This window comes from Lagopus leucura, unplaced genomic scaffold, assembly GCF_019238085.1.
Source record: "Lagopus leucura isolate 7727_CA_CO unplaced genomic scaffold, USGS_WTPT01 Super-Scaffold_100030, whole genome shotgun sequence".
Classification (NCBI taxonomy): Eukaryota; Metazoa; Chordata; class Aves; order Galliformes; family Phasianidae; genus Lagopus; species Lagopus leucura.
In genome coordinates, this window is record NW_024962281.1 from 1519735 (window position 1) to 1801580 (window position 281846).

Here is a 281846-nt window from a genome sequence, read left to right on the forward strand (position 1 = left end):
CAATGGTATTTTGCCATCAGCTCAGCAGTCACTGGAGGAACTCATTTGCTGTCTCTGCTTTTCCTGTTGGTTATTTTTATGCTGTCAAACTTGACTGATTGTTGATCGTTGCATTGTGCTACGGCAGTAGCTGGATGCAGAAAGTACAGCGAGGTCTTGTGCTTATGGATACTGCCATGTTGTGAGCATGAGATGGCTGTGTTGGCACTGTGGGAATGTGAGACAGTGCCCATAGTGCTGGGGAACAACATGAACCCATCATCAGGATGGGCCCATAGGCACAACTCGAAGCTCCAGAGCCAGATCTGGCAGAGAAGGTCAATTTTTGTACAAAAAGAAGAAAGAAAGGAGATTTTACATAATAAATGCAGAACAGTCCAAATTGATGATGAGAGTCTGATGACCATTAGGACAGTGTCAAAATTCTTAACAATCAATCCTTTTTTTTCTCTTTCTGAGGAAGCCTCCTGCTTTGCTCAGGGTTGGCCATTCTTGGACTGCATGGGTTCTCTTGTTTCAGCATTTCCCAACTTTCAGGCAGTTGTTTTGCATCCTTAACAGTCCTTTCGGGCAGCTTCTTCCTATCTAAGTTTGAGGTTTTATCAAATAAAACAAAAATCCTGAGCAGAACACCTTGAGCTGTGCTACATAAGGCCATGGAGAGTTCAAAAAGAAAAGAAAAAAAAAAAAGGCATTTTTGTGTTTTCAGTCTTACTAAGCGACTTCTTTCCTGAGTTCTATTCTTAGAAGTCACTACCTTGTCTGACAGCATGAAGGTAACCACTCGATCAGTGTGGAAAATACATGCTGGTAAGTCTTTTAGCAACAGCAAATAACAGGCAGCATGTGAGGCTTGCAGAAGAAAATGGGGGAAAGGTGCAACTTTCAGAAGTGCATTACAGGAGATCATCGCATTTGATAAAGCCAGTGGGATTCAGCACCTGAGGCTGTGTGGGGGCTGCTGACGCATCCCAGGCCGCCCAGCACTGCTCCGGTGCATCCCCATGCAGGGAACCGAGTTCAGCCCCAGCTGCAGGAAAGGCCACGGTCTGGGAGTTCGGTCCTTAAAGGAAATGCTGTCTCTAACAGGTGTTATTTGCTTTTGTTCTTTTATTGTTATTTTCTTAAATAGTTCGGAGCTAAGATATGGAAGAGATATCACCTCTCAAACTGAATCACAGATGATGTTTGCTCTTCATCCGTTTTTTCATGGAACTACATAGCAAAATCAAAATAAATTTCTCATAGGCAGCCGACTTACCTATGGGAAACCTTCAGAGAAGGACAACGTTCTTCTGATGTGTATTTCCCTGGGTTTATTCAAATTATGGACTCTTAGCTATAATTTCCAGCCTTGTGAACTGGTCAATATACAGTGAACATTCATTTTGCTTTAATATTTTCTCTTCTCTTTCTGCTAGGAAATAGGAATTGCATTGTTTTAATTCAAGTGGCTAATTGAAAAGCATCATGAGTTACACTGGGGAAATCATAGAACCATTCAGGCTGGAGAAGACCTCTCAGATCCCCAAGCCCAACCAAGCCCACCATGCCTACTGACCACATTCCCCAGTGACATATCCCCACGGCTCTGGAGCTCCTCCAGCAAAGTGACATCCCCATTCCCTGGGCAGCTGTGCCAGTGCTGACCACTCTTTGAAGAATGAATTATTCTCAGTTTCCAACCAGACCCTCCCCATGTGCAGCTTGGGGCCATTCCCTCTCACCTTATCATGGTTATCTGGGAGCAGAGGCTGACCCCCCCACCTCCTTTCAGGAATTGCAGGGAGCAATGAGGTCTCCTCTGAGCCCTCTCTTCTCCAGACAGAACCACCCCAGTTCCCTCAGCTGCTCCCCATAGGATGTGTGCTCCAGAGCCATCGCAGCTGCATCGCCCATTCTTTAGGCAAACTCCAGCACCTCAATGTCTTCCTCTTAGCCTGGGGTCCAAATCTCCACGGTCATGCCACTCTTTTGTTTTGTAGCTGGTCAAAACCAGGGGCGAAAGTGAAAACAGAAGACCTCGTGGGATAGCAAAGCCCATCCTCACCTGGGGACACATTTTGCCTTCTTAGCAAGAGTAGGGCTGCTCTGCCTGCAGGCAGGATGTTTCCAGCAGGATGTTCTGCGTGGACTGCAGTGCCCTGCTGACACAAACAGTGAGAGCTGGTAGATGGAGAACCTTGACCATGTGCAGCAAAGTGTCCCCGTCACACCGTGATTTCCCAGTAGCTGCAAGACCCTTTCCAGGAGTTTAATCACATCCTTTGGAACCCTGACCTATCTGAATCAGCTGAGAAGAACCTCACTGCTAAATAATTGCTGTACAATTGTTAAACAGAAGTGGGCCCATTAATCTGCCATACATTTCAAACAACCAGCAATTTTTTTCTCTCTGACTCAGAGTGTTTGTCCCACAGAGCCATGGAGGCGGTCCTATGCAGCCCACATCCATCACTGAGCACCATCCGAGCAGCACGAGGAGCCGTCCCCAACCTGAAGGTGAGCTGATGGGAATGGCACAGGGCTAAAAATCAATCCGCCAGACTCAGGTCACTCAAGGATAAAGGGGAGAGATTTCAGTCTCCGCTGTGTGGCTGTCAGGCTGTTATTCCCTAGCTATGGCACTGAGAAATAGGTTTCTCAGGCATGTTCCTGCTTGTGAGCATAAAAGCAGATCAGCATCGACGGCCACCTCACTGTGTTGTCACATATTTGTGTAGGCAATTGAAAATAGAAACCCTCAGTGCCACCTGGGGGAAGGCCTGTGCCCAGGGTTTGCCTGCTCGTTGTTTCTGTTTTTCTTTCATTGAGAGCACATGAGAAGAGTCGATGTTTTTTTCCTTTTTCCTGTTCATGTTATTCATTTTTCATTTCACTAACCAACTTCCCCGTTTTGGTTCTACATCCACGACTTTCCAACTCGGCTCTGTCAGCCTGATACTGCGTGGTAATTCCCTTCCTAAGAAAATCACCAGCAATGGGTGTGAATACGCAACATCCCATGGAATAATTTAGGTAATAGCTGAAGCCCAAGAAACAGGAGCAGATGAGAGCACGACGTTGAGCTTCCTCGGAACTGCACAGTCACTTCAGATGAGGATCCACTTCTCTTGTGTTTATTTTATTAGGCCGTATGATGTATTTAATTCCACAGTGAGATACGATTTTGATTCCAAGTGGTAATGAAAGATTTATTATTTGTCAGCCTTTTTTTTTTTTTGCTCTTACATCAGTGACACAGATCTGTTCTTTCTATATAGCTCAAGTGCACTCTGCACTGATGCTGTCGTAGCCCCTGCCAAATTTGGGCTCAGCCCTAAATGCTCCTACCTCACATGTCCTCAGTTAAGAACAGTTTCTGAATCCTTGACCTTGCTCTTACAAAGCTTACATGACCCTGTCCATCTTTTCATTAAACCAGTGTAAATAAGCAGCTGGCACACGCTCACGGCATGTGGAGGAACAGCACAAAAGTCCCAGCAAACAGCTTGTTGTCTGCAACAAAAATGTGTCGTGTTCTTGTTTCAAAGGCGTTCCATTTCAGTGCAACCTAAGTACATTAATCATTAATAAATGTGTGAGGTAGCAACGATGTCACACAAAGGCATTTCCGCTCTGCTCTCAGCAGCCTTTCCTGCAGCTCCTTGACTTCTGCTTTCCCCAGCGTTGGCTCAGTCCCAGCACTGTGTGTCTGCTGAGCTCTGACGGCAGATGGCATCTCTCTCAGAAACAGAGGGGCAGAAAGGATTATTACAGGAGAAAGCAGAGCAGGAAGCTCACTGCCATGCTCTGCCAGGCTGCTGCTGTTGACAAGGTCACATCATTCACTGATTGATGGCAAAAAGCAGACATGGGGCCTTCCCCATTCTTGCCTAGGCAGAGGAAGTGAAGCGCTTTGTTTCTCTGTGTTGTATTGGAAGCACCAAAGGAACCTGGTCCTTTTTTAAATAACGAGATCCACACATCATTGAGTCACCAGTATGTATGATCTGTGGCTTCACAGTCACAGCACAGCATCATTGCCTGCACATGCAGTACTGCTGCTAAGTGAGCTGCTTCCGGCTCTCTGTTCCCCCTCTTGTGATTTGCTCATGGGCTGATGGAGAAGGGAAAGAGAAGCTGGGTAGTTTAACAGATGGGATGAAACTGCCGTACTCCTGTGACTCCTCCACCTCAAATCTGTTTCAAAAAATTAATTTCAGCTATCCTTTGAACTAATGTATTGTAAGGTGGCATTTTCACATATGCTAAGAGATTGGCTTTCTCATTTCTTTATCCAAGAGGTGTGGCCCATTAGCCACAACCCAAATCATGATATCTCTATTCTCCATTATTCAAACCCAAGGTGAACAAATGTAACGAAAGCACAAAGGTCATTACAACATATGCTTATATTTATTTATATTTATACAAGGAAGTGGATGCTTTACTCCCAGTCCGAGAGATATAACATAACTTGCTTCGACTGAATTGGTTACTGACCTTAGCATTAAGAGAAATCAGCTCTTGCTTCCATTCACTGACAGGATTCTTTTGGGCCTAAGCTGTAAATGTGTCCCCTACACCAGAAGTTGTTACAACAAACACCTCATCTGTTTTGTGTAACTACAGCAGAGCGTAGGGTTATGAGGTACAACAGCCATGCTGTCCAACTTTGATATCTTAATTGGTTCTGAGAAAAACAAAATAGAACTACTTGTTCTGTCACTTGTTACAGTAACGTAGGAAGAGCTGAACTAAGATTTGTTTGTTCTCAAACAGCTCTTGTATGCTTTTGCTTTTATTTTGGAGCTGAAGCCTTCTGACTGGGGCAGCAGCAGAGCAGAGGTGGCACCCACTCTCCTCTTTGCATCACCCTGCCAGAAATAGTTCAGAGAGTTCATGGTGGTGATAAATGGACATGAACAGAAACCAAATCCATAAAGTAGGGCATTACGTCACTTGTAGTCTAATACCTGCTGTGGGTTTTGAATTCTCAAAATGAAATATTCTATTTTTCCTACTTTGCATCAGCAGTTCACTGATTTTTCCTGCAAATAATTGAATAGAGCTTTCTAATCCAGCCTTTTTTCTTGCAACCAGGAGGAATTTTGTCACTATAGTCATTCACACCAGCAATCAGTCATACATAGGTTAAATACAATGGAATTAATGAGAGGTATTAAAAATTCACGCCTGGTAAATTGCTTCAGAGCCCAAGAATTACAATTTGTATGTGTATTCGGCTAACAAAATGTCCTTATTATGAAAGTTTGACTGATAAAAGCCAATTAATCAACTACAACATGATGCCCTCACTCTACCAAATAGTCAAATGTTGAAAGGCAGCCTTTGCTGATGAAAGTTTGTACCAGCTGGAGCCCCATGGACAACAACGGGCTTTGTTGGCTCTGACCAGCTTCAGCTGGGCCTCTGCTCACACCCTGCCCACAGACCAGGAGCCCATTTAAGCTTGGCCCTTGATCATTCAACTTCTGCTTGTACTGCTGAAGTGTTGGTCATCAGCTGAGCTGCAACTGTGCCTTCCTCTGGCCATGAACCCTGCTTATTTTGGATCCTAACCTGTGGATTGATCCTGACTCAACCTCAGACTTCTTTCATCACCAAACAGTTGCTGATGGACTGGGTGTTTGGCTGCCATCCTCAGGCCTGTCCTGCTTGCTATGCTTGGTTGCTGTGAGGCTGCACTCTGACAGCGAGGCGCCTGCCTTGCCAGCTGCATTGTGCTTGGCTCCCGGCTCCCTGTCTTTCAGATAGCAGATGATTCTTGCTGTATTTCTACAATAACTATGCACTTGCCAATAAGATTGATGTAGAATGTTACAAGTTTATTTTAAAGAAGAGCTGTCAACAAATAATAATAAAAAAAAATTGCAATCAAAATCGATAATACAAAACATCAGGATGCTTTAGGTGACTATGTTTCATGTAGAGGAGGTAATTGCTTCTGTTGACTTGAGGGAAGGCTTACATTTGACTTCTCTCTTCATCGGGCCAAGATATCCTTAAGTCAAATTCATGCATGGAGGGTAAGTTGGCACCATACAGCATGATTACGTAGCTTTTAGAGGCACTAGGTACTGTTCTCTTGGCTATTGGATGCAGAACAGTTTTACTCAGATTTACTGTAAGGTCAGTCTCATTGCTTCTTACTGATTTGGGCTGCCAAATGGTGCTGGTCCATACGCTGTGCCTCCCGTAAATGTATTATCTCCTCACTCCAGGCACTCATTTCTCTCCAAGTCAGAAAAGTCTACATTCCTCCGTATGGACGACCATTATTAGATACAGCATGGACTGAAGTGTATTCTCTTCAACAGGTAGAAAAAAGAAATGGCTGAGGAATCTGGAGCAGAAGCAGAAGACATGGATGGAACAAGCACTCCTAGGGTGGCGTGTAACACTGAATACAGCCGGGAGCCTATCGCAAACCTATGTGAGGTGATGGGGGCAGAGCGGGTTCTCTAATTAACAGCTGCGGTAATTACGGGCTGACCTGGTGCGGGGCGGCCGCTGTCCGTGGTGCTGGAGGCGTCGGCGCTCTGCTGCCGAGGGCAGACGAGGCGCTGGGGGTCGCGGTGAGCGGGCACAGTGGGGTTGGGTCGGGGGAGGGCCAGGTGAGCCCAGCCTTTCCCAACCTTAGTGATTCTACGATCTGAGCCCGCTTCCCAATTTCCGCTTTATAGAATTGTGGCTGGCAGTCTTACAAAAAAAAAAAGTTGTAGCAACTATTTGTGATAAAGGTGATTTTCCACCACGCTTAATGATGGTGAAGATAGCTTTTGTTATGCTTGCAATGGCAAACTGCACCTCGGAAGGAGGAGTTTGTTTTGTGACGTCCTGAGCCAGCCAATTTAAACTCACCTGTGTCGTTAGATGCAAAAGAAGGTAAAAGAAATGCTTTGGCTTCAAGAAAAGCCTTGATGAGATAGCTCATGCCTCTCTAGCTCTGGGATAAGGCAACCATAAGACAAGCCACAGGCTTTCTGGGCTCCACGGTTACTGAAATTGTTTTCAAAATGATTATTCATCAAAACCATTTTATATTTTTGGACATGCCAAATTGAATGACCATTGTGGATTCATCATCTGCCCAGTTAGCTCAAAGGTACAGATTAAAATATATTATCTGTGTGTGAATACATCTATCTCTACATATATACATCTTCTCTATTCCACTAAGCAGTAGTTCTGCTTGTAATAATGAGAACTGGGTGATCAGTTCACCAGTGAAAACCAGACAAAGGACCAGACAAGGTGAAAACTCAAGGCATCAATGCAACTTCAGATCTAGGTAAACGAAGGAGGAGGAAGAAAGTTCCTGCCCAGGCACAGGAAGCAAGGACATGTGAACTGCAATGAAAGGAGGGGAGTTTCTGCTTACTCAATGTAGCTGGGATGTTTTGGAGCTGGGTATATTGTGGTTTGATGTCAGACTAGCTCACTTGGAATGGATAACGTAGCTCCAGAGAAACGCTGAGAGATGATGGAAGAAGTTCAAACATCTTTCTGGTCAGCACACAATGGAAGCTAAAATAGTATTCTGAATAGTTATATTAACTTAGCAGATTCTTGCACTGATTTCCTCAACAAATGCTGAATTAGACAAGGGGAGAATGATCTCATAATTCTGCAATGAAACAGAAAAGAGGGCATGATTACCAACATAAGAAACTAGGAAGGCAGACAGCTGATACTGAAATGTGGGGGAGTGCTGAGTCACTGCACTGAGTGCTGCCATAGTAACGATTTACCAGCTGGTTGGGGATGAAAACAGATTGAAAAACCTGACATAAAAATTGGGCAAGTTCCAGCTTGAAATATAGTACACACTTCTTAAAAGAATTAATAAAATGGAGCACTTTCAAAGGGTGTTTTTTTGTATTTAGTGTTACTTTGAGCAACAAGATTACAGCAGAATGTTGAATGAGCACAGAAGAGAACCCGAAAAAAAATAATGGATATTTCTTCTTTTAGACAAATGTTGTAATGGTGAGAATGAGTAGGAGCAGCTTTAAATCTTTTTGGTATTATTCAGAGGTGTGGTATAGCATGTGTTCCCTATGGCCCAGACCAGAGTGTGAAGGAGCAGGGCAGCAGGATCTTCTGGTAGTAACAGAGTTAAACTGGAAAACTTAACATAGCTTGGAGAGGGGTGTAAGCTCAGATTCCTTGGATGGCCTTTTCTGACTATATTTTTTGGTCTGGATATTAGGAATACTGTTGTTGTATCTCCTGGCATCTCCTGCTGGCCAAAGGTATGACCTCTGTAAGAGCCGACTGTGAAACTGCAGCCGTTTGGAACGTTCATTTGACTCATGAATTCTGAGTAGGATTCTGGGTGGTTTCTTACTGTGGAAAATGTCAACATCGTGACAGGTGTCTCACACATCTTGAAACAGTCTCCATTGCTCTCATCCTAGGTGACAGACAACAGGGAGTGGCAGTGCTTTAAATAAGAGGTGTGAGCAGCTTCAGAAAATGGCCTCCTCAGCTGGACCTGGTGATGGTCATTTGGGCAACATTTGCCTCGGTTTGTAATGAAAAGCTACCGAAGGATTGAAACAGAAGTCAAGAATTAGAAGAAGGCTCATGAGAACTTCACAGAAAGGCAGGAAATCTGTGGTGAAACACAGGAAGTCAGCAGTCTTTTTTTAGTTGACACCGAGGTTGGAGGAGATGCTGCTGGAGCTGATGAGGTCAGGGAAGCTCTTCCTCGCAGAGCACGGCTGGGCACCTCACAGGTCCCCAGAACCAGGAGGCACAGGTGGTTTTCATTGTGTCAGTGGCCTTCACTCCTTGGTGAGGAGGAGGAAAGGCCTTTTCAGGACTCGATGTACAAATCTTTGCTGTAAACTTCAGTGGAATTCTGGAAGATGATGGACTTTAAGCAGTCCCTACTGCTCCCTCAGCTTCCCTACAGAGGTATTAATTTCTAAGTCCATCCCCCAAAAGACCAGGAGATGCTGTGTGATTAGGACAGCTTAATTCCTTCTATCTTTCAGCTTCAGTACTGTCATATCTAGATTTGCAGGAGCCCAGAGGCTGGGCTCAGCAAATACCAGTGGTGCTTCAGGGGGAGTCCTAGTGGCTGTGGGCTGCAGATTGCTTGCAGGAAACGAGATGTGCTAACAGCCTTCAAAAGCATGGAAGCTGCTGCATAGAAGAAAGTACAAAGTGAGGAAAGAAATGTTCTTCCTTATCAAGAATGAATGTTTCAGGAATAGACTAGACAAAAGCTTTTAAGTAAAACAGCCATAAAATAGGACCTGGCAAAATCATTTCTCTGCTCCTAGGCAATCTAATTTACTTTTATTTGATTTTTCTGGGACCAGGTGTAGCTGAAGTCACAATTGCTGTTGTCTGTGAGGGCCTTTATCAAGAGAACTGAAGTCTGAAGGTACAGATACGGTTGTCTTAAGTCTTCACTGCAGCACCCTTGAGTTTTTTTGTTGTATGTTTGTTGTAGTTTGTATTTTTTGCTTTGAGATGAAGGACTTTGGAAACCCAATTTACCTGAGCGGTTGGATGTAGCAATTTCTTTACAGCTTTCAGCAGTGGGCAGTAGTGACACTAACAGGTGATACCAGTTTTAGTCAGACGTTGATCTTCTGTATGCAGGAAATTTTAAGTCTTCTTTTTAAAGTGAATCAGGAGGAAACCACATTTAAAGTGCCTTTGCCCATCAAATGGAAATTCTTCATCTACATCAGCTCTGTTCTCACTTTAGAAAGTCAAAAGCCTTTATCTTCAAAGAAAATCACATCTAGACAGGACAGCTTTAATCATTGATAAATGAGGGCTAATTCCTCACGTGCAGGGGATGTTTGGTTGCACCTTGCTCCATGCTCACAAGGAGTTAAGCAGCTGCTTGCTGAGGTTCTGCCTGCCCTGCAGATCTGTCATTCTTGCTGCTCAAGAAAAAGGACACGACGGTGCGTTTTCCACTCCTTGCCACTCCTGACCCATTTTCCCACTGGCTGTGCTTGCTGGGGATGTGACATCCGAGCTCACTGCTGGCGCAGCCGTTGTAAAGCTTTGTTCTGCAAAGCCCTTCTCGTACCGTGGAGCTCAGATTAATTTCCTACAACCAGCTTTGTTCGGGGAGAGATGGAATCGCTAAGAATACAAATCTGTTGGCTCCTCCCATCCGTTTGCCAGCATAAGCGTTCCATCTCCTTTTGCATGTAGCCGTTTGCTGCGTTTCTGAGGTTTTGATGTATCTCGCAGCAATGCCGATCTGCCTCCAAGCAATTCTGATGGAGCTGTCGGTATTTCTGCTGGTCGGGGCTTTCGGGACCGCTACCACGCGGGTCGCCATTCAGAGGCAATTTCACAGACCAAAGGCGAAAATACCGATCGCTGCGGAATAAAGTTTCTCCCTTTTCCTCTTTCCCCCGGTGCTCAGAGGGGGGAAGGGACCTGCGCACACCGCCGAGCAGCCTCGCCCGATGTAAGAAGGAGCCGGAGGGCTGGCCAGGATGGGGAGAGGAGGAGGAGGGATGCTAAAAATACCGCCCTATACCGGGCAGCGCGCGGTGCCGGTGCGGGCCGGGTGCGCAGCGTGCGCGCCGCAGTGCGCGGCGGGAGCGGCCGCGCCGCAGGGATGCTCGCCCCGCTGCTGGGCTCCGCGGGCTCCGGCTGCCTGCTGCTGGGTGAGTGCCCGACCCGCTGCAACCCAAGGCCCTCCCTGACCGCCGTGGGTCCCGCCGTGCGGGAGAGGGGCTGCGGGCGGGGGGGCGGGCGGTGGCGGCGCGGCCCGGTCGAAGCGAGCGGGGAACGGAGCCCCCCGGCCCTGTGAGCGGTTCCCCGGCCTCCCGGCACGGGTATTCCTATTTCATTACTTTCCGATTAAAAGGGGGGAAACGCGGTCGGATGGAAGCCGATGCTGAACGGCAGGGGTGGTTTCGGAGGTGAAAATTTGCTATTCTGCTGCATGCATGCAGTTTGATGGCACACAATGAGACGATGCGGCAGAGCCGGAGAGGGCTGGAGGAACGGCTGGGTGTGTTACGTAATTTCAAAGCATCCTGAGGGGTTGTTTGGTCCATCTCTGGCAGTGAGTAAGGGCACTTTCTGCTTATTTGCAGCGGGTGCATGAAATAGGGCAGTGCGTGGGGCTGCATGTGTGGGTGGGCAGGGCTGAACTGGTGTCCCATTGTTTCGTGGACGGGTAGTGATGGTTCAGAGTGTGCCTGGACTAATAATCCGTGCGAGTCTGAAATAGGTGCTTCTCTGTAAGGTGTGCAAGGGTTTGGCCTTAAACTGGGACCTTCGAATCTGAAGCCTCTTCACTGCAGAAAGGCATGGCTCGGTGCCTGTGCTATTTCTCCCAGCAGACTTCCAAGGAGAAGTACAAAGGGGAAACAATTTTTAAAGATGACAGCTTTGCATCATTAGGTAAATCTTCTGCTGGGAAGTGCCAAGAATGGAAAACATGTTGTAATTATTTATGTGCACGTCTACTTGATGTTTCCGAATCTGGAAAAGATGAAAAAAAATAGGGAACTGAATATCACCTTTGTCTTTGGATACATCCTGGTGGCTCACACTGAAGTCAGCGTGCTTTGGCTGCTTCAAGCAGCTGCTTCTGAACTGCAACAAAACTCACACAGGGCTAATTTTGCCCAGTGGGAATTCCACGGGTGAATCAGAGAGCAGGAGCTGGCTCAGGGGCTGCAGGCGAATGTTTGTTGCAGTGTTTTGGGCCCAGAGCCCCAGAGATTGCTCTGAGCTCCGTTATTGGAACTGAAATTTGCTTATGACAACAGCAGAGCGGAGCCAGTGGGGAATGATTCCCTGGGGCCTCCATGTGCACACTGCAGGACCAACCCCCTGATAGAACCACTGAGGTTGGAAAAGACCTCTCAGATCCCTAAGCCCAATCCCAACCCATCCCACCATGCCTGCTGACCATGACCCTCCAGTGTCCCATCTCCATATTCTGGAGCAACTCCAGGCACGGTGATTCCCTGCTTTCAGGGCAGCCTGTTAGTACCACCCTGCCACCTCCACACATCTCTCTCTGCATGCCCTGCCATCCCCAAGTGTCCATCCATCCAGGTGTGGCTCTGGCTCATGGCCTCCCTTAATTCCTCACCCGTTTTACTTTGGTGGAAATGGTGATTTCAGCCTGAGCTTTTGTGCCCTGAGTGCCCCGTGCTGCCACTGCCCCTCACAAGTGCCAGGCTGCCCAAGGGAGATGGCTCTGTGCTCAGATCCTGTCCAGCCCAGTAGCTGTGTGCCTCTGGTTGCTGCTGTTGCATGTCGTCTTGGTCTTCTGGTGGCTTTGTCCCATTGAACACAGCCCCGTGCTGCTGAGGGAACATGGTAGCCGTGCTGATGTACTTAACGAGATGCATGATGTCCACCACATGCCAGTGCAGTGCTCTTGCTGGGTTTCTATGAATTTCTTGCACACCTATAATGGGTTTTAATCACTGAGGATGGGTCTGCAGTGCTGACCTTGGTGGAATAATGCTGGAGACAAAGACAATTAATTCCCAATGCGCAGACAAGCTCTCTGTTACCCTGGGTGCTCTGTTGGATGCAGAGCAGGCACCAGAGGGCAGAGATTTGCACCTTGGGATGGTGTGTTTGTGGCTTTACAACATCGCAGCTGAATCCCTCACATGAAAACTCTGGAGAGGCTGCAAGGGACTCTTACAGCCCCATTTCCAAACCCTCCTCTCACACTGTGACACAGAGCCCTCTGACAGCCTGAAGTTCAGGTCTCAGGACAGGGGACGTTCCCCGCTGCGCTCTGCGTGTGGCACAAAGCAGATGCCCAGGGCTGGGCATGGAGCACTGACTGCTGTGCAGAGGCAGTGCCTGGGCTGTGCAGTGAGATATATTTAGTTGCTTTTATTCTCCAGCTCTATTACTTTTCCATTTAGACAATTGTTAGATACCATCAAAAGGAAGGAGTAAATGTACCCGCATTTCTCTGCTTGCTTGTGGGGAAAGGCAGCGCACAGCAGTTTTCTCTGCTGCTCTGGACTAATTTAGACATTTATTTGATTTTTGTCTCCACTCTACTATGGATGTTACCAATTTTTCTAAGTAATGAAAAGAGGAGAAAAGCTTTGAAGGCAACTGGCAAACCGAACTAACTGAATACCCATGGATGTAGGAAAGCTGACTTGGGAGCAAGCCAGGGAGAAAGAAAAATGATGTTACAGAACTGAGAGTTGGCTCTGTATCACCGAGCACCACTGAGCATCGCAGGGCTTAAACCTTTCCTCGTTATTATGTTTCTGTGAGGAATCTGTGTGAAAATTTGCAGAATCATTCAGGTAGGAGAAGACCTCTCAGGTCCCCAAGCCCAGCTCACCATGCCCACTGACTGCGTCCCCAGTGCCACATCTCCACATTCTGAAGCATCCCCAGGTCGGTGGCTCCCCGTTCCCTGGGCAGCTGTGCCAGCACCTGACTGCTCTCTGGAGAAGAGATTGTTCCCAACAGCCAACCTGATATCACCATACAGTGGCTGCAGCACTCAGCTGACTCACAGGGAGCTGAGGCAGGCGCTGGAGGACACCAAGGGATGCTCCGTCCCCATGGCCTTCTTCTGGGCTTTGCTCCTTCTTACCAGCAAGGAAGAAGAAAGGAGAGCATCTATTAATATTACTTTTATTTATAAGTGTTTCTTCCTTTGGCAATGGATCGATACAGTGAGGGTTTTTTAATCACTGCTATTTATGTGCCTTGTGCTGCTGTGCGAAGCCAAACCCTGCAGGTCCCTGGGTTGGGGTTTGGGCCATTTCTGCAGCCTGATGCAATGGATTGAGGTGTGCCAGAGAGGACGTGGCTTTAAAATATGGATAAAGATGCTCAAATTGTATCCCTCAAATCCACAGAGCCCCATACTAACAGTGGATTCCTCAGGTTCCTTCCTGAGCTTTCCTGCAGCTTGCTGTGAGCCCAGCCTGGCTCCCATGGCTGTTATTTCCCAATATGCTGATTCAGGGTCCTGGCAAATCTTTTTCTGCAGACTCTGAGGCACTGAGCACTGCTTCCATGCAGTGTCACCCACGTAAATGTTTTGCTGGGCTCATATGGACTGCCATGGCGTGCCATCAGTGCGTGTTGATGACAAGTCACTTGCTGTGTCAAAGCCTCCCTTCGCCGTAAACACTGTCACAGAGCCTTCAAGGTGACCCTTGGCTGCTGAGGAGGCAGATAGAGGGGAGAGAAGGAAAGGCTGCGGCTGATTTTGCTTCTCCTTGCTCTCTGAATATGGATAAAATTATTTGACCTTTGGATTGGAGGCTGTGTGATGAAAAATTCTGCGGTTGGTGCTGGGAAGGGATAAGGCTCAGAGCTCATGCTGTGCTGCACCTTGCCAGGCAAACACCTCCCCTGTAAGCCACCAAGCTTTCATCTTGGGTAGCACACAACTTTCAACAATGTGGAAAGAAGAGAAATCCAACCATCTTGCCCAAGCCCTTTTCCTTTGCGCCACAGGAAGCGAGGAAAAAAAGGCATCATTGAGTGGAAATCACCTTCTTCTTGGGAAAGCCCTGACAGAGGGGAGAGAGGTTTTTACATCTAGTTCTGTGTGCAATGGTGTTGCAAGAATGCAGCTCACATTTCCATTTCCTCAAGCATGTGGCTGCTGTGGTGTAGATACAATCTCAGGCAGGCCACACCACTAGGAAACAGTTTCCACTTCGTTACTGCAAAATAGCACTGCAGAATCAGTATCGGATGGGATGGTCTCTGTGAGGTCAAGGGGATGCAGGGGTACCTGGTTTCATCACCCCGCTCTTCTCCCTTGGGGCAAGTTGTGCCATTTGGAAAACCACATGGGCATGGTTCCTGTCCTGCAGGGGTGCTGCAGGATACTGGGTGGTTTGGAGTAAACGATGGGCTGGGAAGGGTCCTTGGTCTGCTGCAGTCTGCAGAGTGCTGCTCGTGCAAACCCATCTTCTGGAGCCGAATCTTCAGGTCTGGACATGGCAGGCTGTGATGCAGGGTGCCACCAGTAGGACCTCCCTGCTCCGACAGGAATTTCCCTGCACACACTTCCATTTTGGAATGCTTTTTTTTTTTTTTTTTTTTTTTTCCTATAAGCTTCTGCTCTGAAATTTGAGCTTCTGTCCCATTTGGTTATGACTAATCCATCGGCCGCCTGTCTGGTGCCAGCATGACAGCTCAGCAGCTGCTTGTTTTTCCTGGTGCTTCCTTCCCAATCTCTCCGAGGCTGATGCCCGTGGGGCAGCTCTGTCCTCATTCTGCTGGCTCCTGAGCCCAGGTCTCCTCCTCCAGACAGCTTTCTGGAAAGGATGGCTGATGTGCAGTGTAGATACAGTTGGGTGCAGAGTGTACCGTGTCTCTCAGGGATCTGTTGGTTGATGGAATGCTGTGTGGCCGCCCTTCCTCTGGGCTGGCCATTGGTTCACAGCCGAGAGAAGGAGCTCAAGTGGCCTTTACTCCCTCCACAGCCACTGAGCAGCAGGGGCTGGGATGTCCCCATGCATGAGCTGCAGCAGTCCAGGCTGTGCCAACCCTTGTGGGCTGGAGATGGTGCCAGAGGGGACAGAGAGTGGCATCAGCACCAGGGGAGGATGCACTGGGATCTCACATGGCAAGGTCTGCAAGTCCCCATGGGCTGCAGAGCAGCAACCAGCTCCATCCCTCGGCTGCAAATCCTTAATATGAACTCCATAAAAAACACAGATGCTGCTTCCTTTAAGTGAGGGGCGAGACAGGGCGCACGCAGCACTAACACGGCTGAGCAAATGAGAACGAACAGCAAAGGTGGTGTGATTTGGGGTCGGAGCCGCGGCGGTGTCGCGTGTGGCTGCTAGGTGGCACTACCGCGAGCAGTGCCAGCTGATGTCACCAACCTCTTCAATGCCCTCTCCTCTTCCCCTCCCCTCCCCGCTCCCTTCCAGGCATAAAAGGTGGAAAGAACATTACGGACCGTTTTTAACTGTGGACAAATATATCCGGTTGCTTTCTGAATGTGTTTCAGCCAGTACGTCCCGTGCCGTTCAGTTTTAGGTAAATCCGTGAGTTGTAATTCTAGAGGGGCAAACACGGAGTTATTTTTGTGCTGCAGCTCAGATCTCCTGCCGGCTGCTTGCAAAAGGTTGCCCACGTCAAACCAGCAACCTGAGGGAGCTCAGAGCTTTGCAAGGCGATTCCCATCGCTCTACAACGCGTTGGCGAGAGGCTCCCCGCGGGTTTATGAAATAATTCTATTTTTGGCTCGGCCGTGCAGGCAGGGTCAGAGGCCGGCCGGGGACACCCGGGGCACCCCGCTGAGCGCTGCGTCCCCGCCTCGAATGGGTCGCTGTGCCCGCCAGGCTCCTCCTGGGCCCCGATCCCGGCTGAGCAAATCCCTTCAGCTGAGAGGCTGCCGAGGGTGGTGTGATGCTGTGAGCCGCCAGCAACAATTCAGCCCTGTGTTTCCTTTGGGAAAAGGCATTTGCATATCCTCTGTTCGCTGTATTTGGTTAAACACATTTGAAAAGGCAGAAACTATTGAGAGGGAGGAATGGACTGGGGGCCTCCCACACTTTAACTCTTCGGAGGTCAGCTCTGGGCTTGCAGGAGGGAGGAGGGTAAGGAACAGCAAAGTCTTGGAGAGATGTTTCAAAATACCCGAAGCAGAGGCTCTGAGAGCTGCTTTTGCAACAGGAAAGAGGAAGGTGCTGGGGATGGGGAAAAGCCACGAGGACGGAGGCAGCAAAAATGCACCGTGTGCTCTGAATTGGGGGTCTGTTGATGTGCACTGAACTCAGCACGGACAAGAATGCCTTCATGTGGCTTAGAAACACACATGAAATATGTGAGCTTGGATAAAAGAAAGCTGCACTCATGTTGGGAATGCAAGCAGGACATGCAGCGGGGTGCAGAAGTCAGACAGAACTGACTGGAAGTGAAACCATGGATAACTCAACTGCTGCTTAATTTAAAGTAAAAAAACCAACCAACCAATCAACCAAACCTCAAAACTAAAAAAAAAATAACTAAATGAACAACAAAGACTCTGGCATGTAAACCAAGTGGTTTACATTCAAACAGCACCACTGCGTGCTGCTACTACAGAAGAAAAGAAACCATTTCAATGAAGCAAGGACATCCCAAATGGCAGCCTGGCCACAGAGCTCTCAAAACCCTCTGCTGCAGGGATGCCCACACGGCCATGTCCCCAGTGCCTGGCAGGATCTGTGCTGTGCCTGGCTGCAGTGTGGGGACTGAGCTTTGGGACTCCCAGGGCTGTGGGGAGACGGCAGCTGGGAGATGCATCCATTGGTGTTCCTGCAGTGTGAGGGAACTGAGGGTTGGAGGGGGAGGAGAGAGAAGCTCTGTGCTGGTGGCCTCATGTCAGCATCCCTAATGACTGAATTAATCCTCTGTTCATACAGCGCATTTCCTTCCTGCTGCTCTCTGTTACTGGTCAGAAATACGGAGTGTGTAATTAATGACCAAAAGCTGTAGGAAGGAATGAGGGAGTGCTCAACAGCGAAACACAGGGGGAGAATTTTCCCCATCCCTTACATCACTTACATTCTTTTAATCAGTGCCTGTTTTTTGCACTTCTAAGGGGAAACACGGAGGCCCTTCTGGTAGTTTTCTTCTCTCTTCCCAAAGCTGTGGCCCTGGACAAAGCACAGCTCTTGTGGGGACATCCTCACTGCATCACAGTGCTGTGTGAGATGGAGGAGGGAGGCTGCACCTCAGCTGTGGTTTCCTGGTGTGCAGCCTGGGTTGGCTGCTCCCCCACCTCTGCGTCCCCCTGGCTGTGAGCACGGCTTTGTTCAAGATTCAGCCTTCATCTGTGTTACTCATTCGTCCTGATAACGTATAAAAGCACAGAGATACAAATGGTTTCTGTCTCCTGCATCACGTTGTGCTCAGCTGGGAGTTCTGCAGGCACTTTGACTCTTTCCCCAGAGCTCTGCAACACAAGCACAGCTACGGTGCTTTCCTGGGGCTGTGCACACACCTGAACTACACTGCTCTGCCTGCTGCAGCTCCTGAGCACACAGGATAAAGGATGGGCAGTGCTGTGCCTCCACTGAGAGACACTGATTTACACCAGGAGATCACTCAGCCTGATACTCCCTGGTGGTTTTATAAACTGGGACTAATTGCAGAATAGCCACAGATGGGCCAAATGAGGAATGTTTGATGAGTGTGCCTGGAAAGTCATTAAATATCTGTGCCCAGGGATGATAACTTTCTTTTTCTTTTTGAGGGGTTCTTTAAGGACTCTATTGAGAAGGGTGATAGTGAATAGTAAAAGTTTGGTTTTGTTGCTCTATAACAAGATTCAATTTACAAGTTCTATTGCTGGATTTATTTGGCTTTGTTTTTACTGTATTTAACAACACAAGGGTGATATTGGCTGTAGTTACATCCTCTTACTCTTTTATTGATTCAGATGGTTTACATCTATTCTACTCAGGCTCTGAAGCTGTTAATTTAGCAGCCTAGGGCTGCCAGTGTAAGCTCTTTGTTTATCAGGAGCCTCATTTTTTGGTAATATTTTTTTTTAGGGGTTGAAAAAAAAAACCACTAAAAAAAACACCAACAAAAGCCCCACGATGCTGCTTTTTGCTTTAAATTAAGCATTGGCAGGAAGGCTTTGAAGCTTTGCCCCCGGACGCCTCGCCTGGCTCCTGCTGGGAGCTGCTGGCACGCCTGAGGAGCGGCTGTGACCGCGCAGCCCCGCGGAGCCCCAAGGGTTACAGCGGGCAGCCCCGCGCTAATACAGCCTAAGCTGATATTAGCCAAGCTTAACTTCTTTCGGCAGTTTGCAGATGGGAAGGGGGTGGGACGTCCTGCAGTCAGCAGTTCTCCACGAGCCCGTGAACGCGGGCGCCGGCGACGGAGCCGATCATGAGCTGAGCTCGTGGGACGGACAGACGGACGGACAGACTGCTGCGGTGAGTGCAGCGTGCTGTGCTGGCGAGTGTCCGTGTGTGTGCAGCGCGGTTCCCACGGCACGGCTGGCGGTGGGGCTGCGGGGCGCTGAGCAAAGCAAAGCGGCTTCGGGGCTGCAGCGCGGCGGGCGCTGCTGCTGGAGGACTCGGCCGCGCTCAGCGCAGAGCCCGGCGGCACAGCCGGCAGGATGGGGATGGAGGCCAAGCAGCAGAAAGCAGCAAATGTGGGATTTACAATTTTATGTTTGGTTTGGTTAGTTGCTTTTTTTTTTTTTTTTTTTTTTCCCCCTCCAGATGTCTCTAAGCTTTAAAGGGGGAAAAAGCCGCAGCTCTGGCTGAAGCCCCGTGCGGGCTGAAAGCTGCAGAGCTATGCGGGTCCTCCAGCCCTCGGGCGCTGCATTGCCCGCCTGCCGTGGACAATGACACGGGGTGCAAAAGGAGCGCTGCTCCCTGGGCTGTCTGTAGGGCTCAGCAGAGTCATCTCTCTGGGCTTTGCTCCCCAAGGTCCCGTGTGTGCGGCACGGCTCGCTCCCGGCAGCAGGAACTCTGCAGAGGGCAGCGAAATCGTGTTGCTGTGGCTGAGACCCTGCGGGTTGGCAGGCTTTGTGTACGTGGTGTTTCTCCACCCTGTGGTGAGGTGGGCTCTTTGCGATGGGTTGTAAAATGGGCTGGGTTGAAAAGGACCGCGATGCTCATCTTGTTCCAATCCCCTGCTATGTGCAGGGTCACCAACCAGCAGAACTAGGCTGCCCAGAGCCACATCCAGCCTGGTCTTGGGTGCCTGCAGGGATGGGGCATCCACAGCCTCTTTGGGCAACCTGTTGGATGTTGTTGTCTTTCCTGCTGCAGGGAGAGGGGTTGGGAGCTCCCAGGACAGGTGACGATGTGTGCTCTGCCAGAGCTCTGTAGGCACCTGGGTGGAAAGTGTGAACAGTGTATGTGATCCACAACCAAACACTGTGGTTTCACACTGCCTTCCAGCACACAAACACACGTGTGCCCTTTGTGCATGTTAAAGCCTGCCAATGTGTGAACTGCAACTGTTGGTTGGGCTGCACGCTGGAGGTTAAGCACAGAATGTGGGAACCCCATCTGTGGGCATGGAGCATTGCATTTCATGGACACATGGTGTGGTTTCTTGCTTGCCCTCTTGCTTTGCTGTGTGCCTGTTCCACCCTCCTATTGATGGAGACAGGGTGGAGGTGCAAGAGGATGCTGTCAGGAGCCCTCACTTGTTTCTGGAGGATTACAGCATGGTGGGTTGGTGCTGCTGCTGGGCACCCTCAGGTGCGCAGTGCAAACGTGGCTATCTGCAGTTTTACAGCACAGACCCCAATGCAGTGACCATTTCACTGCCCTCACATGCAGGAGAGCAACCTAAAGTGATGTTCCTTTAATGGCACAGTGAGATCCCCGTGCACGGTGCAGAAATAATTCCAAGCTCTGGCAGGTTGCAGGCAGTGTTGTGTAGGTGGTGACTGCGGGGTCTGGCAGGATGCAGCAGCTCTGTGCAGCAGACATGCTGTGCCATGTTGCACCATGCCATGTTGTGCTGTGCTCAGCTTTCCTCCCTGCTGCACCCATGTGGGAGAAAGGAGCCACTTTCCTCCAGGTCTTTTGGCACGTGCTTTGCATCTTCCTTAACTCTTGCTTTCTGGCCCCTTCCTCCATTGTTTCAGAGCCAAATGAGCTCTGAAATGTCCAAAGCTGCCTGCAGCTGCTGGTTTGTTTTGGGATAAACCTGGGCTGGGTTCTGTACTCACATTGCATGTGCACAGGGCAGGATGAAACCTGCTTGCTCCAGAGCTGCCCTGGGGGCCCCTCGCTACTCCCCATCTGTGTGGATGGGGTCCTTCAGAAAGCTCTGTAACTTGCAGGGCACTTGATTGGTAATTAACCTGATCTAATTATAGCTGGCTTACTGGGAGGGTTGCAACTGTATTTATTATAGCTGGATCATGACACGACTGTTACTTTTTTAAGCTGCCATTTTCAGTGCCATTTCCCAGTAGCAGCCACGACACCATCTTCATGGCCGTGCGCTTGGCACAGTCCTGATCCAGCCTCCACGGAGCAATTAAAGATGTGTTCTTCATTATAAATATACCAGAGTGACGAGGCAGGAATTGGTGAGGGCAGCCAGCCCACAGGTGGGGAGGGGGTGCTGTGAGGGCCTTTCCAACCTGAGCCACAGCACCATATAGTGCAGGGGACAACCAACCATCAGTGCCATTGGTGACAGGGTTGGGGATGCTTCAGCAGGGAGGTGAGCGTTAGCATCACCAGGCCTTGGGAAGCTGATGGACTTGAGATGAGAGCTGTGAGCCATCGAGTTTTCCTCTTTTGGTAGGAGCCTTAAAACACTTTCAGGGCATCCCAACACTTCCTTACCTGGAGGAGTGGCAGATGGGGACCAGCACTCAGCCTCAGCTCTCCTGCACGCTGCATCCCAGTGCTGTAGAGCATCACCACTCTGCATGTGGTTCCTAGGAGACTTTTAGGCCACTTCCATCTGTGAGCTGTAACTGAGTGAGGAAGGGAGTGGGGGGCGAAGCCACAAGGAAAGGGGCTTTGGCATGGGAAGCCAAAGGTGATACGGATGTTGGGGGTCGAGGCTGTGAGCAATGGCACTGCTGGCACGGCTGCTGGGTAATTCAGTGAATCATTTCTCTTGGCACACGATGTGCTGCGGATATTTTGGATGCTTTAAATACCTCTATTTGCACCGCGATGATTGCGTTCTCTCTGTAAAATCAGTCTGTCAGCACACTGAGCTCCCTGTTTGCATTTCTTCCCATTTTAGCGGATGCTTGCAAAGAGCTCGCGTCTTGCAAATGCGTTTCCTTGCAAATGCATTTCTCGGCAGCGGGAGGCCGGGGCCGCTCCTCGGCGTTGCCTGGAGATCCGCATCCTTTGTCTGTGCCTTCCCTCTGGCAGCACCGCCGTCCCCAGCAGCTGAGGGGCTGTGCGGGGGGAGCGGAGCTGCTCTGCACCGCGTGTTGCTGAGGGGCTCCATTGGGAACGCAGGGCGAGAGCAGGGTGTGGATGTATGTATTTCAGGTTGGATGTTAGGAATAATTTCCCCTTTGAAAGAGCGGTCAGCAGTGGCACAGCCGCCACGGGATGTGAGGAGCCACGACCTGGGGGTGTTCCAGAGCCGCGGGGATGTGGCACTGTGGGATGAGGTCGGTGGGCATGGCTGGGGTTGGGGATCTGAGAGATGTTTTCCAACCTGAATGATTTGGTGGTTCTACGTGTTAATCTGTTCGTATATACGTGTGTGTGTGTGTGTATGGGCACGAGTGCCCGGCTGCAGCGCCTCCCTCCGTGACAGGCTGCTGCGGGCTGGCCAGGAGGGACAACGTGGGGGTGGCACAGGGATGGTGCCACACTCCCACCCAGGCGCAGAACCCCCTCCAGCACCCGGCCCGTTGGGGCTAAAGAGGCTTAATACCAGAGAAACCCCGCTCCTTAATAGTCCTTCTGGCGGGCGGCCAGCAGAGCAGATTGGCCGTGTCTGATTCCCAAAGGGAGGGGAGAAGGACGTTTTTCATCAGTAGAATGACAACCTGCTTCCCTTCCGTTGCTTGCTCTCTGGGTGCTGCTGCAGTGCCCTGCGGAGGTGCCGCAGCCTGGCCAGCACTCAGCCCCTCTCCTGCTCCATCCACCAGCAGTGCAAACAGCTGCCCCAGAGCAAACCTGATCCCAGCAGTGGTCCCCTCTCTGTCTTTATGCTGACTGAGTCTCAGCATAATAATCCAAAAATTTTGATTATTTGTTCTCTTCTGAATTATGACTCTCTGAGCTGCAATGCAACCACAGTCAGTGAGGACTCATGCTTTTGCTTTGATTCTTCAATGAAATCATTGTGACTTGGCCCTGCAAAGGGTTAAGTGTAAACAACTGTCTTTTATGTACTGTGGCACATGGGAGTCAGTTATCTCGCAGGTGGTAAAATGAAGCACATGCAAGGGTCTGGGATGAGGCTTGGTGAGCAGGGAGTGTTTTTTGATGAGAACACACCATCCCCAGAATCTAAGCAGTGATGCAGCACGTGGATGCAAAGCGACCGATCTGTCTGAGGGATGATGTTGCATGAGAAAGGCTTACAGCAAAGCACACACCTGCAGGAGCGAGAGCAGGAAAAGTTTAGGGGAGTTTTAAATAGCTTTAGCCTTGCACTGGCTGATAATCCTGATAATTAGTTACAGCTGACGGAGCACTGAGAGCCCTGTGTGCTCATCACTGGTGCTGCTCTGCTGAGTGAAGTGCTCTGCCTCCTGGGCTGGGATGTGCTGGGAGCTCTGAGCAGGATGCTGGCTGCTGGGTGGGAGACCCAATCCAAGGGCCAGGCCGATTTTTTTTTTTTAAATTGTAACTATGATTTTTAATTTCTTGATCGAGAGGAGAAAAACAGGCAGAATAATAGAGGAAGTGAACCCACCCTGCAGCATGGGGTGCCTGGGCAGCACTGCTCCTCCCAAACACTCTGTGGTCCTCTCCCAGCTCTGCTCTGTGCAGTTGACCCTATGGGCTCATAAGGGTGCATGATCAAGGTGAACTGGTGCAAAACTGGGGCAGGGGCCGAGCATCACCCTTTTGCCTGTATTATCTCTGCACCAGCACTGTGCTGCTTTTCCATTCTCTCCAGTGAGCAGATCTCCAGAGCAAAAAGCTCAGGAAAAAATTGCAGTGGGGGTGGGCAGTGCTCCCATAGACCATCCCAGCAGCTCCTGGAGGGGATCAGGAGTGGCTGTGGGGTGCTGAGCTGCTGGTCTGGGCAAAGAAGAGGGCTGGTGCTGCTGTCAGCCCTATGGTGAGTGAGGTCAGCTGTTCGTTGTGTCTTTTTGCTCACAAAAAATTAAAAATCTCCCCCAGAGCCAGGTGCAGAGGGGGGCCATTTGCAGGCTGGCTTGTGCCCTTAGTGTGAATATGGGAAAGGGCTGTGAGGGGGGGGTAGTCCTGACCCACAGTGTGCCCCAGACGCTGTTCCCATGAGGAAGAAAGCCAGTTTGTGCTCAGGTCAGTGGTGCCATTGTGTGGGGAGCCATGGCTGGGGGAAGCCCCTGCATTCATCTCTCCTGGCTCTGCATGCTGGAGCTCTACCAGAGAGCAAAGGGAAGGGGCTGCCCAGCTCCTGCTGCAGAAAAATGTTGTTGTTAAGATCTTGCCTGCTTGTAAGATCACAAATAGCACCGTGGGGCTTAATAGGAAACCCTAACTGTTTGGAACACTCACTCTGCAGCATCTGCTTGGCTCGTCTTCTGCAGGGCTGGCAGTTGCTGCAGGCTCCCTGGCAGAGCACTGATACAGGGACCTATCTGTAAACACATGTCTTTTAAGATGCCTCTTGTGTGCCCAGCACCCAAATGCAGTCCCCTGAGCACAGCTTCACCCAGCGACCCAGGAGCAGGGAGTTGGTACGCCAGCTGCAAAGCCACGGGGTACAAAGGTGGGGGGCTGGGACTGCCTTGCTGTGCTGTAAGATGTGTCCCCGAGGCGCGGTCCCATCCCAGCCTGGGTGGTGCTGGGTGGGCCCTGCAGTGCCTGTGCCTGATACCCTCTGTGCCTTATCCCCAGCCGGCACTCCCAGGTGGTTGTTCCAGGAAGCTCTACAGTGATGCCCTGTAACTCCCTTTGCCTTGAACTGCCCATAATTTAGCCTGACGTAAACCATAACCATCTCTAAGTTGGCACAAAGAAGGAGAGCGGTGTTGTGGATATATCTGTGCAGCGTGCTGCTCCGTGGGCTGATGGCTGGTGCTGCATGGCCTGATCCTGCCATCCCATGGGATGCTGCAACCTATTCTGATCGTAGCTGGGGCCCACGGCTCGTCTCAGCCTGGAGCAGATAAATCTCACCATGGGTTTGGCAGCCGCATCGCCAAGCAAATGCTCGGATGTCCCTCAGGAGCGAGCTGCCTGCTCCCACTCACTGCCGTGGGGATGCTGCCTCCTCTCTCATCCCTTTCCCACATATGCTGCTCTCAAATGAAGGATCTCTTGGCCACAAGGCTGGGGAGCATCGCATTCCCAATGGCTGAGGAGGCCCTCCTTCGGCTCTTACAGAAATCACCGTGTCGCTCGTGGAGAAGATGCAAGCTCAGGAAATCCTGCGGAGCCTGCGGCTCCCTGAGTTCGATGACCTCAGCCAGTTCTTCCGCAACCTTCCTGCCACCGCGCTGGTGGGCATCGGTGCCTTCGCCGCCGTCGTCGCCTACTGGTTTGCCAGTCGGCCCAAGGCTGTGAAGCCGCCCTGTGATCTGCGCCTGCAGTCGGAGGAGGTCGAGGTGAGGCTGGGTTGGCACTGGGGGTCACCACGTACCCAGGGAGGGGCTGAATTCTCCTCGTGGAGATCACAGAATGGTTGGGTTGGAAGGGACCTTAAAGATGATGGAATCATAGAGTGGTGGGGTTGGTTAATTTGCCCTTTCTGTAAAGTGAAAAAACTAGAACCCAGCCCATTCATTTATTCTCTTATTTTTTTTAATGCCATCTTGATTTTAGCTTTGCCTAGCTACCAAGGGCTGAAAATTGCAGCAGCAGGTATTACATGAATATTTTTACACTGCAAGGAAACCACCCACCCCCACAAGAGCTCTAAGACCTCTGTTCTTGTTCATGTCGGTTACCAAGTGGTGGCTGCTGCAGACTTTTCAGTGAAGTGCAGAAGTATACCCAAATCCACTTGTGAGGCTGAGCAGTAATTAATGTTCGTGCTCTTAAGAGGTCTTAAAGTTTAATGAAACTGCTCTATTTCAAGGAGGAGAAATAGTTCTGAAAATCGTTTCAATTTAAACTCGTATCTTCAAATCCTCAGTGTTTCAGTCTTTTCCACATAAAACATTCTTGCCTTCGATGCCAACAACTTTTTAAAAGGTTGGGAGGAATGTAAAGCCCCATACGGATGGGGATTTACAGAGCCTTCCTGCTGACTGTCCCCATTACTCCCTCCCACCCAACACCACTGCTACAGTTCAGCTGTGTCCGCAGGAGATCACAGTGATGGTGGCACCTGTTTGTCCTTCCTATCCCATCTCTGGGAGCCATTAGGAGCCCCTCACTGTTTTTTCCCTCCTTATCTGTCCGGCTGTGGTGTCAGCCCATTTTATCTTCCTGCTGTTATCTCCTGATGGGCTGAGCCTGGAGCCTGTGCTGTGGTCTGGGTGTCCTTGAGGAGATGTCCTGGAGCTGTCACTCCCCTGGATGTCCCCACTTCGTTATCCCCACCAACCCAACATCTGACCCTCACCCAGCATCGTTTGAACCATCGATTTTTTCCTCCCGTGCTATCTGCAGATTTAGAACTTGAATCTCTTTGGGAACTGCCAGCCACCCTCCTCCAGCAATGATCAGGGCCGAGTGCTCATCTCTGGGCTGTGGTTTCCCATTGCCATACTGTGTTGTGTCACACAGGGCCTGGATGGGGCACGCCGCTCGGTGATTGGGGACAGCCCACAGCTGTTGACCCATTACTACGACGATGCCAGGACCATGTATGAGGTCTTCCGGAGGGGGTTCAGCATCTCTGGTGAGAGCATGGGTGATGGGATGAGTGGAGAGACCCAGTGAGGTGCCAACATTTCGGTCACCAAAAGATTTTTAGAAGTCAAAAATGTGGGAGGACAAGAAGTCTTTTAAAACCCAAGTAGTGTAGGAGGGTGACTGATTGTAGGAGGCCAATGAGGTGTGGGAGGCCAAGTGAGAGTGGTGTGGGTCAATGTTGAATGCCAAGGAGTTGGAGCCTGCAAGGCTGGGTTGGCCAAAAGGGTGCCCTGGGGTCTGGATGCTGTTTTGCTCCTTCCTGCTCAGAATTAACCAGGGCAGCTTCAGCATCTCTTTTACTGATAACGGAATGCCTGATTTACAAGTAATCACTGGGGAGTTGTAATTAAGGTTACAATTAGCACTGTGCATTATTTTGCATTTAATACCATTGAATTTCACTGTGAAGTCTCTTGGTACCATGAGGTCCTTTTGCTGCCATGGGCAGACAACTTAATGCCCTGAATTCTGCAGCATCAGTGACGCTCATCATGCATTATTCACTTCCAGAACACTTCTGAATATATTAAATGAGGCTGATCTAGGTGTAGATCTGAGATCCCAATAGAGTTCTCTGCCTGTTGCTGCTTCTCTATCAGTTATCCATCCAGTTCACACCTTATTGCAGGGCAGGGGGCTGTGCCAAAAGCTCTCTGGGTGCATCCCCACAGCGTCAGGCATCAGTTCCCAGCACTGTCCCTAATCCTGCCTTCTCTGCTTCTGTCTTCCAGAGAACAGCCCCTGCCTGGGCTTCAGGAAGCCCAAGCAGCCCTACCAGTGGCTGTCATACAAAGAGGTGAGCTGGAGCTGAACCCCTTGTGGAGCCCTTCTCCCAGTGCTCTCACTCTTCCTCGAGTTAAAAGCACCCTAAGCTAGAGATAATGCAAAAAGTAGTGTTTTTACATAGCTGGTGCAATAATCTGAGAGTCCCCCTGCGTAGCTAAGTCTTCCCTTTAACTGCTGCTGCTCCTGTTCCTCTCTCTGATGTGCTTTTTTCTCCCCAACTTCCAGGTGGCTGAAAGAGCAGAAGCTCTGGGCTCAGGGCTGCTGCAGCAGGGCTGCAAGCCATCCACAGAGCAGTTCATTGGGGTCTTTGCCCAAAACCGCCCAGAGGTGAGGTCTATTTTAACTTGGTGATGTCTCACTAATGTACCCGACTCGTGAGACTGCTTTCTTTCCAAGTGTGTTAAAACCACCCCCACCATTTCTTTTCACCTCTGGCAGTGGATCATTTCTGAGCTGGCCTGCTACACCTACTCCATGGTGGTGGTGCCTCTCTATGACACCCTGGGTCCTGGAGCCATCCGGTACATCGTCAACACAGGTACCACCAAATTACCATCATCTCAGAAAGCAGCCGTGTCACTTGGAAGGTTCATCCCCTTCTGCTTCCCAAAGGACAGCTGCTGAAGTCTCTTAAGAGGTTTTGATGGAGCTGCTGTGCTCCGGTGGGAGTTCTCATGAATTTCCTCGTGTTCCCTCTTGGATTTATAGCTGTGCACAGTGTGCAAGTTGAGTACTTTGAAGTAGGTCCTAAAATAATTGTTGATGTCAACCAGTCTTTCGGCAGTTAGCTAAAATTGCAGTGATTTTCAAAGAGAACGTGTTACATTCTGGGATCTCTGCTGTTAGCCCAAAGTACCAGCACTGACGCTGTGTGAGCACCCAGCCTTCAATCAAAGCGGATTTGCAGTTACAAAAACAACTTGTTTGTCTGCTTCCTTCCAGCGGACATTTCCACAGTCATTTGTGACAAGCCTGACAAAGCCAGGACGCTGTTGGGCCACGTGGAGAAGAAGGAAACACCGGGGCTGAGCTCCATCATCCTGATGGACCCCTTTGAGAAGGAGCTGATGGAGAGGGGAAGGCGCTGCGGGGTCCGCATCCAGAGCATGCAGGAGGTGGAGGTGGGGCTGTGCTCTCTCTTATTCTCATACACTTTGTGTGTGGAAGCTGTAAGAACCACCAGGACATGTAGATTACATGGCAGGGTCAGTGTGGGGGGCTCGTGGCTGTTGATGCAGGGCTCAGTTTGGTTCCTCGTAGCGTTATCCCCTTGCTGATAGGAAAGCTGGTATTTCACACTTCCCTGTTGCAGGAAGGCATCAGCTGCTATTTAAGCCTCTTTCTATGAAACAGCCCCAGCCCAGGCACTGCTTGAATCCAGGAATGACACTGAATGACATCCAAGAAACTTTGGGTACCAGGGATGACTTCAGAGCTAGCCACAAATGCCTCAGCTCCAGCTCACACTTTCCCTCAGTGGTTTGCAATCATTAGCCAGCAGGCAGTGCCACATGAATTATGGTGGAAATCACCTTTGTTGCTTTAATCTCTTTCAGGACTGTGGCCGGGAGAACCGACACGCGCCTGTGGTGAGTGCTGTCATGCTGCTGTTCCATTGAGAGCTGCAGCTGGTTGTTCCCCTGGCAGAGGAGCAGCAGGGCTGGGGCAGCATCCTGCAACCCTCCCTGTGCAGGCAGCAGTGGGTGCTGTCGGTGCCAAGAGCTGGAGATGTGCTTCCTTTTCTTCCTACACTCTGCCTGGGATGCTTAAATGAAATTCATTCACGCTGAACGTGTTAATGAGACAGTAATTAAATGCCAGTGCTAAGCCATGCTAATTCCACTGCCTTCCCAGGCACCACCACTGCTTTTGCAGTGGGGTTTCTTTAACTCAGAAATAATACTCGGCACTATTCCCATTCTTGAGATTGCACTGATGCTTTCACCAAGGGTTCCCATGCCTTTGCAGAGCTTTCAAAAGTGCCTTATAATTTCCGGGGTGTTAATTTATCCATTGGGGATCCAAAAGGATGCAAATGATGGTGCTGAGAACGTGGAGATACTGCTGGAAATGGGACCTGCAGCTGCCTGGGGACGTTGGCCCTGTTGTGGCTAACAATGTCTTTCAGCACTTATCTGGAAGTCAGTGAACTGTCCCACATTTTCCCAGAGCTACAGACAGCACCTGCACGATTACTGAGTGCAGTGGGGAGAACGTGGCTGGATGATCACCAATAAATGTATATTTATGGAATAAAACCAAACGAGTGCATTTGGAAATTTTCAAGGTGTTGCAATATCATCTGAAAAGCAAACACTTTGTTCCTGCCACCTGTGTGATTAATTTCCCAGACCCAAAGGAATGCTTTTGCTTCCATCAGCGCAGTATCTCAGCTTCATGAGGGCGTGGGTTATTTTGCTGCAGGGAGTATTGGCATGCATTGTGAGACACGAATCTTCCATCAAAGCCTTGTTGCAGCACAGCACCACCTTAATGCAGATGGAACAGGCAAAGACTCCTTGACAATTGAAGAAATGTGATGAAAGGAGAATTGCCAATGGCAATGAAAGCTTTTTATGGCAGAGTTGGAATATAATTGGTTTGATCTTTATGTTTATACGATGACAACGTTCTGCCATTGACTCTTCCACGTTTGCTGATATGATTTTTCATATTTTCCCCCTGTTTCCAGCCTCCCCGGCCAGAAGATCTCTCAATTGTCTGTTTCACCAGTGGCACTACAGGTAAAGGAACTGGCATCTCATTTGTGAATTATTAGGACAGTTTATTGTTACTGATAACATCTCAATATGTGCAAATAGAATGTTACACTGTCGTGACAATGGTGTTTGTATGTATTTGTATTATTTATGTATATAGGTTTCCATAGAGCTGGGCTTCCCTGGCTCACGCTTTGGCAGTACAACTGAGCAGTTTTCTGCAGAGCTGCCCGTGTTCCTGGCTCCTGTCCTGCAGTGCAGACACGGAGCACTTGGCTGGTTGCTTCCTACCTCCTGCAGGCGTTAAAGGGACAAATGCCTGTCTGCAGTGCTGTGCTCTGCCTCCTAAGCACAGCAACATGCCCAGTGCCTCTGTCCTGCAGAGGATACCCCAAGCAGGCACTTAGTCCTCTCGTAGAGCCTGGTTTGCTTGCAGCCTGTTCCCTCAAACACTCAACCTCCCCAACCTCCACCAAAAAGTCCCCCAGGCAGACAAAGCAATGGGCAGAGCGCAGCCCTGGGAGTGCTTGGGCAATGTGCAAAGAAGCACCAGGCAGCCCTGGAGACCTCATCCTACCACCTGGTGCTGCCCAGAACACCCCTGACCACCCTCAGCTCCCCAGTGGGCAGGAACTGATGCTGCGTGATGGGAGAGTGACCAGCTCAGCCCAGGAGCATCATCCAGCACGAGAAGATGACATACACTGCAGACAGGTAAGCAGCTTTCAGTGCTAACAACCCTTTGCTGCTCGGGTGGTATCCAAAGGCTGTGTTCAGTTGTGCTTTCTTGCGTCATTTCTAACTCTAAAAGGAGTTTGCAGGTGTGTGAGTTTGGGAGCACTCAGCTCAGTGCGGAGCTGAAAGGAGCAGTGTTGGAACTGCAGCATGAGGGGCTGAGCCTGGGGGGGGCTGTGCCAGGCAGTGGCACCTCTTGTACTGGGGTTTTCATTGCAAAGTTAGGCTTTATTTCCATTAGAAAATGAGTTTGTTTATTTATCTGCAAACATGGTCACAGACTGGTTGGCTTTCTCCCACCCAGTGCAGACATTTCTGGTTCTGATGGCAGAAGGGCTGGCTCTGGGTAGCCCACGTTTGGGTATTTCTAATGACCACATTGAGAGTTTCCTCCCGAGAAACAACTTCCCATGGGCTTTTCCAGTTCTGAGGGTTTTCAGTTATAGTTCTGTGACATAAAAGCAATCATTGCTCTCAAGTTTGTAACATGGAAATTGTAAAGTTGGAAGTGATTTTAGCAGTTTATCAAAAAAACAGACCTAACAACCAGAAATGGATTTGAAATGGATTTGAACACTTGTTTTTCTCTGCCAGGGCCAGCTGTCTGTGTGCCTCCGTGGGGACAAGGGAGAGGCTGAGATCTCCGAGCTCGAGACAAACGTTCCATGCATTGCTGAGAAATCAGCAGCGCTCACAGATGGACCAAAGCACACAGATGAAACATCACATTACAGTTGTGCATGCTGGCTGCTCCCACACCACAGCCTGCTGCCCCCGTGAGGACTCCCCTGCTCCTGGTTGGATCAGAATCCCTTCCTGGAGCTGCTCAGCAGCCCAGCGATGCCTCCACTCCCATTCATGGGTCACACAGCTGTGACACTGCTGGAGGTGCTGGTGGGAAGAGCCACGTAGCAAGGCTGCTTTGTTGTGGATTGCTCCATCAGCCTGGCGCTGAGATAAGGAGAAGCTCCCACACCTGCTGTTATCAAAACAGGATTGCTGCACTGCGTTTCCACCATGGGATGGATGAAGTGCCTCTGTATGAGGAAATTCAAAGCAGAGCAGAGTCACAGCATGGCACAGGGTTTTAAGAAGAATTAGCTTTGCCATTCCTAGAGCTTCTAGAGCTATTCCTCTAGAAGTGGTAACTCTGGGAAAGGACTCCCAGCAGGGAACGCTCCTCCTGCTGGGCTGATGCCTGTAGCAACAGGAGGAACTAAGCACAAATGGAGACAGGTACTCCCAGCCCAAACAGCTTCACTCTGAACTGGATTTCTCCTGATGAAGTCTGAGGTCTCAGCATCTGAGGAATCTCCCAGAGAGCCCCCTGAGCACCCGTGGATATGGAGATGCTTATGCAATGCTGGGGAGCACAGCTGTTTGTGCAGTCGCCAAGGCTGAGCAAACCTGCTTGGGCAGACACAGCTACAGAGGAGCAATGCCTGGGCTGCTGGCATGTGTTTGCAGCTGGCGTTGGTTTGTGGAGTTTTCCTGAGGGCAGGACTCAGGTGTGCAGCTGGCTGTGAAAACACGAGCCTCAGAGCAGCATCAGCAGAGGCCAGCACCAAGGAGGGATATGTGTGAGATCCCAACAGCCCCCGCGGCCATCTGTAAGGATTTGGGACCAAATAACCCAAAGGCACTTGGAACACTGAGAGCAAATTTTGTGGTAAAAATAAGCTGTATTCAAAATGTCCTGTTCCAGTGCAATAAATGTGTGCAATAATTATTATTTTGGTTTGGGCCTTTATTTGCCTATAGGAGAGCTGGGTGAGGGCACATGGCTCAGCACAGCAGAGATGCCTGCATCCTTCCCAGCAGCTCTTTTCTGCAATGGACCCCTTGGGGGAGATGCAAAGTGGCTGGGACAGGAGGTGGCAAGGCACTTTGCATGGAGCTCTGTGCTCTGTGCAGCCCAAGCTGTTGGCACACACTCTGGTGGCTCTGTTTGAGGGCCATCCACAATTCCAGCTGCTCTGTTCCTGGTGGAAACCACTGCTCAGGGTCACTGATGGAAAGATGCGTGTGGTGCTGAGCCTACGGGATCATTTTATTACATTTTGAGTATTGCAATAAATGCCTTTGGTGGATGCTACTGCATGATGTGAGAATTAGATGTTTTAAATATAATTTAACAATATTATTTGGACAATTTCCTGTTGGTTTGCTCAGTTTTAAGCTTTTGGAATTGTAGAACCATAGAATGGCCTGGATTGAAAAGGACCACAATGCTCATCTGGTTGCAACCCCCCTGCTGTGTGCAGGGTCACCAACCAGCAGCCCAGGCTGCCCAGAGCCACATCCAGCCTGGCCTTGAATGCCTGCAGGGATGGGGCATCCACAGCCTCCTTGGGCAACCTGTTCCAGCACGAAATGAAGTGGAAATTAACCACTGTCTCATCTTTTAAGCTCTCCCTCTGTTCTTCCTTGCAGGAAACCCCAAAGGTGCTATGCTGACACATGGGAACGTGGTGGCTGACTTTTCAGGCTTTTTGAAAGTGACAGAGGTGAATACCGCGGTTGGGAAACTCACGTGCGTGGGGTTGGGCTTCTGCAGGGGCTGGAGATGGGGGGCTGTTGATAAGAGCCACGTTTCTCTTACCTGAAGGCCAATTCCCAGTCTGGGCTCTGTGAGGCATGGGGTGCTGCCATGGAGCAGCGCTGTCCCCATGGACTGGTGTGGGGTGAGGAGAGCAAGCAGAGCCTGCAGGGCTGAGCAGTGTCTGCTGCTGGGGATGCCTGTGCAGTGTCTTTAAACAAGGCTTTCTACACATATAATATCTATATACATACCTATGGAAGCATATGATTTTTTTAAGATCAGAATGGTTAATTTCATTTATGTTACCGTATATCTTGGTTTTGTACTGCAGCACTGGCCAAGTGCATGTATATTATATTATATTTCATGCAACTTTTGTTTTGAAGCAGTACAGGAAGCAGACTTGCTCTAGCATAATATTAAGAATTGCATGCAGCTTGTACTTACTGAATATAAGAATCTCTGTTGGTAGCAAACAGATGGTTCTGTGAAGCCATAGCATGCATGTGGGATGCCCCATTTATTGCAGCACAGCCCTTGTTTGCCCTGGGGTTGGTGTGTGCAGTACTGTGCTCTCAGTTCCCCAACCCTGCAGTTTTGTCCACCTGCAGGTTGCTGCCAGGCTCATGCCATAGGGCTGAGCTGCCCCAGGGGTGCAGGGTGCATGAGTGGCTGCCGATGCCTCGAAGCTGCATTCAAAGGGCAGCAGAGCTTATTTTGGAAGGGAACACCTCAGGGGAATGCGGTGCAACCCAGGGCTGTGGGCTCAGTGCTTGCTGACAGCAGATGCTTGTGTTAATCCCAAAGGTGTCAGGTTGAGGTGTCAGGCTGCTGAGTGTGCTCTGTCCTGGGGCACTGCAGGGCGAGCTGTGAGTGCAGCACAGATCCAGCAAAGTGCCAAGCACTTGGCATCTGCCAGCAACGTGTGAGCACCTGGAGTGAGGGGCACACAGATCACTGCTTGCACACTTTTGTGCCACTTTGGCTTAGTTCAGTCACTTTCCCAAGCGGATTATTATCTTTTTAAAGTTAACATAGACCTTTATTATAAGGTTGTTCTCAACTGCCAAGGCACTGCTTTCATTTAATTTGTTTAGCCGCAGTGGCTGCGATGCCATTAAATGGCAGCACCTTGGTTCCATTTAAAAACAAATCATTTTGTGCGTGGGCATTTAAAGCAGCACAACAAAGCAGCATGACTGGTGGTGCCGATGGCTTCATATTAGCAGAGCCCATTACAACTAATGTATAAATAGAGCTGCAGGCCCAACTGGCTTAGTTCAGGTGGACAAAATCTAAAGTGGGATGCTGGAAAGGCCCACGTTTGGGCTCCCTGTGCACACGCAGCTGAACCTCAGTGAGGTGTGCCCAAGGAGCACATTTTCTCCACCATGGAGCAGCGGTTCTGGTATAGCCATAGAGGTGGACTGGGGGTGTATCTGCCAATGTCAGGGGCCACCACTGCTGCATTCACTTTGCATTGGTTTCTGGCCTTGGTGCAAGCTGGTGGGTCATCAAGCTGTCCGTTTTCCTAATCCACAGCGTTATGGTGAGCTGTGCCCCTGACCATGCAGGCAGAAAGGCATGAACCAAGTAAGGCTCTTGGTGCAAAGCAGTGACATTGGTCACTTTCAATTTTTGCATCATTTGTTGCCTTTCTTTCCTCAGTGCGCCTGTCTGTGGGGCAGTGCTAATGCACTGAAAATCCCATTTTAATCCAGAAAACGATGAGGAAACACTAACAGCAATCATTAATTTCTGTAAGCTAAGTGATGCCACGTCCCCCGACCCAAATCAAAGCTTAACCAAAGGGAAAGCAATAACCGTGAGCTGTGATTGTGCCCACACTGCGCTCTGTGTCCATCTCCGTGCTCTGTTCTCCTCCCACTAACGCAGCTCCATCACTGCTGTGGCCCTAACGCTTCACCTCGTGCGCTGCTCCCTTCCTCTCTCGATGATCTTTCCCCTTTTGTTCCTCTTGGTGCCGTTTTTCTTTTTACCGTTTTATGACTCTCTTGTTGTCTTCCTGTCAGTGTTTCTTTCCTTTCTGTCTCCCATGCCCTCCACCTGCAGAAAGTGATCTTTCCGAGACAGGACGATGTGCTCATCTCCTTCCTGCCTCTGGCTCACATGTTTGAGAGAGTGATCCAGGTAAGCTCCTGCCCCAACTGACGTGGCCTCGTGGGGCCCCTTCTGCTTTCTTCCAGAGTCAGTGGTCTCCTACTTGTGAGGATGTTCACATTTCCTATTTGCCTTTAGCACACATGTTTGAGCGAATGGTACAGGTAAGGTCCTGGCGGCAGTGGAAATAGCCTTTTCTTTTTTTTCCACACCGAAAGAAATAAAATGAGTAAAATACTAAATACCCACCGACACCGCGTAGCACTAAAACACCTGCACTCCTCAAGGGCGCCGGGTCACGCTCGGGGGATAGCAATAATGGGAGCAAAGGCAGTTCTGCACCGTTATTTTCATCAGCTCAAATCCTTCTGATGCAGAAATATGCAGAACTCAGCAGGGAGCTGAGCCAGCACAGCACTGGGCATCATGCTCTGGGCATGGGCTGCATCCCCTGCACACAGCAGCTCACGGCAGCATGCAGAGAGAGCTCATACATCCCTTCTGGGAAACCAGGTGATGATTTGTGATAAAGTGCTCTCCCAGCCTGGAAATGTGGGAGCTAAGAAGTGACTCAGTGCACGAGGAGTAGGTCTGGGATCAGCTGCAGCCCAGCACCTTCCCAGTGCTGATGCCAATGAAACTGGATGGACAGCCAGGCACAGGCCTCCCCTTCTTAGGAGTGTGCCAGAAGTAATGCACTCAGCCCTGTTAAAGCACTTGCAAATTGGAACTGAAAGCCCATGAAAGATTTGGAGAATTACAACCCAGCATATCCTTGCTTGTCAGTTGAACCCTAGCAGGCACATGGGTCAGTGTGCCAGTGCTGCTCAGGCAAAGCACTTTGCTGCTAATGAGGACATAATAATTACAAAATCATCTGCCTGGGCAGGAATAGAGAATCTTTTGAATAATCTCATTGCTGCTGCGCTGATAGGAGCAGCTCCAAAGCACGCGGTATGAGGAATGCTCAGGTTAAACTCCTGCTGAAAACACTCCTTCACGCAAAGAATTTTCTAAAGAGCTTAAAATCATCCCCAAAATTATTCCAAGCGACAAACACTGTGCTCCCCAGTTTTAGCCCACATCAGTAACTCCTGGGACTTGCAGTTGATGTTGTATAGATATGTTCTTTAGAGCTAGAAGTGCTTCAGAATAGAATTTTAGACTTCAGAGTAGAACTGCCCCATTGGAAGGTACCCACAGAGGTCACCATTTGCAGTTCTCAGTGAGCCTGCAGTGATGGCACAGTGGTGCAATTCCAGCTCCAGCGAGGTGGCTGCTGGCTGCCCTGCTGCTGGCACATCACAGCTCTGCTGCACGTCAGCTCTTCCCTCACCTGATGCAAAGCAGCCCGTTTGTTTTCCAAAAACATCCTTCCAAAACAAATGCAAACTTATTTCTGAAGCTTCTGGAGCTGTACTTTCCAGGCAATAAAAGCATCTCTGAAGAGGAGTTTCTGGGATACAGGATCAGGCGCTGTATTGCTAACGTAGTCTGTACCGTTATGCTTAAACAAAACTAAAGTATTAACATCTAAAAACCATCAGCACGTTTTGCAGCGTGCAGAGCCCAACTCCAGGCTTTTCCCCTGGCAGCAGCTCCTCGTTCTTCCAGAAAGTGGCAAATTTGGTGGATGCTGAGTTCCCAGTTCTGAAAATGCCAACAACCATCTGTGCAAAACTAACCTTTGTGTGGATAGATCTTTTCAAATCACCACTGTTGCCATACTGGAGAGCGAAATTTCGGGGGAGGCATTTCTGTGCGTGGGAGGGATGCTCTGCGCCAGGGGTTAAAAGCAAAGAGGTCTGACTTGGTCGTTTTCCTCTCCATCAGTCTGTAGTGTATTGCCACGGAGGGCGAATTGGCTTCTTCCAAGGCGACATCCGCCTGCTGTCTGATGACATGAAGGCGCTGCGTCCCACCATCTTCCCTGTTGTGCCGCGCCTGCTGAACAGGATGTACGACAAGGTGAGCCTCGTGGCTTTGCTTTTTGCTATGATGAGGATTCTGTTCCCCCCTCCAGATTATATCCAAGAAAATTCCTTCTTTCTCCCTCCTGCCTTGCACCCTTTCTGCACTGAGGCATAATCACTCAGCTGCGTTGCTGCCCTCCCTGTGCCCCAGCTGAGCCGCACAGCTATAGGTGCTCAGTGCTGTTGGTGGCACTGAGGGCTGTGATTTGGCAGCAGGCTGTACATTGGGTTGATGGCCGGAGTTGTGAGCCCCAGACCCTCCCCAGGCTCACCCGACCCGCTCTGCTCTCCCTGCTGCAGATCTTCAGCCAGGCAGACACCTCCCTGAAGCGCTGGGTGCTGGAGTTCGCCGCCAGGCGGAAAAAGGCTGAGGTTCGAAACGGCATCATCAGAAATGACAGCCTGTGGGACAGGCTCTTCTTCAACAAAATACAGGTATGGGGCTTAAAAAGCGACTCTAAGGTCAGAGAACTGTTATTTCTTCTAGTAGCAACCTGTGCTCCCTGAAGTCGGCACAGTCCGCCTGTCTGACCACCATACTGCAGCCAATTGCTGCTCACCAGTGAATGGGAGACTGAAAAACCGAATAGGAAAAGGAAATGGAGCACAGTTTGTCATTGCATTCACTTCTGCTGCTTTTCTATTTGTATCTATGCTCGGCACACCAATCTGGCCCAATGGGCTCGGCAGCACAGAGGGCGTGGGGTTCTGGGTGGGAGTCATTAGGAGAGAAGAGGAATAAGGGATAAAAGAGACTTCAGTGCTCTGCAGATCCTCCACAGATAATGATTGTTCTCAGGGTTGGGTTTCACTCAGGCAAACTCAAAGCTGATGTTTTCTGAAGGAAAGCAAGGGCGAGCAAAAGCCAGTAGAGCAAAATGCAAATGTGAATCTTGATTTAATAAGAGGTGCACTGCCATGTGCCATGCATCCCCTGGGTAATAAAGCAGATTAAAGTGGCTTTACACCAGGCTTTCCAGGCACCGTGCTGCTGTAGGAGGCTCTGATTACTTCATTTTTTAATTGGATAACTTATTTGGAGACACGCTGCCTCATTTATAACCAGAGGAACTGGCAGTGCCTTCCATGGGGCTGGGCAGGGGCAGCTCTGTGCTTGTTCCTTTTTGCTTTCACGGAGAGAAAAATGAAATGAAGGGAGGTGGGCAGGAAGCAGCACAGGAATGCTGTAGTGCCCCCTAAAGTATGCGCAGGGTCATCTGTCCTTAAAAAAGGGTGGCATTGCTTTGGGTTGCTTGGGAGCCTGTTCACAAAAAGGTGCCAGCAAGCACAGAAAAAAGCAGTGGGGAAGAGACTGATTCTTCCCCAGGGTTACCTCACCTCAGAAGTGCTGCAAGAGGACGTGGAATGGATGCGATGGAGCAGAGCTGTGCCTTGGGCATCATTTCTGCCCAGGAGGGGCACAGTCTGCTTTCAAGATTTAGCTGGGTCTTGTTCCTAAGGCAAGACTCAGGGTCAGTTCACATTTCCGTAGTACAGCTGACTGTTCTAGAGGGAACAGAAGTGAGGCCATTCAGTGCAAGCTCTGTGTAAGAAACACGCACAATTCGTGCCATCTGTACTGATCCATGCTGTTTCCTTCTGTTTTCTGGTGCTGTCCTGCAGGCGAGCCTCGGTGGGTGCGTCCGCATGATCGTGACGGGTGCTGCCCCAGCCTCTCCAACTGTCCTGGGCTTCCTGCGGGCGGCCCTGGGTTGCCAGGTGAGCCAAGGGCAGGGTGCTGGGACTGCATATGGGGCATCCATGGCAGCAGCAGGGCTTGTGGGCACCCAGCGTCCCCATGGTGGGGACAAGAGTTGACCTCGGGCACCAGGAGCTGCTGAGACATCCTACGTGTCTCAGCTCTTAAAACCATAGAGTCATTAAGGTTAGAAAAGGCCTAAAAGATCATCAAGTCCAACTATAGGATTGTAGAATCATTAAGGTTGGAAAAGACCTCTCAGATCCCCAGGCCCAGTGCCAGCCCACCCCACTGTGCCCACTGGCCTTCAGTGCCACATCCCCATGGTTCTGGAACACCTCCAGGGATGGTGACTTCCGTGCTCCCTGGGCAGCTGCGCCAATGCCTGACTGCTCTTTCAAGAATAAATTGTTCCTAATAGCCAACCTGAACTTGCCCTGCAGCAACTTGAAGCCATTAAGCGTGTGTCATTTATTACACAACTTTTATTCTATGTATAGATGTGTGAGAAGCCTGACCTGTAGGCATGGCACTTCAGATCCCCACCCTCACTGGAGAGTTTCTTCTCCCTGACCAGGAAGTCCAGGACAATTACAAAGCCTCATTCCAGAGCTTAAAATTACATGTTAAAAAAAAAAAACTTGCAAATTTTCAGAATGTCCCCCCAAAATACCACTTTTTTTCCCACTGACCACTTCCTCCTGCCAAGTAACATCCTGCTAGACGCAAAAGCAAACTGCTGGGCTTGTCTGCTCGCTGTTTTCAGCTCTCCATAACATTGTGACTCATAGGAAAGGTAGCTCTGCAGGGCCAGGGAAAGTCCCCATGCCCCGTCCTGTTGCTCACACAGGATCAGCTGGCAGGGCTGTCCCTGCAGCAGTGAGGTGCTGTGTGTGCTAACTCAGGGTGCCCATTCCTTTGGCAGGTGTACGAGGGGTATGGGCAGACGGAGTGCACGGCGGGCTGCACCTTCACCACCCCGGGGGACTGGACCTCAGGTAATGGGTTTTCTTCCTTTTCCACATTATTTCAGCAGACAGAATTCCTACAGGAAGGCCAAGCGTATCTGCAGCCACGCAACTAATAACAAAATGCCAATTATTGTTTGTAAGAGAGTGGACAAACGAGCTGCCAACTTTAATTGCCAGGTCATGTGGGAGCCCCTTTGCCCTGCAATTTAATCAGGCTGAAGGACGTGGAGGAGCTGAATTATTTTGCTTCTAAAGGAGAAGGAGAGGTAGGAACTCACATTTTAATATAAAACTCTTATTAGTGGACATTGGACTAAGTTGCAGCTATAGAAGCATTGTTTGTCTTTGAGGTGCACAAGTTTATTTAATACAGCCATCAGGGAAAGAAAGCATCAGTTCACTAACAGAGCAGTGAAGCATTTGTTAACAAGGGGCTGTGGCAGCACTGCCAGCCAATGCCACGCCTGATTACTTCAAAAGCTAAGGCTGAGTTAATTAGTTTGGCTATGGAGCTGAATTACTGTGATTTCTCCATTGCTGTCATTTCTGTATTGGGTAGAAATCAAACTTATTGAAATCACCTTTTTTTTTTTTGCTTTTAAACTGCAAGCCAAATGAAAGTCAACATTAAGCCAGTGGGGTTTGCATTTCTTCCTTCATAAATCCTTTGTTTGAAAAATTCCAAAAATAAATTAAAAAAAATTGTAGCTCAGTATATTTTACTTGCATGGGTCACAGTCACAAAATCAACCTTCAGCATACGTCAGTGAATCACTGTTTAGCTTGCTGGTAACCTCAGCAGAATAACGATGTAACTGAATAGCATCCCGACCTGCTTTGCAGATATGCGTGAAAGGACCAAATGTTTTTAAGGGTTATTTGAAAGATGAGGAGAGGACGAGTGAAGCACTGGACCAGGAGGGCTGGCTGCACACCGGAGACATTGGGAAGTGGCTACCTGTACGTACCCAGATGAGTGGTGCCTGTGTCAGTTGTGCTGTCCCATGCACACACTTGAGTTCTGCATGTGACCTTCCAAGCAGATCTATCCTTAGTAAAGATTAAGCTGAATTTTGGCAGAAGAAACTCAGATGTTCAGTGAGGTGCTTTCTGGCCATGTAAGCTGTTGTATTCAGAGTGGACTGGCTGAGCTGCTGTGGTTAAATAACCTCTCTGGGACCTCTCACTTCTTTCTCCTAACAGAATGGGACACTCAAAATCATCGATCGGAAAAAGCATATATTTAAACTTGCTCAGGGAGAATACATTGCACCAGAGAAGATAGAGAACATCTACATCCGCAGTGACCCCGTGGCCCAGATCTACGTCCATGGAGACAGCCTGCAGGTACAGCAGGGCCACCAGAACACGCTGCAGCACGTTGGTGAATTCCTGACCTAATTGGGCAAGAAGTGATAAAATCCCATCAGCCTGACAGTGAATTTGGTGCAGAGCATTAAGCCTTTGTCTGACCCTTCTGCTCTCCCTGCAGGCCTTCCTGGTGGGAATCGTGGTGCCGGATGCCGAAGTGATGCCAGGCTGGGCAAAGAAGAGAGGGTTTGATGGAACGTATGAGGAGCTGTGTAGAAATAAGGTTGGTTGTTGCACCTGCTCTGCAGTCACTGTGCTGAGGTGGGGTGATGTCCTTTCTCTGGGCAAGGACCATCTGCTCACTGAGGTCAGAGTGATGGTTGGACCAGCAGCACTCAGTGTTGTGCCTGTCCTAAAGCGTTAGCATAACCTCCTGTACTGTTAGCATTTGTGCCTTTCTTCGTTAGAATAATTGCTAATTATGAACTGTCCACAGGGAGCTTGAACTTATCTCTGAAATGTGTGTGTTCGTGATGAACAGTGATGTTAATTGTATGTAAGGTTTGTGGTATTTCACAGTGGATGTGTGTATTTTAACCCAGGAACTGCAGAAAGCAATAATGGAAGACATGGTACGGTTAGGGAAGGAGAGCGGGCTTCATTCCTTTGAGCAGGTAAATGAAACAATTAATTGTGGCCATTTTGGCCTTGGTCTGCCTACACTGAGTGGGGATTTATTAGCATTCAGTATATTGCATGTCCTCGTGGGGTGTGGGTGACGTCTGCAGTCTGATATCAGGGTTCAAGATGGATGCTTTGAAAAGTGGCTCCTTCCTTTAAGGCACTGCAAGGAACTGGGGCTCAAACTGCCCCTCTTATAACCAACATAGGGCAAGCTGCTGTCTTATTTCCAGCCCATGCACTGGTCCTTTTCTGTTGCTTGTGCATATAAGCACCTCAGGGGGAGAGATCTGAAAGCAGTAATGAAGAACAGAGCTCTAAAAGCACATTAAAAACAGTTTTTATAATATAAAATACTTATTTCTCTTAAAATAATGAACTTCCCAATCATTATGTATAGCTAGCAAGGGGCTTTTACTCTCATATTTCCTCTCATGCAGTCTGTTTCTGGGTGGTAGCTCCAGTGAATAATTCCCCATATCTGAGTGAAGCAGAAGCAGCATTAAGCAGAGGCTTGCTATTCTTCATTTCCCCATTATGCATGAAAATGAAACCTATATTAAAAAGAATCGAGTTCAGAAATGAAAAGCAACAGTTTGCAGTGCACATTTACCCGTGGTCGTGTCTGGTTTGCTCCTGCTGTGGTCTTCACCACCTTTGGTTTCATGCAGAAATAGAGGTCCACGTGCACACCTAGAGTCATGCATAGCGACTGAGGTCTCTGCTACAGATGTGTCCCTTTCCTCATTCCAGGTCAAAGCCATTTACATCCACTCCGACATGTTCTCAGTACAGAACGGTTTGTTGACGCCGACGTTAAAGGCTAAGAGACCAGAACTGAGAGATTACTTCAAAAAACAGATACAAGAGCTATATTCCAGCATCTCCATCTGAAACCACGGGAAGAACCTTCTGAGTAACGGACTTTGTAGCAATATTAGGATAATGCTCGACAGTACAGAGCCAGAATGACACAGCTGAAGCGGATGAGCATCTGAATCTTGCGTCTGAGCCTTTTCTTGTTTTAGGATTTCACCACTAACCACCATTTCCCTTTTCCTTCTGTTTTTCATCGGGTTTGATATCAGTTTTGTTCTATGGACACAGCAGGGCACCATCAAGAATTATGCTAAATTGCCACAAAATATACAGCAATTTCAATCCATGACTGAGGAAATTACGGAAACTTATTAATAACTATGAGCATTTCAAGACTAAACTGGGGAAAGTTTCAGATATGTCTGTTGATATTTGATTGTAAATAACCTACACGTCAGAGACTGAAATTGTGGATAAATCAGTACTGTGGTCTACCTCAACCTATCGGCGACTGATGGTGAAAGCCTGTGTTCTGTGATCTGTAACTCTAAGCTGGATATCGGTTTGTATATTAAGTGATAGTTTTTATATTTTCCAGGATGTAAATTCCATCAGTTTGACTGAATCACTAACAACCTAACAGCCAGAATGGAAACAAGAACAAATCTCCTGGTACTTGTGCTCAGCAGGCCTCTCAGTGTGTGACACCTAATGGACAACCGCTGCTTGGGATCCCAACAACGTGTTGGCAGTGCTGCAGGGCAGGAGCCCCCAGCCCCCTCCAGCTGAGCCCAGCACCTCCTGCATGGCCATTTCAGGCAGCCCAGAGCCCCAGGGATGCTGCAGCACAGCAAAGCAAGGCCTGCATGAGAGTCACCTGTGTCTGGTCCTTGGTTTATTACTTTGCAGCCTGGTTGGGCTGGTTCCGTTTTGGAGCACGTGGTGTGAGCAGAGCTGGGCAACGTGGGTCTTGTCTGGAGAACAGCTGGCCTGGGATGCAGCCATGATGGAGAAGAGGAGGAAATGTTGCTCCGTGTGGCCATGAGGGCAATTCTGGCCCCAAAATGCTGTGGGGAAATGCATTGGATGTGGGTGCTAGGAAAGCACTTCCACGTGCAGAGGCTTGGATCCACTTATCACCTGCCTTGACCTCTCTGCAATAAGCAGCAAGTTTTGGAAGGAAATACGGGATCCATGAGGAGGTATTGGAAGGGGCCAGGAATGGAGGCTGGAGAGCAAACTGCCAACAAAAGCACAGTGCAAAGCAGTGAGAAGCCATGAGAGCAGGGAAGTGTGAGCACTGGGACCGCTGAACCTGGCCCTACATCCATCTCTGTGCATTACCAGCTGCTGTGTGCTGCACCAGCACCATGGGGCTCTGTCTGCTAGACCTCTCTTGCTAGGGCAGCAAAGGCACACGTTTTTCACACACAGGGTGGTGAGGCACTGGCACAGGTTGCCCAAGGAGGCTGTGGATGCCCCATCCCTGCAGGCATTCAAGGCCAGGCTGGATGTGGCTCTGGGCAGCCTGGGCTGCTGGCTGGTGACCTGCACACAGCAGGAGGTTGGAGCTGGATGAGCACTGTGGGCCTTTTCAACCCAGGCCATTCTATGATTCTCTCTTAGACTGGAAGCCACTGTAGACTCTTGAAACTAAAAGATAAATTATTAATCCAACGTCTCTCTCATTTCCCCTCTGAAATCCCATTGCACGCTTTAAAAATTAAATAAATTGAATTAATGGGTTAGTTTTACACATAGGCTGATTTATGGCAGTAATTTCAGAACAAAGAGAAAGGAAATTGTTAGCATAATCAGTCACGCACAGAACGAGGCGATTTGATGTATCAAACGTGGGAGGGTTGGTCTGAATCCCATCTGTGCCTGATTCTTCATCAGATTCCGACCTAATGATTCATATCTGTTGAAAGCAAGTAAGAAAAATCGCTGCTGTGACCTGACAGCATTGGACCTTCATTTCTCATCACTGTACACAGCAAGAGAACCCCTGGGGAGTCTGAGCGTGGGGTGTGCAGTACCAGAGGCAGTCTGGCTCTTTAGGGCAGGTCATGCAGGAGTCTCATCCTGGAGGAGAGCAGCTCATCCCATCTGTGGAGCCCAAAAGCAGTCATCACATACAGATGCTTCAGCACAATGAAGGACCTGGCACCATTTCCTCTCCTCTTTTTTGAATAACAGCAAATATCTGTCATCTAAGTAAGTACAGGAAAGCTATTTTCTCCTGACCTGTTTCTACCGCATGAACTGTAGGATGATGCAAAATTTGGGGAGAAATCTGGGGGAAATTCAATTCTGATGTGTGAATATTTTCAGAACTTGTGACAAGCTGTGTGAATAAACCAACAGCGGCCTCTGTTACTTTCTCATGCAATCAGATATTGCTCCGCAGATGACTCTCCATAAGCATACCAAATATTATGAGATTAAAAGTTGCTGTGAGTACATGAGGAAGGCATGAGCCAGGCAGAAAGGCTTCTCCCCACCTCACAGCGGTGTTTGTTTTGCTTTGAGCTCTCTCCAATCGCTGCACTTCTTGTGAGCAGCAGGGAAAAACCCCGGGGTTGTCCACTAAATCAGTTTGTTCTTCTCTCACGATAACCAACGTCAACACTCATTTCTAATGCTTTCTTATTGAAAGAGTTGGGACTCATTGCTATTGCATAGATGGCAATGCATGCTATGCTTCTCTGTAAACAGCGCTGTTCTTGATGGCTTAAAGATGACTGTATGTAACTACTCAGTGTCGTTGGGGCATTAACTCTGCAACCGAGTAAATGTGACAAGAGAAGCCCACTGAAATTGGCACAGCTCTGCTGCTGCTGCAGGTGGGATCTGTGCAAAAACATGCTTGCTTTGAGGAACCACGTGTGACCGGGTAGTTTTACAGCCCCTTCCCCAAAGGCTATGTGTGCTGCAGCCTGATCTATTGTGTTCTTTTATGTATCCAAAACGGGAGGTTCTTCCTGGGCCTGGTGCTATGCCTGTCGGATCGCTGGAACGCTGCCTCCGGTGATCATAGATGAAAGTCAGAATAAAATACTTCTTCCAGGAAGAGCAAATTGCTTAGTTATATATTTCGTATGTCCTTTGCTCAATATATTGCACAGAAAAGACACACTAAGGTGTGAGCAGGAACCGTGAGACAGTCTCAATGCCAGGCTGGCAGGAGATGTGCAGAACAGGCACGCCTGCAGGCTGACATGGCTCACACAGCCAGGTGAGAGCTGTCGGGTATGGATGAAGTCCTGTCCTGCAATCTGTCATCACTGTTACTACGGATATATCAGCATCAGCAAAATCCAGTGTCATTTCTGCCACGGTTACGAATCCTTGCACAGAACAGAACGATCTGACTTTTCCAATCTCCCGGGACAAAACAAGCTAAAGGATTTGTTATTTTCCACGCGTCAGAAGCACAAACTGGTGACCTATCTGTAAATACATTGCTACAAGATGAATGTATACTGGGAAAGAATATACTATTTTTGCATGGTGGCTGATAACTTAAAGACCTCTCGATGCCTTACGCACACGTCGGCAAAGCGTTTTATTTACAGGCAATTCTCTCTGCGTAGTTCTTGTTCCTTTATCTCACTTTGGTCCCATCTGTGGAAAAAACACACACCAGAATTGGATCTTTGGTTGTTCTTGGAATTCACTTTCTTCAGTACCTGGCACGTTCCATGGTTTCCACGCCACATTTTCTCCCATTAAATGGTGAGACTGAGCCTATTCATTATGGGGGAGGAATTCATATTCCTGGATAACCGGAGAGAAACAGCTTCAGATGTATGGAATTGTTGCAAAATAAAACATTTTGAGGCACCCCGAGTCCTTTTAAGCCCTTCATTTCAGTTTTGTTATGTATTTTAGCAAAGTACAAGCAGCAAACGAGCGACGCGTTCTGTGAGTGCTGCCTATTCTGGAAGTGAAGGGATGAAGATGTAACATAAGCATCTGTGTAAGAAAACACACTGATTTTTTCCACGTTGGTACTTGGGTGTGTACGTCAAAAAGTCATCCGTGGAAGCTTTTGTAAAGAATTAAATGGTCCCGTTTCTCAAATCTCATGGGCTGGCATACAATAAAGGCTCTTTGTAAGACCTGATGTCTCTCCAGCACTCTGTTCTCACCATCGATCTGAACTTGTTCAGAACGTGTGCCTATAGGAAACGTGTCATAAAAACCCAGTAAATAACAACCAAAGCAATGCTGGAACCTGAGATTGACTTTAGCCATCATCTGTAAAAACAAACAAACAAACACAAAAACACAACATGTATGTTGCAAAGTTCTCTGAAGACGCAGCATCCTTGTGTCATGGTTTTGTTTCTTATTTTAAACCAATAGCGATACAACAAAGCGTGTGTGCTTGTTTCATGTGAACTGACTGCTGGGAATGCACGGTGTGTTTTGGGACCGCGTGGCTCGAACAATAAAGTCTCAAAGCTGTCCATCTCTGCTCTGTTCTTCTGTGCCGCGCTCACCGGCCATCCCGCAATGCCCAGGGATGCTCTGTATTTTCTTGCTGGTGGAACAATGAGATTCTTCTGCGTATGAACACAACTCGGGGTCCCACGAGCCGCAGAGTTGGGGCGCACAGCTCCGCCATGCCCACCGCCCCGCTGCACAGCAGCTCCGGCCCCCAGCCCGGAACACGGATAGAGGCGGGGCCAGGCAGGATTTTGCTCGGCAAGCGGCACGCTTTCAGCGCACTTCTTTTTCACCAGAAACCAGTGCTGGGGTTCGGCTTCGAGAATCTCAGCACCACCTTTGCGCCTTCTGTCTGCGAGAGCGCATCCTGGCACCCTCCGTTTCTCCCTAGCGAGCTCAAAACACCGAACAAATCGAGATCCCCGTGCCGGGGATGTTTATTGCCACCACCCCAAAAACCAACTCCGCCCCCCCTCCCCGTTTCACCTCTTCCCGGCGCCCGAGATGCGCAGCTGTTTTCTCCGCACGCAGCACAGCGCCGCCTGGCGGCTGCCGAGAGCGGCTGCTGCGCATGCGGGCTGCGGGACGGCGGTTGGGGCCGCTCGGGGCTTCTTGAAAGGGCGGCGGGGTCGGTGCGCGGCCCGGTTGGGTTGGGGGGAGGAAAAGCGGCTCGCCATGGAGCGGCCCTACTGGAGGAGCTCGGCTTGGGGGGGGAAGGCCCCGCGGAAGAAGCGGCGTTCGTCCCCGCTGCCCGGCGAGCTGCCCGCCTCGGGGCGCTCGGGGGCGGCGCAGTGCCGGCGGCGGCTGTTCGGCAGCGTGCGGCGCGGGGAGCCGCAGCCCGGCTGTAAGTGCGGTGTGCGGCCCTGGGGGCGGTGCTGGGGTCGGTTGTGGTGTTGTCCTGGCTGAGTGGGATAGAACCCATTTAGAATAAATATTCTTTTAGCTTTGGCGTAGCAAAAGTTGTTCCCAAAGTGCTTTTATTATTATTATTATTATTGTTCAACGGGCTTGTGGAATATCTGAGGGATTTCCAGGGTATTTCCTAAAGTTGGCTGGATTTTTTTTCTTTGGTTGGCATACTGATGAGGCAATAAACGCATGGGTGGGAATAAACTAAATCCAGGCTTTGTGGTGTGTGTGAAAACAGGGCTAGAATTGCTATCAGCATCAACAAGTGGGAGCGTTTAAAGGTGCTGCAATAGAAACACTCATCTCATTCCTGTTGCTGAACTGAATACTTGTTCTTCCTCAGGTGCAAAGGGAAAATGCACTGTGAAAACATTACCAAAAATCAAGGAGAATCTTGAAGTCACCCAAGGGAGCCCCTCCTCCAACCAAAGGTCTGCTGGAATGCTTTCATATACAGAATTATCACTGGTTTATCGTTGTTTTGCCTGCCGTCTGTTGTAAATGCAGTCTGGGTGCTGGATGGGCTGATGCTGGGCAGGCTGTCTGCTGGGCAGGGGTTGGGCTGTCAGCTCCCTCTGCATAGTGCAGCTCTCTGGATTGAGCTCTGCTCTGTTTTTCAGTTATAGCACTCAAGTGAATGTGAAAGAAATGCTGTTCTTGGGAAAGAATGAAGAGGATGTGGAAGGCAGCACGGTACTGCTGAAGGTGAGAATGCTGTTTTGTTCTAACACTGCTGATGTGTGAAGGGTAAATTAAAAGATGGGACAGAATCATTGAACAGCCAGGGTTGTAAAGTGCCACAATGCTCATCCAGCTCCAACACCCTGCTGTGTGCAGGTTGCCAGCCACCAGACCAGGCTGCCCAGAGCCACATCCAGCCTAGCCTTGAATGCCTGCAGGGATGGGGCATCCACAGCCTCCTTGGGCAACCTGTGAGTGAAAAACTATCCAAATTAATGGATATTCATTGTGAGATTTATGTCTTATTTTATGGTTTTTAAGTCAGCTTTCAGGTCAGTTATTGGTGCATGAAAAGCAGTGGTGCAAACTGTGCTCTGAATAGCAAGTTTAAGTGATAAAGTATCACGTCATCAGTTCCTGAGTATCTATTATTGCAGGTGTTCTGACATTGATTGCACTTAATGCAATCTAGACTTAATGTCTAGATCTGGTTTTCTTATGTTCTTTGTATTGATTGTTTAATTTTAGGAATCTCCAGTAATCAGCTTTGAAAGTAAAGAGAGCCTGAAAAGCACTGATGTTACTTCAGGTGAGTGTAGTGATTGTGCATCGTGTTATGGAGTGTGCTTTTGTGTCTGTATGGAGCAACAGGTAAAAATGAACATTGGATTTCAGTGATTCAGCATGTGCTTGGTTCACATGAACTGAGTGTAAGCAGCCAACAGCACAGGAGGTGTTCCAGGCAGGTGTGTGCACCGAGTGCTTCAACTCTTATTCATGACAAGAGTTCTTTTAGAAGTTGAAAAAGTGCTGATCTCAAACTGCATGGGCAGGTGTTTATTTTAAAGTCTTTTGAGAACTGCCTGGCTTCCTTATGAAGGAAAAAAAGAAGAGAGAAGGACCAGTAACAGTGTGTGCTGAGCGGATTGCTGCCACAATTGAGGCAGCCTTGAGCCCAGCCTGTTTTAAACCACATCATAGTGATTTTGTTGTTGAAGAGCCACTTTTCAACACGAGTTCTTCAATTTACTTAAAGGTACACTTTTAAAAGCTTGAGAAAAATGACGTGTGTGTGTAAAGTGATGCAGTTCATTTGAAGCTGCCTTTTTTGCCTCTCCCTCCAGGCACGGGGATGACTCTTCCTACAGGTGTTTCAGACTTTCTCCTCGAATGTTTAGATGCAGATTCTTCTGCAGATCGTGACACAGTTGCTACTGACACCACAGAAAGTTTCCCATCCCCTGAAACGTTAAGAGATGAGGAATGTTCAGGTGAGGCTTCTTTGTTTGCTGGATGCTGGAAAGATTGAGGAGGTTGTCTGGAGTAGGAGGGCCAGTAGCCTTTGTTGGTTGTGACTCGCTGGGTCAGAGCTTTGCTGTGAGCCACCCTGTGCTCACTGTGCAACCTGGGTACCTGGTCCTCCAATGCAGAGTGAATGCAGGCCTGACATCATTCGAATCATACTTTCAACTTTAAGTATCTGCTGTTGGCACAAGTCGTTTGCTGGGGGGGGACTGATTAATTTGCTTTGAGCTGAATTTCCCCCAGCCATTTCTGTATGTTTGGACTAAGACGATGCTTTTGCTATGCTGTGAAGTCTTGCAAATGAGATTTCTGTCACTTGGTAAAAGTTGAAATAGCTCAGTGAGTTTTAGTGTGAGAAGCTTGTGCTTCTATCTTCTGTGTGCAGGGGCAAGTAATCCTGACTTCGAGGACTTTGTGAAATGCAAGAACTCCACTCTTCTGGACTGCAGCAGAGCAGTGGCCATAGATAAGATACTGCAGATCTCAAATCTTTCACCAATATTAGGTAATGATTTCGTACAATACAAAAGAGTATATAAATAAGCAAATATCACTGCAGTGCTAGGAACTTTGTGTAATGTGTAAGGATTATTTTATTTAATGGGGAACAGCTCCTTGTTCAAGTTCTGTGTTTGCTTCTAATGTTTTGCTTTATAGTGTGCATAAAACGAGGTCTGGCTCGCTTGGCTTTTTCTTTTAATGTTTAGATTTTTGTGTTTTTCAGAACCTGTATTGGAAGATTGTAAAGACCAGTGCATAAAAAGGTAATCTGCAAAGCAGGCCGATGCGTCAGAATGCTCAGATTTCTCTATTATAAATGATATTTTGGGCAATATGAGTAAGCCTGTGATCCCTCAAATGTGTCTGGTGAGTTTCAACTGCCCGTGTTCCCACCAGCTTTAAAACTGGTGCATGAAGACAAGCAGGTATGGGTTTTCTTAATAGGCTCCTGCTTCACTATTGGAGCTGCAGGAACATCAGTGCGACAAAGCTCAGTGCAGGATTTGATGGAGCTGACACTTATCTAGCCCATAAAATTGGCTTTTGCCACTGACACTGATTCTATCAGGTTGCCTTCAGTTGCAAAGATAGGCTGGCAGTGCAGGGATTGCCTGTGCAGTACAGAGCATGAGGAACTCCTGCTGTCAGCTCCTGGTTGTGCTGTGGGCTCGCAGAGGACAAAGCCAGGTTCTGCACCTTTTCTGTAGGAGTCATTAACCAACATGAGACACTTCCAAAGATTACTGAATGCAGCCTTTATGAATCTCAGGCCAGGTTCCTACCTACTGTCTGGTTGTTCTTTTCCTTTTAGTTTTATTTGCAGCATGTTTTTTCCTTAATGAGAAGAACAGTGCATGTGATATGCTGAAACCCCTTTGTTGCTCTCCTTATTGTTAGGATGCCAGCTCTTCTATTGACAGATCATCTATATGAAGTGCTTTTTGTGTCAGTGATTGTCCTCTGTAGCTTTTAAATTGCACATATCTTTGGAGTAAGTGCTGTTCCTGGCTGGTAGACGATGAACTGTCTGATGAACAAGCTGTAACTATGTTTAGCAATTTTTTTAGCCACTTTTCACTCAGGCTCTATTTGTTCTTTGATTTCCTTGTATGTTTTTTGATGAATGTTAACATCCATTGAGAGCAGCTCACTTTTTTTCTCTTCCCCCCAGAAAGAGACCCAAATGCAATTACAGTTCTTCAGAACTGAGTGTTTCAACTACTCTGGCAGGTAAAGCACCACAAGCTGAGGGCAGTTTGGACTAGAAGGGGAAGTGTGAGTTGAAGATCCTTCCTGCAAATAGCACTTGTCTCATAACAAGTTAGTTAGCAACAGCAAAACAGAGCTGCGTTTTTACTTTTAATGCTCACCTGTGATGCTTAGTGAAAACGGAGTTTCTCACTTAGCTTTTTCAGAAACAGCTTTTGGTCATGCTGCTCACTTTACTTAATGTCAGCCTTCACGAATACAGGAGTCTCTTCTGTAACTACAGTTCTGAACTGTGACTGATGCAATTCTGGCTGTAGCCCAGGTACCACACTATTTTTCTCTGTTTAATTTGGACTGCAGTAGCAGCAGAAGCTGCCACTGGCAAGGACTGTTGTGATTATGCAATTCCTCTGCTCACACAGTATGCGTGTCTGGTGGTGAATAACCAGGTGAGCATATGATTAATAAGCAACCTTGTTTCCTTAAGGAAAGGGAAGAGGAAAAATGCTGCCCTGTTGACAGCAGGAGGGATGGCAGATGAGGGTTGTATTGAAAGGAGGAGGTATTTATATGGGTGGCTTTGGAACAATCCCTCTTTAAAAAACATCCTGTAAGACGTAGGTTGGAGGGTGGCTGTGGGCTATGAGATGAAGTTAATTTGTTTGTTGGAAATCTATCACAGGGAAAAAAATCTGTAAAATTACCACTGCAAGAGAGAGAACTCCAGCCCTAAAAAGTGGCACGTGCTGTTCTTCACCAGTAGGAGCGGAAAGAAAGGTGAACAGCCTTCCATAAGTCAGCTCGGTTGTAACACAGATGATTTGCCCCTTCCTTGTGCAGGTGGAAGTCCCCACCTAGAAGAGTAGATGTGCATTCAAATCTTGTCAGCTCCTTTAAAGAGGTGCCTGCAGGCAATGGCAGAGACTGCCAGTGTAGCTTGTTTATACCTCTGGATAGCTGTCACAGTCGTGGGTGCCCCCTAGGCTCACTTTTTCAGACCGATTTCTGTCGCTGCTACCAACCCAGCTGTATAGAGCTTGAGTTTGTCACTGGGATTCTCTTTGTTAAATGCTTACCAGACAGTAGAGATTCAGTTTTTTAACATGAAATGTCATTGTTTTGTCCTTCAGCCTGACAATCAGACTGCTGAACCCCAAAGGCTGAAGAGCATCAGAAAAGAAGAGCTGTCTGATCTGTTAGAAGGTAATGCATCGCCTTGTGGTCGGCTCGAATCTGCCCCAGCAGAAGCTTCAGCCAAATCAGTGAAGGTGACAACAGAAGTTCTGCCCTCTGGACAGACAGATGATGCAGTGGTAAGTAATTACATCGTGCTTTGCTAATTAACAAAGGTGTAAAACTGAAGTGAGAATTTGGAATTGTGACAAACGTAGCAGTTAAATATGAAAAGTGTTTTATCCCCTGGTTTTGAAAGGGACTTCAGAAGTACTTCTCCTGTGCTGCAATCAGCTGATTCTTTGCCTTAATTTCACAGAGCATGAGACAAAAAAGTGAACACTTGAAATTCAGTACTTCAGCTCTAAAACCTGTTAATTACTTTCAGTGGAGTTGTCATGAAGCAGGGTGGTGTACCAAGAGAATACCGTAGGAACAATACAGCAAGCATCTGATCTGGAATGCCTCTGTCTTATCAAATGAGTTTTGCAACACTGATCATGGAGAAGAATAAATGTCCTAGATGTGTCCTGATGTGCATTTCTGGTGATGAAAACCGAACCAATCAGTCTTCATTGTGCAATCTGATTCTGGCTGTTCTTATGGTACAGTTTAAGTTGCGCAGCAAACTGAAATTCGACCAGCTGAACAGTGTCAGATGTTTTATAACATCTTCCAATAGAAAATCAGCACTTGGTAGCCTTAGTTGTGTTTCCTCTTTGTTCCAAACAAACTTGCTGTTTAATGCCAAGTTGGGTTTTCTCTCAGTAAAGGCAGTACTGCCACTTCTCTCAGCACTGGAATGGAAGTGATGTCTCTTGCTTTTATGCCATAGCTCTCAACAAGTCTGCAGATTTGTGGGTTTTTTTTTCTATGGTTTTTTTGAGAACTGTTTCAATAGAAAGACTTGCACCAGGTAATTTCGAAGGATTTGAGTTGTAGAATTCAATATGTTGTTGTGAACAAGCTTTGATTTATGGGCACTAGATTAACAGAGAACACCAGGGTCTTGTTAGAGGCAGAAAACAAGAATCATTTAAGATTAGGAGTCCTAAATCATATTTTTGAAGCAATTAAAACAGTCTTTTGCATGAGCCAACAGATGTTGGCCAGTTTGGCCATTTGTCTGTCATGTAATTGGGCAGTTATTGCTGCATATGTTGTGTTTTGGAGAAACTATAGCTTAGCTTGTCACCAGTGTGCAGAGTTTCATCAGGGGAAGATTTATCCCTGAATACCACAGGTCCCAGTGTCAACTCAGAAGAAACTGTTCCTGGGTCTTTGAACTCAGCAAGAGAAATTCTTCCTCCAAGTCCAGAAAAAAAGGTTATTTTCTTTCAGGTTCTGATGTAATTGCACTCTATAAGTCCAGTCCTGGCACGTGTGTATACAGTGCTGTTGTTAAAACCTTACAGCATGGTGAGCAGTTGAAGACTGTTCAAGCTTAGAAACTTTCTGTCTCCCATTCCTATCGCATGTTAATGGTATGCAAGTCAGTCTTAAATGTTTTCTGGTGACATCCCTTCAATGTCCCCCTGCTTTCTTTGTTGCATGCTTTTTGAATGTCCCTGGTGGAAAGCTAGAAGAACATCTCTTCAGCTGTGTGAATGAAATGTCATCCACCTTTTCAGACTTGGTGTTACAGGAAAGAAATCTGCTCCATTGTCAGGACTTCGCCAGCTCGTAGACCTTGCAGGCATCGCCGACTTCCAGTTAACACAAAAGCCTTCTGCCTTCCTGAAGGAGTGCCTGAAGGTAATGGAACATAGAATCATTCACAGTGTAGGTGATAACTAGCTATCCTTATTGTCTGTTTGTCCTTTAAATATCTAAAGCTTCTTCTGCCACTGTCCAGTCAGTAGGATTGTGTGTAACCTGTTTTGCTGAATACATAGTTAGCATCTCAGCTTCTTTCTAAAGCTTTCATGTTTCTCTTTTGCTCTCCTTGGAGTTGCTTTTAGTTGACACAGTTAAGATGCTCAGCAAAAGGGAGAGTATAAACATGAGGGGGAACAGCTGCTTACGAGGGTGGATGGTGACAGGACAAGGGGGAATGGTTTCAAACTGAGACAGGGGAGGTTTAGGTTGGATATGAGGAGGAAGTTTTTCACCCAGAGGGTGGTGAGGCACTGGAACAGGTTGCCCAAGGAGGCTGTGGATGCCCCATCCCTGCAGGCATTCAAGGCCAGGCTGGATGTGGCTCTGGGCAGCCTGGGCTGCTGGTTGGTGACCTGCACACAGCAGGGGGTTGGAACTGGATCAGCACTGTGGGCCTTTTCAACCCAGGCCATTCTGTGATTCTAAGCAGCCTTTTTCCCCTGAAAGTTCATCATGTAATCGGATTTTTCTTTAAAGGTTTCTTTTTTTGTTTATTTCTGAGACCCTCAGCATACGGAAAGCTCCTTTTTTCACTTCTAGCTTTTATAAAGCAGAGATGAGAACTGTGTACAAAGCTGTCTCATCGCTATCATAGAGCTCGGATTCCCTCCTTTGAGATGCCATCCCTTGAAGTTTCTCAGTGTGCCACTGGATGGCAGATGTCTTCCTTGGTTTAAAACAGTCCTTTACAGTGTCTGCAAGTAATCTGCAAATTATATTCATCTGTCTGTGCTGCGTTAATGTAGTGTACAGACACTGTATAAGCATAACAGATTTCAAAAATGCCATATATCACAAACTCTCAATGGAATTGCAGGTTGCTGGCTCCACAGCTTGAGTACATACAGCACCCAGGAGGTGTTTGTGAGTGTGTGCATCGTGGGAGTGCAGAACGTAGGTCATACTTGGTAGGCAGCTGGATGGCTATCAGAAGAAAAATGTTTGCTTTTACTACTTCTCCAGAGCAGCCTGGGAATTAAGAATTAACTTAGTGCAAGTGTCTGTGGGCTCTTTGTGAGCTGGATGTCTCTGTCTCTGCTCAGGGAGTCTTTGGAGTTATACTTCTTCCATTAGCAACATATGTACTCTTAAAACTGCTGTTCTGTGCTCACTAGCCGTGGGCCTGTAAGATTCGAGTTACTCCCAGTGATGGATTCTCTTGATCGTGTGAACAACTTATCAGAGTAATGAGGTTTCTTTAAACTTGAGAATATATCATTTTATTGATAGTACTTAACATTTTTTTTTCCCCAGATGTTATTACAAGTTCTAAAACTTGGATCTGCTGTAAGCACAGATGAGGATTCTGATTTTTCAGCAGGAGTCAACGGAAGTGAAGTTTGCTGTAGCAGGGAGATGAAACAGAAGTATTAATGAGTGATTAATGGCCATATTTTTTTTTGGCTTCTACATTGTTTGAACTTAATATAATGTTTGACAGAAAGCCTGTAAATCCTTTACTTGGATATTTTGCTATTAAATTACTTGTACAAGCAACTAGACCTCATTCTGGGCATTGTTCTTTAGGAGCTCCATAAAGATGGTGCTCAGTTCATTTAGATTTTTTAAAAGCATGACTTGAAGACGGCGCGTTGCATCGCTTTAGTTTTGCTTCTTGCTATGCCAAAACTTCTGTTTGGTTGTTTGTTTGTTTTTTTTTTTTTAGTGGTATTGGCCTTTACAGCTGTGGCCTCTACTTGAGTAGAGAACACCCAGCATTGGGGTGTTTGTGTTAGTGGCTTCTTACAACCCCTTGCCTCCTAGGCTGTCCATCCTCAGGAGAATGTGCATCTCTTGTGATGCAGCTTTTCATGCAAAGTGAAGCCAAAAAGCACAGTGTTTACAACCCAGACCTGTGCTTTATATAAAGTATCAGTTGACCTAATGCTTTATTTTCCAGTACAAGTTTTAGATACTGATGTGTTTCCACAGTGGCGTTGTATCTATGGAGTTTTATTTGTGTGATAGGTGAAGTGATCCTTCCATCTCTGTGCTGTTATACACTATAATGTTTGGGCAGAGAAGCAGACCTCATGGCCTGTGGGTAAAGGCTTGCAAGGTCTGACGGTGGGAGATGAGAGGTCCTTTGTGACTTTTAATGGCTTCAGATTTGTGGAGAGAAGTAAGTGCCTTGCATGAATAGAGAGGTGGAAAAAAGCTTGTCTAGATGTTTGGAGTGCTGGATGTTGATGTTGGTATGGATTTTGCAGTTGGCTGCTCGTTCTGCGTGGTACATAGGTTGGATTCCCAGTGGTGCTGTGGAATCCAGTCCAGTTTGTGGATCGTTGATCCATAGATGTCATTCTTCAGTGTGCTGAATGCTTCAGAGAACACTGACCAGAGCGTGGCTTTTCTCTGCTCGTAGTTACTGCATGCTGAATTAGTTTGGGTCTCCACAAAGTCCTCACTAACACCAATCCTTACCCAGGCTCTGTGGTAGAATTAAGGAAGTTTCTCCATGTTTCAAAATAACAGTCTGGCTTTCCAAACATCTTGAAAGGTGAGGTTGTTTCTCAGTACTATCAGCCAAATTTGCCATGCCCTGGAAGCTATTTGTGTTTCCAAAAAGCACGTCAAGAAGACATAAAATTCACGACTTTAATTAGTTTGATTACATCTGAGCAGACCTGGGGAAGTTCAGACCCTGGGCCTTTTCCCATTGCTCTGGGTTAGAAGGAAGTGCAGGTAGGCACACTTGGATTCAGTCTCTAAACAAATGTCGTCTAAGCATATCATATGGCTCAAGGTTAACAGTCATGGCATTAAATTATTTTTCCTTTAAGCATTAGTAGAGAGTGTTCTCCCAGTATCTTGTTGGAGTGCTTCCAGGAATGCTTCTAATTACCAGGATCCTTGTTCTTACAAAGCTGCTGGTAACGAAGTGTGCAAGAATCTGGAGCCCCTAGGAGAGAATGGTTAGCACCTCGATGTAGCTTTAAGCAAAACTGGGGTATGCAGTAAGTTAGTATTAAGATGATTGATTATCCTCTGCTTGAACCAGAGTAAAAGATGTTGTTATAAGAGTATACTAGCAAGGTCCTAAAAAAAAAAAAACACAAACACAACACTTTGCACCCAAAGCATTTTTATTTTCTAATCATAAATAGACCAATACTGACAAAGTAATTGGAGAGTACAAGATCGAAGCAGTTATACTTGCTTATAACGGTGGGGTTGGCTGGAGCAGCCTGAAAACTGCAATGTTTTACTCTGTTTTTTCCTTTTTCTTTTCTCTCAGTGTGATGAGGCTGTCCAGGACAGAAATATCACAAACTTTCTTGTCCTTCCCCTCAGTTACAAAAGTGCTGCTCCTTTTTTTCATCTTTTGAGATGAGAGAAAGTGTAATTGATTACCAGGCTAGCCCTCAGCCCTAGGGAAGGAAATCTTACTCGTTTTGAGGCCGCAACAATATCCACTCTTGTTCTGCTTTTCTGAAAGGACAGGCACTTTCCCATGCTTTGGTTTCGAACTGAAGAATGGCTGTATAAAATTTCTCTCAAAGTGGAAACTGGTTCTTCCATGTTAGTGGATAAAGGTTATAGGTCACAGGCAGTTAATGGGATAGTACAGAAGAGCTTATTTGTGCAGTGATTGAGAAGTCCTCACAGTATCGATGGGGCTGCTTTGTCACAAGCCTAGACGTGGTGAAGTCCCAATGGCTTGAAAGGAATGACAGTGAGTCAATCTGCACGAGAACTTTCTATCCATGAAATGTGCTCTGAGGATGCATGTTTAGTAAAGCATTCAGGGACAAATGTATGAGGGTTTTCATTAATAGTTTGCAGTTTTTGAAAATGAATGGTTCTTCTAGGAGGCTGAAAGTGCTTGGAGATGATGAAAGATGTTTTTTCCCCCACTGGAATGCTACAGGGGTATGTGAACCAGCTGCTGGAGTGTAAAGCCCTTGTATGCAAATGGTTCTGTTTGTAAGTTCTCTAAATCCTAATCTCTAAACACAGAAAGGACAGGATGAGAGTCCAAGGCAATGCATACTAAATGGGCAGGTAAGTTGGAAGTCATGTTTTTCATGCAGGTGTGAGGATTTGCCTGTGGGGAGGTTTTTCAGGAAAATGGATGATGAAACGTATTTCGTTCTTGTTCTCTTCCTATCTATCCTCCTCTCTGCTCTCTTGATTAAGGTGTGTTAACAAAGCTTGCCAGAATCCCTTGCTGTTAACTTTGAAGCTTTGGAACAGACTCACTTTGAAAGGGGCTCTGGCAGCTTGGATTTGAATACACTTGATGTTGGTTCAGTCTTCAGTTCTGTAAATTGTGAAACTGTTGAAAGCTCAGCTGTATTTCCTGGTCAAATTCTATTGTTTTGTAGTATTCTGCACTCGAAGATCTTATTTGAAACTGCATTTGTGTGCCCAGTTTGAAGGCTTTCACATAGTGAAGGGATATAGAGATCTCTTGCCTGTGAGCCTGCAGCATGCAGGTGTGTCCTCCATCCAGAACAAGGGAAAGATGTGTCTGAATGTTGGTTCCTGCTTTCTGTTACCAGCATCAACTTCTAGTGGATGAAAACCAGAGGTCCTGTAGACAGTTGTGTATGTTACGCACAAAATGATCCTTGTTTAAAAGTATTTCTAATGTAGCGTTGTGTCACATGCTGACTTAGTTTAATTCCGTTTTCCAGAGAAAGCAGATGAGTCACTTCTATTTAATCAGTTAATTATTTTCACTTTCTGCTAGTCTTATATCCTCACAGCGAGACAGGGAAGGAGGCTGGTAACCGTAACCATTGGTTTAAATCTGAACTAATAAATACTGCAAAAACCGCTCAGTCCCTCTGGCTTGTGTTTGGTCTGGATTCACGTGTGGGTTACTGTGTCCTAAATGCGTTTGGCAGATGGCTGTTTTATGGGTACGATGGCTTCCCCTGCACACAGCACATGCGGCTGCCTTCCTTCCTCCAGCCTTGTCCCAATGCTATTTCTGTCTGTGCTGGGGAGCCCCTCCATCCCGAGCAGGCCTGGGGGAGAAGAAGGGTGGGAGGAGATGGTGGTGGTGGTGGTTTCTTTCTTTTTTTGTTTTCCAGCTCCAAAGCTTGACCTATCCAAGGAAATCAAGCAGAAACCTGCCTCCACGTTCAAAGAAAAGTTTCTGAAGTGCTGAAGGTTGGATTGAAGGTACGATAACTTCTCTGAAAAAGCAGCTGAGCACCGCACAGGCTGCCCTGGGGCGGGGGGGGGGGGGGGGGGAACCCCCCCCCCCCCGGCGTTCCGGAACGGGGCGATGTGGCACGGGGGGACGCGGGCGGCGGTACGGCGGGTGAGGGTCCCTGAGGCGCTCTCCAGCTCTCGAGGCCTTTCCCGTGCAGTAGGAGCAGCCCGCTCCCGCCCCGGCCCCTCCGGCCGTTCCCCACCCGGGGGCCGCGCGCTCCGCTCCGCTCCCCCCGCGCCCGGCCCACGTGGGGCCGCAGCCACTCAGCGGCCCACGCAGCGCCCCGCCGGGCCCGCCCCGCCGGCCCTCCCCTTCTGGCAGCGCCGAGTGACTAATTTCTGTCATATGACTGTGACACCGAATGGAGTCGGGCGGGCGGAACTAGCCGCGGCGCGGGGACGGCGCTGCGCGGAGCCCGGCGCTCGGCGGCGGGGGGCAGCGGCGGCTCCCCAAGATGCCGCCCACCCTGTTTCAGAAGCTTTTCAACAAAAAGCACGGCCTCACATCCCCGGCCAGGGACGCGAGAGACGACTGCGTCTTCAGGTAAAGCGGCGCCGGGGCCGCCCGCCTCCCCCCGCCCCGAGCTCGGGCTCCCGCTCCGCCGGAGGTGCCGTGAGGTGCCGGGCAGCGCCCCTTCCCCGCGGCGCCGCCGCCATCCGCCGCCCGGCTCTCTTCAGGCGGCGCCGCGCTGCCCCTCGCGGCGGCCCCGCCGCCCTCCTCCTGCCCCCGGGGCGGCCCTGCGGGGCTCCCGGCGTTCCCTCGGGGGATGCTCGAGGCTGGGGGGAAGGAGGAGGAGGAGGGGGGGAGGCGAGGCCGGCGCCATGCCGCTCGTCACGGGGCTGCGAGCCGCGAGGGAGCGACCTTAAAAACGTGCAGAAAAAGGAGGGGAAAAGGCCAAGTCGGTGCCAAGAGAGGTGTAGGGTTACTGGTGAAATTTGTCACGATCTAACCGCTGCGGCTCTAGGTCTGCCGCTGCAACAGCGGGGCCGAGGAGGGGCGGTGTGCGGGGAGACCCGGGCCGGGGGAACCAGCCGGGGTTCCGTTCGGAGCTGCCGTGTGGAAACGGCTCCGTTTGTGGCTGTAAAACGGAGCGCCCCGCACTGGGAAACCACGCAGCCCCCTCTTGGTTGGAGGGACAGAAAGCGACCCTGCGAAATAGTTTTAAAGTTTTCAGCTTAAGCGTGGACCGATTGCGCTGCGATGGGAAAGTTGTGCGCTCCTCCCATCCGCTGCCCTGACAGTGCCGACGGGAAGGGGACACCTGGGTGCACGTGGGGACACGAGTCCTGCGCACCTCCTGCTTGGGGTGTTTCGGAGTGCTTCTGCTGATGTCGGAGCATCCCGGTGGTCACAGAGCTGTGGTGGGTCCGTGGAGCTCTTGCGTGGCCAGCAGGCAGCTTGGGCTACACCTGAAGGCCAGCGCTGCAGCTCATAGAGCTGCCTTCTGGAGATGCTGCTCCCTCAGCTCCTCTCTACTGGCTGTGGTAGTAGCTCCTTTAAAATGGTACGTATTTTAGGAGACAAAGCTTTTTAACGATGTCCACATCATCTAATTCTGTAACTCAGCTTATGTCTGAGGTCAGGCTCTTTGTTGGGGAAGGGACAGCACGGCTGGGCCGGGCCATTGCCACACCTTTCCCAGCCTGATGAGAGCTCCAGTAATGATGAGGTTGTACAGAGCCTGCAGGTTAGCTGAGCAGCTGCCACACAGACCCCAGGCAGGATCACAAAGCAAAAGCACTCTGCAGGGAGATGCCTCTTCTTCCTTCTCAACACGCAGCGTGCCAAACTGGACGTGGATTTTGAAGATACGTCACACTGTCTGCTCTGCCCTCCTCCACTCATACAGTGCTGCTTCACTGTGTCATGGGAACCGTCAGGCAGCTGCTGGTGGATGTGCAGTTGTTCATTTGGTGCTGATGGCTGAGGTGTAGGATGGGGCTGTGCTGCTGAGAGCCAAGTGCTGTATTTCAATGCCCTCCAGGCACGTTGCCTAATGGCTTCTTTCTTTTTCCAACTGGGGATAAGTCTGGAGTTAATCCTCGCCACTGTGGTCTTATTGGTTATGGGTGAAACTTATGGAGAATGCACCAAATAAAGAGTGTTATTTATGATAGTTGGATTTTGGAGCCTCGAAACCAGAATTCTTTTTTGTCTTTTTCTCTGCTTCTGTGCTTCCAGTAGATATGAGGGCATCAGTCTCGTCGCCTTCAGTGATACAAGTATATCTTTATGTGTTGGTATATTACTACTTGTTTATATTCTCAGTAATGAAATGTTTTCCAAGTATCCTGCATGTTGTTGCTGTTTATTGCCTTCACATTGGTCCTCAACTGAGAAACTGTGTAAAAAAAAAAAAAGCATAATAGTTATAGAAATTCACTTAATATATTTAGGGGTTGATAAGGAGAGAGAAAAGCCCAGTTTCTATGGCGATGACATCCATATAGCAGATCATTTTAGGATGATTTTGATGCTTCTTTTTCTTCTTTCTCTATGACCATACTCTGCCTTTCATTCAGGCTTGTTGTGAACATTTACGAAGGCGTAAATTCTACTGATCTGAACTTACATTGTTTCAACAATAACAGAAATTACCTTTTCCTGTGGAAGCTTTTCCTTATTACTTTTCTCTTTCCTGCTCAGAATCCTTTTGTCTCAGGTGGGGCTGTGACACTTGGAGGCTGAGTGCAGCAGCACTTCAGAAGCAGATTTGGAGAGGCTGCCCCTTCCAGGGAGGTGCCCAGTAAGTCAGCAGCTGCAAAGCATTGTCCCATGTTGTTTGGTTTTTCTTTCCCCTATATATGAGAAGCAGCTTTAAGATCCACTACATATTGGTGTTTTAACCCTTCAGCTTAACTGGTGACAATCAGCAGAGCTGGTCTTCAGTCTGCACTCTTCCCCATGCAGCCAGGTGTTCATAGCAAGAGCAAAAACATTCCATGCTTTTATAGTAAGATATGTCTACAAGAAACACCTGCAAGTATTCCAGAGCAGAGACAACCCTTAAGCTCCAAGGTGTCGAGTACCAGCTGTCTGCTGCAAATAATACTCACGTGAGTGGATTTTCCCCAAGGGTAAATTCTGCTATTAATAGAGTCCTTGGCCATGCTGTGCATCTGGCAGTGGCCTGCTGGTGGCAGGAGGCAGGGCAGGCTGAGCCAGGCCTTTGCCAGCCCTGTGCTCCTGCCATCACCAGGGATGTGACATTGTAGGTGTGTGTGTCTCTCTAGAATTACAGAATCAAAGCATTCCAGTTGTAAAAATACGTGAAGCTGCTGCTATGTGAATTGCATGCAAGTGTATAAAACATATATATGCATTTTAAATAGCCATCAAATGAACCCTGTTACAAAATCTTCTCATCACCTTCTCAGTAAAATGGGAACAATCATCTCACAAAAACTTCCTATGGCCAGGGAGAAGCAGCCGCAGGTTCTGCCCTGTATTGTGTGCAAACACAAAGTATTCCTCTGCGTTTGTGCTGGGCTGCTGCAGTTAGAAGTAGGATTTCCTTTCTGGCTTTTCAGAGGCACACTTCAGTGCTTTGGAGAGGAGAGAGCTCCTGAAGCACCGCTGCTTCGACCATCTGAACCATGCTCTGGAGGATGAGCGCAAAGCTCAGTGAATTGCTGGCAGCTCTCAGGCTTTATGACTTTATTGTGATGTTGCTTCTTAACTTGTTAAATATGTGCGTGTATTTCCAGTGGAGGGACTGCAGCAGAATTTTTGTGGCATGAGATTATGTCCATGGAGACAGCAGCTGGGGCAGCAGCACTGTTACCTGCTGTGGGAGGGGGGCTTCGCAAAGAGCTGCAGGGCAGTGACTTGGGGGGGTTGGATGTGGGGAGAAACTGTTTCATTCCATCTCAGGTGTGAGGTTAAAACACTTGTCCTGTTTTATCTCTAGACATCCCTCCCATCTAGCTGGAGGGATTATTAGTTAGGAGTGCTTTTTTACACTGAAGCTCAATACAAGCTTCTCTTTTTTAAGCCTCAAAGAACCATCCCACCCCAAGGGGCATTCTGCTGATGTTTCCAAACTCTGTTCTGCCCTTGTTTAAGCACCTGTTGTAGAGGTACAGCTGTGTGGTAGCTGTTAAGCCTAAAAGAACCCCTTTCAGTTTCGGGTCTTACTGACAGCATGAAGGTTGGGTGCGTTCTTCCTTTTGGGGCTTGCTTTGGTTTTCTGAGTGTTTCTGAGGACAAGCACAGCTTTCCGAGTGGGATGACACAGGCATAAATAAATGCTCTTATCCTTATGCACAGAGGACAATTTCCAGCCATTCTGGAACTGTGCTTTTTTGGGGGTCTCTCTGTTATAGGTGCTGCTCCTTTGCTGGGAGTGGTTTGCCAGGTTCCCAAGGCCTATGGCTGGCTGTGACCTAGTGTTTCCTGAAATGCAGCCAGGCAGGGATCCCCCATCAGCCCAAAGACTTTCTGTTTCTCTGTGCTAGTGTCTTTAAGTGGAATCCTGAGCTTTGTTTCTTTTCATGTGGTTTTTGCCAGCTGGATTCATTGGGGGGAATAGCAATAAATCTTGAGTTGGAGATGGGTACAGTGACATGAGGATGCTTCACCAACCAGTGCATCTGCAGTGCTATTGCTCTTGCACGGTGCAAATGCTGTCCACCTTCTGACAGCAACATAAGTCATTGCATCTTGAGCCAGGAGCTAATTTATTCTGGCTTGATCTTGAACTGAAAAGGGATCTGGAGGCATCTACCACCATATTATGGGGGATTTCATGAGGGACTCTGGAGTGAGGTTAAGGAGGAATGTGACATTTGCCTTCACATTCGTTTTCCAGGTGAATTTTAACTGCAGAACTTCTTGGTAAGTTTTCTCCTTGTTCCTGAAGGTGGATGTTGCCAACAACATGAACGCAGCACAGTCTGCTCCTGCTGTGCTGAGAGCAGGGGTAACCAGCAGAGACTGCTGCACTGCTTTCCCTTTTTAAGAGTGGTTTTATTGGTTGCCTGAGGAGTTCAAACCTGGCAGTATCTCGACACTGTGGTATCTTCAGACCCAAATTCAAAGAGAGGTCTTGGACAGTTGGATTGGTAACGCCTCTGCCAGGCTCAGATGGCATTTACCTGCTGCAGCACACAGGATGCCCCACTCCATCGTGTCAGACGTATCTGTGTATCCATCCACAGCCTGCCTGGGCCCACAGTACCCTGCACGGTTAGCAGATTCCTTGCCCTAACAGCACCTCATGAGGCTTCTTTGGGCTGTTCCACAACAGCCAGCCTGGCCAGTGCCCGTGATTTAATGACACACTGCTTTCTGATATTTGTTTGCTTCTGTAAGTGTTTTGCCAGTGGTTGTTAGATTGCTGGAATTTTGCTGCTTCGAAGTCTGAACACCTTCAAAACCAGCCCTAGCTGGATGGATGCTGCAGAAGCTCCTGCTTGTCATCGTTTCCAGGTATCTGGTGAATTTGAAAAGTCTTTGTCCCATCATATTTAGGGCTATTCAGATCCTTAAACATCAGAAGTTTTCTTGTGTTTGTATTAGGCCCATTTCTGCCCTTTAATGCCCCTTAAGATTTTCTTTCTTAAATCCATGATTTCTTAATCTCTCTGGAAGAGTCTTTGAGTTTTTGGTTGTATTAATTTGCTTGAGTGCGGCAAGCTCTGAATAAATATTGGTTTCTGCTCAGATTTCTGTCTTGCCATGACGACTCTGGCCTGTATTTTGAAATATAACGCTGTTTTCCAAAGCGCTGCTTCTTGCCAAATTCTGTTTTGCATTTCCTGTCATCTGAGCTTTTGCATACCTTCCAGTGCTGGAAGTGAAGTTCTGTTGTGGAAGCAGAAGCTCGCAGAGAAGAAGATCTGTGAGCTGCTCTGGGCACAGGCAAAGCTTTGGTGGTGCTGGAAGCGGTGCCTCACAGAAGTGGGACCCCAGGTCAGGACATGGCAGTGTGCCTGCAGCCTGCCCGGCCCTGTCGCTTCCATGCCCGGCTGTGGGGAGGGGGTCTGTGCTGCTCTGCTTCTGGACCTACTCTGTTCCCCTTCCAGCTTCAGCTCCTTCCTCTAAAGCAGAATGGTTCTGGGAGAGGCTGCAGGGTGTGAGTCCAGGGGTGCTGCTGGCTCTCCGTCATCTGAAGGGGGAAGAAAGACCAACTCACAGCTGACTCACAACTGAGAATGTGGCCTCGTGTGGTGCTCAGGAAGCTCTGCAGGACTGGTGGGGGTCTCACCAGTTGCTGATTCCTTTGGTTCTGCTTTGAGCTTTCCTTGGCTCGCCGGTCCTGCTGTCCTCCTGGATGGGCCTGATCCAACAGGGAGTGAAGTGTTCCCTGCTGCCTGTCCCAGCTGGAGCTGGGGGAGCTGATCCCCATCTGCACGGTGCGAGGCTTCTCATCACTGTTACGTGTGTGCAGGTAGGGTAAAAAATGCTCCTTTATGTTTGCGGGAGCTTAGCCTTGGCGAATGTTGTCCATAGGTGTTTCTGCAGACTTACAGGCGCTGCGTTTTCCATTCTTCAGATGATGCTGCAGGGCTGTGAGGAAGTGTGTGCGCCATTTCAGCCACTGCAAGGCCTTCCTCCTTTCTGCAGCAAATCTAGGAACTGACAGTGCTTTTAGCTGACACAGGTTGCAGACCTTGCTTTCTGGGAACCATCAGCTCCTTTGGTTGACCTTTGGATGAGTCTCCCTTCTGTTGCTTTCGGAGGGGTTTATCCTTTCTGTGTGCACACTTTGGAGGTAGCGTCTGCTGGTAGTGACAGCTTGGATGAGTTCAGGCTTCTGTTCTGGGATGATCTGCTGCAGTATGACTTGGAACCTGCTGTCATCTTGGCTAAATGCAAGAGTTGACCACTCTAGAGGCGAGCTGTACGCATGCACAGGAGTGCACATGGTGGTTTCATGCGCAGGGCTGCATTCTGTCCTATTGCTACATCTGGAGCAGGACGTCTGCAAGATCACATGTTGGTGAGTAACATTAGGAAAAATGCAGAGCTCAGTTGCACTGCAAATGCACAGGATGACTGCATTTTATGTCTAAAAATACATGCCCCAGTGTGTTCTACTCTGGGGAAGTGTGAATGGTTACTATTCTTTATACTAGTCTTTGTATCAAAAAGAATTTTTTTGTTTTTACAGCATTGTGCTGTTGCTCGGTGCCCAACCGAAGCTTTTCATTGAGATAATTCTGCATATTTGCGTAAGAAGTTCAACCTTTTTCTTTTCTGAAACTGATAGCTTCTGTAGATATCATTATTCAGAGTACAATGCTCTACAGAGAAACTTGTTTGAGCAAGCAAACTGCAGCACAAAACACTACATGGACTGCACGTGGAATATTAACAGTGCGTGCGTGTAGCATGTCCATGAGTACAGTGTGTTTTTTGCTTCAGAATTGCTTTTGGACTGAAGTAGCTGGAGTGCATGTGAAATGGAGTGCATGTCTTTATTTTACAGTCTTACCTTTGTGGAGGCAGCCTGGGTAACCTCAGCAGTGGTTTTGACCTGAAATGAGTAAAATCCATTACAGAAACAGTTGTATTTCTTTCAGTGTAGGCACTGTCTGTGCCCTGCTTGCTTGTGGGGCTGATGCATGCCCAGCTCTGTGTGTTTTGCTAGCAGTGTGGTTCCTTTGGTCCGGCCAAAGTGTCAACAAAACACAAAACGTAAACTTTCAGTTTGTGTGATATATAACTGGAAAGAAAGAGGAGCCAAGCTGCAGTTGTCTGCCATCTGTTTTAGTTGATAAATGAAGAAACTTTGGGCTCGGTTCAGCCCTGACCGAAGGTCCTGGCGTTGTGCCTGTTTGAGCCGGAGCGGTTCTTTGCCCAAATTCCTGCTTCCTTTTCCTCTTTCGCAGCAAAGTGCCATGTTTGGGCATGGCACAGAGGAGCAGCTGCCTTGCCATTGGCTTTTGTTGGTTTTGTCCCAGCCTCGTGACCCACGGGAGAGCTGGCTTTATGCAGGGGTGTAAAGGAATAGCAAAGTCTCTGCTACAAACTCCTATTTCTCAGGTCTGCTGGGCATTCCTCCCTGGGAGAAAACAGGCCTCCAAAGACTGTGGGCCTTGCATTTGGCTTGCTGTGATTTGGGTAATGGTGGTGCAGAGAGGAGGGTAAGTGAGAAGGAAGCACGTCTGAGCAGTTAGCTAACACATGAATGATCAGACCAGACTGAGATCTTACTTTGGTGTATCACATTGGCCATGATGCCCCCCATGATGACCTACCTAGAAAATATTCTTTCAGTTTGGAGACTTCCGCAGAATGGTTTATTTAATCCTTTCTGTGAAATCTGATAGTGGAAATGGGTAGAAAAATGGTATTAGTTCAGGTGTGAGTGGAAAGCAGATAGAGACGATAATCTGTGTGTGGTTGTGCATGCAGGGAACATCAGCTGCAAATCATGGGGCAAGCGTTCTTTCCTTCCCAGAAGCTCGTTCTCATTGAATGACATTATCTGAACATCAGGATCTGGGAGGGAATATTTCTGCCAGAATTTTCTTGTTCCTACAGGAGAAATAATGGCGTTACTCCTTAAAGACAGAGGTAAAGAAATGCACCCCGTGTTTTGTAGTGCTGACTGCCTTCCTATGCTGAGGCAGCCCGTGCTCCGACATAAAGCTGAAATAGACAGAAAAAGGTGGCTGGGGTTTTTGGTGGTGGTTTTTTTTTTTCTTTTTTTTTTTTTCTTTTTTTTTCCAGTGCTTAAAGATATTTCTGTTGCTACGAGTTACTGGAAATTACTTTCTTGGTATAAAAGGAAATAGTTGTACTGAGAGCACAGAGGGTTAAGAAGCTGTGACAGCAGGCGTGCTGGGTAACTGTGTGCGCCTTCTGTCACACAAGGGATGCTCATCGTGAACCAATGTCCTCTTTTTCTCCAAAGCAGATGTAATTGAAAATGGTAATGATAAAGTAAATTCATGAAAGGCAGTTGTTCTCATCTCATCAGGGTCAGAGAAGTCAGAGGCGAAAATGTGCAGGAATAGGGAGTTTGTTTGTCGAGAGGTTGTGTCTGTTTACAGTTCTTTAAAGGAGAAACAAATTGAAATGAAAGCAAACATAAAATGACCCGTTCCTATAATGCACTGAGTGTCCTCAGCTTTGGCATATCTCTGTGAGGTGTGAAGGCTTTTGGTGGCACAGCTTGGGCTTGGCAAAAGGCAGATCTAAGCTGGAAGAATTGCTCCTGGACGGCAAGGAGATGCCTGTGTGTGTGTGCAGCTGCTGTGCTTCGGTGCATGCATTTTACAGGCTGATGTTTTCACTGATGGTATCCCTTGTCCTGTTGTTTGGTCCTGTGCTTCGGAGATGAGTCTTCACACATGCAGAGGGGTAAAAGGGTTAAAGTTCAGTCCTCTTTCTCTTCCATTTTTCATTTTTCTTTTGCCCTGTGCTGCCTGAGGCCCTCAGTACTGCCTCTGCTCCCTGACATTTCCCCCTGGGTACTGCCCCATCCCCTATCACTGCCACCAGCAGTAGGGTGCATCCTGTTTGGGTCACTGCTGTCATTCCAAATGACACGCACTAGCATGAGAAGGGAGAAGAGAAAGGAAGAGCCAAGAGAGCAATTGCTATGCCAACAGCTCCTTTGCAAAAAAAAAATAAGCAATGACCCAGTCTGAAACATCCTGGTGGCACTGACAGCTATTGCTGTCCAGCACGTGACCTTCCTTTCCTGTTGATGCAGCAGAATAAATAGCTTCACATGGTGCTGTTACTGGCTCGCAGCAGGGTGCCTGCAGTGCTACGTTTCTTCTGGTTCCCACATCTTACACACGCTCACGTGGACAGCCTGAATACGGAGAAAAAGGATGAGGCAAGGAAATGCTTTTGAGTGGGAGAGCAAAGTGATTGTGCCACACCAGAGGAACAAGAGAGAATAATAGCTAAGCTTTGATCGTGGTAGGCTGTGGCGTGTGAGCTGCAGAAGACACAGGTGCTCGTGCTGAGTTGGAGCTCATCAAGCTGCAGCCCTGAGCAGTCTCTGAGGAGAGCCGGGGTGCTGCAGCCACATCTGGCCAGCTGTGCTGCCTGCAAGTGCCTGGTGTGCTGCTCTAAGGCACTGCCGGAAAAGGGCTTCCTGTATGTACACTCAGCATACATCTTGATAAAGTACAACCTCTCCCTGTGGAACAATGCAGGTTTTATCAGGTGTTTCTGTTGACCCTGAGCTGGCTTGGAGTGTGTGTCCCAGCAGGATCCCGTGATAAGGAAGGTGTGCGTTTGGGCTGGGTTTCAGTGCTGATAGCCAGGAGAGCACGTGGATCTGAACCTGCAGTTTCTTTATCACAAGCCAAGGTTTAAGAGCAAGGAAATCTAGGTGCAGTGGCTGCTTCCTAAAGATGCTCGGAGTTTGCATTGGTCTTTCAAGTGGAATTTTCAATAAGGCCTGGCCAGTCTAGCAGTAGAAAAGCCCCTCACATGCACAGTTATGGTTGAAGGGCTTTAAATACCTCAAAGTTCTTTCCCACTGGAGTCTATTAAAAACATCACTTCAGACACCCTTTCTCATGAAGAAATACAGAATGGGTAAAACTAATAATGAAAGTACTTCTGGCATGTGCATCATTGCTAAATAGGACACACACACACCACCCAGCTTTAAAATCATGCTGTGAGGTCGATTCCAGACATGGTTCGTTTTGTTTGGAGGTTGGCAGCTCAGCTGACTGATGTTGGATATCAGTCTTGCCTCAGGTGTGTCAGGTTTACTCGGTTTTTGAAGTGCTTGTCACGGGGTAACTTTCCAAGTCCGTTTATTTCTGTTCTTTTTGATGTTGTAAACTGTGGATGTGTTCTGTGAGTAGTCTTTCACTGCAGTGTTGTGCCTGGTGCAATTAGAAGCGGAAGGCAGTGAGCACCAACCCAGCGCTGTTCCCAGGTGACACGATGGTCACAGCAGTCTCCTGTGCCCCCTGTGGGACTCTTCATTCACCTCAAACAACTGCAAGGATCACGTGCGAGGGACAAAAGATCTGTTGAATGCCTTTCAAAAGTGGATTGGAACAACAGCGCAATTCCTTCAGACATGTTGTGCAAAGCCCATCCTGGCCGTGCTCCGCTCTTGCTCGGCATGTTTGACATTCACATCTATTTTTGTGTAGTACTGACCTGAAGAGGCTGGATCTGGATTAGATTCGGATTAGGGTTTGGGATAAATAGCACTGGGATCTCGTGTGAATTCTTCTGCGATTTTTGTTCTAAAAGAACCTCCTGAGTTAAAAACTTCTTGTCGTCTGCTTGGTTGTGAACATCAAACCTTACAACTGTTTCGAATGAACGTTGTCTGAAGTAGGTTGAAAGTGGTTTTATGTACGTGATCTGTCTTCCCTAAATACTTCCGTCCCTTAATTTGAAGGATTTATCTTTGTAACTTTTATTTCCAGCTGAACAGAGCATCCCATACGGGTTGGTGTTTCTGTAGCTGCTGCATTCCTCCTGAATGGCCGGTAACTGACAGCAAGGCAGGTGCACTGCACAGCCCTGAGCTGGTCCCTCCTCCTGGTGTGCTACAGGCTGCAATTCCCCTTTCTTTCTTTGTTTTTTTTTTTCTTTAAAAATCACAAGGCAGTGACCATTCCTGTGCTGTTTTTTTTTCCATTCCTGGCATTCTTAAAAACCAATAGCTTTGAGCAAGTAATGAGATCTAGAAAAGAGAGAGAACACCAGAAAAGTAGAGTGTGCAACTGTGCGCCTGGTGACAGACCTGCAGAGAACTTGGAGCTCAGTTCAGTGACTGAGCAGCAGCTTCAGAACCAGAGGGAGTGCAGCTGGCCGGCTGTGGAACACATGTGGGAGTGCCCTCCTGTCCTCATGCACGTAGGGCAGGAGCTGGGCTGCTCTTCTCCTGGCAGGGTGCATTATTTTGCTAACACTAACAAAGTTGTGTGAGTGCATGGCTTGCTCAAGCATCTGCTTTTTATTTGTCCTCGTGTCCTTACGAGTTACATAAAAGTGAAGCCAGGCAGTGCCTTTAGTGCCTGCTCTATATAGACCTACCTGAAATAGTTTCAGGTCACCTCTGCGCACTTAATTTGGAAAACAATTGAGCAGCATGACTCCTGCCTCGGAGAATTGAGTAGTCAGGCTCCTCAGCTCCTCACAGCTGTCTAGGGGCTCCTGCAGCATTTACAGGAGTGCACCATTCAGGAGCTGGAAGGGAGGGAAGCTGAGGCTGTGAGCCAGAGCTGGGGGTGCATGCAGGCTGCAGGGCATCCCACTGTGAGAGCCGGAGCAGAGGGCCGTGCCTGGAGCAGGGCTGCCGGGGCCTGGGTTGTAGTAGGCTGGGATTCCATCTCTCACCTGTTTGTTTGTTAGGCTATTTCTATCCAGTTGTCCTCTGCTTGTGGTTTGCTGTTGTTCCCGTGGAACCGAGATGGGGTTTGGGTGAAATCTGAGGGGCGAGTCGGGCTGAGTCAGTGCTCTCCTTCAGCTGTGTGCTCTCCTCCACACATGGAAGTACTTTCATTGCTCCAATGAAACCGCTCACGTGCTCAGCATTAGGCACGGGTTCTGAATAAGTTGCTGATCCAGGGTCTGAGTTTTTTTATTTTTCAGCGAGATCTACACAGCTGAAGGTAGGGCTACCAGCACAGTGTTTGAAATGTTACAAACTAAAGGTTTAATGCAGGATTCTCCAGGAGGAAAGCTTCTGGCATGAATGCACTGTAGTGGCAATGGGTTTAAGGGCAGCCTTTGTTGGAAAAATGGTGTTTTCTGATAACGTGCCAGGCTGTCATTATAAACGAGCTGGGAACACAGCGAGCTGAAATGCTGTGCACACACCGGGCTTTGGGCTGAAAGCAGTGTTCAGGGGTTATCCTTACATTAAACTTCAGCTGGACCGAGTACATATAAATAATTGTCCCCCAGCTTTCCCTATTACAAATATACACAGTTTGTGAAATGGGTTTACCGTGCGCTGAACATTTCTTTGATAGTCTTTAAAGCCTGTTGCTACGGCAACCGGACCCCATCACAGAAAAGCTCTTTGGGCAGAAGCAATCCTGTTACACCCAGGAGGAAAGCCATAGCAAAACCGCCAGTGTTCCTACTGAAGAAACAAGCAGAAGGCAGATCAGCAGCCTGGCCTGGGCTCACGGCGGGATGCCCAGCCTGCTCCCCAGAACAGATTTGGATGGGACACCTCCAGAGCTGTATTTTCTTTTTCGTATGGAAAGGTTGAAGTGATCTGATGGTTTGGCTCATGGGTGAGGAAACATGAGTTTTGCTTTTCAGAACTGGATGTCCCCTTTGTACTTTGCTAATACAGAAACTGGCAGAACAGGCATTACTTTTCCTTTGACGTGAGGGCTTGCAGCCCTGCTTCCTTGTGTCTCATGACTGAGTGAATCAACACCTAATTAAACAGTCACATGAGGGACAGAGTAAAATGCTGCTCATGCACTGATCCTTGTGAATCTGTGGAGAATAACTGCTTACATCTGGCTTCCTCCTTCTCAGAGGAACCCTGAGCAGCTGCAGCTTTTTCTCTTTCTTTTTTGCTTTCTTTTGGGAAACGCAGATCACATAGACCTCAGACAAAGCAGTGCTGTCTGTGCAGATCAATGAGACCTGGCATAAGGAGAGGGAGGACTTGGAAGTACTGGATGCAATTTCTGAGAAGTGTGACTGCTTGGAGTTTGTGCTAGGGTTGATTTAGCTGAAAACTTGAAGCTGTGGTCCTTGAATGTTTAACACTCCTGATAACCAAAAATGCAAATCATTAAATGGCTCAGCCTCTGAGCATCCTCATAGCCTCCCCTGTGCCCCCTCCAACAGCTCCACATCCTTCTGGTGCTGGGGTCACGCTGTGGCCAAGGCAGTAAGCTGTCCTGTTTGATCCGTGAAGCTTCTGAAGCTTTTAATATTAGCTGTAATTCTTTTGTTTGCAGCATGTTGTGAAGGGTCCGTAAGATTTTTTTTTTCCATATCTGGATGGCAAACATTTTATTGGGCTCTCAATTATTGCTCAGTCACAAACACAACCACCTTAATCAATTACATGGCCGTGGAGCACAGCCAAGGAGCTCCGTCCCAGCTGTGTTGCTGTCACCACCAGGGGAGCATTTTTCCCTTACGAAGCTCACAACATGAGTATTACGGGATGGTTTAATCACAGCAAGCAGATGGCAGCCCTCACCCTGACAGCAGCGGGCTCCCGTTGGGGCCAGAGGGACCTTATGGCCGTGGTGGCACTGAGCTGTGGGTCGGGTGTCCGCAGCGTGATGTTATCAGGATGTTCCATCCACCAGGGGTCATCCTGACCTGCAGGCTCTGGGGACACAGCATCCTGCAAGGAGGCACTGGGTGCGTGCCACGGACAAGCAGTGGGTTACACTCTAACTTGTTAGCCTCTCAACCGTTCTTTATTTCTTCATACATCATCTGTTTGATTTTTAAGAAAAAAATGGTCCCTGAGATGCGTTTGTGCTGTTGGTGCAGAAATGATGTGGCACGTCAGGCGTGGCTGGAGTACATCGTAATTTGTTTATGCGCTGGATGGCTTTTTTGGGGGTATCTCATTCCGAAGCAATGCGTTGAGAATCTCAAGTTTTCATTTATGCAAAGAGAAGAAATAAAAACTGCCGTAGAGTTGTCAGCTGCTGCCCCCAGCACAAGAAGGATGTGGAGCTCTTGGAGCGGGTCCAGAGTAGGATCACTAAGATGATCAGAGGGCTGGAGCATGTCTCCTATGAGGAAAGGTTGAGGGAACTGGGCTTGTTTAGCTTGGAAAAGAGAAGGCTCTGAGGAGACCTCACTGTGGCCTTCCAGTACTTCAAAGGAGAGTATGAACAGGAGGGGGATCAGCTGTTTGTGAGGGTGGACAGTGATAGGACAGGGGGGAATGGTCTTAAACTGCGACAAGGGAGGTTTAGGTTGGATAGTAGGAGGAAGTTTTTCACCCAGAGGGTGGTGAGGCACTGGCACAGGTTGCCCAAGGAGGCTGTGGATGCCCCATCCCTGCAGGCATTTGAGGCCAGGCTGGATGTGGCTCTGGGCAGCCTGGGCTGCTGGTTGGCGACCTGCACACAGCAGGGGTTGGAGCTGGATGAGCATCATGCTCGTTTGCAACCCAGGCCATTCTGTCTTTCTACTGAAAGAGTATGAAAATAGAAGCCCTGAAGGCTTCCAGCTGAAGGTAAATACAGAGAATTCAGTGTCTGAATTCTGGGGATCTCAGAGGTCTTTCCCAACCTGAGCGATACCATGCTTCCCCTCCTCGGCTGGGCTGGGTAATTCCATGTCATTTCAGGAAATTTATTTCCACCAGCTATCCGTGTGGAGCAGAAGCAATTTGTATTGCATCCATTTTCTCCCCAACTTTTCACTGGGCACACGCACAACGCTGGACTGGTCCCACTTTAACAGGCGCAGTGAAAGATGTGCCGCCCCGCACAGCCGCGGCTGCACAATCACAGAGCTGTTCGGCACGGGGAAAATGCCCCGTTGTTCTGCAGTACCAGTTGGTGTGATGGAGGTTTGTTTTGGTGTCTTATTTATAGCAGATTGCGACTGGAAATGCGATACAAAACAAACACCAATCCTTCGGTAGCTTAACCGTGCAGCAGGTTTTTACTTGGATAGCTGTTTTCATTGGGAGCATCTTTTATCGTGATTCAAAAATGACAGTGGTAGAAGGGCAGTCGAGCTGCTGTGGTCTCAATATCTGTGTTTTAAATGAAAGATATGTTCTGTGTTGCAGCCCCCCGGCATGCTCAGAGACAGATCTGCATTTGTGCTGATGCTCCCTTACACCTCCATAAAGCCACTTTATCCCAGTCATGAGACCTCCTGGTGCTGCGAGATCCTGCAGATGGAGGCTTTATCAGCTTTGCTTCTGTGCTAAACGTCCGCTTGCTTTTCAGTCGCAGGTTTTCTTTCCTCTCCATTCTCTAAAATCTGGTTTCTTTTAAAGAAAATGGTGCCTTGATTTTGAGAACCGTGTGGGCTGCTTGCAGCCAGCTTCCTGCTGCTGGCTCGTGCTGCGGCTGGGCTGTGTGCGTGCCTGTGCTGTGCTCAGGTACGTGGATCCAGCTGCACGCGCAGCACTGTGCCTCCGTGCTGTCCGCTCCTTCTCTCCAGCACTGAGGAATTCAGTGGAATTTTTTCTTCCTTGCAGGGATACAAAAATGCACAGAAAGCACATTTTTGTCAAGTCTAGCTCAGTGGTAATTCCACTAAGGCAAATATTTTGTAGAAAAAAAACAGTATCCAAGAATTTCTAGTTGGATTTCAAATGAAATCCCAATTGGTTTTCTCTCTTCTTGTCTGGTGTGGCTTCCAGCTCCCATCTTCATGCATTAGTAAGCAATAAACATTGCTGGGCTTAGCTGCTGGCTCTTTGTTGTGTGCTTCTACAAGTGTGAGGGAAGCCTTCCTTAGGAGATGGGCTGAGAGAACTTGTTAAGGCTGCAGAGAACAAAAAGGAGTCATTTCATTTTAGCCTGTACAAGGAGTCATTACTTTTTAGCCTGTGATCGGAGCAAACGGTTGCCTGCTCAGTGTAAAATTAGATCATTTATCCCCAGAAGTTGCATATGAGGTTTTGCTGTAGTTTGAAGTTTTGGGGAATGCCTGTACAGAGAGTGAAGACGTGAACTCTTTTTTTGGTGCTGTTTTGAGGATGAGAGCTTATGGCTCAATGGGGAAACAGCCCCGTGTAGCACAGAGCTCTGCAGGGAGCCCTGGGCTCAGTTGTGCTGAATCCATCACTGCAGTGGTGCAGGTGGGATGCCGGGATGCCTCCCAGGCTCTCCAGAAGATGATGGGCTAAGAAAGGAGATTCTGATCTTTTTTTAATAAACTTGTTAATATTTGCTCTTTTCAAGAGGAAGAAAGAAAAAAAAGCATCAATCAGCTTTGTTATCCAAGTTCTAGTTTGAGAAAAACAAACCAACAAAAAAAAGCTTCCTTTTCAAAGAGTGGGGGAGTATCATAACCCCTGCTAACGCAAGTGCTGCCCAGGTGGAGCCCTCACCCTATCCTGTGTGTGCTGCCTGCCCCCAGCTCAGGCTGCCCAGCACCCATCCATGGCCTCAGGCCCCTCCAGGAGCCTCAATGCAGCACTGCCAGCACCTCACTGCCCTTGGAGTAAAACATTTCCTCCTCGCATCTGACCTCAGTTTCCCCTCTTTTAGCTAAAAGCCGCCCCCCTTGTCCCACCTCTCTGTGCAGTGTAAGAAGTCCCCATCCCACACTGGTGTGCTCTCTCGCAGTGGCACTGGGCAGCTGCTCCCTTCGTGCCCCGCGTGCTGCTGTGCTGTGAGTGCCCATCCGAGCAGGAATTCCTTCCAGTAATTTTTCTTGGGCAGTTGTTCAGTGGGGGCTGGGTCTGCTTTCAAGGCATTTGTCTTCTGCACGCATCAGGTTACCCCGAGGTAAAATGGAAACTTTAGCAGCCAGCCCTGTAAATAAATGTTTACATAATGCATCATGCTGAGCTTCTCCCCGCTGCATCTCTAAGAAAAAGGTCACTTTTGACAGCGGTAGCCTTTTGGAAGGGATGCTTTTGCCACACAGGTGAGGAGGTTGGGGCATAGATCACGTTGTCAGGAAGGGAGCGGGGTCGGGTGCTGCTCCTCAGTCCCAGGGCTCTGTGTGCAGCTTCAGAGGTGAGGTCTGATGTAGGGCATGCTTCAGTGTTACCGTGAGTAGCTGCATTGAATTCCCTTGTGCTGCTTGTATATGGAAAGCCAAGCCTGTGACATAGGGCCTTGTGGGCTCTCATGTCAATGAGACATTTCCTATAAAACATCCGTGGTCACGAAAGCTCTTACTGCTGGATTTGGAACCAAGTGAGCATCTGCATCGGAGTTTTACTGCTTTTGTGTCCTGAAATGCTTGCTGTGAGCATACAACTACCACCTCCATATACAAGACAGTGGCAGAAGCTGTGTCAGTGTGTTCTGGATTTCTCCCCACCTTGATGCAGGAGGTGTTTGGCAGAGGAGGGAGTTTGGTGTTCCCTGGGGCCGGCACCACCTGGGGGTCCCAGGGCCGCTGGGGTTGGGGCCAGGTTGTGTGCCGTGACGTATTCACCTGCTGTGGGACAGAGGGGTTGTGCAGCCCTAAGCTGTGTGTTGTGAGGTGCAGAGCAGTGGGAGATGACAAACGGGGCTCCTGTGGCTTCAGGATTGGCGGTGTCGGTGAAACCTGCAGATACTGGAAAAAGGGGAAATGGGAGCTGTGGTGCTAGTCTCCTGCTTTTGTTTTTCTACTGATCTTTGTCCGTACAAAACACGTGGTGCGAGCGGTTAGCCCCACATATGCCTGTAACGAGAGTCGATGACTTTAAAGCGCGTTGCCCTTGTGGATTCCCCGTTCCTTTATCGCATCTCTGCCTTGTGAGCGGGGAGGACGTCCCAGAGCAGCAGGCGGGTTGGTGCAAAACGCTCAGAGCAGCAGCAGGCAGCTGGCACCGCCGTGCCTCGTGCAGCCTTCCTTCCCCACGGGGCAGCGCTGCTCCCTGCGCCTCGCCTGCAGCCAGCGAGCCGCTCGGCCTCCCTTCCCGGGCAGCGCTTCCCTTCTCCTGCCCCTACAGCACGCGTGCCGCCCCAGCTCCGTGCGTGCTCCTGCAGCGAGGCTGCGGGCTTTGAGCTGCCGGGGCTGCGAGCGCGATCGGGGCGGTGCGGGGCGGTCAGGAGGAGCGGGGGGTTGCCGGGGGGGGGGGGGGGGGGGGCGAGGTTCGGCTCAGCGCTGCCCCCCGCAGCGCCCCCAGCTCCGCGCGATGCCCGCCCCGGGCTCTGCCGGGCGCTGCGAGGCGGCCGCGGGGATTAAGCGTGTGCGGCACGGCATGGAGAGCCCTTTGTTTGAGTTAAATTCGGCCCTCTCGGTGTGTCACCTGACAGTCTTGTGGCTTCGGATGAATATGGCTCACTGCTATTATTAACCTGAGTTGGCAGCCGGGCGCGACGGGAGTTGATAGGGATTTGGGAAAGTGGAGCCGCTCGGGGGACAAAGATGCTTCCCAGGTACGATCGTTACACGGTTCTCGAGGTTATTTTAATTGTTTGAGAGTTTAATATCTTCCCTGTGATTGATGGCAGCCTTTTCTGGAAAGGCGAGGCTCTTAGAGGTCCTTTTTTTTCACGGTTCTTCCCGCAGTTTCACGCTGAATGGCACCGAGGCGTGCCTTTCTCCCCCCGACTGCTTCTATCTGTTTGATTTTGCCGAGGGGAGCGCGGTTGACTTGAATAACGTGACAAGTAATGGTTAATGCTGGTGGGTTTGGCTGGAAGGAGCTGCTGCTGGGCTGCGTGCTTTTTGTGAAAAGAGGCATTTCGGAGCAGCTGTGCTGTATGTACAGATGTTTGCATGCAGACATGGGAGCCAAACAGGTGCTCTGTGAAATGACATGCGTCAAGTGATCCCGAATGCATTACATGAAGTTCCCACTATTAATTGTCAGTTCTGAAGCCGTGTAAATTGCAGAGTTACTCATCCTGTCACACGGCTCTAACAAAACCTCCAGCCTCCTTGTGCGCAAGCTGGTGGTCTGTGTGTTGGCTGTGTGTGACACCCAGCCTGCGTACAGGCTGCTTTTAGCTGCTGGGGTGGCATCTGGCTGGTGTGTTAGGCTTCAGAGTATAAGCTGGGCGTCCTAAGGAGAGCCGGGTGATTTAGGAGAGGGGGAGAAAAAAAATGAAAACAAACTGAAGTCAGCTTTGTGTACAGTTAAAGAATTGGGCAGAGCCAAGGAGGGCGGAAGCCAATTGCAGTTTGGGTCCAAGTTTATTATACCGAGTGTGAAATAACTGCTGGGCTGGCCGTGTCTGTGCACAGCATGTGCTGAGCACAAGTGGCAGGAGTTTCCTGGATCTCAAGCAGTGCTGCTATTCACGTTGAGGATTGCAAAGCTGGTAAATAAATGAGACAGATTTATAGATGGGGCACAGAGCTGACCTCTGCAGTGCCTGTAGACCTGAGGAGCATCACCCTCCTTCAAGAAATGACAAGGTGGAGGCTTGGGATTAATTTTTTCCTCCATAGAAGCATTATTTCCTTGTGCTAACCCCTAGAGAAGCCCTTGTTGTGAGCTGCTGCCCACCAGCTCCTCCAGGACGCAGAGCCCTGTGGTGACTCCAGCTCCTATAACCACCATCTCTTGCAAATTTGTTTCTAAGTATAGGCCCCCTGGTTTCTCTAGCTTAGGTGTCTCTTTCTTGCTCCCACCCTTACAGCCATGCTATGTCACAAGGGTTTACGTGGGATCTCACACAGAAAATACCAACTGTGGATCATCCTTATTCCTTGAAACCTGATAATGTGCTTTGCGTTTCAGGTGTCATTATTAAAAAATATTATTAATATTATTAAAAAATAAACAACCTGCCTGTGCAAGGCTCTGCTAATGGATGGTTTTCCAAAGCTGTAGGCATCATTAACAGGTTGCCCAAGGAGGCTGTGGATGCCCCATCCCTGCAGGCATTCAAGGCCAGGCTGGATGTGGCTCTGGGCAGCCTGGGCTGCTGGTTGGTGACCTTGCACATAGCAGGGGGTTGAACCAGATGGTCATCGTGGTCCTTTTCAACCCAGGCCATTCTGTCTTTCTATGGTTCTGTAATTAAGTTGCCATGTATTGTTGTTTGTCAGTTCCGATTTAAGTTGTGCTCTTTCAGAAAGATCTGCACAATTGTCTGTGTTCAGTGATGGCCAAATGGAAGGTGAATTATTGAACTGCAGCAAGAAGGTATTACATTCTGTAGAATGCCCTCTCTGTGTGTCCTATAGGCTCAACTCTTGTTGTATCTTCTAAAAGCCAGAAGAAAAATTCCAGTAACAGGTATTAGAAATATGCAGAGGAATTTGGGCAGGTGAAGGGAACCCTTTGGAACAGATAATTCAGGGGAGAGCTGTGTGATACAGCATCCAGGCTGGACAAGGGCCATTTGCCCTCCGCTTCCATTCACCTTTCCCTGTAACAAAGCAGGATCCTGTGTGCTGTCAGGTTGTACAAGCGAGCAAGCTTCTGTTTGAATGTAACTCTGTGTGGAGCTCGCAGATAACCTGCATCTGAAATATCCCACTGCACATGTTGGAACAGACCCATATCGACAGCGTAAGCTCTTCAAGACAAGGATGCTTATGGCTGGGTCTGAGCACCACCTCCACAGCAAACATGAGGAATGTCGAGTGCAGGAGTTCAGCTGAGCCCTGGGGATCCCCGTCCCTTTCCTTGGATGCTCACCTGGGAGCAGTGAAAGTATTTTCTTTGGATCTGCTGTCCGCCCTGCCACGGCTGTGCTGTCTGCATTGTAAAAAGGTGCTAACATGAGAAACATGCAGAACAGATAAGCTAGCATAAACTATAAATATCGTTTGCGTAGATGCATTTAAAAATAGTTGGAAGTGATTCATCACCAGGCAGTTTTTATAACTGTGGGTAACATGATGTAGGAAAACAATAGTTTGATGGATAGTTTCAGCCTGGTCTTGTTTCGAGCAATTAAACTTTTTAGCAAACTCTCATTCAGTTCCAGTCTGTTTAATTTTTTGTTTGGTTTGCTTCAGTTGCTCTCCTCCTAGCCTTCTAGAGAACCTGTGTTAATTAGTGAGATGCTACTTAAGTTGTGTTAATATGAAATTGTCTTAAAAGTGAAGACTTGGGTAGGAGGAAATACAGTATTAAACTACTTAAGACTTAATGGAAGGAAGCTGTAGTGGAAACAAGGAGGAAGGAATGTTTTTGTTTTCCATTACAGGGGAAAATCTTGTATTTAATTGCCAGAGTGGTGACAAGGGATTTCTGTTCCTGTTGTTTCATCTATTAGAACTTGCCTGGAGTGCTGTAATACCAGTTTAAAGCCGTTCAGTTGCCTCTTGCTGAGAAAAGTAATGAATTCCAAAAACTGGATGCATAAGAAGGCCCATCCTTGGAGAGAATGGGGAGTTCTGGATTGCCATGCAACTCATAGAGATGCTATGGAGCGTTTAATGGATCTGTAAATGAGAGTGTAAATATTCCTGGTAAAGAGGCAGGAGAGCAAAGTGAGGTGAGAGAGAGATGAGAGTTGAGCAGCAGTAGGGTGTAAGTGTCAACGTACATTGAAATATCCAGACCACGCTCTGCCAATTGCTTGTATCCAAGCTGCCCCTGTGCTGGATCTGCGGCCAGAGGGACTGATGCTCGGATTGATGTTCCTTTCCAAATTGTTACGATCCATTTTAGCTACGTATATGACTTGATTACAGCAGTTTGCAGCCCAGCTCCCTCTGTTGGCTTGCAGCCTAGTGGGAGAGCCGAGGCGCTCCCCTGCGAGGCCCCAGGGTGCAGGCAGCCCCTGCTGGTTCACAGCACTGAGTTCCCTGCCCACCTTTTGGGACTGAAAGAGGTCCTGTCTGTGTGTGCAGAAAATGGAGGGAGGGTATACAGAAAATAGAGCTGGGCCCGTTGCCTGTGCCCAGTGCCTTTTGTCCTAGAGTCCCTCATTCTGTATGAATTAGTATTTGTTTGGTAGAGGGGCCACAATAGGTTGCTTCTCCCTCCTGCCTTCTCTCCGTGCACAAACTCGCAGTGCTGACTTCGTGGCAGAGGCGTGATCGCTTCCATTGGTGAAGTGTGATTTATTCATTTTAACTTGTAATCAATTCCAAGGAAGGATCAGCCCACGGCAGATTGGTGATGAAGGAAAGCCTCCTTGTTAGAACAACTCTCATCTCCAGAACGGCATGGGAGATGGAGACTCGCCTGTCACTCACTTTACTAGAAGGCTGAATTCTATGTCTCCTAGTTTTCCGTATGAATCTCAAGAAAGCATCAGCTAAATGTCAAAGTTAGTTTCCATTTATAAACATGACATTATGTTTGGAAGATCTAGGTCAGTTTTCATCCAGCTGAAGAGCAGTGCTGGAGTTTTGCCCCATTACGTTTGTTTTGAGGTGTCCTGCACAGCATGCAGGAATTTGTTCGTTTCTGGGGATAATTGATCCAGACACCCAACCTGGCGGTCCTTCCAAGCTGCTAACAGCAAAAGTGAAGGCACGCTGTGCTCCATCTCCTCCAAAGGAAGGTGCCTGACTGTAAGTTGGCGGGGGAGCCGAGGTGCCAGCCCGCCTCTGTTTACTGTCTGTCCAAATGAACTTTCCCCCAGCTCCCTCCATGCTCCTGCTGCTTTGGGAAGTGGCCCATTATTGCCAGGGAATGTTTCTGCAAGGCTGAACTGTGCTTAAGGACTGTATTATATAAACAGAGATAGCGCTTATTTGGAATTATCACAAATTATGATTTAAAATATCTACTAAATACTTGTCTAGAGAAAGTTAAAATGTCATGTGAAGAAGCTGAGAAGTAAACAAGCTCTTGTTACCTTGATCAAATATGTTTCCGAATACAGCGAGGGTTTTATATTTAGCTTTCTCTCCTCTTAGTGTGTAATCTGCTCTTGGAGCTTTTTATAAGTAGACTTTCCTAAGATCTGGAACAGCTCCTGCCCTTCTTTGCCAGTAATTTCAAAGTCAAATATCAGAAGCACTAGGTAATGGAAGAGGTGCTTTTGTCTGAGCGTGGAGGAGATTCAGATGCGCGGCAGTGGCGGAGCGAATGATAGTAGATAGAGGTTTTGGCAGGCACTTCCTTGTTACCGTCCCAAGCTACCTGTGTGTAGAACCCCAGCAGTCCATCTCAAAAAGAGGCTCCAGACTTGTTCACTTCACTTCAATACAGGGAGGTGCCTTCTCTGGAAGGAAGGTCCATCTCCAGCCAGATGCGGGCTTGCGAGGAACCCGGCTCTGCTACACTGAGCCTCTCATGTGTACGCTGGGTTTGGTTTCTTAGCATTTTCTGAAAAGCAAGATGCTGAGAAGATGCTAAATGTGAACTCTGCTCTGAGCGTGTCGTTGTGCTTGGGGTTTGGTGTACAATTTGCTTGGACTGTGGTCAGCTGTTTCTGTGCTCTGGGTGCCCCAGCACAGAGGCTGTGAGGCTCTTTGCCTCCAAAGCTGGACACCAGGCTATTTCAGTTTCGAGTTGCTCAAGCTATTTTCTTGTAATAAGTTGCTTTTGACACTGGTTGCACACTATCTTCTCCGCAGGTTCTGTTTTTTTTTTTCTCTTCTGTTGCTATGTGGTTGGGCTGAGGAGGTTAGGAAATGGGTTTCCTCTCTCCAGGAGCCACGTAGCTGTGTGTGTCATATCACTCATCACATGGGGATGAGAGGTAACAGCCTTGGGTTGCACCAGGCCAGGTTTGGGTTGGATATTAGGAAAAGTTTCTTCTCCAAAAGAGCAGTCAGGAGCTTCACAGGCTGCCTAGCAAGTGGGGGGTGACTGTCCCTGTGGGTGCTCCAGATCCATGAGGATGCAGCACTTGGGGACACGATCAGTGGGCATATTGGGGTGGGCTGGGGTTGGGTTTGGGGATCTCAGAGGTTTTCTCCAACCTGAATGATTCTGTGATTCTGTAATTCTCCTAGCTGTAAGGGCTGTGGGTTTGTATTGGACAGACTGAAAAACTTCTGAGACAACTGTGGCTTTGGCAATCCCATTGATTCTCAGCTGTGACCTGGTACGGAAGTTGTTTGCCTGGAAATCATCAGTGTAGTGATGGTGTAAGGCTTTGGTTGATGAATTGGAAGGACAGAGGAGACTAAAATTTACTGTAGTCATGGAGTACAGTATTCCAGCATAGCAGTCCATGTTCTCATTAGTGCAGATCTTTCTGCTGCAGTCTCTTTCTCCTTCTCCCAACCTGGGAGCCAGGATCCTTCACTAGCAGCTGGAAAATTCCAGCTCCTCACTCTTGTGTTGTGATGTTCCACACTGGTGCAGCCTGCTGCAAACCAAGGATAAGGATGATAGAATTACACTTGAGCTAGGAAATGGCTGGGAACCAGCCGAGAGGAGATTCCTGCTGCCTTTGTGGACGGGGCTCCTCTGCAGCACGTGGCACTGAGGGAGCAGGCACAGGGAGCTGTGGGCTCCTGCTGACACAGGCAGCAGCGTGGCTGCAGTCACAGGCTTAATGGAGATCATTCCTGAGTCTGAAGGTGGCGGAGACCTGTGTGTAGCCAGGTCCAAGCTGCCTGTGTTTGCCTGTTCCCCGCATCAAGACGTATGTATTAGTGCCCATGTGATTTTTCTTTACTTAAAGGAGAAGCCAATGTGAATACATCCATATGGAATGTATTCCTTTGAGTTGTAAACTGCAGTGCTGAGGGACTCTCTTTTGTTTTTAAACACAAAAGCTGAGTTCTTCTGTGACTGAAGAACTTGAAGGAAACATGAAACATCACAAGGCAGAGCACGAAAGCCAGTAATGCTGCAGACGTCATTGTATAATGGCTGTAGTGCACTGCTGTCCTTTATGCCATTGCAATTTGGCAATTTGCAAGTGTAGGGGAGAGAACAAAATTCAGAAAGGCACAATTCCGGCTAGAGGATCAAAGGGCTTGATGAAATGACATTGCATTTGTTGGATTTTCAGTTTTAATAAGGTTGGCTATGGAGATAATGCAGAAAGAACAGTGCATTAAAGAGCTGTGGTAATTGATCCTTCTGGTGTTCTGTGTTTTAATTAAAGCTGGCCTTTGCCGGAGTTCGACCCAAGTCAGATCCGACTGATTGTGTATCAGGACTGCGAGAGAAGAGGACGGAATGTCTTGTTTGACTCCAGTGCTAAAAGGAAAATAGAGGATGTTTCTGTGTCGGTGAGTATTGCGCTCATGGCTGCATTCTACATTTTTCAACATAAGATTGATAAAGTACAAAAGTTCTGCTTTAGCCATATTAACATTTAAACTTTGGTTACATGCAGAGCTATATTTATAAGCTGCAAATTATTCAGGCTTCAGCGATTTCACTCTTAGCACTTTTAAGTGCCGTGCGATCTCTTTAGTCCTGCGCTCTTCTACTTTCTGCCCTTTCAGAGTGCACGATTCCTCCCCAGGGCTGCAGCTGGCAGTGCTGGGAGGCTGAGGCAGGGCACACTGATGTTTATTGACAAGCTTTTATGACACAGATGCTTTCTGCGGCGGGATCTGCGTTCTGAGTCAGAAAGTGCTGCTAGTCCCCTGTCCCTCCATGTCCCGGTTGCTTAGCCTTTGCCAGCTGTTGTTTCCATGCTTTGCTGACAGCTCTTTCATACAGTTACTTGAATTTTTTTTTTCTTCTGGCATGGTCTGCATGGTAATCTATTAATTGAAACTGTAATGGATGCAGTCAGATGAGGATACTTCCTTCTAAGGACTCTGGCCAGAAGATTAATTTCTAGCCACAGTGCTGTTGTAAGTGGTTGTGTGAGGTTGGACGACTTATTTCACTGCTTTGAACTTCCTTTTCACCATCTCTGCAAACATTTGCAAAGCATTTTAAGTTATGCAAGCAAAAAGCACTGTGTCAACTGAAATTCCTGATCGCAGCTGCTTTTACCTCTAGCACCTACTCAGTTCCACAAGCAGGAGTACACAAAAGAAAGTGTTCCCTGCAAGCCCTGGCTTTCATGTTGGGAGTTGGAGCACAGCCAGAAGGTTCACCCAGCTTTGTAAACACCCCCAGCCCTTTGCTGAGTGCTACGGCCTGATGCTTCCCATCCTCATTCTGAGTGCTTCCTCCTTCCACACCTCCTAACCTCTGGGAGTCCATTTGTGGCATCAAGCCACTTCCAGGCTGCTCATTGTAGTGCCCTTTCTGCTATGAATCAAGATCCCATTTCCTAGTTTGAGAATGTATCAGATGAAGCAAATTTAACAAATATGAATGAAACACATCTTTCTTTTTAAATTTTACCTGTTAGAAGAGCTTTATTCAAGTATAAGCTCCTATTCTTCCAGGTGTTCTTGGCAGGAAAACAAAGGTTTTTAACAACAAGATCTTTAAAGATATTTATTGTGATGAGTTGCTGGTTTTGCTTATTACCATTTCTTCATTCCTGTAAATGGCACTTGTATAGTGTGAACCCTCTTGCCGTATTTCAGTTGATTTCTTGAAAGCCTTTTTAAGAGAGATCCCTACTTTAGCAGTGAGATTGTACACCTCATTGTTTTGGTTTATTTCACAAAGACAGTTGACTTTGGCAGCTCAGTAGCAACAGAATAAACAACTGATAATTAAGCTAACGCTGCTCCATATTATCTCCTTTATTTTCCTCATTGAGTGAAAGTGGGGTGTGGGTGGGAATAAGCTATACTCACCATCCCTATGGAATGAATATGCGAGAGTTGTGAACTGTACTTCACCTGTCTCTTGTAAGCTGATATTTGTGTGTGTGTTATTAAGAGACTTTTAAAGACAGTATGTTGAAAGCTCTTCCTTGCTGTGGTATCTGCCTTCTGCAGCGCTCACGTGGTGTTGTGTTAGGAAAAGCTTTGCTCCTAAAATGTTGCAGAAACATCACTCAGGTGAGAATGTGCACCAAAGTCCTGGGCTCAGCTCCTTGCAAGTTGAGTATAGGCTTGTACAGTTAGCAGCCTGGCCATTTTCAAGGGATTGCATTGTTTATTTTTCTCGCTCTTTATCGTGATTTTCATTTGGAAATACACACCCTGCCTATACAAAGCCAGATCTTGGCACTAAGCACATTCCAAGGCACTCTTGCCCTTTTGCAGCAAGACATGTGTGTGGGCTGGGCGCTTTCCCTCGTGAAAGGCTATCTGTTAATGGCCTCACAAAGGCCAGTGCTTTCTGCATCTTTTCCTTACATGATTTACACCCCTGCATTTACAAGTGCACCGAGAGGTTTGCGAGGGTGCCCAGCAGTAGCCAGGCTGTGCTGGTTGGAGTCCAAGCAGCCAAATGCAGAGCCAGGGAGGTGCCATTTTGCTTGATGGTGCTGGCCGCGCTCTTCAATTCCTGTTTTCTTTTGTTGCCAAGATGTGTGACAATTGTCTGATTGAAAGCGATTTTGATTTGAGTTGTATGCCTGCAGCAACATCAGGTATACTTTATTACATTCTATGTTTTGTGTATCTAAACTCAGTGCACATCAGGAGCTGTGTGGTGGACCAAGGTTGAACATGTCTCCCTCATTTGAATTCAGTAAGGGAAGGTATGGATATAAAATTCAAGGAGCACTAGAGCAAACTTATCTGGAGACAAATGTTTAAAGGCATGAAATAGGAGGCTTCAGCTTTTTGCTGAGTGAAACTGCAGAGCTTATGTTCACACCAGGTGAGACTTTGGTCAGTAAAGCATTACTGGGTTCATGTTATCTGTGAGGGGCGTGTAGTAATAACACAGATAAGGACTTTATGTCTACAGTGAATAGGAAATCAGCCTCTTCTTGTCTTCAGTAGAGCTAAATGTTAGGGAAACAGAAATTTTGGGAGAACTTGTCATGTAGAGGTGGACAGAAGGCTGCTGAGACGTTTCTGGCATTGCAGTAATGATATCTAATTGTGGTAAAAGATTGTCATTTTGCTGCGTTTTAATTCTGAAGTCTACATAGCACTGATAAAATACCTCGCTTTTCAGGACTTCAGGACTGGAGGGAGAATGAATGGTGAATAGCCCCACTTCTCAGCAGGCTCGTTCCCTGCCTTTGTCCCGTTTTGAGGATGCTGACCCATGGGTGCCTGTGCTCTGCTGTGCGCTGCAGGGAGTGATGTGTGCCCCAGGTCCTGACAGAGTTAAGCTCCGTGAGGCAGCCTGGTGGCTCGGCACCAGGAATGTTGGCTGAAGGCTGTGCCAGGCATTTCCACCCAGACTGCCACTGCTGGCAGCTGTGGGCTCTTGGCTTGTGGATGGAGGCCGAGATTCCCCGTTGTGAGCCCTATGCCTTTTTTGGTGCTAAGCAGAAGAGGTTCTCCCTTTGCTTTTCAGGGAATGGCCTGTCAATGGGTCGGTCCCTGCAAACAGGTACATGGTGCGGTGCCTTGGCAGCTGCCTCATCTTCTCAGGGGTCAGGGTGCCCGTCAGAGAGTGGTGTTCTTTGACACTAGATCATGAGCAGGCGTATCACAGCAGGCATTTGTGTGTTAGGTGTGTATGTGACAGAGGTGGGCATTGCTGACACCTCTGCTAAACAGCCTGAGCCCAACCCAGTCATGCACGTCCCGTGGACTTGCTCAGCCCAGCGGGTAGCGGAGCATTGGGCCAGTGCCACTGCCTCCCCTCAAGAATTACTTCTGAGCTCATTCCTCCTCGTGGTCTCATTTCCAGTGAGACTGCATGTCTTGCTCCGCATTGCAGCCTGTGGCTGCGCTCTGCCAGCATGCTCATTGCTCTGTTCCTTCCCGTGGCCGTGCTGCAGTGCAGGCAGTGTTCCAGCCCCGGTGTGTGAGCGCAGGTACTCCTGAGCTCTGCCCTTCAACCCAAGCGTGACACGCAGCTCCTGTTTGCTTTGAGGGTGCAGGTCCCAGGTGGCCCAGCCAGCACTGAGCTCTCAGCCTTCGTTCTGCGTTTCCTGACTTTGCCTCAGTGCTTGGTTTCCCAACCCTGACACCGGTTCACGCTAACCTTTGTGAAGACTGCTGCCATGCTGCACCGTGCTGCTGCTCTCTGTGCAGTCATGTCGCACTCACCGTGCAAAGGCCAGCTGGGGTGCGCAGGGCTGGCGACTGAATGGGACAGGGCCACAGAAATGGTGCTGCAAGGGAGAAGTGGGAGGAAATGGGAGAAGCTGGGAGGGGAACCTTGCTTCCAACCGAATGGGTTCAGTTTCTAGCGGTTCGGTTTAACTGCTTGTCTTCCTTTTGTGTTGTCCATGACAGGGAAGCATTTATTGCTGGGGACCGCAGAAAGATGTTGGTTGACTGTACAAAGCGGAAAGATTTCCTAAGTCAAAAGAAGAGCCTGGAGGAAGGTGTGGAGGGAGCAGGAGGATGAGGAAGGAGAGAAGAAAGCGAGAGCTGAACTGTGCACTGTCCAGATCCAGAGCTGGTTTGGCTGGGAAGGGTGCAAGGAGAAGAATGGGAAGAGGGCAGTGTCTTGCTTCCAGCACCCAGAATGCTCTATGGGTTTTTTTGGAAGAAATGTAAGAGAGAGAGAGGACCAGGGATACAGAGTTTGAGATCTAGAGTTGCAACTTTAAAAAAGAGCGTGGGCTTAGATTTGGGGAGCAGAAGAGTCACCTTTGCTGTGTAACCTTGTCATCTTTATTTTGGGGACAATTTAACTGAAAGGTCATACGGTACTTGATACTCCTAGTGTGGCAGTTTCTTTCACTCCAAATGTCATATTTATCCCGAAGTTAAAAAAAAAAAAAAGGCATGCTGTTTTAAACAAGCCAGGATTAACTGCGTGCTCCAATATACTACAGCACTGGATAAATGTTGAGCAGCAAATTGCTTTGAGGGATTAGTAATCGGATAGCGAGCCTTTTGCTTTTAGGTGAGTTGTGTGAAATCGAGACTCCAGTCTCTATCTGGCACGCAGTGGACAGGTTTCCACAGTGGCAGGGCCAGCAGATAAAGGCACCAGCAGAAAGGAGCTCAGACCCAGCCCTCCTTCTCTAAACTAGCTCTTGACATCTGCCTTTTAAGAGAGAGACCCGGATTTTTACAGCAGCGCTGCAAGGGAAGGAAGGAGCGCCCACTCCTAGACAGGTGCATGTATTAATTACACATTCAGCCCAGCACCTATTAATAAAGCAGAAGAGTTATCAATTTTGGAGTAATTTTTCAGCTTTGCGTGCTACCCTTTGCTTAATAGCCTGTTCTGGAAATGGGGTACGGTGCTTCCAAATAATGGCAACCTTATTTGAATACAGATTTCTCCATAACCACCACCACAGTGATATTTGAGCACCGGCTGTTGCAGAGTGGTAGGAGAGTGTAAAACATACGATGACATTTCTCTTCCTTCTGTCACTTGCAGCCCCTAACACACACGCTCACAGCCTGGCATTAGTTCAATGCACTGGGCTCTTGACTGTCTTGTTATTCCCAAACCCAGACTTGCTCAGTGGAAATTCCTCCTCCTGTGCATAGCACCGTGTGTGTTCTTTCCACTTACTGAAAAATTTACAGACCTTGTGGCAAAGAGTTAAAAGTTTTTGCTGGTAGAAGTGGAGAAAAGAGATTCCGGGAGCAGAAACCTACTTTGTGCTTTGTTTTACCATAAAGGCCATCCGCTGGATGTTTTCTTCAGAACTACCTAGGAGGTCTCCACGTCTTCCAGCAAATTATGACCTCTAATGTAAGAACTGTGCCTGTCGGAAAGTCTTTGGAGCTGGGCCGTATCTGCAGAAAGCTGGCAAAGGAAGAACAAGGAGCACGGCCACTGTAGGGAAAGCAGCATGGCACCGGCAGTGCCTGCAGCATCCAGATGCTCCGTGCCTAGAGAGTGCATTATTGCAACTGTGTGTACTTGGAAGGAAAGCCCGTGGCTTAGAAAATTTTCCTCATGCAATTCAAAACTAATTTGGAATTTCACCTTGCTTATGCTTCGGATGTTATATTGGAATGCAAACAATCCCACTCCTTTGTTGCATGCTATCTGGGTGCATCTAAAATTGCACTGACCTTTTGTAGTTAGTAACTGTGGAGGAGAGGGACATTGCAGGTGCTTGATCTCATTGACCAACAGGTTATTCTTAAGCACGTGAGAGGTTTTTAACGGTGCAACAACCCCAGTTTGCTGGTATTCTGTATTTTAGGTGAGATTTTATGTGCAACGTTCTGTAAAGCTGGGTTTCTGAAAGATCCTGGCCTCCTTTACTGGCTTCTTACAGGAGTCTTGGTTCATTAAATACTGCTGTAAATACCAAATGACCATTTTTCTGGTTCCCTGTTTAAATTCGGCAGCTGCTGCCTCAAGATGCCAGACTCCCTGGTGGATCTCTGCAGAAAAATGCAGGAGGAGGAAAAATGAATTTAAAGTCAGTAATTTGCAAACTCAGCCTATTCTTTTAATGCACAGAAAATGCTGCACTTGTAAAAATGCATTTATTGGCTTTACAGTCTGAAGGAAGCTCAATTGTAATAGTAGATTTTAGAGGGAACTTTCAACATCAGATGAAAAATGCAAGCTGAAATGCGGTTTGCCTGCAAAAGCTGCTGTAACCCTGTGGATTTTATGTGGTTTTATCACATGATGCTTGCCTAGCCTAGGACATTGTTGTTTGTGTCAGAGATAAAATGCAATTCTAGTTCACGAGTTCCTACTGAAGTCATATGATTATCATTCACATGTTCCAGCCATTGTGTACTGTGCTCGAGCTGCAGATACGAGGCATTAGCAAATCTACATATTGCATGAATTCAACGTGCTCACCAGTGTGTTGCAATGAGAGGATACTACTATGGGAGGGCATGCATGTCCGAAAAGCACAGGACTCGGCGGCTGCTGAATGCTTCCTTCCCCTCTGCCACAGAATTACTGATTTGTCTGCACATTTTTCCTTAAGGCTGTCTGTGGCAGCAGCTCTATAATTGGAGCAGCCGTGCAGACTGCCATGTGGAGCTCAGTAAACCCCGACATTTTCCACTGTTTTGCCTAAATCTGCCCACGGTTTGGCCCAAATAAAAACCACGTGATGGGAAAAAAACCAAAACACAACATCAACCTGCACAGCCTGGGGTACAGGCATGGGATTCCCATTGCCAAAATCTGCCGTCCTTCCAGCAGTGCGTGCAGCCTGCTTGTGTACAGCTGTGGCTGATGACTGAGCAGAGGTGCAGAGTTAGCACTGTCCAGAACTGGAGATTTCACGCTCCCCCTATTCTACTTTTTCCTTTTCTTTGTAGCTATCAAAGATTGAAACATGCTTATGTTCTTGCCTCAAGTGGGACCTCGTGATGTAAGCCTGTGAGTCTGGAGATGAAGCTGTGCCATGTAATAGCACTTTGCATTTCCATCTGTCCTTTGAACCTTGTTTCCAGTTTTCTTTGCTTCCAGCCTGCTCTTGCTGGTTTGGTGATTGAGTAGGAAACGTTAATAGAGAGAGTCTTAGGGCAGTTGGTGCGTAATGTGAAGTGGTGCAGACTATTTCTGTCTCTCAGTGCTGCACACCAGCAAATGTAAATAATCCCAACCTTGCGTGGGTGTTTTGAAGTTTAATGAGCACGCGGAAAGTCCTTTGAGATCTTTCGGTGCAGAGGGTTGCCTCATACCTAGATGGCATTAATTAACGTGTGTGCTGATTCTGCTGAGGCTGCTGGGATTCGAAGGTGAAATGACAAATGATTTTGAACCGAACAGTGGTGGAGCACTTCCAGTCCAGTATTGGTAATGCTGCGTGCATAGGGTCCCTGCAGAGATCAGCCTTCTGGCTGCAGCCCTTCCTGAGCCCTCATAACTCTCTTTTTGCTACACTTTCTGAACAACATTTCAGAAACCACCGCTTGGACCATTTCTCCATCCTTGTGTGAAATTTCTCTGGCCTTTCTGTAACACCAGCTGTGGTTTTCAGTTCTGTCCATGCTCAGCCCCGCAGCACGCTCATAGCAAAAGCAAAAGGAACGTGTCGCCTCTGTGCTGCTGTTCTAAAAGACCAGGGACAGGGACATAGGGAGCCCCTTGTTGTGGCCATCCTTCCTCCTGAGCCTGGTAGAGCTTCAGAGATGGGTGGCTGCTTGGGAAGATGGAGTTGGAGCGAGCTGTTGGCTCCTGGCTCGTTAGGATTAAAACAGCTCAGCTTGCTTTCCTCCAGCCACGCTGCAAGAGATGTAATAAATGTTCTGTTAAATGTTTTCCTGGGGCATAAGCTGTTCTACTGTTCAATGTCTTACCTGAACGGGTAGGTGCAGTGTTGCTAATTGGTGATTTCGTGGCTGTGGGTCTTATTGTGGTACATGTCTGTATTTCAGAAACTCTGCAGCGATGCTCAGGTGCGAGTGTTTGGGAAATGTTGCCAGCTGAAGCCTGGAGGAGATAGCTCTTCTTCTTTGGATAGTTCAATCAATTCATCCTCCTCATTCTCCGATGCAAAGGAACAGTGCCCAAAATATCAGGTGAGACTTCCCTTCCTTTTTTTGGTGTAGCTGTCAAATATACACAACAGGTGAGGTACTGAATGTTTTAAAACACTCAAAATTATATGCTGGTGGTGGAGAGAAGTTTCCAATCAAAACCAGACTTTGGTTCTGACTGAACCATGTTTAATTCTGTAGCTTTGAGTTTGTCGTTTAAAACCAACCAGCTGGGGCTCTCAGGATGGGTGTTAAGTAGCAGAAGCTTCTCCAAGGCATTTGTTCTGTCTTGTGACCTGGTGATAACACTCGTTCAGTATGATCACACTTGGCATACGTATCCTATCTTGGTAAAAACGAGGTCGTTTGTTTTACTTCGTAGCTAAATGCCAGGGAAGCACCACAGAAATATGCTCTCTATGGGGACAGCCTGTGTAACAGCTTTATAACGAGGGATCCAGTGCACTTGCGTTGCATTTTACATAAGAGATTTTGGCCATGAGAGTAGCTGGAGTCATCTGACACGGATATATTACTGTCATCTCCCCTTCCATGGATCACAAGTGTTTTATATTAAGCCACCCTAAAATAGAACTAAGCCCTTCCACTCTTTGTAATGAAGTAATTGTGTGTTTGAGGGAAGCTGCTATCTCTGCGCCGTATTCTGAAGTACAGTACTACTGATGTCTTAATCTACCACAGATACAAATGAAGAACCTTTCGCTGCTGACTTTCATACTGTCACGTTGGCTCTTGCTATATTTGGCGAGCTGCATATTCCTGTTTTCTCTTTCTCATCACGCTCTTTTCCACAGCTTCAGTAAGGTGAAGGCTGAAGGTCTGCTTTCCATTCCTGCCTTCCTGGAAGGGCGTTTGGCTGTGGTTAGCAGCTTCCTTGCAGCACAGAATAACCTCCTTTGGGTATTGTCTGACCAAGACAAATGATGTTCCCCCACTATCCTGAAATTCTCTCTCCTGCTGGGCAGCCTCTGTGCAAACAATGGTCAAGAATTAAAGAAAATTAGTTTTCATGGTTAGCATGGCGGAATATTTTAAAGTTGTGGGGAGTTTTCCTTTTGAAGTCCTCATTTCCTCATGTCTATCACCTAGTCACTGTCTTAGTGAATGGATGCGTGGCCGTGTCTGGCTCAGAAAGTGTGCAAGAAGCTTCCAGCTTAAGTTGGTTTTCCAAAGAGCATTGCTGTGAATCATTTACTGCATTCCCTGTACTCTTTTCAAGCTGTGCATGAAAGGGTCCTAGCAAGTTTGTCCAAGCATCGGCCAGCCCGCTATTTTCTATCATCTAACTGCTCTATTCTGTACCCTTGGAAGCTACTTAATGTGTTCTTCTGTTGCCTTTTCAATGGTGTAAAATGGAAGCCCAAACAATACAATGTGAACAGGACTTTTTGTATAGTTCTCGGTTTCCTCGTTTCAGTATGCGTTGAACTTAAGGTTCATTTTTGATTGTTCTTTGGAAATGCAGTGCCAGTTTTTGCACACTATTGCTCTAAGGTTACCTCTTCTGTGCCTGTCAGTCTGTGTTTTCAGGGCTGAAAGTCTCCCCGATCTGTTGGTGATGACATTTGAGATACACCTATAGCATTGTTCATTTATATACGTACTCAGCTGTTGATAGGACATTATGTACAGTAAACAGTAAATGCTGGAGGTAATAAATGCAAAAATCTAATTTCCAAATAATGATAATTTTACAACCTCTCGTATGCTAATGTGCAATAAGAAACACTTGTTGGTATTTTACAATCTTTTTTTAAATGCATGCTTGTAAATATGACCTGGGGCATTGGTTTGTGTCCAAGCAGTCGGTGCTGGAGGATGGGCCCTTTTTGCCAGATGCTCCTTGGCTATTTTTCATTTGAGTTTTTAATATTTAACCCCTTTCCTCAGTTGATTGCGCTCTACTTTGGTCTCAAGAGATCTTTATTTTGCAGAATTAAAGGCAAAGAGTTGAGCTGTAGCAGCGTTTCCTTGTTCACTGCACTAAATATGTGCGCCTTCTGTTATGCAAAGTGAAGTTATCATCATGAGGTGCAGGTGAAATGCCAGACTGAGGGAGACCAAGGGTGCACCGTACCACGCTCTGTGCCTTCAGCATTGCTTGTCTCTGTCTTTCAGGGAAAAGGGAAATCTCTGTAATTAAATTTGAAAGCAGCTGATTTTCATTTTCTGTTTTTAATTTGGTTTCTTGACAAGTAAAATCAATAAGTTACTTGGAAGCGTTTCTTTCCTCTTGTTTAGAATTAGCTTTGCACTGTAGCAAGAAGTTGAAACCAAAAGTGACCATAAGGGCTTGACATTTGCTCAGAAGAACTTCTTCAACTGGAGATCTGCAACAGATTTAAAAGTAACAGCCATAATATATTTGAAAGTAGTAATTGCAGTGTTCTTACATTGGGATTTGGTGATGCTGACAGACCCATCATTTCCCAGAGGCGTTACCATTCATGCTTCTCCTTCCTTGGAGCTCCTGAGCTGTACCAACCACTTCTAACGTTCGGTTTTCCCATCCTACCTCCAGTTCACCCAGACCAGAAGGCAGTGTGAAATCCTGGGGAGTAAAGCTGGATATTTCTGTGCCCCAGCAAGCCATCAGATTCTGCCCTGTCATATGAACGCCCACAAACTTCGTAATTCCATCCTCATTTTTATAGCTGTGCTTGCTATTTTAGTTGTCCCCTATCTTTCTTGCACTGATAGCAGATTTCAGAGGTTAATAGTACGGCTGTTAATGTTCTGCCATCTTAATTGAGAGTGCTTGAGAAGAACTAAAAGCTGAGAAGTGCTACAAGTGTGCTGCTTTTTGGCTGATTAGCGTTTCCTTGTTCTTGTCCTTGTTCTGAGGGCTAGCATGAGTAGCAACATGGAGTGGCCATCTCCATATCACACCTGATTGCTGGTAGGGACCCGAGGTGTGGACACCCCGTCCTTGATTGCGCTCTGAGCTCACTGCCTGACGCTGGGCAAAATAGTGAGATAAATCCCAAGCCTATTTAGGAGCCAGGGTGAGGAGCCTGCTTGTTCAGGGCTTGGATAAGGGATACAGAGATACAGGCGCTTAGTAATTTCCAAACACGAGGCTATTTCCGTGCCTGGTTTCAGGGTCTTTTTTTGGAAGGATTACTCTGAGGAAGTGTTCTGAGTTATCACACACCTCCGATACCTGTGAGCTGCTTGAGCACTGCGGGTGAGCGACCACAATGCTTTGAATTACTCAGGGCAAGATAGAAATGGAGAACCAGTCCTCATATGCTGCCAGCCTAGAGAAGAAACAGCCCTGTATAAAGGGTTGGTCATCTCAGTCGCTGAAAGCACACAGCTATGATGGCTGTCATCTGAGCACTTGTCTGCAGCTGATTGCCCTGAGCAGTGTTTAAATTTCAGGTTAGTGTCTGCAGCACTGTGTCCAGGCAGTGACCCTGCAGTGCTGGCCCCTTGCAGTGTGCCCTGCAGTGAGCCCTCAGCAGCTGCCCGCAGGGAATGATGCTCTGTGCAGGGCAGTGCTGCAGCTCCTTCCTGCTACCATCACACGTACCAGGAAACACCGCAGAACGATGTGTCAAGAACAAACTGCCATCTGTGGCCAAGATACAGCTCAGTCTTGGTCAGAAAACTCTGATCCAACTGGGCTCCAGTTCTCAACTGATACAAGGTGACCATGGAACTTGCAACTTCTCGTCCAACAGATATGAGGTTTAGCCTTAATGGTCTTCTTTCATCAAAGCGTGTAATTACACTCTAAACTTCTTAGTGCCTTGACTTCCTGCAGTGTGAATCGCCCCCCCCCAGGTTTGTTGGATGATTTTAGTGGTTTGCTGCACCGCCAATTTGAAGATCACTTTCTTGGCCAGCACTGTCTGTACTGAGCTGTTCAGCATGGTGTATTTGACAGAAAGATGTTGCATGTGTATCTTTTAAATAAGGCCAATTTTCCTTAGGTGCACACTGCCTTAGATAGAAATGTGTTTCTGAACAAGTGGATTATTTTTTTCCCAGGGCTCTCGGTGCTCCTCAGATGCCAACATGCTTGGAGAGATGATGTTTGGCTCTGTGGCCATGAGCTATAAGGGCTCCACGTTGAAAATTCACCAGATCCGGTAAGATCTGTTTTTGTTTTTAGCACTAGTCTTGACACAAGATGCAGTCCTTAGTGCTGATTTTAAATGAACTCAGTGTCACAGATGTTGGGTAAAAGGAATTTCTGAGTTTGCTTTAAAGTTATTCTGACATCACTTTGGACACAAAAGGCTGTTAGGTTGTCTTTAGAGCTGTAAATTATAATCTGGAAGGGTGTGAAATGGAAATGAAAATGAATCTTGGCACTGCTTCTAGCTAACATCTTTATCTTCCAGCTCACCTCCTCAGCTCATGCTCAGCAAGGTCTTCACAGCTCGCACTGGAAGCAGCATCTATGGAAGTCTGAATACGTGAGTCCTCCAGAAATGATTCCCATTGCATACAGGCAAATCTGGCTTTGAACTGTTCAGTGTTTAATTTTGTATGTGTTAATTGACCCAGCTCAGAATGTGGCAATGTAAGCCTGCATTCTTCTCTTGTGCATTCTATCTGAGTCTTAATATAGTGACATTGTGTTTTACCAAAATACAAATCACTGTTTTTGTTGTATGTTTTATTTTCTTGGTCTTTTAGGTTGCAGGACAGTCTTGAGTTCATTAATCAAGACAGCAATACATTAAAGCCCGACCACAGTACAATTATGAACGGACTTCTTGGGAATATAGGTAATTACAAACAGATTTTATTTCCTGGTGTCTTTAGCTGAGTAACCACAGGCTGTAGAGTATGAAACTCTAAGTAGAATCAAGTGCAAAAACAAAAAGGAAAGCTAAGATCTTAACAGAAAATTAATGTTAATTTGGAAAACAGGTGAAAAAATTAGGCAGTTCAAAAATTATCAATATGCAGCTGCATGTGTGTGTATAAAACTCCACAGAGAAATATTAAGTATATCTGAATTCAAATACAGAAAATGTTAGAAAATAATCTGTGGAACTTTCTGTGCACCACATTTCAGATCAGGCAGGCTTGATTCTGCCTGGCTTAGTTCCCCAATTTTATTTTTGTTAATAATTTCCATTCTGTTCTGTACTCTGGCCACCTGAACACATGTGGCTGTATATTCCATGCTAAGTTAACCTTGCGCAGTTACACTTTAGTTTTTGATCAGATTAGACAGATTGTTTATTTGGTCTGATCTTGGAAGCTAAGCAGTCTTGAAAAACCATCTGGAGTCTCTGACTGTCAGCATTTGTGGGAGTGCTGTGGGTCGAGGCTCTGTGAGCATTAGGTAACGAAGTGGAGGATGTTGACTTGTCCTGATGTAAAATCTAATAGTGAAGATACTGCACTTCACTGCTCCCATGGGAGCACATCTTGCCTTCCTCTTGGTTTAGATCGTTTGCTTTCCAAACAAGATGTCTTTTATGGTAGGTGGAATAAGGGATTTCTTTTTTCACTTGCTTTCCAGAATATTGTTGCAAAATGTACTTTTCTGGGGTTGGAAGTATGGAGTGAATTCGGTATCTTTGTTAGTGGGTTTCTGTCTTTCACATGATTCTAATTCTCATTGGGCACAAGTATCTGCTTCCCTCCTCCCTATTGCCTTCTCCTCTGTGAGACAGGGAAACCCTACTCATATGCTTTTAAGGTTTTGTTGTGGTTTATGCTGGCAAAAGCGTTACATCACGTAATCTGCGAGCTCACGTGGAGCTGTTGGAGCTCTTAGGCTGAATCTGATGCAGGAGCAGCCTGTGGCACCTGGGCACCCAGCAGGGAGGGAGGAGGTGCCTGCAGGAGGAGGATGCTGGAAGTGCTTTGCAGCTGAGCTGCACACCTTGTCATTCTGTTCAGCGATGTTTGTTTACGGTTCTTATTTCAGCACATGGGGAACCATGGGTAAAGCAGGCGAAGAAGTTAATCTGTAACTGCAGCATTTCTAACAGCGGTGTTAAATACCAAAGACTGCTTCTGACTCACTGGCTCTTGCAGCAGGAGGAGGCTCTGTGTGTTTTGGTTGGGAACTATTTACAAGCTACTTCCCTAGATGTGCTGGATAAAGAAGAAAGGAAAAAGAAAAGCACGAGGCATGTCCCTTCCTTTACCAAGGAAGGAAGACCCATGAGAATGGAAGGGAGCCTTGCTGAAGTGCAGCCTTAGTGTTTCCTGTAATCAGTAAACCTTGACTGATAGTAGCTTCCAGTCCAGGAGAGGGGCTGGCAATTAACTTGTTAGAATACCCAGCTCTGTTTGCAGAAAATGCACTCCTTCTTTTGGATACCTGCAGCCCATAGTACTCTCAGCATGAGCCTCTAAGAAGACTGCTAACTTTGTGCTTTCTGTATGCTCACTCCTCTGATGCAGCACACTGACTGCTCTCAGAGCAGCTCCTTCAGCCTGGCGTCTTCTCTTGGTTCCACCAAGAGCAATGTCTGCCTGCTCCTCTCCTCAGTGACAGCGCTGCTCAGACACCCCCCAGTGTGATGTTAAAACAAACATTGTCCTCCACCATGAATCTCCTGTTTGTGATCAGCTTGGGCTGGGAGCCTGCATAAATTAATCGTTTTCAACTCAGAAAAATAGAAATAAATAAAGGCCATGGACAGAAGCCCCGTCCTTGTATGGGAAACGGTGTAAAGCTTTGTCTATTATTTTAGTGTCACAGCAGTGTGTAGTTGCACTGTGAGCCACGCTCCTTGAATCAACGTTCTTGTTAAGCGTTAAGAGCTGTTCTCCTGCGAACGTTACCCTGCATTTATGTTGGCTTGTATCTTCTCCCTGCCCTGGCCCCCTCCCTACAGACTGTTCTGCTTTACTAACCTCATTCTTTCATGTGTATTTTACGTTTTGCCATGTAGGTCTTTCACAGCTTTGCAGCCCCAGGCGGGCATTCTCTGAACAAGGTCCGCTCCGCCTGATCCGGAGCGCCTCTTTCTTTGCAGGTTTGCAGTGTGCTGTGTGCTGTGCTGTGTGCCTAGTCTAGCTGCTGGGACAGCCACGTGTGTGTTGGTAGCACTGCCTTGGAAATAAGACTGGTATTTTTTAAATACAAAGCAGACAGCGATCTCTGCCCTCTTATCTTTTTGGATACAGAGGACAGCAGGTATTTCAATAGCCCTCTTTGGGGCTGCTTGGTTGGTTTTTCTGTTTTGTAAACTTACTTATACAAGATTTCATCTTTTTAGAAACAATTTGTCACAATAGCATCGAGCTATTTTCATTTGGATTCGCTTCAACAAGCTGTAACAATTAAAGCTCACCTGCGCTGATATAAAGTGGATGTCTCTTGCTTTCAGTAGATGGGTCTTATTTCCATGGCTGAGTAGCTTCTATTTCACAGGCGTATTTGTAAAATACATCACGTGTAGAGGCTGTTAAGCCTGATACACTTTTGATCTTCTGTAAATGCAGACTGTGATTCTGGACGGCTTACGGCTTTGTTGAACAGCCAATGCACTGCTTGCAATTTAGAACTATTTATTTTTTTCAAGACAGCATTGTAAAATGCTTTTAAAATTATATAATAGCTGGGAATGCTGTTAGAGGAGTGGAGTGTTGATTTTTTCTTGTCTGTACTCTGAGCTATGTGGTGAACATCCTTTGAGTGGAATAAAACTTTATTGAAAGCCATTGACGTAAAGAAACCGTGAATGTGAGCCTGATGCAATTTGGACTAAAAGAGATATATGGACTTCAGGAAATTACACACAAGCTTTTCAGATCAGTGCTTTGGCTTGCTCAGCTAAGCAGCCTTTCTTGGTGATGGCCTTGTGCAGTGCTGTTGATCTGAATTAATGAGCATGTTTTTGTTTCATTAATTACATGGAGATCGGCAAACAAGAAAGGAACTGTATATTCCCCTGCTAATTGGTATTCCTTGTTTTACAGTTCACAGCAACCCTATGGATATGCCTGGGAGGGAGCAGAATGAGGACAGAGACAGCGGTATAGCAAGATCTGGTAATGTCAGTTCCATTAACCCTATAGGTTCAGGAAACATTCAGTAATAGTCCCTAGATGCTCAACCGTCACGTTACTGAAACACACAGACACCATAAAGGAACTTTCTGTGCTGAAACGTGATTTTTGCTCTTCCATATACGTATTTGTGGGACTACTGCCTCATGCACTGAGGGTGTTTGTTTGATAGAGCCCCACAGAGCCTATCTGAACAGCAGTGTGATTTATTAAAGCACATTGCAAATAGGCAAGCCTAATTAAATATTGAAATGAGTGGACGGCATTTCCAAGCAGTGCTTGTTGCCATCTCCTTACCAAACTGAGGGTGATGTTAATGTTAAAACATGAGCTAGCATCCCCAGAGCCCCCCAGCCACTGCCATCTCCACTCAGGGGGTTGGGCACTTAGGGGTAGGGCTGGGAAGGCTCTTAAAGATGCACTTAGCATTACTCCTTTCCACAGAGAATTTATTTCCCAATACTCAGGGTTGATGAGCAAGGTGCAGCCTGTGTGCTGCTTGTTATATGAAGCTACAAGACTGTTCCACCCTTGCAGCGCTTGTATAGCTTGCTAATGTTGTTATAGACATATTATTTTCAGATGAGAAGCATAGATAAGCAAAAGAGAAGGCACTTTGTGAGCAGCACCAGGGTATATTCAGGGGCACAGTTTGGTTGCTGGTATAATTCTCCAAACATTCTTTTCTTCCGGAGAGATTGATATATTTCTCTATTTCATTATTGCAGCATCTCTCAGCAGTCTGCTCATCACTCCGTTTCCATCTCCGGGCTCCTCGTTCAACAAAAGCTGTGCCAGCAGTTACCAGAGGCGTTGGAGGCGCAGCCAGACGACCAGCTTGGAGAACGGGGTCTTCCCTCGATGGTGAGCAGGAATTGATAATGCTGGATGCCTCCCTCAGTTTTCCACTGTTTTCAGCTTGATTCTGCCCTTGCGTGTGCACGTCTGTCCTTGCTGTTGCTTTCAGTACTTACAAAGGTGTATGTCAGGCAGTTGTTCGACACCTGATCTTTGTAGTCTCCATTTTCTGGAGGCCATCTGCACTGACTGGGAGACCCTTAGCAAAATATGAACCTGTAGGCTGTACTTGTGAGAAGCCCTAAAATCCTAGTCAAAATGCCAATTCGTGGCAGAAGTAAGAGAGAGTGAGGATGCCATGTTCTAATCCCACAGATGCTTAGAATCTGGCTGCAGATTTTCTGTCTGCAAGGCCTGCTAAGGGCTGCTTCTGAAGAACTGCAAAGTGGTTATCAGTGGTGTTGATTTGACAACACATGCAAACAAAAGGCGTTTGCTGAAGTTAAATGTTCTGGCATTTAATTACACAGGAAAACCAAAGTACAGCTTTAAACAGTGGGTTGCATTAATTTTCTATTTTTTCCATGCTTCAAGGTCCATGGATGAAAGCTTTAACTTGTCAGATGACAGCTCTGGTCCTAGCCCAGGAATTGTTAGGAAGAAGAAGATAGCGATCGGAGTTATTTTTTCACTCTCAAGAGACGAAGATGAAAACAACAAGTTTAATGAATTCTTCTTCTCACACTTCCCACTTTTTGAAAGTCACATGAACAAACTGAAGAGTGCAATCGAACAGGTAAACACAGCCTCTTCTGATGTTTTGCTTCTGTTGCTGTAAGTTCCCTTTCAGCCCATTTCATTTCCTACTCCTGTTACTCGTTCACAAAAGTGGGACCTACTTGCTGCCTGATATTGAAACTGCACCAGCAAGGATCTGTGCTCCACAACGTCTCTGATGTTTTCTGTTGCTAAGGTGCAGCACAGAGCACAGACAGAACTGCTGTGTTGTACTACAGAGACTGCTGAAATGACAACAGGCCTTAGGCTGCATTGGCTCCCAGCAAGCTCTGCATCAGCAAAGGGAGAAAGGTGCTTTCAGGGCTGTGTTTACTTCCCTGCTTCAGCTGTATCTGAGCACTGGAGACTGCAGGATAAGAGCCTATCTTTAGGATATTCCAGACTGGAAATAAATATCAAGCTTTTCACTTTCCATTTTTATTTATTTCATCTTAAGCCCTGATTCTGATACGTAGGAAACTTTCAAATATGTGGTTAGATTTGCTTCTCTTCTAGGAAATACTTAGTGGTTACATTGCTGCTGCAGTAAAAGCTGTGAGCCTTTTTATGCCTTTAAGGATGAAAAGCACAGGAGAATGAGGCTGCAAAGGCATGAGCCTCACCTGTCTTTTCTCAGAGAGGAATGCTGGCCCTTGTACCATCATTTTATCACTTAAAAAAAAATTATTTGCATGACTAGTTGCATGACAGATAAAGTCAAACACATGACTTTGTTTTCCATTTTTTCTGCTTCTGCAGCTATGTCTGATGTTGCTTATCTGTTTAATGATTGTTTTCAAGGCTATGAAAATGAGTCGTAGATCAGCTGATGCCAGTCAGCGCAGTTTGGCATATAACAGAATTGTTGACGCCCTCAATGAATTCAGGTGAGCAGTTTCTATTGTATCCTTCGTGGCTGTTTCTTCAAAAGCGCTTAGTCAGTCTAGAAGGTCTTCCTCCTTAGTGCAAGATTTGCAGGACTTTGGAGGTCTTATCTCAAAAGGAAAATGTTTTCTCTTCTAGAAATGTAGTGTATAACGTCTAACATCTTCTTTAAAAGTAAGTACCATAGAGGACCTGGAGATAGCAGGCCACCCTGTTCTGTTTGTGGTTGTTGGTTTTGCCAGGTGTGCGTGTCCACAAGGGCTTGGTCTGAGCAGAGCAGAAGTGACCAACGATTTCTGTGCTTTAAGTGATAATGCAACCTCTTGTCTTAAGATCCATGGAGGGGTAGAGAATTGCAAGCCCACTCTGGGCTCCTTTGGTTGGTGTTTTCTTGATGTGAGCAAAGCAAGACCTTCACCCCACTCTAAATTCTTCTCCCTGAACGAGTTTCAGATAACCAGTACTGGGAAGGAGATCTATCTTCTTCACTCAGAAAAATACACTGCTGCAATCTCTTGCTATCAGTACCTGCAGAGAGCCTCTCTCAGCAGTTAACGTATGTAGTAACACAGATAAGCACATCCCTGACGTTTAACTGTATGTTCTTTCCGTAGTTTAAGTAATGGGGAGGGAAATAAAATGAAATCCATCTGTTTCAAGTGATTCATCCCCTCTCAGCTGGGAGTGGCAGGGTGCTTCCTTTCACAGCCAGCATGGAGCTCCTTTCTAAAGACATGACAGCAGGCAACGTGCTGATGTTTAAACCAGAGAATTCTGATTCTGGGAGGTGTGTTACCCTCAGGATCCCTCATGAGGGCTCACTCATTTGTCTGTAGTTCAGCACCATGGGCTGGGTGGTGTTTCAGGGGAAAGGCACTGTATATTTTGATTTGTTTGTATCTGTAGACCCTCCCCCCAGGGAAGCGCAGGGGATGTGTTGGGTAAGGACAGGAGGCACGGCAGAGCACGTGGATGGGGTGAGCTGTGCCAAGAGCTGAGCAGAGGATGCGCAAAACTTCTGGGAGCCGCAGATTCTGCCCAGGGGGCTGAGACGAGTTCAGCAACTCCAAGCAGCCACGGGTTTCCCTCTGCTCTGCTCTCCCTGCCCTCCCCCTCCTCTCCCTGTAAGTTCTTTGTGTTCCTATTCCCTGATAACAGCATCCCCCGTGTGCTTTCCCTGAAACTTCCCCCAAAACATTCCCCCCCACTTGGTGGACTTTGCACATTCTCCATTTCCTTCCAAGTTAAACAGTCTCAGAGCAACAGGAGGGGTGGGTACGTGGAGCTGAGCACAGGAGAGCTGAGCCTGCAGGCCCAGCCGTCTGCTCCACGGCTCATAGCTCTGGCTGGGCAGCACAGCAGGGCCATGGGGCCAGCAGCTCACCTGGCAGCTGCAGCTGGGCAGGGAAGGGCAGGGCAGTCACGTCCCCTGGGCTGGCACTCCTCGCCCCAGCCATTGTAGGACATGGTGCACATGACCTGCTGGTTGCGTAACCCTGTGTGGAACGACCAGTTTTATGCAGAGGTTTCCATGGTGATATAAATATTACTCTTTAATAGCGTAACGAGGTGAATTAAATCCAGTTTAATGTCGGATAACTGAATTTCCTGGGGCAGCAGACCTGGGCCGCGCGCTGGTTTCGTCACAGTGTGCTGGGAGCCATCCCAGCTGCAAGGACCTCGCAGTGCTGTGCAGGGGCTGCACTGTGCAGCAAAGCAATGTCTGTGCAGTAAGGGGGGAAAAAGGGATCTTTAAGCACTGAAGACAGGATGCAAAGACATTTTGGCACGGCTTCAGCGAACCCATTTAGGCTGCTGTTATCTCCTTGGGCGCCTGCTTCCCCACTGGAGTCACGGGGAAGTCAGGAGCCCGAGTCCTTTGTTGAACCTGAAACTCACGCTGATTTCTACCCTCTTAAGCAAATTCTGCTGGAGGGAAGAAGGGTGCTGACTTCAGTGGGTTGCCTTTTCTAAAGCGTAATCCTGTGCAGTTTTAACTCATTGTGGGCACTTTGTTTTTTTTTTTGAAAATGTTTTGGTGAGGACAGACTTCTGAAGCAATAGCACAGCTGCTTTCCTTGACTGCTGCTGCAGATCGATGCCATTGACACAGTCACCATCCATGTGGTGCCCAGCTCCAGGGCTGCCCTTGTGCCATTACTCATTTTGCACCAATTTTAGTGTTCTAAAGTGGTGATGGATTTGGCTATGAACACTTGACTTAAAGCCTTAAAACTCTCTTTGGGTGTCAGATGTGCAGACACATGACTTGTGAAATAAGCCACTGCACTTGCATAAACCCTTCAGCTCCCTCAGTCCCCAAGGCCGATGCGGTGCTGGTTCTGCAGCTGATGGGTAGCTGTGTAGCAGGCAGCAGTGCTGAGGAGGCAGTGTGTACAGGCCCAGGGAAACACCCTCTGCTTCTTTCTGGCAGCCAGATTCCATCCTGCTTTATGCCAGCAGTTTTTAAGCAGCTTACGGTGCTGTGAGCAGCAGTGGGTTTTAGCCCCTGCACAGGGAAACCCCACTCCTGCACTATGGGAGGAGGGAGTGAGACCAGGGAGCAAACTGATGTGCAGTATCTTTTACAAACCACTGATGTTTTTTCTTTTTGGAAGTGCTGCACAAGAAGATGCTAAGCTTTGTCATTACACTGCAGCACCCAGCACCGTGCCGGGGTCAGCAGTGCCTTGCTGATGGGAAAGGGGAGCTGCAGGGATCCTGCCTCATGGAGTTGTTGATGTTGGAAAAGACCTCTGGGATCACCAAGTGCACCCCCAGCCCACCCCACCATGCCCACTGACTGTGTCCCCCAGTGCCACATCCCCCATTCTGAACACCTCCAGGTCGGTGACTCTTCACTCTCTGGGCAGTTGTGCCAGTGGCCAGCCACTAAGTTTCTCCAGATATCCAACCCTATTCCCTCCTGGCACATCTTGAGGCCATCACCTCTCATCAAGAGGCTGCTTCCTCCCCCAGCTGCCAGTCCCATTGGTGAGCAGCCCCACAGCCTCAGAGTGCCCAGCCCCTCACTCCCACCCGTACTGATTTCAGCCTCCCTGGAGCATGAGGGGAGTTCAAAAAGATGAGGGAGAGCGACTTCTTGTGTGTCTGATAGTGATAGGACAATGGGGAATAGCTTTAAACTAAAAGAGGGGAGATTAAGGTCAGATGTAAGGAAGAAATCCTTCAGTCCAAGGGCAGTGAGGTGCCTGCACTGCTGCCCAGAGTGGGTGCCCCATCCCTGGAGGAGCCCAAGGCTGTGGATGGGTGCCGGACAGCTGAGCTTTGGGGGCAGCTGGTGGTGGAGCTGGATGATCTTTAAGGTCCCTTCCAACCCAACCATTCTATGATTTCCAGATTTCAAACACTTTAAGCATACTGCAGCCCCATGAGAGCAGGAGCTGCTGCCAGCTGTGCCCCGTTGGTGTGCTGCCATGGAATGCTGCAGGGCACCGGGATGCTGGGGGGAGGGAAGTGAGGGAGGGGGTTCTCAAAAGGGTTAACTTCAATTATTAATTGCTAGCTTTTTTTTTTTTTTTTAATCTGGCTAACTAAAGAAGCAGTGCTTTTCTTAAAAAAAAAAATATATATTTTTTTTGGTGCTTTTTTTGATATTATTAGTTTGATGGCTTTGTTTTGTTTCCTCACCAGAGGAAGGAGAGCGTTGCTGCTTGCTCGCAGGGCTGGCAAGCAGTTAATCCTTGCCCTTGCTCCATGCGGGCTCGGCATGGAGGTTCCCCGTGCTGCAGTCACATGCCTGCTGGCTGCCAGCCAGAGCAATCTGATCTGTCTCTGAGGAAACACTATCGGCTGCAGATGCAGCCAGGGTTACCAGAATAGTAAATAACGAATCACAAGACTCGGTCTATCTTTTCAACGAAAACAAATATTTTAATATGTCGGGTTTAGTTTAGAAGTAGTTTCTCTTTTTCAAAGCGGTGGAGCTGCTAGCTGCAGGAGCCCTGGCTCGGGTAGTTTGCATAAGAAGGAGAAATAAGCTTTATTTTAGGCTGTCGTCACATTTATCTCCAGTCAGCTGTGTCTAAGGGGTCTGATGCTTGGTTTGGGCTTTGAAACTCATCCAGCTTTTAAATTCACAGACTTGGGATCTCCCCCTTTATTTGGGCCTCTTTCACCTCCTGTCTATGGGCAGTGAACACAAAGCTGCCTCCCCATGACCCCACTGCCAGCCCCGGCTCACTGCTGCACTGCTGCCCTTGCACACGCGTTTGTGCCCAGCAGAGCAGCCTGCAGTGGCAATGGGGAGCAGCACCCAGCTGGGCCAGGTGTACTGTGAGCATCTGTGAGCTGTCTGCCCTCGTGCAGAGTCACTCCTCTCCTGTTGTAAGCTCCCCTCAAGAACGGGAAGGCTGCAGGGAGGTCTCACCTTTCCTTCTCCAGGCCCAGCACCCCCAGCTCTCAGCCTGTCCCTACAGGAAAGCTGCTCCAACCTCTTGGGCACCCTTGTGACCTTCCTCTGGACACGGCTCCGTGTCCTTCTGCTGGGGGCCCCGGGCCTGGATGCAGGCAAAAACAAGGCAGAAGAAGGCAGAGAACTCCACCAGCCTCCCACCCTCACCCCTGCTGCTCCCTTCCTGCCGCCATGCACTGGGGTCGGTGCCAGCTCTGCTGCACAGTTTCACTTTAAATGTGAAACCACTGAAAATTTGGCAGCTGCAGCCCGAGTTGTGTGCCTGCCTGATGTGCTCGGCAGCCCTGGGACTGCTGTGAGTCTCAGACCGACGCAGGTCTGTGTTAATCTGAGGCATTTCTGGGCATTGCTGGGGTAACGTAAATCTTTGTCTTGCGAAACAAAGGCACCGCTTCTGGAAAAAGCAGCTCATGAGGTGGGGAGAAACCTGAGCTGATCACTCATTTCCTTGTGAGCCTTTTTTTCGGGCTTAATTCTTCAGTGTGATGGAAGTGTCGGTTCGCGGAGTGCCATCATATAGGCATCGCCTTTAAAACAAAACTGTGGGTTGGTTTAGATGAGTTCAGCAATCAGAGGGGTTGTGATCTGGTGTTTTATTGCAAAGCCAAAGTTCCAAGAATACATCTGCTGTCTGTGGAGTCAGAAGGGTGGGGGTAGGTGTGTAAACCTTGAAGCCATGGCACAGCTGATGCTCAAACGCTGTACTTGAGTTAAAGCATAACCTGGTCCCTCTGTGAGCACATGGGGATGCGCCACTTGGTACAGCAAAGAGCAGCTCAGGGCACTTCTGTAAATCAGGTACACATGTATCTGCTCTAGTCACAGATTAACCCTGGAGCAGTTACGAGTTGTGAATGAGATGCAGCGAAAGCAGGGAAATAACCCCAACAAAATCATTCACTGCTCTCCGTTCAGAGCAGGGCAGTGAGCGCTGCTGGGCTCAAGGGAGCTCAGCCACACACAGCTGTGCCTGCAGGACTGCTCTGCAGGGGGGGGGTTCCTGCTGGGAGAAGGAGCAGCACGGCCTCAGTGCTGCAATAAGTGATTGGAGTGGGGATCTCTGCCCTTCTTTGCTTTGTTTAATCACACAATGGACAGGGTTGGAAGGGACCTCAAGGATCATGAATCTCCAACCCCCTGCCACAGACAGGGCCACCAACCTCCACGTTTGATTCTAGACCAGGCCCAGGGCCCCATCCAACCTGGCCTTGAACACCTCCAGGGATGGGGCATCCACAGCCTCTCTGGGCAGCTGTTCCAGCACCTCACCACTCTCACAGTAAAGAACTTCTTCTGACATCCAGCCTAAACCTTCCCTCCTTCAACTTGAAACCATTTCCCCTCATCCTGCTATTATCTACCTCTCAAAGAGCTGACTCCCCATTAATGTTCTGATATTTGTTTTGCAGAACGACTATTTGCAACCTGTACACCATGCCACGGATTGGGGAGCCTGTCTGGCTTACCATGATGTCGGGGACTCCGGAGAAGAACCAACTGTGCCACCGCTTCATGAAGGAATTCACCTTCTTGATGGAAAATGCTGCAAAAAATCAGTATGGTGGATTTGAGTTTTTAAATACGTGCATGTTTTATGCCAATGTTTGAATAGATTTTTTTAAATCTTCATTGTAATAGTAAACGAGAAAGGCAGTCAGCCTGCAAAGATTGGAGAGGCATTGCCTGAGTCAGTGGGATCAGTTCTGCTGTAGGGGGCCTGCACTACAGGGGGATGGACTCGATGATCTCTAGAGGTCCCTTCCAGCCCCTACAGTTCTGTGATTCTGTGAAAACACGATTCATGAGTGCCTTGTTTGAAACCAGAAGTGCAATGGGATGGCGATGGCACCTCATTAAGTGCTGCTTCCCCATGATCCTGTAAATCCTGGTACAAGTGAAACGTCTGAAACATGTCCATAGGGAGCGTGTGGTGGCTGAGGGCACACACACCTCGTGTAACATCCACCTTCCAGATCAGCTGCCACACAGTGAGCAAGGTTTGGCACCCAGCATATGAAGATCTGTCTGACCACAGACTGCTGCTAAACCTGACTGTGCTGAAAGGAGCACAAAGACACAGCAGGGCTGGAGCTGGAAGCTCATCAGTGAGGTTGTGTGCTGGTGAATGGGGGGTGGCACCGCTGCTCCTCGCCACCCAGCTGTCATTCTGTCACATCTCCCCTCCCTCAGCTCACAGCCAGGGGTCAGTTTTGTGCTCTTTCTCTCGTCAAGGTGGTTTGTGAGGGGTTCAGATGTGCTTCCCAAAAATTGGTTCCTTCTGCAGTGAAAGATTTTTGCTGGGAAAAGCCTCTTCCAATCCCTGTCATTCTGACTCCTGTACTTCTTATTTGCATTTAAATTGTAATTTGTTTGAGCTTGTTTGCTTTATTTTCAGTGTAGTAAGATTTACACTGATGGAAAGCAGAGGAAAGCAAGCCCTATATCTTTGCAATCTGTTTTTAAATCTGCTTTCCTCTTTTGGCTCTCTCTGCTCAAGAAACAGGGCTAAATGTAACCCGTAGTGATCCTGACAGTTGAAGCTATCCAAACAGCATTAATTGGGACTCAGGGAGGTTTGTCTGGTTCCCTTCCCTGGCTGCAGAGCCACCAGCTCCATCTGTCGGTGTGGGAGAGCCTGGGCTGAGCTCCTGCACTGCTCCTGGGAGGGACAGGGAGAGCTCTGGCAGGAACTGCACTGCATCACTGCAGGAAATCCCTGAGCACTTCTCAGGAAGCTTTTCTGCCGTATGTGCTTACTGAGCTAGTGAAAACTGCTTCAGAAGAACGCAGCCTTTGTGGCTGGGCTGCCTTTCTCCTCGTTGCTGTTGAAGAACTTTGTGTCAGAGGCATTTTTGAAAAGGAGCAGCCATGTGTGCTTAAACTCTGTAATGGTTACGTGAAGGAGCACAGCACCCAGCTACTGAACGGGTGTGACAGGGAGTAACATCCTCTTCCTCCTCATCCATAGCCTCCTTGGAGCAGTGGTGTCCCAGGGCACACAGGGCTACCTTCTTCTCATAGAGAACTAAATCAAGCCGTTTTGAGATGTTTTACAACACAAAGCTTGCAAAATAGGAAGTCTGATAATTGCCAAACAGAGGAGCTGGGATGCCACCAGTTTAAAATATTTCATTTGACTTTACATGTGTGTTCTAAAGAAAAAAGCTCTGCACCTGTGGGAGGAGAGGACCTAAGGAATGACCTCCGTGGCTTTGTTAGCCACCCACATCCATGCAAAGCGTGGAAGTGCTGTCTGTTTGACATGCTGTTGTACGTTTTGCCTTCAGGTTTTTACCAGCTCTCCTGACTGCAGTGCTGACCAACCACCTGGCCTGGGTCCCTACGGTCATGCCCAATGGACAGCCTCCTATACGAATCTTCTTGGAAAAGCATTCTTCCCAGAGCGTGGACATGCTGGCCAAAACTCACCCTTACAACCCCCTGTGGGCACAGCTTGGTACGTGGCAAACACTGCTAACCTGTGTGAAGGAGTACAGCTGGTGGTGTTTATGGATGTGTGTTACTTTTCCCCACCAAGATAAAACTATGTGTGTTTTTTTTCCTACTCAAAACAAAAGTGTGCATTTCAGCCTCAGAGATACTCACTGTATTTTTTTTTTTTCCGTGTGCTGTAATTTCTTAAGGCAGTATCAGTTGTAAAATGGCAGCCAAAAAGTCATCTGTGACAGATGTCCTGCCCTGGTGATGATGGAGGATTCTGTTCCTTCTTTTGTCCCGTCTCTGTAAAGAAACTCCATTTTGATTTATTTGGGATGCTGCTATCAATAAGTTTGATTCTAGAAAAAAGCAAATCTAAAAAAATCCATCTTTTGGTGAGAAATGGACATATGATGAGCACAACGGGCAAAGGAGTGACACAGTACAGGAAATCATGACCTGGGTAAGGTCTCAAAGCCTAGTGGGTTGAGTTGAGTTGTCTTTAATTGCTGAGTAGAGATGATCTTCTTGCTCTCTAGTCAGATTGTCCTGCTCTGCACCCAAACTAGCACTTGGATGGGGAAGGGAAGCTTTTGTGAGGTTCCTATTCCAGAACAGGCAGGGATGGCCAGGTTCTTGGCAAGGAGCCTGATGGCAGAGCTGATGGGACTCAAGGGATCCCCTGTTGTTACACTGGCCTTCAGTGCCTCTCAGGTCCTGTGTCCCCTGTCCCTGCACTCATGCAGTGCCCTCGTACCTCCAGAATAACACAGGTGAATCTGGAGCCTGGTCTTCCAAGCTGCCCATCTGATCCATAGGGGAGCTCAAGGGGAGGGAAGAGATGGTTGGCTTCAGCTGTGCACCTGCCACTGGCACTTTTTGCCTACATTCTTGGCATAGGTTTCTCTCCCCTTACGGCTTTCTTTTGGTAGGTAAAAGTTCAGCCCAGTTTCCAGACTATCCAGGGTAATTCAGAGCAGATGCCTCCTCTCTCCCATGGCTATATAAGGAACGTGGACCAGCGTCTGGAGCTTGGGAATGAAGTGAGGTGGTGCAAATACTCCCTAATATGTGAGATCAGATGTCCCCCTGGCCAGCGTGTCATCTTACTTATGATGCCAACAGCTTCATCTGTATTGAAAACAGAATAACAGCTTAGCTGACCTCACTCTTCTACTTCAGTAATTTTCTGCTGTGGCTTTGCCTTTGAAAGATGGCCACAACAGCTGTCTTTTAGAAGATGAGTTTATTTTAAAGATGCAAAGTAATAGTCTTTTACTTCCTGTTCCAGGTGACTTGTATGGGGCTATTGGATCACCTGTGAGATTAGCCAAAACAGTCGTGGTTGGCAAAAGGCACGATCTGGTGCAGAGGCTGCTTTATTTCCTCACTTACTTCATCAGATGCTCAGAACTTCAGGAGACACATCTGCTAGAAAATGGGGAAGATGAAGCCATAGTGATGCCTGGAACTGTTATAACTACCACGCTGGAGAAAGGAGAAGTAGAAGAATCCGAGTATGTGCTTGTCACAATGCACAAGAACAGGGGTAACTTGCTACCAAAGGAGTCTGAGGAAATGAGAACTCCTAACTGTAGCTGTAAAAACTGCAAATGCCCGATTTCTCTTGCACAAAACGTAGAAGATGTTTCACAGCAAGAGAGAGAAGACGCACAAAATACTCCTAAGGTGGAGCTGGAAACTTCCTCAGATGAGAGCAGAACTATTGTTCCTGATGATGGTCAGGAAGATGCCGCTGATGGTCATCAACTGAGAACCTGCCAGGACACTAAACTAGAGAGCGTGGTGTGCACAGGGCCATCTCCACCAGAACAACGTGCATTGGCAGAATCTGGTTTGGAAGCATCAGCAAGCATGTGGAGGAATGAAGACGTGCTGGAAGCGGGCAGCCAGGCCATCGGTGCCACGAGGTCACCTGGGATAGCCGTGGAGAAGAAGCCCCCAGATAAGCTCTTCTGCGATGCATTTCCTTGCAGTGCTGCTGAAGCTCAGACAAAGGTGACTTTCCTCATCGGAGACTCCATGTCACCCGACTCAGACATCGAGCTCAGAAGCCAGGCGGTCGTGGAACAAATTGCCAGGCACCACAGCCCGCCGGCAGCGGAGGAAGGAGTGTCTGCTGATCAGAACTGTGAAGCTAAACAAACTGTTGAGGACCAAAATAGAGACTGTGGGACAGCTGAACCCTTTCCTCAAGTTGCTAGTGAGCATCAGAGCTGGAATCCAAACGCATACAACGCTGAGAGCATGAGTCTGTTTGATGACAATTTTACTGACGATGGCTCGGTTGAAACCCGGACTATGGATGGTCTTCCAGGGCAAGCAGCTGCAGAGCTTCTCACTCACAGTGGCAGTTTCGAGTTTTCTAAAAAGCTGTGTACAAAGACTAGCAAACCACCGAGCGAATTCTGTAAATTTATGGACTCCGTTCGACAGGAGACCTACAAAAACTGCTTTGCTGAGCAGGACCAAAGAGAGAAAATCTCTATTCGTGTCCCCCATGGGGACAGAGAAAACGCAGAGAAAAAGGTGGCCCCGGGAATTGATTGGGACATTCCAAGAAATGAGAGCTCAGACAGCGCCCTGGGTGACAGTGAAAGCGAGGATACGGGTCACGAGCTAACCAGACCAAGCAGTAACTACTATGGAGGAGAGCAAGAAGACTGGGCAGAGGAATATGAGATTCCTTTTCCTGGGTAAGTAATGTTCAGCTGTAGGAGAGCCCAGAAAAGATGCAGCCTCTTCTCATGTCACATGTTTGGAGGAATGTAGGCTAACTTGGCATCGGTGATTGGAAAAGTGTCTCTGGAGCTCACTGGTTGTAAAAGAATATGGAGAGATCAGTGGTCTGGAAAAAAATATTAATTGTGCATTGTGATCTTGGCTCGTATCCTTTTTTTTTTCCACAATGGGCTGACTGCAAAAGCTGACTTTAAACTGTTTATTTTTTTATAGAAAGCACTTGAATGGAAATGAGAATAGACATGAGAAATGTGAGGCTGCAGCCTCTTTGTAAGCTGAATTTGGTGTTTTCTGTTGCACATCTCTCCAATACGCCTTTCTTGCAGGTCAAAACTAGTTGAAGTGAACTCTGTCCAGCCCAGTATTGCCAATTTTGGACGATCCTTACTAGGAGGCTACTGCTCATCTTACGTCCCTGACTTTGTTCTGCAAGGAATAGGAAGCGATGAAAAGCTGAGACACTGTTTGGTGTCGGATCTGTCTCATGCTGTGCAGGTAATTAAGCTGTATTTGGTAAATGTATTTGTCACAGTGGGGAGAGGTAAATGTTTTCAAACCTGCAGATCTTCAGGAAGCGGAAGCATTTGCTGTCACAGCTCTCTTCAGCTTTCACTGGTCTCAGGTTATCATTTCTTTCTCCTCTCTTAATTAAGCGCAGTTAATTCTCCGCAGATCTGGAGCACAAAAACTGAGGCTTCTGAGAGCTGTGTGCCCTTGGGACGATGGAGCTCTGAGAAATCAGCCTCGTAGACACTGCAGCCTGCTGCTGGTTGTGTGCCCACAGGGTGCAGTGATGCTGAACGAGACAGAGCTCAGGTTGCTGTGCATCTCTTCTGCACAGAACCGCTTCCCTGCACGGATGGGAACGTGGCTGGGCAGTGTTATTTCCTGCACCCCTTTCTAGCAGCCATCAGATGAGTGGCAAACCAGCCATGACCACAACGTGTGGTGACAGCACAGTGCTTTAGTGAGCATTTCCTGAGAGCCTCCCTGGGCTGCTCTGAAAGGTCCAGTTCTCCCGCAGCTCCCAACCTGAAATATGTTCGGGGGCTGCAGAGCGGAGCCCAGCGCCTTGCTGCTCGCTCCCTCTGCTGGCCCTGCCCTGGAAGCACACGGACAACAACGTCCGTTCAAAAGCCGGTGGGGTTGTTGATGCTTCCAGCTTTAAGGGTTTAAAACACACTTTAAGTGTTTGTTTTATTCGCTGTTCAGAGATCTTTATATCAGATATCAAAGTTGTCAGCCGGTGCCACGGTTCAAACCTGGAAGAAAATATTTAATGATGACTGTGCTAGGACTGCAGCTCTGCTTTTAGCAGAAGGAAAGCAATTCTGAGCACGTGTTCCCGTGTTTTGGAGGAGGTGGGGGCTGCAATGCTCCCCAGCTCGCCCTGCTTTGTTGGAAGGCCATCGTTGTGTTGGGCTCAGAGTTCTGCTATTCGTTTTCTGCTTGCAGCATCCCGTTCTGGATGAGCCGATCGCAGAAGCTGTCTGCATTATTGCAGACACAGACAAATGGACAGTGCAGGTGGCCAGCAGCCAGAGGCGGATGATTGATAACAAGCTGGGCAAAGAAGTGTTGGTCTCCAGTCTCGTCTCTAACCTGCTTCATTCCACTCTTCAGCTTTACAAGCATAATTTATCTCCAAACTTTGTAAGTATGAATGAACATCAAGGGGACACGATTTTAAAACATCCTTACACTTCATAGGTTAATGATGCCGTGAACTCCTGCCTAGCTTACTTCTCTGTAGTCACAGTTTTGCTCAGCAGTGTATCTCCTGATGCAGCTGTTCAACACGTCCGTTTAAACACTGCTCTGCAACCAGTACAGCTGTCACATTAATTCTGATTTAAAATGCATCAAAAACATCTACTCAAAAGCAGAAGCCTTGCTGGTAAATTAAAATTTGCCAGTATCTTACTAATTATTCGTATAGGCATGACATGGGAACTGTTCTGCTTTAAGACTGGTTTAGCATGGTTTGGCTGCAGTGCTGTCCTGTCCCTCACATGATGTTTCATTGCTTTCTAGTGTGTCATGCACCTGGAGGATCGGCTGCAGGAGCTGTATTTCAAAAGCAAGATGCTGTCTGAATATCTCAAGGGCCAGATGAGAGTTCACGTCAAGGAGCTGGGCGTTGTGCTGGGGTATGGTCGCAGATTGCCTTGGAGCAGTGGTACAAATCAACCATGGCTGCAGGCTTCTCCTTGGCTGCTGCCTGGCCCCCACGATGGGCTCAGCACTGCACAGCTTGTCCTGCCTTAGTTGGTTTGACATCACCATGCAGTGAGGGCACCTGAGCCCTCAAGGCTGATTTTCCCTACGGGCAGCAAACGGCCTCAGTGTCACGCAGGGCACGTTGTGCCTCTCTGTGCATGGGGCACAGCTGAGCAGCTATGTATGGGGTGTTTATAGGAGGGCTCTGAATGTCTGTGCAGGGAACGGGGTGAGCAGGAAGGCACACACAGCACGTGTGGAGCTGGGGCAGCTGTGCCACAGCCCCCTGGTGGCTGCAGACATGGCTGAGTTCGGTGCTCTGCTCCTGTGCCTGGCTGCCCAGCTGCTCTCGGAGGGTAGGAGGGGATCTGCTGTTTTCCTCCCCCCATCTGCAGTGCCCCATTTTGCTGCCCCCGTGCAAGGTGTTGGTGGTGCAGAGCTGTCACAGTCAGAGCAGACATGGTTGGAAGGGGTGTTAAAAGCAGGCTGGTGGCTGGAGTTTGTAACCCAGCACTGCATTGGGAGAGAAGCATCCCTGCCTTTGCTGTTACTTGAGCAATGTTCTGCTGCTCTGAGCTGTACACACTCGCAGCCCAAGTAACAAACGCTGTGCCTCAAGCCGGCGCTGCAGTTAGAATACATGTGTTCAGCCCAGTTCTGGATTAAATGTGACTCTTCTGCTTCCTTTCAGGATTGAATCCAGCGACCTCCCTTTGCTGGCAGCTGTAGCAAGCACTCACTCTCCATACGTCGCCCAGATACTGCTCTAAAATGCCAGAGAGAGCAAAGACGTTTCCTTTTTTTTTTTTCCCCTTGAAAACAAAGTGGAAGACAAGTTGTTCTGGCTGCTTTCCCTTTGCAGCCACTGAAACAAACTGCTCCCGGAGCCGCAGCATCTCCATTTTGGGCGGATGGTTGGACTGGATGGTCCCAGAGGCCTTTTCCAACCTCAGCCATTCTATGATTCTATAATATATGACTGCACATTATGCAAGCCATTGGAGGATTTTCCTCTCCCACTTGATCTCTTTTATTAAAAAAAAAAAGAAAGGATAAAGAAAGGAAAACAGAAAAATGAGTAAGCCCAAGTTTTCAGCTGTAGAAAAGTGAAGGTTTTGGTGAAAGCTGAAGATGTGCATTTTTAACCAGTTTCTGCCGCAGTGACTCACTGTAATTTATCCTGGGGAACCCAAGGAAGAACTGCTTTGAGTAACATTTGATGCTATTGCCAATGACAAACTTACAAAGCGAAGGCAGCAGCTCCCCTCAGACCCAGATCCGTCATTCTCAAGCTGCGACGATTTGTAAACAACTTCTACTTTCTCATGGAATGGTCGAATTCTGGATCCTTCCCTGAGGAAGAACAAAGGCTGGAGGGTTGGTTTGTTTTGTAAAAACCTCATTAATGGCACTCAGCTCCAACATTTATTTGTGATCATTCTCCTGGGGAGAGGAAACGGTGGGGATGTATGGGGACAGGGAGGGGGAGGTAGGAAAGGTCCGCCAGGCACCTGCGGGGGGATTCTCTCTTGACTGGATGTTGTAACCAGTATTACATGTTTATAATGTTTAAACGTTGCTTTGTATTCAGTAATGCTTTTTTTTTTTTTTTTTGACAACATAATCAAAATCTGAAAAAGAAAAAAGAAAAAAGAGAGGCTGAAGTTTCCCCACAGGCCCCAGAGCAGCACGACTATTACCTCTGACTTTTGTATGGTCTGTAATGGCCTATGATGTTCTTGCAGCTCCGACTCTTTTTACAGCAGTCAGTCAGCTATTGAAATAATGAGCTGGAAGTCACTGTACCAAAGCATTGGGGAGAAAGTGAACAGACTGTTACCCTTCGTTGCTCAGGTAACTAATTGATATATTTTTTAAAGCCGTTCTATAAGAAATGAACATTGATTACACCATAGTATAGAGAAACCCAAATCGTTTTTGGACGGAGGATCCCCTCGATGCAGATGGCTCTAATCCCTTTTCTACTCACTTGTGTAATTACCAGCAGGAAATGTTGTTTATTTTATTCTCAGCATTTCTCCTTGACTCAGCCATCACTGTTTTGTCATTGTATATACAATAGTTGTAAGAATAGCTGATGGAACCAGTCTGGTGTAAGTAATGTAAATATACAGTGGTAGGTGGATTATGTTTTCAAAGGCTCTACTACCTCAGTTTAACTGGACACTTCATCATAGCCTTTTCTTTGCTTGTTTGTCCTAGCAGCCAATTAACGTCGCTGATTTTAGGTTCTGTTTTCACTGATTACATTCAGTATATTGGGATTCATGGATTACTCACAGAAGTAGGAGGTATGTGTTCGCTCGGTCACTAAGCTGCATAAACAGTTCTATAAATATATCATTCTGTAATCATATTTTCAATAGTATAGCACGCCTTCTATTGTTGTTTGCAGAGTTATTTTAAATACAATCTATTATAAACTTGAAAACAATAGGAGAGATCCTTGCCCCACTGCTGTCAATGTCAAAACTCTCCTTCCTTCCTCTGCCGGGGCCAGGCTTCACCCGGGGTGTTGCTCAGCAGCATTTAAAGCCTGCAGCTGAGGGCTCTGTTCCAGGGATGAGCCCTGGAATTCAGGGCATCCCCTGAGTTTCCACGTAGGACTGAGCCTACATGAGTCCACGACCTCGCCTCGGATCCAGGCATCATCGGAAGCTCCTTTGTACATAAAATCCAGTGCTGCCTGCTGCAGGGAAGAAACTCGTGTTTGTTGTGTGATCCGAGGATGCGTTTCTCCCGTCCTGTCAGTGTCCTCCCTTCACCACACAACTGCATCACATCTGGCTTCTGGATGGAGCACACGGCGTCGGGGCCCGGCTGCGTCAACGCGTTTGCGATGAGATACAGGCTGGAGCTCAGCAGCTGAGCTTTGGCTCTGCGCTCCGACCCGGCACAGCGAGGGGGGCACCGAGATCCCGGCAGCCTTGGGGCTGTGCTCTCCGTGCAGTGTGTGCTCTCCTTTTCCCCATCCCTCAGTGAACTGTCGGGGTTGGAGGCTCCCAGGTACGAGCAGAGCGCGGTACGTCCACCTGCCACAGTGCAAAAAGGGAACTGTACAGGACTGGAGCACTGGAACTTGGAATTACCCCACAGTTGTTTCATGGGAATAGAAAACTAATGTGTTTGGGTTCTTTTTTTCTCCACTACTACCGATCTCCATTAACATGTCTTAATTTTCGGGCTGAAAACTAAGTGTTGTAGGCACGCGGATTAGCACATTTATTTGTGTTGCAGTTGGCAAACACGGGGCTGCTAAGAACAAAAATATTTAAAAGAAAGGATTTTACCCCTTGCCTATATTTTCTTTGTTAGCTATTATAGATGTTTTATGACAATTTTTTTGCTTTCTCTAAATTATTTAGATGGTGGTACTTGTAAAATGCTGGGTAAAATGTACATACTTGTTATCTCCTCTGTTTTTGTACATATTTCTCAAGATGTGCACTTGTATTATAATAACCATTCCCAATTTTAGGGGAAATTTGTGCAATAAAAACAGTATGTCAATTTACCGCTGGGATGCAGCGTGTTTCTTCTTTATGCCTGCAGTGAGGGAGCTCTGGTCGCAGAGCATCCCACATTTGGCATCCACCCCCCCTGCAGCTGTGCTCCCCCTGGCCTGGGCGCTCCACTGGGGCTCTGCAGGAGCAGAGATGTGCGGCCGCATTGGGGCGGTTGAGCTCTGTGTGTGCAGGCTTTGGCACAGGGCTGTGCTAGCAGCAAGCTCAGCACAGATCCCATACTTGCCAGCCAGTGTTTCCTATGGATTGTTTCTCCTTTTCTGTGTCTCCCTGCACACGTGGCCGGAGCAGCGCCCATGTTTGCATCCCGCGGTGAGCACATTCCGTTCCAGCCATCCCTGATTCTTTTCATATGCTGCAGTAACAGCTACGGCCTTTGTGCACCAACTGGATGTTCTCCCTGTCTTGGCTGCGTACAACAAAACCATCTTTGCTGTTTCTGCAGGCGATGCTAAATATATCAGCGCTCGGATTTTTGGAAAGTTTTGGAGCTCGCTGGAGATGCTGCATTGCTGCCATCGGTGCTTTTTGGCTTTGAAGAAGAACCCCAAATCCTGGTGAGATCTCTGCTGTTTTTATATCAGAACCCGATTCCTCAGCTCTGAGCTCACACTGAAGCTGAGCCCCATCCACGGGTTGCGGTGCTGCCACTGCTCAGCACCAGGAAGAGCTGCAGCGCTCAGCCTGCCCAGCTGTGCCACTGCACGGAGCCTGAGGAAGTTTTAAGGGGAAAACCTTATCTTAATGTGTGCATTTCCTGCAGGTTTGCCTGCACTGTGCAGCACTCGTGGGTCTCCGTTGCTCCTCTGCTCCCTCGCAGTCCCCGCTGGGAGGGATGGTAGAACAGAAGCACGTCCTTCCCCTCTCTTTGTTTATTTTTATTACCAGAAATATTTGCACAGCGGCAGGAATGAATTTCTCAGGCTCCATGTGTCCCAGCTGCTGGTTCCCAGCGGGGCTGCAGACATCTGTGTCCCCACTGGGGCACGGGCAGCTCTGAGTGTAGCACAGGAGATGAGCAGATGCATTTCCTTGCCATGCTTTGTCTCTGCCCCATCTCCAGCTCGCTGGCTCTCTTCGCTGCTCCTTTCCCTAAGCACCCACAACCCAGCTCCTCTGGGTTGTGTGTCCTCCACAACAAGGCTACAGCCCACCAGAAATCCCCCTCTTTCGGTACATTGGTGGTGAGAGGGACATCTGGCCCACCTCATCTGGTTCCCGTGACCAAAGGAACAACTTCTGTGCACTGTGATGTGCCATGGAGATGCAGTGAGGAGTGGCTGCAGGAGGGGTCACTGGGGGCTGCTTTATTTCCTGCCAGGGACCTTTCACTTTAGGGAATTTAGGTTGATTTGGAAAGAATACATGCAGCAATACTTTCAGCATAATTACTGCGAAATTACAGCCACGGGCAATTAGGTTCTTCAGTAGCTTTGTGAGCATGCTGAATCCGAAGGAATTAAGCACCGAATTTTCAAGGAATGGATTTATTAATAACAGCTGTAAGTACAAATCAGGCCTAATTGTGATCACCACTCAGAGAGCAGGAGGAAGGAGGGCTGCTGTTCGCATGCGTTACAAAGCGACTGACACAACTGGGGGGAGAAGCCTCAGCAAATGGGGTAATTACAGCTGTGCTGCTGTAATTAATGCTCGCACTCTGTTCCTCAGCCCTGTTTTTCTTGCGTAGCTCAAACAGTTTAAGAGAAGGTCTCTGTGTCGTTCTGATGCTGGTTTAGGCTGCAAAAGCCATCAGCCCGCGAGGAAATTTATTCTTGAAACTGCAGCTGAAATCTATGGACCATTTCTGAAATTACAGGTTAGCAAAGCCCAGGCCTTTCCATGGAGCAGACACAGATTGTTAAGAACTTTGGAATCACCGCTTGGAGCGATGCAGCACGAAAATGGAGGACCCCAGCAACAGCAGCCCACCTTCACTGTGTGCACATCTGCAGCCATGAGAGCTGACTGTGGGAACAGCCCTTAACCTCAGCACCACCTCTGGGCCCTTCCCCACGAGCTGCTCCCCGAGGGGAAGCACTGCGCTGCAATGGCCCTTGTGCCTGGGATAAGGAGAGCAGCAAAAAACCCCACTGCTTAAATGCAGCGTGGGTATCTGTGGGAAGGATCTGCCCACGGGCAACATAAGGGACACATCAGTCACCAAGCAGCCAGGGGATGCTGTGAGCAGGGCTGTGCTGGTGACAACGAATCCCTCCTGCCTCGCTGCCAGTGCTCCTTTCCCACCTGATGGAGCCTTGCCCATTTGCAAATTCACAGCATTGCAGTGGGAAGCAGAGCGCTGCATCAGCCATGGGATGGAAGTGCAGCAGGGAGGATGGGAGAACTCCCCATGAGAGGAGGAGCCCTTTGCAGCTCTGCTGGGAGTTAAACCAGCAGGGCTCTGCCTGCAGAAGGCACTCTGTTCTGCTCACTGCTGGCACCACGTGAGCGCGCTGCTCACTTCTGCTTTGGGAGGTGAAAGACAACTCACAGGGAATGGAACTTTGTGGACTGTGCAGCCTGGGATGGCCCTGAGCTGCCCGGATGGCTGCAGGGGAACCACACAGCTGTGAGCTCTGCAGGGCCAACGAGTGCCGGGGAACAGATTGCAGGGAGTAAGGATGGCCGTCGGCATGCGGAGCAATGATAAAAGCAGCTGCTGAAGACAAGTGGGGACACAAATCATCGGCGTGGAGGAGCTGTGAGCTCCCGGTGTTCCACTTATGTCAGTGGGAGCTGCTTTTAGTGCTCTGCTCATCCCGAAAACAAGGCCAACAGCATCGAAATGTGACCACAACCAGAGGACGAGCGAGGGAATCTTGGCCTGCGTAGCTTTGCAATGAGTTCACGGCACATTCCTGACTCCCCGGCCCGCTCCGAGCCTCGGGAGCTGCTCACCATTTCTGTGCAATCAAATGACAGCCTGTGCACAGCCACAAACACGGCCACACACCTCCCACGGGACGTGGCACGGCGTTCCCTGCCCCGCACGCAGCAGCGGCACTGAGCCCAGCGGCAGGGACACAGCGAGCTGCCCAGCACAGCTCCGTGCCACCGACCCTGCAGCACCTCATCCATCTCCAGCACGGAGTTATGCAAGGCTCTGGCTCCGCGCCTCTGCAAACAACGGCACGGCAGAACATCGCCAATTCACTGCATGTTCTTTCTGGGTCACAACGGGTCGCAGTCACAAACTGACAGCGTTTGCGAAACCACCTTGGGAGTTAGGAATGCACAACTTGAAGCGGAACCCAAAACGAATTGAGATGACTTCTTAATGAATTAATGAGCACTTTTGGAATCAGTTGACCCGGCTGGGCAGTTCTGCAGGGAAGGAGGGCTCCTGCTTTCCAACTCCTTGCACACCTGCCCTTTTCTCATGGCTTCCCACAAACAAGGAATACCCTTCAGCTGAGGCTTTAACACGATGGTAACAACAAAGGAAAGGCAAATGCAGAACCCCTCCACACTGCTTCCTGCAGGGACAAGTTCCCCCCTCCCAGCCTTTCATTCTTGCAGCTCAGAGCCCGGACGTTTGCAGACTGTTGCTGGATGCCTCCAGTATCCAGACGGGCCCATATGTGCTTTTAGTGTTTGCCAGCAAAGCGCTGGGGCTGGAATCAAACATTTCCAGGTTTTGTGTGGAAAGAATAAAACGGCAGAAGATAGATTAAAAAAAAGAACCTGTTTCAGACAGAAAAGAGCAGAGCTGCTGCACGATGGCTGTGTGAATACTTCTGGCTCCAAGGACATCCGCTGCCTTCATTTCAGAGGGTATTTATAATGATTTGGGGTGTTTTTGTCGGTTCTTATTCTGTTTTATCAGACCCCTCTGCCAACACAGCGCACTGCAGGGTGGGCTGGAGGATGGGAGCAGGAGGGACGTGCAGTGGGAATGGGAAAGTGAGCAGTAATTGGTAAAGCACTGTGTGCCCCTTTAAAAGTCCTTGGGTTTCCCACTTGTTTCTGGTTGATTAAGGCTGGAAAACCAGAGCTTGTGGTGGTGAACTCTGGGTGTGTAAATGGCCCTCTGGTCTCACCCTGCAGGGAAAATGTGTTTGTGAAAAGGAGATGGAGTTTCAGCTTGAAAATTTGTCTTATAATAAAACAAACAAAGAAGTTAAAGATCTCATGTTCCTAATGCTCCATTTGTAAGTTTTGCCATCACCCCAGCACTGAAACTCCAGGCAGATGCACAGTGGGACAAAAAGGGGCCTCCCTATAAAGGTGTGATGCTCAGAACTACAAACTACAGCTGTGCATCCACCACCTGACACGCTGGTGCTGCTCCGTCACTGCACCCAGGGGGTTACCATCACAGCAGGCACTTACACAGCAGTCTGAAGAGCTCCTTCCCACCCTGGGGAGCCCAGGGCGTTTGGTTTTGCTCTCCTCAGGCACACAATCAGTCTGTGTGCCTTCCTTGCTGTGAGCCAAGCTTAACCAGAAGTCATCGCCAATGCCGTGAGTGAATCTCTGAAGGGAAATTTTGGTCAGTGCTAAGAAATGAAAAACAAGAGGCCAAGAGTCATAGTGGAGAGAGAGGAAGGAAATAGCCGGGCCATAATAAAACTCGCGGGAACAAGAAAATTATGGAAGACGTAGAAATAGCCAGAAATATATGTAGGTGTACAACGTTGTGTATTTTTCCCATTGGGAGAGGTGAGGAAACTGAATTTTGCCCTGAAGAATGTGGGGTGTGTGCAGGATGGTGAAAGCCGTGAGATGAAATCCTGGCAGCATCAGGGCAGCAAACAGCAGGGTGGGCTGCACACCCCATAGCTCTGCTGATCTCTTCCAATTCAGGTGTTTGAAGCGGAAACATTTCAGCTCCCCAGGCTGCAGTCTGTCTGTACAAATAGCAGCACACTTCTGATTCGTGAACACAAGGCTGTGGATATTCTTATTTCTCAATAAATTTAAGAGAACACGATAAGTGGCAATGCTTCATTAGGGTAGAGTGATACAACCCAGAGCAAAGGGAAGCAGATTTTCTCTTCCACAAAGACAATAGGCATCCTGCTTGACCACGTCCTTTAATCCCAGCCCTGGAATTACCCGCTTGTGAAAGCTCCTTAATTGTATTTAAATACACAGGCTTTGCCATGTGGAGACATAAGCTGTAATGCTGGTCAGCAGTTGGGATCATGACACTCATTTCCATTGTTCTCCAGGTATTTGGGAAAATAAACCCAACAACTCAAACAGCCTCTGGAATAATTGCAGCTGTTACAGCCATTACCTGCCTAAATTTGGGTATTTTTGGAGTGGGGAAAGCCTCATTTTGTGGGCCAGTTGAGCCAAGCAATTAAATGGGAATAGAAGCTTTTGTTCCTGTTTGGTACCTCTCGATGTTTTACTGCTGGCTGAGGTGCAAAAATGAAACAAATGTGTGCAAAGAGAATGGAATTGTTAGGCCATTCATTTGGTTCCCATTGCAGTGCCCATTTGTGCATCGTTTTGACTACCAGGCAGCATGGAGCGGCACCATGAGGTGCTTCTGGAAGGTGGGATCAAGATCTAAAGCATCACAGATCCACAAGAACCTGCACAGCACGGATTGCAGTTACACCTGAGGTTCTTCCCAGTCACCTGCATGTGGGGAATACTGACGGATCCTTGACTCCCAACTAAGAGAGCTGACAAGGGAACATTACTCGGTTTGCTCTTCCATCTCTGGTTTGAAAAAGAGAAAGCAGGAAGTAAAAAACAAGAAAAATAACCTCTTCATAAAGAATGCTTCATGTTCCACTTCTTTTCCGCTCATTTCTCCCCCACGTGGGTTTATGGCAGGGATCTAGGAAGATTCCCACGCTGCTGGAAGCAATATTTATGTCCTGAAATTGACAAAGGATAACGTGCTCTGCCAGATGGCTCGTACAACCTCCTGACCTTCGGGACAAAAATAGTCATGATGGTTGAAATGGTCAAAATTAAGTAAAAAAACCATCATTTTGATAGATATTATGGGCAGAGCCCTGTCCAGACCTTTGTGTCATTACAGAGCATCTTACATTGTCCCTGTTGGGGACATCAGAGATGTTATCAGTGCTGGCTCTGAAGTTCACAGCCGTCCGTGCAGCTGTCTCTGTGCCTGCACTGCTCGGCACAGCGCCCAAAAGTTAAGGAAGGAAGGAAATGCCCAACTTCCCCAAGTTTTTATCGGAAGGAAACACCAGAAATATCCTCGATCAGCTTGGAACGGCCACGTGAAGCCCTTCAATACAACGACTGTGCCATAGAGGGCAAATGAGAGAACGGGAAGAAATAGCAGGGAAAGGCACGAAACGAGACGAAACCTTTCTTTATTGGGAAGATATTTTATATAGGAAAAAGCCCAAGGCAGCACAGCACGACCAGCAGCACACGGGACGAGAACCGCCCCCCCGCCCCCCGGCCGTCCCGCGCATGCGCCCCGCCCCGCCCAACCCTCGCGAGCCTTCGGCCCGCGCCGCTCCCGAACCGAAGCCCCAGAGGGGCGTGGCTTCGCTCGGCCCCTCCCCTCCCGCCCGCCCGCCCCTCGGTCTCCGCTGATTTTCTGGTTAAAGAGCCCGCTCTCGCGTTTTTCGCTCCGGGCGGGATGCGCGGTAGGCGAGCGGCGCGGGGGAACGGGACGGCGGCGGCGGTCTGAGGGGAGCCGAGCTCGGTGCTTGGAGTGCCGTGCGGGCTTCGCTCCGCCCTCGGGGCTCGTCGGAAAAACCGCCGACGCGGTGACGCCGAACTCTCCGCCCGCCCGCGTGGCTTTGCGCGCTGCCAGCCGGCGGGCGGAACCGCTTGGGGCGGAGGGGCGGGCGCAGGGAGTCCCGCTCCGGCCGGTAACTTCCCGCAGCTCGGCACGGCGGGGCCGCGCTGCCGCCTGGGCCCGCGCGATGGGGAGCGGCGGCCGGCGGGAGGCAGCGGCGGCGGAGGGAGCGGGCGGCACCTGCCCGGAGCCGCGCCGCTGAGGAGCCGGGATCCGCCCGGAGCGCAGCGCAGCCCGGCGCCGCGCCCGCCTCGGCCTCGGGCCGCTCCAGGAGGCCTCCGGGGGGCGCCGCCCCGCCGCGCCGTGCCGGGGTTGAGGGGCCACCGGCGGGGCCGGGCCGCGCGCTCCGTGCCGGGCCCGGGGACGTGCGGGGCACGGCGGGAGGATGAGCGCGGCCGTGGAGCCCAGGGTGAAACAGGCGCTGCGGAAGAAGCCGGCGGAGCGGACGCAGGAGGTGAGCGAGACCGCGCTGTCGGCACCGAGTTTGCTGATATTTTAAAACGTGACAAAATCAGTTCTTTTTTTTTTTTTCCTCTTGAATCCGTGCCCGCTGCGCGGTGCCGCACGGCCCGGTCCCGGCGCGGTGCCATTGCCCGGCGCTGCCCCGCGTGGCTCCGGGCTCGGCGCTGTGGCTGGGCGCTCCTGGCGGTGCGAGCTGCCCATGCCGCTCCGTGCCGGCCGGGGCCGCGGTTCCCTTCCTTCTAAAACAAACTTCTCGCCGCTATTGCGTGCCTGCTCGGCGCTGGGTGGCACGGAGCGGGGCTGCGCCCTCCGCTCGTGGGACGTCGGATATCGGATTTGTGCCCGCTGTGCTCTGCCGTAACGATGAGCTGCCGCTGCTCCCTTTGCTGTTTCCTTTCCCCCCCCTTCCTCCCCCCTTTACTGCAGAACTTTTCCCGTCTGCAGAGTTCCCTCCGTTCTGCCACCCGCTGAGCCCCATTGAGGCGGTGGGTGCCCCGGTCCTGGAGGTGCCCGATGGGTCCTGAGAGGCCTGAGCTTTGGGGCAAGCTGCCCGTGGCAGCAATGGCTCTAAGGGGGCTGTGACGTCCCAACCAACCCAACCGTGCTGTGTTTCACGTTATGGTTCTATGAAAGCATAAGTTTTGTACAGCTGTGTGACTTTAACCTGACAGCATTGTGATGCCTGGATGCTCGGGCCATGCATGGGGTTCACGTGGATTTGTGTCCCTGGGGAGATTCGAGTTGGATGATGTGAGAAACTTCTCCAAAGAGCAATGAGGCATGGGCAGAGCTGCCCAGGGAGATGGGGAGCTCCTGTTCTGGGGGTGTTCCATGGCTGTGGGGATGTGGCACTGGGGGATGTGGTCAGTGTGCATGGTGGGGTGGGCTGCGTTTGGGGATCTTGGAGGGCTTCCCCAACCTGAATGATTCTGTTTCATGGCTTTGTGTAGATTTCTGGAGGTTCCTATGGACTCTGCTATCAGGGCTGCATGCAGGTTTGCTTTTTGCAAAGTTGTCTCAATTCTGGAGGAATTAAAAAGAATTTGCTAGCCTAACTAACAGCACCTCTTAAAAATGATTAAAAAAAGGAAATCTTAATTCCCTTGCTGATGTGGCCCCTTCTTTGGCAGGCACTTAGAGACACCGAGCAGCCCAACTACTTGTGATTAAAGTTAAACACGTCCCTGCAGCTTGGCAGCACTGGGGCCTCTGTTCTCACGGGGCGGGTGCTCGCAGCCAAGGAGCTCTGCTTCTTGGATCCTTTCTGTCTGTATACATTCAGCAACCGGCCTGATCTGAGAGAGGCATTTCCCTGCTTGGAGAGCCCCGTGCACCTGGGAGCTGGGACAGCAGATGGGGATGGGGTGATAAGGGAACAGCAGGAAGTGATTGCAACAGGGATTTGATTTCTGTTTGGTCACGGTGCGGAGCATCCTGGCACACCCCGTGCTGGGCAGGAAGCACAGAGCTGTGCCCGGTGTCCCTCCCTGGCTGTGTGCCGGTGACTCGGCCGGGAAGCATCCAGCTGTGCACGGGCAGAGCTGTGGGCTCCCTCCTACTCTCCTAGGCCCGTGTGCATCCATAGAATCACAGAATCACCTGGGTTGGAAGGGACCTCAAGGATCATGTAGCTCCAACCCCCCTGCCTGGCAGGGCCACCAAACATACACATTTAGAACAGGTTGCCCAGGACCCCGTCCAACCTGGCCTTGAACACGTCCAAGGACGGGGCATCCACAACCTCCCTGGGCATCCATCCAGCTGCACGCAGGAGAAAACCACCCTGGTTCTTCCTCAGCTGTGGCTGAGATGTGGTGATGAGCTGAAACTTCTCACCTTGGTGGGTTTTGGTCCCCGTTGGTCCCTTCCTGCTCCTCTCCTCCCTGATCCTGCAGCTCACCTGGCTGTCCCAAATTACAGGCTGGGGCTGTGCTGATTAGTGGCACGGGCAGTGCCTGCATCAGCTCGTGGAAAAGTACAGGTAAATGACACCACGTCAGTTTTCACTTCAGGGTGCTGTGATTCTTTGTATGACTTTTAGGACTTTATCTTGACAAAATGTGTTCGTTTGTGAGACCTAGGGTACGAAGCAGGGAGATACTAAAACCTTTATACAACTTATTTTGGAGAATATCTTGATGGTTTGCCAGAGTGAAAACTTTAATTATCGGCGCAACAACTATTTTTGTTTGGAAAAATGTCTGTTAGGGCAAGTTTTCAGCATTGTGGTAGCATTCCAGTGCTTGCTAATTGGGAAAGTGCATAACTTATGCATATTAGGCATGTACACACTTGATTTTTTTTTTTTCTTTGGGTGTTGTTGCTCAGATGCTTGGTGCGTTAACATGGCTGATCTCTGGTTGTTCTGCTGAGCTCCTGGTGTTATGGCTAATGCTCACTGATACAATTTGATGGCTGTTTTGTTGCTCTGTGTAGCAATTTCAGTTTCCCCTCAGAACTGCTCAGATTTGGGAAATCCTGGTGTTTCTGTGCTTCCATGCATGGCTGTGTGTTGTTTTGCACATCCCCGCTCTGTGCCTCGTGTCGCAGGTGGGGATATTGAACGAGCAATTTGGGAGCATTTCCATAGGAGGAAATGGCTTGTTCAAAGCGCTGGGAGGGAAGGGCGAACGTTGATGGCACTGTGTGCTCTCTCATTAAAGGCTTCACTTTTTTGAGGCCTGGAATTCCTTATCTGATCCGTATGAAGGCTGTGATGTTGGTCTGTTGGGAGTGGTTTAATGCCTCCAGCAGGTAGGGTCTGAGTGGCTGATAGAGTAAAACAGCGCGTGGTTATGCCTCTCTTTCTTCCTTCTTTTTCCCCTTGAGCTCCTATGAGCGTGCTGTCCTCCAGCTCCAATAGATCCCTTTCCCAATGCAGGCATCTCTCAGTTCTTCGTGACTTTGCTCTGGATGACATTGCCTTTGCATGGCCAGAAAGCTTTTTGCTTTTATTGGGCTTCAAAGAGTCAGAGTTTATTTTTATACTGTAAGCTCTTGTATTTTCCTAACTTTATGCTATGTCTTGTCTGGGTATTCGTGATTAATGTTAATTCAACTTGATTTGGCAATACCGACTCCTCCTCCTCTTCCTGTTCCCTTTTTATTAATACAGTGGAAAGGGGAAAAAAAAAAAACCCTAATTTACACAATTGTGTCATAACAGTCTGCTATTTGGAGCGTGCATGTGATGCTTCTCGACAGCTCATACACAGAGATTTAGATCTGCGTGGATCTAAATCATGCACAAATAGTGCATTGATGGGCATTATAAAATGGCTGTAATAAATAAAATACATTATTGCTGACAGCATAACAAAGGCACTCTTGTACTGTAGCACAGCTGAGCCAAACAGAGGAGAACATCTGCTTCTTGTTTCCAGAAATAACTCGTATTTTGATGGGTGTTTTTCATCCTTTTTAATTCATTTTCTGTAAACTCTGTAGGTGAAGCAGTGGGTTTGGCTTTGCTCACATTGGTGCTTTGTGCAGCTCTCACTGTAGCAGTGTTTGATGATGACAGTGTCGTTCTTGAGCAGTTTTTTTAATGTAATCAGAACTGCACACTCACTACAAACCTGAGCTTCTTGCAATGATCCTAACCCCAAAAAGGGATGCACACTGAATGAAGCTGCATGTGCTGCTTCGTGTTTAATAAAAATCCCTTGTTGTGTGTTGGCTCTTCCGAAACTGGCAAAGGGTGACAATGGAAACCTGACCCTTGCCATGGTTTCCTACTGCTTAACCTCTGTCTTAGGTTTTACCTCTTGGTTTTATTTAGTGATAAGTTCTTTTACAGCCAAGCTTTCTAAACCTTTGTCAAGAGGCAGCAGTTCTGGAGCCCCAGCTGAACGGCAGTGGTTGTGCTGTGTGAAATAGCAGATTTTTCTGTGGCTCTGTGCTTTGATGCCTTTGTAAGGAGCTCCCAGGCAGTGCACTGAAGGGCTGCCCAGCTCTGTGCATCCTCAGCTCTTCACCTTGCAGGGCCCCTGGGCTGGTCTGTGTGCAGCTGCAACGGGATGGAGAGAGGCATCTCAAATTCATAGAATGGCCTGGGTTGCAAAGGAGCACAAGTGCTCATCCACTTCCGACCCCTGCTGTGTGCAGGTCACCAACCAGCAGCCCAGGCTGCCCAGAACCACATCCAGCCTGGCCTTGAATGCCTGCAGGGATGGGGCATCCACAGCCTCTTCAGGCAACCTGTTCCAGTGCCTCACCACCCTCTAAATGAAAAACTTTCTCCTAATATCCAACCTAAACCTCCCCTGTCTCAGCTTAAGACCGTTCCCCTTGTCCTATCACTGTCCACCCTTGTAAACAGCCGTTCCCCCGTTGCATTGGTTATCTCTGGGTTGAGAAGGAGATTGCAAATGTATCTGTATGTGTTTGCAATTTACTGCTAATAAATTCCTGGTTGGATAGTTCCATGCTGTATGCGGATTGCCCTTCTGTACTCATGACAACAGTTACTGTTTGCAGTTACAAGAATATAAGCGTTGTAATACAATTACGAATACTTTACATGCAGCCTTGTGAAAAAATGAGCCATGTTAGTGGCTGACAGCTCTCGGTGAATTTGGATGGGGGAGAGTGGTGCTCTCTGATGGATCCTACTCCATCCTTCATTCCAACAATCCCAGTAGAGCCCAGTCAATGCAGGTATTGCTGGCTGGTGCAGGCGGTGCGTAGTGCCCCCTTCCTGAGGCTGGCAGCAACAGTTCTCTTCTGGGTAATGAAATTATCTGGCATTGCTAATCTGTCGTGGCTGAGCGCAGGATTCACGCCTTTCTGGAGTGCAAAGTCTCGCTTAAAATTAGTGGCATTTTTCTGTGGTTTTGCTCAGTTGTTTTCCTCACTTGAGGAGTACGGTTGGTTTGCCTGCTTTTTGGCCCGACCAGAAGTGCTTGTTGATGTGGTGTGGTTTCAGTATGCTTCTGGAGACCAAGCAGTGGCTGTCAGCACAGCGAGGCAGTGGATGGTGCATAGGAACAGTGGTGACAGCAGCGGTGGGGGTTTGCTGGGGCAGGTTTGTATGAGCACAGCATGCAGCTCTTATTCACTGCTGGCAGAAACGCACAGCCACTGGTGTTGAAAAGAGTGTTGTGTAGCGGAGAACTTGCTGTATGGAGTTGTGCTCTTTGTATCTGTCGTACTTTCCATGGAAATAATTATGAGGCATTACTTTGGAGCAACCTACTTACTGCACTGGAGCATCTACCAATTTATTATTATTTTTTTTAACCAAATGTTAACGTGTAAATACTGCTCTGTAAGAGGCTGAATGCCTCTTAGGGATTTTTGTTTGTTTCTGACCAAGTTTTGAGCTTGTTTTTGTTGTTCTTCCAGTGTTGCTCATATTCGCCTTGTGATTATTTATGTCTCAGATGCAAATACCGTTACTCTGAGTCTTGGACGGAGTGCCATGTTTGCAGAACAGGGCGTCTGGCGTGGATGCTCTGCAGCTGTTGTCTGTCTGCAGTACCTGCAAGGGAGCTTTGCCGGTGGTTTGAGCAAATAAGTATTTTTTTTCCAGCTTTCTTAACAGTTAAGGCCTGTTGAGTGCAGTCAAATTTAGATTCCAGGCAAATAAATCAGATTTCAGGACTCTGTACGTACCCTGGCTCTGCTGAAGTGTCATTATGGTATTAATGAATAGCTGCTCCTTAAGTTTCAACTCTGTCTTAACAAAATGCCCTTGTACAAAGTATTTAATATGAAACAAGTGGAGCAAATAACGACTGTTTGTTGGGTGGTGGTTTTCTTTTTTTTCCTTTTCTTTGTTTTTAGCATGAGTTTCCATATCAACCCATCTTGTGGGTGAGGTGGTAGGAAGCAGCCCTGGGTAGGACTGCTGGGGCAGGAGTGAAACAGACTCAGGTGGAAACGTGAGTGGAGGTGCCTGAGCTCTTGAGGTTAGTTGTTTTTATAACAACTGTGCTGTTTTATGGTTACAGTGTGGCATTTCTGCTGCATTCCTGGCGTGCAGAGCCTGAGTCTCAGCAGGCTGTAACCTCTGCTCCTGTTGGCACTGCAGTATGGAGTGTCTTCACCTCCGGCCTTGTGCAAGTGGAAGGGTACAGGTGGTGCTTCTACAGGTGATGCCTTTGGGTTGCATGCACGGCACTTGAAGGGTCGTTCAGTGTAAGCTGGCTCCTTGGCCCTTTTCTCCTGCCTGTTCCAGCCTGCTTGGTGGTCAGCCTGAACCAGCTGAGTTTGCTGCTCGGTGCACAGTTCCCAACTGCTCCGTGCCGTGACTCACACGAATTCCTGCATGTAATGGGAAGTCTGCTATATGGAGCATGTATGTATTAAAGAGGAGATCAAATTACAGCATGCTAATAACTCCGTGGACAATGGCTCGTGTGTTGGCATTGTTTGCAGAAAGTTCAGGGTTTGGGCTTGGTGTCTCACAGCATGCAAGGCCAAAAGCTTCTTTGCCATCCTTGAAGACCTCCATGGATGTTGACTCCACTAGAGGAGTGTGAATGTGGCACTGAGGGGCATGGCTCAGTGGGCATGGTGGGCTGGGTTGGGGCTGATCGTAGAGGTTTTTTTTTCTAACCTTAATGATTCTACATAGCTGCCTGTTTGATTGGTGGAAACGAGGTGGGGAGGAAGAACACGGCTCTGCTTTGGGGCAGCAGTGAGTGGGTCTCTTCAGGCCTCTCCTTTGTCTTCAGGAAGCAGTGCTGCTCCTCGGCTGATGGGCTGAGATGAAGCTGAGCCTGAACAGCGAGGCCAGCAGCACCGTTGGGCTTGTGGCTTCATGCATGCCTTGAGATGAGGCTGTGGGATCTGAAAGTCTTAAGCAAGTGCTAGGAGAGCACAGTATTTCTCTTGTGTGTCGTTAAGCAAAGAGACAAGCTGCTTTTCCCTCCCATCCCACTGCTGCTGCTCGTTGTGGTGCATCTGAAGGAAGCAGGGCCACACAGCTGGAGGTTTGGTGTGGCCGCACTGTGCCTCCGTGTGTGCGGACAGGGATCTGTTACCTGCCAAATGTGTGGTGTTTAGCTGCCTTTTCAGGTATATGAATATACAACAAGCATTTTAAAGCTATTTTCTGAGCCTCTTACAGGTGTGATGCGTGGGGCCAGCCTTATGGGCCCCAGCCTGGGGCAGCCTCCCGTGCCTGGTGTTCTGTGTGCCCTGGGTGCATGCAGGGACAGCTCGGCCAGAAGCAGGCTCCGATTTGTTTTTCCTTGCTTTGTTTTTTCAAGCTTTGCGTTCTGTTACCATCCCAGCACAGGGAAATATTCTGGTTCCATTTCATTAGCGTTGTGCCTGTTGATTCAGTGCTGGTGGGTTAAAGGAATTTGAGAAACTGGTGTGGGTGTTGGTAAGAATCCCTAATTAAATCTCTCCAGAATACATCCAGCTCTCACTCTTCCTGTGAGATGACTCTGGGAGCACACAGCCTTCCCTGAGTCTCTCCCCTTTCACCTGCTGGTCTTCTGACGCCCATCCATCTGATTTTGTGCATTTATTTTTTTGTTCCCTGTGTATTTGTGTTCTGTTCTGGCTTTAGAAGCCCTGCTCAGTGGTTCTGGGGTTTTCTGGCCTCGCAGTACAGTTGTCAGCAAGGCTTTTGTAGCTGGGCTGTTACCATCAAACAGAACCTCGCTGTTTTCACTGTGGGGCTGTTAGTGAATGCTGGAAGCTCACGCAGAGAGTATTTGTGGATCTTTCTCAAGCTGTTGGCCAAAGTGGCGATTTGCATCCCAAAACTCCCAGCTGTGAGGAGCAGAGATGACAGCAGCTTGCATCTTGATCATCTTCACAGCAAACGGAGGACTGGGGGCTCAGCAGAGAGGATTTTGCAGATTAGGTCAGGGAGTTAATCGATGAAATATTGCAAGGCCCGTTTTTCTAAGCTGTGATGATAAGATGGCTGTAAATCTGGCTTGTAGGAGGTTGGAACAGCTCCTATTTTCTGAATATTGCTGACAGTGGAGACTCGTAGTGCTGCAGTGACAGCATGCTCTCTTGCTGATGGGTGGGCAGTCATGGCTTTGGGTGCCCGGCTGGTGAGCAGATAACTGCTCCCTGCAGCTTTCCCCTAGGAAGCTGTTTAGTTCTATTTTCACAAGATAATACAGCTTCTGCATCATCCAAGTCTTAAACATCCTTAAAGCAGCAAACAAAGCCGTAGTGCATCGAGGTGGCACAGCTTCTCAGTGATTTCCAGGGAGTGTTGGAAGTGGTGTTGCTCTAAGATGACTTTTCCTATCCTTGCTTCCAGTTACTGTTCCTGAAAAACTGGTTTCTCATTTTAATGGCAGCTGTGACAGCTGTAGGAGTGAAACCAGAAATTATCAGGCAGTCCTGGAATTCTTTCTTGAACTTAATTCCTTTAATGCCTGTCTTTCCTCATGCTGTGGAGTCATGCACTTAGTTACATCTGCGGAGTAATTATTTAAGAAAAAGTTGTTGTTGATGAATTAACATTGAAATATGTAATGTAACCTTGGAAGAAAAAAAAACCCCACAAAATAACCCCCCCTTCCATGGCGTTATCTGAATTTAAACAATGAGTTTAAGGGCCTTTATGTAGTAAGAGTGTTTTACAAAACCTAATCTGAGCTAAAAGACCAGCCCAGTGCCTTGTTACTAACCCTGCAATAGAAACTCCATGGAGATGCTGGAACAGAAAGGAAGGGTGAGAAGAGGGTGTGGAGGGAGGTGGGAGAGAACTGCAAGTACTGCTGGCATTTGGAAATGTTGCCAAATGGAAGAAAAATACATTTTTGTTCTGCTTTTGTTCTCCAAAACTGCAAAAAGGTGGAGGGCAGGCAGTCAAAACGTGTAGGTGGTTCAATTCCTCAGAGACAGTATTAAACCCTGAAATACCACGCTAACTAAAAGTCCTCATAAAAAATGTAATTCTTTTTAAAAGAACATCCTTGGAGTAGTATGGCAAAACTCGCTTCTTGTAAGCTCTACAAGGAGTCCTTCTGTAATACTGAACTTTGACACAACTGATTCTTGTATCGCTTTATGTAAGGCCAGCTGGGTGTCTGCAGCACAAATGAAAAATAACGCTCGGTCTTGAAGGAATAGTAAGTGTGGTGCAGAAGGAAACTGGAAGGGAAAGTGCTCACTTGTGCCCAGGCCCTGTTTCCCAGGAGGGAAGCCAGCAATACCTTGGAGCAGTCAGTGAGCATCCATGGCATACTGCTGCCTTGGGCATCCATGGCAGGCTTTGTGCTGGCTGATAATCCTGTGCACGCAGTGTGCCTGTAATCCCATCCTAAGAGTGCGAAGAGCTGGTAATATGTAGGTGGAAATGAGTCTCTTAGCATTAAAAAGTGGCTTGTGCTGGTCTTGTTGGTGGCAGAGAAGCTGAATGCTATTGAGGACTGAACTTTCTGGGTCAGCTTCCAGCTTGCAGGGTTTCTCCTCTCACACTCCACACGTGCAAACTTGTTTTCATTGGGAAGTACATTACAGAATAGATCTATAAAGAATAGCAGGAACTCTGATGGCTCTTCTCATAAGAGGTTTGCTGTTGCCGTAATGCTGCTTTGCTAATGCCTGCATTCTCACTCAAGTTATTCCTAGAACTGGGTGGTTGTCTTGTTCCAGTGACCTCAGGCTTAAAGTACAGAGGGCTTTCCTCTATCTGCTGAAACCATGATTCACCTTGCTTCTCCTCTTGGTGATTTCAATACAGTATTTTGAAAATACCCTTAATCCAGGGAAGCATGCACAAGCTATGTGGCATCCTGCGTCTGACTTTTCTAGGTTCCTTAGCTCTGCCAGTTGTTGGTTGTCTTTTAGCGTGTTAAGAGAGCATCAAGTTGTAGCAGAACAAGTTAAAAAAATAAATAACTGCCTTACAAAATTATCTCTTAATTGGAAAAACAAGGCTGTAAAGTGTTGACACTTAGGCAGTCCCGTCCTCCATGGTTAATAAATGTTGGTCCTCTCGGTCTGCAGGGAAAGGATATTTGCATTGTGCTGTGGCATGTACAGTTTGACTTTTTGTCCACATAGGAATTCCTTCAGACAGAGTTCCAGGGCTGTGATAATACTTTTCACCTGGACAATTTGCATTTACAAGAGCTGGAGAGCGAGTTCTGCCTTTACTGTGTGTTGTGTATTCAGAGTTGTGAGGTCTTGAATCACTTCTGCTGCTGGATGTTGACTGGGAGGGTTTTTATGCTCTTGTCACAGCCTGGTGATAGGCTGCCTTGGTTTGGCCAAGTAGAAGTGATCTTCCCAACTTGTTGCGGAGGGAGTTTCTGTTCCTGTTTCCCACTTGAAGTAGGAAGGAAGCTGGCAGTCCTGTGTTAGGCCACTGACCTCCTGTCAATAAACTTTCTGCTTCCATTTGTGCTGATAATGCTTCCTTCAGCAAAGTCTCGTGTAGCTGATGTTACATGTGACCCACAGGGCGGCTGCAGGAGGGTTTATGGGGTTGCTGAGCTGGTGGGACTGTCTGGTACTTGTGCAGGAGGTGGTCCTCTCCCCTCGTGCTCTGTAGCTGCTTTGTCAGCCCAGCTTTGCTGGGAGCAGAGCTTAAAGCTCCTCCTGTCCTGGTGGGTGCCCATTTACTGAACTAAACCATCATTGACAGTGCTGCTGTAAAGGAGGAAATGAGAAAATGTGACAGTGAGCTGAGGGTGGGATGCAGCATGCCTGTCACTTGTGACCTGTGCTCAGTTGTTCAGCTGTACCCTGGAACCTGGGCAATGTTTCTTTGGCAGTTTCCAGGATCTATCTTGTGGGCAGCACCTCTGTAGGTGAGACTTGGGTGTGAGCTCAGTGTGTGAGCTGTGAGCTGCTGTAAGGTGCAGGGGGCTTATTAGCGTAGAGTAAGAGCTGTGTGGAAGCATTTTCCAGGGTAGGAATATTTGGATAGCTAAATTATCACACTTTGGTATTTTCTTCTTACTATAAGTCTGTGATATCAAATTATTGGCTAATAATTACTTTGTCTGTGAGTCACAGGTCAGTAGTTATTATTTGAAAACCTTCATCTCATCCAACCATATCAGCATTTTGGAAGAACGCTGTCTTGTCACTGCCTGCTACCAGAACCTTCTTCCATTTGAGATTTTCCTGTGCTGTGACGTCCTGTGAATTTATGGCATCCTGCCCTGTCCTCCCTAAAGAAACATTTTGGCAGCATTTTTAATTGTATTTTTTCTGGCCTTAATAACAAAAGTTATCGAAAATAGCCCTGTAGATGCAAGAAAGCCCACGTGAGCATGCAAGTTAAAGCTTTAAGCTTAGGAAAAGCTGTGTTTTCATGTCGCTGCTCTGTCTATAAAATTACGACTTCCAAGACAGAAGCAACAGTGTATGTAACCCCATCTGCCCTGCAAACCTCACTGGTGGAACCTGGCTGTCCCTCTGCTGCTTTTTTTCCTTCAGACAAGACATGCCATTATGCTGTAAGTATTGCCCAAGAAAGAGGAGACTGTGCTCACATTTCTGACTTGCTGCACTCTGAATTTTTAGAAGCTACATTTAGTCTTTGATTCGGGGTTCTGTGAAAGACACAGTGGTCCTTCTCACAGCTGGGCAGCCCTCATACGGAAGCAAAGGACCCACTCATGGGTGGTGTTCACAAGTGCTGCTGGTTTTCTCTGTGCACATTGCCTGAAAGGGGATGATGGAGCACAGCAGACCTGCAGCAAGCAGTCTGGGCAGGGCAGCATGACTACCATCTTAAAAAAGCTGGAAACTTCCCTTACTTTACATCTCTCAAATCCTGCCAGCGTGGCTGCAGAGAATTTGGAGGTGACAGCATTTAGCACTCAGTATGGTGCACATTAATGATGCTTTTCTTTTTTTCTCCCCTTCAAGCATTTGTCATGGGTGCTTGTGCCCTGAAGAAGGGCTGTGGGTGCCCCAGGAGGTGCTGAGGTGCTGAGGGCTGGCTGTCCCACTGAGCACTGCTGTGCTGTGAGTGAGTGCTGCTCAAGAATATGGGTGCCCAAATTTCAGTCGTATTGAGTAAAATGCCTGAGCTGCAATACAGGATCCTTCTGTTCCTCTTGGAGGGGTGTATGGGGCTGTGTGTGTTCTCCATGTCTCCTGTCACGTGCACAACTGTCCAGAGATCTGTGTTGTAATGGTGCATTGCAGCATTCTGTTGGTGGCCCCAGCATTGCATTTCCTCACCCTGTGCCTGCCTTCAACATGAGCTGATGAAACAAAAGTCTGAGTCTTAATGCATGGTGCTGCTTCTGGAAACCTGTTTGGGGCTCAGAATAAGTTAACACTGGGTGTTTTTTCATGTGCAGTGAATAATGGCAGTTTAGCAAGCAGAAGTCATCTATTCAACACTGAGATACTGATGTTTAAAAGTGGGTTTATTATATCCGTAGAGTACTGTTAACTCTTATGGAGAGTGAGGTGATGGAGGAATCCCTGGGGGTGTTGCATTGCAAATGGGTGGTGACTGTGGTTTCACTGGAATGGTGCAGCTGTGATTTGGCTGGTTTGAGGTCCGTGTAGGTAAGAATAAATAGCCTCTGATTTTTGGTCGCTCTGAGCTGGCTGAAGGAGAACTTCCATGTATCTCAAGCCCAACATGGCCTCTTCATTTTATGTTCTGATGGTTAAATGATCACTTGTAATTAGCAGGGAAGATACCTGTACCTCTCATACTACCACTGATTGGGCTTCAAACCTTTCTTCATATATTTACATCATTAAATTTCCTCCTCAGCTCCGTTGTGGTTTCTGATGCAGGTATTGCTGAGAACCACAGCAGCAGATCTTAAAGCAGCAGCCAATGGCCAGCATTCTGAGTTCTGCTGCAGTAGTTTGTGTTCAGGTGTGGCAGCAGGGTAAACCTGCCTTGCTTTGTGGCCCTGCAGGCAAGGGCACTAAGAGCTACTGATTTCCCTTTTTTCTGCTGAGGATGTGTGTGTATACACATACAGAACTGCTGACATACCTGTGTGTTGTTGTAGCTGTATTGGAGTTTAGCTATCAGGATCAGCATTCAGATAATCACAGCTTCTCTCTGGGACAGAATGATGGTTGCTCCCCATGTGTTGGGCCCTCCAGCAGGAGCTGCTGCTCGGCTCCTTGCTGCTTTCCTTCTCATCTCTAATGGCGTTGTGGGTATGAAGGAGCTGGAGATTGACTTTTTCTTTTACTCCTTCATTGGTTTAATTGAAAGTGGTTGTGAGAGAGCTTTACTTTTCATGCCGTGCTTTGTTTGCAATTGCTATCTTCTCTTTTTTTTTCCCCCCAACCTGCTGATGCCTTGTCATTAATGATGAATGAAAACACAGTATTTTAACTGGAAGCAGTGTGATGACTTTAATACTCTGCTGCTGTACCAAGCTGTTTCGAGACAGTTTGCAGAGCTGGGTTCCTTTCCACTGCCTGCATCTGAGCAGGTGACTCAAGTTACAATATTGGTGAGAGATCTCATGTTGACTTCAGTATTATTTATTAAGCAAAACTTAATTTCCTGACAAACTTTATCTTTGCTTCCTTGATTTCGCAAGAAATACTTCATGATATATGAAAAAAATCATAAATACACTGTTACAAAACCACATGTTATGATGACCCATTTATGTAAAACTCCTGGCGTTAATTTATTGGGAACTAATTGCAATGAAGTGTTTCTGTTCAACCTGTTAGTCTTTCTCTGAGCTTGTGACGTCAAACAGAGCTTAGTGACGGATGTTTGGTGCAAGATGGAGCAGTGGTAGAATGTCATTGCTGCTGAGTTCAGCTCCAGCAGGGCTGAGGGGGAAGCAGCACCAGCTAATCCTGTGCTGGATGAGCATGGCCACACCATGTACTCAGGTGCTTGGTGGAGCAAGCTGTGTGCAGGCACTCAGAGCTGTCAGTAATGGACCTTCAGATTTCATCAAAGGCTTCCTTTCTCCTTCTCCCTGGGTTCCTGTGCCAAACTTCCTATAAAATAAGAACCTCTTCCTTAGGGTTTCAGAATTCAGGCCCTCCCTGCCCGATTCTCTTTTTTTTTTTTTTTTTTTTTCCCCTTGTGCTTTCAAACCTGTTCCTCTTAGTTTCTCTGTGAAGCAGGCAAGCAGGTGCCTTTGGGGCTGGGACGAAGCCTGTTTAACCCAAGTACAGCTATTTGGGAGCAGCGGGTAGTGATCAGCAGTGAGCTGCTCGGCTAGGAAGCAGGGGTTGATCTGCAAGCCTGAAAGCTCCCTTTTCACCTGTTGGCACTTGTTGCTCCTGTGTTCTTTAGTCTCTTACTGAACAACACTTGATAGGAACCCCTGCTCCTTGGTAGGTGTGAGTGCTGTGACTAATTCTGGGCATTCTGAGCTCCCCATGTGGTTGAGCTGTGAGCTCAGCTTGCTTTTGGTTTTCTGAGCTCAACATAAAAATCTGAAAGATGTACTAAAACTGAAGTAATGAGTGTATGGTAGCTTTATAGCAGTGTTTTCCTTAAAGGTGACTTTCCATAGCTGTACGTGTGTTCTGAGCCTTGATAAGAGCCATGCATCAGATACCCACTGATGCCTGGGAGCTGTGCTGTTTGATGCTCCTGGCCCTGCAATTGGAGCCTCAGGATCTGCTCTGCAAAACCCAAAGGAAGATTTTGCTCTTTCTTCCCTCTTGTGCAAAGCGGGGGCTCCAGAAGTGCTGACTCAGTGTGATGAAACAGCAGTAAAAACAATAATAAAAAAAAAAATAAATTCCCTCCCTCATTCTTCAAGTGTTTTTCTTTCTACCACAGTCTTCTATCGTCGCGGTCCAGGGTTCATGGGTGGAGGCTGTTTATCTGTTCTGGGTGGGGGAGTTGCTGGGGAGCAGAGACGCTTTTTGTTTTATTTTCATATAGAAGAACTTTGCTTTATTTTTTGCTTTTTCTCCTGGAAATGAGTAGTCGCGTGGCGATGCTTTCTGCCTATAAATAAGCTGTAGTGGTGGCTCTGGAGCCTCCGTTCTTAAAGCAGATCTGCCTTTTTCAACTTGTGTTAAGGATGCTTCTATTCCTAGGGGTGAAATGTAATTCTGAAGTCTGTGCCTGTGGCCACGCATGCATGTTGTAGGGAAGTGCATTTAAGACATAGGAAACGGCATGAGCCCCTTTGAGAGACGTGCTGCGTTTGCAGGAAGAAAAACCAATCCAGGCCTGCAAACGTTACTTCTGACAGTCCAGAAAAACTGAATCCAGATTTTCAGTTTCCTCTTGGTGGCTGTGCTGTTAACTCATGCTGTCAGTTGTACTTCCTGCATTCACAGCAGAAATGCTGTTCCTTGCATCTGTTCCTGCTGGATGAGGGCAGCACAGTGGGCAGGAGCAGCGTGTGCCAGCTGGGCCACGTGGGGTGGAACAGCCCGGGATGTTGCCCAGTATCATGTCCTAACACGGCCAATACCTGGAGCTGTCTGATAATGGGTACATGAGGAGGCTGTCCCTTGGCCATCTGAAGCTGTTCTGTTGTCTGCCTGCAGTGATCCTGTGCTATAAAGTCATCGTAAACAATTCAGGGTTTTTTAGCGAGATCCTAGGAAAGCTCAGCTTTTCTTAAATAAACGCCCGGAGTGAGCAGACTGCTAATTGAGACCAGGGAGGTTTCACTTGTTGCTCTTCTTCAGAGAGAAGATTTCTTCATGAAATACATTCTGATTTCTTCCTGAGTAATGCTGTGTAGCCCTGAAGCAGCTGAACCAGTTCACTTCACACAGACGTCACTGGGAGCAGCCTGAGCAATTCAAGGCTGCTGCTGTGTTGGACAAGAGGCACTTCAGGCTAGCTTTTGGATTTTCTGGTATTTCTTGCATCAAGAGGTGTGACATGCTTTGCTCCTCAGTAATGCTCCTTCAGCTCTGTTGTCCTGTGCAAGTGCTGTGTGATGGAGCGATCCATCTTTTCTCCCTAACAACGCCTCAGCTTTGTGTATCCATTTCTTTTAAAGGCCGCTAGCTAGGCAGGAGGGTGCTTTAAAGGGAATTACTGCTCTTGGTGTGCTGCCTGGCTCAAAGTGGAGAGCCCAAAGGCAGCGTTATTTTGCATGTAAACGTTAATAAAGTCAAATAGCCTCGCCACCAAGCAGGGCACGTACTGGTGGGGGCCTGGAGCAGCTGTGTCCTGTCCTGCTGTGGTCACCCAGCCAAGGGATGGATTTGTTCCCACGTGAGGGACAGAGCTGGGTGCGTCCTGGGGTCAGTGCTTCTGCCACAGTGATCTCTGGATATACGGAACGTGGGTCAGGCAGCTCGAGAATGTTTCTGTGTTTTTATTTCTTGTGTTACACCATCAGGAAAGAATTTGGGAGGACTATTTTTACAATTGGCCTTAAACAGGGAGTAAAGGAAACGGTGCGGATTCCAGCCTTTGGTGAAGTAACAGGAAGGGAAGCAATGAAAACCATAAACCATGCTGAGCAACATTTCCTCTCTTCTGCTGCACCCCCTACAGGTGACAAAGTCTGTATTGAGGCTGGCGGGATTCCTAATGAAAGATGCATTCAATCTATATAAGGAGCCTGCTGAATCACTGCGGGGTGAGGCAAGGCAGGCTGGAGGAGAGCTGCTGGCAGCTTGCTGTCTGTTTCCTAAGAACTGCTTTTGTTTGCTTTACTGAAATCTAGACATTTTAAATAACTACTTTAATTCAGACGTTCAGCTGTTGTCCCAGAGTATGTCAAAACCCTTATCTTCAGGCCAGTTTGTTCATTGAAGGCATCTGAAGCCCAGAGTTCTGGGTTGGTGCTGCATGGTGTACCAGGTGTAGCTGGGGGCTCCTTCCTCAGCCCTTGCATGTAATGTGCTGGGCAGTGCTAGAAGGGTTGTGGAGGGATTTATGGCTTCCTCAGTTTCCTTGGTACCTCTTTGACTGCTGAGGGTGGCTCTTGGGGTGATTTATCAGAATGCACAACAATGAGGTCATGTTGGAACTGTTTACTCTGCTTTCCTTCGAAACAGAACAGATTTCCTGCTCGGTGTTTTAAAATAACCACGTGTTACTGGGACACCTGGCTGGGGTCACATCATACAGAACATCAGCTTTTTGTTTGATGTTTACTTCTGATGCAGTAATTTCATCCTTGTTCCAGAGTGCCCTTAGCATCCCAGGAGGGTTTAGAAACCTTTTTACTACTCTATGGCATGTGAGTGTGCTTCTAACAGAGAGCAGTTGTGCTGGCTGAGCTGTGGTTGGTTTGTTTAGAAGAAGCTGTGAGCAGAACTCTCAAAACAAATCCTCTTCCTCTGTCCCTGGATCCTCCATCCCAACCCCTACAGCTTCTCCTTGCCTTCGCCATTTAATCCATGGAGGTGATACAGCCTCAGGGGGTGGCAGGGGCACTCCTTACTGAGAGTGGATGTTAAGCTGTTAAAAGTTAACTCAAATAAAACTCAAAGAAGGCTGTGAAATCCCATTGTCCTTAGGACAGGGGTGAGCTGTGCTTCAGCAGCTTTCCTGGGTGAGTAACAGTGTGCAGGCGGCGCTGCATGCTGCTGCTGGGGAGGTGCCCATAGCACAGGGATTGCTGCAGCATCCGCATCCCAGCCCTCATGGCTCTCAAGCCCATCCTGGCAGCGTTCACAACCACTGCTTTTTCTGTGCCCTTTGTAATGTCACTTGGCTGGACAGAAAACATGGGCAGACCCCTCCGTAAGGAAACCGGGGCGGGCAGTTGTCTGTTGCAGACTGAAGAGCGTGTTGGGATGTACTATTTAGAGGGTGTTTTAGTTTCAGGGTGGTTAAAAGCTCTAAAAGTGCAGATTACGAAATAAAAAAAAAATAACCCAACAACTTGGACCTTGGTCCGTGTGCACATGGTGGAATGGCTTTATTGTTAACAATCATTTCATACGTTGGCAGAGATTGCCTGTAAGCTCTCAGGGTGCTCCAAGTTCTGCTCGTGTGCCATTTATTGTTGTACTTTGGCATTGTTGTTTTTATGGCACTTTCTGCCGCGGCGATCTGCAGGAGTGATCTCTGCCCTTTGTGCTGTGGTTATGTGTTGGGCTGGTGCTGCAGCACACATCAGGTTTTTAAAGTAACTGCTCCTGGTCTCGTGCTCTGTTCTATGAAGAGGAGCTGCCCTGCTCCGGGGGCAGCGCTGCCCTGAGGATGCGGTCACCTCTTGGAGATGCAGCCAGAGCAATGAAGGAGCACCAGCTCTGTCTGCACACAGCTTGAACAGCTCATAGCAGTGGTGGTGGGCAGCTGGTGTTGCAGTGAGGCTGGGCGGTGGGAAATCCTAGCTTTGTAGATATGAATGCTAAGCATTCAGGCCTTCTGTTTAACTTTCATGGGCTTGGTAATGACATTTAAAAAAAAAAAAGTGGGAGTTTTATTGGTTTTACGTGGCCTGCAATTACATTTGACCTTTCATTTGGTACGACAGTCCGTATCCGCTATATTTCTAAACACTGGGTATTAAGCCAAAGAACTTTCCTAAAGTAAACCCACTGTAAATTTTCATGCTAGCATTCATATTGATTTCTCTTTTGCAAATGCTGTATAAGTGCAGTGCTGAGAACTCAGAGCATATTTTCTGAGGCTGAGCTGGAGACTCATTGGTGTATAACACGCACAGCACGTTGTTAAAGCCAGCAGCCTACCTGCTCAGGACAGAAACCAGGGTGAGGAATGGCCCTCGTGAGCTTCCCTTGACGTGTGGTCTGTACCAACAGCACAGATATTTTGGTGAATAGAAGGCATTCTGTTCAGAGAGGAGCTCAAACTGCTGCTTCTCCTAATTACCTGTTCTGCATGAAGTCCTGTCTTTCACGTGGAATCATCTGCATGTTGGAATATTGTTGCTTCATGAAAGTTGGTTCTGTCCGTAGCTGCTGACGGGTGGCTGTGTGATGCTGAGCCCTCACAGCAATAGGAGGGAGATGAATCCAAACCTGTGTGCTCTGTGCCTTTGTCAGAGTGTGCTGGAGGAGCTGCTGGTGCTGGGCTGAGCCAGAGGCCCATTGTGCTGCAGCTGGGTCTGAGATGGGTGCAAAGTCACTTGTACCGTGTTATGGAAAGGTGCTGTAGCCCTCTGCACTGTGCTGTATGGTTTAGCTTTTCTCACGTTCTTTGCTCTTAGCAAAGCATTTTTACAGAGTTGCCTGATCTCTTGCCTCTTTAAACAGGTGTTAAAATGTTTTAGTGGTGCTATTCATCCAATATGAGAAGTCATACTGCTTGTTATACCGCATTTGCTGCAGTACCCATTCATGTACATCATACTTTCAGAGGTATTTTAATAGCAGGCTGCTTCAGAGCCTTGCTCAGGTAACTGTGCAGCCATTGCTGCAGCAGCTGAAGTGTGAGCATTCTGTGCATCCCAGCCTGGCTGCTGAGCTGGGCTGTGAGCATCAATGCAATTTCCTATGAGGCTGTGGAACTTACTAAAGTATTGGAGAAAGTAATGAAAAAGTGATTAGATGCTGTGAACGAAATTGCTCACATCTTTTTTTTTTTTTATATTATTTTTGTCTTCTTAGGACTTAAATACTATCTACTCCTTCCTTCATGGGCTGGACATACTCTCCCACTTCAGGGAGCATCAGCTGAGGTAAAGTACTGTGGAAGTGGTGCTGCCGGGCTGTGTGCTGTGGAGGTGAGCAGGGGTTTCTCTGCCTGCACTTAGAGGTGGCAGAATGTGAGCTGTGTCACTGCAGTGCTGTGGCACAGAGTGCAAGCTAATGAGCTCTGCTGACAATGAGGGCAGGGCTTACTGCCATTTGTCTGCAAGGGGTTGTGGAGGAAGTACCCCATGTTAGCTCCGGGTTGCAGATGCCTTTGACTGTTTCAGACATCCAGATGATCTCAGAACACACAAAATGGAAGGCCAACAAAGCACAAAAAGTGCGTTGGAAGTATTTTAGTGCCTTCAGTTCTGTTGCTATGGCTAATTCCAACGTGTGGGAGTGATTTAAGAACAAGCTGAATGTTATCTATTTGGTTAACGAAGAACACCGTAATAATTTGAATTTTCTGGTAAAGCACATCCTTTATTTAGAACAAAAACAGTTGAGTTTGAGGTCTTAAAGCCTTAAAGCGCTTCTGCTGAAATGTGGTGATTAATGGCTTATGATCTTTGGGGATTACCATTGAAATTAAATGTCTTCTTCTCCTTCAGAATAATGTCATCCAGCGCTCGCTATGAGAGATACAAGGGCAACCAAGTTCTCTTTTGGTAAGTACCCATATTGCTGGTGGGAGTTCTCCAGCAGAAGTGTAAACAAAACCACTGCAACGCATGCTGTAATACAACATTTCCTCTTTTAGCAGTTGTAGATACAAGACTTACAACACATAAGCTCGGTCAGGCTGGCTAAGAGCTTTGACAAGAGCTGGGGGTAGCAGTGCTGGTGCCTGAGTGGTGCCCACCAGCTGGACCTCCGTTGGCAGCAGCAGCGTGGCTGCGTGCACCAAGAAACCAGTGCAAAAAAGCAGGCTGGGCTCCTCAGGAGGGGCTGGCAGCAGTGGTGGCACCTCGGGAGGAGCGGGGACTGGTGGCAGTGGTGGGGATGCTCAGCAGGTGGCACTCTTCCCCTGGCGCTGGCTGCTGAGCACGAAGCCCTGGCTTTGCTGGGATAACACTTTGTGTGAGTTGTTTTTGAGCTGCTGTAAAGAGAAGGTCGATAGCAGTGATTTCTGGTGCCTTTTCTTACAGTTCAGAAACTATTGCAAGATGCTGGTACATACTGCTTTCTGGATCTGTGCTCATGAAGGACTCCATGTTTTTACCACCTTGCAGGTAGGTGAAATTGTAGTTGGTTGTTTTTTCCAGGTTAAGTCAAGATCTGTTTTCAAACCAATGTTGATGCTACTGTAACTTTTTTTTTTAATACAATTTTTAAGTCACTTTTTCTTTCTTTTTTTTTTTCCCTGAAGTTGTGCAGTGGACAGAAATGTCCTGCTAACTTCATTTAAATCCCTTCCACCCTTCGTTCATTAACACCAACCATCAAGTCTTGCCTGGCTGAATTTTTTTAGTTTGAGAGAATTTGTATTTGGCTTATTAACTCAGGGGCCTTTTGAATCACTCCTTCTCCATGACTGTTTTCTGTAGAAGTCCTTGTCTCAAAAGCACTGCTGTAGATCATGCAGTTTCTGTCCTTGGTTTGAGGCTGTATTTTAATGGCTTCTGTGATTTCTGTGTTGAAGGAAGTGAATAGAGGCCAGCCGTGTTGGTTCCCAAGAGCTGCAGCAGTGGGATGTGCTTGAACAGAGGCTCGATATCTCACTTGAGCTGGACCTTGCTGTGCTGTGATGCTGTGCTTGACCTTGTGCATCACGCAGTGTTTGTGTCATTGTGCCTTGAAAGTGTGCTTCTAGGATAGGCAGGAGTGCTTAAAAAACAACAATAAAAGTTGTGTGATGGGCTCCATCTCCTGCCAGCAACTGGACTGGAGTCCAGCAGTGCCACAAGTGAGGATGTAACAAGCTGAGATTTACTTAAAGCCTATATGAAGATAGTTGTTTTTCTGAATTTGTGTAATGTATCACATAACTGCATCATTAAGTTTCTTTTCTTTTTTAAAGAAGAAAAACAATTCTGTTGTTGCTAGTTCACAGCATTACAGTATATGATGGGTAATGAGGAAAAATAGCTGCTAGATAGAAAAGGGGTCACAAATTTCTGTTATGTGAACTGCTGTCAAGTTATGGTTTAAATGGTGTAGCTCTTGGGATGTGTTGTCCCCTCTTGCATTGAGAGCACATGAAAGGGATCGCACTCCTCTTCCAAATAACCAACCTGTTCCTGTCTGTGTTCTCGTTTTACGGGAGGAGGAAAAATGAAGAATTGAAATTCAAGCCGACCTTTGATATGCTGAAGGTTTGGAGTGAAAGTGCAGACATGGGCAACTAGATAAACTGAAAGGATAGCTACTCAGTGAGGAGTTCAGATGGGCAAAAAGGTGTTGAAACTGTCTGAATCTTTTTGTTTCCCCCAAAGCTTTTGACTTCGGCACCAACAACCCAGTCCCACTTGGTCCTCCTGGGGCTCTGGGGCCAGGATCTCAGATGGAGAAGTGAAGTATGATAGTGTTTGGTTGCTTTCCTTGGTCTGAATACCTCGCGTAACACTTTTGTAGTTGAGGGATTTGCAGTCACCAATGGTTTGCAGGCTATTCTCAGTGAAACAGTGCTTGGATTATGTAGTACTATTCTTCCCATAACTATAATTAGCACTGTTTAATTACATTTGAAGTAGCATTTGATGTTATGGATTATTCCTTGTCCATAGCCAAGTCATTCTGAAAGGAGGCTCAAATATGTGTCTCTAAGAAAGCATAGCATTGCCTTCATTCTCATCCCCTTGGGTATCACAGAGATGCTCCTTTTGATAGGACACAAAGTGTCGTTTTCTTCCTTGCTTTCTTCTGTCTTGTTCTTTCTGCTTAAGCAGTAACAGTGGAAATGGCCCACAGTGCACAGTGAGGTGTGAAGCATCTTCTCAAGAGTAGAAAAGCTATTTCAAACTTTGAATAGGAAGTTGGTAACACAGTAATGACAATTACCTGAGTTCCTGAATTGATTGTGATGCTGGTGTCTATGTGCTTGGCTTTTGTTTTTCCTCCAGAATCTCTCAGTGCATTTTAGTATTGCTTTGATTTTTACTTTATTTTTTTTTTTTTTAGAAGAAATGTGCCTTACCAACCTTAGTAATATTGTTTGCCCTAAAGAAAGGGAGAGTTTGGTTTTAAAAGACAGGACATCTGTCCTTTCAGGTAATTCCTTTTTGGATAAGGAGCTCGATGCTGTGCACTTTCTGTCTAATGGGCATCTGATGCTCTACCTGCATGTCAGTGACATAAACTGTATGGAAGAAAACATTACTCAGTATATTGATGCATCTGTGCTGCTTTAAAATAAAAAAATCATCCTTGAAGAGTTCTGTGATGCTGAAGGGAGTGGAGATGTCCTTCCAGCCAGCAGCCTTTTTGGAAGGCATCCTGCTTAGCTTTCAGGTGTCAGATACGAAGCCCAGCTATTTGATTTGTTGAGTCTGGAATAAATGTGTCAACACGCGAGCAAAGGTGGGAGAGGTTGCAGACAGGTGTCATCTGCACAAAAGTGATGCAGGATGGTGGTAGCTTTGAGGCATCCCTGGGGAAAATGTGTGAGATCCAAAATAGAATCAATGCGTGGCAAGCTATAAATACCAGGGATGAGAAATTAGGCTTTATGGAGACCTCCTAGTGCTCTGAAAAGGTCAGGAGGCAGGCTGGAATAGTTCTCATTTTGAAAGAACTGGGTGGACAGAGGCATTTACTGTAACAGATAGTAGTTAGCAAATGGATTTCAGTTGGAAACTCGATCCTCGCGTGTGGCTGGTGGTCACTCCCTTCCAATTATCCCTTTGTAACACTGATGTGGTAATTCCAATTGTGTGTTTATCTCTGGAGCATTTGACAAACTTCCTATGGGGGAGGGGGGTGTATATGTCCATTTTTCTAGTGGTTATTATCTGTTTTGTTTTCAACTAGCTGCCTTGTACCTGCGTTTAATAATCATGTGTGAAACTGCTGTTACAGTTATTGGTGAGATGCTTTCAATTTCTGTAAGTGTGACTGGAAGGGGAAGACCTGCTGCCAATTTCCTGCTCCCTTCCCACACCGCTTGTCCTTTCCCTGTCATCTGCCCAGCCCTTACCTTGACAGATGGAGGAGACTCCAGTAGACCATTGCTTAGCCTGGCTGAGATGCTGGCCAGGCTCCCCTTTTCTTCATGTCTTGTTTCATCCATTATCTACCATTCTGATATTCAGCTCAGGAAAACCTTCCTGTCCTTCTGCAGATCATTAAAGAGTAAAATATCTGGATTGAGGCCTGAAAGAGGCATAGCCCAGCTGAAGCAGGCAGCTGCCTGTGCATCTCTGTAGGCTCTTGAGTGAGTTGGGGCAGATGCTTGGGAAAGGCATTCTGTGCAAGCTGTAATTCAGTAATTGGATTGAAGATTGGAGGATTAAGACTTGTGTGCAGGTAGGATAAAATTCATTCATTCATCTGATGACGAAGATAAGAGCCCTGTAAGACTTGGTTTTTCTTTTTTAAACAGTGTAAGCAAATCATTAATAGTGGGTACAAAGATGGCCTGATTTTGATTACCCTATTGCCCAGAGAATGGATTTATCAGTACACTTGGCATAGTAGGAAAAGAATATTCTTCCTAACATGAAAGTGATGGCCAGAACAAAAGAACAGGATTGGGGGATTTTGTGGCAGGAAAATCATGTCAGCAAGTTAAAGAGTTTTTCTGTTAACCTTGCTTGTTAATCAAGATAATTCATTTGAACAGGGTATTTGAAGGAGATTACTCACAGCAAGATTAGCCATAGGAAATGTATCAAGGGCCTAGAGGAACTTCTGAAGCCAATTATGTGGATGACAACCTCCTACAGCTGTGAGAATTGAACCTTGAAGGGAAAAATACAAAGTATTGAAACATCCAAGATGTGTCTTGAAAGCAAACAGTTCTTTTCCTGCGCCTTCCTAGAAATTCAGAAATGGCTGTTCTGAAATCTCAAGTGGAGGAAATTGGTGCCATTATCCCAAATTCAGGTAGTGCATTTGTTGCCTACAAACAAGTCTTTTTTTTTTTTAACCCCAAATCCAACCCAAATGCTTGGATTAAAGAAAATGGCCATAATAAAAGAGCAACTCCAGTTTGGCTGTACGAATAGTGGCTTAGGTTGAAATTATCTTAGCTTATTTTTTATAAAGTTAATTTTTGGAGATAACAATCTTTTAATATATTTTGCAGCTTGCAGTGGCTGTTAAGCGTTTCAGTCTCTTCTGTGCCACAGTTTTCTCTGCTCCCAGTGCTGTGCTTTCACAGCGTTGGTAGATAAGAACTGAGGATTAAGGACTTGCTATTTACACAACTGACAGTTCTTGTACTTCAGACACCTTTACATTTTGTTTTCAAATACATTTACACCTTGAATGTATCATCCAAAAGCAATCAGTTTTACTCCTAAACCTTGTATGACTGCTGTCTGCAAACAGTGGATCTGTGCCATTCAGTGAATGAGCAGCTCAGAGCTCCTGCCTTCCCAGACTGTGATGAAGGCACAGTGGCATCTTTCTGCTGCTGACCATCCTTCCAGGCATCCTGCCTTGGCTGCTCCTGCTGTGTGTGAGCTGTGCCCAGGCTCTGATGACCGCTGAGGCTTTCTGTGCTGGTCCCACAGCTGAGTGCTGCTTTCTGCAGGCACTGCCTTGAGAGAAGGCTGTGATGTGTTGTAGAGCAAGATGAGCGCTTGGCACATTTCTTCTGGCACAGAATAATCTTCCACAAGAGCCAGAAGAATACACAGGACTCTGTGCAGATCTCTTCCTTACAACCAAACGATGGCACGATCTTGTCCACAGCTCCCACCAACCCCAGTAATTTCCCTCACTGACAGTAGTAGGAAAGGTGCTGGCTGCCTCAGAACCTCATCTGATTCTGAGCACAATAATTAGGGCAGCGTCTGGAGGGTGCATTTCACAGCCTTCAGAATCGTTCCCAGTTAAAGCCTGCAGCCAGCTTGAGAGATAAGCCTGCAAAACATTGCTGTTATTGACAGCGAATGCAGAAAGGGTGTATGGTGATCGAGCATTGATGGGAAGTGGTGTTCTGCATTCAGCTGTACTCCTTGTGGTCTCAAGTTTCCTTTAAACCATTTTCTGATGGAATTAAACATTGTAATATTTTTATAATTAAGTTACTTTGAAATGCTCAGGACCTGCACAGCATATGGTGTCTTGGAAACTCTGCACCTACATTTGCCAATTTAAAAAGAAATAACACAAATGGGGAAAACCCACTTTGGTAGTAACCCTTTATTGTCTTCAGCTCATCTATTGAATTATCCATTAAAAGTGAAATATTTAAATCCTTATGTGTTGCTTCCCCCTTTTTTTTTTTTTTTTTTCCCCCCCTCTTTTGGGAAGATTATAGAGAAGTTTGATTCTCTAATACAACTTCTGATCTACATTCATGTTACTTAATTCCCTACCTACTTTATTTTGCAAATCAAAGGCTTAGGGGCTGTTGGAAATGCAGTCAGCAGCAGTGCAGCTCTGCAGCTGCCCAGGAAAGCAGTAATTCCTGCGAGGATTTCTGTGTCAATGGTCACCATACTGTGACCATGGAAGGATTCTGCCTCCTCTCCATGCAAACACTGCAGTTGTGTTACTGTGTATCATGAGACTATGCAGGCTTTCTCTTATTTATTGGCCAATTACAAGGAAATTAAGCTCAGAGTATTTCTACTGGGAGTTCAGTAATATAGATGGATGTTCCAAGCTGTTTGCAGTAGTGTGTAGTGTGTCTGGTAGTTGAGAAAGGTGATGGGGACGTCTGGGCCTGGGCAGCAGTTACCTTGCAGCAGGTATGCTGGCTGTTTGCTGGGCAGCTGCTTTGCATGAGAGGCGCTCTGAGGAAAGTGATTTTCAAAGGAAGATGAGCTCTGATTTGGGAAAAAATGCTTCTATTCATAAACAAATTAAAAAACAACAACAAACTAAACCCAAACCTAACAAACAGACCCTACTTCCTTTATTATGCAACTTATCAGTGTGTTTCTGGTGAGAGATGACTTTGCCTTGCAGAAACCCAGGCAGTTTACTGAGTCAGGCAGGGTGTGAGGTCACTGGGTTCTGCTTGCAGTGGTAAAAAGTACAGTTTGTCCTCATCTGTGTGTTCCTGCAAGCTGTTTGACAGGCAGGCAGTTTGGGATGAGAATATTCCTTTAAAGCAAAATACTTGGAGCAGATTATATGCCGTTTGCTTGGTATACCTTTGCACTGCTGTATCAGTAATGTGGTGCAGGGCATTGCTGCAGGTAACTATTGAAAGTCATCAGTAACTGTGCAATCGTGGTGTCAACTTACACAGCCAGTCTTTGATTTTCTAGTTCCTGGAAAGTACAGCATTATAAGATGCTCGATATCTCTATATTGAAGGCTTTGAGATGTGAAAATCAGATGTGAGATCAGAAAATTCTGTTTTGGGACCAGACCAGGCTGCCCAGAGCCACATCCAGCCTGGCCTCGAATGCCTGCAGGGATGGGGCATCCACAGCCTGCTTGGGCAGCCTGTTCCAGTGCCTCACCACCCTCTGGGTGAAAAGCTTCCTCTTAATATCTACCCTAAACCTCCCCTATCCTTGTTTAAAACCATTCCCTCTTGTCCTGTCGCTATCCACCCTTGTGGACAGTCATTCCCCCTCCTGTTTATACTCTCCTTTTAAATACTGGGAGGCCACAATGAGGTCTCCACAGCGCCTTCTCTCCAAGCTAAACAAGCCCAGTTCCCTCAGCCTTTCTTTGTGAGAGGCTCCTGGGAGAGGAACCAGCTTTGGTCCCTTTGGCTCAGTGAAGTCAAACAGATGCTCGAGTGCTGCAGATCTGAGCTTTTGGAGCTGGGTGTTATTTGTGTGGGGCTTTGTCTGCACGAGGGAGTCATGCTGCAGAATGGGGATGGCTGGAATGAAGGGAGCAGCAGCTGCTGAGGACCATGTTATCTGTGTTTCACGTGTTGGCAGCTCTGTCTGATCCTGTGGCCTGAATCCCCATTAGCTGTCAATGCACGACGTCACGCCGGTTCAACTTGCATTCCTTTCTCATGTGGTACCATTGCTTAAGCATTTTTAATTATGAATAGCAGTGAATGAGGAGGAAAGCAAGGTTGTGGCGGCCAGGGCAGGGCGTGCGGGGGTAAACAAAGCCGCCTTTGTTTACATGGGAGATGTTGCTCATGTGGCTGGGTCACAAGCCAGTGAGTGTCTGAAAGCTGCTGGTGCAGATGTAATAGGTGAGCAGCAAGCAACAGGAGCATGCAGTGTGGTTGTAAGAGCCGTGATGTGGCTCGTACAGCTGAGTCTTATGGCAGCAGGCAGCTGTGGAATAAAGGCGTGTAGATTTAAGACTCTGGTTACGTTCATTGATGAGAATGTAATGGCTGGGGAAACTGTGCCCACGTCTCAGCTTGGTGAGAGAACATCGCGTGGTGCGTGCCAGGAAGTAATTAACCATGACCTATTGACTGGTAAACGTGAGGCGTTTATTCCTTAGGATCTGCAGGGTGGGTTTTGTTGTTGGAATGTAACCTTTCTGCAAGTGTTTGGTTGTTGTAAAGTGCTTGATGGACCAGAAGGGGCAGCGCCCAGAGCCTGACCTTTGATCGAAGCGACGTCTTCTTCCTATCGTGTTGTGTGTGTGATCATTGCTTAATTGACAAATGTTGCGACAGAAGCATAGGGAAGCACAACTGTACCAGAACCATTATTATTATTAACAGATAATTTCTGTTCTAAAAGGATGCAGACATTTTCTAGTTGCACATAGCACCTCTAGATTTCCATCTGAAGATCTGTTCTTTTCAATTTCTTCGCTGCATGAAGTAAAACTAGAACTGCAGCTTTTTTTTTTTCCTCAATGCAAATGCGCCGTGCTGCGGAAGGTTGGTTTGTTTCGCTTTGTTTTTCTCTTTTGGTTAGTGGAGGAATAGATCTGATGCACTGCAGATGCTCAGAAGCTCACACTGCATGGCAAAAGCATGAGTGAATGCTTTTCAAGTGACTGAAGCCGTGAGAACTTCAGCTACCAGTCGCTTGCTCTACATGTGTGGAAAATACCAATTTTCAGTGTGAAACCTGTGCTCTTCTGGCCTTCTCTAGCATGCATGAGAAAATTCCAGTATGACTTCATAGCAGTTATTTCACTTACTGGTTATTTTTTTTTTCAGTAAATCACTAATAAAATCAAGACTTGACATTTTAATCTGCGGTGCTTCTGCTAATTGCAGTGCTTTATCCTGACAGCCAGCCTGTAGGATTGCACCAATAATATATTGGCTGGAAAAAGCTGAAGCTTCACTTCCTTTCCTGAGAACACAAATGTCCTGGACGAGATTTTGTATGTAGAAGTGCAGCTTATAAGCACAGGTCTTTTCAGAGGTCTGCACAGTGGTGGTGTTCTATAGAGATGGCTGCAACTCGAATGCTTTGTGGCTGAAATTCCAGATGTGCTTTCCAAACGTAACCATAGCAGAAACCAGCAAAGCATATCTACTTCTTAGGGTTCATCTCTGCGTTTGCCTTAGCCCTGTTGTAATGCAAACATCAGTCTTTCCTTCAAGTTAGCTGATTCTTCACTTGTTTTGCCTGCTGATGTGTTAGAAGTTGATTGCCGTTGGCAGCCTGACTTTGTAACACAGCAGCTACAGCTCCAGCATTGCTAATCCAGTTGGGATGCTGTTAATGAAGTAGACTTTTTTTAATTTGCTGTCTGTCTGGGAAGGCTTTCACCTGAGCCCGGCTGTGTGGCACAGGCTGAGCTGGGACAGAAGGTCTGCAGCCAGTGCTGGAGGCGTTGAGTGGGTTTGGGCATCTGCAAAGAGCAGTGATCTTAGGAATGAGAGCTCTTTGTATCTGAGCTTTACATAACAGCCTGTGATGGGAGGGACTGAGTAAATAATAATTAAAAAAATATGTTAATGATGCTGTTATGTTGGAATTTTTTGTACAATAATTTCACCCAATTGGTTTTTTTTTTTGTTTGTTTGTTTGTTTTGCAGAGTAGGTAATCTGCACCAGAGCTGATTGCTTTTAGTACCGAAAAGATGAGCTGAGCTGTTTGTCTCATTCTTTTTCATTTCTTTCTGTCCTTATGTAGTTTTGGCAAGCAGTCTGGAGGAAAACGAGGATGCGAATGTATCATACTGGAGCCTTCAGAAATGATTGTGGTAAGGCAGATTTTTCAGATGTATTTAATGTATTGCTGATTTCTGCAAATTCTTTTTGTCTTATAGCAAAAAGCTTATTGTGAAGTATTTTATAAAATTGCAGCAAAACTGCCTTGATTTCAGTTACACCTAGGGCTGCTATCATACTGGCAGAAGTCACGTACGTTTAATCTAAATGGGTGAATGATGGTGATGATTAGAATGATTGTGTCATTCCTTTCAAAATTGTATTTATTTGAGTTCCAAAGCTTACCATTTTAGGGCTGACTTGAGCATTCCTGAGTTGTGGAACAATAGACTGCTATCTTGAATATTTTATTTCCATCCTCACCCCCTGATTCATTGCTTTTTACTGGCCAGGCTAGCAGTGCTGGGTCTGCTGGAAAGTGGTACTCTTATTCTCAGCTTTGCAATTCCACGTAGTGTGAAGGCTTTTAAGTAAGAGCTGAAGGAGCACAGGATGCTTAGCCAAGCTTGAAGGATAAGGCTTTCAGCTTCGCTGCCATCGACCTTTTCCATGTCCATTGCACTTCCTGTGAATACTTACAAACTGCCAAGTTCATGTGTTCATTAAAAGATGCTGTGTGCACAGATGTCTGCTCTGTCAGGTGAGCTGCACCAAACTGTGGCACAGGGATCTGCCTGGCCCCGTGGGTGCCTTCCTGTCTGCTGGAGGCCCTTCAGGCTGATGGAGCTGAGAACAATTCTCTCTGTTTCTAAACAGACCAACAGTTTAGACTGTTTTCACTCACAAGCTAATTGCACAGCCCTGTGCTTACAGACCTGCTGCTCCAGGTGCTCATAGAGCCACTGTGCTGTGTCCTGCAGAAATGCCATGGACTGGTGCAACTGCTGTTTGAGGTGGAAAGTGTGTCACTCCTCCTGGCAGTGACTCACCTGCTGCAAGTGGGTTTGCTGGTTTACATGAAATATTTTCCATGGGCAAAGTTTATGTTGTTATCATCATTGTATTAAAAAAAAACAAACCACAAAGCAACACCCAAGCAAAAACCTGGGCAACCAAATGGGGGGAAAAAAATAAAGTGAAGATACACACAAAGAAGTATCATCTCCATAGAGCATGTTGCTGTCCTTCCAATATTTGAAGGGAGCGTGTAAACAGAAGAGGTGCAACTGTTTGTGAGGGTGGATAGTGATAGGACAAAGGGAATGGTTTTAAACTGAGACAGGGGAGGTTTAGGTTGGATATGAGGAGGAGGTTTTTAACACAGAGGGTGGTGAGGCACTGGCACAGGTTGCCTAAGGAGGCTGTGGATGCCCCATCCCTGCAGGCATTCAGAGCCAGGCTGGATGTGGCTCTGGGCAGCCTGGGCTGCTGGTTGGTGACCTGCACACAGCAGGGGGTTGGAACCAGATGATCATCGTGGTCCTTCTCAACCCTGGCCATTCTATGGTTCTGTGAAACTGGAGAGTTTTTTGTGTGTGTGACTGCTGTGAGGTTTCCCAGGGGGAGTGTCACAGTCCTGCAGAAGCCACTTGTATACATCAGCATTGCCAAATGCTGACACTTGTTCCTGGAGAGAACTGCACAGCCTGGACGACTGTCCTCTCTGCTTTAAAATTCTTTCTTGGATTTCCTGTGATTGTAGTTAGGTTCCACTGAGAGAATAAAGGCACCTGAGAGTACCTTACGTCCATTTATGGAACTTCAGTGTCCTCTTCTGTAGGAAAATCAGTGAACTAGAAGTCCACAGTTCATAACTTAGAGGAAAATATAGCTCAAGTACTGTCAGTTTCCTATGTGGGACTTGCAGTGGGGTGAGAAGAGAGCCTCAGTGTGGTGGCATTGCCTCACTAGTGGGCTGCTGTGACAGAAAGCGTGCTCAGCTTCATTTCCCTGATTAATTCTTATTACTTTCTCTTAATTTCTTTCACCCTTTTTTTCCAAGAGAGTTTTTCTTTAATATGCAACATCCAATTAGATGTGCAATGCCTAATGAATATTTATCTTCAAGTGAAAGCTTTCACTACTTTAACCCAGTTAAAGACTGCTGCCATTCTCTGCTTTTGCTGCTGCTTTCCTATTTTTTTCCTCTTTCTTTTTAGAATGTAAATCAGTTTTTTGAAATGGGAATCCTCTGGGAACTGACCCATTTTAAAGGCCATAAAATGTGGTCATCTTAAGTTAATGAGGATAACAGATAGCGTGTGAGTAGGCAGAGTAGCTCATATTTTGGAGGCTGAACAACCTATTGAATTAATAATGGGGCCATTTGTCACTTAAGAAAATGGCCCAGAACTGCAGTGTTTCCATGTACGTGGAAATTGTACATTGGCATCTTCATTTTTGTCTTTAGATTCGTTGTAAGACAGCAGAGGAGCAGCGTGGTGTTTGGAGGTGCTGGCACCAAGTGCAGAGCCGCACTGAGGACAATTTCATGATCCCTTTGGTTTTTGTTATTTTTTTGTGGCAGCACACGCAGCGGGGGAAGCAGTTTGCATGGAGCAGCCTGCAGCTGCCAGAACCCAATTAAACAAAGCAGCACCCTTCTTCAGAACGTGCCCAGTTAGTAAGCTGATCCAGTTGTTTTCAGATAATAGGTGTAAAAGATGCTAGGAAGGAGCATGCTGGGCAGCAGTGCCATCAAGCTGGTGCCTGCTCCTGCGCTGTGCCGCTGCAGTGTTGCAGCACTCAGCAGAAGCCTTTGTCCCGTGGTGCTGTGCTGGCTGTGCTCTGTGCCAGCAGGCTGGGTGACAACCTGGTGCAGGGAGGGCTGAGTGCTGCTTGTGCTGGGGAAGCTGGGTGCTCAGAACCAGCAGTAGGCGCAGTGACGGCCGTGAGCACCACCAGCCGGACTGGCAGCCGTCTGCTGGTGGCACTGAACTGGAAGCTGTGCAGGGCTCTTTCGTGGTGTTTTGATTTGTATTTTTGTTTTGTTTGGTCGGTTGCAGTGCTAACTGAAGGAAGCAGGTGGTCTCAGTTCTGCGTTTCCACTGGCAGTTGGTTGTTTTGCCCTTGTGTTACCAAATCATGCGTTTGTGCTCACCTCTTTGTTTTCAGTTAGAATTGTGGAGGAAAAACAGCATCATCTTGCAGTAGGTGCTTATTTTAGCCTTCAAACTATCTGTTCAGTTGGGGGTTTGATAGTAAAGGTCCTCAATGCTGGGCTGGTGGTTGCCTACTGCTGCAGGGAGCCCCATCACTGGGTGCCAGATGCACACAGCCCTGCTTTACTGTCTGTGCTCCCGTAAGGCTGAACCCAAAGGAAAGAAGAAACAGTGCATTTATTGAAGCAGTTCGTGTTGCACGTGCACAAAATTCACAATGGAAGCAAGGCAGTTTTAAAGGTTACTTATTAGAGTAAATGTAAGAAACCAAACCTCATCTGCTTCAGGAAACCTGTGTGCAGTTTGAGAAATGAAAAGCGTGGTTCTCGCTTACTGAGGGAGCTCTGCTTTTCTGCTTTCTTTTTGGTAACACTGCAATGGGAGAGCAGCCTTCTATTTAAAATCTAGCATATCTTTAAATTGCATTGCCAGTGTATATTTCTCTCTGTGGAATTAAAAATAACCCGCAAACTAAGCCCGTCACCTGCGCCTTCCTCTGACCTCTGAGAAAAGCAATGTGGAAAGTGGAGGTGATGTTGCTTCTGTGAATGGTTCAGCTATTTTCAGAGACTTGTTACTGCCCGTTAAATCTTCCTAATTTTCATGCCTGTATACCTTTTTGCATTTGAATTTGGAGATAATTTACCCAAGTGTGTGAAGGGAGGGCTGCATAATGCAACGTGGAGCTTCTCCTGTTCTACTGCTGTAGTCTTACGTTTGGGAAAGCCTGTTTAAAAAAATCATTTAGGGCAGTAGAAACTTATAGTGTAACTGTATGGTAGAGGAGCTTCTTGCTGGCTGCAGCCCATTTGCAGCACGTCTGCTCTGTTTCCTGCTAGGATACACTTTTCCAAAACATCAGAAGGAAGTGGGGAGGGATGGGACTGCTTTTTATAGAAGAAAAAGGAATTGGAGCTAGTGAGATAAAAAGGATTCCTGTTGGCTTTTACTAACAAGATAAATTTACCTTATTTTTAATGTTTAGTTGAAGATGTGATTTATCAGCAAGGTGTGAATCAAGTTCCAGTGAATTCTTCATAATTTGTTGGAAGTGGTTAGAAATAGGTATGGCATAGGGAAAGTAGGGCTAAGAGCTTTTTCCAAAGCAAAGACCCACACCAATTAAACAACCAACAGAACAGGGATGTTGTAAGTTGCTTCTCTGTGACTACTGCATGAAATTGTTAAGTTTTGAAGAAACACCCCGTTAAAAATGGAATATAATTCAGTGGCTTTAAGCAGATTGTGTCACGGAATCATAGAATGGCCAGGGTTGAAAAGCATAAATATCTAAATGGTAACTTCTGTTGAGGGCATCCTTAGAATCTGACACGCATATAACTCTCATTGTGTAATGTGTGTGGTGCAAAAGCCTTTCTGCCCACGAGTGACATTATTTGGAGGATACGGGTGCAGCTTTAAAAAAGAAAAAAAAACCCTATTTCCTGGAAGGAAGCTGCGGCCTCCGGCTCATTGTAAGAACGTCGCTCTGAGCCATGCCCCAGCAGTTCTCCAAAGCATCTGCTGTCGTTTTCTTGAGAAAAATCTAACTGGTCTCAACTGATGTTTGTTCCTTCCTCATGAGCTTGCTACGGCTCCATCGGCTCTCGGTGCTATGGAAGAACTGGATGTTTAACCAGGAACCCGAACATGTGTTTCAGGTGGAGAACTCCAAAGACAATGAGGAAAGCATCCTGCAAAGAGAAGTCCCCCTCCGGCAGTCGCGGCGCAGGTTTAGGAAGATCAACCAGAGGGGTGAGCGCCAGACCATCACCGACAACGTGGATGCCAGCAGCTACCTGTCGGTGAGTCTGCTCTCTGTTTGCTGGTACCTGGGCATGGGAGCGTTGAGAAAAGCCTCAGAGGAGAGATGAGATGAGATGGGCTGTGCTTGCCGTGGCTGTGGATGCTTTTTTTTGAGTGCTTTGGAGTGGAGCACTTCATGTTGTGGCGAAGATGCAGGCTGCGGTTTGAAAAGGGGTTATTTGCTTTATGAGTGCTGATTGAGCACTGCAAATAAATCTTAATGTGTCTGCTGGAAGAGAAGTGGTCATTCTGGGCGTTGGTTGGTTTTAGCTGGAGTTTTTTTGGTAAGATGCAGGAATTAGTTGCTGGGGTTTTTTTTGTGTGTATTTTTTTCCCCTTAGATTTAGGCCGTGCTTTGGAATGGAGTCAATCACAAAGGCAGTTCAATGCAATAACAGCACTATCTGTCACATTTACCTGCTTAAAAATAGCATAACGGTATTGTGAGCATCAAGAAGTAATGGCAGCTCAGTTGCCACTTTTAAAATCCTTCACAGACTGCTGTCTGCTCTGTGTGAAGGCACGTACTGCTGTGGTTTTGAGGCCGCAATGCTTTTCTGAAGGCTTCTCTTTACCCTTTTTTTTTCACGTACAAACTTGCTGCTACTAGCAGGATATGTATATGTGTGTGATCTAGACAGAAGAGTTCATTGAAAATAATTGTTCCAAAGGTTTTGATTTTCTTTGAAAATCAAGCATTGACAAATAATACTAACACTGAAATGCCGAAACTTCGGCTAGTCTTCATGCACAGAAAAAAACATTCAGTTTCTCCCCCTTTTTCCTGTTTATACACTTCAAAATATCTGAAGTGTGCAGTTAGCTGAAAACTTAAAAGATTTCCTCTCTGTTTCAGAATAAAATGCTGTTTCTCTTTTCTTTCTCTTTCCCCACGCTGTTAACCATGGCACTGCAGGTGGGTGACTTGTAGGCTCTGCAGCATGAGCATTTTGGTGAGCAAAGGTGACTTTGGTGTTTGTCTGCTGAGCAGAATAGCTCTCGCTGCTATGACAAGAAGCAGATGTGCTACTTGAAACTAAACGTTCTCTTCCATCTCATTTCAAGACCTGTCACATGTTGCCTTTTATCATTACTGAATAATCTGTGTTAGTCATTGACGAACGGAGCTGTTGGCTCCTCGGGCTCTGGGCAGCCTAATCAGGCTTTATTAGGAATTAAGTTCCAATCTGTGTATGACAAAATCTCGTTCCGTCGCTTGGTGTTTCAATAACACTGAGAAGCACGCAGGAAAAAATTCTTAGGCGTCAATGCCACAAGGAGGAGAAGCTCAGGAGCAGTGCTGGCACTTACTGTGCCTCTGGCTCACATGGGGGCCATGGGCAGACTGCTGCCTTTGCTCAGAGAGGTGCCATGTTAGCACTGCTGTAAATGGTTTCAGTGATTGCCAGTTCTTCCCGCATGGAGTTGGTGTGTTGGACTTGCAGGACTGTGATCAGTCAGCAATGTCCTCGTCACAGAATCACAGAATGGCCTGGGTTGAGAAGGACCATGATGCTCATCCAGTTCCAACCCCCTGCTGTGTGCAGGGTCACCAACCAGCAGCCCAGGCTGCCCAGAGCCACATCCAGCCTGGCCTTGAATGCCTGCAGGGATGGGGCATTAGGAAACTCCTAATTGGAAAGTGTTGTGTCGCAGTACTTGGTGCAGTGAAAAGTAATTTGTATCTCAACAGATGACAAAGAAATGGGCCCAGCTGCTTGTTTGACAAGTAAACAACACAAAGGATGCCTGTATTTTTCTATATTCTGTTTAAGTCTGTTAAAATAATGAATTTTCCTGAGTTATGTTGTTCATTCTGTGCCTCGGTTTCATGGGCTCAACTCTTGCCTTGAGAAATCTGGTTCTACTCGGCCATTGGTCACCAGTGCTTTTGAAAAACAAACATGGTAATGTAACCCTGCACTTCAGCCCAGTGGAGAATGGGCAGGATGAGGAGGGGTTTGGAATGAATTTGCCAAGAACTTGAAACAATGTTTCTGCTAGAGTGAGGAAACTGTTTACAAACTTGCCAGCACATTTCCTCTCTGGCCCGATGCTGATGAATAAATGCAGCATTGTACTTCGCTCTCCAGCCTGTTGCTGAATGCTCTGTGACAGATGCTGCCTGTGGCTTGACGGACCTTTTGTGAGCTCTGCTTGGGCAGGAAGGCTTGGTGCTTCATGCACGGCATGCCAGGACTCCCCACTTTGCAGTGGTGTGATGAGCTGAGTGCTCAGTGTGCTGTGGTTAGGTCTGGAAGCACCTCTTGGGCACAGGCAGCTTTCTGCCTTCTAAAGAAAACAAGATCCTGTAGGTATTGGCACTTAGTGTTGCTTTATCTCAGCTCAGGACTTTTCCTTTGACAATTAAAAGCAAACACAAGAAATCCTCTGTTTAAGGGGAATTAATCTGTGCAATTTCTGTTTACTCCTTGAAATGTAAATCTCGTGAGTATTAAATATAGTACCATTAATATTTATGATGAAGGTGAATCCTTGTTTTTATAAAGCATTACCCATTAGGTGGTGATGTGAGCTTGCATCTGCTCCTTGTGTGGAGCTCCCTGCCTGGAGTTCCTGCTGGAACGAGTTCCATGGAAGTCCCTGGGGTTGGCCATGAGATAAATAGTTGTGTGCAGGTTCTTTCAGTAATGCTTTCAGTTATGATTACCGTATTCGAAGCTCTTTCTCTTATACCTCTTACTTAAGTGAAAGACCTCCAGTTCGGAATTTAACCGTCAATCTTCAGGATCACTCACATTCAAAATCATTATTGGTATCTTCATTTTTCCTTCTCTTCTGCTTCAAGAACAACTCGGTGCTAAAAATTGATGTCTGTTTCTGTCTTCAAAGTGTGCGATGGCATGAATGGGTTCTCACACTATGTGTGCAGGTGATGGCAGAGCTGCTCACTAGCAGGTGGAACAGCAAGGGCTGCCTTGTGCTCACAGTTTCCAGGAGCTGTGCCAGGGCTCTGCTGGTGTTGTGGCTTTCCTCTTGCAGCACAGCCAGCCAGCAGCATCCTGGGGACAGACGGGTGCTTGGGGAGACCGACCCAGTGCTTCTCCAGGGCATGAAATAGCAGTGCTGCTCACGGTGGGGAGAGCAGGAGTGGCTGTGGCAAAGCTTAATGCCACAGCGATGTGAGATCTGCTCACCCTTGCTCTGTCTGCTTTTGTCTCTGGAGGAGCATCAGCATTGTGCCCGTCACCCTGGGTGGTGGGAGGGAAGTGAGGCTGGAGAAGGCTCTCGTCAGGCTTAATGAATGAGAGCAAAATGTGCTGCTGGTGTTAATTATTGCCTGTTCTTGTTACTGCTTCAGATGTGATTCGTTACTATGGGTGCCTATCTTCGCGGATATAGGCTCTGTTTGTGCATAAGTCTGTCTGCAGCGTAGATAAGAACGCAGACAGGAACCAGGGTCAGGCAGCAGGGCACTGGCACAGCCACAATGAATATTCAGTCATTCCTGGTTCTTAGTCTAGCTTTCAAGCCAATCAATAATGCAACTGCATTTTTTATTACAAAAGGAGAAAGGTAATTCTGGTCATCTTTGTTCAGCTCTGTTCTGAACTGTTGTGAGTATACAGGTATGGATGGAACTGCAGCCGGGTTCTTTCTTCAGTTTATGGTTTGGGGAAGAAGTGTTTGATGTCAGTTCTGGGGCTGTATAGAAGTTACACTGCTGATTTCATAAAGATTCAGAAAGCAAAAGGTTCAAATATTTATCTTCACAATTACAAACTCGAGATACAGTAAATTTTGCATTTATATTTCCTGCAGTGAACGAATCCAAATGGAGTTTAACACTTAAACACAAATTTCAATGTGACCACCAAGCCTGCATGTTTTTGATTCTAATGAGACTTAAAAAAAACTTACTATTATACATATTTTGACAGTTTTTGATGGTTGAAATAACAAATATTCTCAAAATAGCATGTAAGATGTAACTTTCCAGAGAGTTGTGGCAATGTTTTTAATTTTTTAATGTTTCTTCACCGTAGAACAGCATAAGGAAATATTACTGCACTTTTCTTAGTAATCCCCTTTCTCAGATGTGCAAATTTACTTTTTTTTTTTTAATTAAATATAAAAAACCTCTTCTAAGAGGATGATGAGGTTAAAGAGATTTATTCTAATGCTAACTTTTGAGGACAGCATCTTGATACTCGCCTCCTGTGCAGATTTTCCAGGAGCCCTGTTAGGAGCATCTGTCTGCAGAGCAGTCTGTCACTGGAGGACTGCTTGAGTGGCAAGTTCCTTGTTCTGTGATCATTGCTTAATGTAATCCCATGGGGGCTGCAGTCAGTGGGGGGTATCTCACTACTGCAGGGGCTCAAGTCACACCTTAACGCACCGCATCAAACCCATTGGGTTCTTTTTTAAACGCTGTAAAATGCTGCGGGTGTTTTGTGATCTGTTTCTAACTGCCAGGTAAATGTGCTGCAGTGGTGCCTGGTGTGGACGTGACTGTGATGCAACCTGCCTCCAGATGCCTCTTGCTGAAGCTGGTGCAGCAGCAGCCTGCAGCTGTTGGTTGGGAGCATCAGCAATTCCAGCAGGGCTGTGGCTGTGCTGCGAGTGGCTGAAATCACTTCTGGAACCATTTTGGAGCTGGGTGATTGTTCTCTATGCGGATCGTAGCTTGTTAATGTGTTTTGATCCCCACGCTTTCATATGTTTGACAATTGTAGCTTTCTTATCTGAGATTTGGAAGGAAATCTGGATCCCCCTGACATCCCTCAGTCTCACTGTGTCCTGAGCAGCAGGAGCAGAAAAACACGCCGTGGGTCACGAGGTGCACAGGGATCATGCAAGTTCCCTCTTGCACTGTTATTACAACATGAGCATTTCCTCTCTTTCAGCTTGTCTTTGAGTTTGGGTGGAGCAGCCCATGGCCCAGCTCACAGGCCACGGCGTGTCAGCGTGCCTTAAGGCTCTGCCACCCTGGAGCTGCTGGCACTGCTGTTTTCAGTTCCTCCGTCTCCTGTCATCCAGGAGGCCCAGTGCTGCTCTGGCTTGGTGATGGCACATCCCTAAGTGAAGCTGGGAGACTGGGCATGTGGCAGGGAGGGGGGTGAAGAACAGCTTTCTGCAACTGGGAATTGAGGGCCACTGTTCTGGCCCTCTGGGCTCTGGTGCAGGCAGAGCTCACCCCACCACCATGACTGCTGGGTGCCCTTTTGTCCCCTTCTGTAAGCAGGGGATCCCCCAAAAGCACATCAGCTTGGGTTTTGTTTCACAGCTTGATTCCACCATGCTTCGTTTTGTCAAGTGCTCTTGGTGACAGGCAAAGCAAAACTCCCATCCTCACATGCTGTGCATTCGGATGCTTCCTGGTAACTTCCCCAGCCACTGGTGCTTTCCAGTCTGATGAGGTTTTTGAAGAGTGATGACTGTGATGCACTGCACACAAAATAAGCTGATCTGTATGAAAAGCACTGCCCTTCTGTTGATACCCGTGCCCTTAATTTTTTTTTTAAGCATATATAATATGCGTACCCCAATTTATCAATAATGAGAGGGATTATAATTATTCCAAACTTATATTTGGGAATTTCCCTGAAGAGTTCATTACAGAAATCAGCGCAGTTCTGGGATGACACGAGTAGTTGTGAACAGCATTGAGGAGTGCTGCAGAAATGAAACTAGCTCAGACACAAACGCTGGAGGGTTTATTTTAGGTGAGCACCTGCATTTCCTTGGGTCTGGTCAGGCTGCTGGCAGTGATGCGTGGAGCTGAGCAGTGCAGTTTGCTGCATGCTGGGTGGAGCAGTGGCTCTCCTGCAGGACAGATGGATACCTGTGTGGCTGCCAGGCTGACCGCCTCGCTTCTTGATCAAGGTATTGAAAACTGATAGGGAAAATAAGCACAGCCCATCCTTGGGGGAACCTCACCATGCCTTTGTGTGGGGGAAGCAGGGAGCTGCTGGGACTGTGCCCTGTGTGGCACTGAGGTTTGCTTCTGTGCTCATGTTTGTTCCGTGGCGGGTGAGGCTGAAAGTACATATTGTGGATGGCACTGGGAGAACTGTATGGTTCCCTAGCTGACTCTCAGCTTGTGAAGCCCAGACAAGTTTATGGCATTTTGTTAAACTTTACTCTATTTTTATCATTTACGAGTGATAAAAATAAGCTACCAGTATGGAATGCATGAAGAACTTGGCTCAACAGCTTCACAGCTACTTCCCAGTCATTGACTGATTCCTGTTTGTTTCTAGGTCTGGTTATCCCAGTTACCTTTCCTTAATGTTTTCCTAAGGAAGGAGATCTCAGGAAGGCAGTAGTTTCCTCAGCTGTTCATGTAAAGGTGTTTGAAACAGGGTGGTCTGCGAGGCCTCTTCCAACCCAAGCTGCTCTGTGAATCTGTGATGCCAATCTTTTTAAAAAACAAACAAAAAAATCCCTCCTAGATATCTTGCAAATTAGTATTTACACCTTCGTAGAAATTAACGTAGTTCCTTGGAAAATATTTTATGTAGCATGTTCAGAGTTAAACTGTGCTCTGATGGACCCTGAGGGGTTGGGTGGCAGTTCCAAGGATATTAATTCTTCATAAGCAGCCTCTTAAGCAAAATAGATTGAGCATGTTCAAGTGCTGTGCCCACTGCTGGAAGCTGTGTGCTTCTGGTGGCTGACGGTAGAAAGCAGCGCTGTGTTAAAGCACTGTCAGTCTTTTGTGGCTCTTGGAAGCCTTTGGTGTATGAGTTGCTTTTAGTCAGATCCTTTTTCTATTAATATTGCTTGATTACTGCTGTGTTTTGAGATGGCACGCCTGTGGATTCTCGTGGAAGTGGGGGCAGGCAGCAGGCTGGCAGCCTGCATGGAGGTGCATGGGAGTGTGCCCGGCTTTGGGCTTTGTTTCCTGCCCTCCACCTGGGCTCTTCTGTTCAGTGCTGTAACGAAGTAAGCAGCCTGATGATATCCTTGTTGATTGCCAGCTCAGCCTTCTGCTCATTTGTGGGCTTATGATACCTTAGAGAGAAGCAGCCTTATGAAAAGTCATCTTGTATTTCATCCTGAAGCGCTGCGCATTGAAGGTTTTGGGCTGTGATATCTTCAAATCTGGATTTAAGTTGAAATGTTTATGTGTTTTAGAATATGGGAATTTGCATCAAGTCACTGATGTTCTTCTGAGCCATGCTGAGAATATCTGGAACAATTTCCAGTTAAAATCACCATCAGGAGATGTCAGTCCATAGAGCAAGCCCTTGGATGCCCTGTGTTCCTCGAAAAACTTGGCATGGAAACCACCATGAGAGAACAGCTAGAAGAATCTCTCTGGTTTTGGCATGGAACTGGTTGCTATTTCTAATGACTATTACAACAGCATTTGTAATTTTTGCATTTGAACTGCAGAAACTTTGCTAATGGGAAAATATTCGACAGATGAAATACTTGAAGTAGTTGATGAAATGGAGTCTGACTAAACAGAGCAATCTGCAGCTGAGTTCCTTGTTGGTACCTCGTCCTTGCAAATCAGACCTGCCTGCTGTTGCTAACTGTTCAGTTCTGTTCTCACGCCTGAGTTTTCCTTGGCGGTGGGGCAGCCACAACAGACACGTATTATTTTTATGATTTTGAGCTCTGGAGCGTGTCTGACAGCTGTGATGAAACGTGCCTTTGTTTGTCAGCTTGGCGTGTAGGTGTGTCTGTGTGCCGAGCCCTCGTGTGGTTGTGTGATGGGTTTCACAGATCCGGTGACAATAACTGGGATTTTACTGCTGCTTCAAACCCTTCTTCCCAGCACAGCAGGTTTTGGGTGCTGAGTGCAGCTGCCTGTGGGTGCCCTGCAGCCCCCAGCAACACTGCCTGCATGCTGCATGGGGAGAGGCAGTGCGGCCTCCTGGCACGGCTGCTCAGCACCTGAGATGGGTGCTCACATTGCATGGCTGCAGGCTGCTGCCCTGTCTGCTGAGAAGTGAAAGCTGACTGTCTAAACTCAGCCCGCGCATAGGCAGACATCTCCACGTTTCTCTGGCTGTGGTAGAAGCATGCAGGTCCTTCCCGCCCTCTCCTGCCTTCAGGCCTTCGGCTTGGTGTTCAACTTCCAGAAAAAAATGACAGAATAAAAATATTGGAAGTGCCATTTTAATAATTATAACCTCATCTGTGGAGTTAATGCATTGTTCTGAAGGTCGTTTAATCAGAAGGGTTGCGCTGGCACCTCGTGTTGCAGACAGGCTTCACCTGCTTGCGCTGACTTCGGTTGTGGGAGGAAAAAACTGATATTTTGTGTTTGATTTCATATCAGCTTCGATGCAGAGAACGTTCAGGATGAAAATGAACATATATATATATGTCAGTGGGGTTTTCAGCTTCCAGTCCTAACACTGTGGCTGCCCGGTTGGTGACAGCTGGGAAATCACACTGAGGTCAGCGCTGGGCTGGGGCTCTGACACCAGGTCAAGGGGATGTTTAATGAGCAAAAACTGTAAAAGGGCTTGGGAAATTCTCATGCTTTTGGTATCTCTGGGTGGGTTTGGTCCCACAAAGAACCGTGTTGGCATGGTGTCCACTCAGCATCACCAGCAGGGATCTCTCTGTACGTGCCTGCGCCTCCCTGCCTGCTGCTGAAATGAGGTGTCAGGAAGGAAAGGGGTGCAATATGGTTTGCCTCCGGTCAGGCTGCAGCAGTGAACTTTCATATTTGACTTGTGGGGAGAGGGTTTTCCTTTCCCTGTGTGCCAGCATGGTGCTGTGCTGCTCAGGGCTGTAGGAAGGGGGGTCTGCAGAGAAGAGCTGTCATTTGTAAGCGCATGTAAGAAAGTGTTAGAATACTCATACGTATAAATCTGAATAGCTGCAAATGGCAGATGACCTTTCCTTGCTTACCACCACAGCTGGAAAAGGATGGCTGGGGGAGCACGGCAGCAGTGGGGAAATTGAATCCATGGTGCCTTTTTATTGTTCCTTCTGTGTTACAGGCTCTATATTTAGAAGCTTACATCACTTTGGTTATGATGACAGCCTCCCCCCAGCTCCCTCCCTCTCCTCTCCCTCCCTGCTCTCCCTCCCCTAGGATGGATCACATTTTCATACCACTTACGAATCCTACAGATCTTGCAGCAGGATTTTTCTACAGCGTGCTCCTAAGTGCTGCTGCGGAGGGCGATCTACGGAGGGAAGCAGCTGCAGCACGTAATGTCACCCTGAAGGAGGAACAGAGCTCACAGCACTGCTCTCACTGCCTCCATTTGTGTGAATTGGTCAGGAGCAGGGTGGAGAGTTGCTTTCTTTCCTTCTTTATTTCTTCCATTTGAACAGGAGTTCCCGAGAAGCCCTATTGGGGGGCTAGCGCTGGCACACAGCGTGGTGATTTATTTAAGATGCCCGAGTGAAATGGTGGGGAGGAGGAATCAGAGATGTGTGCCAGTGACACTGAGCTGTGGGGCTGCAGCTGGCACCATGCTGCTCAGCATCACCTGCTCTGCACAGGGATTTCAAGTGCTCCCATGTATTGGACAAACCTCCTGATGCAGGTGCTGCTAACACCTAAAATATATCTGCGTTAAGTTACTCTGTTTGGCAATTCCCACTTAGAAAAACCTCATCAAAATGTATTTTAGCCCCAGATGTCTTAAGAGTGTGAAGTGAGGGATTGCTTCCTGAGCATCTGGGTACCTCTGGGTGCATGCAGGCCACTGCTGTCCTCACACTGAAAAAAGGGGGAACATGAGAGTACCTGCAGCAGGGATGAGTGGGGACAGCATGCAGCAGCCTTGCTGGGAGGGCCAAGGGTCGGTGGCTGGCATGCACAGCCTGGCCTTGCCATGCTCGATGCTCACCTTGGTGCTCAGCTGGCTGCAGCTATGGTACAGGGCTCTGTGATGGAGAAATGCTGCTTGGGGCCCGCTGCCAGCCCCCAGCGCCTCTGGTTTGGTGGAACTTGGGGTTTTGATGCCTTTCAGTAACGGGGGACGTTAGTCCTGTTTGAGTGAACACGTGTTTAAATTCAGAAGGGTCTTCCTATCCTTCTGGAAGCATCCTGATTTTCAGTGACTTGCTCCTGTTAGACAATTGGGACATGCAGATTTATTTAACGTTGGGAGGATTCAGCATTAGGGGAGGATAAAGGGAATGTGGTGCATAGAAACATATGGAGCGAGGCTTCAAGCGTGAAAACAAATCAGCGTTGAGAAACAAAGAGCGTTTTAAATTCAGAGATTGTATACCGAAGGTTTATTTTTCCTGAAGGTTCTCTGAGAACTTGGAATGCAGTTACAGCGAGAGGGGCAGCTTGCTCTGTGTGCTCTGCCTGTTCTTCAGCAGCAATTTGGCTGCAGTGACTGCAGAGCGGGCTGCGTTCCCTCCCCTATGGGTTGGCGAGGTGTCACTCAGCAGCACACATCCATGGGCTGCTGGAGCTGCAGTTATTCGGGGGGGAGGAGGGGGGAAGCCCCCAGCCCCCGCCTGGATCTGGGTCAGGCTCTCCCCGCGCAGCGCTGGCGCAGCCCTGGGACGCAGCCGCAGCTCGCCGGGATGATGTCATCCTCGCTGAAAGGCAAAACTAGAAGGAAATGGAATTTCGTTCCCATTATTGAGCCGGTGTTTACAGTAGTTGTAAAATATGGCATCCTCGCCAAAATCTGTAGCGGATTGGATTTCATGCACAATGCAGCGGGTTGGAAGCATGGCTGGGAGATGACTGTCCGCCCGCTCGGCCGGGGGGGCTGCGCGCTATCGCTGTGCATGCAGGCAGGGAGAGGTTTCCTCTGGCTGCTGCTCGCTTGGTTCTTTTTTGTTTTTGCTTTTTCCTTGATAGAAATTGTGATGGTGATAACTGTAATGATGCAGGTAACACGGCGTGATGGCATTCAGACGTTGGTTTCTACTGAAAATGTATCAGTTGGGCTTTATAGTGGAGGGAATAGGAGGCTTTTTAAATGTTGTGAATTGCTAGGAGAGATGCGGTGCTGTTGCATGCGAGATGAAGCTGGCATCAGGGCTATTGTTTGGTATTGAAGGAGCAGCACAGGAACCAGCTATTATGTAGCTGATGGAATGCCTTTCAGAAGTCTAAAGGAGTTATCTAAAAATCTTTGGGCTTTTAAAAGCGGATGTCGGCTTTGCGAATTTTGCAAGAGCGGGACTGAAGTTCAGCTTTTACTCTGTGTTGAAACACAAATTAAACCCGGTCATTAGCCTAGATGCATCCATTTCTGTTTCCATTGTTGAGCAGCGCTGGAATAAATCCAGGTTTTGGTGCCAGTTGTGTCCTGTAGGGCACTGGGAGGTGCTCGGGGTCTCTGGTGGGCACAGCCCAGCTCTGCTCCCTGCCTGGGGAATTGAGCTGGGGGGGGTGACCAGTGGGTGCCCCTTGGCCACTGCAGTGTGAGGATCCTGTGTGCACCTCCTGGTGCACAACCCACCGTGCATTGCTCCAAACTGCCTGATTTGGTGTTCCTGAACAAGCAAACAGAACCAGAAGAGGGCATTTGGGCCCTGGCTGCCCCCAGGTCGCTCCCTGAAGCTGCTGTTCTGTGGGGAAGGTGCAGCCGTGTGGTCTGGAGAATTAACCTCGAGTCTGATGCAAATAGAGAATATGAAATACAGCGATGAAGATTCTTTCCGAAGAGAAGAAAATGGAGACAGTGAGTGCCCCTTGTTGCAGATGAAGTAAATGATCCTGAAGAGTCAGGAGTGGCTGTGCTGGAGGCTGCACCCCCTGTCCCATCCCCCGAGCCTTCCTCCCCCCCTTCATTGCTCTGTAGAGGTGGGGGATCCCTCAGGCTGCTGCCCAGGGCCCAGCCAGCATGGCAGGTTTTGGTGGCGAAAAGGAATTGTAAAATCAAATTGACTACTGCAGAATTCAGGCAGTTCTTGTTATGAACATAATTGGGCTGATTGGAGAGGAAAGGCACAGCAACTTTAAACGTGCCTAAACCACTAAAAATTTGAGCATTATAAATACCACTGTTCAGCAAGAAATTCTCATTCTAAGTAAAAAATCTCCTGAGGAATAATAGAGGATGAGATAAAAATGCTGGAGTTCTTGTATGGCATCCGTACGTCAAAGCAGAAATCATTGCATTGTCTATTTGATGAGGGGTAAATCTGTGCATGCATGCCGGTGTCTGCAGATATATATATATATTTTTTACCTTCTTTCTACATGTGGATGCGGAGATGGGAAAGGATTCACCTTAATGCCACTGAAAAGCGTTAATGGAGAAACGAGGTTGGGATTCTTTTAAAATTGTTTAGAAAGAAAAATGCTCAGGGCTGCAGCACATGCAGCAGTGTGTGACCCGAATGCAGTGCTGGGTGCTGTGCTGAGCGGGTGCTGTGCCGATTTGTGTTTGTATTAGGTCAATAAAGATGCTCTGCCGGCTGCATCTGCAGATACAGTAGCCAATTGATCTAATGCAGTTTCTAAAGGCTTTCTATACAGGTGATGTCATCCTTTTAGCTCGGTTCCCCTCCCACTCTCTTTCCTCCTTATTAGATATTTCATCTTGCTGCGGAGCATCCAATCGATGGGAGCTTCTCCTGAGGGAGCTGCTGAGAAGCAAGCAAAGATAGTAGGAATTCGGGCTCCAGCAGGCAGCTCGCTGTAGCCATGGACGTACGGTTTGGTGGTGCATTACAGAAATGTTTTAATTGGAAAAGCTAGGCGTGGATGGACTGTGTCTGACCGATGCATTAGAATACTAAGCAACACTGCAGAGTTGTAAACTGCATTAAAAAAAAAAAAAAAAAAGAAAAAGGAGGGGTGGGGGGGCAAAAGAGAAAAAGGTTTGTATTGCAGAAGCTTCTAATGCATTCCACAGTGCAGACCTGTTAGAGCACATATCCTGGAGCTACAGTCCGGAGACTAATTCAATTTTTGCAGTTATGATGGACAAGAGTATAAAGAAGAAACTTTAATATCCAGGGTGTGGGATTCCTGAATTGCCTGGGATGCTGAAGAACCTGTGCAAAATTTCATCTCCGATAGGAATGTGAAGTTTCCGAAAAGTGGACCTGAAGATAAGCCACTCGTAAATGCATTTTAGGGAAGAGAAAAAAGGAATTGGAAGAATTCTTATCTCACCTTTTAATGTATTGTTGCTGTAACGTGCAATTTGAATCCATTTCAGAATTAATTCCATCTTAGCAGCACTTTTCAGGTACATGCCTCTTGCCTGGGGGAACCCTTGGATATTTGTACTGGAAGAGCTAGGAAACATTTTGACTTGAATTGATGTGCTTGTTAAAACCGGAACATTTGAATAGGAATTGCTGCTGCTAACTCACTGCAACACTGCAAACTACTCCGGTACGGGAGAACTGTAATCGAGTTCAGTGTGAAATTCAAGCCTGAGAAGTTGCATACATCTATATTTGCTGCTTTGGTTTATGACTTTTCACAAGAATCCAGGGAGGATTTTACTTGCTTTTTTTTTTTTTTTTTTTTTTTTTTTTCTTCCCCCTGTGGCTTTTATTTGAGAAAGGAAACTTTTTTTCTCAGCCTAAGAAATGGCTTTTCTTGTTCGCTGCTACGCCAACTGCCTGCAGCCGTGGGCCTCCAAAGTAAGTAGGATTTTGTGTGTGATGCTTTCTGTGGGCTGCAGTGCATGGGGCTGATGGGGTGCAGCATCTCGGAGCTGCGGGCTCTGTGCTGGGCTCCTCTGCTGGAGTCCTTTCTGAGTGGGAAGGGAGGACCTTGGAATATTGAGATGGTGTTATGTGTACTAATAGCCTGCAAATGGACAGGAAGCATAAAAATGTCATTTTCTTTGGAAATGTTTAAAGCTTGCTTTTTATCCTGTCAATATATGGAGCAAGTGTAATGGAAGCATAATGTTTTTCTGACTGCCTGTATGTATTGCTAACTTGAACATATTGATGTCTGAGCCCACTGATGCTCTGACACTGGAGCAGTATGAGGCTGCACTGCTTGCTTCCTTTGTGCAGCGTTGTGGAACTGGTTAATTATTTAGCTGAACTATGAAATTACAATTAGCTTCAAGAGGCACTATTTAGTCTGTTTGAAGATGCCGTATTCGTGTGGGGCTGGGGAAGGAAGGGTGTTTCTTCTAAAGAAGGTAATGAGATCTCGAACGTTCGAGCAGCCCAACCAACGGAGATAAAAGCCTGTAAAGAAATATAAAAGATGCACTGTTTGTCAGGCTGCAGGTTGGTTTGCTCGGAACGTTGCAAGAGTTCCCTGTGTTGTGCTGAGGCTGAGAGCAGTGCCTGCACCCAACACACAAGAATTGCCCTACAAACCTGAGGCCAGGCACACGCGGCTTGGAATCTCTTAACAGTTCTCTGTTTGCCTCTGTGAGCTTCTGCCACACAGGGGTGAGGACTGTGCACGTTCCCCATGTGTCACAGCCAGCGGGCAGCGGGTGAAATCCCTCTGCTGTAGGGATCAGGAGATGAGGCACTGGCTTCAAAGCAAGAAATACACTCTCTAGTTGGTTCCAGGAAGTTTCAGGGACCAAGTGGCACAGCAGTGTGCAGAAACACTGCAGGGAAACCCAGCTGGGTGGGCTTGATGGGTTTCCTTTTTTAGAAATAGGAGCTGACTGTGTGCAGGGGGTATTGCTGGGATTTAGGGTTTCCACGCAGGGTTGCCAGAATAAAGGTAGGAATTGGGTGTGTGTTCATGGCCCAGCTCAGCAGCGCTGTGTGCTGAGCCATTGGCGAAAGCCAAGGGAGCAGCGGGCGCTCAGAACTCATGTGCTGGAACATGTGGCTCTGGCTGTGGGCTCCTTGGGTCCCATTGGACACCTCTCAGTGTCTCCATTGTATGTGCAGATTCCTTTACTTTGTCTCTTCTCATCTGCAGACACGCAGTGTGCAGATTTGATTTGATTTCCTGGGGCTTGGCTCGCCCTCACCGCCCTTGTAAAGAAGGTCTGAATGCTGCTTAAAAAATGGCAGTGCTTAGTCACGTTTGGGCTTCTGCTGGGATGGCTCTTTCAGGAGAGTTTGGGCCTAAGTGAGAAACCAAAAAATGAGAAAGCGCTGTGCTCAGATAAGGCTTTGCAGGGGGAAAAATGATTGTAAGGACTTGTGGCCCCCTGTGTCAGCACTGGGGATGGCACCCAGCACATTGCTGCCGTTTGTTCACTCATTTGCAATTCATAAATGAAATGCTGTAAAATGTTGGGCAGCATGGTGGGTTTTTTTCCTTTCTTTTGTTGTTGTTGCTGTTGTTTTCTTTCTTTTAAACAATCGCTGCAAGCTAGTAGCTGCTTTTGTATATCAGTCCTCAGATAATTTGTTGTCTTTGAAACCAACCCAGGAAAAGCAGCTGTTCCCCCTCCTGCAGAACCCCCCAGAGCTCCTTTAAGTCCCCGCAACCCCCAAAGCTTTGGAAACTCATCCATTCCTAAAGCTCTGCAGCTCTGGAAAGTAGGACTGACCACAGCGGTTGTCTGAGTGCCATCTGATCTCATTCCCTTTTCTGAACTTCGTACCGTGTTTTCTCTGTGGGTATTTTATCATAATTTGTATTACAATAAAATAACTGACCTGAGAATTCTGAGTATGCAAGTTCATAACTTTGACTTGGAAATGTCAGGTGTTTTATAACCATGCTCTGTAGCTGGAACTGCTTCTGGCTGCAGCACAGCAAACATCTCATCTTTGCTTTCTCAGTGACTAAACCCCAAGTTCCATAGACTTCTGTGGCTATCTGTCCCAGATTTTTAAATTAGATGCTATTAAAGTGTGATGTAGGACAATAGTCTGAAAATGGACGTCGTAATTAGAGCTGTTCAGAATGTGGCAGAGTAACATTACATCTATTAAATCAGAGCAGAATGAAGTCACATTTCTTGTGACTAAGCAGGAAGGTGAGCTGGTGTGAGGGCACGCAAAGGAGGGTATGGCAGTGGGTCTTCATGGCTGTCTGGTGACACAGGAGCTGCCTGGGGGAGTGCTAGGAGCTGTTGCCTCTAGGAGAGGAGCTGTGGATGCAGAGAGATCCGTGCCCCTCATCTCCCTGAGAGCAGGTCTGTTCCTTTTGGCTTCCCAAAGTAAAAGGGATGGAGCAGACAGCTGTCTGTTTTCCTGCATTAAAGGCTGCAAGAAGGAGGATAAATTAAGAGAAAAATGTCAAGGGTGAGTTTCTGCAGTGCACCTGCAGCCTGGTGTGTGAGCCCTGCCTGCAGGATCATGCCAGCAGTGATCGGGGCACTGCTGTGGCAGAGGTGTGGGCTGGCCAGGCTGTGTTCACAAGGACATCAAGCACCCAGCTCACATCAAGTGCCTTTCCTATGATGCACAGTATTTGAATGCAAACAAAGTCATGATTTCAAATACATCTCAGCAAGACTTGGATTGTCTTTATTATTCTGACTGTATTTTCCAGTGTCTGCGCTGCACTTTCTGGTATGAGACTTGTAAACACAGACACATTATGAAGTCAGAACTCTTTTTAATGCTAATCCTAGCAATTGAGATGTGTCAGGTCCTCCACTGATAGAAGTGTTATGTACTGCCTAAAATTTCCCAAGCCTAGATTGCATACACAGCTGCCCTCTTAGAGTGGCAGGAGGGCCTGATGGGGAAACACAGTGATTAGACAACATATCCATAAAGGGTAATTAAAAAGGGATGCTTTTGGAGATAATGTGCTTGTTACAGAAAATAAGGATCTTTGACCTAACATCTCAGCTTCTAAATTGTTTGATCCTGGCAGGAAACACCTTCATTTAAGATCCCAGGTGCATATTAAAGTTGTCTTCTGTTGTCAGACAGACTCTTACTTTCTCCTTTTTCCAGGCTTCTGTCCTCTTCTCCCTTTCTGCTGCTCAGATAAAATCTATTAATTCTAAGCTTAGTAACAAGAGGTACGTTTCTTCCATAGAAGTTTGTGACGGGGGTAGAGGAGAAGATTTGGAGCCATTTTCCTTTCCATTCCCATTTCTGCTGCTGTCTGGCAGGGATGTGACGCAAGCTTTAGTTATCCATAAATAAAAGCAGGCTAACATCATCTTCTGATTTCAAAGGGCATCAGTTTGAGATCCTGAGCTGAAACCTTCATGCAATTAAAGATTATTTTCGGCTCATCAGAAAGAAAACAGAGCTTTGATAGCGTGTCCTTGATTTGATTAGTTGTCATCCTTGTCTTTGCTCATGCGCTCGTGTAGAAAGTAGCCCAGGTAGCATGAATTTAAAATATTGCCAGTGCAAACAGAACAACTTACCCTTCACTTTCCTTTTGCAGTAGATTTTAGCAGCATCTTTGTCCTCCTGGCCTTGCCTCTCCATCTGAGCTCCTTGTGCCCAAAGCTGTGTCCAGTGCTGAGCTCTGGCACAGGTGGGAGCCATGGGTGCTCATCAGCCAGGCTCTTGTGTGTGGACAGATGCGGCCTGGGGTTGCCCTGTGGGTTCGTCTGACTTCCCAGTCCCTTGCTTTGTGTGGTTTAGCTCTCTGGTTTCAGTTTTTGAAGTTTTGGCCAGCTCCTCAAAATATTGCTTTTCCACGTTTCCTGATCTCTCCCATCTCCATCCCCTCCAACAGGAGGATTGCTTTCTTGCATGATATTTCAAGCGAAACTCCTTTTTCGTGCACATTTTGCTTGTTAATTTATGAAGATGAAAAATTTTTAATACGAGCACTTTGGCATTTACTCTAGAAAGCCTGAATTTTCTTATACTCCAGCGTACAATAAGTTGGCGTTAATGCAAGCTCACATCTTACTACTTTCAACAGAAAGCCTTTTCCTGAAGGATTGTTTTTATCGGAAATTGGCTCTTAATATGCAAATAAACATCTAGCTTTTCATTTATTTCCTCTTGGGCTTTGTTTGGTTTGCCTTGTTACAGTTCTGCTCACAGCAGCAAGCTGGCTCGGGACCACCCTGTTCTGCTCCTCACAGCCACATTCCTGGATGGATGCAGACAAGATGCAGGTGGAGGAATGGTGCTGCTTTGTTCTCCATAGGGCTGAGGGCCTCGTGTACAAGGCAGCAAGCCCAGAGCTGATCCATCACAGTGCCAGAGTGGCACAGCTGTGGGGTGCTGGTGGCCTTGGCGCTGCCTCCTGGGGCCGCCCAGCACTCGCTGTCCCTGAGGGGCTGGAACTGCCATCACCACGATGCTTTACCAATCAGTGGATGTAAGAACTTATAAATTATGCAGCCGAGATGAAGCTCAGTGTAAATCTGGCATTTTGCATGTCCGTGGATGAGAGCTCCCCAGGCAGCGGGCTGCTGCCTCCTGCTTCGCTGCCAGGGCTGCCATGGCTCTGCAACGTGGGTTCCATGTGGGATTTGGAGCATTCAGAGCTGTCATCACTCCTTGTGTGCTGCCATAGCTGGTTAGCCCAGGCTCCTTCTAGTCTCGCAGTATATTGGTTTTTCAGTGATGAGGACAAATGGCAAAATTCAAACTTGGGCACTGAAAATAAGACTTCTTGAGCATTGCTATTGTAACATTTTCATAATAAGAAAACACAGTTCTTGGTGTTTTAAAATGCTGTATAGTCCATAGAACAAAACAGAGTTGATCTGTATTAATTGGCAGTAAGAAAAAAACAACATCACAAAGCAAACAAATGAAAACTCAACAAAACAAATGCAATTTCTGGTTACACGTTGGCTGTTCCCAGGATTACGGAGCTCCAGCGGCACTCTTGGTTTTCATACCAAAGGTTTTCTCAGCCAAAGTCCACCCTTATCTCCAACACTGAGACATTTGTGTGTCAGATGCTGAGCATTACCGTGAGTTAAAGCATAGCGGTAATCTATTATTTAAACATATGAAAGCCAAATTAAAATTGCATTACGTATGTGGTTTAAGGCAACACCAGAATTCCATTTGAAATTCTGTCCTCATGTCACCCTGTTGTAACTAAGGAGATGCCATACTTCTGAGGATGTTTCCCTGCATGGGATGAGCCGTGCAGACCAAGAACCTCTCAGCTGCTGTGGGCACAGAGCAGCCTCAAGGGATTTTGCATATTTTTTTTGGTTCTTTCTGCTTTGTTTTCCTATTTTCTTTTGAAAGCCTGGGGTAATTGTGGGGAGGCTAGAAAGGCAGGTTTAAGGCACTGTAAGGCTGTCATGCGTGCAGTGGGCTTGGGTCCCTGTTTCTTTGAGACTCAGAGTAAGTGCATGCTGCAGTAATGAGCTGAAGTAAGATCTGAAATAAAATTGCCAGCAAGTTGCCTCCTTTGTACATTTCAGAAAGGAGAGCTGCCTGAGAGGTTTGGTACCTTTTTTCTTTGCATGATGTTATTGGAAGCTACAGGATTTGAGCTGAAACCCATTGGGCAAATATTTGATCCATCAGAAGGTGAACATCAGCCCTGAGCTGAGCTCTGAGGCTGCACGCTTTGGGAATTCAGTTCCAGGGCTGGGCATCGCCTTCATGGAGTCAAAACAATAATAATAATAAATCATTGCTGCTCTTTAAAAATCTGAAGAAATCTTTTGCTCCCTGTGTGGAATATCTGTGGTAAGGAGGAAATGGTTTTGTTTGCATTAAGTCGGTGGATGACTGATGTCAGCATACATAATTGAGCTGGGCTCGTTTTGCCCTCTGAGGAGCAGCTTTCTGCTCTCCCATTAGCACAGCTCTGTATGTATTTTATACTTACCTCTCTAATTTGGAGCAGAACTGTGGCTTGTGTGCAAAAAGTAGATGTAAAGCAGAGTTTATTTGTAATAATTACTTAGAGAAAAGGGCTAATGAAACACTGAAAAATAACTTTAGAGAACACCAGTGGCAAATAAAATGTAGAAGACAGGGTTTGATCAAGCTGAGTGTGTGTGAAGCAGCACTGATGATGGAGCTGGTGAGATGAAGGAAGGGAGAAGGTACAGCAGAGCCTGTGCCAAGGAAACTCAGAGCAGTGCTCCTGTGCTAAGCAGAGCTGCTGCCTGAGGGCTGGAACAGAAGTGAGGATGTACCTTTAGCTTTCTAGCAGTTGCAGTCATGGTTTGGTTTGTAGGAAAGGTGTCAGAGGTGTACATGGCGTTGGCCAGGGGAGAGGAAGGCTGCCTGGAGGCTGGAAGTGCAAATAGGAATGGAAATGCAGAAACGTGGGCAGAACTAGTGCATTCCAGTGGCAGCTCTGTGAAAGGGCTGGAATCAAGGGCATCAATGAACAACAAGCGTTTGAAGGGAAGGAGGGAGCCTTCTTTAACTCACAGGTTGTAATGGGCTGAACTTTCTGCATCAGCCAAGAAAGAAAAACTGCTGCACTGGGCTGTGATGGAGCTCGAGTGTAAGCATTTCCCAAATCTCAGGGGTTACCAAGTGCTGTCACAGTTAATGCCCTCAGGGTTTGTTAATGGGTTCCAGCTTAAAACAGTGGCAGCTCCTTAATGGAAAATCCCACGTGATAAGGCACACATCCTCTATTTTGCTTTAAATGGGGACTGTGAGGTGGCATGCAGCCGGTGGGCGCGAGGGCTGCGCGGTCTCCTCTGCTCTGTTCCAGGGATATCAGCCCCGTGTTGTTTCTGGACATTGCTCATGCTGGCAACGTTTCAGGGAACTTCAGAAAAAGCAAATAAGGTGTGAAGTTACCGCCAGTCTGTAAAAGCAAGGACAAAACTTGCTTACGCAGCCTGCAGAAGGACAGAGCGTTCCTGCGTCTGAGGCTGGCGGTGCTTCTCCTGTGTCCTGCAGGCATCGATCTGCAGTGCACATCCCTGCAGGGAGCTCAGGAATCTGGTGGCACGCTCTGCTCCCAAGGAGTAAAGGGCAAGGGGGAGCTTTTATTTCCTTATGGTTCATTTTTCTTCCTCTAATTCCTGCTTTTGGTGGATGCTGTCTGCCAGGAGATTGGCACAGACTGTGCTTCTTCAGTAGTTCTGATTCTGGTGGTGAGTCCTTTGGTTGTTATCCTCGTTGCAGAGTGACTCCGTGTGTATTCCATAAACCAAGCCAGGCTTCTTTTACTGAAATATACTGAAAGTCAGTGTGTGGGTCTCTTGTCCTCCTTTGTGTTAGTTTACGTTGCTAATTTGTGTTGCAAATGCCCTTCCAACCTCTGTTCTAAGGTTATCCAAACTGTTTAAGGAAACGCTGATACCTATTTTCAAAACTTGCAAAGTCACTGACGTGGCTTCTCAGTAGGACAGGTACAGCAAATTTGGTCCCATAGGAAAAGCAGCACGAAGAGCATGGACCCCTGTGCCCAAAGACGTGTCTCAGTCCTTTCCCTGCAAAGAACAGGGAATGCAGAGACTAGATTCTCACTTTATCCCTCTTGCATGTTAGCTTCTGCCCACTAGTAACTCATGACTTCGGTGGCTGCTTTCCCTTTGCGTAAATTCTGCACTAACTTTTCCACAGCCTTCATTTTTAGGCATTCCCGAGAAGCACATCAGGAGAAATTTATCCTTGGGGTAAAGCTCATTGTGAGCGTGCTTCTCAAGAGGAGATTGGTGATCAGCATGTAAGAAGATCCCATAATGCTGCGCAGGACGTGTGCGGTCTTAAAAATCTGCCCTACCAAAATGAGCTTTTAATTTAATTTCCAAGTGTTCTGTGATTTCTCTTTTGAGAGTCAGCAGTGCTTACATCAGAAGGGAATGTCACTGCAGACGTGCTCTACTTGGGGCTGTGGGAATGGTCTGCTCCCTAGTGAAACACAGCGTATGTCACGGGGAAGGTTGGCACACCACTTGTGTATCCTGCGTCATCAGAGGTATGGATCTATTGATGCAAAACTAAATGAATTATATGGACTGATTTAGAAAATGAATGTTAATTGAGAATTCCTGTTCAGACACGCACGTCCCGCTAACGTGGTGGGTTTTGCTGTCTTTGCATTGTTGGCTATCAGACACCTCAGTCTGGATGTCTGGAAAATGTGATGCAGGGAGGTGCAGCTCAGTAATGCACCAAGTAGCAGGAAAATGAGGTGGAAATTTGTGTGTGTGAAACTCAGAGGGGTCGAAATCACTGCAAAGCAACGATGGATGTGGGGGAAAAGGACTGAGCTTTGGAAGTTTGGGTAGGTTATGATGATGAGAGTGCGCAGCTGGTTGGTTCACTGCTCATCCTAATGGACATGGGAAGCTCAACATTTCTGCTAGGGGATAGAGAGCAGCAGGAAAACTGATATGTTTTTAGGAGGATATTACGGCATTCAGTCTCTCTGTCAGAAGTTTGGACTAGAAAGTGGTAGAGAAGGATGCATGCCTTGGGTGCTGTACAGAGCATATCTGCCTCATGAAGGACAGCTGTAGACAGAAACAATCTTTACAAAGTAATTCAGGGATTTTTACAGCGTGTTTCTACATGCTGAGTGGCTCTTCTCCATCCCATGCTGACAAATGCTTGCTGTGTTAGCCATTTAGCAGAGTGGTACATATGGCTAAATGAATAATTTAGATGGAAGTCACAGTTCATACACCTAGCAATGGCACAAAGTCTGAACCTCCAGATGAGAGAGAAATTGGTTGTTTTAATGCTAAGACCACAAATACTCACTTTCCTGTGATGCACAGAACGCTTTGTGTCATTGGTTGTGTAGAAAGCTGTCGTGGAACCAAAGACAGCCATGGTTGTTGAACATGGTGCTCCTCCTGGTGACTTATCTGTCCTCTTGCCTTCAGCCAACAGCTGCCAGGTCTGGGGGCGAAGTCAGTATTTTTGGGTGGGGAAAGGAAGCACCAACACTTCTTCCTAAGAGTTTCAGTAGCAGTGAATGTAATACTGTGAACGTCTCCTCCTGAAAACACAACCAATGAGTCTTTGCTGGGTGCTGCCTGCTGAACAGGAAGGAATATGCAATTTTCTCTTAATTTTTTAGTGTCTGGTTGTGGTGTGTAGGCGTGATTCCGTGCTGTGTGAGGTAAGTACTGCATTTCTAGCCACAGCATGCATCTCTAGACTGGCTGGGCAAGTGTGTTGGCTCTTGGATGGAAACCTCAGCAGTGTCTGGGAGGAATCGCATCGCTGCTCTGCTCCTGTCATGCAGTCAGTCTGAGGAAGTTCATAATTCTAAATAAGATCAAGATGTCTCGATTTACCTTTGTAAAATATATTTATATTTCTTTTGGAGGTATATCTGGGTAAGGAAAGAGCAGAGCTGCTCCATGGAGCACCAGCACACCAAACACCAAACTGCTGCGCTCAGTCAGTGTGCTGCATGCTGTTCCTTAATTCTGTTTACGATAAATAAAATAATTGATTGAAATGCAGTGCACATTCTGAGTGGTTAATTAGGAGATGAACAATTTTGGAACAGATTATTGGGTATATAAGGTTTTTCTTTTTTTTTCTTCTTCTTTTTTTTGCACTGTTTCTGAAAGATTCTAGTGTGGACATAGGTGAATGTTGCTGTGATGGACTTATTTCCTTAACACCCAATCTTCCGAGATACTGACGCATTTGGAACAAGCGTCTTAAGTTTCTCCCATATAAAAACCACAGCTGAACAGGGGAATGCTTTGCAGCAGTAGCTCAGGCAATTCCAAAATGCTTTCAGCAACATCATTACCACATCCAGTGAGTCCACCCCGCGTCCGCTGCTGCAAAAACATCCGCTCCTCGTAGTGCTGCTTAGTGAGTTCTGAAGGGAAGAAAATTGCTTTGGGTAATAAAAATGACACACAAAAGACAGAAGCTGTGATTTATTTTGGGAGATTGAGTAGAGTGGCAAGCAGCACTTTAAAGGTCACTTGTCTCAAATAAACCTTATATCTCTCTCAGATTTAAAGAGATGCTGCAGTGTTTCCTTACACCTAGCTTGCATTAAATGTCTTTCCCAATAACATATGGCGAAGTCCAGCTGGAGCAGCGTGGGTGCCCATGTGCTTTATAGGTGATGGAAATTAATGTGAGTGCTGGCTGGGGGAGTGGAGATCAGTTCTAAGTGATTAATGACTTGATTAGAAGTACTCCTCTGGGGAGGAGTGGTGGTGGTTTGAGTTAGTCTTCAGTGTGCATTCGTGAGAAGTACATACAAATGGCACACCTGACTTTCCTTTGTTTTGAGAGCTGCGTTTTGTTCCTGCAATACTTCTCAGCCTCAGCACATAAAACTGCCTTTGTCACACACATCTCACATGTTGCACTGCCAGTTACAGCAGGTGGGCTGGCGTGGCACTTTGGCAGCAAAGCTGTTTGGGGGAGAGCTGCAGGGAAACGCATGGAGTCGGTTCTGCTCCTGATCCCACTCCTTCCTCTCCTGAAGGTCTCAGAGCCATTTCCAAAGGCTGCAGGGCTTTGTGAGCCTGACAAGCAGAGCTGGAATTCAGTTTCCACACTTCACCCTGCACTGAGCAGCCTCTATCCACACCACGGGAACCAGCAGAGCCTCAGGGGCTTAACCAGTGCCTTAACTCAGAAGGCTTTAATGGAAATAGTGGAGTATATTCTGCCTTGCATCCATTAGTGGTGTCTGCTGTTTTTCTGTGTATGGCACAAAAACGTGTGCTGTAAGAAGCATTCATTTGGATTTAAAACAATGCCAACCAGTGCCCCATCCATGCTGAAGTTGAATCCCACCTCCCTGGTGTCAGCTCTCTCCATATACAGATAGGTTCCTTTGCCCCTGGATTGGGTTCTGCCAGCTGAGGGCTTCCACCTTTTTTCTGCTCCCCTAAGCGGAGTTTATTTTCAGCCTGTACAACTTTTTGGCTGCAAAAAATAGTCTTCAAAGTGTTAGTGGTCCCATGTGTTTGGATCGAGTTTGCTGCTTGGTATCTACGGCTGGGAGGATGAGTTTGGTTTGCTTTGGTTTTAGTGGCAATTTGTGAAACTTAACAATCTTTTGCATTTCAGACCTTTGTAAGAAATTTCCCTATTTTTAAGTTACGTTCTTCATCCTGGGTTGCAGGATGAGGTGATGTTTAGGACTGTGGCTGGCATTATTCCTTTGCCATCTCGTTGGCTCTTCGTTCTGCTGCTGTGTGTCAGGGAGCTGCAAAGGGCCAGACCTTTGTTCTGCAGGTGATGCATCATTAAACATCAGTCCCACAAGATCACAAGTGTGACTGGGCAGGCTTCATCTAAATTCACATTTTCTCAAAATACGTGTCAGGTTTCAGGTGAATATTCAGATATTTAACAAAAATTTCATTAAAAACTTTGCATGCAAACCAGATTTATATGACTTTTTTTTTTTTTCTTTTCTTTTTCCTGCCTTTTCCCCAAATCCCTTTTGTTTACAGCTTCCAGCTGATCTTACCAAGATGCATCTTACAGACAATCCTCACCCTCAGGTGACTCACGTCCCTTCAAGCCAGTCTGGGTGCAGCATTGCCAGCGATTCTGGGAGCAGCAGCCTGTCTGATATCTATCAGGTAGAATTGCATTTGTTTCTTAGTTCTGTTTCCCCACCCCCCAGCTGGAAATTGCATTTTGCCTTTCCTAATTGTTCTGGCAGCGTTTCGTGCTGCTGTAACGCCGGCTGGTTATCAGAAAGCATGAGGTCAGACGTTCACCACACACGGTTGTTTGTTGTATTTGCTGTTGGCTGCCAGAATTTGGGCGGAAGTCCATCAGGAGCTGTTGCACAGACCTGGTGGGAACATTTCTGCAGTGACATCTGCATGCTCTTCTGATGGCACTTCCTTTCTGGTTTTTCCTTGGCACACAATCTGTTAGCAGTGAGGTAGGTGACAGTGACCAGATGAGGGGGGTGGTGGCAGTATGTGTGCAGGTGAGCACTTATGTTAGTGCTTGGCTTCACTGCAGTTTGATTCAGTACTTGCTAAACATGGCTTATATTGGTAAAGAATAAAATATATTAAAAATGAGTGGAGTTGCAGTACAGAGCGCAACAAAATAAATGCAGTGAGTTCTTATCCCATGTGGTATCCTGCAAAAGGAGCTTGGTTCTGGTTTATTTCTTGCTTTATCATATGAAGGGAAGACTCAGAGTTTGGTTTTGATGTGTTTCTTTTCCCCCAGTCTTGTTAACATTAAGAACACCTTGTTCCTGTTCCATTTTCTCTGGAAAAAGAGGAATTGCTTATAGATTGCGTGACACCAAAGCAGTGGCAGTTTATCACTGCCTCCCCTTCCTAATGCTTGTGCAAACCCAGCGCTGCTTTCCACCTCAACAGCTCCCTCCTTGCTTTTCACCTCTCTGTGTACCAGCACGTGTGCTGTTGCTTTTAAAAGACATATGTGGTGATTTATGTGCTGAATTATGGATCAGATTTCATGAAACCCTTCTGCCTGTCGGGTTCCTTCCTTGGTTATTTGCATTTGTTGCTCTCTGCAGATGTCCTGTTCTGCAAACAGAAGCATGTAATAAACACGCTCTCTGCACCCACTGACTGTGCAAATTCCAGTGTTTCTTGTTGGGAATAGAAGTTGAGGAACATCGAGAGATAACTTATTAAGTGCGTTATCTGCAAACGAAGCAGAGCTGCTGCCTCGTGCCAAATTGCAGAGCTGGGTTCATGGGTGCACTTCTGATGGAGGAGTGCAGAAATGGCACAGCTTTTTCACTTCTGAGTTCAGCTACATTACCAACTAAACAGGAACTGCTGAGTGTTCTGTAGGTGTAGCTGGAATGTAGATACCTGTTCCCCTCTCTTGGGGACTGTCTGGGTACAGTATACTAAAGAGAGACTGGTAGTATGTCTTATTTACAGCAAAGTATTGCAAGTTAACTTTAAAGATAAGGCATTCCAAGTATGTGTTCGTCCCATTCAATCTATTATTTTACTTCTTTCCATTTGCTCTCTACCAACCAGCTCAGAATTACTTTGATTGTCAATAACTCTTTCCAAATGCACCCTGCATTCCTAGCAGCAGCGTGGAAAGATTTTGTTCTTCACATTATTTTTTGGGTTTCTTTTTTTTTCTTTCCCTTTTCTCCCTTTGGAATTAATTCTCCCAGCTCAAAAAATAATTAGCTGCAGTCACCAGAACGAGCGTGGCTGTGGTACCTGGGCAGCTCACACACTGAGGCTGATGGCACTTCTGCTGGCCTGTCTACCTGAGCCTTTTGGAAGGCTTATACTAAGTGAAAGGCACTTCAGATGTATTATTGATGAAGCAGATATTGTTCCAGTAAGGAGGGTGCACTCTTATCACCTGTGGTTAAATGCATTTGAAATGTTGCATTCCTGCTCTTAAGAAAATGCCAGAAGAGCGTGATGGTTAAACAAAGAAAAATTACATAAATAAAATAAATGAAGGAAAAGCATTTTAATCTGCACTGCAAAGGTGGTGAAATACATTTATGCCCCTGAAGGAGTTACAAATTTACTCATATTAAAATAGGCTTTTCATGAAGCATTTGGAAAACATTGTCTTTGCTTTTGCTGTCAGTTTCATCTCTGCTGTGTGCCAAACTCTCCAGGACTATCATTAATGTCAAAGGAAGAGTATTTCTAAATAATTTTTATTAATGTAGCCTTGAAATGACCTTTTGAATGAATGATATCATAAGGTTAATTTGTAGTGCGTAGCGCAACTCTAATTCCAGAGCAGGAAACGGATTAGAATGATAGAAACAAAGGGTGAGACATTTTTTTATTAAGATTTGGAAAGGGTTTTGGTTCATCTGTGTGCACTTTATTCATCGACAGCGTTGAAATGAGTTTTCACTTCTTCCAGCTGCTTCTCAGTGCAGGATGTTAGGCAGGAAATGAGCACAGGAGCTGAAGGTGAGCTCAGCAGAAACGAGCCCTGCCTGCAGCACGGCTGCAAACACATTGCATTGAAGCCAAAGCTGCTGAGGAGAATAAATTTATGATGATGTTTTCTCCCTTCACACCTTCATTTATACGTATGTGAAAGCTTTTCCTACTTTTTTTTTGTTTAATATATTTAATTTATGTGTTTGTTTTTCTTCAGCCTCTTTCTGACAGTATGCTTCCCTTCAGAGCTCGGGTGTTCAGGCTCTTAGGAGAAGCTGTGTGGTTATGCATATAAGTCGAAATGAGGGATTATAACTTCTGCAAACAGCCCCTTGGCCTTGTAATAGGCATCCTCAGGGAAAAGCTATTCTGCAGGTATTACAGTGAGCAAACATTTCCGTTTGCTTTTCCATGGGGTAGGGCTCTAAGAAGGCCAGCAAGGGTCGCATAGGCAATCCAGGCTGTAAGTCCAGGCCTGGGTGGGCATGGTCTCATGGTCTCACTTTGAGTGCAATGGAGTTGCTGCCTTTATCAGTGACTCCAATGCTCTTCTTTTACCGAGTGACAAATTCTCATCTATTTTTCCTTATCTGTTTAAGATCTGCCAGTGGTTGCTCAGTGTTTTTTTTTTTCTCTTTTTTTTTTCCCATCTCTCATCTGTCACTTCAGCAGTATGTGTTATCTGTGGGCAGCAATGTTACTGCCCAGCAATAGTTCCATCTGTGGTTAAGGATTTTGAGTGAAGATGGATTATCTATAAAATATGCATCAGGGTTTAGGGCTTTGCTAACGAGTTTTCTGTCAATTCTGAAGACTTGGACAGCTTTTCCCCAAAAGAATTGACATGAAGGGAAGTAAAAACCCCATGTTCTTAATAGCAGGTTGCACCGGGAGCCATGAGCACTAAAATTACCTGCCATGCAGAGTTATTACAGAACAGAGAGTCCTTCACATGAATACATGTCAGTATCACCAAAGTTATGAGGGCTCCTTGGCTTCCAAAGCCAATGCAGGCATCACTAGGAACAAGCTTTACCAAACACAGTCCTGTTGTCTCCTTAAAGAAGTTAACAGGTGATATCAAGTAGAAATGGTGTGATTTTCAAATAGCAAACGAGGGTTTTGACAGTGAGCTGATGCTCAGCGTCCTGTGCTGTGCATGCTGTTGGGTGGCAGCTGGTATTTTTGCCCAATAGACCCAACCGTGAAGAACCATATTTGTGCCAACTTTGAGGATTGGAGCTTCTGGTTTATTTGTCGTAAATTAGTGAATCGTTATTTTTCTCTTAAGAATGTAGCTTGATCGGATTGCAACTTATTTATCAGGAAAAGGGAAGATTGGTTAATTGTTCCATACAGGCTGTACAGAGCACGTGTTAAATATCACCTTCCTATAGAACCTGCATCCTCCATTTTGTTGCCTTAGCTTAATGTTATTGAAGTGGGAATTCACACTGTGCTCAGTTTTACTCTGCCTGGGAAATTGAATATGAATTGTGGCTGTTCAGATGAAGAGATGCTGGAAAGGTCTTAGAATGAAACGCGGCACTGAGCATGTGCTGCCAAGGCTCTCCAAGCACAATTTGCACTTCGGCTTAATTCCAAAACTGTTAATGCGTGAGCTCCATAAGCCAGCAAAGTGATGTAATAAAAACAGATTTAACCCTATGTTTTGCCACCCTGCTCTGTAGGAAATGTTTGTTAAGTCACGTAAACTTCCTTTCTTAGGTTTGGTGGGTAATTGTAACAAGGAGGACAAGTCCAAAGACCTCAGGAATCTACCTGACCCAGTGTTTGTCTGCCTGGTGCAGGGGGCAGTGCTGCTCCAGCTGCCCGAGGTCAGGTTTGCATTGGCAGCCCTGTGAGGAGCGGGGGCAGCGCTTTGCTGATCAAATCAACGCTGGCTTTGGTGATGCAACTCAGACTTGAAAACAGCAGTGCTTCAGCATTGTGCTGCTTATGTCACGTCTGGAGCTTCGAGCAGGAGACAGGAGACAGGATTAGTAACCGTCCCTGGGTTATTGATAAATATTTCTCACTTCAGAAGAGCAAAGAGCGTTCCGTCTCCTTTTTAATATCCTGCCATCAAACACTGGGTTGCACCCAATGGAGCAGAGGCATCTAACAGCCCTGCTCTGTGCTGTAGTCGTCAGCTCATCACTGGATCTCCAGCCGTTCTCATGTCTGGAAGTGTCTGGAAGTGAAATGTTGTGGGCGCGTCAGGGAATTGGTGTTAATGAACAATATTCTAATTGACTGTGGGGGAAGGTTTCACTGGGGCTCTTCTGATGGTTGTAAAAATGAATGACAATAAAGGAGATGGGCATAGATACTCATAATTCTGCCACCTTGTCAAATGTGTGCCTTTGAAAACGTACCAAAATGGAATATGTGTGTTCAGAAAACACCGTGTACCAATGGCGCTTTGCAAAACAAAATCATAGAAATTAATGTTCAAACAATTTGTGTCTAACAACTGCCAGTGGGAGTTTGTTTACAGAGGATTTTACAATAGGTGTGCATTGATCAGTTGCATGCTGCATTAAATTAAGACAAAACGATTGAGGAGGTATTTTGTGGAAACTGGAAGTTTGAAACTGCTTGGTTTTGTTTCTTTTTTCTTGCCTTCCATCTGCTTGGAAAGTTATTTTCATTCCATTACATCATTTAAACTTTACATGAGAAAATATTGCAAACAGTTCTTGTGTGATGCTGCTTTTTGGTGCCAGCATTTCTTTATCTTAAGCTGTGGCCTCGTGTGTCTGCTCAGTTTGATGTCTATGTTGCCATCTATTGCTGACAGCAGAAATGTGTCTATAGACATTGGGTGACCACTGTTATTACTGGATTATATTACTACTTGGTTAATATTAAGTCTTGAATTGTGAGAAGCCATTTGTTCACGTGAGTTCACAAGGCACTAAGTGCCATAAAGAAGGGAGAACTGGCCAGCAGAGGTAGGAGTAGTCGTCCTGATCTCTTTTTTTCAGAGGCAATTCTCCACCTGACATATTGATCATACACCAAAATTACAAACCATTGCACAATACTGGAACTAAAAGTAAGATCAGATCCCACTCAGCCTGGATTATTGTCCCTCAGTGTCACACAGTTGGTGTCAGTGGGCTTGTGTTGCCTGCAGATCATTGGGAGTGTCATTAGTAAAGAAGGAGAGCACGTGCCCAGTTGTCATGGTTCTATGTTTTTGTTTTTGTTTTTTGTGACACAACTAAGAGCTGGTGATGGTAATTCAGTAGCATGCTGTTGCTTTATGCCACAGGTATATATTTGTACTGTCTACTTTCTAGTTTAAATTGTTGGTCATAGAATTTTTTGGTATTATTAACTCTACTAAGATAAGACCGAAACTAATTGAATGGAATCATTGAAGTCTTTATCTGATGGATGTCTTCTCTGTAGGCTACAGAAAGTGAGATGGGAGATGTTGATTTAACAGGTCTTCCTGAAGCACCTGTAGACTCTGAAGATGAAGAAGAAGAGGAAGATGAAGATATTGACAGAACTTCAGATCCACTTCTAGGGCGAGATGTTGTACGAGAGTGCCTTGAGAAAGAGCCTGCAGATAAAACTGATGATGACATTGGTGAGGAGAAAACAAGTAGATGTTTGTGTAAACCTGTGTCGTGTAACTTCAGCCAGAGAGCGTACATGTAAACTGTTGACTTAATGTTAAATGTGTATCATCATCATTATGAATGATGCCTTCCAGAGATCACTTTGCACTAGGGATACTGCTAATTAAATGTTTTTTCTTCTATCTGAAGAGTATTTGTTCTGAGAACTCAAGTATTTTGAAAAACCAGTCTTTGAAACTTACTATGTGTTCAGTGTTACAATCATTGTATCTGTTGATAGGAGGGTAAGGTGGTAATTTTGACTGCCTGTGACTGTTGAATTAATTAAGTATGGAATGTTGAAGAGAACATGCTGGTGCTGCAGTGTAGATAAGCTTAATCGTGAACTGCAAAATATTTGAAAGGAAAATAATTCATTGCAGTGCCTAACTGGAAATTGGCATTAGTTTAATGGCAAAATTTAGGTTCTGCTATACTTTTGATTACTTCTGTGAACTCTGAAATGCGTTTTGTGCTCTTGATAAGCTTATAATTACTGTACAGTAAGAGTGTTTTTACTTCTTCTAAATGTTTGAAGCTGAAGTGCTTTTACACTTAGCTCGATTGCTGCCTTAAGAGTCAATCAGGGCATGATCAGGACTGTGGAGCCAAGGTTTTTTCCCCAAGTTTTGATGACAAAACACGTACTGGGCTCATTTAGCTGCAGGCACTAACAAGGGTTGTAACACCACTGAGCAGTTCCTTCCGTGGATTAATCTGAGGTTTAATGTACCTGTGGGAGGGCATGATATCTAAGGAACCCCTGGGCTTTGCAGTCTTCGTACCAATGTTTCCTTTGTCTAACAGAGCAATTATTGGAGTTTATGCATCAACTCCCTGCCTTCGCAAACATGACAATGTCTGTAAGAAGAGAACTTTGCTCAGTGATGATATTTGAAGTAGTGGAGCAAGCGGGAGCCATCATACTTGAAGATGGCCAGGAGGTAAGTAACCATCTGCAACACAGTTGAAGCACCATGGGCAGAAGGCTGCAGGTGGTCAGGGGCTGGGGAATGTTCTCTGCTGCTCTCCCACTCCTGAAAGCTAGAGAATTCCTCATCTCTTATCGTGACCCACCTCCAAAATCCCTAAACCTTAGTCCATCTATGTGTTAGATCCTGCCTGCTTGCTCTTGACTTCCTTGTTCAGGACTTTACTGTGCTTGAGTATAGAAAAAAAACGAAAACAAAACCAGCATTCAGTAATTCATGCTGTGGATTACTGTAAGGGCTAAAATTTAAGACTTCATTTTGGAGATCACTTGTGCAGAAAAATGCGTAATTTCCATTGGTCAAATAACTCCCTTCTTACAATGTAAGAATCTCCATAATCGTGGAGATGGATCCTTGAACAGGAAGTAGGTACCATAACCTAAATATCTACATTGCAAGCAGTTGCCAGTTAGGCAGTGGTTGGACTCCCAACGCTGGCGCTCTGAATTCTTACCTGCAGCCTCTCCCTGTCCTTCGATCCAGAGATGTGGGATAGCTGGAGCCCATCAATGCTCTGTGGGTGCTGAATGTGCTCTTGTTTCCAGTAGTGACCAAGTGGGGGGAAGAGCCCTCATGCTCGTTAAATAGTATAAATATACTGTAGCAATTAGCACACTGATTAAAAAGCAATCTATTCATCAGCATTGCTCCCTACTGAATTAGTACTGAAATGAAAGAAGAATGCTGAAAAGCATTCTTGTTTCAGTCAGCTTTATTGCTTGCTTTACAGTACGCATTTCTGGTGAATTACATGTTGCAAAACTGTGGTGGCAACAAACTGGAGACTGCAAGAATAAAGCTTTCGGAGATCAGAGTGCTGGAACAGCTTGTACAATTTGTTGAAGGAGCTTCACTTTTTAAATTTGTTTTTCACTCCCTCTAGCTCGATTCTTGGTATGTTATTTTAAATGGCACAGTGGAAATCAGCTATCCTGATGGGAAGAGCGAGAGCCTCTGTATGGGAAATAGTTTTGGGATTACTCCCTCTTTGGACAAACAGTACATGAATGGAGTGGTCAGAACCAAAGTAGACGACTGTCAGGTAAGATGTGTACATCTAGCTCGTATTTCTAAACATCCAATAAGAGACAGCAAACTTCTTTCATCTTAAGGCACGATCGTTATTCCACGAGCAGAAGAAAGGAGGTTGGTGTTGGATGGGCCAGGGGCTCTGCCTGTGTTAGGATAGTTGTACACTGAGCAGCAGGGATTTATTCTACATTGCTGTTGTGTGAGAAACAGGACCTTTTGCTTTCTGTTGAAATGTAACTTCAGGTGTAACCTTAGTTCACCCTAGCTGTGCTATGTGTGCGATTGACGTGCAGTAAGAACAGATAAACAGACAATAGCCATATCCAGCTTTTGCAGTGTTTGTTCCCTGTATGATTATCATTATGTTTTGGAGACAAAACGTGCTGATTAGTGTTATTTTCCTCTATTTATGACTTTCTGGTGTAGCTGGGCAGAACAGACTGGGGCTGATAACAAGTACAGTGCTGTGGTGGTTGTGTCAGAGCAGCCCAGAGATGGGGCACGAGGATGCATTCATGTTTTGAGTATTTATTAATGATCACATGTTGTCTGGGACAGTTTGTGTGTATAGCCCAGCAAGACTACTGGAGAATTCTGAACCACGTGGAAAAAAACACTCATAAAGTTGAGGAAGAAGGAGAGATTGTTATGGTAAAGGAACACAGGGAGCTGGATCGCAGTGGAACCAGAAAAGGACACATTGTTATCAAGGTGAATTTCTTCCCATTCTTTCCATTAATCTATTAAACCTTTAATAATTAAACCTTTGTTCATTTTGGTTTAAATCTGGAACTCATGTTCACTGTTGTCTGTCTCACCTCGAAAATTTAATTCTAAGGAATTTGTATTGCTCTGCAAAAATCTACTTCCATATGTCTTTCAATCAGTGTAGACCTTTGGAGTTTGTACTGACAGCACTTCTTGTGTAGTGGTTTGGCTTCTGTAGTCTGAAAGAAGAGCTTAAACTGTTCGTAATAAACAAAGTTATCACAGAATCACAGAACTGTGGGGGTTGGAAGGGACCTCCAGAGATCATCGAGTCCAACCCCCCTGCCAAAGCAGGTTCCCTACACCAGGTAAATGGCTTTTAGGAGATGTTACCGATTGTTCTGGCCAGTTACAAGCTGAAAAATGGTCTGGGAGGAACATGAGGACTTGATTTAAATATATTAGTGCATTTTTTCTCCGTGGGTTTTCCAAAACTGAAGTTTGGAACGTGGGGACTCTCTGACAGAGGTACCGGCAGGAGATGTCAGCTGTAATTTGCATTCCATTTTTAAGGCGACACCTGAGCGGCTCATCATGCACTTGATAGAAGAGCATTCTATTGTGGATCCAACTTACATCGAAGATTTCCTTTTAACGTACCGAACGTTTCTAACGAGCCCCTTGGAAGTTGGCAATAAACTCCTGGAGTGGTTCACAGTGGACAGCCTCAGGGATAAGGTGGGTTCCAGCCTCCGGGCTGTCATATGCAGGCATGGTGTTCTCTGCAAAATGTCACTGCTTCTCTTCTGCAGGATGATTGCCTTTTTAATTTTAAGATATAAACTCCTGTCTCTCTGAAATTCTTCTTGTTTTTTTACCAGCGCGTTGGGGGATCTTTTTGTTCATGATTTCTTGGTTGTATCAGCCTTGTGTTCACCTTCTGTAGTTGTTCTTTGTAGAGTTTTTCGGTGTTTTGAACATCTTAGAGCAGCTTACTGAGAAGTCTGTACTCAAAGCAAACTGTGCTGCTGATAACTCTTCCATGAACAGAACCACGTTCAACTCTGTGTAACTGTATGCAGATGCGTACGGAAAATTTACATGGTTTGGAACTTGTACTCATATCCAGTTTGTTGAAAATGGTGGCAGTAAAATTCTTGGCCATCAGTTTTATATGTTTGAGATGGAGCCGAAGGAAACTCAGCTATGGAGGCAAGGCAGGTTTTTGTGGAAGAAGTTGGCTGTGCTCCTTCAATATGGTTACTGCTGCTCCCTTTTTCCTTGTTCTCCTTCTGGCAACAACTGTTGTGTTTTTTGGGGGGAAAATGAATGTAAAGGAGGAAAGTAAAAGAAAGCAATCTCAGCAAATAGAAGAGGAAGTTGTTATTTTTAGAAGAGAAGCTGCCCTGGATTAGCATTTCTTGATAGTGTGGATGGATAAAGCAGTTGTCAGATTGAATTCCTCATGAGTAGCACACAACTGTCGCACACATAAATGCAACCCAAACAATTAGCTTCAAAACTTAGAAGCAAGTTCTTTATTGTTACATTGTGCAGCTTCCTAGGAGAGGATGTAATTAGGAGGCTTTAAAAGGATGTGTTTTAGGAAAGGCAAAAGGAAGAGAGAACTGAAGGTAGATGACTGTGCCACTGAGGACTGGGTGATGTAATCAGCCAGATACAGAGATGTCTGATGCTTGGTTTTTTCATTCATCTCCACAAGGAGAGGAAATCAGGAGTTGATTTCAAGTGCAAATGGCTTCTGCTTCTGCTGAGGAATGCATTAATCTGTGCTGTGTTATTCTGTCGTGTCCTTGTATTCTTTCTTCGCTTGTAGATTACAGCCTGTAGGAGAAGAAACGTTTTGATGTGTGCTTTTATTTTTTTAGGTTACCAGAGTGGTTTTACTGTGGGTGAACAATCATTTCAATGACTTTGAAGGTGATCCTGCTATGACTCGATTTCTGGAAGAGTTTGAAAAGAACTTAGAAAATACGGTAGGAGTGAAAAAGGACAACTGTCACACCTCTAACATTCTGCATTTCCATTTTCCAGCGTGTCTGCAAGGGTTAACACATTGTAGTCCATAAGAAAGCACTGAAGAGGTGGCTTTTAACATGGGTGTATTTGCTATAAAATATATATTTAAGTACAAAGCTCTCATAAAATAGTGCACACAGCACTCATTTCTGTGTCTTCGCGTCACTGCAGAAGGTTTATTAAGAACTGGATGCATAGAATCGTAATTTCTCTTTCTGACACTTTTTTTTTCCTACACAACTTTTTTTCCATTTCTACTAACAGAAACATCACATCGGTTTCATGTCTCTTGTGTTACAGAAAATGAAGGGACATCTCAGATTGCTGAATATTGCTTGTGCTGCCAAGGCAAAATGGAGACAAATTACCTTGCAAAAGCCTTCTAGAGACTCCCCTCTCTTTTTTAGCCTTCTTGGAGGAAGTGACAAAGGTTTTGGTATCTTTGTTGAGACTGTGGAAATTGGCAGTAAAGCTGCAGAAGCTGGACTCAAGCGTGGTGATCAGGTAGGAAATGTAAAGCTAAGTTAATTTGAAACATCCATCTCTTAATTAAAGAAATCTGGTTTAGCCAACTGAATTGTTTCCAAGACAAAGATCATCCTGTTGACTGTTAGATAAGAGTGGGGAAAAAAAAAGCAAAAATACCAATACTTTAGGTTTGTATGTTTAATATGCGTTCCTATTGAATAGTATTCAAAATATCTGAAGTGTTTAGGTATTTCAAAAACAAAATGGAGAAAACTAGACAAATTGTGGAGAATTTTGGTTGCTTTAGGACACTTTCTTAGAGGAATATGGTTGGGTTGAAGCCGTCACATCGTTTTCTTGGGTTGATTCTCATTGGGTGTTCAGCATCCCAGCCTGGGGCCAGGGAGCGTCGGGGCCCTGCAGTTGATCTGTGCTTTGGTTGTAACACCAGATGTGCAGCTGGTGATCCACCAGGTGCAGATGCTAAATGTAAGAACGTTGTCCCAGAAGTTGAGTTTGGTTAAAGTAGTTGATGGATAGGAATGGAGTTCCTGGCTCATTTACAGGATGGAACTTGAGTGGGGAAATGAAAACAGTTACTTTACAAAGAATGCTTTCATGGTACAGCTACTGTAAAGATAGTATGATAACTTCTGGCAAGAACTTAACATGCTTGTATTGTTGCCTTTACATTTGTAACTGTTGTAAAGTAACTCCATTATAAACAGCTGTTCTGATAGTTCAATTTGCATTTCTCCTTGAAGATAATGGAAGTAAATGGACAGAACTTTGAGAACATTACCTTTGCAAAAGCTCTCGAAATCTTAAGGAACAATACTCATCTCTCCATCACTGTAAAAACAAACATTTTTGGTGAGTAGACTTCACAGGTGATGTATTTCCGTGTATGTGCACAAAACCTCCAGTCTCTCTGGCTCTACAACTTGCTCTGGGAGTGAAAGATCACGTAGGAGTCCCCTGGTTGTGCCTCCATTTGCTCCGAGTGTGCAGCCTCATGGGGAGGCACTGAGCCAGCATAGCCAGCGCTCTGCTCCCTGAGAAATCCTCCAACGGCTGCTTTAGCAGCTTTAGTGTCCCTGCATGCGATATGGCTGACATGGAGCCAAAGGAGCTGGGCCAAAATATTTTGCCAAGAAACAGCAAAAAATGTCAAACTGGGTTTTCGTAAAACTTTTTATGATGGCAGTAAGAACAATAGGATAAATGGCCTTTCTGTCTCAAATCGATAAGGGAATATAAAAAGCGGTGTAGTATATAAATGTTAGCTTTTAATTGTCAGTGTGAATATAAACACATAAATACCTCCTTAAACACTCATTCAAACCATCTGTTCTCCTTCCATAATCCTGTTCAGGAAACAGAATAACCACAGCTACAGAAAGTACAAGGCTGTACGTACCAGATAGATCCTTCCTCTGTAGTGCTATCTGAGAGCTAATGGTGGTTCCCCTCTAATGTTTCCTCCTGCTGGTTACCTGCCTGTGTCCCCTATGAGTTTTCTTTTCAGCTATGATTTTCTATTTATCGCTATGCGTGTGAAAAGTTTTAAGATCCTAGCTGTTATTTATTATCATAACTCTAATGACAGCATAGAACGACTGCAGAAATCAGTCGACTAGGCTAATGAAATGGCATAAAATAAAGCATTGCTGTAGCTGAGGCAGTGATGGTTACAAACAAATGGGTTCCAACCTCTTTTCCTGCAAGCTGATAAAATTTCAAGATGATTTCTCTGATATGTTGTAATGAATTCACGTCGTGAAGCTGTTTTGAACTGCAGTAGTTGTGATTCTGTCCTCTTAATTGAGTGCTAAGTGCCTGGAATTGGCTGTGGACAATCCCCATTCTTAGATTTGAGTTTATATGGTGAAGGATTATAGCCAGAAATGGTGTCACATAATAGAAATATGCAGTTTGACTGTGAATATACGTAAAGTCCCTCATGTCTTGTTTGTCAGGCCAAGAAATCAGCTCTGCACAGCACTGTGTTCTCTTGGTACCATGTTTTCAACAGAAAGTACCACATTTCTGACATGAGTGACCTCAAAGATTTCAAAACAAAACACCCCACAACCAGCAGGAAAACCCCTATGCATTGATAAACCAGTCTGAGCAATTTGATTTTACCTTTCATTTGTGGGGAGAAACAGAAACAATGAAGACTGGCTTCTTTTCCTTGTATCTTTTGGGAGTGTCAGTGGTTGACTGCCTTAGTTTGATAAATGCAGGAGGAGGTTTGATGCACCTTATGTTTTACTGAAGGAAAATGAAGGAAAAAAAGAAAATTCCGAGCTGTCCTGAAGTTCTTCAGGATGCACCTGAACCATTAGCAAAGGTGCAGATGACAACAGTCATTAAATACGTAGAGAGATTGGCACGAATGTAGAGGTTCCTTTTTATTGATCTGGCTGCCTTTGTGAAGGCTGGAATATCTTCATTCAATGTGCTGAGGTTTGTGCTCATTCTGAAGGTAGCCAGGAGAGTCCAGCTGTGCAGAATGGGGCATCGTTTTTGGTTCAGCATTTGGGGTTACGCTTTCTGCCAAGGAATTCCACAGCAAACCTTCAATGGGAAAAGACCTGCCCCCTTAGAATCAAGATTAAAATGTAATCTATAGCCTGGTTTGGCAGCGCATTACCTTTTTCTTTTGGGTTCTGCTTTAATTTTTCTGCAGGTATGTGGGAAACCAAGGGTTTGAGGGGAAAGAAGAATGCAACACGAAGGTTTAGGTGTGCAAAGGTAAATGACAGTGGTTGTATCTTCCCTTTCAGTGTTCAAGGAGCTGCTCTGCAGGATAGGGCAAGAGAAGAATGGAATTCCACATATCCCGAAAATTGCAGAGAAGAAAAACAACCGTTATTCCATCCCAGATATGCCTGGAGATGTGGAACAGATGTTCCCCCGTGAAAAAGGAAACAAGAAATTGAAAGCAAACACCGTATCTGGTGGGAGAAACAGAATCAGGAAAATTTTAGATAAGACTCGATTCAGCATCTTGCCTCCAAAACTCTTCAGGTGCGTTGGGCTCTCCTGGTTGAGCAGCAGTTGTTCCTTATTGTAGCTGCTTTCTATCTTCAGACACGTCCATGCTGCTTTTTTTTTTTTTGTTATTGTTTTTATTTCTTTTAAAATGCAGTAAATCTGAATCACAGAATCATAGAATGGCCTGGGTTGCAAAGGACCACAATGATCATCATCCAGTTCCAACCCCCTGCTGTGTGCAGGTCACCAACCAGCAGCCCAGGCTGCCCAGAGCCACATCCAGCCTGGCCTCCAATGCCTGCAGGGATGGGGCATCCACAGCCTCCTTGGGCAGCCTGTGCCAGTGCCTCACCACCCTCTGGATGAAAAACTTCCTCCTCATATCCAACCTAAACCACCCCTGTCTCACTTTAAGACCATTCCCCCTTGTCCTATCACTATCCACCCTCATAAACAGTCATTCCCCCTCCTGTTTATATGCTCCCTTCAAATACTGGAAGGCCACAATGAGGCCTGAACTGCAGAACAAAACCAGAATATGTTTTCTGTCCCAGTGAACGCTTTCAAACACACATTCCCTTACACTCTGTTCTTAAAGCTTGCCTACTGCATTTAATTAAAACATCTGACCGCTGTTATTTTCCCCAAGATTCGCTCATCCCAAGATGATCATGCAGAACTTAACCCACCTGATTGAATCCAATTTGCTTTGCAGTGATGGCAGCGTGAGCCAATCGCAGGACGACAGCATCGTTGGGACGCGGCAGTGCCGGCACAGCCTGGCCATCATGCCTATTCCTGGGACCCTCTCATCCAGCAGCCCCGACCTGCTGCAGCCTACAACGAGCATTCTGGATTTCTCTAATCCTTCAGGTAAACAAGAGCATGAGCTTGGTAATTACAAGGCAGTTGGTTTTGGGGGGAAAATTACACCTTCTTCCAGACCAAACACACTGAGTGAGTTTACCTCTTTCTCTTGTGACCCTAACGGGTCCAAACTGGCAATTCACTGAAAATGCAGACAGCCCAAACCTCTGGTCCCTGCTTTTTTGTAGTGTGAGACCTGGTTTCTCTTAGATAAATAAATAAATACATCCATTTTCCCACCCACAAATGTCTTTGATTTACCAGAGCTCTGGTGGAAGCAGGTTGTCGTCCTCTGCTTCTGTCTTGTATTCTCATCTCTTCCCAATACCAATACTTCTGTGGCTTGACTTCTCCATCCACCATCTTTTTGTATATATTCCTAACAGTACTGTGGATAGAATTAGACAACTTTGGTACCAACATTGTTACGTTATTTTTTATATAATGTCTTGCAGACTTTAAGGTTGTTCAGTTATATGTCTGAAAAACTGAAAAGTGTTTTGAGATTTGCAATCTGGGCTTCCATTGCTGGTACTGAAGGAACACAGTAGATAGGGTGGCTGCAGGAGGTATTTGCTGTTACATGCAGCTGCCTGTAAACATGTCAAGTCAGAATCACGTTTCCCTATTTCAGATGTAAGTTCTGTGCATAATTATATATTCTGTGAAGTGCCTTCTGGCTACAGCTTATGTTTATGTAAACTTGCAGTTTTCCCCTTTAAAAGGAACAAATGCATCCTATCAAATGCATAAATATCCATAGCAAATAAGTTCCTTTTCTTTCTGGAGACCCAGTTTCTTACTGTCTACATGTGAGAGGAGAGAGCTACTCACGTGTTCTCTAAGAATAATCTACTACTGTACAAGTTACTGCATCATATGAGCAGTAGATTACTGGACCTTCACAAGTTTATCATAACAACTGTGCAATTATTTTTGAATGCTGGAGAAAACCAAAATATTTCTGACCATCTAATACATGCTCTTTAAGTTTTGTAAACATCTACATCTTGATTTGATGCTGACACGGTGTTTCTCTTTCTTCCCTGCCTGCAGCTGTTGGGTTTTACTGTAAGTATCCCGATGTGCAGCATCCTGAAGGCCTTAATGTTGCATGGCTTGCCTGATAACACATTGCACTGGTGTAGTTGTACTGTCTGGGCAGTGGGTAATCATGAGTCCTGTGAGCTTCCCTTTAATAAAAGTCCATAGGAGCTCCTTCTGAGCGCTGTAGCTCGTGGCAGAGGGCTGGGCTGAAGCAGAGAATGCCTCATTAATTCCCATTTCTGCCGCTGATATGCTGGAAGACATATCAGGCAGGCTGCTTCACTTCTCTGGGACCTTGCTTTAAACAAACGTAATTACTTGCATCCCTCTTATGGAAGCTGGATGATAATGCATTTTGAGATTGGGTTTGTTCTGCTTTTGAACTTTGCCTAACTAAAATTTGTGCATGCAAATTGGAAATGCGTCCTGTTCAGTCAGAACTTGAATTGTGTGTAGGAAAGCACTTTTTACTAATGTTTACCTGCTTAGAAGAAAAGGTGATGAGATGGACGTGTGCTTGTTTCCATCACCTGCTACTTACAAGTCACATCGTGTTCTGGTTGCATGGCATTCCTTTCCTTCCAAACTAGACTTCAGTTTGGGCTTTAAACTTGAGTGTGTTCTGATTTTTAGGTATGCTAATAACACGGTATGGGTGTTTTGGCTCTTGTGTTAATCTGTGATGATTTTAATGAGTGCAGACATTTCCCAAACAATTCCCTTGGGCAGGGGATGCCCTGCCTGGCCAGCCCCTGTCTGTGGATGCAGCTCTTACCACTGAGATTATTAAAGGCTGGGCAAGTAACAGAGAGGAGGAGGCACTTCTGCAATAGCCCTGGGCATCTCTGCTGTGGGGCTTAAGATACATTTGCATCAGACTTTTTTTTTTTTTGCCAGTCAGAGATATTTTGAGAATCTGTAATAACTGTAATGGAGAGAATTATTTCCAAATGTCAAGTTATAAACTAAACATGCATTTCTTTAAATAGTTGTTTCGTGCGATAGTCTGCCCCAGATAAAACTGTTCTCTGACACGTTTATAATTCCTAAAATATGTTTTAAATAGGTGCACTAGCAAAAGAATTAGCTGCTGGCAGCAGCTGAGTTCCTTCAGGTTGAGAGAGGGAGTGTAGAAGTGTGCAGCTAGTTCACAGATGCAGCCAGGTCTCCCTTCTCACCTGCATTCTCCTGCCCACGTGCGTGCACCTCCCTGCAGGAGCACCTTGGCACTCAACTCTGGGTCACAGGACAAAAGCCAAAAAGGAGCAGTGCTTCCAAGGACTTTGGTGTACGCTGAGAAGGGCCGTGTACAGGACAGTCATTGGACATGTAGATGTCTTGAGCTTCGTGTTCATGGGATAACATAGAAGTTAATTCAGTTGTGGAAGTGCAGAGAGGCGAAAGACTCCTCTTTTTTCCATTCAAAGACTGAATGCTTACATGGACATTTACCCAACGATGCAGAAAGCGACCTCTTGTCTTTTCACACGAAAAGTAACTTCCTACTTTCAAGGTGTTCTTCTGTTATTTCAGATATTCCAGACCAAGTAATAAGAGTTTTCAAAGCAGACCAGCAGAGCTGTTACATCATCATCAGCAAGGACACCACGGCCAAGGAGGTGGTGAGTCACGCCGTCAATGAGTTCAACCTGACCGGAGCCCCGGACACGTATTCCCTGTGTGAGGTGTCCGTCAGCCCCGAGGGGGTCATCAAGCAGCGCCGCCTTCCTGATCAGTTCTCCAAGCTGGCCGACAGGATTCAGCTCAATGGGAGGTAATGCAGCCTTTGTTTGGGGTTGGGTTGGGGTTTGTTTGCATGTTAGGGTTGAAGCATCTGAAAGAACGTGGGGAGCGATGTTTTAATGGAAGCAGACGGGTGTCTGTTGGAAGAGTAAGGAAGTGAATGTCAGCAGTGCTTTCCTTCTCTTTCCTTCTCTCCCTGTTTTACCTTCCTTTTCCTTAAGCAAAAACATCCTCCCCGACTTTACAGCAAGCTCTCTTTATGAGAGCTAAGTGCAGCAAATCAGGATATCGTATAGTGGCTTTCACTTAAAAAGAAAAACTTGTATTTCGTCTGACACTTTCCATATGTACTTCAGGATTAAAGTATGCAATTAACTTTTGCCAGTGATGTCATGTTGCAATGAACTGATACTAACCTGAGATAAATTCTTCCATTTTTATGTAAACTGTTACAAATGTTTTCTGACATGTAAAGTGCTTCGGCTCTATCTGATGACCTGGTCTATGCCTGAAAGGAGTTTACTAAGTAAAAACTTCTTTAGTCTTCTCTGCTGAGCAACAGAGAGAATTTATGAGAAATAAAGTTCTATGTATCTGAAAACGAACTGCTTTTGACCATGGAAATTAATTTTCCAGATACCTTTTCATTTCCTGAATACTATGAACTTCATGTAAATATTAATATGCCACACTGTATTTACATAAGAAACCATGCTTAATTTGTTTAAGAAATAGAGAAATGAGAGATTTCTCAAGACTAATGTGCATTTAAAGTGTTATTTCTCTGCTAAATTTACGAATGGAAAAGCGACCTTTGTTTGAAGTTGAAAGCTGCAGCATGTTACTGAGTACGGTACAGAAAACATTAGCAAAGAGGTAGACTGAAACAGCTTTGAAATGCTGAAGGATGGGGCACATACCGTACAAAGGGTACGCTGTCCCTGCCTCTCTCCTTGCCTCTTATTCTCAATTGCCACCAACAAGGTGGAAATGCTCTCCTCCAAACACCCCTCTGGTGTCAGTAATGTCTGCATTGCTTGGCTGTGGTTCAGCGCCTTTGTTCTCACGCACCCTCTGAAGAGCATCTCTAACATTCTGTTGCAACTCGACTGTTCTTAGGTATTATTTGAAAAACAACATGGAGACGGAAACCTTATGCTCAGACGAGGATGCTCAAGAGCTGCTGAGAGAGAGCCAGATTTCCCTCCTACAGCTGAGCACCATTGAGGTGGCCACTCAGCTTTCCATGAGAGACTTCGAGTTATTCCGTAACATTGAGCCTACAGAGTACATCGATGACCTTTATAAGCTGGACTCCAAAACAGGAAATGCTCACTTGAAGCAGTTTGAGGACGTCATAAATCAAGAGACCTTCTGGGTTGCCATGGAGATTTTAGCAGAGCCCAACCAACTCAAAAGGATGAAGATTATTAAGCATTTTATTAAAATTGCCCTCCACTGTCGAGAGTGCAAGAACTTCAATTCCATGTTTGCAGTTATAAGGTAAAGCACTTCCCATTTGTCAGACCTGGTTTGTGGTGTCACGGGCAGCTCTGTTCATGTGAAGGTATATCTTCACAGATTGCCAGTGGTGTGGGGTTGTGTCAAGGGAAGAGCCAGGCTTTTCCAAATGCCAGAGTGGCCCACTGTCACTGCGTTCTGTGCCTCCCTTGCCCTCAGAAGCTCAGTCTCTGTGTGTGACTGTCTCCTCTTTAACCGTTACCTAGCAGGGAAGGAGAAGATTTGGACAAGAACACCGTTTGATTGATGAAGTTGAGAAACGTGCCTGAAAGTTGCTGCCATTTTCTGTGATTCTAGCACCCAGTTTCCCTTTTTTCAGTCAGTGTTATTTTTTAATGTGCATTGAGTCATATCTGCAGTGATGAGGTTACTGTCTTCCTTTCATCGTAAGGGCTTCCTCAAATCAGTCTTGTTTTAGTTGAATATTCCTTCTCATTCTTTCTACTCATCGGCTCGTTCCCCTATTTTCCTCTTCACGATTAGACTTTCTCTTCTGATTTATACTTGGTGCTGCTACTTTGACTTCAATGGTGACAGTTCAGCATTTCTTTTATTCGCAGTTTTGCAAAGCCCTGATTGTATTAAAAAGAAAAAATCACTGTGATTCGTCAGACAGAGCTCTGGATTCGTACTGCATCCCAGCACCTGTCGTAGAAAATACCATTTTATAATTTTAATTTCAGAAGGTCTGCTTCCATGCACTGCCATTGTATCAAATGATACAGGCTTCTGTTTAGCCGTGTGCTAAAGAGTTAATGAATTCCCTTAGAAGATGCTGCTCAGCCGTCAGGGCTGTGAGTTCTTGGTACATGGTGAATACAAATGTGGATGCTGAGCCTAATTTCTATTTCCTGCTTCCTAATCTCCCATGCTTTGTTGTAGGTGGAAAATTAACTTGTCTTATTTCTGAGTTCAGCCTCACAAGGCCACAACTGAAGTGGTCTTTGATCAAAAAGTAGCAAATAAATTAGCTTTTATTTTGCCCTGGTTTCCAGAGGAGTATGTTTCTGTTGGCATATGGCACAAGGATTCTCTTTCCTGCCTTGCATTTCATGTCAATACGATGCCATGTGTTACATGAAACAGGAAGATACCATCTTAATATAGCACAGAAAAGAGAAGCTGTGTGGCGACATATGTTAGGTTTCTCATGAGAGAAAGGCTTTGTTTGTGACTTTACAATAGCATGGGGAGAACTCTGTGGTCAAAAAAATGGCAAAATAAGTTTTGGAGACTTTTAAACTGAGGAAAAATCTTTTTAAAGGAGCAAATTGCATCAATCCAGGTTTGACAGTGAGTGCTGGAGGACATCGCCTTCCAGTACTGCACCTAGAAGCACTGTCAAACTTTGCAGTGACTGTGACACTTCTTGAGCTAAATCCGTGACCAATTATCATTGGGAGTGATTACAGTTAATTATGTTTTTTTTACTGTGTCCAACTAATTCTGGATATATCTTTACTTAGTATGGGACTGGGGCATAGTGACAGAGTGCAGCTTATCTGCTTCTCTGAGTTCAGTCCCTCAGTGCTCCCTTATAGTTCTCCCCAGCATTGCCATTTTGCCTGCTGTGCTTCTCCATTGCCTCTACAGCCGTGTGTTTGCCACACAAATTTCTCACCTTTTTTGTCCTTATTTGCAGTAGACGTTTTCACAGGAGAAAAGTGGTTTGCAAATTAAATGGTCCTCAGTGCAGTTTCGGCAGGCGAACTCCAAGTTCGTTCCTTGTGAATAAGGAGCAGTCATTCTATCTACAGTTCTGCCTTTCTCTTGCTTACAAGAGCGAGCAGCAGTGGGCTTTCTGATGGACTTGCAGCCTGGCATTCCCCCAGCTTTCAGTTAACTTTGTGAAAACTGTTTGTAACCCCTCCAAAAAGCCCCACAGCCCTTTGATTCCTTTCGAAAGGGAACCATTCCACTAACAGCTAATAATGGTGTCTGCCTTGCAGTGGGTTAAATCTGGCTCCCGTGGCACGTCTCAGAGGCACTTGGGAAAAGTTACCAAGCAAGTATGAGAAGCACCTCAGAGACCTTCAAGATCTTTTTGATCCATCTCGAAACATGGCGAAGTACCGCAACATCCTTAGCAGTCAGAGCATGCAGCCTCCAATTATTCCGCTCTTCCCTGTTGTCAAGAAGGATATCACATTTCTACATGAAGGTAATGTCAAACACAGCAAAATAACAAACCAGGCACTGAATACGTTACAGCCCTGTCTTTGGTGCTCTGTGATTCAACTGATGTCTAAAAGGAAGCTGTTGCCAGTAGGGTGCTTTTGATGCATCCTTTGTAGGAGCACAATGAAATAGAACTGTGAATGCATAATAGAAGAGACCAATCCCAGCCAAAAAAAATAAGCATTAAGTGAGTATTTCGAATATTTTAAAAGCAATGCTTAGTCTTCATTAGCTGTCCTAAAGTTTAGGATGACTGTGCTGCCTAGTAATGACACTGCTAGGAGAAATATATTCCTCTTACAAGAACTTGTTGCTGCAGTGTTTCTAGGTTTCTTGTTCTATGTTGTGGTTTTCAGACAGCTATGATGATACAACACCTCCTACTCTTGCTTTCAGCATTTTTAAGGGTTTTTGTTTAAACCATCCCCTTTTTTTCTCCTTACAAAAAGTTCTGCTCCCAATTGGTTGAGGTTGAGTGTTCACAACTATGCCGGATTCCTGGTTTGGATCCCTCAGAGCTATTTGTGCTGTTTTCAGAATGTGAATACTGCAGATGTCAGTTCTTTATTTAGCACTCATGCCAATGAATTTGGGCATCATTTGCTCCTCTTTCCTCTTCCTAATACAAACTGCTTTAGAAATTGATTAATGAGAGCAGTGCTAGATAGTTGGAGTGGGTCTGACTTTTTGCTCAAGCTCTTCGTTTTCCTGCTACACTGACTAAAGCTACATTGACTAAAGCAGAGTTGTGGATGGAGGGCAGGAAGGGAGGAAGGCTAATGTGGGGGGGCTAGAAACACATTCTCTATGTACAGAAATAATTCTTATTCTTTTTGTGTGTGCATTTCAATGGTGCAGGAAATGACTCCAAAGTGGACGGCCTGGTAAATTTCGAGAAGCTCAGGATGATTGCCAAAGAAATCCGCCAAGTGGTGAGGATGACCTCAGCCAACATGGATCCAGCCGTAATGTTCAGACAAAGGTGTGCAAATTAGAAAGGCAGTAGGACTGCAGGTGGCTCAGTGGGTAGGGATCTGGGTTTGTGTGTGCATCAATACGTCTGTATCTCATTGTGTGACTTACCATTGACATTTACCATCAGAACCCAAATCTTTACCAAGTTTTGGCAGTGCGATGCTCCTAAAAGTTACTTTTAATGACTGCTGAATCAGTTTGTCTAATATAGCAAAAAAGAAAATGCTCAATAAAATAATCAGTCGAATTTTAGGAGCGATGTAGTATTAGGCAAAAACCATATATGTAAAATAGCACACAGAAATCTATGAATCTGAAATGTTGCTTTTAACAGTCTAAACACACAAAAAACCTGATAAAATATTTAAAAATAAAACAACAAAGCAATATTTTTAATTTGTTCTAAGCACAGCTTGCTACACCTACGTAATGTTTGGTGTCTTCAGGCTGTATGCAGGTGGAGAGTGTCTTCCTGCCTTGTTTTTCTTCCTTTTTCTCCTCAATGCAGTACATCAGCAGGCTTCATGTTAACAAACTGCAAAACAAAAGCGCCATGACTTCTAATGTGGTGCTGGTGAGCTCTAGATTACTCTTAGTGGAACTGAGTAATACCCTGCATCTATTTGCTTGTCCCTGGCTTAGAGAGCATCCCCAGCTCTGGCCATCCCACCCCATTGTTGAGCTCAGTGCCCAGCCCACTGGGGAGCTGGGTCCATGAGTAACTGCACAACATCTGCTTAGAAAAGCAGCAGAATAAGCCAGTGGTTGGGATTCATCGACACCAATGGGTCCTGTTTGGTACTGGCCTTCAGGGCTGGCTGTCAGCAGCCGTGAATATTTGGTTTAAAATCAGACTGGTAGAAGGCTGAGGAAAAAATAATGGATCCCTCGCAGAAGTTGTTTAAGGATTGATTCATTTGAAAGCAGAGGGTCGCCTTCATGTTGTCATATTTCAGACACTGAAACTTCCTTTCTAATCACAAAGCTACTTCTAAGTCAGCTGCTTTTCAAAAAACACGGCATTCACAGATTAAATGATGTGCACATCAGTTTCCCTGATGCTCCTTCCCATTCTGAGTCCTAATGAAGCCTAATCATTAGATGAATTAGTAGGAAATAAACAGTTACCTTTCGTATCCTTGCCAGAATTAACACAACACGTCTTAATGACCACAGTTTCAAAAGTGCCTACCGAGTTACAATGCACAGCATCTAATATTAGTGATACTGCCAAAGATTAAAAGAAAGCGACTCCTTGTTTTCAGCATTTAGATTCATTTGCATTGCCTCTGGTGTTTGATCTATCAGTTTGTGTTATGAAGCACCAACAAACGTTTTTGAAGAAGATTAAAAACGAACAAGAAAAGATGTTTGTTAGTGGTAACGAGAGACCTGCTAACGAGTTCATTGCCAATTAATACAGAGCATTGAGCTTTTCAGGGTGTGTTTGGCAAACGGCTTGTTTTCCAGCAAGCAATCAAGGGAAAACAGCACCATAAACTTGAATGCTGATGATTTCTCATACGTTTACTGCCACCCTAATGCAAAGAATAAATTAACTTAATCACGTTTTCTACATTATGAATAAGTTAAAAAGCTTTTGCTTGCTCCACCAAAATTGAGTGTGACTTATGGGAATCACTTAACAAGAAAATGTAACGTGAGTTTGGATTTTCAATTCAAAGGTTAATCTTAAAAATAAGCAAAAAAACTGATAGATGTTCTTCCATGTTGGAGTGTTTGAGCAAGTCCTGTCCTTGCATTCCATGAAAACATTGTGTTATTGTTTGAGACGAATTTTGCTGTATAGAGATTTTTTTCTTTTCTGTTCTTTCCTGTCTACATCTTTCTTCCTGACTCTCAACTGTTTTATTTTTTTCCTGTGCTTTTCTGTTCAAATACATGCTTCAATGTATATGGCTCTTGCTTACAGGAAGAAGAGGTGGAGAAGTTTGGGGTAAGTGTAGAGCTGAATGCAACTAAGATAAATAAAGATTATGCAACTCTTAACATACTGCATCCTCCTCCTTAGTGCATGCTCCTGAAGTACAGCATGCATTTTATTAACCCTGCAATTCGTATTTTTTTGAAAACAGGAATAAGAGATTTGACAGTCGACTTTGTGCAGCAGCTGTAGAGATGCTGAGTCGCTTCTGTTGCTAGACAAGTTGTTGGAGTTTTGGCTTACTGCATAGAGACAAACGGCTGTGCAGTTGTAGCGGGAGGCAAACTCTATTTGGAAAGTAACGACTTGGTCTTTACGTGTCACAGATTTAAGCCATTATGCGTTTTAAACTGTGAAGAGGCATTGAGTTGATACTGGTTGAGCAGTTCCCCCCTCTGAGTTTAAGCTTCAAAGTCTTTGTTTTTAGTGTGTATCTGAAATACACTTCATATGCCAGAGTCCTCGCTCAAGTTTTAGTTGTTCAAGGCTGGATGTTGAAATGACTGTGATGGAGGGTACTGGGGTTACCTGGTGAGCAAGCTGGCAGTGCCATGGGGCAGTGAGCTGGAGGTGACCCTGCAGCTGTATTTTGTGCATTCTCCCCTGTGTCTTTGCCCCTCAGCTGCTACCTGCATACCTCAGCCTATGTGCCTTTGCCCCTCGAAGCTCTCCTGTTCATCCTATGGGCTCAAAGCCAGCTGTGCATCCAGACACAGGTGTACACTGGGGAGGGACCAGCAGCAGGGCAGGCTGGGCACGGCTTTGGGTGCTGTTCCCTGCAGTGAGCTGGGCTGACAGCAGGACGGGGCATGGCTCAGCGTGCAGCTCATGGAGGGGAGAGGGCCCAGGTCCCTCTGGAATCCTTCCAGGCAGAGCAGGAGGTGTGCTGTGCTCATGATAGAGCAGGAGGTGTGCTGGGCTGTAGTGATTGCCAGCCTTTGGCATTGCTGGGAATTTGAGGTCGTAAGGGAAACTGATTTTTAAGGGAAATGAAGCTGACTCAAAAAGTGAACTCCATAGTTAGAAGAGACAGTGTGTACACATAAAGTAAAATATGTATTATATACATGAGGAAAGATGGTGTATTTTCCTGTTTTGTTACAAAATAGGCATTAACTTTGCTCTTGCCTGTACAGAGATCAGTTCCAATGAGTGTCAGCAGTCCATTGTGCCATCTGCTGCTCTTTGCCTGTAACAGCGTTAGCTTTTTGTTTAATTAAGCTATACATACAGTTTTTAAGCTTGTATCTTCTCTTAGCTTCATTTATGAATCATCTTCAAAAATATTGCAGGCAGGTGGTTTCCACCATTTCTTTGCTTTTAAACTCAACTTGTTCAATCCTTCAGGCTTCCTCCAGCAGTATGTTTCATTCTGGGTCTGTTAGTTATGGCAGCTCTTCTGTGCTGGGCTTTGTTTATCCTCCCACAAATGATTCTGGAAACGCACCCAGGATTTTGAGAAGTAACTTGACAAAGAATTCAGCCTTTTAAAATCCTCTGACTTTTTTATTTTTCATTTTTTAAAATATAAAACCAAAAATCACACCCTCTTCGAGCAGCTTTGCTGCAACTTCCCACGGGAGTTTTCTTGTAACATATGTGATGGTCTCTATTTACTAAAACACACAAATGGATTAGAGCTGAAGTGGCCGTGGGACTCCTGGCAGTTGAACAGATGTGATGTGTATTACTGACTGTATCTGATCAGTTGTTTGGGCACTGATGTCGTCACCTTTCATAGATGAGAGTCCATACAAGCATATGTACGTTACGGCTGCCATCCTGACCTTTGTTGGAATACATTTTCAAGGAGCTGCTGTTTTTACTTAATTGGAGAAAGAAATCAGGCATGCAACAAGTGGTGCTTTGCATATTTAACACAGTTTTTTTCCCCTCATTTACGTGCAGTCAGAAGCTCAGGTTTCTAAGTGGTCGTTGCTGTGGCAATGATGGCAAGTTACTGCAGTAAGCCTGCAGCACACAGTGGGCACCAAATTCCTTAGACAAACGAAGTTAGCAAGTTTGTCCTGCAGAAATAGCGTGGGCTGTGCAGAACAGGAGCACAATCCATCAGCAGAGCAGATTGGGTGCCTGGCACAGCCTGTGCCGCATTCTTGCAAGTCCCACCATTCCACGTGCCGTCCTTTTCCTAGGCTCCAATCGCTGCTCTTCTTTTGACCAGAGTATTTTAAGACAACCGACGTTTTAATGCCGTTCATCTTTTTTTAACTCATTTGCATCAGCATGCACTAGCCCTAACTGAAGAATACTGGTAATAACCTGCTTTGATGCTCACTGTTCAGCTCCCCGTTGCTGCTGAGACCCCAGGCCTGACCTCTGCGCTCTTCTCCTTTGCAGGTCTCTCAGCCAGGGCAGCACCAACTCCAACATGCTGGACGTGCAGGGAGGAGCTCACAAGAAGCGGGCACGGCGCAGCTCACTGCTCAACGCCAAGAAGCTGTACGAGGACGCACAGATGGCGAGGAAGGTCAAGCAGTACCTCTCCAACCTCAACGTGGAGACGGACGAGGAGAAGATCCAGATCCTGTCCCTGCAGTGTGAGCCTGCCTACAGCACCCGTAAGTGCAGCGATCTGTGAGGGTGGCAGTTCTAAATGTTGGAAAACATGGTTCCTTCCCTGGAAGCGGCACCTAGGATCTTTCTCCTCTCCCTCCAGGAAAACTCGCTCTGGGAAGCAGCTCGTTTGTCAGCTCATGTCGTCACAAACTGATAGAGTTTCAGCAAGCCAGCATTAACATTCTGATCTTGGCTGAGTTCAGAAAACTTCAGTGACATTTTTTATTTTAACCTTTAGTTCTTAAAGTGTGTGTCTTTTTATCAGCCTGGAAGGAAATTCAATAGCACATTAGCTCTGTTCTTGCCCTCTTGTCCTTGTACAGAATTAGGAAGGATAAAAGTAACGTTTACCATATGAACAGCAAGAAAATGAAACGAGACAAAATCAATACAGAAGCTGCAGTGACTTACAGCTCAGAATAAACCAAGATTGCTGAGAAGCAGAAGTCAAGTCAATATTGACTGATGGGATTGACATGGCTTGACAGTCCAAAATAGAGGACTATAGCGGGACAGTTTTCGTAATTTGAAGTCCTGTGCAGCTCTCTAACTGAACAAATCTGCTCTTACACAGTGCACAGTAATTCATATTTCAAATTGAGAAATGGTAATTGCATTTTATTTTGATCCTTAGAAATGTTCAGATTCCTGATCAGTAGGGTTGTCTCAAAATAGCAAGGTGGTAACCTCGCTAATCAAGTAATGTCTCATGCTTGTTTGATGTGCAAATGCAGCATCTTATGCCTTTTTTTGTCCTCAAATACCATTTTATCTGTGATGAGGTAACCTAAAAGCCCGAATAGGAAATGACGCCTTGAAGATAAAGCTTGAAGTCCTTTCCATTATTCAGTATTAAGAGCGCAAATTCCTGTTGTCTCCCAGAGAGCCTTTCTGTGTTGCTTTTTTTTCTCAGATAGAAACTATGTAGGGAAACACCTGACTCCGTTTTGAAATGTCAAATTCAGGGCATTCGCATTGGTCTTACACCTGAGGTTGCTGGAAATAACAGAGGAGCTCTGAATAGGAAGATTGAAGGCATGAGTTGCTAAGGTTGTGCCTCTTCTGTCTGGGGTGCTGGTGCATGGCTTTGCAGATGGCTTTTGTGCAGACAATTTGTTTTTCTCACATTCAGAGAAGTCAGAGGTAGAGCTGCCCACCCTCACGTCTTCTTTCTTTCTTCCAGTTCTGCTTGCAGGAGCAGTGAGCAGCAGTTATGCTGCAGTCCAGACAATTCCAAGGTTACTTAAGGGGAACTCGGATGGCCTTAACTCCAGAGTTTATTAATTGCTGTGTAATTAAAGTAGAAATTGAATCAGTGCCCTGTGCTGTAAATCAATTGTGCCACCTAGTGAGAGATCTGATGCTGGATGCAGAACAACCATTTCCTCTCCTTTCTGTGGCATTACGTCATTTTGAAGGAGATGCTGTTCTGCTTTTGTGCACGAGCATTTTAGATACAGAACTCAATTGCAGTTGAAATAAAACACAGCCTTTTTTTGGTTTTGGATGGAGTACCTCTGTGACACTTAACAGTTTAGTTTTTTAAATGTCATTTTGCACCTGCCTCTTCAATGTGATGAGACAGGAGTGTTGGGAATACAGAGTGTTCCAAATGTTTTGTCTGCTTCATACACAGTTGCCTTTATCTGGTTGTGCCTGTAATAACCCTGCAATTCAAAGGGCCAAATACTGATATCCAGTTTTTCCATAACAGTGACAAAGAATTTAAGTGAGAGAAGAGGGGCAAAATCCTCAGAAATGTCTCCAGTGCCCATGAGATCGATCGGTCAGACCACTAAGGCCCATCAGCAGAACAGAATGAGCCAAGTTCTTCAGGTTCCATCTGTGAACTTATACCCCAGCAGGAAGAAGGGGCTGACAAAGGATCATGTCACCTTCAGTGAGTATCCCTGCTCAGCCAGCTGGAGCTGAGTGGGTTATTTAAGATCCCTTTATGCAGGCGTCTAAGTTAAGTCCTTCTCTTGACTGCTTCTGACTCAGGTAGTCTTAATATCTCTCTTGAACAGGTCGGATGTACAGTGCTGAGCCTTTTCCTGTGTATTTTTACATTCTAAAGATGTCTTGCCTCAGTTGAGAAGAATGGCATAGTTGGTTTATTTTCCTGACAGAAAGAATTATAATATATTTTGAAATATATATGTCAAATTGTTGAAACAAATCAAATACATTTAATATTCGAGCTCTGGAACGCTGTTGTGAGAACATTCTTTTCCAAAGGAGCAACGTTTGTTTGTTGCCCCTTCTGAGCAGCAAATACTTTGTTTCTAAGCTTGCCAATTGCAAAGCACTATTATCTATTAAAATACTTGTAACGTATTTGCATAGCTTGAAATGGCTCCTTTGTTGTCATAGGTACAGGCTCACCACAGAAGTCATTAAGCTTGTCTGAGGAAGTAAGTAGCAAGAAGCAGACAGATGACACAATGTCCATGGCATCTTCTTTGCACTCCAGCCCCCCAGCTTCTCCTCAGGGCTCTCCACGCAAAGGTATGTGTGCTCCAGGGGTGTGCAGCAGGTGCCAGCATCTGTCACAGGATCATTTGTTGGTAACTTCATGTGAGAGGGGTGGTAACGTGCATAATTCATGTCAACAATAGAGTCGTGTGTTTCTGTCCATTAATAATAGACACTGTTTTCCAATATATTGTACATGTTTTGGCCTCCAAAGTGACCTAATCTGTAAGGACTGGAAGGATTCATTTCTTTAGAATAGCTTAAGTGCTTCTGACAGAGTTCCCAATAGGTTTAAGTGCTGTGGCACCCACCAGTCCATCAGTCCTGATTTAGGTGACCCCTCAGGTGAACAGGATTTGCAACCTGGGGATTTCCTGAAGGCAGAGATGTTGCACACAGACTGCAGCTATTCACGTCTTATGTTTTTGCCTAAGGTAGCTGGAGTATCAGGGGATTAGAGGGAGCTGGAGATAAAATCTCCAGAACAGCTGGTTTTGATAGCTACAAAAGTAGTGCATTCATCCAAATCCTGGAGTTGCTGTTGATATTTTTTGTTCTTGTGCACAGGGCTTTGTATTTATCCCTGTCTATACTGATGCCCTGAGAATCCCTTTATTTTTGATACCTTCGTAAAAGACCTGCATCACTTCATCATTAGTCAAGCTTGGATGGGAATTCCTTTGAAATCTCTTAACACCACTTTATAGTGAGCCAGTGTGGTCAGTGTCCAACAGTGTAAGGCATTTCTCCATCCCTTCTGTGCTGCTTTTGACTCACTGGCAGCCCAGAGCCCCACAGCATTGGCATGGCATGGCATGGTGACTTGCTGCATCTTCTCACCAGTTTCAGTGGGAGATCTGCTGGCCCATCCGCTTCTGCCTTCACAAGATACTGTTTTCTTGAGGAGAATGTCACTTACTTAGACACAGCATATGTGTAAGAACCTCGACTACTTGGGCTGCCGAACCCAGTTCCACTGGGATTTCACTTCTCTTCTGTTTCTCCTGTAAACATGTTAATTTAGTTGACTTTCTTTGAAAATACTTCGTTTCTTGGGGGATTATTTCATTAATTCAACTTGCTTTTAGCATACTGTTAGCACTGGACTAATTTGATTAAGGTAATTCATACCCTGTTGTGTGTGCACAGCTCATTGAACTTAAATTAGGTGCTTCACAGACAGCTGAAAGACATAATTTTAGGCATGAACACGTTTCACTAAATCTTAGATTTCATTTTCTTTTGAGCTGTGCCCAAGCAGTGTGCAAGTAGGACTGAAGTTTGTTTTCTTTTTTTAAATCAACCCATTACTTTCGCTGTTACTTATCAAGATTTGCCTGTGTGTACTTCATTGTAGTTGGTAACATCCCAAGGTCGGATAACTGCAGTCAGATGAATCTCTCTGGGTCTTCCTCGTCCCTCGCCAGTGAAACCAGCAACAAGAACAGCGGGCAGCGCAGCTACGGAATAGGTGGGGCTTACTTACAAAAGAAAATACAGATGATTGTCAAAGCAAGAGACAGATCTGACATAAGCGAAAAGGGAGAAAGAAAGGATGAGAGTGAAAAGGCAGAAGCTGAGCGTGAGCGCAGGAGAGAGAAGGGACCCCTGTTCAGAAGACTTAGGGAAAGAAGCTTCTCCAGGGAAAGAACAGCTTTTACTGCAAAAAGGGAAGCAGAGCACGTTCAAGCCTCAGAAAGCAGCAAAACCCAAAAGGACAGAGACAGCGATGCTCTGAGTACAGCAAGTATCTATAGCAACAGCAATTCACTGACATGTGACTGTCTGCAGATGGGGCCTAGGAGGAGAAGGAAGACTCTCTGATGTATTTTTAGAAGACAGACTGATGTCCATTCAGTGTCAGTTACACTGATGTAATCTGTGTTAGCATTATGCAGTTACAACAGGCGCACTGAAATGTGTTTAAGCTGTCCAATTCACCTGTCCAAAACAAGAAGGTGTTTGTGGCAGTGTTACCAACTCACCGCTCTTACAGCGTCATAGATAACGAGAGATGTGGAAAATCAAGGAGCAGGTACAGTGGCAGTTCTCTTAGTGTTGGCAGATGCCAACAAAACAGTAAGTTCTGTAACATTCTCTTCATTTGACTCTAAGTAGTCCCTCCTGTGATGGAAATCAGATGCTCACTTCCAGCATTGCTGGGTCTGTGTGTGGATTTGCGCTGGCCTCATTCTGCTAAGCTTTTCAGTCCAGCAAAGACTTGCATTTCTCCTGTTCCTGTGTATAAGTGCCATTATTTAATGTCCCAGCTTTCAGACAAGAGCTCGTTCACTAAGAGAGAGGAGTCCTTTTGTTCTCCAGATCTCAGGTTCTTGAAGAGGAGTGTCTTAAAAGGGGCACGTTGAGCACATTTCTTACAGTGGTGTTAATTTTGAAGAGACTGTTGGACTAAATAAAGAACATGAGATATTAATTATTGCCAAAGGAAAGGAAACTGAAATTCAGTATTAAAAATGCTGGTCCTTAATGTGAAGTTTTTCAATCCTAAGTGTACCGGTTCTGTAGTTTGATGATATTGATGATATTTTCTGCCTGTATTGCTCTTAAAGTCTTATAGCAACAACCAAGCTTCAACTGTGAAATCCCACAAAGTGCAACTGTGCACTCGGTGGCTGTATGCTAGTGGCTCCAAATGTCATCTTACATGATCTTTGTTTGGAGTGTATTTTGTGGACCAAATCACATCAGCTTTCAAGTTGTGTGTATTGCTGGTGTGGTTTTTAATTTCCTGGTCACTTCATATTTTCACCAAACTGATGTGAATGTGTGACAGCCCAGCTGAAAGGCATTAGTAGATAGAAATGATGTGAAAAACTGATTAATTGGCAGGAAATTGGAGAAAAAATACTAATCCAAGGACTGTGTCAACTGTGTATTGATATGGTCTCCTGTAAAGCAAGAAGGCAACGTTTCCATTAATTTACAGACACTCATTTGCCTATATGTGAAGCAGCTGTTGACCCAGTATTTTCAAATAAAGATTCTAATTTTATAATGCTTTGCACACAGTGTAAGGCATATTGCAGGCTGTATGCTCCCAGGGAAGGCAGCATAAGGCAGGGATGTACTTCTTGACATGCGGTGAATTTGCAGTTGGGAAACTCAATGGGAACTAAGAAAAATAAATAAATTTAAGCAAACAAACAAAAACAGCACCAAAACAGTCATTAACCCAGGACCTATTGCCCCCAGACAAATGGGAGCAAGCAACAGCTGTGGGACAGTTACTTGAGACAAAGTATTTTAAATAAACAACAAACTAGACAGATGTAACAGACACCAGATACCTCCTGAGTTTGTTTCCTGACAGCAGAAACAAAGTGAGCTTCTGCCGGCCCGCAAGATGGTGCATGGACTTATCCAGAGAGGTGTATGCTGCAGAGAGCTTGAAATCTGAGGATCTTGAACTCAGGTAGTAGGAGGCTGATGAAACAGCACAGTGTAGGACCCTCCTTCAGCTTTCCTCAGCTGGAGAGGGCCAGTCCATCACCCCGAAGGACCCCAGAGCATGTTTGCCCTCAGATCAGCACAGGTGAAGTTTGCCTTATTCAGTTCATGGCAGTTCTTTCCCTGCTCCTGTAAGATGCTCACAATAAATGGCTTAAAGAGTTGTTCATACTGAGGGAGTTTGTGACACTGTGCAGGGACAGACGTCCTGTTCTGAGTCACCTCAGCTGTGCCAGCAGAGCAGTATGCAAGGTGCACGCAGCCAGAGCGCATGGAAGGCCCTAAGATGGTCCCTTTGATGTCTATCCAGGTGCTGTAGGAGGTTTGGATATATGTGGCTACGTACATCATTTGTATTTGAAACTTGTTGTTTGAGGGTTAGGGTGAACCAAGCAGGAGTGTGTTGCTCTGCTCTGAACCCACTGAGGCTTTCAGCCGTTCCTTCCTGCAGGCCTGGCCCTGCTGCTGTTTCCCACTTTCGCTTCCTGATCTGTTAATCCTGGAACAGCTAATAAAGCTGAAATGGGCCATATGGTGTATCCCCGAGTGCTGATGGCTTGCTTTTACCTCAGTCGGCGTCTCCTCAGCCACTGCCAAAATCTTTTTGTGAGTCTCACAGCAGTCGGCCAGAGGAAGCTGTGGGAGCATGCTGCAATTTTACTGGGACTGAACGGTGCAAAATGGGAGAGATCTGACCCATCCGCCCACTGCACACACTGCAGACACTGCTCCTGTCTGTACTGGTGAAACCATATGGTGTGGATCGCTGTGGAGCTGCTGCTTAGGTTATTGGGGGCACCTGGCTTGCGTTAAAAAATTGCAGGATAGATGCTGACATGCTAAAGGCTTTAGTACCATAAAAACCTCAGTGGACTGTTTGTAATCAAGTTGGGCTTGATTTTTTCCTTCTTTTTTTCATTTAGAGAGCTATGATGTTTGTCATTGAATGAGACGTTTTCTCCTTCTCTCCCTCAGGCTATGCCCTCATTCCTTCCACCAAATCTGACAACTTCTCAGACTCCAGTCACAGTGAGATTTCCTCCCGCTCCAGCATCGTCAGCAACTGCTCTGTGGACTCGATGTCGGCCGCGCTGCAGGACGAGCGCAGCTTGTCACAGTCACTGCTGGTGGTGGACTCAGCAGGGATGGAACGGAAGGAGCATTCCCAGGCAGAGTACGGGCAGCCCTGCCCCGGGTGAGACAGCTGTGCTGGGCTGGCTGGGCTCTTCTGGTGGAAGAGAGGGGAACGAAGCTGTAGGGAGGGTGGTTGCAAACTGTGCTTGACCGTGACCAGCGGTGTGCCCTCGTGTTCAAGAAGGCCAGTGATGTCATGGTTGACCAGTAGTTGACTGATGGATTGGCCATGAGCCCGCAGCGTGCCTTGGTGGCCAAAAAGGCCAATGGTGCCCTGGGGTGCATGGCACAGAGTGTGGCCAGCAGGCAGTGGAGGGTCTCCTCTCCTCTGCTCTGCCCTGGGGAGGGCACATCTGGAGCACTGCACACAGTGTGAGGGTCTCAGCTGCGGGCAGATGGGGAGCTGCTGGAAAGAGCCCAGAGGAGGGTGCAGAGATGGGGGCCTGGAGCACCTCCTGATGGGGACAGACTGAGAGCCCTGGGCTTGTTTGCCTTGGGAAGAGAGAACCAAGAGGGGATCTGCTCAGTACTGATCAGTATCTGAAGGGCATTAGGAGGGCAGGGCTGTGTTTGGTGGTAACCAGTGACAGGATAAGGGGCACCAGGCACAAACTGCAACATGGGAAGTTCCATAAAAACATGAGAAAGAACTTCTGTGCTGTGGGGATGACAGAGCCTTGGCACGAGCTGCCAGAGAAGTGGTGGAATCTCCTTCTCTGGAGATACTCAAAACCCACCTGGATGCTGTTCTGTGCAGCTGCTGTAGGGAACCTGCTTTAGCAATGGAGTTGGATTGGAAGATATCCAGAAGTCCCTTTCAACCCCTATGGTTCCGTGACACTGTGATGGTGTTAAGCACTTGCCAGAAGCTGAGGTATTGGCTGCTCTGTGTGGGAAATTTATGTTTTCCCATGAAACTTTATCACATGTATAGACAACAGCTTAATCGCATCAGTGGGTTCAGCTGGATGTCTTCTGCAGGAGGCTGCAAATGCATTAAAAGCTGTTGTGATATTTAACAAAGCACTCACCATACAGTGCTGGGAGAGCAGAACAGGATCCCAGCAGTTACCTCGGTCAGCAGAAGCAGTCACTTAACATACTCTAATAAGATTTTAAAGGATTTTTTAGTTACTGTTCTTCTTGTTGCTTAGGCAGAGCGGAAGCTTTCTGCCACTTGCACAAGAGGTGGTGTTACCTGAGTGCAATGAGGTCATATCCTGAGATGCCCCTTTCAACTGTGACGTTTTGGGTTTTACTACATTTTAACCCACAGGGTTGATTATGTGGGAATCTCCTCGGGATGGCTTCTTCTGTCCTCAGATGTTGTGGAGTCAAGTCAATGGGAGATTCTTCTTACAATTCTAATCATTGTAGGTCAACTCAAAAGCAATCTAATCTTTTTATGATTGGACACTACACAGAGCTTTGTGTTCCTCTGTAATTGATTTTAACGTGCCAGTATTCTGTGGTGTTCTCTCCTGCGTGAAAAAGATTATTAGCATATGCTTTGCAGCTTTTAAGAAGTCGGTTTGATTTATCCCGTTGTGCTGAAATGGGCATTAAAAGGTGAGCTTTGTAAACTGAAGTAATTCCCTTTTCTAAAAGGCATAGCACGTGCTGAGAGTGCAGTCAGAGCAGTCTGTGTGCCAAGCAAAATGTCCCTTTGCAGGGGTCCCTGCAAAGGTTCTGGGTATTCGAAGCCACCTTCAGTGCTGAAGCACAGTGAGTTGCTGCCTGCTAAACTCACTGCTCTGATTGCACGTGGGAGGCAGATTATTCAAGGGCTGTGGCTGCTTTTCCATGCCTTAGTTTTAGTGGGTTTTGGAGGTAAGAAAACAGTTTTTATGCTAGAATTTGTCAAATAGAAAAGCAAGGAGAAAAGAAGTTATTTGCACGTATCTAAGGAGTTCCTTGATCTCCAGTATGTCAATAAACTGCAGGAGGATAGTGTTGGGTTTTCATGTTGTGCTTCCTGTGTTGTTCACATAAGCAGAGTCTACTAGTCATAACTTCTTTATTCTAAATTCCTGCAAACCTGACTGCTTGATTTTTTTCTTAGTTATGTAGTGATATTGACCAGAGCTTTTAGCAACCATTTGTTTAAGCAAGAAATGTTGTTTTAAAAGCTGACGGGTGTCTGATTCCCGTTGTTTCCAACTGCAGCTGGTCGGTCACCAGGCCCGCTCTGATCAGAGGGATGGCCTTCACCTCCTCCATGAGCAACGAGGAGATTTCCCACGAGCACATCACAGTGGAGGCAGCAGACAGCGGCCGGGGCAGCTGGACCTCGTGCTCAAGCAGCTCTCATGACAACTTCCAGAATATCCCAAACCAGAAGAGCTGGGATCTCCTCAATTCCTACCGCCACACCCAGCTGGACGGACCCATCGCCGAGGTTGATCCCACAAACTGTTACTCAGAGGAGGCCTATTTATATTCCGAAGCCTTTTCCAAAAACAACAGGCAGTCGAAAGCCAGCACGGAGCTCGATCAGTCTCGGCAGAGCTGGGCCTCCTCGAGCTCCCTGTCAGACACGTACGAGACAAACTATGGGACCATTAAACGCAGGGGGCTGGAGAACTCGACGTCAGAGCAGACGGAGGTTTTGGACTCTAAGCCTGGCACTGACACAGCGTACAAAACTGTTACTTCGAGTACAGAGAAAGGCCTGATAGGTAAGGCAAGCCAACGGCGCATGGGAGCTTCTACATCTGGTCTGCATTTTGATATTGAGTTGTTAAGAAATGACATCAGCAGATGCGGGGGCTGGATTGCATGTTAAATTCAGCTTTACATGTGGTTTTAATTAGAGCGCTGCTCAGACAGTGTGTTTTCAAACCACCTTCCCTTGCAATACGAATCTTGAAATAACAAAGCAGCACACTTCCCAAACACTTCACGGGTCTGCAGAAGAGCTGCCTTCATGAAAATGTCAGGCAGTTCCTCTCTATACAGTGACCTTTTATCTTTTTGGAATTTGAAACCCTCATCACTGCAAACTCTCATTCTGGCAAGGAGCAGCAAGCATTGGCTCCTCGAAGCATCCTCACAGAGCAGACTTTCCATGATCCAGAGAGAGAGGAGTGTGACTCCTGGGTAATGCAAAGCAGCCCCACCTCTGGAGCTGGGCACCTTCTGGCCGCAGTCCTTTTGTCCCTGGGGGCTTGAGGGCAAAGTTTTGATTTACGCTGTCATTTATTTGGTTACACAGCTGCAGTTTCACTACAGATGAAAGGAGAAAGCCTTATGTCTTCTCAAAGATGCATAGCTTTTAGCAAGTGAGATGTTCTTCCACTGTCCTAGTGAGTTCAGTGGCAAAACTGCCCCCAAAAAAGGATCTGGGTTATGAACAAGATAAAACGTGGAGTACAAAGCTTCTAAACTCTAAGCCGTGAGTGCAGCTGAAATGCACATTAATTACTGCCTAGATTGCTAGAGGGCTTATGTTATCAAAGGTAATTGCCTGAATAAAGATTGCACACAGGGTGGAGGTCTTGGAGTGCAAGTTGCAGAGGCAACGTGGGGTCCCTTGCAGCAGATCTGCTCACAGCTCACTCCTATGCATGCACTCCGCCAGTGTAAAACTCTCAGGACTGCTGGTGAGCTGCTGTAGGGTATGGCACGTTAGCTGCTGTTCAGGACGTGCTGCGTTTGCTCACAGCTTCTCCCCTTGTTTTTAATTCCCTTTGCACACTGCACCGTGTAGCTTGCCTCCTGTATGCAGTCACAGCACACTGGTAAGCAGCGCCCCGCCGTGTGCTTCAGCAGAGCATGTGCTCACCTGCTTAAAGAGCTGATGGAGGTGGATAGGATTCATGGTTTGCAAATGCTAATCTGTGAGCTATGCATCATCATACAATATACCAAAGATATTTTTTGCTTTATTTCACACCATTTGCTTATTATTCCCTTCAAACAGCTTGTTACCAGAGTCCGTAATGACTGCCTGAATTCAGGATACTGTAAACAAAACAAGAACCTTCAGTTCATTTGCTTAATGAGAACTGGTGTTGAATAGTCCGCAAAAGAATTGGCACGAGCTTTCTTGCCTGAAACCTTTAAAACAGGGCTGGAAAGCGACTCCCCACACACTGATGGCAGACTGTGCTCTTGGCAGAGGCAGTGGGTGCGATGACTTCACAGCTCCGTGCCCAGCTCTGCATTCTGTAGCACTGAACGTTTCTTGCTGCAACCTTTGCTTTACAGGCAAGAAAGTGTGGGATGATGATGGACCATCACTGTATGTCCAAATGGAAAAGCTTTCTCCTACTTTGTACCCACAGTACACAATTTATTTCTGCCTCTTAGTGAGGTTTCCCTTAACCACTGTGTGGATCACCCTGTTTTCTTTATAAAGTCAATGTCTGTGTAGGCAATCAGCTCTTTGCAGGGGATCTGTGATGCACTTTGTTTTGTACCTTCAGTAGATTTTACCTAAAAGATGAGATTTTACCTAAAACACACCCTGACATTATGGTTCTAATTAAGTTCAGATCTTAATTATTAAATGGCTTTCCTTAGCTATTCCTAACACTGTAATGGATTTCCCAAGCTGTGTTCCAAGCTTCAGTTGATCACTGCCATGTTTCGTCTGCTTGAGAGCGCACATGGAGAAGGAAGGGGGTTTATATTTCTGGGAGTATATAGGCAGTAAGAGAGTGGTAGAGTATCTCTGTTATTTGAGAGAGAAAGGCCAGGAGATGTGATTTTTAGTTGGAGGGAATATCTTGGTGGGAACAGGAGAGGGTAAAGGAGTTGCAAGAAAAAGCCCAGCCCTGCAGGACAGCTGGTGGGAGGGTCTGTAATCCCCAGGGACTGTGAGTGAGTGAGTGAGTGAGTGACAAAAAATGATGGATATGAAGTGCTATTTATTTTTATAGCATTTGTAAAGTAGTATGAAAGAGAGCTGAGCCAATTATTCCAACCTTCATTATTAGGGCGGACTCGTTATAGCTCCAGGTAAGCTGCAGCTTTCTCCTTCACAGGAGAACATAACCCACCCTTGTCAGCCTCAGACCCAACAAAGTGTAATGCCAAAGTGTAATCCCAGTTACATGAAAAGGGTTTCTCTCAATCAGAGTCACTGCCTCTACCCACCTCTACCCATTTGTTAAAGCTTCTACCACGTGAATCCAGTGTCATTTTGCTAGCAGCCAGGCATGTACTGAGACCATCCCTTAGGAACCAACTCCCATCCCTGCTGCTACTGCCCAGAATCACACAAGTCCCCGACACGAAAAGAAACACAGCTTTATTTTTGTTCTTCCACCTTATTGTAAGATAAGAAGATACTACAACTGTTGAAGTAATTGAAACTGTAATGAGCGTGCACTGTTTTAAATGTATCCACAAGAAGAATGCAAATTTACTCTGCTAACAGATTTTTGAATTATCCTAGCTTTGAAACGATCCTGTTGCAACTTGCGTATGGAAAAAGCCCAATTTAACATGCATATGAGCCCTTGAGCTGGGAGTGGGTGGGAGGGGAGGTCGTGTGCTGGAAGCTAAGTTTGGGATGAGGGGCTGTGAGATGTAAAGGAGCAATGGATGGGGAAGGAAGGCAGGGGGTGAGTTCTGCAAACGGCCACTGTGATTAAATGCTACTGCCAGCAATTCGTGGTGAGTGCAGAAGGTAACGGAGCCTTTCCAAAGGTGATTTCTGGTTATTCATCACCTGTAAACAGAGAATTTAAGATACAGGATAAAAAATAATTAAAAGCGTGTATATTCTAAGCCATTGTTAACTACTGCAAAGTGCAAAATACTGGGTACAGGCTCTATGTATACTTTGCCTCATAGGGGCAGCTTCATGTGATACAGTTTTTAAAACTCCTGTAGCACAGCTGATGGAATAGTTAAATATCTTACCACACATCAGTTAATGAGGTGGTATTTAATTACAGTGAATTTCTGTGAAGCCCCCGAGCGCCTTTCGGCTGATGGAAGCAATGCCTTGGAGTCAAGGAGCAGTCCTTGCTCACGGGTGCCAGTGCTGTGCCATACAAGGCAGGGCTGCTGCCTGAAGTGCTGCTCTTTCAGCTTCCTGGGCTGTATGAAGGCTCACAGACCTGGCTGCAGCAGTGCCCTGCTGCCCTCCTCTGGCACCAGCAGCTTCCCTCGTCCCGCAGCGGCGCACCAAGCTCTGCCATTGCAGGCTGGCTGTAGGGGATGCTGTGCTTCCAGCTGGGCACCCTGCCCAGTGAGTTCCTGCTTCTGTTGCCGCTCTGACTTCTTGAAATAAGTACAAGGCATAATCGAAAGCATAAATACCTGCTGCTGTCGTTATAACCAGTGTTTCTGCATTTGCATTTTGTTATCAGTTTCTGTTTTGCCATTGTAACATTTCATGATTTTTTAACGTTTTGTTTCCTTTGTTTTCTTCCTTAACATTTCCATTGCTTATTTCTCGTGCCAGTGTACTGTGTCACCTCACCTAAGAAGGACGATAGGTATAGGGAGCCTCCGCCCACCCCTCCGGGATATATGGGGATATCTTTAGCGGACATAAAGGAAGGATCGCCCCACCACCCACACCTAAAACCTCCCGACTATAGTGTGGCAGTGCAGAGGTCAAAGATGCTGCACAGTGACCTCTCTAGACTCTCGTCAGCCCCTCTCGGGAGCGACCCGGTGGCCTGTATTGCATCGAAGATGCCTCAGTGGCATAGTCGGCAGCCGTCCGGCCCCCAGCTAGCAGATATGCCTGGCGCAGATAGTGAAGAGGATGGTATGTGGAACACCTGGCTCGGGAGACGTTAATTAACACCGTGTTAATGGGTCTGTGCAGTGCTTCCTTCGCAGTGACGGTCCGGGCTTTCTCTTCGTCCCGCTTTGAGGCTGAAACTTCGCTCACCTCTAGATGCACAAATGTGTTGGTGTGTGCATATCTACACCCACGTTTGTAGATATGCACGTCTGGAAAAAATAATGCTTTCTTTTCAGAAAAAGAAAACAATTTAATTGCTGTGGGTGGGCCCTCCCACATCCAAACAAGAAGCTCACGAGCGTGGAGATGCTGGTTTTTCTCTAAAATGTGCCCCCACTCAGTGGTGATGATTTAAGGGACACTGTCAGGCCTTAAATTACATGCAGATGAGCTCCAACCTGCCTGGGTTAATTAATTGGCATCCCACTGTTTTGGGGATGATGACCTAAATTGGTTCTTTCGAATTCCGCTGTGGTCAGGCTTTGTGTAACTCTTACCTCGTGTCCCATTTGTACCCCTAATGTGCCTCCCCTATAGGGATTTCTGGAGTATGAGCTTAAAAACATTGAAGAAAACAGCAGTAATGTTTTGTTCTTCTGAAAAGTGCATTTAATAGAACCTAAGCTGAGCCCACCAGCCCTGGCAGCGTCCCTTGCAGTGAAATTCCCCTCAGTCTTGTTTGAAGCAACAGCCAACGCTGCGGAGCACAGCATATATCCTGTGATCAGAGTACAAGAATGCTCTTACATGGTGTCAACACCCAGCTAGGGCAATTACTGCTCCATTGTTTATCTGCTGATTTGCTTTTAATTGTTATGCGCTGATGTGATCTCTCTGTACCCTTTCTGGTGAACTGACTATTTATCGGGGCGTTGTGGTCGCTTCTTTCAATCTGCCTGGCTTAAAACAAACATTAATTGGGATGAAAATGATTTCTGATGCAAAGTAGTCCTGTCTTGGCCTGTTCCGATGTGTAAATGGCACTTAATGTGTGTATTAGTACTGCAATCCAAATTTGGGTTAAAAGTCTTAAAATTGCCCAGCATCCGTTCAGTAGTGATATCAAATCTTTCTGCTGTAAGAATAAGGAAGTAATTGCTTCAAACATCGTAATTAAAACATTTCTGAACTAAATTTAACCATGCACTTGTAGATACACCTCTCGCTGTGTTGCAAGTGCCTGGTTAATTTTGTTTGGAACGTCTTCACAACCATCACTGCATGCTGGGATGTGATTTACTGCTTCGCCCTGAGTCTGTAGGTTGGGGGATATGGGGAGCTGCATGCCAACCCTCGGAGGCAATGGGATTCCCCATTTCGCAGTGCATACACTGTGTGCCTCTCACACGTGTGAGGGTTCATCACGTGGGGATCCATGATGTGCTGCAGGCTCTTGTTGAGACAGCGGAAGCACCGCAGTGCAGCGCTGAAGTCTTAACAGAACCGCAGTGATCAGGCGATTGGGTTCTGTTCTGTGCTGTCTGCATCCGAGGCAGCAGGCCCGTGCAATAAGGTGCTGTTTTCTCTTGTTTTGCAGAAGATGAACAAGTATCAGCAGTCTAACCATCGAGCTATCCACATAAACCACTTGAAAGCACGAGGGATGCTGGAAGGAGGACCACAGGATCCCGTTAGCGACTGCTAACGACTTGCTGCTACTCACCTCACTCATCGAGTTCGCCTCTGTCACGGATGGGATGAACTGTTGGGGTCGTTGCTGTCCCCTCCCTCTGCTCTGCCACATCCCCGGGGCTGTGTGCCCAGCAGGCAGGGCGCCGGGAGGGCCGTGGGGCAGGAAGAGTTCTGTAGGATCCCATCCATCCCTCAGTAGTTCCCTCCTCGTTATTTTCTACATCTAAGAGTGTTGTTTTATGAACTCGGAAGAAGAAAAAAAAAAAAAAAAAAAAAGTCAGCAAGAACCGAAGGACGTTGCTGCAATATCTGAAAATAATTTATTAATTTAAATTTCTTTCTTGTTTTGGTTTGGTGTTTTTTTTTGTTGTTGTTGTTGTTTTGGTTTGGTTTTTGGGATGGGAATTTCCTTCGTGTCGGGGGCGCTCAGGTTGGCTAACGTCGAACGTGAAACCGCGCGTGATGGCGCACGAGCGCCGAGTAAAACCCTCGCGCCCTCCAAAAGCTCCAGGCGCGCTCCAGCAGGACGCCAAGGGCAGCGCAGCGCCGCGTGCCGGCCTGGGGAGCGCTGCCATCTGCTGGCCCTGCCTCCCAGCACAGCACGCTGCATGCTGCTGGATGTTCTTCAGCCGCCGGCCGATGAGTGGCGTCGCCGGTGTTCTCCTCCCCTGCTAAGCAGCCGTTTGAGAAGCGGCAGCTGCCGCTCGCAGCTGCTGGGTGAGTTTGATGCTTTCCCGGAGGAGCTTTGGCCGGGTTCCAAGTGCAGAGGTGCTGCTGGCAGCCCAAACCCAGCCGCGTGCTGTGGGTTTGCAGCTCAGCCCACGCGTCCCGGCCCTCTGCCAGAGCTGCTGCAGGATTCAGGGGCAAAGGTTAGAAAAGAAATAGGTAGAGAAACAAAACTGCCTTCCTTTCACGTTAAAGTGACTGAAACCGAATGTTAGGCGACTGCATGGGAACTGTTAGGTCACAGCCCGAGCCAGTGATTGAGCACCTGGTGGAGGGGTGTAGGCAGCCCTGCGAGCACAGGTGGCAGCGATCCCAGGGGCCCCCCAGGGTGCAGCCCTCGCCAACCTCATATGAGCACTGGCAGGGGCAGGGGAAGGATCTCTGCTAGGAAATGGCCTCCTTTGGAGCGTCGGGTGAGCCCTGGTTCTCGGAATGGGGTAAGAATGGGGGCTTTTTCTTTGTTGCCAGATTGTGAGTGCTGCCTTTCTTGGGCGATCTGAAGCTGGTTTAAAGCAGCTGCATCTGCTGCCTCCTGTCCTTACAGATGGCGTAACGTTTAGGTGTGGGTACAGTGTGTTTTGTGGGGGTTGGTGCTCCTTTGGAAAATAGAGGTGATCTCCAATGTGCTGTTCTAAACCTTAAGTAGGAGCCCTGAAGCTGCTGGTGCCCCTGAAGGCCCTGACTTACACACAGCCCCTGTAGCTTCTGTCTGGTGATGGTTGAGTAGGTGACAATTTGCTTTGGTTTTGTGTAGCTAACCGGAGCGCACAGGGTTAAAACTGGAAATACCTGCCTTTTCCTTTCCTTCTAGCACACGATGCCCCATTCTAGTGTTAATTGGACATGAATGTGTGAATAATACGTATTTAAACATTTAATTGTAAATCTTTGTTGTGATGTTTACAGCCTAAGCTAGAAAGAAGATGTTTGTCATTTTTACAGTGCCTCAGAAATGATTTCTATATCCATAGTTGTGAAGAGCTTTAAGATTATTATTTTGTTTTTCCCCTGTATGTGTGCGGGGGGGGTGCGAGGTGAGTGCTGTGTCACAACCAGAAACACCCCAAAGCCTCTGATGTGCTGTCCCCATAGTGATGCTGGTGCTGTGAGCAGAGATGGGGCTGCCCTCTGTCACCTCATAGCACGAGCATCCAAGGAGCGGGTAGCTGGGAAATGGTCTTAAATCACATGAGGTATAGCTTAACACAAAAGCATTTTGCTTTTTCGAGGCCTTAATGAGCACCACGAACCTGCACGGGCCTTAATGAACGAAGGTTAATGTGAGCCTCAGATCGCTGCAGGGTAGGGTAGTTCCTTCCAGCACAGCCGTGTTGGTAACGGAGCTGTTAGACTGATGTGTGGGGATGGGATCTGAACCCCGGCCGTCCCACTGCGCTGCTGTTTGCCTTCCGTGTGCAGTCCCAGCAGTGCTGGGTGAGCCACCTGTGCTGGCCATTGCTGCAGCCATTGAACAAAGGTTGGGGGATAAGGGCTGCTGAGACTCCCGTGTCCCTGTGCTGCTCCGGGTGGCCGCAGGTGACAAACCTGTCGGTCTGGGCACTGACAAACTCCTCGAGCCAGTGAAAGGCTGCTCCCCTTGTTCCCTGGCATCCAATACAGCCAGTGTAAATAAATCACGCGCCGACTATCGGCACGTGAGCTGCCCCTCCCGCTTCTCCTGAGCGCACGGTGGTTTGCCCTCCGCTCGTCCTTGCCGTGGTTCCTTCTGTTTGTCCGTTTTAAAACGAACCGATCACATTGATCGGGGCCGATAGCCAGGTGTGCTGTGTCCACTGTGGGTTTGAAGAGACATTATCCCTTTTTTTCCACAAAGTGAGGTGCAAATAGGACCCCAGCCAGGTCCTACTGCTGCCCTCCAGCAGCGTCCTTTACCCCCAGCCCTTCCTAAAGAGCAATGAAGCGCTGAGAACTTCAGCAGTCCTCTGCAGCAGCAGAAAGGGGGCAGTAAGTGAGCCCTGAGCTGTGGTCCCTCCTCTCCTGGTGCAAAGCATGGCACGGAGCTGTGTGCAGGCTGTCCCTGTGGCTCAGCCTGTCCCATGTGGGGAAGGGATGCTGGCGTGGCAGTTCTCATAAAGCATTTGGGTTAGAATTAATTTAAGGATAAGCTTCCCACTGCCTGTGCAAGAGCAGAGGAAAACAGGGATACTCTCTCTTTAGAAAAGCTTGACACGTTGTATTTTAGAACGCTTGTATAGAGGGTAATCTACCTTGAATTCCCAATCCAGCTTTTGCTTACGTTGTGCTTTTTATTGTTTTATCTTTATTTTTGATATACCTGGAATGCAGTTTAGCTTGGTATTAATTAAATTCTAACTATGTGAGCATATTGGCAAAACTGCACAGATGTAATGATATTCCAATAGCAATTGTACTGCACAAGTCAGTGATTGTAAAGTATTCTGTAACAAGCAATGTTTGTCTCCTATTTTTTGATACCTCTTACACTTATGTCTTTTAGAAAGACAGTGCCTCTGTATGCTTTTTTGTATTTTTACTGAGTGATTGTAAATATTTGTTATATTTTTGGTTAAGAGAATGTTTAAAAGTACTGTTTATTATCCAATCTATTAATATGTTGGAATCAATAAACAATCTACATCCAGAAGCTTCTTTGGCTGTGCCCGTGGGGGTGCTCTGCTCTCATCCTCGCTTCTCCCTTTGCCCTGACTGGGCGCTCACCATCCCATGAAGGCCATCTCTGAGCACGGAGTGTTTATTTAATTCCTGTGTTCTGGGGCTGGGGAAATACAGCTCATCCACCTTTGCTTTGGGAGAAACACTTAGAATGCTTATAGACCCCGTGATGTTTCTGACAGCTCTTACAGTTTGCCACGTAATTTTGGTGCTTTGAACTTTCCTAAAGGTCCTGGAGGTGCGCGGTGATGGAACTGCTCCCACTTCTCCCATTCCTGACTCAGGGAAGCACGGGGTCTGTGGGAGCAATGCCCTGTGGGGTGGGGGGGGGGGAGTGGTGGTTACTGAGCTCCAGCTGCAGCTCTGCCTGCATTTAGTGCTTAGGAGCAGCTGTAAAAATGAAGGTTGTAATTGCACCTGCAATCTTGAGCCTCAGGGTGTAACTTCATACCCTCAAAACATCTGTGTTAGGATCATAGCTGGAGGGGCAGGTAACTGGCTTGTTTTTTAGACTTGCTACTCGCACCAGTATTATAAATTCACGCTCATTTCTGAGCAAGCACGAGCACAACTCGTGTTGCACAAAGCTATGGGGCAGTGGCCGTGGTGGGAGCAGCATGCATTTTTGTTCTGGGACAGCGCTGATACGCAGCAGAAGCCATTGTGCTGTAAGGAAGGCCCTGAGCAAGGTGATGGTGTCATCCCATCTCTGTGGGGAAAGCAATGAGATTGGAACTGTGTTCTGGGAGGCTGCTGGCTGTGAGCACGGTGCCTGGGGTCTGCTGCTCTGGGGAAGGCACAGCGCTGGTGCCGGAGTGCGCAGGATGTAACCCTTCTATGGGTTCTAATAGGGGTTGGAGGGCTGAGGACATGGCTGGCACTACACGAGCTGCGTGGTGCTGTCTGCCAGTGTGACCACAGGGTGAATTTGGCTGAGTTGTCCCTTTTTGTGTGATACATCCACCAGCCTCTGCAGCACCTATAGGGGGAGGGCTGGAAAGCCTGTGCCCTCCTCATGGCTTCATCTCCTTTGAATTCCTGTACTGATACACAGCCAGTGGAGAGGAGGATCTCAAACAGATTTCAGAGCAGTGCCATGTCCCACTGTGGGGCACTGAGCCCCCCAGGTCCCTTCCCCTGCACCATGCAGTGTGTCTGCCATCCACCTCTACCATCTGCAGAGATCATCACATCGGCAAGACATCACCCTTAGTTTTACAGCAGTGGCAGTTGAATGCAGTTGGAGATGTGGCTTCTAATGAGGAGTGGTGTCATTAGGGCCTTCATAGGACAAACAGCTCAGAAGGGGCTCTGTGTCCTCATATATCTGCGCAAACGTTCCTGCTCACTTTCAAGGCTTGAGTAACACCATAGCTGGTTGCTAAGCTGTCCGGAATGTCCCCAGGGTCAGAGGAGAATCCCCATGAGCTTCTTTGTGTAAAAGAGAAAAAGGAAACGCTTTATGAAGCCTCTAAACTAACCCCTGTGCCCAAAGTGCATCATAAAAACCAGTGTAAGAAGGGGAGATTTGGACAGTGCCAAGTGAAGGGCCGTGGGGGTATTTTCCTATGGGGTACGAACTGCTCAGTGCAGCCCTACAGAGCTCAGCAATCGCAGAGCTGCCAGGAGATGTTCTGAGTTCAGTCCTTTGGGGGCTCTGTCTGTCCTTAGGCTGTCCCTGTACGTGTGCCTGTGTTACAAGACTTATTTGTTGGGGCTCTGGTGGCTTTTCAGTCGATGCCTTTGGATGGAGATCACCCTTGGTGCTGGATGGCTGGAGCTCAGCATGGCTTTGTCCCATCTGTTCAGGGGGGAATGTCTGCAGCCCTGTGGGGTTTTGCCATTTGTGGGGATGCTTTGCCATTGTGTTGTGGACCTGTGCAATGTCAAATCCATATTGCCTACAGCAGCATTTAATAGACTTCTGATGTCAATTTGAAGTCAATAACTCAAGATGTTAATTGCAGGATGTGTCTGGACTCTGGCTCACCTGCCATTATTTCTGTGTCAAATAACTCCTAATCTTTGGCACAATACATTTTTTTCTGTGGCCCCAGGAAGCAAAAACAGCATTGTGAAACATGCTGCTGTGGAACAGTGTTCGTTGGTCTGGAGAAGGAGCTCCAAAGTGCATCTTTCTCTCAGTGGGATGAACACCAGAGTTATTTGAACAATTGGGCAGTTGTATGGAATGACCTATTCTCTGGTTTTGTTTTTTAATGTACTCAGTGGCAATAGAAAGGAAGCGTTTCTTAAAAATTACGAGGAAACACATTTTAAATCCCTTTGCTCCTGGTAGCCTTCCTTGCAGGGGCAGCTGTAGAACTGGAGAACTCTCTGCTCTTGGCGTGCGCAGTCAGGACTGGGGGCAGCCATAAGGGAATGAGTCTGACACCCTGTTGGTGCAGTACTCTCCATGTACACCAACACAGCACATGCAAGATGTAAGCAGCATTTGCAGAAGGTCAGTGGGTGGTTGCAGCTGTGCCTGACACAGAGGGTGAGGAGCAGAACCCTGACCTTCAGTGCGGACGTTCATTCCTTGGCGATGTGCTGAATGTATGAATTGCTGTAGCTTTAGGGGAAATAAGAATTCCTGAGAGGTTGATCGCAGAGCTGAGGCCCTGCTCAGCCCAAGAGATGGCACTGTGCTTCCATTTCACAGTGTGACAAGCCAGACTTGGTGGCTATTGTGCCTCTCTCCAAAATGCTGCTTTTCCAAGGCTTCACATACAGTAAAGTCCATTATTGTAAAGGCCACATTGCTGCCAAAAAAAAGCCTTCAGCTAAAAAGTATATATCTATAAACTAATAACACATCATTCCAATGAAAAATAACACATGGGGAAGGAGTTTTTCTCAATTATTGATGGCCAGTGTTTGTTGTATTGTTGTGTGCTGAGTCTGAGGAGCCTCGATGGAGAGAGGCAGCCCTTGGGGTGAATGGCACTTCCATGGGTGTTTTATCAGTGCTACAAAGATGGGCCCTGGGGTAACGAGCCTTAATGGGGAGAAAGGGAAAATGAGGGCGATGGGAATGGGGGGAGTATCCCCATGAGGCCTTAATGCAAAGAGTGCAGAGGGTGGTTATCCAGCTCCCAGGCTGTGGGTCAGAACTGAGGATCAGAATGGGATTTAAGCATCAATCGCAGCGTGTTGCCACTGTCTGTGCTGGGCTGCTTGGGGGAGCTGGGCTGCGTAACCCCACTGCCAAGTGTCTGTGCAGGGGGAAGGCCCAGAAAGGAGGTGCCCACCGAAGGCCATTTGAAGCAGGAGGTATAAAATACTTGTTCTTGTGTGTTGGTGGGGGACTTGGGTGCAGCTGTGTGGGTGTTTTTGGAGAAGGCGCTGCTGTAGGTTTCCTCCAGGTATCTGGGTTGTGATGCTGCCCTGCCCTGGCAGCTGGCTGGGATAGGTGGCAGCAGGGTTCAGCTCAGTGACACATCTCTGTAAGTATCCGTGGCAGTGCCTAAAAAAGAACATTTGGCCACAAAATGGAAAATTGGCAGAGAGATGGAAACGTGGAGCTTATAGGAATGGAGACAGCAACAAGCTGGGGGATCTGAAGGCACTCCTGCTCCCTGCTGAATTCACTTAGCCAGATTGCTTAATTGGAGGTGATAATGCAGCATTTTTTGATCTGGCAACATCTATGCTGCAGTGTATGAAACCGGCTGAAAAGCTGAGGAGTAGCAGAGCAGCAGATGAAATACCCCAGCAAAGAGGGCAGGATGAGAACAAAGTTTATTTTATTGAGGAAACGCAAGAATAAAGGAGCACAACTTTTCAGAGCAACCTCATTAGAAACCCAGGCAAATTAGTGGCATTATGGTTTATTAAATATCATTCGGCCAAGGACAAAGAAACCTGGTAGCTGAAAGCAAAACCATAGTGACAAAAAAAAAAGCCACAAAGAGGAACTGTTTTCTCTCTTGAGCACTTCCCTTCCATGTAACTCCTGGTCTTAGCTCTTATAAAGACGAGGCCCATTATCTAAATGTGAATCCAGAATGGAACTGATTGGGTTTGGCACCTGAAGGGGAACATCTCAGCCAGTAATTGCGTGTGGTCGTACCCTCAGAAGAACGTGACTGGTGAAAGTGTGATCCCAAGGTCCACTGTGGGGACCAGGCTCATGTACCCTCATTTATTTTTTGTTTGAAAGCTACTTTGCAGCAGTGTGCGTGTGCATGAATACGTATTGATTTTATTAATGAAAATTAAGCACGGACAAATTTGCCTCTGTGGAAACCACAGGGCAGGGGGAAGGAAGGTTGGCCGTGCTTAGCTTTTACGTGGTTCCCTTCTTCAGGAGTCTCTGCATCCTTGATTGGGATGCAGGGCTGCCCACTGCCAGGCTCCTGTCTCCAGGCTGTGAGAAGGGTAAAACAGAAATAAAGATCTCCTGGCCAGTTGGCTGTTATGCAAACTCAGAGCCATTTGGCACCAACCTGAGCTCTGGGGACAGAGATAGTCCCACGATTAGGAAAGAGAGCAGAGATTGAGGCTGTGGGTGCAGAGGTTTCCTTAGAGTGAAACCAAAATTGCAAAGCTCTGTTGGGTGCGGAGCAGGAAACAAACCTGGTGTGAACTAAATGAAATGCTGTTGGCCTGTCCCCAAAGTAAGGGGAAAGTGCTTTAGGATTGCTGCACAGGGACATGAGGGATGGGGCCAAGGGTGATGGGAAGCAAAGCTATTGTGCCCCTCTGTCCTGACTCGATAAATGCTATTTGCACACCTATGGGGAAAGACCCCTTCAGGCTCTGAGCTGGGCACTGATCTGACACGAGGAACTTCAGGTGGCACAGATGTTTCCAGCTCTGAACGCTTTTTGAGTTGGGCTCCAGAGCTTCCCGGAGCTGTGATGAGTTCAGTACTGCTCGCAGCACAGAGAAAATCATTTCTGCAGATTTGATGATGTTTTTTTCAACCCCCCCCCCCCCCCATAGAACGTATTTTAAAGGGCTTTTGTTGCAGTTGTTTTTTCGTTTATGCTAAAGTGAAAGTCAGGAGAAATTTCTATAAACAGTAATGCATGAAGCATATTGGGAATTGTTTGGGTCAAATATTTTGCCCTTTTGTAAAACGATGCTTTAGGAATATTAGCACATATATTGGTTATATTAGCAATCTGTTTACCCAGGTAACTGAAGGCGAGTGCAGCCTGCTGGTTTCACAGGAAGACAAAGACAGAGTGGAGAGCGTTTGTACGATCCTGCATATAAATGACTTATTTATTTTGATAAGAGTTTACTGAAATCCAAAGGAGAGATTTGATGTATAACTATAAAATACTGATCAGTGTGAAATAATGCCTGCTTTCTGTGCCTGATGGGCTGAGCTGATGGGAAGACCTGCCTGGATGGGCACCTTTGGTGGATGGGTAACCCATGTTCTGTACTGATAACTCCAAAGGGTTTGACCCTCTTCTCCTCCATCACATCCGACAGAGGCAGCAGCACTTGGGTTTGTCTCCTTGGGCACCAGTGCTGCTGACAGCAATCCTTTGGAAAAGCTGTGGTGCTCTCCATACACCCAGAGAGCAAAACTGAGCGCAAGGTGCGCTCCTCAAGCTGCATGCTGCCAATTTAACCAAGGTGCAAGATCCCCTTTTCTTCCCATTTCTGCTCCTTGTGTTGCCATCTCCTGCAGGGATTCAGATTCTCCCCTATTCCTTTCCTTTTGATGTTTTCCCTGGTGGCTGGAGGTGGTGCACCCTCCTTTGTGGCCATGCTGCCTCTTGTGAAGCCACAAAACCCTCCAACAATTTCACAATAGTATGGTTTGGCTTGGAAAGGACTTTAAGATCATGCAGTTCCAATCCCTGCTATAGGCAGGGACACCACCCAAGAGGCCAGGTTGCTCTAATTTGCCTTGGAGGAACCCAGGAGGGTGGCTATTAGGTTGCTCTTAAACAGCCAACCAACCAAAAAACCAAACAAACTCAAAAAACAACCACAAACCAAACGGAAAAAAGAAAAAAAGCAACACAGAGAGAAAGAAAGGAAGGAAAATAAGATAAATAATTTCCCTGTCAAACCGGCAGTGCTACAGTACCACTTCTGCAATTACAGTGATCGTGCATGCATGAGTGATGGGACTTTTGCATATAAGAGAAACGAGAAAAAGGTCTTTTAAAGCACACTTTAGTTTCACTTTATAATTTCGTGGATCCGGGCTGATGCATCGTGGAGATATCACCGTGCTGAAGTATGAAATTGTTTGAACATTTATTTTTATCCCAAAGCAGTGCCGTGAGCAATGCTTCAGAATATTCCAAATTGACTGGGATTGTATTAGTCATATCTTTGTGACAAAGACAGTAATTTAGGTTGGTTTAGGGTAGTTTAGATTGGCGTAAAGTAGATTTAGAAGGTTTCGGTTTCCTTCTCTGAAGAGCTGAAGGGTCAAATTGTAAATTAGAGGAGCACAGGGCAGAGCTGGATGTCGGCGCTGTGCACATATGAATAATGCCAATGTAGTTCAGAAATATATTTTATGCAGTGGAGAGTTTGTACACGTGGGCAATGTAATGGAATGGTGGTGATGGAAGGTGAATGGAAGGGTGGGATTGTTCTGCAGGAGCCCTGAGGGCTGAGCGCCCATGGGCACAGCAATGGCTCCGTCCTCTTGAATGGAGAGCAACAGATTCATTCACCATTCACACCCATCGCCTGCTAGAAGTGACCTTGAGCATCACTGTCCACAATGAGATAATTAACCCCAGAGAAGAGGTGCACGAGGTAAGGCTGGATCCCTGTGCGCAGCAGCATAAAGATGCCATTCTGTGTTACTTCTGTTGTTGGTACTCCAAGGAGGACCTGAAGTGTCCTTCAACACAGAGAGCCCCTTCCCACCAGGGAACTGCCTCTGGGCATTCCAGATTTCCTCCATTACTTTCAGCTCTGCCAAAACGTGGGGGCTTTGATGCCTGCTCTTTTACTAATTGTCTCCACGCACGTGAGAGTGGAACGATGCACATATGCATACTGGCTGTCCTCCTTGGGGCTCTGTGTGAAGACAAGGGCATCTCCACAGCACAAATTGCTTGCTGACGGTATTGGATTGCTTGGTAACCATTTGCTTAGGGCAATTACCACTAATTATTTAACAGAATTGGAAATGCGGAAGAATAATCTATAAGGGGTGCTGGGGACCCATTTCTGTGTGAGAATGGGATTTTACAAGATAGGCAAAAAATGCCCAGCTCCAAAAGTGTCAGAGCAGACGTACGAAAAGAAATATGCTTTTTTGTGACTTGTGAAATGCCATGAAGAAAAGTAAATACTAAACTGTGTTGCATCAAATGCAAGCTTAGGTTTGGGCTGGTATTTATTTTTGGAGTAAGCTCTACTTGATAATTTTGGAAGTACATAAAGTGCATCTAATTTCATTTCCCCAGCTACGTACCCATGGTTCTGCCTAAGCTAAAATTAACGGTGTTTTTTTTTTTGTCTGGACCATCTGTAGATGTAGTTCTATCTTGCAGAGTACAAGCACACCCAGTCATAGCACGGAAATGACTTCAGTCTCGGTCTCTCTGAGGGGAGAGGGAAGAGAAATGCTGAAGTCCACATTGGGTGTTCCCTCCCCTTGGTCAGGGTTCCTGCTCCTGTCCCTTGTCTGCCCCAGTTGGGTGACCCAGCTTGAGCTTGGGTGTATGGCAGTTAGTCATTTTGTTTTATTGCTGCTGCACTTTTGTCTATAAGATGAGTGTGATGGAACCTTTTGTTTCAGGTGGATGCTGTGGGGGCTGCTCAACTCAAAATGGCTTTGGATTGTCCATTGGAAGAGCAAGCCCAGGTACTGACTATGATTGGTTCTGTGCTTCACTCGATGTCTCCATTTAATTGAGATGGCAAGTTTATAAGGGGCAAATTGTTTGATCACACGACCCTACAGGAACAGAAACGGGTGATGGCAGGGTGCAGCTGTAACGCACTGAGCTGGGACCCTGTCCCCTCAGAGCCCATATCCTGTGTTCTCCAGGATATCACGGAGCCTCCATGTGGCTGCAGAGCCATGCTGTCCCATTCTGCTCCCAGAGAGGAGCTGTGATTTCCCACTGCCCATCTCCTGTGGCTCGCTGACGGCGTTGTGCTCCTCTTGATGCCAACACAAAGTCATTCTGTGCTCCTGCCCTGAGTGCTGCCTGGGTGCTGGTGCTCTCATGTTTTGTCCCACTGGGTGCTGCTCTGGCAACCAAAACCACCCTGCAAAAGCAACCAAACCAAAAGCCAACCCTGCGGGACTGGCTTTGCTGTTTCTGCTTTCAAGGAATGCCATATTCCAGCTGTCAGTTTGATATTAGCACCAAAACAGTGTTTATGCGTTTGAATAAACAAGCAATTACTTGGATCTGATCTAGACTTGATTAATTCCTACATCTTCTTTTGTGCTTTATCACTTTAATTACTCTAATTGCTGGTATTCAGGAAACAATCCCTGGGCTGCAGCATGGCCTGGGAAGCACTGTGGGAGTTTGTTTACCACAAATGTGGCCTGCTGGATGTTTGTGCGTGGGACAGGATCCAGGGAGGAGGATCTAGAAGGGATGTACAATAACAGTAATAACATGCATCAAGATACAATGCTTTCTACTGAAAGGTAGTCTAATTAGTAGCACAAGTTTGTTAACAAGCACTAATTGCAGCTTTTTAGTTGTTGCTTATAATTAGAATTCTCATTCCATCAATTCCCGTTTGTTGGAGTCTCAGAGGAAAAACTCTGTGGTGCAGTCCTGTTGGTACGGAGTAGAATGGAGCCAGGGGGCTGTAAGGCACAGTGAAACCCATCATCTGTGGGGCTGCTCGGTGTTTGCTGAGGTGAAGCACCTCTCAGGTGAGGTGTCTGTGGGCAGAGCTCCCGTTCATAGCAGCACTGCACGATGCTGGCAATGCTGTGCCCACTGAGCACTGCTTTTAATGCAGAGATCTGGGCTGCTGGGCCATCAGTGCTGGGAAAAAATACTCCAGTAGTGCAGATTATCAGATGTACCCATATGTCTTCCTCTCAAATGGAGCCTCGTTGCATTGGTTCCACATTGTTCAATCGAAGGATGGGTAACAAGATGTTCTTTAGCTGCATTTAAGTCGTAACGTTATCCCTTTAATCACCTTCACATCCTGTGCTTTGGATGCTGGGATGGCTTGTGCCGCTGGTGGAGGCAGTGGGGCTGCATCTCCACGTGCCTCTGCAACCCCTAAACATGGGAAGTGAGGGGAAAAGCAATGCAGCCAGCTGGCCTGAGCAAGTGGCTCCTCTTCTACGGCCATTAGCTGAGCGAGGTCATTGGTTTGATGGAGAAGTTGCTTGATAGAGGGATATAACAGTGCAAATTAGATTCCTTGGTTAAAAAATATCTGTAATTAGAGATAGAATCCAATCAGCTGATGATACCAGGTATTTGCTAGGTAGCACTGTTAGATGCTATTGGGAATGAGTGCATTGGGACAGAACTGCTGCTTGCTTCAGAAAGTTCTGCAAAACCACAGCATGACCAAACCTAGAGAACAAAAATGTGAAAATAATGGGATCGGACTCCGCAGTGCTTTTCATAACCCCCTGCTTCCCTATCTTCACACTGACTCACATCATTATGCAAATGCCACAAATTGCAATAAAATCAATTAATGGGCTATCACATCCTGTAGAAATATTCACTCGTTAGTTTACTGCTGAGATAGTACTTCTGCTCTATTTGCTTATGTCCGAGGTGGAGCAGGGCTGTGTGCCAGGGCAGCAGTGCTCTTCTCCCCCTAGAGCAGGAGAGCAGTGGCCAATTAGAGCTCCAGTTTGGGTACAGAGCACTGGGATGGGATGCTTCGGGACTTGAGGGAATAGAACAGCAGTGTTGTCCAGCCCTGCTCCGAAATCCGAGCTTGCAATCTCACCTTGGAGTAAGTGGAGGCTTAAAAGGAATGAATGTTATATGAATTTATACGAATGTTTCCTCCACTGATTCAAAAGCCCTTCTATCTGCCTGGGAAGGGCAGCCCTGTCCTGCAAACTGCAAATTCCACATCACAGCAGCACAGCAAGGGTGCAGCAAATCACTGCGCCCCTCTGCAGTGCAGAGCTGGGTCCCTTTTTTGTGCACGTTTGGACACTAGATGAGTGCAAGGAGATACCTTGGCTAACTCACATTGCCAGGACAGAAAGATGTATTTGGTGTTGAAAATAGAGAGGTCTTCTCCCTAGATCACAGTACATAGGTGGTTCCATTCCCAAAGGGGAAAACCAGAGAGAGAGATTTATGTAACATCTGTGTCTGTCCATAAGCTGAGTGCTGTTGCTCTCAGGGTGCCAATTCTGAAGGAATTTTGCCCGAATGCCATTTGTTGCAATGCTGGGGTGCCCACGCTGTGGGATACTGCTTTGACTTTGGATTTAACAAGGTCTGAATGTATATATCCGAGGCCTGACCCATCTGAAGGGTAGTTTGGGGGAAAGTGCAATTGCTCTATAAATAATTCACTTTGGTGCCTGGGCTACCATTCACTGTAGCCCTTTTAATACCCCATAAACTCAAATGTACCATGCTATTTCTCTTCGTTCCAAACTGCTCTCCCAGGGACAGAAAATGGAATAGCACCATCAGACCATATGCTGTGGAGACCAGAGAACAGATGAAATTGCAGCAGTGCTGACACGTGCTCTGTTTTTCTGGTTGTAAAGTTCACGTGATAAAACAGAGCTCATTCCTTTGTCTCTGTGTAACATGTATTGAGGAAGCATTAATGTGACAAGTCCTATTTGGGGCACAATGTCATCTCATGTTTTCAGAGCGCACGTTGGGCTGCTGGACTGAGCACCAAATGGAATGGGCCATGCTTATAGAAACAACACTACGTTTTTCCTTTAAATGCGACCATATTTCCTCTTCCACCCTTTGTTGGAGGTTGGTGGGGAGAAATTGTGATAGCATGCCTTTACCCTTAGTGGAACAACGTGTGCATGGTTGTTTCTGAAGCGCAGAACGATGGGAGCACTGGATGATGGACTCCTTGAATTTGTTGATAAGAATTCCCAAATGGGTTTTTCCTGAGTTATAAAATGCACAGCACCGACCCAGAACCCGTGCTCTGCCTCGTACAGGCCTCCATTAAGCAGTGCAAAATTGGTCCATTTATAATTCACTTTAGGGCCTAAATCTCAGAATGATGTAGAAATGAGGAGAGCTTCCTGGAAGGCAGCCAGGACCCGTCCTTCCCCTTTCTTGTGCCTCCGGAAGAAGTGTTTTTTCAGCACAAAAACTCAATTAGGACAGCAGAAGGAAGCTGCAGGAGCTCCTCCAGGGCCGTGGCCTCATTGCAGTTCTCTGCACCCAGCGCTGGGCACAGGGTCTGTGTGGGGGCAAGACTGGAATGATGAATTTGTTTCCAGGTCCCAAATCTTTCCTAGCCTGGCCTGGTATCCCAGGTCTAATTATACAGTGGTGTCTCTTCTCTTAGTGTTTAATTAGTTCCTGTTTTCCCAGTGTCATAAGTCACTAATTACTGCTAAAATAAGGTACGAGAGTATGGCTCCACGTGCGTTGAGTACTCTGCAAATTCCACATTGAGCCAAAGAATGTTTTCCCATCTTAAGATGTTTCCAGCCACGCCGGTGAACCAGCACTTTGAATTTGGAATAATCCAAGTTTAGAACTTCCCACAGCAGTGTTTCCCTTGGCTGCTTTTCCAAACCGGGTCTGCCCCCCAGCCCTGAAAATCACCTCAAACCCCAAGTCCCTGCATTTAGTGCAGTACCATTGGCAACTGATCGTTTGCTAACATCCCCACAAGGGATACATTAATTTTGCAAAACTTTTTTTTCTGACAGCAGCATTGCTTTTCCTCCCTTTGTTTGCTTCCCTATTGCTTCCATTCACGTTTCAGTGTCAAACAGACACCCAGTGTCCCTGCCTCTGTTTCTAGGTGAAATGTCACCTCTGCCTGCAGGCTGCAGGGGCAGGTTCCATCTGTATGTACCATGCTGGAGCAGCAGCAGGCTCTGGGCTGCTGAAGGAAAGCAGCTTTCTAATAGCTTAATGTCCCCTTGGCCGTAAGCTTAGCATTAACCACGTGCTTAATAAATCTGCTTTCGTGCAGTGGGGCACAAAGCAGGTGACTGAGCGTCGGACTTTTCCAGGCTCTGTGCCTTGGCTAGCTTGTTCCATAGGGCTGCAGGAAGTCATTGAAATGTCTCCAGTGTACGAGTTTACCCAACTGTAAAATTGGGTATAATAAGGCTTGCTTACTTTACACCTAAGTTTAATTTCATCCTGTTGACTGTGAGATGCCACATCCAGCAGGTGTAACTGGTGGTGCTGCACGTGGGCAGCGCGGGGCTCTGACCATTAGCAAAGGCATGCTTATAAGAAAAACTGCAGAAATAAATCAGATAATTTACCTGGATTGTGCAACCCTGCAGGCAAGGAGATGAGGGTGCTTGGAGGAAGCACGTAACAGAGGCATGAGCATCACTGCCAGCCTGGAGCTCACCTTGCAGGCTCTGTTTGGGGAAACCGAATCACAGAATGGTTGGGGGTGGAAGAGACCTTAAGGATCATTTTATTCCAAGCCCTGCTGTGGGTGCCAAGAGCCTGGGGAAGCCTCACTGCACCAGAACACAGGGACCCAGAAAAACACAACCAGAGCACCGCACTTGTGCCAGCTCAGCTGCCCTTGGGCTGCTTTGTTACGCTGTGCAGCCTGGGCATTGCAGAGCCTGTATTTTGTTTTAAGTGCATGCATTTATCACTTTCAGTGGTGATTCATAATGTGGAGCAGATTGGAAGGATATGGGATGTGATTTGTCCTGCCAGAAATCTTCCTGTTCTTGCTTTTTTTCTGACTGTTTGCATGTTGTGGTGTGAGGCACTGGGGTATTGGTGAGCAGGGATGCCCCAGCAGTTGTCAGCCGTTACTGAGCTCCTCTGTACTGTGTGTGAGGCTGCAGGGCAGCAAGCTGAACCCAGCTTGGTCCCCATGTGGAAATAGTCCCAGCTTGACGGTGCTAAGTCCAAAACTAGTGGCAATCAGTGCCAAGGGATGGACAGCATGCACTGTGTCATTTGCAAGCAGTGACCTCTTATTCCCACTCCAGAAGCAGCAGCTTTCACAAGGCATTTATTTAATCAGAGCCATCCCGGCCCTAAATGGGCCAATAATCACTTGTAAGATGGAAACCCCCCAGCCAGGAGGCTCCTTCTTACCCCATGTGCTCCTGCTGTTGGCACTGACTGCCTATTATAGCTCCTATCTTGGATGCTAACTTTAATGCTTCCCTTGCACAGCTTTTACTCTCTGAGTTTGCAAAATGCAGTCCACTTCTCAAAAATGATTTTCCATGGCTTTGAATGAAAAGTCACTTTTTAAAGAATCTCTTCTATGAAGGGTGATGTCCTACCTTTTGCATCTCAGCTTGTGTCTGTGGGGAGTTTGGCTGTGTTCTTACTTCACCCTTAAAAACGCCTCCTCCCCATGTTAACCTTTCCATTGCACTCCATTGCTGACAGCCCTGGGGGCAGAGAGCAGTCCTCGGTGCTCACTGGGCTCCATCTGTGAGGCATTAAAGGCAATGAAGGGTGTGGAGAAAGAACAGTTTCCTTCTTTCCCAGCTTGGGGTGTTCCTGCATGAACCCTGGTTTATGGGACCCCCCAGCTGTCCCCTCTGCTCCCAGCCACTCTGGAATCCCAATTTGCTCTTCTTCTTCCAACCTCTGTGTTTGTTTGACCTTCGTGGACCTGTGCCCCATCTGCTGGGGGGCTCTGTGGTACCTCAATGCCCATAAACAGGTTGCCAGAGGTGGAACCCAAAGTTTGATGTGTTCTCAGTAAGCGTTAATGAACCTTGCAGGGAGCTGCTCACCGAAGGATGTCGAGTCCCAGCTGTTCTCCCCAGGGAAGACAACCTGGCAGAAATCTCACGCTATTTGCTGAAAGAATCCTTATTTTCTGGAGATGGTGCAGATATACAGGAGATGGGTTAATCCTTGCTTGCAGGGGGATCACTGCCCTCGAGGATCTAGGCTCCAACACAGCTGTTCTCTTTCCAAAATTATTTCTTTTTCCTTTTTTTATTAGCTCTTGGAGAAGCTGATGGGCAGGGATGGCATTACTGCAGCAGCAGATGCATTCACCCCTACTGGGCACGGATGGCAAGTCCCAAGGCATCAGAAAAGCAGCCAGAAATAGGGGAGAAGCAAAAAGCAAAAAAAAAAACAACAACAAAACCTTGAAGTTTATTGCTGCAATACTGAGGCTGAGCAAGTTGTGCTGGGAATGGCTCTGGCTTGCCCATAGGAATTATTTATAACCTACAAATGATGTTAAAATCCGCATTGCTTATCTTTGCATAAGTTACTGTGGACATCTTTATTTCAGAACATGCTATAGGGAAGAGGTAGTGCCATGCTCTTACAGTATATTTGTTTCACCCTCCAAGCTGGTGATTCCTTATGGTTCTCTGTAACCCTTAAGACAAAAGGAAGTGTTTCAGTTCTCAGAGGAGAAAACGCTGCGGCTTTGTGTAACAAATTTGTGGTATTACAAAGGATCTGCTCTCATCCCTTATTTATTCACCAATGTGAATTACGTTCTTGCGTTGCACATTGCTATAAAAAGAGAAGATGCAACACTTCTTTCAGGTGCTGTTTGGTTTTAGTAAATGGAAAGCAGTGATTGAAGCTTCCGATTCGGGTTTATTTCTGTCTCCCAGCGGAACAATACGATCAACAATACCTAATATTGCTCTCATTTTTAAGAGAGAATGGATGAACCAACTCTCTGCACATCCTCTGTGAAGTTAAATAAGCGTTTTGATTTTTTCTCTTCTTCTCCATTTGGTAGCAAATGGATGTTGGTTAGCACCAGCACCAACGAGGAGAAATGCTCCCAGAGGTAACTCACTGCTGTTCCTCTTCTCGGACAACAAATCAACGAATGCCCTTTAAATGAAGCGAATTCCAACTTTTCTCCTGTGGATGAAGTGCCTCTGGGTTGTTTGCAAGGCTGAACAGCATATCTTTGCCCATGAAATCCCATGCAATAACTGCCTGGTGATCGATGAATGGGCTCCTGCACGTCTTGAACGCGTTTGATTGCCCACATGTTTTAAATTTGCTCACGTAACCATCTGTCAAAAAAATGCTCCCCAAATGCTGCGTTGTCTTGTTTTTGTTCCCTGTTTTGAGGTTCTAAGAACACGACAGCCTGCTGGGGCTTCTCCAGTCTGTGCCAAGCAGATTGCAACCTCCTGCTCAGCAGGGACCCTGGGCACCACGCGTGGGAGCAGCGTTAATAGCAGGGCAGCCCAGCAAGTGTGTGAGGGAGGAGGACAAAGAACTCCGTTTGGGAGATTTTCTGACTTATTTTTAAGGATTGCTGGTTTCTTTTCCTCATGTTGTCACCATATCCTTGTGTTTGCTCAGCCACTCCAGAAAAAGAATAACCGTCTCTGAGGGTATTTTTTTTAGTTTTCCCTGAGGTCCTTGGGGATGGAAAGGTTCTTGCAGTGGGCAGTTCACGCTTCCCAGTGGTGATATGCAGGCTGGCTGAACAGATGGATGTGGGGGCTGTATGAGCTCCTGCCTCAGCCCTCTGCTCCTTCAACGTGCTCGTGCATTTGGGTGCAAACTGTGGCCATGCCACGGGAAAGCTGAGATATAGAGGTGTGAGAGCAGCCTGCAGACATCAGGGATGTGGGGAGTGCTGCTAATGCAGGCTGGTATGAAGCCAGCAGAAGAGGGTTTTTTAGGTGTCATTATGATAACTACCCTATACCAAGCCCCTCCTCCATAGCTGCTAAGCATAGGAGCTAATGCAGAATGACTTCAGTTCCCAGTGCCGTCAGCTCTGGAATCTGCAGGAATTGCTCAGTGTCTTAAAGTATCTGATTTAAGGTAGCTCCCTTTATGCCCAAAGCTGTTGTCACCTCCCGGCCTTCTTCCTTGCACGTTGGTCCAGCTGCTATCAGCTGTGCAATTATCAGTGGAGGGATGCAGTGCTGTTCCTGCAGGCAGTTGAAATCTCATTAGTTAGTTAGTTAGTTAGAAAGTTAGGTTTTTTCTTTCAAATGATGACGTAGTATGTGGTTATTCTTCTATAACTTCAAGTTCTTGCTACCCTAAGACCATACATGTTGAAGAATTTTATGATTAAGTGAATGAAAAGAAAAATAGTTGCTTAGATCTGCACCCCTAAAACGTGCCCATGTAATTATTTACCTATTCCAAGGATTCGTTTTTTTCTTTTATTTTTGTTACTGAAGAGCTCAGCCCTCCTCAGAGCAAGTAGAGGGCAGTTCTGTGAAGCGTTACATCACTGCAGAGGTCAGTGCGCGTGTCTTCCATTCACCACCACTAATGTACCTGGAACATTTTAAAACCTCACATGCTGAGCCCACATCTCCGGCACTGGAAGAGGCCCCTTGGTCATCTTTTTGAAGAAGAGAATCCAAGATCTCCCTCTCCTGGCTCACTGATTCTTACTTTTGTTTCTCTAGATTGTCTGTGTCATCTATGTTGTCTGCTATTCGTGCTATGTTGATAACATTGTGCTGGGTGCTAGGCTCTGTTTGCACATGTCCTTGTGTTGAAGTGACTTAAGTAACTGAAAGAATTGAAATAGGTTATAATGCTGGACCATACCCCATCCAGCAACAGCGGTGTGTTTCACAGAATCACAGACCCATTCAGGTTGGAAAAGACCTCCCAGATCCCCAGGTCCAACCCAACCCATCCCATCATGTCCACTGGCTGTGTCCCCCAGTGCCACATACCCCCATTCTGGAACACCTCCAGGGATGGTGACTCCCCCACTCCCTGGGCAGCTGTGGCAATGCCTGGTCACTCTTTGGAGAAGAAATTGTTCCTAACACCCAACCTGAACCTTCCTTATTCCAACAGTTCCAACTCTCAACAGTTATCAGTAATAACCCTACAAGAATTTTCATTCAGACAAAAAAAAAATAAAAATCATGTTATAAGGATATTATAATTGATAACACCCTGTAATCTCTGAAGACAAAGTGCTGCAGATCATCAGCATACAGCCCTCCTTCAGAAGCACACCACTATAATTTCCTTCTTCAGGTCTTGCTCATGCCCTTGCATGTATTAAGTCTCTGTAGGGATGATTAGATTCTGAATGTCTCTTAAGGTTACTCTTTTAGAACAAGGGCAGAGATTTGATGTGAAACGTGAATGGTCAGCGGTCACATCCAGAAGTGGCATTCCCTGCTGAGCCCTGCTGTACCAATGTGGCACAGGCAGATACATGGGCAGTGCTGGTGGTGGTGGGAGGAGTGATAGCTCAAGCTGAATGGGTTGTGCAAAACAGACAGCATGTGTTTTTCTGCTCAGGAGTACCTTATATTCTTGTATCCGGTGGGAAGTGCCATTCTCCTGATCTCTTTGTGCAAGCACCAAGCAATGTTCACTGAAACTGAATGGTGGCAAACAGGAAAGTGCATTGAAAAAGCCATTTTCTGATCTCCAGTGTGTTATTAGAATGTGGAATAGAGTGATACAAAATACCTGATCCCTCTACCAGCATGGAGTCCTTAGCCTAAACGCTAAGTGGGAATGCCATGGCATGGCATTTAGACTGAGGGCTCGGGCCTGTTGAGGGATGAGACATCCGGTATGATAAACAGATGTTGATGTTATTAAAGGTAACAGCAACAAAAAAAGCCCCCAAAATTATGAGATTAGAAGCTTGTACTTCTGAATGCCCACCAGCACTTCTCCAGCTCCGGAGCATCCTCATGTTGCAGGTGTGGGAAGTGCTGCTCCTGTTCCTGCAGATGGCAGGAGGCTTTCCCAGGTGTTCCTTGCTCTGTAGCTGAACACCTTGCTCTGATGTGCATCATGAAAACCCACTCCCAACTGTGGCTTTTCCAGTAACTTGTTGGTAGGTTTGATGCTGCTCTGCTTTTCCCATTGGTGTTGGCTATGGCCCTAATGTGAAGCACACAGAACTGACACTGCTGATGTCTTGCTCCAGCCTTGCCTGCACCAAATCAGTGTTGTTCAGCTTCCCAAAGCTGCACTGAGCTGAACGCAGCACCAGGTGTAACCTCTGCACTGCTCCAATGAGAGGTGTCGTGCAAGTACTGAGTGCTATAAAGCATTTAATAATAAAGTGTGCCTCTCAGAGGAGAAAATCCACAAATAACTCTGCAGTGGAGGGAACGCTCCGTTTTGTATTGCAATCATTGCTCAGCAAATGCCCTGGAGAAATGTTTGAAATGAGTGTGATATCTTCCAGGGAGATCAGTGCACTTCCAGGGGGATTTGGCTCACAACCCTCTGAAGCTTATGTTTCTATAGCTTTGATGCTTTATAGCCTTCTCTATTTCTGTCATAATCCTTCATTAGGTTTTGCCAAACTGTTCCAATTGCTATAGCAACTCTAATGAAATCTCGCTCCCTAAATAGCCATGCCGATTCCATCAGGTCACAATCTGCCCTTTGCAGCTAATTCCCTACCTTTCACTGCACCTTCTTTTTTTATTCCCTCTGAGTGGAGAATCTGCTGGGAGAAGGAGCCCAGAATTAGTAATGCAAATATTTTTTCCCCTTTTCACCTGAAACCAAAAGGTTTCTTTTGAAAGGAAGGGCACACATCACACATCCCCCAGGGACCATCCCTGCAGCCTTCCTGCTGTCCTCTCATTCTCCTCAATGCTGTGCTGGCCGCCCTGCGTGCTCACAGCAGGGCGATGGGAGCCCACCTGCTCACCAAACAGCACACGTGGGGTTCCTTTCAAAGGCTGTGTGAGCCTGCAGGGAGCACCGTGCGTGTGCTGTGATAACATTTCTGCTATCTCTTGGCTCTGAAAAGCGGGCTGGTTGCATTCAGGGCTCTGTCCCACGGCTGCATCTCAGAGCCCTGCCATCCCATTCTCTGATGGGAATCCAACGCTGCACTCAGCAGTGCCTTTGTTGGCATGCGAGCGCTTCTGCAAGTGAATTGTAAACGTTGCTTTTGCCACTTTCCTCCTTTGATAATACATCCCTTGCATTTCTTCCATCAGCTGCCCGTGAATGAGCAGCTCTTCAGGCTGGTCAATTTAAAATAATTTGTTTAACTTTGAGTTGGGAGCAATAGGATGGAAATAAAAGATTGTGGCACAGTGCCCCACGCTTCAGCCCAAGCAGAGAGAGCTGGGATTGTGCTCTGTGCTGGACAAAGGGCTCCTGCAGAATGAATGACCACAGGCAGACCTCTCAACGACAGCATTCTAATCATAAAAACTGCATATTTCACAAGTTTCCAACTGAAAACTGGGGGAAGGTTGAACGGATTCAGGAGCTGAAATAGTCTGCCCAATGTGTATTAAGGGCATTGTGGAACTTCCATTATATCTCCCTGTATTTTACATGAACTCTGAGGCCTTCCTCCTGCCTTGTTTGTATGTGTTTCTCCACAAAAGGAAATGAAAAAACTTTATCCTTACTATGGGAGGAACATGGTTATAAAACCCAGAGATAGCACATATTTCTCCCATTGGAGAACTGCCTGATAACCATGGAGATAAATTAGTGTATTCCATTCACTTTCAGACCATCCCCTGAACTTCACCAGGAAATGGGATATTTAAAGTTGTGTGAGGAGTGGGAAGGTGACAGATCTGTGAGTGTCAGTGCAGCTGCACTTCTCTCTGCTGATCGATGTGCTTGATGGAACATGCCAGTGGTGTCCGAGGCTCTGGGGAACAATGCCATGTTAACAGCAAGAAAGAAACCAGTGCTTTGGTTTCACAGGACTCTCAGTTTGCAACAATTTGTCTTTTGCTTCTTCTGGTGTGATGTCCCTGTTGTGTTCTCGACCCTACAGCCTCACCCCATGTTCCTGCACGGCCACCAGCAGCCGGGAGGCAGCAGGAGGAGCACTGCTTTGTAGCTGCAAAACACAGCCATAAAACAGCACAATCCTGGCAGTAGGGACGTCTGCGTGCTGGGCTGGATAATGAAAGTTGTGCTATGCTCAGGAAGAAATGGGGCATTGGTAACCTGGTAGAAACAGGGAATCTCGTGCCATGACAGCATCCAGATTAATGGCCCTAGTAAGGCCCTGCCATGGCTCTCACTCACCTACAGCTGTTCCTAATTTCTTGTACTGGCTGATGAGATTTGAAACACCTGCCCACATAGCCTGTTTAAGCAGTCCTTGTGTCTTAGAGGCAAAGATTTGCATGTCTTCAGATGTATTCTATAGAAGTCCTGTAAAATCCAAGTCTAATTTCATTGCGAGGAGGAGGAGGATGCAGGTGAGCTGGCCAGACTGACAGTGTGGGTAAACTAATCTAGAAAACTGAATGTTGCTATAAACGTTGCAGTTTTACTCTGCACACCAGCAGCAATGAGCTGAGCAGGTGTGCTGCAATCACTTTGGGCAGTGGCTGCAGAGGGGGCTGCAGGATGAAGCTGGGGAGAGCAGTCGAAATCAAAGGGGGGGGCTGAGTGGAGTGGGAATGCTGCAATGCTGGGGGAGTAGAGGAGGTGACAGGGGGCTGAGGCAGATCATAAGTAATGTAGGGTGCATAGGTTTAAATGGCGATACCTCTGTGGCCAGAAAAAAAACGGTCCATGGTGAAAGGAGCGGTTGGTTCTGAACAGAGCCCTTCAGAAACGTTGTGGGCAAATACTGCCTTGTTGAAATTCTTTCCTGAGCAACTTGCTGTCCTGATTTCTTTCCCTATGCTTGTGCATTTAGTTTTATGTCTGTTCAGTAGTTAGGAACCTCACTTTGCTCTGTTTCAGAACGCTGATTCCTTTTATGTGTTGTCTGAGTTTGTTACACGTTTAATAAGCTGCCACAGTTGGCCGCTTTGTCTCAATTCTCTGCAAACACTGCTTTGCTTTAACCCTGCTAATCAGCACAGCCAACCCACTCGTGTTACTGAAGTCACAAATCCTATGGAGTATCGTGGTGTCACTCTCTAAAGCAGACGAAAGGGAAAAACAAAACTCATCTGAAACGTAGCGTCGATCACAGAGAGCAGTTACACTCTAAGTGTTCGCTTCAGGGAAAGAAGAAACCCAAACCTCTGTCTTATTTCTTGTTGACAGTACATCTTTAGTTGGGAGTGCTCACAAAATGCTGTCTAACTCAACGCATACAGGTTAAATTACCATTTACCTGTAGCTCTGCTATTACCCACAGCAATTACAGCTTCCTCCTCCTGCGCCCATCTCAGTGGAAGGAGGAGGTGGGAGCGTTTTGATCTGTGATCCAGAGAACAGTAACCCCTTCCTCACGGGAGTTTTTCTGATAAAGGTACTGCAGTGGAGCTGAGAAACCTTCAGTATCGTAGATTCCTTCATAATGAATGTTTTGCCAGCCAGAACATTCCCCTGGTGTTTTCTTTTTGCCAGATCCCATTTGTGTTTCAGCCTGGCTTATTTACTGAGCAATGTGCCCACATCTGTTCTGGTAGAGTGGAGGATATGTTCTGGAAACTGTGTTTCTAGAAATCGCTTCTGTGCTTAGGAAAATATCAGGGGCCAGGAGGGTTCTGCTCACACACCCTCCTCTCCTCCTGAATGTGACCACGGCCAAATTCCTCACCCACTGCATTTCAAGGTGTTGGCGTTTACCTTTACTTTTCTGGCAGCACGGATGCCCAGACAGGCAACAATGATGAACCCAATTAATGGCATCACAGACCTTACTAAAGAGACAGATGAGCCTGTGCAGACACTCACTCCTTTGGGAGCCCTACTGTCATCAGAGAACAAGAGGGAGCTGGGGACCACCTGGAGATTAACTGCTGGAATGCTGCTAATTAAGAACCTGTAGGATGTTTGCCATAAAAATAGAACGAATCTCCTCCATCCTTTTTGTCAGTTCTGTGCTTGGCGCAGTGTGATTGGATGGCGTGAAGTAATCTCAGTCTGGTGGCATCTTCAGAAGGAATGTGGGTGAGTCAGTGAGATATCAAGCTACGGCTTGATATCAAGCTTTCAAGCTATGGCAGGGGAGATTCAGGCTGGACATGAGGAAGTATTACTTTTCAGAAAGGGTGGTCAGGCACTGGAATGGACTGCGCAGGGATGTGGTGGAGTCACGAACCCTGGGGGTGTTCAAGGAAAGGGAAAGACTGGATGTTGTGTCGAGGGACATGGTTTAGTGGGAGCCATTTATTGGTAATAGGTGGACGGTTGGACTGGATGATCTTTTAGGTCTTTTCCAACCTTGGTGATTCTATGATATCTGAGGGATGTGCTCCTGCTGCAGAGTGCTCACCGGTTGTTTGAGCTGGGGTGTCTCCAGGGCCATCCATTCCTGCATCCCAGTGACTGCAGGGGGCATTCCGGGGAGCTGGAACAGCCAGGAGCTGCATCCCTCTGGATGCCACATCTTGAGTAAGCACGCCTAATTGCAAATACAGGACTGTGACCTCTTGCTGCAAAACCATGAATGGTTGCTCAGGTTTGCAAACATCTCACAAAGGGGGTGAATGCAAATAGCTGTTTTGTTTTGTTTTTGTGTGTGTGTGTGTGTGTGTGTGTATGTGTAGGTCTTCCTGCACACCCTTCTATCTCTTCTGCTTCACAGCAGCACCTCCCATTTGTCACTGATGGATCCCAAGCAAGGGAACCTACAGGAACTTTGCCTCCCCATCCACCAGCTGCCTTGAGCTGAGCTACTCTCAGTGCGGAGCAGCAGTGCTGGGTGAGCAGTGCAGGCAGGGAGCAGCAGAAGCTCTGTTTCAGAGGAGATTTTGAGGAAACTGCAGATAATATCCCAGACTGACTTATCCATTCAGATTAAATTGAGTGTAATCCTACGCCTATCGCTACGCTGCTGAATGCATTTAGCAGAAGAGATTTATTTCCCTTCCTGTTATCCTTTCTTTCTCCTTTCCCCCTGCACTCCATGCTGCTGAAGAGTTCAGGTTTTATCAAAGAAATAAAATACTTTAGCTTGAAACTTCTGCACTTCTTGTCATCTCCGGGAGATTTGGGGAGTAATGCTCATCTATTTCCAGGCTCTCTTCCTCTCCTCTGCTATTACAATTCAGGACTTCAGGGAACCATTCTGTGGACAGACTTTAAAGGTTACTCCCTTTAATACCTTAATGCCTCTTACTCTAAGGGTATTCTGCCATTTTTCTCGCTTAAAATCTTCAATTTTTGTTTTAAGTGACAAATGTCTCTTCCAAGCTCCCTGTTTCACACCTTTTGCAGCCCTGTGTCTCAGCACATCCTATTTCTGACTACAAAGAACTGCAGCAGTCCTAAATTCTCCAGGCTGTTTTGCAGTTTGCAGCCAGCAAATGAGGCTGTGGGAACACCCAGGTTTTCCTGCACGCAGTTCTCTGCATTCAAGAACAAAGTGATTCATGACACCATCCTTGGTGTTTTAAAATAATTTTGAGGAACAACTGAGAAACTGAGCCTTGCTGGGGCTGCAATGCTCATCTGTGGTTTTGATCCAGAGTAGGTGGCAATGTTTGGGTGTTGACAGGTTGGTTTCATTCTCCACCCCAGGGCTGCAGGACCACTTCTTGCTCCTTATCTCCCATCACCATGAGAAGGGCAGAATGCATAACTCTTAGTACTTAATTTCATGATTGGTTGCTTAGTTACATATGTCATGAAGGAAAAGCAATAATGCTGCAATTTATGTAACTAACTGACAGCCCAAATTTGAAGGTTTGAACAGTGAATATTCACACCATGTTTATTCAAGCCGTTATCTGCAAGGGGGAAATGTCAAGAATAAATCCCACATCTTCTCTTGAACGTTTTTAAGGCAAATAAATGAAACTTGACAAATAAATTACCGGTTAGTCTGAGCGCTCAGCTGAGTTTTACAGTTATCTCCATGTACGGCTGCATGAGGGGCAGCTTGCTCCCTTGCACAATGCTTTATCACTGCAGCAATGGGCAGCTTCTGCTCTCTGAATTGTGCTGTGATGTACAGTACAGCTGAGCCAGGCTCTGTATGGGCACAAGGGCCTTCAGGAAGGTGAAGAATTAACTACTGAAGCAGCGTGTCTTCAGTTCCTCCTCTATGCACTCTGTGCAAAATCAGTTGGGCCGTATAGGAGAGCTTCTTGTTTGTGCTTGGGGGTCTGAAAAGGCAATGCTTCTGCATTGCTGTACCTTAACAAAGGTACAGCAGCTTTTCCAAAGGGCCATCTGTCCTGAAATAAGGAGACATTCAGAGTAAATAAATGAATTTCCTCATTACTTCTGATGAACTGGTGCTGAGATTTTGGTTTCCAATTTTTTTGTGATAGATTGCTTCTAGAAAAGAGGGGACTATGAGTTTATAAGCTTTATAGATTCTTCTATCTAAAGCACAGCTTCCCAAAACACCAGGCTCTGTTCTGTGCAGTGATCAGGGCCAGGTGAGCTGTTCTGGTTATTGTTGCACAAACATCTTTGCAGAAGTCCAGGAGTACAACCCAGCATCTAGCAAAGTTAATAGGAACATTTCAGAGTAGCTTCTAACAGAATTTAACCTGTAAAATGGTGCATGTAACTCCAGATATCCTCTAGTTTCTTTATATTAATAGGAAGCTTGTCCTGCCCTGAATGTTAGAAGAGGATTTGCACTGATCTGACAAGTACTGACTGATCTGGTTTAAGTTGCTGGCCGATGTTCTAACGCCTGGAAAATAAACTGCGTCAGCTTTGTTAAGTGATGGAATTAAGGGTCTGGAATCTGAGCAAAGCCCCAGCACTCTCCTTGTGATTTTTCCAAGTGTATAAAGAAAGATATCCTACTGTCTGTGTCTACCTTCACGTGCCAACGGTGCAGCAGCCTTGCTTCCTCAGCTCTGCTGCTCAGGTGCCTCATAGAAGAGTTAAGTTAGACTTCTTTCAGGATGTTGCCTTGTGTTATTTTATGCATGAACCAGAATTTTTTGTTATGTTTTCTTTTTTTTAAAGCCAAATGTAGTGCCAACTAGGAGTCCTGTAACAAAACCCCGGTGAGGACTGGTTGAAGTATTTGGTGCACAGGAATGCTATTTTCCATGATCCAGGGAAACAGCTCTACCCATTTCTGGGGGTCACTTGGAGGACCACAGTCAGTAGAACCAGGGCTTTTGGTGATCAATGCTAGACTTGCCTGAAGAGTCATTTGAGAGTAGAAATTGGACCTCGCATTGACTTAGTGATGGACCGGACCCTGCCATGGGAATGTAAACCATCAGGGCAGAGCTGATGTGAACAGATGAGCTGCACCGTGGCCCAGCAACAGAAGAATACAGTTCACCTGTCAAAATAGAGCATTGCACAATGTGTGAGCCGAGAGTACAATGGAAGATAAGCTCGTTAGGGAGCAGTGCTCTGCCCTCTAAGAGCCAAAGGCTCTAGGCATGACCCACAGCAGGGCTGGAAGGAAGCAGGTCGAGGAGATGTGCTTCTTCAGCTGGCCTTGGGAGCAGGTTATGGGAGCGAGAAAGGCTTTGCTTTGCTGTATAGGGTTTGGATGAACTGATGGACTGCATTTTTGGGGAAGGACGTGAGAGAAACCTGAGCATCCTGCCCAGCTGGCTGCAGTCAGTACTTGTGTCAGAGAAATGCTCACGCTGGATGGCTGAAATGGCTCCTGCTCCATTCTTCCATTAGCTACAAATGCATTCAACCACACTCAGACATTTCTCAGGGTCTCTGCTATGAAGGCAGTTAATTATCTCACTGCTGACCATTAATCTTAAGTTCTTTTATGGTGACTTGGATTCTCTACAACCAGTGTACCCAAAAGGTAACATATTAACCCTAGGGCAAGATGGGCAAGTGGACTGGACATAGCTACAGTACCTGGTTACTCATTGGGAATGTTTGTGTGCTGGTTCTTCTTGCTCCATGCTCTTATGCTTGGCACTATAGCAATGCAGACAGAAGTGTTTGTGGGAGAAACAGTGGAGTTCTTTTGCACAATAATACAAAGAATCAATTTGTGAGCAACTTCAGCTTGTAGCATCAGCACCCTCAGAAACTGTGAATTATCAACTGCAATTGCAGGGTTGGCACCTTTTTTCCTTAAGAAAAAAGCAACATTTCCTGCATCTCACCAGCCATCTCATCCATTCCATTCTTTGCTATATTGCTTCCTCCTCTTTGGGTTTGTAAGGAACTTTCATTTCTTTGCCTCATTGTTTTCTCTGCTGCTCTCCTTGGTCCGGGGCCTGATTATCAGGGACTAAAGTTATATAAGGTGTATCTTAAACTTATTTTTAAGCAACTGACTGGCTTATTTTTTCCCTTCTTGTTCTGTGGTTAGGATATCGGCCTTGCTAAGTGATTAATCTGTCTTCTTGAACAGTGCCAAAAGCATTGCATCAGCATGAGAGGATCTAACCTTTGAAAAATTCCCCTAGGAGCATCCGACCCAGCTGGGGATTTTGCTGCCAGCCAGAGCAGTTAATAAAAGAGGGAAAGCCAATAATGCTGCCAGAAGTTTTTGCCATACGAAAGTCAGAGAATCAGTTAGAGGCTGTCAAGTGTAATGCATGAAATTATTAATATGAGGAATTCGAGATCCAAATGGGGCATTTTGTCCCAGCGATCGGGTCGTGCAGGAGTGGCCGAGGAGATGGAGAGTCTTCAGGTGGAACTTCCAGAGGGACAGCATCTGGGCAGAGTTCACAGAGACATTAGTCTTATCGTTGCAGGGGGAGGAGAGGTTCCAGATGGAGGGGGATGCCCATGGGACACATCAGCCTTCTGTCTCTGAGGACCTCAGGGTGCAGGAAGCCTTGGGTGCTGGTTGGCACCATCAGCAGGAAACCTGAGACTTTCCCTAGTGCTTTTCCACCTCAATTGCTGGCTGGTTTTGTTGTGTCTTTTCCAAATGTTACACCATTCAGTCTATGTGGGAAGTCATCCATTCAGTCCATGTGGGAATTTGCAGTGCCAGAGAAGAATTAATTACACAGTCGTCATGTTTTCATAAAACTGTAGACTGTTTAAATACGTTTTGTTCCTTTCGTGTAGGCGATCATAGCCCTGGTTATCTCAGCATGAGGTGCAAACGGAGCTTGCACCCAGAGGGATGGTGTGCTGGTATGGCTGGTTGGGAACCAGGCAGATAGGGAGAGATCCATGCAGCATCCTGAGGTGAAAAATGGCCTGGGGACCAAGGAGACTCTCATCAGCTTCTGTGGAGTGAACAATTTGCTTGATAAATCCCAACCTCTTTATTATGTGGGAATTGTCCAGGAGAAAGCTGCTGTTCTTAAGAATTGCTTAGTTTTCAATAATTCCTCATATCCACATGGTTTTCCTCACATATGTTTCATTGCTGCTCCTCAGGAGGGACAGGTTGGGCTCTGGCATCCTCCATCCCTGATCACACGCCTTGGAAACAAACTTCTGCAGCATATATTTGACACCATACACTCCTTTGCATGGATCTTCACCCTAAAATGCTGTTTCTTTGAACTTATCTGTCAATAAACAATTTTACTAGAAAACTGCCAGGTGATAAATGCTGCAAATTTGCAGATGAGGAATAAGTTTTACACGTGGAATGAGCTCCTTGGAGCTCGGCATCCCCTTATTGCTTCTCAGGTCCTCATCTGCAGCACCCTGGGCTTGTTGCTTGCCGTGTTCAATCTGTTAAAGTGCAGCTGGGTATGTTGGCAAAGGGTGTATCTGCTTATTGTGTGATGTAGTGTTATGTGGTGGCCTCTGAGCATGATATGGCACTGCTGTATTTGGAAGCTGAGAGCCCATCCCTGGTTCTTAGGGCAGGTCTGCAGCAGCACCGCACCCCAATGGTGCTCAGCCCAGTCAAGCATCCCACTCACCCCATGCATCCTTGCACCCCAAAGTCTTTGAGCTGTGAAATAGGGGAATAATTATCTTTGCAAACAGAGATGAACTCTTTCCACTTAGAACCCAGGGAATGCTTACTTTGTTATTTGGTGGTTCATGCAGATCTGCCAGCAGCAGGAGATTGCTGCTATGTACTGCATGTACATCTCAACCCAGCTCCCTTCCCCCTCCTCTCATTGCAAAGGATCATCTGTAACATCAACAGGAAAATTCCCAGTTCCCTTTTCCCCTCAGAATCCTTCCAAGCTTGCTAATTAATGATGTTTTTTCTCGTTACCCATCACATTTTGTTCTTCATCAGCTCCTGCCTGAACTGCAAAGTGGTGTTGAGCAGTCTTTGAGCCTTGCAGCATTGCACCCTTCCACCGGGGGAAATCTCTGGGTATTCACTTGCTTAGATACTTCCCCTTGTATGTAATAATGGAGCTTTCTCCCTGATGATTGAAATACTCACTGGTATGGTGAGGAAGGCACGCTGCTCATCCTGGGGCTGCTCGCAGCCTGTAGGCACTGATGTATTCCTCTAAACTGTTGAGTGGTTTGAGTTTAAACCTCTCTGCTCTAATAACATTTGTCTTACAATGCTGCATTAAATAGAGGAAGAGCAAAAGGCCACAAAGCTGGAAAGGCAGTGCCAAAACCACCATAGTGCACTCTTTGTAATGTCTCTATTTCAACAGCATTACAGCATCAACATGTTACTGTCTGCTGATAACCTGATAGAAAATATCCAACTTGTCTTGAGTGAGAAAATATTCAGTGCACAAAGTGCTGCTATTTTCAGACAATCCTGCCAGTGATAGGGGCGCCTGCTTGGTGGCTTTCAGCTGTCTTGCACCTTCTGCCTGCAGGAAGGCTGGGACCTGCTGGGGCCAAAACACCTGAAAGGAGCAGTAATTAAAGCCAGGTGAATTATGTCTCTGTGCTTGCTGGAGTGCTGCACCATGTTAGCTGTGTTTGACAAGAATGCTCCGTATTGACGGGATTCTGAGGGAAGAAATTAAAACCTGATTACTGATAACATTTAAAAAGTTAGATTTTTCTCACCTTGCCCAGTGTAAAATTGCACTTTTTGGCTTCAGTTCCAGCTCTTGCTGAGGCGTTTTGCATTCAGAGCTGTGCTGGGGAAATGGGGTTAACACAGAGACAGCCAACACGTTAAGGTTTAGCTGTGCTAAGGGCAGGGCTGGAACAATTGAAACATCTACAGTGTGCCTTCATGTGCAGGAAGGATAATGCACGGGGATGCCTTTCTTTTAGCTGCAGGTTTTACCTGTCTAAAATTTGGTGGGATGCTTTAGAGAGCTCTAAGGGAGTCACCATCCCTGCAAGTGCCTATGGATACCCAGAGATGTGGCGCTCAGGGATGTGTGCTTCTTCAGGGTGCTCAGGAAGTGGGGTGGAGCAGCACCCAGCAGTGGGATGAGGATGGGTGCTGGTGCTGTGAAGGTGAAAGCCACACTCTGTGCTGGGATGCTGGGAGCAGAGCTCTGCCATTGGATGCTGCAGCTCTTAGTGCAATCATGTGAGACAAATCGTGGGATTTCTTCAAATCCTTCCAATATATCTGGGTGTGTGAATGGCGCTACCTTTATCTCTCTGGGTGTTACAAGTGTTGCTTTTTTGGCACCTATTGGTTTTAGCTGTCTCTCTTCATTTCAGCAGATAAACATTTCCAACGTGCAGTAATGCAGAGAGAAACCCACTGCTTTTCAGCCTGTGTGGTCCTGGAGGAGCTGCTGTGTGACCCAGGTCATAGTGTAACGTGCAATTCATTTTTCTCTGATGTGGTATAGAAGCAAAATTAACACATGCTACACTAGGGGCCCTCAGAGAGGGAAATGCAGAATCACAGGGGTTGAAAGGAACCTCTGGAGTAGAATCATAGAACCATTCAGGTTGGAGAAGACCTCTCAGATCCCCAGGTCCATCCCCACCATGCCCACTGACCATACCCCCATAGGCACTTGCACGGATGGTGACTCCCTTGGAGCTCTCTAAAGCATCCCACCAAATTTTGGACAGGTAAAACCTGCACCTCCACTGCTGCAGAACCTGTCTGATTCCAGGCCAGATCCCATGGCTGTGGGGTGCTGGGAGCTGACATGCTCCAACTCACCCCGATTTGGAGTGGGCCTCCAGACTGCCTCCAGGACAGCTGTGTCAGTGGTCACCTACCTGGTGACAAGGAGGGAGAATCAAAAGGGACAACACAAAGAAAAAAAACAAACACAAAATTTATCAGGGAAGGAAATTATCTAGGTTGATTACACTGAGCATAAATTCAACCTGGCTGGTGGTACTGAAGCCAGATGAGGAGATGGGTATGGCTGGAATGTTAAACTCATTTGTTATGATTTATTTAGCGAGTTCTGACTGGGCTGAAGGGGAGTGATTGTCAAACCTGTCACTGTGCGTTGGAGGTGGTGGTATCTCAAAAGCAAGTGGTCACCTGGGGCCAGAGAGGGAAGTAGAAGCAGGTAAAATGCAGCAGCACCCTGCTGTCCTGCCTGCAGCATGCCTCATCCCAAGGGTCAGACGTGGGGCTGGAGAACTGGCTGCAGCCTCCTGAGGAGAGTCACTGCAGGAAAAGGATGTATTGGATGTATTGTAAAGGGTGTATTGTTATTTTAACAGATCTGGGGGATTTGGTCACCAAATAGGAACGTAGCACTTGGTGAATACCCGTGGCTGTGGTTTTGCCATTTCCCAGGTGGATTTCATGGATTGCTGCTGCTCAGGGTTTGTTACACTCATGCATACACTGATGCATGTGCACACAGCGCTCTGGCAGAGCCACGAAGCTGGAAACTACTGAACCAAATCAATATGGAATTTAAAGAGTTCCAATTATCATTCGTGTTCCTTTGAGTTATAGCCTATTAGTGGATACCAGAGAAGCAACAATTAAGTGTTCAGAGACCGCAAGCCAGGTTAATTTCAGAAGAATCAGGTTGATTTTCTAGCTGAAGATATCAGTAGAATCTCATTTCTTTCAATTTGGACATTTCATTTTGTTAGAGATACATTTGCTACGGTGCGTATCTTTGATTGCCCCTATAAAAGCAGCATTAGGGGCATTTTGCTGTTAACTCAGTAAGGAAAGATGCAATTGAAAACACAGTCCAGTAACGTCTTCCTGGGATTTTTCTTATGGATCTGAAATACTGATTGAGGGATGCTGGGAATATCAGCTGCAAGTGGCGTGGAAATGGAGGAGGAGGAGGAGGAGGGCAGGTCCAGTTTTCATGTTTATTTTGGCTCTTTATTCTTGTTGTCCTTATTGCCATTAATGGGAATACGCACAATTACTTGCTGTGCTGAATCAAAAGTGAAATGGTAACTTGGGAAGATAGAAGGCTTTCTAATGCTTGATCAGTTGCTCGAGCTCCCCATTCCTGTGCCTATCTTGAGCTTTAAATATTTGCACTAAGATCCAGATTGCAAGTAACGGGTCTCAGAATGGCATATGAAACAGGAATGCTAAATGGAAATGTGGAATGGAAGAAGTTGCATTCTGGAGCTGGGCTTATCTGAGTGAGCAGCAAAGGCACTGCAATATGCAAAAGCAGTGCCTCATAATGCTTTATAGTCAAGTTGTGGGATGCAGAATTTGTTCTTCCAAGCCTGATATCTACAATCTCATGCTGGTGCTGGTGTTCTCGGTGCAGGCTTTCCAGCCATCTGCTGGCATCCTCTCCTGTATTCTCTTCGAGTGAAAATGCCTCAGTGCAAACTCCAACGTTATAGCTTTCAGTGTTTGGGACTGCGATAATTCCTTGTTGAATTCTGATTTCCACTGACTAACTAAATAAGTGGTGGCACGATGTTCTTAGCCGCATGCAAAACCAAGCCAGCACCACTGCTCTTTCCCTACCATCCTCTGACCGCTGCTGTCTTTCCCTCTCTCCTCAACCTCATTTTCTGCTCACAGAGCAAACTCTGCCCAACCCCAGGGCCAGCACTGTGAAGGAGAGGTGTTTGCTGGGGGGCTGAGGGACCTCAGGAGCAGCACTGCTGGAGCAACTGTTCTGAGCCTGCTCCCAGTGTTGGTACTTTCAGGTTTTTCCCCCAGTTTTAGCAATTACACTTTTCTGCCTCTGCAGAGTTTCTGCTGACGGGACAGAACTGCTGGGAGCAAACACATTATTCATTGTGATTGAGTGCCTAGTAATTACTTTATATATTTTTTCAGTCCTCAAATTAAAACCACTTACTAGTAGGAACAGATGTTAAATTCAGGACTCTTGTTGACTGTTAGTGTGACACACACACGGAATGTTTTAAACGAGGAGGCTGATTGAATTTTAAATATGCTGATCACACCGTTGGAATTGAGTGTAATGGAACCGGGGAGAACAGCAGTGTTTCCAGGAGGAGATGGCAGAGGTGGGGTTTTCCTTTTCAAACTAAAGCACAAATCCTGCTGAACCTTGCAGGCTAAATACAGAACTGTACGGTGTGCTGCAGTACCAAATGTGGGATTTGTGCGGTTAATAGTCCAAAATGGCCAGAGAAGAGAATTTAAAGTTGGGTGTAAAGTTTATTTTCAAGTCAACACTTCAGATACTCTGCAGGAATGACATCGCTTTAGTTTATCTATCTGTTAACAGTGCACTTACCAGGAGATCCAGCACCATTACTCGCTGTGGGATCAGTGGCCATCGTGTTCCACTGATCCCCGCAGCCCTTTGCTTGTAGAGCCCAGCTTACAATCCGAGCTGGGGAGGTGATGGTTTCACTCTGTAAGGGCTGGTCGTTGAAAGCACAGTATGTCATTGCATTGGATGGATGCACGAAGGGCAACCTGATGATTGCTGAGGGCAAATCTGGCAGTGCAGGTATTTTTGCAGGAGACAGAAAAAGCCCGCGGATGTATTTATGAGGAAAAGGTCTATTTTAAGGTTTTGTACCATTATGTGTTCCATCACTGTGCTCGAGGTGGCTCTGACGGACAGGTGGCACCTTGGTTTGCTCCCCAGATGCTGACCACAAGCCATGGAGGTCGGCATGAAGGCAGCAATATCCACTTCCCCCACTGAAAGGGGATATTTTCCAGCTGCATGGAGGCGTTCAGAGGGGTAATCACAGTTTGCTGAACTCTTTCCTGTGTTTGAGTTAGAGATGATGCATGCTTTGTACACTGCAACTCTTTTTATAACCTGATTCGTAGGATTTATTGCACACAAGGAATGGAAATTTGAGTTTGGAACATCATACAGTAACAATCACAATTAACATCCACAACCTGCCCAGGTGACCCCCGGTGTTACACTTAAATCACATTGCTTTTAATTAAGGTTAGTGGCCGAGTACTGCTTGTTCTGAAACATTTCACTGGCACTTCTGCAAGGAAATGCTTTAAAGTCTGGAAAGTGCCCACTTGTCCCCATGTGAACCAATGCCAGAAGGTAACAGCAGAGGGAGAGGAGTTTGAAAGAGCAGTTTTTGATCTTTTCTTTGGCGTAGACGTCCTTTTCTCTTGCATCCATGCTAACATACAGACTTACAGCACTTGCTGAACTTCTCGAAATGAGAGAACTCCCACAGAGACAACAAACTGTTGCACTGAGTGATCCCAGACAGCCTATTGTCGCAATAAGTGCCACATTACAGCAGCCTGGCACTGGCACTGGAGAAAGTCTTGTGACACATGTTGTCTTCTGGGGCCGTCGTGGTTTATGATGTTCATAATCCGTGGTTGCTAATAGCAGACATTGACCCTAATTGCTGTGAGAATGTTGTTCAGGCTTATTACATTAATGACAGAAGGAAGAGGCACTTCCTAAAAAGTTGGCGTGGCTTCGCAGGAGATGCTGTGTTTATTTCACTGATTGATCATTTAAAGGTTTATTAAGTGCCTTCTCTGTACAGAAACGCTGCGTAGTCACGTAGGTAGGAATGAAACAATCCACACAACGTTTGCTGCAATCTGATTTTCATGTAAAAATTCCAGACTTTATGGGCTTATTTACATACCAAGTCATGGTCTGGTCTCCTCGCGGTGTCAGCCTGCCACAGAGCTGGATGCAGCCGTGAATTTTTAGAGTTTGGAATGACTGAAACAGAAGAGAACGCTTTGCATATTTTACTGACTTTTCTTCACCACCGAATTATTTCAGAGCACAGCTCTCTTCCAGCACAAGGCACAAATCTTCCCCAGAGCCGTGCTGCTTGTGCTCTTTGCTGGGACGAAGCCACGGCTTTGCTCTGCCCAGCAGACCCACACTGTGCTCTCTTCTCTGTACCAGAAACAAAGCCACGGTGGAGATGTGGGGCTGAGCACCTGCAGCTGCATGCACTGAGCTCTCAGTGCTCTGAGGGGTTCAATCACACCAATGCAAAGCTGCCCACAGAGGCAGCAGGCAGGGCTGGGGTATCATCCAGGTGGGAAGGTGCAGTCAGGGATGAGTGCTATAACAAGAGCCATCTGGAGGGGCTCTGCCAGATTTGGTGATGGTGATCTCTGAGACAGACGTTGCTGAGCTGGTGAGTGAATCAGTGAGTGGAAGCTAAAGGCCATAGGCAGGAGCATGGTGCAGTTCAGCTGACAGAGCAGAAGGAGAGGAGGTTGAGGGCAGGGCAAAACCAGGGCTGCTCTCTGTCCCTGGGTCTGCCCATGTGTTTCTCCAGGCTCAGCCATCAGCCTCTCAGCTCTCCTCATTCTGCACTTCTCCACATTCTGCAGACTTGCACTCAAAGGACAGTTACAGCAATTTAATTTGTGTCATGTTAAACTCATTGGTTTGTGAGCACAGAGCTCTCGAAGATGGACTGATAGATTTTCAGGTTCAGCAGAGGTCGTTCCCCATTTAAGCCACATATCTGTTGCTGCAGCTTTTAAAACTATTCATCTGCTGGGAAAATCTCAGGGGGCAAAAAAGGATAAACCATACAGATTGGGAAGATTCCTTTTCCTTCTCCTGTCCTGATGGTTTGGGCAGATGGGACAGCATTCCTCCGTGTTGCTTTGCAGTGTATGATGATTTTTGCATTTGCAACCACTGCTGCCGAGCAGCTCAGAGCACGGATGAAGATGCTGCATCATTTGAAAAGTTTTCAGATCTGTGGTTATGTCAACCTGCATTAAACCAGTCCTGCACCTTTTTAGCAGTTACTGCTTTGAACTTTTACATGAAGCAGATGCACTGAGCTTTACAGATAAAATACATAAATAAACCTTTGCTTAAACGTCCTTTAGAGAACACAGTTCTTTACTGCAAAAAGTCCCCAGTCACCCTTCTCTCTTACGTGTCAGAAAAACAGGCAACAACCCACTGTCTGCAGGTGCAATGGCTGGGAGAGCACTGTTTGCTACCTTATTTTCCATCTTATTTTTAACTGCGTATTTCACATCAGGATGGAAAAAAGCAGTGAAAAACCACAAAACAGAAGTTAATGCTTCGACATACCTCTGTTCTCACCACCTTCCCAGCATCTGTGCTACCTAATAAAAAAGCAATCAGATGGACGGATGAGCTTTCCTGGCTCCCTTTGTTCCACAGACCGCGGGGGGCAACATCTGCTTCTCCTCATTCTCTTCCTCCTTGAACGGGAAATTAAGTACAAATTACTAAATTAAAGTAATGGAAGGAATTAACTTAATTAAAAGTAAGAAAGCTGCGACTTGAGTGTTTTCACCTCTGTCCTGCAGAAGGTCATGCTGTTGGAGGTCCTGTTGGTGATGGAGCTGATGGCCACCAATCTGCTGGAGCACGGGCCGATGCACATCCACACACCAAACATGGTGTCACCTCCCATTGATCCAGCTGCGGCTGGTATTGCTGTTGGTGGCTGATTGCTGCTGGTCAACTTTGTTCCTTTACAAGCCTTTACAAGTCTATGGGAGGGGTGCAGCTTCCCAGGTTAATCCATGTAGCACTCTCAGCTCCGGGAGAACAGGGAGCAGCCCAGCAGGAGAGCTGGATGTTCAGATGGTTCCAGACAGAGCTTGCATTTCTCACCATCCCATGATGAGCGCCTGGTTCTGATTCTCTCAGCATGCAACTCATCATTGCAGGTAGAAATTCAATAGCTCTCATCCAACCTACAGACAACAGATCAAATATTTACTTGTTCCTTCTCGGGCAATTGTGGTTCACCAGGAGAATTCCAAGCACTCTAAGCACGGAGTGCAGCTGGGCTGCAGCAGGCGGGCACTGGGGGTGATGGCGCAGTGTACTCCATGGGGTACTGAATGCCAGTGCTGAGTACTGAGAGCATGATGTGGTTCTCAGTAGGAAAGGGTTGCTGTTTGAGCACAGAGTTGCACCTTGAGCTGAAATGCTCTGAATTGGAGCCTGGCTGAGGTCTCCAACGGTTAATTTTAATGGGTTTGAGATCTGAGCGGTGTGCTGGCAACTGAACTTGCAGCTTCGCTGTTTGAAAATCAAATGATCTAAGATTCCTCTCTTCCTATGCTGCTCAGGTAATATCTGCACAACCATTGACTATTTTATTTTGTTTCATTAGAAACCGCTGTGTCCAAAATGGGTTTTCCTGCTGGTGCTCACTTAACATCTCTTCTTTCATAATTCATCCCACTCACTCATCCTGAAAGAGATGTTCCACTGCCATGTAAGCTCCTCTTCAAACACCCTTTTGGACCATGGCAATACAGTGACAGTCTGTACAAGGTACTCCAGTAAGAACACCCCAATGACAAGGGAGAATGGATAGCAATAAGGCCAGCCTTTCAGTCGTAACCCAAAGGTGCAATGCCTTTTTGTGGGACTTGCAAAGGTAATTTAAAAACACATCCAAGAACTGTTAAAAAAGCAATCTGTACATGATGATCTGATTTCACTCAACCATATGGTTTTTATATGGTTCACATCTTTTTTTTTTCCACATGCAGCTTTTCCCCCCTGAATGGCTGCTTGCTGGAACAGCTGTGCAGGTACAGAAAACCCCAAATTCTAAAGCAGAAAGTGCACAGATCTGGTGTTTGCAAATAGATACAGATTTATTGCAGGAGAGGGGATATCTGCCCTGGGTGCTGCAGGCTTCTCTCTGCTTTGGCATTGACAGGAGGTCAGGGGATGTATGGAGAGGTAATAGAAGGCTGGTGAATTTGCTTTGCAGCTCACATACATCTTATGTACCATATTTCATCAAAGACAGAAAGAGGAACTTGAATGCAATATACTTTGGAAGTTAATTGAAGCAGACATCCAAGTCTTAAGTAAATCAGCTCTATATCGTTTGACACACAACATTACTTCAATTAGTATGACTTTCACCATTATCTAGACAGAGGAAAAGATGTACCATGCTAATCAGAACATTAAAGTGACACCAGCATTTATATATTATGAATATTTACTCAACGAATGAGTGCATGATAAATGAGATTGGACCAGAAATATTTCTCTGTGGAGGAGCTGTGCATTTCCCCCACCTCAGGAAATTCTTTCTAGTGCCTAACCCAGCTATCATGTTGTCAGTGCATCACATACTGACACTTCTGCCCCACAGCAGCTCGTGCCATGGCTCGTGCAGGGGTTTCTGCACGCACTGGAGCTGCAGTTTCCTGAATGGCCCATGAGTCTGAGGCAGCTCCCTTGTGCCTGTTTGTATGCTAGTTTACCTAAGTGCAGATAAGAGATCAGAACCTGGAGCATTGAGCCCAGTATTCACTGTAGGAGCACTGTGAGCACAGAGTCCCTCAGCTAACGCATGGAGCATCTAAAGCTGTTCATGTTAAAGGTCCAAAGTGCTTGTGGCTGGGGGCGTGCATGTCCCCATCCTCCTTTGCACTCTCAGGGTGAAGTTCATGGACACAGCAGTGTCCACACTTGTTTCTGGATGGTGTTTTCTTGGGAAAGGACACCTTTCCAAAACCAGAAAAACGTCAAACCTGCCCTCTGTTCAATATGGAATGTGTGTCTCCAAATGCTGACCTAGAGCACTGAGGTCAGGGGCTGCACTGAGATTTGCCCAGTAAGCCCACAAAGCTTTCTTGGAGTGTGTGCTGACCATTGACAGGGTTTGCAATTGTGTCTGATGTGGCAGATCAATTTAAAATGAAAATGCATGAATGTCATCAAGAGATATCTTCGGTGCTATGCTCATGTGCCCAAAGAGACAATGTGGTTTTCTGTTACTGCTCAGGAACTCAGTAGCACTGCTCATCTGGTTTGGTTTGGTTTTTTATGTTGTGCTGCTGGCTCAACCAGAAGTACAGACAAGCCGTATCAATGGCAGGAAAGCATTCAGCCTCCAAACCCAGGTTGCTCTAACGTTCAAACAGCGGTCACTACTGAAAACATGGTAGTGTTGTGCCTTGGGAATAAGTGGGGTTGGTTTGATGTTTTCCCTGACGTTCATTGCTTTGCCCACGTATCTTTTCTAGCACTTTTGGGTCTGGCATAGGCATGCCATATCCATTGCAAGAGTAGGTGTGTGTGTGCTAAGAGGGCTGCATGATGACAGTAGGACGAGGTGATCTCCTTCCAACCTTGTGATTCTGTGAAGTCCCTTGATTTTTGAGGACTTGATACTGTGACTTTACTGATGCCCTTCTACCACAGCTTCTGCCTTTGCCATGCCTGTGTATGCATGGGGTGGGAGAGGGGCAGTTCTGTATTTTTTGCTAGGTGTGGAAGTGACCTGATTTCCACACTTTGCCTTACATCTTACTGACATTATCTCAACATGGGACAGGGGTGAATGCAAGAGGAGCCAAGTGCAAGTTGATTCTCCTGCTATCTTATTGTCTGCAGTACATAAATCTTGAAAAGTGTGCTTTGAATGGGAAAGGATACCAACTTAATGATACATTTACTCTAACTACTGCGGGGCATGCACAGAATCCTAATGTGTGCTGCAGACTCTCCACTGTAACAGATGTTGCTCTCTGGTTATAAAGTAAGTTTATTGCATTAGCTGCCTGTAAGCAGTTTACTCTCTAAAAGATTCATAAAGTAAATTAAAATTATCTAATTATCTGTTATCTAATTTAATAGAGAGATAATCTTGGTCTTCAGATATTACACATATGTTATGGTATTACAAGCCAGCGTGCCAGAGATCCCTTTCTGTCACATATGGTCACATCCAGAGCGGCTGCAACAGGAAGGCTCAGTGGGTTATCATCACTGTGTGCTGCTATTTTCTGTGCGTGGGACAAGGGGGAATGGTTTCAAACTGGAAGAGGGGAAACTTCAGCTAGATGTTGGGTAGAAATTAATCAGAGGATGGTGAGGTGCTGGCACTGCAGCCCAGCGCTGTGCTGCCCCATCCCTGGAGGTAAGCAATGCCATGGATGGGCACTGGGCAGCCTGAGCTGATGGAAGGAAGCCAGCCTGCAGCAGGCATGGGGTTGGGGGGCTGAAAGATCCCTTCCAACCCAACCATTCTATCCAACTCAGCCGTTCTGTGGTGCTGGGTACGGCGCAGTGCTGGGCTGGGCTGAAAGCAGCGGTGCCCATCACTTGGAAAAGCACCTGGTGCTGTGGCAGAGCCCATTGCCCTGTGCTTTGAGTTCAGCATGGGAGCGGGGTGCTGGTTAGGAGCAGGAAGTCCTTAGGGGAGAATGAATGAGCCCTCCTTTTATTGTAATGCTGACACCTACATTTCGTCCTGTAATTTTCTGAGTCATTATAACAAATTGCTGGCGTTGGTGTCACTCATTTCCCCACAGCTCTCTTTACTCCTCGGTCAGCATGCAGCAAGATGCAAATGGCATTTCAAAATGAAAAATCATAGGTGTTTCCTGGATGCCACCCAGAGAAAGGAGCAGGGATTTCAGGCAGAAATTGGATCAGACCGCATGGAACGATCCCCTGAACATGTCAGACAGCCAACAGATGGTGGTTGTGACATGAAGAGCCTTCTCACCTGGGAAACACATGACATTAAGCAGCAAAAGTGTGCATTTAAATCAAGGCTGCTTTAAAAGGCTGTTAATAAAGGAAGGCCAAAGCAGCATTAACACCATGTCACAGACTTCAGCACTGCTGAAGGAGGAATAGAGGGACACTGTCCTGACTCCACGAAATGTAAAGAAAGCCCACATCATCTTCAGGGAGCCACTAGGATATACCATGTGTATATATACATACGTGTGTGTGGAACACAACATTAGGAGAGTGATCATAGCTGTCAGTCACCTTTGAAGCTTCCTTATATCAAACTTCTTTCTCTCTGGGGCTTCTCACTGTGTGTCTGCCCACATGAGCACGGGCTGCAGCTCCTACTGAATGAAGCACAGCTCCTTTGCCAACAGAATTGCAAAGTACCTGTAAAAATGGCAGAAATGTGGAAGCACAGAATATGAAATACAGGCCAAGGAGGAATTTTATTAGAAACATTGGAGAAAAGACAATAACAAACCAGTATTAGTTCATGGTGACGTGCAGGATTTTCCCTTTGCCGCTGCTATTCCTCCGCAGTGACCACAATGGAGCTCCAGAGATAAGTGTTTTGGTCATGAGAAGTCTGTCATGAGGTGCCCCAGCTCTAGTAGTACCACCAATACAGGCTCTGTATCTGCAGGAAAGTGCTTTCTGTTGGGCTGGGCAAAAGTAGTAGCAGGAAAGCTGTGGTGCTGGGTTTTAATGCTCTGCGTTGTTAGTGATAACTACTTAATATTTTACTCATATATTCCTTTGGGTCCTTTTAAACAGCAGCCTTCCTAAGCACAGCAGAAAGAAGTAATGTGATAAATTAAGCTAGGTCAAAGAGGAGAAATTATTTTAATTGAATACAAACATCTAATTTGTCTGGACTTTTAATGAATTGAAACGCCAAAGTTGCTGGAGATGACAGCATTGTAAATCCTATTTATCTCTGCTAAAGTCTCCTTATTTCTTCCCACTCCTCCTTCCTGCACTCATACATCAAGTCAACGTGGTGTGACTTGCTCTACCGAGGTGCAACCACCAGATATGGTCTCCAATCCCACAGGACAACCTTTTGGGTCCAGCATGGGGCTGTGCCAACGTGGAGCCCTTCCCAGTGAACATGGGGAGAGAGTTTTGGTCAAGTGAGGAGATGGCAGGTGGAGGGGAACTTCATTTGCTGCAGGAAGGCTGAAAAATGTGTGAGCTCAGTTAGAAAATGTTGATTAAAGCACATAATGGGAAGAGCTGCAATATGTTGAGAAGGCGTTGGTGGCAGCAGGGCAGGGCTGTGCTGCCTGTGAGGCTGTAGGAAGGTGAAGATGTCAGTTTTAAACACGTACCTGCTTTATTCTGTTACAAAGGATGACAAAGCCCTTTCCTGTTGGTCACAAAAGGCTCGTATTTCCACTCCTGTTGCTCATTACTTGGAGCCATAGCAAGTGCTCAGTAAATTCTGTCCTTCTGGGGAACACTGCCACGTCGCACTACATGGATTGGAGGGAAATGGTTCTTGGCCAAGCCAAGAGCTTCTCAGAAGCCAAGGCTGTACCTTAGCACAGGTCTGGCCGCAGGCAGGGAACAAGCTGGGCATCCCTGCATTGCAAATGCTAAAAAACACAGGTGTGCAAAAATACAATATAATGAGAGTCTGGGAGTTGGGTGACGTCCATCATTACTGCCCGAAGGATTTTTCCATGTCCCACAGACAGTGGTGTCGCCTTGGATGGGGCAGTGCTGGCTGCTGACCCCAGGAAAAGGGACACTGATCTGCAGCTCTGTGTGCCCCAGCGCCCTGCAGGGATGATCTCATTCATCTGCAGTGACTCCATCATAACAAATGCTGTTCTGAACAGTGGCCACATTCTATTTTACAGGAAACAGACAGACCAAGGAGAAATCTGTTCACACTGTGCCGCGGAGAGTAAGATGAAGGCTTTTATTTACTTGGAAGCCAGTCAGGACATTAGTTCAGGTAATAAAGGCTGGCTGGGAAAAGGCACCCCTGGGGCTGAGGCCGTGAATGCACCGGGCTTTTGGTGAATGCATCTTTGCTTTATGAGCCCCCTGTACCAGGGGAGGGATTTTTTCCCCATATCTTTATGGGTGAGGAAAAACTTTGATGGGGAAAAAGAAATCACGGGAATGCTCTGGTGGGGCATCAGCCTCCAAAACCCCACCAGAGAGCCTCCCATGCTCTGCACACACTGCTCAGGCAGCACTGGGAAAAGCCCACCTCCAGCAGGCAATGGGCTCATGGCTTGTAGGTTTTGCTTTTTGCTGTACCTTTGTCTTAGATAAAACTGCAGATGCATCTACTAACTGCCTGTTTCCCTGTTGTGGTGATGGCATGGAGCAGTGCACTCTCCTGGTTTTGCACAGGGGAAGCAGACCCTGCAACAGGGACAGGAGCAGTGGGAGAGCAGCAAGAGCAGGGGCTCAGCCCACATCCAAACTGCAGAAATTAGGCAGCACCTTCACTGCTGACCCCTGTAAAGCAAGGTGCCAGCCCTGCTGGGCAAAGACATGCTGCCTGCACAATAGCTGTTAGGAGTAAACTTCTTCCTTGTCGTGTCTGGTGCGGATGGAAGAGCTTTGGGGTGTTCATTACCACATCCCAGCCCTGGAGCCCCCCAGGGGCCTCTGAGAGGAGAAAACAAATGAAGCTGCGCTCGTTGACCGTAACACAAATTGACTGCTGCTTGTGCTGATGTTTTCGACATAATCCATTTCAGCTCGAGCATGTTGGCTATCTGCATAATTTCTCCTTGAGTAGTTTTACTGCCATATGGGACACCATGGACCCCGGGCTGCTGCTCTGCCTGTAACCCCCATTGCTGGAATGATGCTCAGAATGCATGGTCCTGCAGCCTCCAAAGTGCCATCACAAGGGTTGGAGCTGCAGGTGGGGCACAGGAGCTCTGCTCACCTCACAGAGCAGCCCTGCGCTGCAGGAATGAGCTTTGAGGGGTCTGAGATGATTTAACCTCTGAAGCTGGGGGTTTTCGCTAGCAATGATTTGAGCTTTGAAGGTAGGAGAGCACACAAGGAAAAGGACCAGCTGAGCCCTGCTGCACAGGAGGGCTTCAGAACCTCTTTGCAAAGCCCGTCCTTTATTGCTCAGCCGTAATGCAAAGCATAACCTCTAGCAGTGTTTGCTGCAGTTAGCGTTGTTGACAAGCAGTCTTTCAATGCAGACCTTGTGTCTTAATTAAATGGAATTTGTTTCAGCAAATAATGCTTGTCAGAAGCGCTTCTTTTTGCCTTAGGACTCTTACAAAGATGCCATCAGACATTTCGATAATCAGCCATCTGTGTCTCGGCATTCTGATGGCTCCATGTGAAGGCAGACTTGTTCTTGCCAGGCCAAATTTGTAATTATGAATGACAGAGGAACAGCAGAGCCATTGGTATGGAGCACCATGCCTGGGACAGCAGCAGCTCACCCCTTCCACCCCTCAGCACCCCAAAACCACTGCACCCCACACAGCTGAGCTCACTGTAAGAAGCCATTGAGCGCAGACTGCCAAAAGGGGATGGTCTGCAGTCACCAACCACCCCAAAAAGATAAACCAGACAACATCAGCACAAGTTTGTAAAGTTTTACTGTGAAATAGGCAGAAAAAAAATTAAAATAAAATTAAAAAAAAGAGCATTTACAGTGTTTCTAGAGAAAGTACTCGGTGGGATTGGCTTTCACCCCCCCCCCATACACCAGGTGCTGCTGCAAAGTAAATACAAATGCCTTCCACCTGTGCTGCCCGGTGGGACAGTGGGTGGGAGCTGCCTTTATATTCCCAGTGCTGCGTTCAGAGCAGTGCTCACAGGACGTCGGGGAGCTCGGCAGGGAATCCACGAAACACCCAGTTAAACTCAGGTATTTGTCTCTTTAAATGCAAGTTCTTCTTTGCTCTTCTGTGCTTAAGTCTTGACAAAAGCGTTTGGTTTCTGTTGTTTGCTTAGTTAATGACAAGCGTTCATTAGTTTTCATGTATTCATGGGTTTTTCGGTGGCCTCAGGGGAGGAACAGCAAGCTTTTAGCGGCAGGTCTGCCCTTTTCCTGGGGCTCCTACCTGCTCGGGTTGTCCCTTCTGCCTGAGCTGTGGGGATGGGGCAGCGGTTGCTGTAGGAGGGCTCGGCGCCTTCCCAGCAAGGAGTTCAGTGCTGTGCTGTAGGAATGCAATAATGACTCTTCCCATATGTGTAATTAAGGGTATGAAGACTTCGTGGTTTTTTTTTTTTGTTTTTTTTTTTTTTTTTTTTTAAACCATAGTGCGCTGTCTTAAGTTGTGCTAAAACTGCTTGTTTAGTGCAGGAGTTGCTGCTTTTCCTTCTAAACAGAAATAACCGTGGCAATCTCTCCTCCTCCTCCCTTCTCCTCCCTCCCCGTTTGATAGACTGATACATGCTGGGTTCTGGTTGCACTGTCCTGGTTTTGCTGGCCAGAAAATGGCAGTGCACGATGTTGGTCTGTGTTTCTTTGGTGGTTTGGCAATGCTGTGCATTCTGCTGGCTTTTCAATACTGTGTTTTGAAGCAAATCTTTTAGAGGCTAAGTAGGAGTGAGACCAGGGTGGAACGCTGTGTGTGCAGCTCAGTGCAGCACCTGTTACTGCAGGCTATGGGGTGCAGCTGTGTTGAAAGGGATCGTGGTTGAAAGTATGAAGGGACAAGTGTTTTTTTCCTTTTAATTAAAAAATTACTGGCACCTGCCCTCCTGCTCTGCTGTCCTTTCACTGTTTAAAAAACAAAAAACAAACAAACAACTTTTTCCCTTCTCCCTCTTGTTCTTCTCCTTCATTTTTTTTCCCCCTTCACCCCCTTCCTCCCCCCCCCTTTTTTTTTTTTCCTTTTTCTCTTTGCCTTGTAACTACAAGCATTTGGAAAATATGAAAATAATAATTGCTCAGAGCCATGATTGAGCAGAGGGTTGTTAGAGTTAGGGTAGCGTGGTCAGGTTGTGGTTGGACTTGATGATGAGCCAGCCATGCCTGGGAGGACTAAAGGTACCCAAGGGCCTTACAGCGAGGCACGTAGGAGCACTGAAGCAGTGCATGAAGAGCTTTGGGCGTCAGTGTGGCCATGCAGTGATTGGATAGGGTCAGGTCCAAAGCAGTTCTGTGCTGCTCCTGTCCCACATGGGCTGTTAGTCCCATCTGTTCACACTGGTACCTGAAGCAGTGGCTTTGCATTCTGGGGACGTTTCCACGTGTAAATAGAGGTAAAACGGCCTGCCTCTCGAGCTGCTGCTTTTAGGGTGGTGTGAAGCATGCTTTCTATTTTGTTCATTGAACAAACCAACCCCTTGCTGGCAGCAGGTTGGAAATGAACTACACTTTGGTGTCTGTGTGCTCTTGGAGAAGACTGGAGCGATTGATTGGTCCTTGCTTCCCCAACTGGCTGGGAACTCATCCCCTGCTCAGTGCCAGACACAGCTGCAGCACCTCTTTAGTAGGAATGCAAGAGCTTTCCTGGTCTCCAGGGAGAGAGACTTCCATGCTTCCAAGTGTCTGGGGGATGCATTCAAAAAAAAAAAAGTAAATGCAAAGCAGTGAGTCAGGCAATAAAGGTGATGTCAAATGTAATCCAGAATGGAAGGTGCATGCTGGCTGCTTGCCTTGCAGGATAATCTTTGTTTGTACAAGTAGACATAAGATATTAGGAGGAATACCTTCTCCAAAGAGCAGTCAGGCACTGGCACAGCTGCCCAGGGAGCAGGGGAGTCACTGTCCCTGAAGTTATTCCAGAATGGGGGTATGGGGCACTTGGGGATATGGGCAGTGGGCGTAAGGGTGGGCTGGGGTTGGATGTGGTGATCTTAGAAGTCTCTTCCAACCTGAATGATTCTATGAAAACACTGTAGAATGAAAACACTTTGTTTTAGAGCACCAGGTATTCCCAGAGGAGCTGCTAGGCTATGCAGAACCAGGCTGCCCACATCCCTAAGTTCCCCCCTCTCCTGCTGGTGGCATTGCTTCTGTAGCTGCTGATGGTGGGGCTGCAGGGTCGATGGCAGCACAGCGCTGCTCGCCTTCAGACACATCCCGAGGCTGAGCACATCTCAGAAATCCTGAAATCAGAAGCTGCATGCTGGCTGCTTGCCTTGCAGGATAATCTTTGTTCACAGAAGTAGACATCAGATATTAGGAGAAATGGCTTCTGCAAAGAGCAGTCATGCACCACTGGCACAGGCTGCCCAGGGAGGAGGCAGTCGCTGTCCCTGGGGGTGTTGCAGAAAAGGGCAGATATTGCACTGAGGGATGTGGTTTAGTGGTGTGGTGGTGATTTATCGGTGATCAGATTAGTTGAACTTAGTGGTCCTTCCAACCGTAATGATCCCAGGATTCTATGACTCTCCCCACCTTTTTTCTAAGGGGGAAGTAATCCAAGCATGCAGTGGTGATTTATAGGAGCACAGTCAGTTATGGACTGCCCTGGGGACAAGTGGGTCATCCTGGGGTTCAACAAAGAGAAAGAACAGTCATGTGATTCACCCTATGGAAGTTTGCTTGGAATAATGCCCTGGATGGGCAAATATACAGGCAATGTGTCATGCCAGCATTGCACTGCTGGTGAACAGCCAGGCTGTGTGCTTGTGTTCACTTGTAGCTCTCCCCAGCCCCAGGTCCTGCTTTATGTGATTTGCTGACCTGCTGTGAGGTCAGGTGAGGAACTGGCTCTTTTCCTCACAGAGCAGAGCGCTCAGCCTCTCGATCTCCTTCACACAGTGCCAAGCATGCTGCTGGGCACTGCAGTAATTAAGATATAATCATGGTACTAATTGAGTAAATAAGCAGATGTTGACAGGTCATCAGGACTGCTGTGTCTCATGTCAGAGTTGTTCATGGGGTTAGCACGGCCCAATGGCCAAATCCCTTCTGCTGCTGGGATCTCACCATGGCCAGGTCTCTTTTGGTTGAGCAGCTCAGCAGTCTCCAGTTGACATTGACCCCATAGCAATGCCAACCTCTGCCCACTGGAACCTCTTGGAATTGTGTTATTTCATGTGGTGGTAAAGAAAAAAAAATAATAATAACTTGATGTGTTAAATGATGAGAAAAGGTTGCTTACTGTCAGCTTTCATCTTAAGGCACTTGTGACTTTTCTCTCCAAGTGGTAACATCACATGTGGGCAGTTTCGAAACAGTCACTGGGCTGCATAGGTAGAGAGGTTAAGTAAAAACTCCCATTTAAAAAAGTGCAATATGGAGAGAAATGCTGAGGGGAGACAGTATTTGCAGTATAGTATTTGCACTGTAGTTATAGTATAGTATTTGCATTATACTGCTATTAAACATCAGCACTGATTGGAAAACGCATCTGATCTTGGGACCAGAGACCTCCTGTCAACCAGGATTTTTTTTTTTCTGTGATCCTGTGTCAGAATACCCAACTTGTATAGAAAAATAAAACTGTTGTTACTTCAATTTCCTTTCAATTAATCACTGTGATTAATTAAGTCAGTTTATTAGGCAGGGATTGTTAATTGGTGGAGCACACAGAGTGGGAAAGAAAGGGCAGAGAAGGCAGTGCAGCCTCCTTCTGACAGAGCTGGAAGGCAAAATAAAACGACTTAAACACTTTCTGAGCAAATATAAAACTTGTGTCGTAACAAAAAATAAAATCCGAGTAACAAATGTGCAGCACTTTAATGTCAGAACTGACCGTCATTGGAGCTGTTCACAAGTAGTGTGGACAATCTAAGTTGTAGTTCATTTTTCTAAGTATGATATATAACCATTAGGATAATTTAGAAAACACATCACCAGAACTTGGGCTGAGGGGGAAGGAAGGGAACATCTTTGGAAGGTCCAAGTGGGAGTTTCCAAGTGAACGCTAGTCCGATATCTTGCGACAAACAGGGAGCAGTGAGGTCTGTTACACATCTTTCACAGCCTACATATAAACCAGCCTCGAGTATTTACCTGAACAGATATTTACAGGTTGTTTTTTTTTTTTTCTTTAAGTATTCTTAAAAAAGTAATATTTGATCTATGACACAATGGACGTCTCTACAGGGAAACATAGGCATAACAAAATATTTGAGAAGTCATAAAAGAGAACACGAGAGCAGTGTTTGGCCTCAGTAGAACACATTTAGGATGAACTGCAATGTATGGATACAGCTTTGCTCAAGAAAGGAGTTGTGCATATTTAAAGGTACTTACAGAGCTGGTCTCCTCCTTTTCTTGACGTGGGTATGTTTCCTAACCAGATGAGTAGAAAATCATGGACACCATGCATTGCTAAGGGAAGGCTATGCCAATCTCTTTTATATGCCTGTGCTGCAATGAGGGGATAGTGTCTTCTAACCCCTATGGCTCATCAGTGACAATACATGTAGGTTTAAGCCTATGAGTGTTGAAGGGCAATTTAAAGGATGCCGTGTTGAATGAATTCATAGGATTCATCTCCTCTTCTTTGTCTGTCTGAGCAGATTTGTATATGCTTTCTATAGAACCGAAATGGTTTAAATTACTTCAGGTCTACAGCCATGCTGAAATACTTCTCTTTTGGTTACAGTTGAACACTTAAAGCACAGATTACCATTGCCAGTCTGCATCCTTTTCACTCACTTGCTTTAAGGCCCTCTGTGTGCACTGTGAAATGCCTGACTTTAAGCACCTCTGTTGGAAAACAATTACTGTGCCTCTAAATATGTCTGGATGTGTGTGTGCAGTGCTTGCTTCCATACAACTCTGGGCAATGAGGTCATT

At 46.8% G+C, this 281846-nt stretch overlaps 4 protein-coding genes and 1 long non-coding RNA gene across 22 annotated transcripts; all 5 read left to right on the forward strand.

Moving 5' to 3' along the window:
* The first annotated feature begins 5495 nt into the window (after positions 1 to 5495).
* On the forward strand, positions 5496 to 9377 carry LOC122185684. Of its 2 annotated transcripts, none has more exons than XR_006180945.1 (3): positions 5496 to 6032; positions 6324 to 6444; positions 9339 to 9377. It is a non-coding gene; the product is annotated as an uncharacterized LOC122185684 (long non-coding RNA). The 2 variants fall into 2 exon arrangements; XR_006180946.1 differs by lacking the exon at positions 9339 to 9377 and adding an exon at positions 8427 to 8832.
* Positions 9378 to 18668: 9291 nt separating this feature from the next.
* On the forward strand, positions 18669 to 44300 carry ACSL6 (acyl-CoA synthetase long chain family member 6). Of its 2 annotated transcripts, none has more exons than XM_042881650.1 (21): positions 18669 to 18905; positions 24972 to 25192; positions 26319 to 26433; positions 27179 to 27243; positions 27459 to 27560; positions 27672 to 27771; positions 28176 to 28354; positions 28790 to 28822; positions 29926 to 29977; positions 33122 to 33195; positions 35304 to 35381; positions 37185 to 37319; positions 37625 to 37759; positions 38948 to 39043; positions 39949 to 40021; positions 40172 to 40260; positions 40838 to 40954; positions 41198 to 41341; positions 41487 to 41588; positions 41908 to 41979; positions 42740 to 44300. In XM_042881650.1, the coding sequence occupies exons 2-21, from the start codon at positions 24998 to 25000 to the stop codon at positions 42878 to 42880; spliced, it is 2097 nt and encodes a 698-aa protein (XP_042737584.1). In that variant the 5' UTR covers positions 18669 to 18905; positions 24972 to 24997; the 3' UTR covers positions 42881 to 44300. The 2 variants fall into 2 exon arrangements, with proteins under 2 accessions (XP_042737584.1, XP_042737583.1); XM_042881649.1 differs by lacking the exon at positions 18669 to 18905 and adding an exon at positions 19102 to 19155.
* Positions 44301 to 47935: 3635 nt separating this feature from the next.
* MEIKIN (meiotic kinetochore factor) lies at positions 47936 to 59703 on the forward strand. 3 transcript variants are annotated; one of them, XM_042881386.1, is made up of 12 exons: positions 47936 to 48104; positions 48513 to 48600; positions 48790 to 48874; positions 49379 to 49439; positions 49975 to 50121; positions 50541 to 50660; positions 50880 to 50919; positions 51828 to 51886; positions 52548 to 52642; positions 52996 to 53178; positions 54670 to 54793; positions 56171 to 59703. In XM_042881386.1, exons 1-12 carry the CDS (start codon positions 47936 to 47938, stop codon positions 56215 to 56217), a joined length of 1218 nt encoding a protein of 405 aa, XP_042737320.1. In that variant the 3' UTR covers positions 56218 to 59703. The 3 variants fall into 3 exon arrangements, with proteins under 3 accessions (XP_042737320.1, XP_042737322.1, XP_042737321.1); XM_042881388.1 differs by lacking the exon at positions 56171 to 59703 and adding an exon at positions 54282 to 54364 and having other exon boundaries at positions 54670 to 54756; XM_042881387.1 differs by lacking the exons at positions 54670 to 54793; positions 56171 to 59703 and adding an exon at positions 53358 to 54275.
* A 798-nt stretch (positions 59704 to 60501) lies between these two features.
* Positions 60502 to 120715, forward strand: FNIP1 (folliculin interacting protein 1). 6 transcript variants are annotated; one of them, XM_042881379.1, is made up of 18 exons: positions 60502 to 60626; positions 85583 to 85709; positions 93747 to 93890; positions 97866 to 97966; positions 98222 to 98296; positions 98520 to 98611; positions 100745 to 100828; positions 101775 to 101846; positions 102593 to 102728; positions 103257 to 103458; positions 104241 to 104326; positions 110169 to 110315; positions 112047 to 112216; positions 113489 to 114914; positions 115287 to 115455; positions 116416 to 116613; positions 116995 to 117110; positions 117872 to 120715. In XM_042881379.1, exons 1-18 carry the CDS (start codon positions 60538 to 60540, stop codon positions 117948 to 117950), a joined length of 3513 nt encoding a protein of 1170 aa, XP_042737313.1. In that variant the 5' UTR covers positions 60502 to 60537; the 3' UTR covers positions 117951 to 120715. The 6 variants fall into 6 exon arrangements, with proteins under 6 accessions (XP_042737313.1, XP_042737319.1, XP_042737315.1 ...); XM_042881381.1 differs by lacking the exon at positions 60502 to 60626 and adding an exon at positions 65330 to 65513; XM_042881382.1 differs by lacking the exon at positions 60502 to 60626 and adding an exon at positions 68127 to 68173.
* A 7110-nt stretch (positions 120716 to 127825) lies between these two features.
* RAPGEF6 (Rap guanine nucleotide exchange factor 6) lies at positions 127826 to 233467 on the forward strand. 9 transcript variants are annotated; one of them, XM_042881369.1, is made up of 31 exons: positions 127828 to 127924; positions 147340 to 147410; positions 147978 to 148034; positions 148515 to 148598; positions 157513 to 157582; positions 162313 to 162456; positions 187540 to 187671; positions 193387 to 193570; positions 194409 to 194545; positions 195477 to 195635; positions 196184 to 196336; positions 196907 to 197071; positions 198223 to 198330; positions 198674 to 198877; positions 199606 to 199714; positions 201634 to 201877; positions 202560 to 202717; positions 203768 to 203782; positions 205292 to 205532; positions 206621 to 207004; positions 208972 to 209183; positions 210059 to 210182; positions 212109 to 212132; positions 214479 to 214699; positions 216412 to 216597; positions 217071 to 217205; positions 218530 to 218643; positions 221616 to 221835; positions 223941 to 224452; positions 228193 to 228504; positions 230021 to 233467. In XM_042881369.1, the coding sequence occupies exons 1-31, from the start codon at positions 127856 to 127858 to the stop codon at positions 230044 to 230046; spliced, it is 4974 nt and encodes a 1657-aa protein (XP_042737303.1). In that variant the 5' UTR covers positions 127828 to 127855; the 3' UTR covers positions 230047 to 233467. The 9 variants fall into 9 exon arrangements, with proteins under 9 accessions (XP_042737311.1, XP_042737308.1, XP_042737312.1 ...); XM_042881374.1 differs by lacking the exon at positions 228193 to 228504 and having other exon boundaries at positions 127827 to 127924; XM_042881372.1 differs by lacking the exon at positions 212109 to 212132.
* The last annotated feature ends 48379 nt before the right edge of the window (positions 233468 to 281846 follow it).

Excerpts from the sequence above, each read along its gene's own strand:
- ACSL6 (XM_042881649.1), top strand. The coding sequence starts at position 19,125 with ATGTGGGATTTACAATTTTATGTTTGGTTTG. Across the intron at positions 39,044-39,948 it reads GGGCGGCCCTGGGTTGCCAG|GTGTACGAGGGGTATGGGCA; the intron begins GTGAGCCAAGGG and ends TTCCTTTGGCAG. Across the intron at positions 40,022-40,171 it reads CCCGGGGGACTGGACCTCAG|GTCATGTGGGAGCCCCTTTG; the intron begins GTAATGGGTTTT and ends TTTAATTGCCAG.
- MEIKIN (XM_042881386.1), top strand. The coding sequence starts at position 47,936 with ATGGAGCGGCCCTACTGGAGGAGCTCGGCTTGGGGGGGGAAGGCCCCG. Across the intron at positions 48,875-49,378 it reads GCAGCACGGTACTGCTGAAG|GAATCTCCAGTAATCAGCTT; the intron begins GTGAGAATGCTG and ends GTTTAATTTTAG. Across the intron at positions 52,643-52,995 it reads CAGTAGGAGCGGAAAGAAAG|CCTGACAATCAGACTGCTGA; the intron begins GTGAACAGCCTT and ends TTTGTCCTTCAG.
- FNIP1 (XM_042881379.1), top strand. The coding sequence starts at position 60,538 with ATGCCGCCCACCCTGTTTCAGAAGCTTTTCAACAAAAAGCACGGCCTC. Across the intron at positions 85,710-93,746 it reads TAGAGGATGTTTCTGTGTCG|AAACTCTGCAGCGATGCTCA; the intron begins GTGAGTATTGCG and ends TCTGTATTTCAG. Across the intron at positions 117,111-117,871 it reads GAGCTGGGCGTTGTGCTGGG|GATTGAATCCAGCGACCTCC; the intron begins GTATGGTCGCAG and ends GCTTCCTTTCAG.
- RAPGEF6 (XM_042881369.1), top strand. The coding sequence starts at position 127,856 with ATGAGCGCGGCCGTGGAGCCCAGGGTGAAACAGGCGCTGCGGAAGAAG. Across the intron at positions 147,411-147,977 it reads TTCAGGGAGCATCAGCTGAG|AATAATGTCATCCAGCGCTC; the intron begins GTAAAGTACTGT and ends CTTCTCCTTCAG. Across the intron at positions 196,337-196,906 it reads AAGGACACATTGTTATCAAG|GCGACACCTGAGCGGCTCAT; the intron begins GTGAATTTCTTC and ends TCCATTTTTAAG.